Genomic DNA, 220,562 nt, shown 5'->3' on the forward strand with positions numbered 1-220,562 from the left:
GTTCCATTTGTAGGACGGTGCAAATCCCTTAAGGTCACTTCACTTTCTCGCAGTAAGACAAAAAATAAACAAATAATAAAAAAAAGAGGGAAAAAAAAATGAAGATGACGTCCTCTCTAGAGGGAGATTGCATTATTACCGTCTATCCGACACGGTTGTGTCCTGAAATTTACTACTTTAATGAAGAAAACTTCAAATATAGGTTCTCGGCAGACATAAGCTGAACTTCAAGCTCTCACAAAGTAGGTAAGGTGCACAAAAAAAAGAAAAAGAAAGAAAAAACGTGCGAATTAGCTATCAATGGACATTTGCAGCTTAATGCACACACACACATTTATATATATATATATATATATATATATATATATATATATATATTATATATATATATAAGTATGATATATAATATGTATGATGTATGTATGTAATATGCGTATATATATATATATATATATTATATATCTAATAAATATATATATATATATAATATATATATTTTATATATATATATATATATATATATTATATATATAATATATATATATATATATATATATATAAATGTATGTATATCTGCAACTGATCTATCCCTTGGAAAACGGAGTCTTGATAGAAAGAGTAAAATCAGCATTTGTACATAAAACATCCTTTATTTTCTTATGACTACCGGTTTCGGAGTAACTGTCTCCATCATCAGGTCTATATAAAAACACAGAAAGAAGAAAAAAAAATTAAAAATCACTACCTTACGATCGATCATTAGAATAAAGAAATGTTACACAAAGGTTACATTGTATATATAATAAAAAAAAATGTACAAGCATAAAAAAGGGAAAGGAAGCAATACTAAAATAAATAGATAAATAAATACCTGCATCATGAAGGCATACAAACATACACACTAAAAATTTAAAAACACAGCATCTCCGTGGACCTCTCGTTGTTACTGAGGGAAGGTTTCAACTTTAAAGTGTAGAGACTTTCTACTATTGCCAGCTCCATGGGGGCCACTCGACTAGAGAGAATGGAAAATGAATCTAACCTTAGAGGGTGATCACTGTTTTCTGCGTGATCCCGTATGGTACTGAATGGTGGTTTTGCTAAAAGCCTGTTTGTCCTAACTGATCTTCCCAAGTGTTCAAACCATCGTACACGTGCTTGGCGCTTTGTTTTCCCCACGTAAATTGCATTACAGCAATTGCACTCGTATTTATATACAACATGGGACTGTAGTTCTGGGGGTACGATGTCTTTGTACTTGAACAAACCACCATAGTATACTTGGGCTTGAGGAAAAAATTCTCTTAAAAGTTTTAGTAGTCTATTTTTAACAGAAAAACTCTTATTACCATAGAAAAACATGGTAAAATACAGTACTGCTTTATTGGCTTTTAAAATGGAAACTTTCGGGAACAATAACTTTTCTAGCTGTTTACCAACATATGTATCTATGAAAGCATTATTAAAACCGTTTTTTTTTTTTTTGAAGCATTTTGAAGCACAAGTGTACAGAATAAATTGCGTTTATAAACTATAGGGATGAATGAAGAAAATTTAGTTGTGAGTCCTGTAAATGTTGGTTTCCTGTAAACTGATGTTGAAAAAGTGTTATCGCTGTGTTTACTTACGAGCACGTCAAGGAAAGCTAAAGTATTATTGTTCTCTACTTCTGAAGTAAATTCAATATTTTGGTGTTTTGAGTTAAAATAATCAAGAAAAAGGGGTACATGTTCTTCAGATCTAAAAATAAAAAAATGTATCATCTACATAACGTCGGTAGAACAGTGGTTTAAAAGAACTGGGACAATTATCTAACCAAACAACTTCGTGATGAGATAAAAAGGCATTGGCCAAAGTAGGACCGAGTGGGTTTCCCATTGCTACACCATCTTTTTGTTTATATACATTTGCTTTAAACATAAAATAACATTCAGACGCAGCTAATGTGAGTAGTTTGTGTAACTGTTGTTTATTAAAATTACGGATACTGTTGGAGTCATTAAACAAGTTGTTGATGTATATATCAATGGTTTCTGCTAAAGGAATATTAGTAAATAAAGATTTAACATCGAAACTTACAAGAACACAATTACCTAGTTCTAGATCACAAATTTCTTTGGCAAAAGTAAATGAATCTTTAACTGTATACTGATTGCATGTTACAGGAGCTAAAATAGGAACAAGAAACTTTGACAAATGGTAGTTGAAAGTACCTATAGCTGACATGATTGGTCTGAGTGGGACACCTTCCTTGTGCACCTTGGGGAGGCCATAGAGCACTCCAGGTTTAGATCCAGATCTAAATAGATCGTTGTAAGTATGTTCATCTAGAACACCCTCAGACTTCAACTTTCTTAAGAACCTGTTAATACTTTCCTCCTTATTGAGTATCTTTAAAAGAATGTCGTCTTTATTTGTTAAAGATACTCAATAAGGAGGAAAGTATTAACAGGTTCTTAAGAAAGTTGAAGTCTGAGGGTGTTCTAGATGAACATACTTACAACGATCTATTTAGATCTGGATCTAAACCTGGAGTGCTCTATGGCCTCCCCAAGGTGCACAAGGAAGGTGTCCCACTCTGACCAATCATGTCAGCTATAGGTACTTTCAACTACCATTTGTCAAAGTTCCTTGTTCCTATTTTAGCTCCTGTAACATGCAATCAGTATACAGTTAAAGATTCATTTACTTTTGCCAAAGAAATTTGTGATCTAGAACTAGGTAATTGTGTTCTTGTAAGTTTCGATGTTAAATCTTGATTTACTAATATTTCTTTAGCAGAAACCATTTATATATATATATATATATATATATATATATATATATATATATATATATATATATATATGTGTGTGTGTGTGTGTGTGTGTGTTCATATTTGTATATAATACACATGAAACTTGGTTAAGGACGTATGATTAAATCCAGGCTGATTATAAGATGATTAAATTAAAAAACTTAAAAAATCCCGGAAAAACTTTATATATATATTCTCTATTAGAAAGAAATACCTGGAATAGAAAGCCTGAAATTACCTTACTGGACACCAGGAGCAAAGACAGACCAGCGACCGATCTAATTACTTGTATTCAAAATTGGAAAACTTTGAGTAATTTCTGCGCGGTTGGCAATGAATATGATGAAGGTGCCAGCTATTTCAGTGTGTTTATATATATATATATATATATATATATATATATATATATATATATATATAAATATATATATATGCATGTATGTATTATATATATATATATATATATATATATATATATATATATATATATATATAATATATATATATATATATATAAGTCCTGGAATTGAAGATGTCGATGGTTCGTGCCCGTTGGCCGGCAATTCTATTGTCCCCTTCGGTTAAGCATATATGAAAATATATTAATCCCGAGGTAGAGCGAATTAGATATTAAAGGACATTTGTAGCTCGATATATGTGTATATATATATATATATATATATATATATATATATATATATATATATATATATATATATTGTAATTTGGTGAAACTGGAGGCCCAGTCGGGAGAATATTGGTTTAAATGAAAATAAATGTGCAATAAGAAGTGAAAATTGTAATGCTTTATTATATGCATCGATTCCGAAATAACTCCAACTGGTAGAAGAGCAAATTACTGTTCAATTCTAGTGTTATACTCATAAGGAGAATATTAGTAACACAAAAGTTGCTCTTGTAAAGCAAACCCCCTACTTTAATTTAAAAGATGGAAATTGCAATTTTAATTTGTGTGCTGTCTTCTTATGTTGCTAGTGCGGCATATCTTGATTTTGAAAGGATATTTAAAATGATTGATGGATAAGTTTAACTATCCATAGACCTTTCCTACCCCCACAGCAACAAGAACAAACATGGGTGCCCGCAGCATATTTTCCAAGAGGGGGTAAATTTTATGTATTTACTATATATATATATATATATATATATATATATATATATAATTTATAATTATACACACACACACACACACACACACACACACACATATATATATATATATATATATATATATATATATATATATATATACATAACAATCAAAGTGAAGCAAGATGTGATAAAGAAAAAAGTACAATGATACATTGACTTATTTTTCAGTAGTTCCATATAATGTTCAGCTGAATTCAAATATTTCTGGAAAGAACAACGCAGCTAAATACTGTATACAAATATTTTACAAGTATAAAACGATGCCTTCAATTTACTTAAACTGAAAGAATATATTGTAAAATGGAAGGAAACAAAGTGATGTAGTTAAATGTAATAAATGTAATTATATATAAATTTTTTTCAAGGATTTCAGGGTGGGGCAAGTGCCCCCTCTTGCCCTTATATGCGGGCGCTTACGAGAGAACAAAGTCGTTTGTGGCCTTCCTCCCCGAGTAAGCGAAGATAAATAAAATCACCATCGTCTATAGCAGGGGTTGGCATGCATGGGCCGATTCCTGTCACGTTACCCTTACCACCCGACTCATACGTACACAAACATACACATGCAAACACTTACAGCTCTGCGGTTGTCTACATACTTGAAGCAGCAAGGAAATGGTTGCGGTATGGTCCCCAGTCTTTAGACGCATGTATTAACTTGCAGTATACATACCTGTGGGGTGATTCTCTATTCTTGAAGAAAGCAGAATGGAGACGAGAAAGCCGTTCGAGCAAGGATAAATGGAGCCGCTTTGGAAAACTCCCACAGACTTCTAATACTAATAAGAGTCATTCAGAAGAACAGATTCACTCCCTACATGTGTGACTAGTTTCACCTCATGGGGGTGTTCATGTTGAACTCATCAGTGCGTAGTCAGTTACGAGGTAAGGAAAAGATATTTGGTTCATTTTAATTGTTTTTTTTTTTAGTCGTAACTTAAGAGTATTTTTTAAATTAAAAAAATATCTCACTGATGTATTACTGCATAATTTATCATTATAATACAGTGCATTCCATTCACAAAATATACTCAGAATTTGAATTGCATTTAGATTTCCGTGAAGCTTTCATCGGTTTTCATTTCTTAAACCAAGATTATTTTCATCATCATATTATCTTCAAGTAGCCAGCCAATTGGGGCAGCCCAAAGAACCCGGCCAGGGCCAAGTCACTGCTTGCCACGTCAGTCAGAAAACTTAAAAATAACAATGAATGAAAGAGTGAGGGAGCGGTGAGGAGAATTGATATGACTAGAAGTCCATTTCTACAAATTATTTGAATGCAATACATTATATTAGTCTACTCGATTGTTAACGTATCTGCCTGATCTTGATACAATATTGGAATAGGAACATTATGAGCTGTATTCTGCAACCGTTCGCTTCTCACAAAACGTGACCACCCAATACTCAAGCATACAATGAGAACGGACCAACACGCTCACCTATGAAAGCACATTCATAGCGCCCTACGCAGCAAGATATATATACTCAGTATCATTCTGAGATCGTGAGTGCACCAGGATATCCAAGTGTGTACCAGAAAACGCTCTGGGGGAAACGAGGACAAGAATAACATTCATGCAGGGAATACGTTTCGTATTCATTTATTGTTGAAACAATAGTTTTAATAAAAATTTGGCGATGTCATTGTACCTATTAATAACAAATACCTTACGAACTGCGTATTACCATACTAGTATTATTTGAACGTTGTAAAATTTATTGACTTATGAGATTCAGCGTGCACGATTAATCGACTTTAATAATTTGTCATTGTTTGAGTTTTGGCGCACTGGTGTCTACCAGGCTAGTCTTATGTTCGCATTTTCTCTAACTTGCCCTAGACTGAGATATCGAAATCTTCACCCGATGGATTTTGTCAAATTCACCCGTCCTGAATTTAAGTTTCCATCTTTAAACAATTCCTAACAATGGTATTAGCTTCACCAAGTTATTATGGACATATATATATATATATATATATATATATATATATATATATATATATATATATATATATATATTGGTTTAACAGCTCCGAATTGGAATTATGATCAACTTAATCCAGCAGCAGACTGACGAAGAATGTTAAAAATGAGACTAGAAACGAGTGTGTTCTGTGTCAGTGTCAACCTTTTGTTGTTGGTTAACCTACAGAACGCCAGGCTAAACACTGCATGGTAGACAAATGTTATTGTTCTTTGAGCAGAAAAAACAAACTTGTATCTAGCAAAATTAGGTAATTGTTGAGTTCGGTCGCAAGCGAGAAAGACGAATACACCCACATGGTTGAATACATTGTTCTCTTTGTATGCGAAATGGCCCTTTGTTAAAAAAAATTAAGTTAACAAAAGATGTATCAGTATTGGCGAAGTTCGGAGAACTATAAACAAGGCAACTATAAAAAAAAAATAGGCAAAGCAACTCTTAATATGATATGTAGCAGACCTCGTACTATTTCTCTGTTTATTATTGTCATTCCGGCACGTGAGTCACATTACCAGGATTACAAAACATTGAAAAGGGAAGGGCTCAAGCGAAAATAAGATATCAGGGGTTATTGCAAATAAAGAGAAGAATAACAGAGATGCTATAAATCACCCTCGAGCGCAAATGGTCGAGAGAGAAACAGTCGAGACACAAAGAAACGGCAGATGAAACGCTGCGAGCGCTGCGCCATCTCTTTTGTTCCGATTCCTAGAAACGACGCCAGGTCGATGAGAACAAACTGCATTTATCTCAGGACGCTTTCAATACCTCGAGAAATTCCGGGAGGGCTGGTGGATTCTGCCTCTGCTGAAAAAGAAAACTATAGTTCCCTGGAAGTCGGACAATAGAAGTGCATGCTTCATAAGCAACGCATAGAAGTATGACCAATTTTCTAACCGTTCGCTTTGAGCTTATGAACTAACTTTAATCTTATGAAAGACGGAATTATGAAAAGTAAGTTCATTGCAATTTACGTTCATATATTCATTCATTATGGTTAATTGCATCATTACAAACACCTCAGGTGTGGCTGATTTTAGGGAAATGCCGATGATTTGAAAGTAAACAACATATGTATGTGTCATCCCTGCCATTAGACTCATGATTACTGGTGGTGGCTCAATGCTGAGTGTAAATTTTCAGGTAATACTAATACCGTTATAAATTGTGATCAGAGTAATTATTATTATTATTACTATTATTATTATGCAACTGTTGCCATTGGAAAATATCCTTTACTAGGCAATACACGAAACACTAATTTAATATTTTGATTATCAATGAATTCTTTCATGAAAATCATTCGCCGGAGTGAACGAAATGTATGGTAGGCCCACGGTCTAATATACGCATACCCTGACCTTGGGTATGGGCAGTCCTTCTATGACGCGTCTAATGAATAATGTATCGTAAGAAACCTTCCGCTGAACGATGCCTGTTTTTACTCGCAGGGTTACTGGTTATCGCTGTGTTTTTTAGTTTTCTGAAAAGAAAACCATTGTGCCGGTTTTGTCTGTCCGTCCTCACTTTACTGTCCGCCCTCAAATCTTGAAGAATACTGAAGTTAGACGGCTGCAAACTGGTACGTTGACCATCCACTCTCCAATCTTCAATCCCAAATTACAGCCCTCAAGCCTCATTAGTTTTTATTTTGTTTATGGTTAAAGTTAGCCCTAATCGTGCGTCTGGGAACGATCTAGGCCAGGCCACCGCCAGGCCTTGATTAAAATATCATGGGCCGCGGCTCATGTAGCATTAGTATACCGAGACCACAGAAAGATACATCTATTTTCGGTAGCATTCATTAAATATCAGGTACAAAAACTCGATTGCACCGGAGAGACTTTTTCTTCTTGTTTCCTTTTGTGATAAATGAAATATGAGTAACTGGACTTGTTTACTCTCCGCTCTTCTTATTTCAAAGCTACCTTTGAATGTCACAATCTCCGTGGAGTGGACTTAACCAGGTATATATATAGGCGCATACTTGTAAATGCATATGAGTGTATTGTATACGCTACAAGAAAGCATGCTTCATAATGAGATAGACGTGTATCAGAATATCAGCTTAGCCGACACATTCTCAAATTCCTACATCCCAGATTCGTCACTGCATCCGTGCTCTAGATTCAGGTCACACTCACATGACTAACGGCCTTTGCGTCACGAGGCACAGATGCTACTTTTAGTACATTTAATCTGCTATATAGTAAGCATATTGAAAGTCATCGGCGTTACACATGTAAATATCCATCTTTACGATTCCTAATAACTATGTAATATCTTCATCGCAAAGTATCGTAAAGTTGCTCTCGAAGATAATTAAGTAATGGTTAGTACGCCATTCTATGAGATTTTCAGTAACATTCGCACATAAACACGCGCACGCTCACACACATACACGCAAACATAGATATATAAGGTATATATGTACACACACACACACACACACACACACACACACACACACACATACATATATATATATATATTAAATCAAACCACATTATGAACGGGAACAAAATAAATTGCTAAAAATACTTTTTTTTTTTTTTTTTTTGTTTTTTTTTTTTTTTTTGCAACATATGCTCAATCTTTCATCTCCCCCACCTCTCTCTCTCTCTCTCTCTCTCTCTCTCTCTCTCTCTCTCTCTCTCACACACACACACACACACACACACACACACACACACACACACACACCACACACATATATATATATATATATATATATATATATATATATATATATATATATATGTGTGTGTGTGTGTGTGTGTGTGTGTGTGTGTGTGTGTGTGTGTGTGGGGAGAGAGAGAGAGAGAGAGGTGGGGGAGATGAGAAAGATTGAGCATATGTTGCAAAAAAAAAAAGTATTTTTAGCAATTTATTTTGTTCCCGTTCATAATGTGGTTTGATTTTAAAGAAAGAGAAATGCACACACACACGTGTATATATATATATATATATATATATATATATATATATATATATATATATATATATATATATATAGTGTAGTTGGCGAACTTGCACATTCCGATACGGAATCACAGGTTTATTATTCTGCCCTGTGTTTATGGTAGTTACGTAAACCGAAAATCAAGGCAGAAATCAGAAAGAAGAACAGAAACTGTATTTATCTTGGCTGCCCTACCTTAATTTGGCACCACATCTGAGCATTGTCAGTGCCCACATACCCGCAGGTATTGTATTACAGCCTGTGCAGTTCCAGTACATATACAAGTAAAAAATACGTTAAAGTTTCTCGGCTCAATAGAGTTATCTTTACAATAACATGCTTTATGAGCCGCGGACCATGCAGCTATGGCCCGGTGGTGGCCTGTACCATAACGTTGTCAGACGCACGATCTTGGATAACATTAAACTTAAATAAAATCAAACCTAATGAGTCTAGAGGGCTGTAATTTGGTAGGTAAGATGAGTGGAGGGTGGATGATCAGCATACCAGTTTGCAACCCTCTGGCCTCAGTCGGACATATCATTTATTTCAAACCACTCTGGCACAGGTTCCAAAAACCATGAACAACAGACATTTTTATCTATAGAATGGTGCGCTTTTATACCTCTTCCTTTGTTTTCCTTGCTTAGGATAGATTCACAGTCACCCAAAACAACTCAGACTTTACGGTTTTGCCGAGGTTCAAAGTCTCCTACTCAGAATGCTTAATGAATCATGAACTGGGCCATAAAAGAGTTTCTTAATTTCTTAAAGTATCAGATCTATTGTTGAAGGAATCTCTATATCACTGTAGTCTTTGCTTAAGTCTCTTTGTCAGTCTTTTACTATTATCTAGAGTTCATTCTTATACTTTAAGCTTTTATTTTCCAATCAGCTTTTGATATCATAGGACATAATTGCAATGACAAAGTAATAATAAGCAGAAGGACAATAATACACAGAACTATGTATAAAACTGAATAGCAAACAAAAGACAATTAAACATTCACTAGTAAAGGACTCACGTTAACATAATGGTAAAGGGAAATAAAAAAAAAGGGGCGATTGGCAGCTGATTGGCTTTTGGGGGAGTGAACGAATGCAAAATTATGGCGTTTAGCCTCAGAGGCAAAACTCTGAGCCATCGTATTTAATACATTCCATATCCAACAAAATAAAAATAAAGCAATAATAGAGTAAACGAGAATAATGTCAGGAGACAACAAGATCTTGCATACATCAGGGAATAAAACAATTGGTAGAGTTAATAAACTGAGAATGGAACACGAACATCAATGAGAAACAATTGTTGATTATTTTCATAATAACTAAGATACATTACGCACTCCTCATTACCTTGGATGCATTGCAATGCAATTCTCTCTCAAAGATAATCATGGAATAACTTCTGAGTTACGAATGTTAACTTCATCAGATTTCATTAGCATACAAAACCAGAGTTCTGATTTCCAATGTATCTTGCAGATTTTAGTGTTCTGTAAAAGAAAACTAATGAGACGGCTCTTTGTCTGTCCGTCCGCACTTTTTCTCACCGCCCTCAGATCTTAAAACTACTGAGGCTAGAGGGCTGCAAATTGGTACGCTGATCATCCACCCTCCAGTCATCAAACATAACAAACTGCAGTCTTCTAGCCTCAGTCGTTTGTATTTTATTTAAGGATAAAGTTAGCCATGATCTTGCGTCTGGCATCGTTATATAGCGTGACTGAATGTGCCATGAGCCGGAACTGAGAGTTTCATACAGCATTATACGCTGTAAAGAACAGATTGCGCCGAAAAAAACATCGGCCAGTTTTTTACTTATTATTAGTTGTATACACTTTTACTTCAATATATAAACACAAAATAATAATAATAATAATAATAATAATGATAATAATACTATAATGGGCGTAATGTCTGTCTGTCTGTCTGTCTGTCTGTCATTCACTCACGGCCAAACGGCTGGTCAGATGGGCATGAAACTTGGCAGGGTTATGGTGGTGACCCCTAAGATGGTTTGTAATGGGGTTTCATCCAACCTACCCCCCTCCTTTGTAGGGGTTGGGGGTGAGAAAGGATTCCCTGAAACGGAGCTGTTTCTGGCCGTAAAACTAGGCTGGTTATTCCCGTAGACTTAGTTACCTTACAATTTTTCATACATTATTTCTGTACAACTTCCCTTGAGAAAGTCGCGAATATTTCAGCTCGTACACAATAGAAGATGAAAATTATCGTCAATATCCGCAAGATTTTTTGAATAAGTTAAATCCATCAGGACTGCCAGTGCACAAAATAATGTTGAAGAAGTACTGCCCGGTAATGTTGCTTCGGAATTTCGATTCTGCCAATGGACATTGCAACGGAACGAGGTACACCATTATGGAGCTAAACTCCCACGTCATCGAAGCAGTGATAGCAACGGGCCCTCACACCGGCAAACGTCTGTTCATCCCCCGGATTCCTCTGATGCCTTCGGACAACATGTTTCCGTTCCAGTTACGGCGCCTTCTCATTCACTGCAAACAAGTCGCAGGGCTAGACTTTGGATCGTGTTGGTGTGTTTCTGCCGTCACCCATGTTCACGCATGGCCAACTGTATGTGGCGATGAGCAGAGCAACTGACTCTGCCAACTTGAAATTAAGTTGTGGACAAACTGATAATATTGTGTACAAAGAGGTTCTGTAGTAGGTATGTATAAAACTCGCCCTTATTTTAATATTGCTGAACAAATAGTACATATAAATTTTTCACTTCTGCACCCGTGTTTTATCACCCATCGTAGATGGGTCAGTTTGCTAATATTAATAATACAGCGATAAGCATAGGCAGTGTATCTATTTTTCTCATCCCTGATCAACCACAGAAGAGAAGAGCAACCGCTCATAGTCTTTTATGCATGTGCTATAAATACAAAGACTAATCAATAATTGAAACAACAAGCATGCAACTGCAAAACAGAGATATGTTGGGGTGCTCGGATAGGGTAAATCTTGCCTTGAATAAGAGGGCTTCTTACACTTCTTATGATAATCTTCTAACAATGAAGTGAATCTAACTTAAAGTAAAGAGGATAATCGTACTTCGAAGTTTTTGATCACGGCATTCACTAGATATGAACGGGTTCGATAGCACAGTGTCTAAATAATATGGCCTTGAAAATGATGAGAATGCATAGATAATAAAATCAATTAACTGAGTAATGAAGTACCAATAACATTAAAATAATTTTCCATTTGATTATCACTATTGCAACGAACAGTTACATTGACAAGGAATGATTGCGAACGCAAGTTTTATAAAACGACAGTTTAAAAGTCTTTTACTCAGTGTAACAAACTTATTACTGTGTTACTCTCCAAGATCTGAGCATATCAGGATTTTATAGAATTATTGCTCACAAAAGTTATCTGGGCAAACATGAGTCTTTCTGACAAATGTATTCTTTCCCTCGTTATGACCACAGATACTTTCCTGATTCCCCTTTCTCCCCTGGTGCCTCTGGCTTTTGGCGAAGTGTTTTATATTCAATTAAGGAATTGAATGTCCTTGTCTGTTCTTCCTCTTCGGTACATTGCCATTACGGCACAACTACAGACAAGTCACAACGAGCAGCACAAGTATCGGCAGATCAGGAAGTAGCGAGGCATTGCAGAATGGACGGCGCTCGTTCTCAGTTGCCTGTTCAACAAGACCATTTTAGTGTGGAGATACCCCGTGGGGTTAAATTTATGATATTTGACAGGACGAATATTGTACTGGCCATCCTTGTTCTAACACGGCATAGTTCTTCGTTGGACAAGTGGTTTTTGCACTCGGGTCAATCTGGTTGTCCGAGGTTCGATTCCCGGCTTGGCCAACGCGGAATCAGAGGAATTTATTTCTGGTGATAGAAATTCTCATTTCTCGACATAGTGTGGTTCGGATCCCACAATAAGCTTTAGGCCCCGTTGCTAGGTGACCAATTGGTTCCTAGCCACGTAAAAATATCTAATCCTTCGGGCCAGCCCTAGGAGAGCTGCTAATCAGCTCAGTGCTCTGGTAAAACTAAGATACACTTAACTGTCACAGCATTTTTTTTTTAAATTCTGTTCTTAGGATGAACTGGCCCTTGCTTTGAGTATGGGTCATCCTGGACCTTGACCTGATAGACAGGACCTGGATAAGAGGATGTAACTAACTCCTTCTACTGTCCACAAAATAGTGGAGGTCCCAGCCCTGGAAATAATCAAATCACTTATTTCCCTTCTCATTCAAGGACCAAGTAGGTTCGGTGGACAGCTGCCTGCGAGAGAAGAGAGGAGTCTCCGATATCGAAGCCATTCATGAAATCACAAAATCATGAAGAGAAGAGAAAGTGTATTTTAAGAGCATTCGAGTCCAAAGCCTTCCTAAAGAGGTACTGTTACTGTGTCGAAATATCCTGGCAGGGTTCGACACAATGTTACGGCCTCTGAGAGAGGTCCGCTTCAGGTTTGATATGAAATAATAAAAAAAAATATATCAACACGAACAGTTGAAGCTGGGGATACGAATATAGAAAGAAACACTAACACAACAAAGATTTATTTACAAGCATACAAACAAAGGTAAATGCAGAATGGTATCTCCTATTTACATAAAAAGATAGAATCTTACACTGCATGTACTGGGGGAACAGTGAGGCAATTCAAATACTTGCTAGTCAATTTGGTAATTCAGGGCGATGGCTTCATAAAAGTAGAGCAGCAATTGCAGACGTCCTCTTGACTCCGGATTGTAGGAAATAGTCTATTTGTAAGGCAGGAACTCCCCCCTTTTCTTCTCCGAAGTCTGCTCAACGTAGAGACAACTCGGTCATCCACTCCTGATGACGTTTAGACCAATATCCAACCAACTCTCGAACAACTCTTCTGATCCTTCGTTGGTTCCTTTTCTCGTATCTCACAGATGATCTCTGCTGCTGCTGATCTCTCACTGATAATCTGATCTGTGGCTCTTACTGAGGATATCTCTCTATGACTAACTGGAGTCTCTCTTTTACGATCTCTGCTCTCCAAAGTTCGTTCGTCATATTTATACGGCACTCTGGGGGCGGAGCCTACGGCGAGCGTCACAGACTCGCGAGATTTCTAGAAATTCTTAGATGAATCTAGACGAGGTATTGCATCAGAAAATCGCGGCGTTTCTCAAGTCTCGGCGTGTTCCACAACACTCCTGCCGATTCTAGAACCATCATGATAACAGGCGCCTCCAACACAATGTACTAACGCCTCCTTGCTGCCGAACTTCTCGAAAATGCATTCTCCTTTCCTTTATCTTTCTTTGCTATGAAGCAATTACCATCACAGGTACAACCTACGATCAGAAACGGAGAAAAAAGATTACAAGATAATAGCTTCGGAAGATGATGCCTGATAAAGGGGAAAAGTTATATCATCCAAGTCTAACCCTTGCTGTGCATGCTCTTGTCCTAGAAGCAGTTATTTAACACCTTTGCGCACTTCTTTGAATGGAAAAAAATAAAGAACCTAACATGAGTATTTTACAGTATGCTAGTTCACTGATATTAACTGCAAAGAGACAATGCTTTATAGATTGGAAATATTATGACACTATGCTTTACATAAATACATACATACATAAACACACACACACACACACACACACACATATATATATATATATATATATATATATATATATATATATATATATATATATTATATATTGCTACTTTTAAAATGCATATATTTCCTCTGTGACTGTACAAAATGTTATGTAGAATTGTGCAACATTTTTCCAGATTCCTAGATAGCTTAGAGATTGGATGTTTTAAAATGTGTGTTCAGATTTCGCATATATTATAAAAAGAATATATATATAACGTAGAATGTAAAAAGAGAGAGATTTTCTTTGTCCATTCGAAACTACGATTGTTTCGCTATTATGTCAGCATTGTGAGATTAAAGGAACTGCGAGATCCGTTTGCTTTCCTAATCTGTCAACACGTTTGATAAGCGATCGAATCGAGCCTTCGCATTGTTATCAAAACATGTCAGTCTTAATTATCGCTCAGCCTCCGTTTCGATCGAGTAGAGTACGTGTCCTTTTTTTTTAACAGACTGGACTCATACGTGTATGTCTTTGTCAAGTGTCATGTGCAGGTTACGCATTTTGTGAGTAAAGTTGCGTAAGATTTCGAAGCTTCTGGAAGAGTTATTGCCCAAAAACGTTTTGTGTTATATCCCCTGTCCAGCTTCCGAAAGGAAGAGAATTCATTATATCTTAGAACCGCGAGGCATTCAGATCTCTCTCTCTCTCTCTCTCTCTCTCTCTCTCTCTCTCTCTCTCCATCCTTGAGATTATATTAATGTAACGTAAATTGGTCTCTCGTAACTTGAGAATTTCATATTTGATATTTCTTAGAGTTTATTTAGTGTTAAATAGTGTTTTTGTGGAATCTGAACAAACATTGTTTCGTAACGGCGCCTGGTTTTTGGTAAAGTGAAATAAGACTGCAGCAAAGAAAGAAGTTTGTGCACCAAGGTAAAATGTGTTATATTTTTATTAGTTGCAACTAATAACGGATAGGAACAGTGGTTAACTAATAACGGATAGGAACAGTGGTTAACTAATAACTGATAGGAACAGTGGTTTGGTAAAAACTGATGGTTACAATGTTTTGAGTGAAAAGATTTACACTTTTACACATTGCAAATTTTTGTGTTTTGTATTTGTTCCATTTTGTGCATTTTTTTCATTTTCTTGTTGAAGTGTGCCTTTTTATTTTGATACTGTCTACATTTTTCTGTATTTTCGTTTGTATTCGCAATTTAATTGACTTAGTTATTTTCATTGCTTAATCACTACACATTTAATCAAATTTAACACTTGTGAATTAATTTGCATTTACTTAGAATTCTTTTCAAGTTTTATTATTGTTTAGCACTTGTGAATTAATTTCAAATTTTCAATTATTGCCTAACACTTTTGAATTTTGATTGAATTAATTTTCTTGAATTTTGTGATAAATTAATTTTGATTTAATTTGACTTATTTGATTTAAGAATTAATTAAACTTTACTTTGTTTTCAAGTAACAGTAATTTTCCCTGATATTGTGAATTTTACTTATAAATTTTGAGTTTAATAATAAATTTTTTTATTTAAAATATTTATAAGTATTTAATTTCTATCCAGTATGTTTGCATTTAATTATGATTATATTTATGTTAGGTAGAAACATAGAGTGGTGATTAATCTGCTTTCCTTCAATTTACTTGAAGTGACTTAGAACCAGGGAAGTACTTAGACTTCTGAAATCAGGGAAATACTTAGACTTTTAAAGTTGTTGTTGGAGTGATGCCCTTTGATTAATTTAATGACTTACAAGAATACCTCACACCTGTTTTGTTGAACTTAGTCTGATTTTCTGCAATACTGGTAAGTTGTTAAGGGATCACTATTGCCTTTAGAGTATTCAGTCGTTTAGTACCTGTTATGAGGGTTCAGGTGTCTGGCTTTTGGTGAGGTAATAATTGATGAATGGTAACCAGATACTTGGCACTTCGTAACAATATATATATATATACATATACTATATATATAGATATATATATATATAATATATATATATATATATATATATATATATATATATATATATATGTGTGTGTGTGTGTGTGTGTGTGTGTGTGTGTGGTGAGAGCGTATGTGTGTGTTTAGATTCTAGTTGAAAAAGTGTTCGAAATGAGGCCATGACTATAGCATACAAGCGATTCTAAGTAAATGCAGTGTGAGCGTCATACTTTTAAAAGCTGGTCGTAGTAATCACTGTTTGTGGAATATTTTTATAACAAATTCCGAAGAGTATGACCTTGAGAGTACGACCTCGAGAGTGACTTTCATCTACGAGTTACAGCATCGATGTTTTCAATGTCGTTTTCTCGTGGAAGTACACAATGTACTGGCCCAATCTTCATTACGTCAGGGCTATTTTTGTAATTTATCTATGTTGTAATGAACACTGAAACCCTCACCATATTTCCTCCATGAAGGGTAATGATGTCCTGTTTTGTTAACCTTGAATACGGAGTACTCTTATTTTCCATGAATGATTTTACTAAGATATATTTATGTAGGCTAATCTTTCTAGAGTGGGTTAGTTACTGCTTTCCTAGTCTTAGAAAGTGTAACCGAGGGCTACGGCGGAGAGGCACTTAAAGTAAACCTAATTTTACATAATTGATTGAAACATGTTATCACTCACGCCCAGAATATTTAACTTGGTATTGCCCCACTTGTCAATGACCGTGTTGATGGTGCGTGAGGTGAGGGAAGCATGGTGTCTGTTTCATCTGTACTCGACTAGTATTTCTTCGCTACACCAGACTGCCCATCAACAGCTTACTATGTTCTAAAAGCAGTGTAGTATGTAGTAGTATGTATGTGTATATATGTACAAATGTATATATATACATTTGCATATGTATACATTTATATATATATATATATATATATTCATATATAAATACACATATATGCATTTATGTATATGTATACATACATATACACGTATGTGTATATATTTAGCTAAGGCCACAGGAAAAATAAAAGAAAGAGTACCAAGCGCTTTCGTGTCATTGAAACACATTTTCGAAGTACAATTGTACCTCAAAAGTGAGTTGAAATAACACGAAAGCGCTTGGTATGCCTTCTTTTGTTTTTCTTGTGGCGTTAGCTCAATATTGCCACGCTATTTAGGGACGTATAAGCAAGTGTATATATGTATACACTCATTACTGCATACTTCTTTTACCCCTTATTACGGGTGGCACTGGTACCAGGTGTCACCCTTCCGGTTTTCGGCAGTTTTTTTTCTGGGATGAAGCCGCTGACCCGCGCATGCGCTGTAGATACTATCGATTCTCAGGGTAATTGTGTGCCTATGATGTCTTGCTTTTCCTGTTTCCTTGGCATTGACTCATCCATGCACTGAACGGTATAAATGGACGTGTTACAGCCTTGGGTTACACACACACACACACACACACACACACACATATATGTATATATATATATATATATATATATATATATATATATATATATATATATATATATATATGTATATATATATATACATTAAAACAACAGAAAAGACTCCAACTAAAAAAATAATATGCTAAAAACGAACACAAAACATTCAGTTTATATTACCGGGAAAAATGCATTATCATCCAAGTGGAAAGAAATAATACGAGTGATAAGGAGAAACGTCACAAGTCCAGGGTAAACTTATGCTAAGAAAAGAGGGGCGGGGACTCTCTGGTTGCTAACTTCGAAACTACCTTTTTTTATATAAAGTGAATTGAAGATTGCCAGATGCTGAGGGGAACGAGCTCTCGACAACGCTTTAAACTTTTTTGCATTTTTTAGCACACTGTCGTATGCTGGAAAAACCTGGATTCGACAGCTGGACCCAAGTACGATAGCTAAGACCTCTGTCACAATCGATGCGGACTTTTAGGAACATTTCCCGATTACATCGGGGATAAAAAAAAATAAATGCACCGCATTCGATGTCATCACAGAGTTCATTCTACTCTTATACTTAAAAAGAGAGCCTACGGTAAGAGGATTAGTGGGAATGAGGTAACTTATGGTAGGACAATGGTAATGAGGTTGGGCTTTGAAACGTTAATAATATACCATGCAAATGCCTGAGATGTCTTCCTCGAGTTCCTCATGATTATATTTTGGCTGCTGATTGCCACCTCCATCCACCATCCGTCCTTCTGTAATATATATATATATATATATATATATATATATATATATATATATATATATATATATATATATATATATATCTTGTGCAGACAGTAATGCTATGCACTAACATGGATTTTGGTTCAAAGAGAAACATAAGTCGGATTAGGAATGAAAGTGGAACTGAAAAGTGACGTCCAGCGAAGATTTTCATTTATGCCGGAATTATTATTATAATTATTATTGTTATTATTATTATTATTATTATTAATTAATTATTCAGTAGATGAACCCTATTCATATGGAACAAGGCCACTGAGGCCATTGACTTGAAATTCAAGTTTCCTAAGAATATGGAGTTCATTCGGAAGAAGTAAGTAGAAGAAAGGGGAAATACAGAAAGAAGAGATATAACTTATTAAAAACGAAAATGCTCGAATTCACGAAAGGCTCTGTCTGGGCCTACAGCCCCAATGACAATTCTAATATGGTTTCAGTTTTCCATGTCATTTGAAGCTTTATAAATGAAGGTCTCGATCTAAATGAAACCCGTTTGGCCTTCTGTTGCAGATTATCCACGACGAAGGTCTCCCCTCGATATGAAAACGCCCTCGTTAAACTTTATTATGAGATTACTTCTTTGTTTCATCGTGGTTGCTGGTACTTGGCTACTCTCACAACAGCTGTGATCTTTCTCTCTCTCTCTCTCTCTCTCTCTCTCTCTCTCTCTCTCTCTCTCTGTAAGTTTGCTGTAAAGAAGGTGTATTCTGTCCATGCTAAAAGTCAAAGTATCTCAAAATTATACCTATAAAACAAAAGGACTCTCTCTCTCTCTCTCTCTCTCTCTCTCTCTCTCTCTATGTGCGTGTGTGTGTGTGTGTGTGTGTGTGTGTTGGAAAGAAGGCGTATTCGTCGTCAGCAGAAGTCAGTTTATGAAAGTAATGCTTATAAAACGAAAGGATTCTCTCTCTCTCTCTCTCTCTCTCTCTCTCTCTCTCTCTCTCTCTCTCTCTCTCGTAGACGCAAATGAATTTTATCAAATTTCAGGGTACACTCTTTATACATTTATTGCTTCAGCACAACTCTTACCTCTTGATAACACTGTATTCATTCCTTCATACCTCAAGCGATGATGCTCTATTCAACTTCACTGTCTTGGGTTTTTATTTTTAATTCATATAGAGTTTTGGCATTATGCTAAAGCACTGGGGCAACTAAGGCCATTCAGCGCTGAAACGGAAATTGACAGTAAAAGGTTTGAAAGGTGTTACAGGAGGAAAACCTCAAAGCAGTTGCACTATGAAACAATTGTTAAGAGAGGGTGGAAAGTAAGATGAAGAAAGAGAATATCAAAGGAGGTACAGTAAAAGGAATGCAGCTAGGGGCCGAAGGGACGCTGCAAAGAACCTTAACTAATGCTTACATTGCACCGAATGAGGTACACTGACGGCACTAACCCCACTACGGGATCCCTTTCTATAGGGCAGGTAACAATCTGCAGTGTAATTTCTTTCCTACTTGTGAGACCAACATGAAATCCTACATCACAGAAACTTGGGACATCCAGTAATTCAGGAGCAACTCAGAAAAGGAAGCAAGATTGTACAGAAATTCTCTTCTACTCCACAATTGTTAACTGCAAAAAAGTTTTGTTTAAAGAAAGGCAAAAATTTTTATTGACTCTTCTTCTTCTTCTTTTTCTCTCCTTCTTCTTCTTATTGTTTTTTTTTTTTCTTTTTTGTCTATCACAGTCCTCCAATTCGACTGGATGGTATTTATAGTGTGGGGATCCAGGTTGCATCCTGCCTCCTTAGGAGTCCATCACGTCTTACTATGTGCGCCGTTTCTAGGATCACACCCTTCTGCATGAGTCCTGGAGCTACTTTCAGCTCTTTTTTAGTTTTTCCAGATTCTATTATTATTATTATTATTATTATTATTATTATTATTATTATTATTATTATTTTATTATTATCTTATTTCTTGATCACCATTTTTTTTACTTCTGCATGGTTATGCTTTTATCATATTTCGGCGTGAGTTTTGACTTGAGTATCGCCTTGAGTCTCTGCATATATTCTTTCCCTGATCGTGTCCTTCATCTCCTACTGTTCTTCATTACCATTTTGTCTATCAGAGCTGGTCTTTTGTGCCCCTACACTTCCTTCTGCAGCCTTTATTATTATTATTAATTATTATTATTATTATTATTATTATTATTATTATTATTATTATTATTATTATTATTATTATTATTATTATTATTATTATTATTATTATTATACTTATTTACTTGATCAACATTTTTTTTACTTCTGCATGGTTATGTACCCCTATACTCAATTACTAATTAAAAAATAATTGCCAAGACGACATCATATCTGTAATACTCGAAAAACTTCTTGCAGGATTTTGATCCAAAATTCCCAGGACAGGATATATTCACAAGAAGCGTAGAGGTAAAATGAATGAAATCCTTAAGTGCAGTCAGTATTCACAAAAACGCAATTCCATAATTTCATACTCTGCGACGCACATGACCCAGAGTCCACCGTGATCGGAAAAAGAATATTGTTACTTCTTACAACACAAAAGCAAAGGAAAATGACATATGAGCGGACGACTGCTTAATCACCAGAGTGAGTAAAAGAGCCTTTCCCGGCACTCAACATGAACCACTTTGAGACGTCATTAATGACGCACATGAAATATTCACTGAGTATCGACTGACTTTTCTCGTTCGCACGAAGATTCCTCCTTTCTGCCTCTAATCAGAATGTCAGGAATCATTCAGGATAAGGTCAGGCAGACGATATCATACCTCTAAGTAGTTAATAGGTTTGCCACTCTTTACCGAGGATGAATTACATCAAGGAAAAACACTAAGAAATCATTGCTAGGTTTGCCTTTCTTTCCTAGGACTGATTACATCAAAGAAAAAAACTAAGAAATAATCGCTAGGTTGCCTTTCTTTCCTAGGATTGATTACATCAAGGAAAAAACTAAGAAATAATTGCTAAGTTTGCCTTTCTTTCCTAGGATTGATTACATCAAGGACACTAAGAATAATGACTAGTTTTGCCTTCTTTCCTAGGATTATTACTAAGGAAAAAAACTAAGAAATAATTACTAGGTTTGCCTTTCTTTCCTAGGATTGATTACATCAAGGAAAAAAACTAAGAAATAATTGCTAGGTTTGCCTTTCTTTCCTAGGATTGATTACATCAAGGAAAAAAACTGAAATGATTGCTAGGTTTGCCTTTCTTTCCTAGGATTGATTACATCAAGGAAAAAACTAAGAAATAATCGCTAGGTTTGCCTTTCTTTCCTAGGATTGATTACATCAAGGGAAAAAACTAAGAAATAATTGCTAGGTTTGCATTTCTTTCCTAGGATTGATTACATCAAGGGAAAAAACTAAGAAATAATTGCTAGGTTTGCCTTTCTTTCCTAGGATTGATTACATCAAGGGAAAAACTAAGAAATAATTGCTAGGTTTGCCTTTTCTTTCCTAGGATTGATTATATCAAGGAAAAAACGAAGAAATAATCGCTAGGTTTGCCTTTCTTTCCTAGGATTGATTACATCAAGTAAAGAAACTAAGAAATGATTGCTAGGTTTGCCTTTTTTTCATAGATGAAATAACATTTCAGGACTTTAAGGGAAAAAACTAAGATGATTACATTCAGGGAAAAATAAGAAACATTCCAAGGAAAAAACTAAGATAATCGCTAGGTTTGCCCTTTCTTCCTAGATTGATTATCATCAAGGAAAAACTAAGAAATAATTGCTAGGTTTGGCATTTCTTTCCTAGGATTGATTACATCAAGTGCAAAAACTAAGAAATAAATTGCTAGGTTTTGCCTTTCGTTTTTCATTTCCTAGGATTGATTACATCAAGGGACAAAACTAAGAAATAATTGCTAAGGTTTGCTTTTCTTTTCCTAGGATTTGATTATATCAAGGAAAAGACGATAAGAAAAGAAGAATCGCTAGTTTGCCTATTTCCTTCCCTAGGATGAATTACATTAAGGAAAAAACTAAGAAATAATTGCTAAGTTTGCCTTTTCTTTACTTAGGATGAATTACATTAAGGTCAAAATACTGTAAGTTTATCAAGATTAAAGTCACTGATGAATTAATAGTGACAAGATTGTCAATCAATATAATGGTTATTCAGTTCACTGATCCGGTCAATGGGATCATAGGCAAAGTTTGCTGGAGTGGTGAAGAAGTCGAGGACAGCTCGATTAAAACATATCTCTTGGGGATTTCTCCAAAAGTGCCTTAATTGGTCATTAGAACAGTCCAGCAGCCACAGAGGATGTTGAGAGCTAAAGATTGTGTTATCCGGTCAGTCTTTTCAGCGCTGACTTGATGCCGGTGCTTGGGACTAGGGCCAGTGTTCCTAACCTGGGGGACGTCAGCAATTTCCAGGGGAGGCGCGAGCCCTAGGAAAAAATAAAAAAAATGAATTCTTTAATTACATTTGTTATTCTCTTAACAAGAGTGAGGAACTTATATTCAGATTTTTATGAAAAAATGCAAAAGTATCAACGTTACTTTCATAGAGTCTACCACGGTCTAGGTCGTAGAGTCTACTACTTTAGTTAGGTTCGTTGGGCTTAGCATGTTTTGTCATTATTGACCACCCTTCCTATCCCTCGAAACCCCTTCTCTTTCTAATTTTTTTTATGGTCCTTTAAATCTGGGAGGGAATTTTACTCATAGATGCAAGGGTGCCGTGAAAGAAAGGACCAACTCTTAGAGGGGGCGTGGTATTAAAAGGTTAAGAACCACTTGGACTAGGCGATGTACCAATGACTAGGCTGACCTGGATCATACTAGGTCAGTCCACAAAGCAGACTTCGAGTATGAAAAGGAATATGTCCATAGCATCCAAGAAGGGAGAGAGGAAGTGCAAGGCGGAGGTGAATGGCCCAGTATACGCTTAGGAGTTTCAATATGTTGCTGCTGAACCTTCTGGAAGAGCCAGATGTTGTGAAAGTTTTCTTCTTCCGAGATTAGTTCACTAATCAGCAGTTGGCAGTATGACTGCGAACAGTAATTGTTGTTTATATTCTCTTTGGAGGAAAAAGTTTTATGTGTATATCATTATACACACGGACAAACAAACACACACACGCATTCACACACACACACACACACACACACACACACACACATATATATATATATATATATATATATATATATATATATATATATATATGTATATATACGTATATGTATTTTATATATATATATATATAGTAAATATCTATATACAGGCAATACCACAGGAAAATGATAGTAAAAACGAAAAAGCTTGGATTTCTGCCTATCATTTTCTTGTGGTATTCGCTTATTTGATGAAGTCACGTGCATCTACAGTGATTTTTTAAATAAAAATATATATATATATATATATATATATATATATATATATATATATATATATATATATATATATATATTTATCTTTCCCACAAAGAGCGTTGCTCCGAAGGGACTGACATTCTAGACCTATGATGTAAGTAAGCTCCATGCTGGTGGAGACTTAGTTTATTTAATGAGGCCGATGAGGAAGTAATTCTTTACCTGGAGTTTTAGACCTAATATGTTCGATCTTTTATGAAAGGGAACTAAGTCAATGATACCCTAATTCAGTGAATAACGCAGCTGGAAGGAAGTATCAGATCGACTCTCCAGCGCGAAACGAACGGAAAAACAAGTGAACATGTCAGCCATGGAGGTAAATTCCACTCCTTACTTAATTTCTCCTTCCTGTTCATCCACGGCCTCGCTCATTTTTAAGACCGGGAAAGGCATCTAGACTTTCGAAAGTCTCACCTCTGACTACGTTCTGCTATCTGCGGACCAGGGTATCAACATAGAGTTAAAATCAGTCACATCACGTTCGTACTTTCGTAAATAATAATATTTAACAAAAGGAAAATAAAACTTGGGGACTATTTTTCCAACTTTGAAAATTCATCATGATAGAGATCGATCCTCTTTCCAAATTTTAATTGGTCAAATAATTTTATAAAGTAATAAAATGATCCAATTATATATGCATATATATATATATATCTATATATATATATATATATATATATATATATATATATATATATATATATATATATATATATATATGTATAATTATATCGTGTGTGTGGGCGTATGTACTATGTATGTAGGTTTGAACATACATACATATACATACACACACCCTCACACGCGCCAGCGCACACACACACACACACACACACACACACACACACACACACATATATATATATATATATATATATATATATATATATATATATATAATATATATATATATATATATATATATATATATATATATATATATATATATATATATATATATATATATATATAGGTGTTTGCACTAATTCATATAATTATTATACAGTGCTGGTTATCACAATTTCCCTTACATTTCAAGTCCGACCGATCTGTCTCCAACATGAACAAAGCTGAATTGAATTGGTGGATTTCTGATTTGCATTATCATTTACTACATGTCTTGATAACAAGAAGAATACTGTTATCAGTAAATTCAATGTAAATCTAATATTGACATGCGCCTGTCGTTACTGTATACCTGGTCTTTATCTCAAGGTCTGTAGGACTAACCGCATCTCTGCATGGTTACTGGCGTCTGGCATCAGTTGTCCTGCCGCAGGGCGCGTCATCAGCCTAAGTTCTTCCTCTTCTTCTTCTTCTTCTCTTTTGTCTTCTTCTTCTTCTTAATTTAGTAGGAGATCTAGTTTTTTTTACTTGAGTCAATGTACTCCCCTGCAAAATCACATCAGAAATACAAAGATTTGTCATACTAACTTTTATTTGTGGAGGAACATTAGTTTGCTAATATCATATGTGTTAGCAGTGAAATATGGGATGAATGATAAGTTTTACCGAAATCACATGAGACTCATTCCAAATTCGTTCAAACAATAGCCAAGCCCCCCCCCCCCCCAACAGCATTGATATTGTTTATCATTTTTATACAAAACACTACAAAATCACCTCTTATAATTTTAAATTACACCATCTCAGAGCCAAAGTTTCTAGGGAAATATTCGTGGCACTTAGCTACATATATGGTTCATGCAAGCAAGTCTTTGGAGCCATTAAATTTGTCCATTAAACATGAATAATTGTAAGAATGCTTACTGCGATCATGTTCAGGAGGGTCAGCAAAACTTTTTACCGTCAGTTATGCTTGAAGTTATGTAAGTCTCCACAAACATGATGTGTTAAAATTACAGGAATTAACGTTATAACTACAAGCCATTTCTACCATGGTTAAACTAACTTGTCTGTTGTTGTGGGACCAAGGGTGATTTTTGTAGTATTGTGATCTAGAAACATCCGTAGTTATATTAACAACAACTAAAGACTAAATAAAAGAAGCTACGTTCCGGTAGAATAAAGTGTTTTCATGCGACTCTCCTTGTTATGTAATAACTGATTACGCTAATCGTAAGCCATTCCGTCCGGATAAACTTTCTGTTTCATCATATATCTCATGATGTTCAGTAGCTTTAGATAAAATGCACTGAACATCCGTAAAGTATCTGAAAATGTTAAAAATCGATGACTTGATCCAGATGAAGAGTAGTAACTTGGCAAAACAACGAGCAAGTTCTGCTGACCTGACGTACGATTCATGCATTCGATGCGTAGAAAGCGAAAGATTTTACATATGAGGTAAGGTACATTATAAAGTAAATGAAAGTGTATATAAATAACATTTTTTTTCACTGTACCTTCAGTATAAAAGCACATGCAATGTTACTGAGCGTTACTTCGACATTTATGTACGATCAGGTGGTCTTTGGTATTTGATGACAGATGGTTGGAAGCAGCTCAAGTTTGCAACGCTGATGAAAGTTTTAAATAGCTTATGATATGTGCCGTAGATAAACTTTAAACATAGTGAACACTCCCATTTCTTAAAAGGTATGGGAACGGAAACCGATAAAACTATTATTCATGTTTTGTGCTCGGCAACTCTGTGTGGTTAACTTCAGCCAATAGAAGTTGCAGCATGCAATGACGTCATGAATACGTCTCTGTGAACCCAAACAAAACCTCGCCATTGGCCACGTGCACCTAGTAAATGTCGTCACTGAGTCTCGGGGAATACCGCTCTATTACCAGTGTTCTCTCGGCAAGTGATCGTTTCGGACGTAGCGTAGAAAATCTTGACCTTAGTGAAGCAACATCGGAACCGGTTTCTGAAGCGAACCAACTGACGGGAGTTGCTCAAGCAAACAGTAAGTAGGAAACAACGTACAGAATGTTGTTCGCTGTATATGAGGGCCATTAGGAATATCCTTCACGTAGTATGCCAGTATGGAGGTGGAAGTGAAAAGTATATAATATTTAGCATTAAAGGACTGTCATTTTTTAGCCGTCATCTACCTTGAGAAATAAATTTCATTTCTAAGGACATTAATAATGTTTGCGAAGATATGACATGTAATTGTGGTGCTGTACTATCGGAACAAATCGTTCCCACTTTGAAATAGGGAACCGCCCCCACATTTGTTTCCAATGAGTTTCGTTGTTGACCAAAATCCTTCGACGGGATTCTGTGCAAGCCCCTCCCCCCAGCCCCAGCCCCTCCCCATGACAGGAAGCATGGATCGATATGCAACACGTAACACTACCTGGCAGGATAATGTCTTTTATTTTTATTATTATTTTATTATTATTTTGTCTTTGTCACTGAGCAAATGATTGACGTTTTCTTTGGTCGCTAATTGTTCATCCCATTATAGACATAGCCGGGAAGTGTCCAGAAACTCTGGCTACTGTAAGGTGAGGGTTGAAGCTGGATTAGCGCCATGTACGAGCGGTGCCAAACCTGTCATTCTAATGAAAAAAATTAAATAAAAGGAAGGGAGTTATTTGGTGACCAGGTTGAATAGATGGACTTGAAGTATTCAAGTGCAAATCATTTTTACAGTTTGTGATGGTCATTGTCTCAAAAAAATTTTTTACTCATAATAAAGAGAAACATGGCATATGCGTGCCCAGTCTTCGATTGCATATCAGGTCAAGGATACGTATATAATTAGTTGTTACTGTTAGTCTATTAAGGAACCATTCGTCCTTTTTCGTCACGGATGGAGGATGGTCGAAGCTCCTCATACGAAAGTCGAGCTTGTGTACGTTTTTTTTTTTTGCTGCTAAGTTCATTTTAAATATTTAACGCTTTTGGTTATTGCAAATAGTCGAAAAAAAGATTGTTGTTTCACCTCTTAAGAAAAAAAATCCAGCTTATTTCTCTAAAGACTACTTAAGTTAACAAAAACTGCTTATTCGCATATCACAACGAGAAATTTAGTTATCAATACAAAAGCCAAAACTATTTTTTTTTATATATTTATTAAAATTAGCTCGAAAGATGTGGCAGCGCAAGCTGTGGGTTGTGACCACACTTCAACCTTCACTGTACAATAGATCGAGTTACAGTTAAGAGTGAGTTTTAACTTAAATACACGTAATGGAGATCACTAATAACCCACACTTATAATGGAACCCAGGTTTGATATAACAAATAGTCGAAATTGAGCTAAATATGTACGAAATAATATAATTCAGTGAAAATTAGTTCTTCCTCTGTAGCAATCATCTCTCTTGGAACTGAGAACCCTCTCTCTGTCTTGCAGCTCTTGCTCGTAGTACTACATGTCCAGGTCAAGGACTAGACCTAGTTCCAGGTAGCCTACGTCTGGTCCATAATCTCGGCTTAAGCGCTAGTGGTGTCGGTAGTTATCTCTCTTCACATTGCACTGTATTCTCTTGCTAAAATTTAATGTGTATATTTTTCAACTACCTTACATTTTCTTATACTCTTATCACCACCACAAGCCTGTATGTGAGCAGGATATGTACAGAAACTTTCACCTTCCGTGAAAGAATTTGACCATACGCACGAGACCTTTTTACCAACGACGTTTATAACACTGCTACGAAGACGAACTGCGATAATTTCATATAAGCTTTTTTTTTTTTTTTATTGTAGCTATTGAAGATACAGGTATCTAGTGACTAAGAAGTTGTGTGCCATGATATATATATATAATATATATATATATATATATATATATATATATATGTTATATATTTAAATGTGTGTGTGTGTGAGTGTAGCCCATAGAAAGAGAAGCCTACAGGTCATCGAACTCTACCAACAGTGCGCCATTCACCCCTATCTTGCACGCATACTTGCCGCCTTTTAGGCGAAGGCCATTTTTCAGTGTATATATATATATATATATATATATATATATATATATATATAGATATATACATATATATTGTATATATAGTATATATATATATATTTTATATATATATATATATATTGTGTATTCTATTATTGAATTAATTTTTAAATATAATTGATAAAAGAAATAACAGACCAACTGCACCTAGAATGTCATCCTTTGGTAGTGTCCCTTTATCAGTTATACAAAGTTTTTTACTTAATTTAAACGTTTAGTACGTGAACATTGTCCGGCAATAAAACGCCAATTATCTAAGCAAGCTATTATTAGGTCCTTCCACTTTAGATACAAAGAAAAACAGAACCCTCTTCTGACTTCCAATGCGGTCTGTTTATTTTCTTGTCTCCCAAATGTAGTGTGGGAAATAATGTCAGGGTCTCACGTAGCCTTCTTAAAGTCCGCATTGATTGCCACGGGGGAGGGGGAGGGGTGTGAGTTACCGAACATGTGTTCGGTTGTCTTCACCAGAATTCTCGAACATTCGAGAACATTCAAAAAAATTTTAGTTTAATATAGAATGCAAACACTTTAAAATCACTACACGGGCTTCTTCCCCTTAACAACTTACTGTCTTCGAATCGCTTTTCATAAAAAAACAATAGTTCCAAAATTAAACAACCAAACTACCGCTAACCCTCTTTCTTTACCTGGCATAACTATATTTACTCGGGACCTTTCCTTCTTCTTCTGGTCACTCGTCTTCTTCCCTTCACTTGAAATGGTATAATTATCTTAGGATTTTGGATTTCCTTTCTTTTGTGAATTTTAAATGTATGTTGGACGTTAGGATGAGTGTTCATTGGTATATGTGCGCTTATCTTTTTTACAGCTGTGATGTTCGGGATCGACCCCGAAACGTCGATTAAATAAATCCTTGCTAATATATATTATATATACATACATACATACATCAGCACCTCAGTGGCGTGATCGGTATGGTCTTGGCCTGGTTCGATTCTCGGGCATTCCATTGAGGGGTCAGAGATGTGTATTTCTGGTGATAGAAGTTCACTCTCGACGGGGTTTGGAAGTCACGTAAAGCCGTTGGCCCCGTTGCTGAATAACCACTGGTTTCATGCAACGTAAAAATACCATACAAACAAACAAACTTACTAAAATGCTCCCATTTTTATCAGTGAAGACATAAAATCGAAGTTAATCGTTTGACTTTTTGTTTATAAAATTTGTTTATAATGGTTGTTACGGTAAAATTATTGAGCGTTTTTAGTTTCACCCGAAAACCATTTTGAGATAATCTAACCTGGGTTCCAATAGCAAGTTTGTAAAAATATACCCTGGTATTAATGCCATATTAATCGATTGAGTGTTCACCTTGATATAGTAATTTGTAACAACTAGGAGATGCATTACTACGTAATTACTTGGAAACTGCGCTTCACATCGATAACGCCCGTGTGTGTGTGTGTGTGTTTTTTAATTGCAGTTCCATATGGGTCAAATAAGTAATGGTATTTGAACAGGTGTTCTTGGTTGATTGAAGGGAACTAACTAGCTCCTTTGGATGAAGAGCCTAGAAATATGTTTAGGAAATATATGTTAAATGAATTTATCTCTAAACCTTCTCAAGTGCTTTATGTGTTTGGTCGTATTTGTTGATGTAAACAACGTATTTATTTGTTCGCGTTGCCCATGTGTCTGAGTTTAGAAACCATTTTTTTTCGTAGAATTGTGAATCATGCAAAATATATAAGATGGGTATATTAGAGTATATAATTCAAGTGAATGTTTGTGTCGTGTGTGTGTGTGTGTGGGAACACTGGCAACTAACAAAAAAATATACGAATGTGAAAAACCACGAAAATCCGGCAGTGGTACCAATAATGACATGGGCTCATCCTGACATAACTTTAAGTATGATTAAGCTAACTTAGGACACAGTTCTACGTGGCGTCGCATAGCCTGATCCAACCTCAATTAGTGTAAAATATAGGGCAACATATAGAGACGCATCCAATAATTTTATGGGATTTTTTTTTTTTTTTTTTTTCATGTAAGTTGATAAGTAATTATCTGCAGCCAACATCATTAAAGATAGTAGCAACTAGCAGAATGGTGACTCACCACAGATGTTTTTACACTTATGTTTTTAACTGTTCATTTTGTTCATGAAGTATGCAGTCATATTTGCATGTAGCGTATGACTCTAATTCGTTTGAAATACATGAACCACATATTTTTTCAGAGTTATCTTCATTTTATGCATTTTTAACCAATTAGGTTGGATATGCTCACGTGTTCTTCCTTCTCCCATGTACAAATTTACTGGGTACCCAAGTGTGAAACTTGGGGTCACTAGGTGGGGGATAAACGGTCACTAGGTTGGGAAAAATGGTCACTAGGCGGGGGAACAGTCACTAGGTGTGGGAAAACCAAAAGAGAGTGCAGAACACTAGCTGGAAGGCGTGAAATGCATTACACACAGTCAAAAATATATGGTGATCAAGCACATCAACAGTAACGGTCACTAAAACTTTATTTTACTTGAAAATGTACCAAGAACAATAACAGGAATGCATCGTAATTTAACCTATGTCACTGGGTCTTTACCAGGCCCAGAGGCCTCTCCCCCCCCTCCCCCCCTCCCCAACATCTAATCTACCCTGGAGTGCCATAAAAGTCCATGTCAAGGCAGAGATGCATCGTCACCTAACCTAGGTGCCAGGGGGCAAACCTGACTTAGTGTGTCTTAAAAATCATAATTGTTAAATATTTAGATGTTTCATAACTTGGCCTAACTCTACCAAACCTAGTGTAGGATGCCTGCTCCTTAGTTACACAGGTGGATCCCCCCATCTTAAGCAAACCTTTAGTGCGATAAATCATAAAATTAAAAATCAGTATTTCATCTCTACATAACGTTCCACTCACACCACGTCATAACTGGCAAGGAGAGCATCCCCTGACTCCCCTTTACCAATGCGTACAGAATATTCCTTCCTTGAAGTTGACAGGTACGCAGCTAGCAAGTGCATAGTCTTCACCCATTCCCATGGACTGGAAATTGACTCTTGCAATCAGAGTTTGCCTTGTGAAGGAAAGACATTTATAATTGAACCTTCAGATGGATAAAGAGTTGTCGTTACAGCTTTCATAATATGGAATATATCGTATGAGATCAACATCGCTCCATCTTACTTGCAGGGCCACTGTTTAAGTGAAGAAATTATCATTAAAACTGGGATCTGATATGTTAAAAGCTAATTAATTATTGCATAACTTAAAAGCAAAAAAGCTCCCTCGAGCACAAAAAGTCATATACTTTAAAAGACCCATATCACCTTCCGGTTTTGGCCAATATCCAAGAAATTACAAAATGAACACTTTGAAATCAATAATAGAAGACCTAGGAAATGGTGCTTGCCCTCTTATATTTACAGGCACCAAACTTATGTGTCCGCTTACCCCCAATGCTATACCTTGAAGCACTTATCTCTCCATCAATGTGTGCATTACCTAGCTCTTCCATTTACTGTTAACAGTTAACTATATCAACAAATAATCTGACAAGTTTCCTCCATTGTCAAGCACACTTAGGAATAGTCCTCTTTTCTTAATGTATTTTCATCAAGCAAACCCCTTTCTGAATATATTTCCTGAAGAGACACAACATTTACATTGTCACAAATCTATCACCTACGTTTGCAATTAAATAAAAGCAGGCAGGTATAGATCCAGGCACTTTCAGCATTATTGCTTTCTTGGCAGATTTAGGTGTCCATAAAATGTTTGAAGTTTCACTTCCGTCAGAATACACTGTTAATCCTGAAGGGTGTCGGGTTATTCAGCAAAGCATGAGGTGGTGTGAATATATAGAGCCCACAAGTCAGTCACTGTGTCCCTTCCAGTGCAAGGTCGTCAGATCAAAAAATCAAATCGAGCATAACCCAAGTTGTACTACAAAATCAACAGTTTAGACAATCATATCAACCTCCGAACTCAAGCAACACCACGTGCATTCAAAATTGGGCATTTAATGTGAATGAACCATTGGAAAACTCAGAATCCTTCATTAACTTTGAGATCATTGTCGTTGTTAATCATGATTTGGCAGATCAAAATGAAAAAAGGGAAGCGTCTACAGAATCGTGGCAAAAATACAAAGGCAAAGGGATTCATGATTTAGATAGTGATACGATTCAGAGATCTATACAGATCGGAATAACAAGCAGTCTATCCTCGTCGAGAATAGAAGTATCAGCTGAGACTAACGTAGTCGATTTCAGTGAGGGAACGAAAGACTGCTGGTTGGTACTACTACTGAACTGTTAACATGAGCAGATTAAGTACGTTGACGCCACAGGAAGCGAGTGGTACAGTATATAACTAAGAAGTGGGAAGCCTTTGGCTGAAGCATTAAGGGGAGAGGAAAGGCCTCACCCAGAGCGAGTTTCTTCAAAAGGTAAAATATGAAATTATTTGGACGGTGGTAAAGGAAAATATTAGAAGTATGTGCGAGAAGGGACATTCTTTTAGACAGTGGAAGTGGAAACCTCACAAACAATACATGGCTTCCTGTCACCTTGAATAGCTTTCCCCTTCGTTGTGTTCGTTGTCGCTCACGTGATTCTGGTTCTATTTACTGTTTTTTTTAACGAAGACGAACATGAAATCAAGCATGCCACGTTCTCTGAGTGTGGGCTTTCATTTTGAGTGTTTATTTTGTAGCCCATATATTAAGACCAGAATAAATCGCCTCTTTGTAGCGGAAAGGTAAAACAGTTGGTTCTCACTACAAAGACGTCGGTAGGACTAAAAAAAAGTGGTCGGGCCATCCCACTTTATTACGGGCTGCTCTATGAACGAGGGCCGTGCCGGCATAAGGTCAGCTTGATCTAAAACAACAACAACAAGGGCCATCCCTTATTAAACTTGGTGAAAAGGCAAGTTTCCTTTTGTTTAAGAAATAAAAGCGGATCTCTCAAGAAAATGAATAGAGGCACCAACGGAAATGGTTGTTTTTCCCATGTCACGTAAAGGGGCTGGGTCTTATTCACCACAAGAGGTCTAATTAACTAATTAACCCAATCCTTTGCCTAACTTCAACCTTTATTTTTTTTTTAAATCTTGAAAATTCATGACAGAAATAAGTCTTACTGGATTTGGACTAGTATATTCCAGCCTGAAATGGAAATTAAAAACGTAGTCTGAATGTTTGGTTACCCCGCTAAGAGGAAAACTACGTAAAAGGAAACGAAGATGAGAGAAGTAACCCTTAAAAATTGCTCTCTCTCTCTCTCTCTCTCTCTCTCTCTCTCTCTCTCTCTCTCTCTCTCTCTCTCTCTGGCCAAAACGATCTTTCATAACTTTGGATGATCGGAATGCTGGGGGGAGAGTAAAATGGCCTTTGCTGATGTATACAGTCCTGTTCAAGTGCAGGACTGTCATCAGTTTATCATTTTCATTCCATTTCTCATTTTTCCATCTAGCCATACTTTCATTTTCAGCGCTGAATGATCTTATAGATCCCAGCGCTTGGGCTATGCCCTAAATTTCATAATCCAAATCCAATCTCTCTCTCTCTCTCTCTCTCTCTCACACACACACACACACACAACACCACACACACACACACACACACACACACATATATATATATATATGATATATATATATATATATATAAATGTATATATATATATATCGATTATACTGACAACCGGTTTCAAAACTAGCGCTGTCCCAACATTATGATTAGACTTAAAGAAAACTACGAAGAAGAAACAAATTCCCAAAATGCGTTTTAAACATTTAGATACGAATGAAAATGCGTGGCGGGTAATAAAATAGGAAAAGTCTGCCACTATTCGCAATCGTAGAAAAGAAGCAGAAAGAATAGAGAACAGAAATAGCCGCTCACCAAACGTCAGGACTAAAAGCATAGTAGCATCGCTGATCGTAAACTCAGCATACTCGAGTAGGTATGGCTCCACGAGTTCGGGACTTTTGTATAAATGCGAGACACTAGTCACAGCTCAAATTGAGTTCACTCTCGACGTGGTTCGGACGTAGCGTCAAGCCGTTGGTCCCGTTGCTGAATAACCACTGGTTCTATACAACGTAAAAACACCATACAAACAAACCTTACAGTTTATACAGAGAGACGATTCATGAATCTGGCATCATCAGCCAAAACTAAGATTAAGAAACTGGAAATCAGTTGTGCAAACTTTCATTTTTGAAGGCTATTCCCAAGCAAGTATTTCCGTGGGTCCCACCCGCTAAGTAGTTTAACACAGGTGTGAGTTCATGAAGACCAAAGCAGAACGGTGGTAATCACCATATCTAATCTTGGCAGTGCTATTATTCCACACCTGTGTGTTGAACACGAAAGCTTGAGTCGCCTACCACTTCTCTGCATGTATGTAGTTCCTCGATGGACGAGTGGTTTTTGCGCTCGACTACCAATCCGGTGATCCCAAGTTCGATTCTCGACTCGGCCAACGCGGAATCAGAGGAATTTATTTCTGGTATTAGAAATTACTTTCTCGATATAATGTGGTTCGGATCCAACAATAAGCAGTAAGTCCCGTTGCTAGGTGACCAATTGGTTCCTAGCCACGTAAAAATGTCTAATCCTTCGGGCCAGACCTAGGAGTGCCGTTCATCAGCTCTGTGGTCTGGTAAAACTAAGATATACTTAACTTTTTTTCTACATGTATGTATACATAACAGTGATCAAGGCTGTAATATTGTTGACTGAAATATTTGTGTTCTTGTTTTGTTTTTTGGCCTTTAACATCTTCATTATATATATATAATATATATATATATATATATATATATATATATATATATATTATATAATAAACCCATACCGAGGAAAGGCCCAGATTTTAGAGAAGGGAAACAGAAGATATCGACACTCTTAACATATAGAGTAGTGTAATGGCTGAAATAGCTGTCAGCATTTTTAGAAAGCACAGCAGTAAGTTTTCATATTTTCCAAAGTCCTACCCTTTACGACATAAAGATTTATAGATTCTTCGGACATTCCATTGAGGGGTCAGGGATGTGTATTTCTGGTGACAGAATTTCACTATCGACGTGGTTCGGAAGTCACGTAAAGCCGTTGGTCCGTTGCTGAAAAAAAAGTTAAGTAGCCTACATCTTAGTTTTACCAGACCACTGAGCTGATAAACAGCTCTCCTAGGGCTGGCCCGAAGGATTAGATTTTAGGACATTTTTACGTGGCTAGGAACCAATTGGTCACCTAGCAACGGGACCTACAGCTTATTGTGGGATCCGAACCTCCTTATATCGATATATGAATTTCTATCACCAGAAATAAATTCCTCTGATTCCGCGTTGGCCGAGCCGGAATTCGAACTTCGGACCACCGGATTGGCAGCCGAGCGCGAAAACCACTCGTCCAGCGTGGAACTGGTCCGCTGCTGAATAACCATTGGTTCCATGCAACGTAAAAACACCATACAAACCAACAAACGATATGAAGATTGATGGGAAATTGGAAAATCGCTGTCTTAACGGATAAACTCTTTTATTTCAGTAGTAGTAGTAGTATGCAACGTCTTTAGACTAAGGGTAGAGCAAAAACGTCTGACCACCCGCATAAGTAAACAAGATCCGTAAACAGAGTACTGATCGCAAACGATGGTACATTTACTGTTCCTCCTGGTTTTTTTTTTTATTTTATTTTTTTTTACCTATCAGGGTTAATATCTTTATTCCAGCTGACAGTAAGTTCGTTTATACTGTCACTGTAGCGTATATATTATGAATTTCCACCACTAGGTAATTAGCCCCCTCGAAGATGTTCTAGATATGTATATATATATATATATATATATATATATATATATATATATATATATATATATATATATATATATATATATATAGGGCCATGTGTTTGTGCATATGTGCTACAGTGAAAGATGAAATTTGACAGATTACACTTCTTCAGAAAAAATATATAACTTATAATATGTACATATATGTAATTATACTATTTAATATTGTAAATATTTTATATATACTATTTTATAGTTATATATATAATTATTCATATGTAATATATAGATATATCTATATATATATATATATATATATATATTATATATATATATAATAATTATCACACACATATATTGTGTGTGTGTGCGTGTCCTATTTTGTGTTATTTGAGGTATTTGCTGCGCTGCATCTATGGTTTTAGATAAGTACTACCGTGCACATTTGTCACTGTGCATTATATAATTCATGTTTATATTCACAATACTATTAAGCTGTACATTCCATTCAGGATAAGAATACCACTCCCCTCGAATCCTAATCTGCTGGCTTCTTGGTGTTCCCACTCTCTCTCTCTTCTCTCTCTCTACTCTCCTCTCCTCCTCCTCTCTCTCTCGACTCTCTCTATCTATCTCTCTCTCTCCTCTCTCTCTGATGGCGTCATTTCCAACAGTGAGTCTAGGCGTTACGACGCCGGCATAACTTGTCTTATAAATGTTATATTGTTCTTTAAGAAGCCTAGACGTATAAGCTTTAGTGTTTTATACGAAGCCTAGACGTATAAGCGTCAGTGTTTTATACGAAGCCTAGACGTAACAGTATGTTAACCTTTTCTGCTCCTGAACACTTGTCTGGTTACAGAAAGAATGGCGCCTGTGAACATTTCGTTATTATTACAAACTTGAACGCTGCTGCATCAAGTCTTCACTGTTAAGACATTAAAGGAGATAGATATGATTTGAAATGTGAATTTTACTTTCGTTTGGACGTGAAACGGATGCGTTCATTTCGTGCTAATATGCCATATTTAGAATTTTGTCGTTTCGCTGCCGTTTTGTACGAGATGAAATTGAGTTGAAAAGGTCAGGGGATCCGCAACACGGCAAGTTGAAGTGACTTTGTAAAGGTCACTTAACCATTCAAATTATATATATATATACATATATATATTGCACGGAGCCAATGGTTATTCAGCAACGGGACCAGCGGCTTTACGTGACTTTCGAACAACGTCGAGAGTGAACTTCTGTCACCAGAAATACACATCTCTAACCCCTCAGTGGAATCCCCGAGAATCGAACTCGCGGCCACCGAGGTGGCAGGTCAAGACTACACACACACACACACACACACACACACACACACATATATATATATATATATATGTATGTATGTATGATGTATATATGTATACGTATAATAAATATCAAATTCAAAGCTAACAAATGTTCCTTTACATATCTAAATTCACTTAAACCTCCCAAATGATATATTGTTCAATATAATTACCGAAAAGGGGAATTTTTTTAATTGATAATAAATTTCGTCCCCCCATGGGATCGAACCCCCGTCCCAAGTGGACCGGGGAAGAAATCAGGACGGTCAGTTGGAAAGCTAATCCAATCAGCCAAACAGAGACGCTAAAGTTCATAATCGATTCTGACTCTACAAATCACCCTCGATCCTGGATGCAAATCGTATTAGAATCGATATTGAAACCCGTCTACCATGTTGGCCAATTCGAGCGTTTGACAGAACCGTGCCCTTTTTGTTGAAATAATATCCTCGGAACGTGATCCATTATATATCAATTCAGCTACCAAATGTCCTTTAATATCTAAATATCACTTTACTCCGCAATAATATATTTCATATATGTATCCGAAGGGGAAATTTTTTAATTGATAATAATTTCGTCCCCCCCATGGGAATCCGAACCAACCGTCCAAGTGGACGGGGACGGAAATAGGACGATGCCAGTGAGCTATCCAATCAGCCAACAGAGACGCTAATAAGTTCATATCGCATTCTGGACCTTTACAAATCACCCTCGATCTGATGCAATTCGTAATTAGAATAAGATAGAAACCCGTCTAAACCATGTTGCCCAATTCGAGCCGTTTGACAGAACGTAGCCTTTTGTTATGAATAATTATCACAGTCGAACCGTGATCCATTATATAATCAAATTCAAGCTACAAAAATGTCCTTTAATATCTAAATTCACTTTACCTCCCAAAGATATATTTTCATATATGTACCGAAGGGGAATTTTTATAATTGATAATAATTTCGTCCCCCATGGGAATCGAACCAGCGCTACCGTCCAAGTGGAACGGGGACGAAATCAGGACCGGTCAGTGACAGCTATCCAATCAGCCACAGAAGACCTATAAGTTCATATCGATTTCTGACCTTACAAATCACCCCTCGATCTGGATGCAATTCGTAATTAGAATCGATATGAAATCACCGTCCTACCATGTTGGCCAATTCGAGCGTTTGACAGAAACGTAAGCCTTTTGGTTATGAATAATTATCACATCCGAAACCGTGATCCATTTGATAAATCAATTCAAGCTACAAATGTCCTTTAATATCTAAATTCACTTTACCTCCCAAATGAATATATTTAATAACTGTACGAAGGGGAATTTTTTAAAATTGATAATAATTCGTCCCCCCATGGGATCGAACCACCGTCCAAGTGGAACGGGGACGAAATCAGGATAAGCGTCACTGACCGTCCTGATTTCGTCCCCCGTCCACTTGGGACCGGTGGTTCGATCCCATGGGACGATTATATTCAATATTCCCCTTACGGTACATATATGGAAAATATATCATTTGGGAGGTAAAGGTGAAATTTAGATATTAAATGGAACATTTGGGTAGCTTTGAATTGAATAAATATAAAATGGAGTCACGGTTCGATGTGATAATTGATTCATTAACAAAAGGCCTAACGTTCTGTAACGCTCGAAAATTGGCCAACATGGTAGACGGGGTTTCATAATCGGATTCTATTACGAATGCATCCAGATCGAAGGTTGATTTGTTAAAGGTCAGAATCATAATGAACTTATAGCGTCTCTGTTGGCCTGATTGATAGCGTCACTGACCGTCCTGATTTCGTCCCCGTCCACTTGGCCGGTGGGTTCGATCCATGGGGGACGAATTTATTATCATTAAAAAAATTCCCCTTCGGTACATATATGAAAATATATCATTGGGAAGGTTAAAGTGAAATTTAGATATTAAAGGACATTTGGTAGCTGCTTGAATTGATATATAAAATGGATCACGTTCGATGTGTGAATTAATTCAAAAAAAGGCTACGTTCTGTCAAACGCTCGATTGGCACAACATGTTTTAGACGGGTTTTCAATATGATACCCCCCCCCCCCCCCCCCCCCCCCCCCCCCCCCCCCTCTAATTACGAATGCATCCAGATCGAGGGTGGATTTGGTAAGGTCAGAATCGATATGAACTTATAGCGTATCTGTTGGCTTGATTGGATAGCGTCAACTGACCGTTCCCTGAATTTCGTCCCCGTCCACTTGGACGGTGGTTCGATCCATGGGGGACGAAAAATTATTATCAATTAAAAATCCCTTCGGTTACATATATGAAATATATCATTTGGGAGGGTAAAGTGTAATTAGATATAAAGGAACATTTGTAGCTTGAATTGATATATAAAATGGATCACGGTTCGATGTGATAATTATTCATATCTATATGTATATGTACATATACATATACATATATATTTATATATATAATAGTTTTAGAAATCTCTCTCTCTCTCTCTCTCTCTCTCTCTCTCTCTCTCTCTCTCTCTCTCGTAAAATAGATTGACATTGAAGCTTCCATCGCGTGTAATTGTGTCATGTCTCATATCCGGCCCCTTCCGGTGTTTGCGGAAGAGCCGAACCCAAGGACGATTTTGGTAACATTCCTTGGCGAAAAAGAGTCTCCATGAATCATGCAAGACGATTGACATTTAACGAGGCCATCAATTGTAAAGTTGCTGGATAGGTTTTCTTTTTTTTTTTATAGTATCCCCTTCCACTCCACTTCGCCTCTTAACCTTTTTCTTTCTCGTAAACCTTAACCAGTTCCTTGGGTTTTACTTCTTGACCGTGAAAAACTGTCGGGGTTTTTATGGTCTTGTGATATATATTAATATAGTTGGTATGTGTAACTGAAAGCACCGGAACAATATTAGGTTTTAAGATTAATGCCGTAAGAGAATTAAATTATATTTAAGATATTGCTGTCACAGGAATAGATTTAATTTTTTTATGCAAACTATTGGAAAAGGTCGGAATTCTAACGGTCACCATAAAAGTAAGACTGCCGTTATTATTATTCTTCTTCTTCTGAAAAAAAAATTGCCTTCGGAGACATTTCTCATGCGTCAGTCTCTCTCTCTCTCTCTCTCTCTCTCTCTCTCTCTCTCTCTCTCTCTCTCTCTCTCTCTCTCTCGTGATCGATTTTCGTACGAGGAAGGAACTCTCCAAGCATTTACCCTTTAAAACCAAGTATGCTTCTGACCTCTGACCAGCGTATTTATACCCGGTTGTCAGTCGATTGCAGTGGGCCACAGGTGCATCGGAAGGAGAATAGAAAGAAGACATTGGAGTGGTCAGTTTTCCATCAAAATGCAGAAATCGTTAAAAGGGAGGAAAGGCTTCCACCCGCCACCCTGTCCCATCCACCACCCTCTCCCCTTCGTTAAAGCTGTTTATCAGATATTTTCTATGACACACACACACACACACACACACACACACACATATATATATATAATAGTATATATATATATATAGATATATATATATATATATATATCTATATATATATAATATATTATATAGTATTATATATATATATACATAATATATATAGATTATATATATATCGAATATATATATATATATATATAATATATATATTATATATATTTATATTTATATATTATGTATATACATATACATACATTAATTGTATGTAATATTATATATATTATATATATATAAATTTATATGTGTGTGTGACTATTCATGTACTATGTGTATATTTTAATCTTAAGTTGCGAACGAATTGATATTCTTAATTTTTAATCGTGATGTGACTCGGCAGTCATGACGCCTAACGCTATGCACGTATTGTTTCCTAAAGCTGTACCTCTCACGGGATGAGCGTTAAGTAAACTAACCCCCTAAAAAAAAAGGAACATTAAAATCAGACTATGACCTTGTTATCACGGGACGTCAGATTGACGGGACAAACGAGCACTGTCGTCGTCACCCCGATGAATGACCAGACTGCTGCCTGTATATACAAATTAGCCTCAACGCCGATTGGTAACCACTGGAGCATATGACTCCCATACACTATAGTAGATTCACCTCAACCGTGCGTTTGATGTCTAGGCCAGTCCCTCACGACGCTCCTGATTGGCTGTTGATAAGCCAGTCACACGGCTGGAAACACTCAATCTCTCTCGAGAGTTCACATGGGCAGGGTCTATGTTCCACTTTTCCTGAGGTATACGTCTTTCAGGAAAGGTGGAACTTACATCCTGACTATGTGAACTCTCTCGAGAGAGTGAGAGTTTCCAGCCCTGTGATTGGCCTATCAACAGCCAGTCAGGAGCGTCGTAAGGGACTGGCCTAGATATCAAATGCACGGTTGATGTGAATCTACTATAGGACTATAAGGCCCGTCCACACGGTCGAACTTTGCTCGATGTGACGTCAGTACGCAGAAACAGCGGGTAAAGTACTGACTTTCCCAGCTTCTGACGTCACATCGAACACAGTTCGTCAAGCAAAGCTCGACCGTGTGGACGGGTCTTTATAATTATATAGTACGGCACAATCCACTCGCCACTACAGTGGGTTCAAAAAGCCGTTGGTCCTGTTGCTGAATAACCACTGGTTCTGTGCAACGTAAGAACACCATACAAACAAACAAACAAAACTTATAGTGGGTTTGACCTTAACAAATGTGTTTCCCACTTTGTGAGTCCAAGAAAAGTTGTCATGTTATCATTATTTGATTTGTAACCTGAAAATAGCAACCTAATGTCTACTGCCGAGTACCAGATTGCTTAAGCAACTAGTTTTCAAAGATTAGGAAAGCGAGGTCAGTATTGGGTAAAAATAAGTAATTACTATTTAGCCGTAATGAGCAGAAAAAATGTGTCACTGGTCATTATCATTCTCGGTGCAAGCATTTATATGTTTTTATGTACTTGCATGTTGTTGCATTTATAAATATATCCTTTGCATACTCAAAATCAATTAACGGATAAACTTTAAATACAGATTTGCATTAGCAATGGAAGTATTCTATTGCTCTTACTTAGAATATTATTTCCTTTGTTATCCCTGCAAATAAACTTGCCAAAATAACCTCATCAAATTCATGAAGGTGTTAAAACAGGAACACACTGATTAGCACCTTACATATGATTTATGACATTTGCTGTGCTTCTGGCAGACACTAGAATTATCTCGAAAGAAGTTTCTGTGATTTGGGTTCGCTGAGGTCAGCAGAGGCTCTTTCCATCTGATTCCCGTTGGTTTAGGAAGGTCACGTATGCCAAAAATGAGCACTTTTCTACAAAATGGTTAAAAAGTATCAGCAGAAATGAAGAGCATCACTTGCCTGCGGCATTGTCTATTGTTTCCTAGTACTAGAGAACAATTCTGTAAAATCATTAGTGTCTTCTGTACACTTTAGATATCTTTTAAGATTAATGCTTTAGCAGAATTTATCTTCTCTTTTGTGAGAGTATCAATCCACAAGTTCTTAGTAGTTCATAACGCTCAGTGAAGGTTTTTCTTAACAATCAATAGTACATGTAACGGTACACGAAATGGTAGCACTGTTAATAACAGACTTGTCCTTTGATTTTTTACAATGGCATCCATTAGTGTAGAATTTCGTTTCTTAAATATCTCTTGACACCATCCGATGATGTTTTCATTCCACATGTGGGTAGTGGGAAACCAAAAGCCAGAGAACATTTGTGTGCCTTAAGAAAACAGCTGACGACAGCTGTGCACAGCATGCAATACCTAGTGTCAGTTTCCTTGTAAATGGATCGCGATATAAATTGCCTGTCTCTTTTGATGACGACTTCTTTAGTTCCTGAATCCTCACCTATAGCATGCCTTTGCCCTTTGGTGTCCGTAAACACTTAAAAAAAAATAGGCTAGGTTAGCTATTTTGTAATTCATTGAGAAAAATTGATGTCCCTTTTTAATTGGCTCGAAACAATTTTTCATGGGTGTTGTTTAATTGGTCTAGACTCTAGTGCATGGGTTTTCAACCTGGGAGGTACGCCAAGGGTCTGTCAAGGGATACGCGCTCCTCATGGCACTCGAATGAATGTTAGATGTCGACCTTCAATGTGATTTAGCAAAAACTGCTCTCGGCCAACTTGGATAGTTAATGAAAAACAGTTTCAGCTATTTCATTGACTCCCTTTGCAGCTGATGAAATAATTATTTTGTTTTTGTACCTCAGGATCATAACCTTGATAATTTACTGCATATCCTGAGATAAATAATTATAAAAAAATTTTCTTTTTATGGTCTTTTTATGGAATTCTTTGTTTACAATATCATTGGTTATGTCAGGAGAGTTATATACTTACTTCCCATCTGTACAGTATTTGCAAATATACATAATGGAATGTTTTTCGGGGTTGGTTTTGTTTTCAACGTTATACAAAGTGAAGGGGCCACATTACTGACATTACATATGCACGAATGGGTACGTGGGGAGAAAAAGGTTGAAAAACCGCTGGTCTAGTGGCTTTGCTGAGGCGTTTCCTTTCCAGATTTGTCATAACGTTGTATCTGTTAATTGATACTGTGTGTGCTGACATGTTTCACAGCCAGAACTCCGAGGTCTGCTCGTTGCTAGACTTCTCCAGATCTACCGCAAGTGCATGTCCGTCAGAGATGAAAAAAAGTGGTTTCATTAGTTAAATACTGTTTGGGCAATTCATGCCTTCTGTTATCACATCCTCCAGAAATAACTTGTTCGGAGTTGATACTACCATTTATTCCCGTAAAAGATAAAGGGACTGTTGAAAACTTTATGCTTTAGCACAGACAGCAAGTCACCCAAACAACCAGCTTTATATGTATTGGCGAAATGTTGGAGGTAGTTTTTGTTTGAACTTTGCGTCCTCTACCTTTTATAGAAATTGTTGCTATGTTATAACCTATAATTAGTCTCTTATGACAGAGTAAACAATTTCACTGTGTTTTGGACTGCTTCTGTAACCAGGCCTTTTATGACAGTGTTTTGTGCACCTAGAAGATCAAATCATTGTTATCGCAACTCTGCTCTATTGTCATTCGGTACCTTTCTTGGGAAAGTGTGCTATAAACTCAAAGCAGGGGGTGTACTTTTTTGAATTTCTGCTGCTAAGTGTAACCCAAAATTATACGATAAAATTTTGGAAATAATGATTCCACCATTTTTCATTCCTTTAGCATTTATTCCCTTTTGTCCGCATTTACTTGGGTGCAAGGTAGAGTTGATCTGTTGGCATTAAAATTTCCCCCTTTGAATCACTGATAATGTTGACTTGGACGTTTATACATTTTAGGTAGATATTCAGGTGGTCTACCTGCTACCTGAAGTGAAATTCATATCCGTAGATTGACTTTCAACAAAACTTTACACAAACTTGCAAAACTCTTCTGAAAGATTTTCTAGTTTGTCATTATCAACTACTTTGGAAATCTTTTTCATGACATTTCTTACCTGCTTCAGCAAAATATGAGGGAAACATTGGCAACACAAGTCACCTAAGTTCTCTCAAAGTTGAGTTTGTGTGTCTTCATATCCTTTTCTTTTAAACCTATCATGCGTGAACAAGCTCTGTTGTACCTAGAACTAGTAACCAGACATCCAACCACACCTGTATTTCAGGTTTAATATTGAAGCCTCTGGAGCATGAAATCAACTCATTTTGGTCTTGTATTCTGGAACAGACGACTGTAGTTTCATTACTATGCAGTAAAGTGTTTTGTCCAATGTGGATATTGGATACTCTTGTCCAGAATGGGAAAATATTGCCATGCATCTCTCTACGGTTTTATATAGAAGTACTACTGTATCTAATTCATGACCAGGAGCAAGGATAATGGTCAGTCATCCTATTTTTCTCTTCTCTGGTTCCACTTTTGAAATGGAATGGTTTCAATGTTGTCCAAGAGGATCTGATTTCTAAGCAGGCCCTGTTAATATCTAAAGAATACTGTACTAGGTATAGTATGTCTCTTCTACTCATTTCATGGAATAGCTGCCATCATTAGATTTCCTGAACCAGGCGTCATCACCCAGGGGAGTAAATACTGGCTCATAAGTATCTCGAGTAATATTGACAGGATGCAGCTCTAAAGGGCATTTGTCACGTTGAGTAATGTCTGTTTGGATGGCATAAGTATCTGAAGAGCTGCATTTGACATGGGTCCCTGTTGCTAAGTGGTTATTTGGGTTTGCCAATGTTGCATGGAATGTAAATATTCATTTATTTCCTAATACGTATATTTTAAAAAATATCAATCTCATCACAGTTGTAGTGGATTAAGTATCTCAAAATATCTGGTGAAATGATGGCACCAGTTGCATGATAGAAGAATTTTAATGTGTTCACAGCCCGTAGTCAGATGATAGATGAAGTCATTTGTATAATCATATTATACAAAATCCGTATTTGATTTCTCATGCTGGTCAGTCAGATCTGGTGAATAATTGAAGCAAATCCTGATTTATGGCTTAAGCTGCAGTCTTATCATTACTTGACTGAATTAAGCTGTGCTTTCCTGTCGGTGGTTTGACAAAGAAAAGTCTTCCTGAGAATGTTGTGCATTTAGAACCTAAAAAGTTCAAGCGAAGATATGACGCATTATTACCTGAAAACAATACTCCATGTATTTTGATCATTGACGTACTTTTTTCTGTATTTATTGTTGAAATTTGATCATTCGTTTTTTCTCATCTGATAACGCGTCTCTTCTTGCTGTATTTCCTAGTGCCTTCTGTTACTACTTTCAAATGAACACCATATTCTTTGAAAGCTTTAATTTCAAGTCGGGGAGCCTCTCTGGGGTTGTTCCATGTGAACGGGGTTCATGTTCTGAATAATAATAATAATAATAATAATAATAATAATAATAATAATAATAATAATAATAATAATAATAATAATAATAATAATAATAATGCTTTTGAATAAAATGGCAGAATTAAGAGAATTGAACTTATATATTGTTTTTTCTATTTTTCTTGTTACTTCCTTCTCCTCTCAGTAACTGGCCAGTACTATTCATATTGGGAGAAATCTAAATGATACTGGACATTATGATGTTTTCTTTTATTAAAAACAGGATTTTGCCGTAATACACTCGGGTCCAGGTCAAGCAGGGGTTGTCGTTGATGTTGGTATTATTCCATAAGCAAGGTCAATGTCAGGTCGGGGTCGTCTTTGGTGTTATTGCTGGTGTAGCTGGCTTATCGCGACATTTCGACCTTCTCGGAGGTCATCTTGGATCATCTATAAAAATAAAAAAAAGTTAAAAAAACGGTGCTTTTGGCGGTTAGTTGGTGTAGTGAAAGAGGTTGGCAGGCAGGACTGCAACCCCTCTGAACCTTACGACGTCAGTAGGAGAGAAAGTTTCATAGTAGTTATACCCAGCCTAATAGGAGAGGCCTGAGTAGGAAATGGGAGCGAGCTTATGTTTGAGGGAAAGGTGGGAGAGGTACTACTTACTTTATTTAGGACAGGAAAGGTTGAATTAATTTGGAAAAGGTGATGGGGGGTGGGGGTGGGGAAGGTTAGGTTGTGGGAATGAGAAAATGAAGGAAGACGGGAGAAGTTAATTGAAAGGGGCAGACCCTCGTGCTACGTCTTTTTAGAAGAGAATGGATGGTATGACTGGTTGGGAAAGGAGACATGGTAGGGTACAGTGATGACAGTATATTGTTGATTTTTTTTTTTTTTTTTTAGTGATCGATGAGGTGGTGGTTAAGATTGCCATTTTAATGTCCTACGATGACCTAGAGCTGGATTCTGATAGGTCGAGCCAGTTTTAAGCACAGTCGGAGATCCTGCGCTGATGGTCACAGGGATTCAACCGTGCTCCAGTAACATACCTGGGAATGAATGTCTGGAATTCTGCCTGTGGCAGGAGTCCTATCATCCTGTGGGCGCTCCTGAATATCTGGCATTGTTGGGGGGGGGTTCGTTTGCTGCTGATCTCCGGACGGCAGTAAGAGAGGAGAGATGTTTCTTAATATTAAAGTTAGGTTTCTCCTTTCCTATGAGGGAGAGTATATGTGAGTGAGAGTAAGATTACAGTGGTCAATGGGAACTAGGAAGGAGCAGCGATGAATGTTAATTTGGATGTTGGAAGAATGGAAGCGGTACATTGGTATAGGCGTTTAGGAGTTAATATTTCGAATGATGCCAGGATGAAAGATGAGAAGAATCAAAGAATAAATGTCTATGGAAGGTAAGATTCCAATGTAAAAATGGATTTTTGAGCAGTTTCTGCTCTACGGAAGTGAAGTCCTGATGTAAATAAATGGAAACTGCAGTGATGAATTGTTTGTGTGACACAACTGAAATGGTAAATATGGTGTGGAGTTGTAGTTCGGTTGTAAAAGATTGAGCCAATAGGTAGCGCAAATGTGGTGTGGTTGATGTAGGTCCTGTAACAGCTTTACCATAGTTAGCGAGATATGGCGGAGGGAGTATTAAGATGGTTCGATCGTGTGAGGAGAATGGAGGGAGTACTAGCAGGAAGGAGGAGAGGAAAACCATAGAGCGTCAATCACTGGAGTGGCGACCTCCCTGCCGAGCGTGTGACCTCAGCCAGCCAAATTGAAAGATCTCGGTCCTGTCCATTGTACTATATTTTATTACTATTAATATTTTTACTATTATTTCTTGTAACTTTTTTACTGTTATTATTATCATATTATTATTATTACTATTAATATTGTTATTTTTAATATAATTATTATTAGTGTTGCTGGTTTTATTATTATTATTATTATTATTATTATTATTATTATTATTATTATTATTATTACCGGAACCAATTTCACAGAGAAAAATTACCTTACAAAAACAGGTTGGCCTAAGCACTCCAGCCATTGTGGTCACGGCCTAAGCAATTTCCTCTTGGAGCTAATTAGTGTCTAGCATAAATGGTTCCTGTAAACTACAAGACTTTCTTTGCATACAGTCACTAAACAGTAATGCACAATCACTAAACATTAACGTTCACAATACACTTAAAGTCACTGAACGCTCACTTGCTATACACTCACTAAACACACGCTTACTTTACAGTCACACTCACTAAACACTCACACTTAACACTGAACACTAATTGAATACCCAACACTCACTAGGCCCTCACTGTACACTAAATGGTCACTAAACACTCACTGTACCCCAACACTCAGTAAACACTCACTGAATCCTAAACACTCATTAAACACTAAATACTCACTAAACCCTAAATGCTCATTAAACCCCTAAACACTCTTGAAACACTAAACAGTAACTCAACATCCACTTATCATTCATTAGACAATCACTGAAGATTCACTAAACACTCACAAGACATTCACTAAACACTCACTAAACATTCACTAAACACAAACATTCACAAAATATTCACTAAACCCTAAACACTCTCTAAACATGAATACTTACACACTAAACATTCCCCAACACCAACAATACATTCATTAAACCCCTAAAGATTCACTGAACATTCACTAAGCCCTAAACACACTGTAAACATTTGCTGAATACTTACACACTAAACACTTACTCGCCAAACCCTAAACATTACACACTAAACACTTACTCGCCAAACCCTAAACATTTACTCACTAAACCCAAAACATTCGCTAAACTCATTAAACATTAACGATAAAAAAGAATTCACAATCGCACTAATCCCCTGTTCAATTTGCGAGTTACCAGACCTTTAAAAATGGCCACAAGGCTTTGCAGCGCCGCCCTGGTGGAAGACCACCGAACTACGTAGTACTGTTATAGAGATCGCAACACTAGGTATATATAAACCCTCTATGAGGAAAACCTAGAGAGGGCTGGATAGATTTGAAGGAGGAATCGGTTTAGGAAACGAGAAATTGCATGCTTGGTGGAAGTGAATGGAACAGCGCATAGAGGGAGATCGAAGCGCTGGTGATTTGCCTTTTAACTAATGTCGTGAAAGTCTTCTATGGGCGTTAATCCTTGAATCACCAGGTAAAATTGAATTTATTTACACCAAGAGCGAGGTGTTGAATGAATTTGTAATTAGGACACTCGTTATAAAGGGCAAAATGTCTACACGTTTGCTCTCTTTTCATACATCTTTGTTGAAGACATAATATCACAGTATTTACTTGTATCTTTTTAACATGCATCCCTCCATCGGTTTTGGGAATTAGAACAGGGCAAAACAATTCTCGGAAAATGAAGTCCAACCGATGACTATTGCTAAGGCTGAGGGAGATTCTTAGTAACCGCATGACGCTGAAAGCAGAAATCCAAAGAGGCCTTTTCCTTCTGTTTTATTTGGGAGGTACAACATTACATGCCTTTTGAAGGACGGTAAAAGAATTGGAGATTTTACTGCAGATTAGTATCCTGAGAGTATTAATGCAAGTCTCGGCAGTTCTAGTTTTATGTAACACTTCTAAATTCGGCTAGATTTAATTAGTCCTGGTGAGCTAGTAGACATTGTTTAGGCCTTCTTATTGTTATTCATTTTGCAAATACAGGCCCACTCCCTCTATTCGTTATTTTTGGCATGAAATTACTTTTCTCTACGCTTCTTTATATTGACATGAGTGCAACGTAGAGCTAAATGACTAAGTACTATACATAAGGATATCATGATTATTATAATGAATGATGAGACTTTCGTAGCAGTGAAAGGAACACCGTGAAGCTGTGGAAATTTAATTTACCCTTTTTTTACTATTAATTATACATCTACGATACAGATGAGAGAGAGTGAGTGTGGTAACGTCTACTGCTTGCCATCGGCAAAAATACAAACATTCAAAAGTACAGTCGCTGACACTCATAATGACGGTTTGTCATCCGGAAGTTGCTATCATGTGCCGATAAAGCAAGTTTATTCTCTTCACTGACAATAGGATACAATTCGGTCGCTGTCTCTTCGCTTCACTTGTCGTTACTTAGGGCTGGAGCTATTTCTTTCGACCTTCCAGATATGCACGTAAAACGTGAAAGATTAAATTGAAAGTTTTTGAGACCAAGTTAAAGTTGGATGAAATCGTATTAATGATATTAAGAAACTTTCTTGTTTCATGAGATTTCTATTTTTAAAGTGGCGTTACATAGTTTTCTTGCCAAGTGATTTAATTAAGATCACCGATTTTGAGTGACTTAGGTTAAATATTTAACTTTTTGATTATTGAATTACACTGTTGTTACCATGGAGGTGGGGAGATTTCATAGACAATAATGGATATCAAAACATCATCACGGATAAGACACACCAAAACAAATTATTTTGTAGTCTATGAGAAAAGATGAAACAAGGATATTTCTTTTAGGTGATATAAACTAAAGTGCACCACTTATAATTGAAAATGTGGATCTGTAAAAACAAAACCAAAACCTGAGGCATGATTGCCAAAACTTGTGGAAAGGGATGTCAACATTTTTACAATTTAAAGCACATTGAAAGGAGTCACTGTGCTGTGCTTTATGAATGACAGAATCTACTGTTCAGAGAAACTTACTACAACCACCACACTTCAACCAGGGGTGGAGTAACAGCCGACCACTTTGCAGAGAAGGGAGGGCAGAAAGTAGTCCACCCAGGCTGTAGCGTGGTAGTCTGCATTCCAGTTCTTCTTCAGAACAGAGCCTTTCGTTCAAATAGCTGAACACAATTACTACCCTTGTCATTCTACTTTTTTTCGTGGACAAAATTCTGGAAATTGTTTCCCAAAACATTTAATGTCATTACATTAAAATTGTCATAAATTTTCCCAGTCCAATTATACTAAAACATCAGTGCTGGAACTTCACATGGTGTCCCAACTCCTCCTCCTCTTCTTCTTCTTTCCCACCGTTATTCCTACATTAAGGGGCCAGTTTCATGGTGCGCTCTCTCCACTGCATTCTATCAAAGGCATCATCCTCCACCAAACTTCTTATCTCCATACCTTCCTTAACTTTATCTCGCCATCTAATTCTCTGTCTCCTTCTCGATCTTCTTCCTCTAACAGGTTCCTCCCAAGCACTCTTCACTCTCTTCGTCGTCCATCCTCAACACATGCCCATACCATCTCAATCGTGACTCTCTTATCATCTCTGTAATCTTTACTAAGCCTGCCCTTCTTATTTCATCATTTTCCAATCTCTCAAGCAGCGATCTTCCCATAATCCACCTCAGGATTCTCATTTCTGTTCTCTCAAGCTTTACCTCCTCTTTTCTACTTAAGAGCCCATGTTTGTGCTCCATACATTAACACTGGTCTTATCACTGCTCTATAGATCTTGACTTTGAGTTTGATTGGCATTTTCTCACATTGTATCCCAACAATACAATACTCAATCCTATAATTTTATGAAGGAAATTTATTCGTTTTCTGTCATTTGCCATTTGTCAGACCTCTTTTGCTAGTCACCCCTCACGAAAGATGATGAATGTCTTGAGCAGTTGAAATGCCTTATAAATTTAGACGCTTGTGGTTTAACATTTTCTTTTATTTGCTACAAGTACGATCCTCCGGAGGCGTGGTTACACACCGCGCTTTATTTATAAAATTTATAAAATGGAAATCGGATTCTTCCTAGCGTCCCCCAATGTTTTGACCCGATATGTATCCACCCTTGTGGTGTGTTTAGTACAATCCTGTTGGGGATGACCGTAAAATCATAAACAAAAGACTGTAGATATCATAAAGATAATGATGCTAAGAAGTAGCTATCAGTGCTAGATAATGACACCTGAACTTTGTTTGGGGTCATTATCGAAGAAAGATCGAAATATCTAACTAGACAATTCTAAAACTGCCACCATCGAAATACTACGTCATTGGGAGCTAGGATTCTATATTTGTAAGTGTTTCGCGTGACCCGTCGGCTGTTGTAGTCATCGACGGATTAACTGTTGAATGATTCAGCAAGATTAGGTAGATAATAGTAGAACAAAGAAGAACCAGCTTTTCTAATGAGCCACTTCCAAGTTTAGCAGCTCATTCTAGTCGAAATCCTCCCTGTTGTTGGAGGCTTTTACAGTGGCCAGTTCGCATGATCGTTTTCAATGGCATCGTAGTTTAGCGAATCCTTTCAATGGCATCGTAGTTTAGCGAATCCGGTTGCACAAAGGGAGTGACCTTGACGTTCGTTTGGTTTGGGGGTTGTGATCTGAAATAGGCTCTCTCTCTCTCTCTCTCTCTCTCTCTCTCTCTCTCTCTCTCTCTCTCTCTCTCATATATACTCACATACATACATACATAGAAGTCTGCCTAAATTTTAATGGTTATGACAATTACCTCACCAGCCGAAGGAGTCATTCTATTCATGGATGTGGCTAAGCAGTACAATGCTTTTCTAACACCAAAGTGCAGTGAACAAGGTACCATTTATTACACCTGGATTGCAGAGGACAGTGAGTTAGTAGCCTCCTCCCAAAATTTACGGCTAAAACCTGGTTGGTAGTCCCACTCAATCTCTTCTGCAGCTAACTCGCACATACACACACACGTATATATATATATATATATATATATATATATATATATATATATATATATGTGTGTGTGTGTGTGTGTGTGTGTATATAGTGTGAGGGCTATATTATTATATATATATATATATATATATATATATATATATATATATATATATATATATATATATATATATATATATATATATATACTATATATATATATATATATGATATATAAAATATTATATAAGTTATCGTGTGTGGTATATATATATTATTTATATCTATATATATATATATATATATATATATATATATACTTGATAATAAATATATATTGTAATATAAATTAATTATATATATACATTATATATATAATATTATATAATATTAATATATATATATATATATCGTATAATTATAATTACTATATATACTATATTATATATATATATATAATATATATATATATATAAATACGATACATAATTATATATTATTGTATAATATATTATATATAATGTTATATATATATATATTATATGTACTATAAATATATATATACTACATATATATATATTATATATCTTATATATATATATACGTATATATATTCTAATATATATATATATAATTTATATATATTATATATATATATATATACACAGGGTGTAACATGAGTTTAATGCAAATATTTAGGGAAATGAAAGAAAAAGTCATTCTGAGCAGAACATTTTTTATAAACATATGCATTTTAAGTCGTCATTTGTCGGTGAGGTGAATATCTAAAATAATGTTTATCATTAAATGACCAAGTAAGATGGCGGGCACGGGATGTCGGAGTACACACGGCTATGGGGAGGGGGTTGGAGCTGGTCACTCACTTCATTAGTTACTCTAAATAGCCTTGCTTTTTCCGCCAAGAGTGTGTTCGGGTTACAATTGTCAGATTTCTTGGATCACCTGAAGAATAGCGACCCCTAATACCTCTCCTGAAGAAAATCGACCCTAATATTTTCCTCCTGAAGAAAAGCAACCCCATTATTTTCCACCTGTTGATAAACGACCCCTGCTTGTTGAAGTGTCCAATCTTCAGGTGACCCAAAAATAATCAAACCTACTGTAACCCCTGTGGCAACATTACCTCTTGCCAGAACATACCGAGCTTGCCAAAAATCTTTAAATAAACGGATAAGGCGCGAAGCGCCGGTCCGCCACGGCCTTACTGTAACCCCTGTTAATTCATCACCTCAAGAAAAGCAACCCCAATATTTTCCACCTGAAGAAAAGCGACCCCAGCGTGTGTTGGGGTCGCTTTTCTTCAGGTGATCCGATTTCTTATTAATTTTGTGAATAAGAAACGGGAGACAATGCCTTACCGTTCCAGTAATGTGGAATATGCAGACATGATGTTTATTTATGGGTTTTGCAACAATGAACTCCTTTGTTGTATAAAAAGGAATTCGGTGATTAGGCCCATGTGACTAAAATACCTCCAAATCAAATATATTCCTTAGATACCGAATACAGGGGGAAAATGCACGTATCATTGAAACCTCTTCCCTCTCCGTCAATGGTATTCACTTGAATCTGATAAAGGAAAGAAAAGCAAGCCGAATGGAATCTCCCCTCCATCAAAGATAAACCTATTCATTAAACACAGATAAAAAATTTAAAACTTATCTGAAAAAATCTCTTGTTCTCCGTCAAAAGTATTCTCCATACACCAGCCAAAGTGAAAAACACACTAAAGAAAACGCTTTCGTATCTGTAAGATGAAAAACATGGAAACATTATGGAAAATTCTCTTTCTTGGGTCTTGCCAGAAAAAGGTAGAACACGTATAATCAAGCAGGAATCGAAATAGGTACAAAAGCTAACGATGTTCAAAGTGCTGTAACCTCCCTACCTCCATTCCCTCCCTCGTCATCATGATACTTACACTACTTTCTTGGATATGTAAGGCTAATCATTAACATTAGATTACAGTTAAGTCTGTTCACAGGTGATTTACTCATTGAAGGGACTGTAATGTTACATTTTTCAAAAACCTGTGAGAAAAAACTCATACTTAAAAGACTAGCAATCCAGTTGCCTCATGCACTTCAACTCCCCACCCCTTATCCCAGACTGTAGCGCCTCAGTGGCATGGTTGGTATGGTGTTGGAGTCCCACCTCGGTGGTTGCGGGTTCGATTCTCGGCCATTCCATTGAGGCGCGAGAGATGTGTATTTCTGGTGATAGAAGTTCACTCTCGACGTGGTTCGGAAGTCACGTATAAAGCCGTTGGTCCCGTTGCTGGATAACCACTGGTTCCATGCAACGTAAAAGCACCATACAAACAAACAAACAAAAACAAACTTATCCCAGACTACTCAGACATCGCGTACGCCATGCTGGCTGAGAGCAGCATTTAAGGAAAACAAGTTATTTAAAAAAATTTGCTTCGCCAAAAAATGAAGCCTTAAAATGCTTATGTCTATAGTAATTTTCTGCTTAGAATGACGTTCTCTTTCATTTACCGAAATATTTGCATAAACTCTTGTTACACCCTTATATATATATATATATATATAATATATATTATTACTAACAAGGACCTCATTGAAATTGGATGATATCAAGCGAAGATAATTATTAAAAGAAAAAGTTACTAACTTTCTTGAACTAAGAGTCCTCATTGTCAATTACTTTACAATAAGGACTGTTAGTTTAGGAAAGGTAACTTCTTCTTAGATAAATATCTCCGCTTGATACCATCCAGTTTCAATGGAGTCCTGTTAGTAATTGTATTAATGCACAGAACAATTGTGTAAGTGATAGTTAATGTACGTATATATATATATATATATATATATATATATATATATATATATATAAGTATGCATATGTGTACACACACATAAATACAATATATGTATATATATATATATATATATATATGTATATATATATATATATATATACTATATATATATATATATATATATCACAAACATTAAGCCATAAATATCATTGAATGTCGAAATCATGTATGTATGCATATGTGTACACACACACATAAATATATCTACATATTTATATATATATATATATATATATATATATATATATATATATATATATATATATCACAAACACTAAGCCATAAATATCATTGAATGTCGAAATCTTTATACCTTGGGAATAAGTTACACTCAAGGGAAATTTAAATCGCTAAGTGCTCCTGCACTGGCCGGGATTCGAAACGATGCTTGGTTTACTAACCACGATAAACAGTGACTTCGACCACTCGGCTGTCGAGAGAGATGTAAGTTGATAGGGTTTCTGCTTTACATGTGCCTGTGGAGTTCGTGCACTGTACTTAGATTTGATAACAACTCATCTCCGCTATGATAGCTGTTTGGTAGGAATACTTGGCTAGTTATGAATGACTTGTTGCTTGTGCACGTGCGACTCTTTCCATATTCGCTAAGATCTGCCAATCAGCACTTTATGCTTAACCCTTTTCTTATTCCACAACTGAATACATCTGCATCCTCAGCCATTTTTCTTATTTCTGGAACCACTTCATCCACAAAGACACTTAACACACGTGAACGAAGACACAACACATTGCTGTCTGACCTACCCTCATACTGAACTATAGTAGATTCACATCAACCGTGCATCTGATGTCTAGGCCAGTCCCTTACGACGCTCCTGATCGGATGTTAATAAGCCAATCACAGGGCTAGAAACTCTCAGGAGAGGTGGAATATACATCCTGCCTTTGTGAATTCTCGAGAGAGACTAAGAGCTTCCAGCCCTGTGATTGGCTTATCAACACCCAATCAGGAGCGTCGTAAGAGACGAGCCTAGACGTCACTTGCACAGTTGATATGAATCTACCATAGTCACTCTCTTGGATCACATTTCTCTTTCTTCGTGAACATTCACTGTCAGCAGAGGACCTTCACCTTCAACCCTCTCTACTCATCATATTCATCACCTGTTTCATAAACTTTATCTAGGTTCAGACATCACCATGTAGAGTGGAACAGTTAAAAGAAAGCGAAGAACAGCAACCCATGTGTCCCAGCCATTGTGAAAAGTATGTGAGTTCCAATCTGACTTACAAAAGATTGCATTAATTATACATTTCGTTTTGCGGGTTTTAGGAGCTTTCAGTGGAAAGCATTTTTATACAAAAACATAATTAATCGAAAATGGATCACTAAGGCCTTTACTCTATACACTTACACCACATACTCATCTCTCATTTCATCTGTGCTTGTAAGCGCCTCAGTGGCGTGGTCGGTATGGTGTTGGCGTGCCACCTCGTTGGCCGCGAGTTCGATTCTTGGACATTCCACTGAGGGGTGAGAAATGTGTATATCTGGTGATAGAAGTTCATCACTCTCGACGTTGTTCGGAAGTCACGTAAAGCCGTTGGTCCCATTGCAGAATAACCACTGGTTTCATGCAACGTAAAAACACCATACAAACAAGCAATCATCTGTGCTTGCAGGCGTTCATACAAAATCACGGCCATATGCATTTTAAAAGGATAAGCGTGAAGGTAAAGTAAACTAATGACAACAGTATATGTAATTACTAGAAACATGGGTTAACATTGCAAACATAATATTATATCAAATGGAAAAAGAATTAAATATGAATAATTGACAGCTGCTTACAAAATTCTTCCTTGGTGATATTATCCGATTTCGAACCTGGTGCTTGTCAATACATGACGTTTGTGCTAAAGCGCCGTATCACGAGAGGGTAGCCTAAGGCGCAAGCACGGTTGCTTGAAACCTCGATTCACTCATGTGTGAACACGTGCCTTGGAATAGCCTTACTCACGCTTAGTATAGATTTGCTTTCATACTCCTGCTTTCATACAGGACGTTCCCGTAGGGGGGTAGTGCCGTCAGTGGACCTCATGCGGTGCACTGTAGGCGTTACTTAAAGTTCTTGGCAGCGTGCCTTCGGCCCCTACCTGCAACCACTTTCGTTCCTTTCACTGTACCTCCTTTCATAGTCTTTTTCTTCATCTTACTTTCCACCCTCTCCTAACACTTGAGGGTTTCCTCCTGTTACACCTTTCAAACCTTTTACTGTCAATTTCCATTTCAGCGCTGAATGACCTCAGAGGTCCCAGTGCTTGGCCTTTGGCCTAAATTCTAAATTCAACTCAACTCAATACAGGATGTAACTATGTGCGTTCCTGGACGGGGTTAGTGCTATCGGTGCACCTCACGTGGCGCACTGCAGGCATTACTAAAGGGGTGTTTGCAGCGTACCCTCGTCCCCTTTAGCTGCATCCACTTTTGTGGGTTTTTTTTTTTTTTATTTCACCTCCGTTCTCCCTTCCTTTCTTTGAACTTCATCTTCATTGTCTGAATCCCTTTCTACTAGATCTAGGTTCCTCGTTGGACGAGTGGATTTCGCGCTCGGCTACCAATCCGGTGGTCCGAAGTTCGATTCTCGGCTCGGCCAACGCGGAACCAGAGGATTTATTTCTGGTGATAGAAATTCATTTCTCGATACAATGTGGTTCGGATCCCACAATAAGCTGTAGGTCCCGTTGCTAGGTAACCAATTGGTTCCTAGCCACGTGAAAATATCTAATCCTTCGGGCCAGCCCTAGGAGAGCTGTTAATCGGCTCAGTGGTCTGGTTAAACTAAGACATACTTAACTTTTCTACCAGATCTGAATGATGTTCAGGTAAGATTGACTGTGTAAATCTGTAAAACCTTTGAAATTAGGAAGCTCGTGGAGAGGTTGAAGACGGAAAGGCACCAGTAATTCGTCTGGTTAAAGATACTGTGATACAGAGATGAAAGTATGATGGAGTGGTTGGCCAGAATGTGCAAAAGGTGTATATGGACGAAGAAAGATTTTTTTTTTTTGCTTGAGGGTTAGAGTAATAGGTGGCTCTAAGAATCGTATACTATACTCGGTTTTTTTCCATCTGTCCCTCCGCCTGTGGTGTTTGCGTATGGTAACACTGCGTCCCGGGCTTTAGATAGTTACATTCAGCTTACATTCAACAATAATAATATCCTATTTCGAATATTAACGGTGTAATTCGCATACAGTAATTTATTAAAACACTTTTCAGTTACAAATGTACACCCAGATATCCTTTTATTTACCTAAAACTTACACAAAGCGGAACTATTTAAAGCCCGGGACGCAGTGTTACCATACAAAAACACCACAGGCGGATGGACAGATGGAAAAAAACAGAGTATATGTATCTCATTGCTTTGTTTACTTGGAAAAGTGAATGATGGGATTTAAAGAAAGAAAAGCAGGTTAAAAAGGGTATATGACAAAGCTGTGTGAAAGCAGCAAAAGTGAAAAGTTAAAAGGAAAAAGCCAATTATTTCAAAAATGGACATAGAAAAGGTTTGAAGGGTAAGCCACTAGTTTAATGAAAGAGTAAATTCAAACATTGGGAAACATACATACGGAAACCGAATACAGTGACTGGAAAGTGTGATTCGAATAGCTCTCGATTTAATTTAGGTTCAGAAATGAGAAGAGTGGGTTCAGACATTATCCCCCACTGAAAATGACCTCGCGATGCATTGGGGAATTTGTGACCCGCCACTCCGCAATACTGAAGGCGGTCTTGGTGTGTCATTTTTTTACAAACTTGCCAAATTTCTAACTGCGCTTTTTCCAGAACTTCGAATGTAACATGCTATATCCTCCCCCTGCTTCTGAGTACAGTGAAGGCATTTATGTAGTACATAAGATTTCCTCGAATGGACAACAAAGGATTGATAAAGATTCGATAGAGCTATGGTTCGTCAGTTTAGGCTGGAATGGTTCGGTCGACTCCTATAGATGTGTTAGTTAAAAAGATATTTGCTATGTCGTAAATTGCATGAAATGTTTGGGTAACTTGAATAGGACAAAACTGTAGAGAACCCCAGAAGTACTTAAAGGTTAGCTTAGGTGATTTTTTTTTTTTTTTTTTTTTTTGTGGGGGGACGCCGGTGGGGAATGGGTGGCCATGTAGAGAGAATATTAGTCAAATAATTTGAAGAGGAGAGCTTTAAGTGTTAGGAGAAGGAGAAAAGGACACCACCAAAAAAGTGCTGTCTAGATGGATTTGCAGGAGACATTGGATAAGATAAGTTTTCAAGTCCATAAAGAGATTGCTCGCAAGATAGAGGTTTGTGGTGCAGGCTTTGGTCGACGAACTGCTGACGTGGCCACGCCTGTGAAGTTGTGGATGCTTGATGCAATAGGGGTTGAAATTTCAATAGGCTAAATATTTTTCTAGAGTGATCCCCTGACAAGGGAAACGTACATAATTTTAATGTATTGCCTTGCCTTGAAAATGCATCGTGCGATGTTAAACGTGGGCACAATGAACCTGTTGTTAACATGCGGGGGACATGACTTTGCCTCTGCATCCCGAGATGTTGGTCTGGCCTCTTCCCTTTACGATACTGTATATATATATATATATATATATATATATATATATATATATATATATATATATATATATATATATATATATATATATAAATTCAGAAATTCAGGGATGACTTTGACCCCGTGTCAAAAGTTTAGTAGGCCTAAGTGGTACTAATGTTTTCTATTTTGCTAACAGTTATCGAATAAAGAAGTAAAATCATGTTCTTCCATAGCCTTCCCCATAATCAAGTTACACAACCTTATTATTTCGATATTTTGCCATGAGGGTCCCTGTTTATGCAGCGGCCGCATTTTAAACAATGTATTCTTCGGAAATGTATATTTATTTCTGCATGAAACAGTCACAGCAGAATCGTTATCTCTTTGATCTATAATGTTATTGGTTTATTATGCCTCTGTGTACATCTGATGTACACAGAAATTCTCATCAGCTAGATAATACTCGTATTTTTAGAATCTGGAAGAATGAGATGATGCGGATGCCGGAAATGGCTGTATTTGGGCCCAGTGCTTAGTCATACTGAACTGTAAGCATCGTGTTAAACAATTCCTTAAAGTATTTGAGCTTTGCTCTGAAGGCTGTGAATCAGTGTTTACCCTTAAAAAGGTATTATCGTCTTTGTTGTGACTAGATTTGATCAGTGCGTGGCTTAATTTATAGAACGACTCAAGTCAAGCTATATATGATGATTTTAAACTGACGTGGCATGGTAACATCACATACATTTTTATCTGACTAGTCTCCGGGAGAAGTAGATAGGATATGACCACACAAATTTATCAGTTTGCACCAGAGTGCGAGCTATCTGCGTACTCGGACTGTGGTTGGTAACTAGAATTACTGTTTGATAATGAAATAAGTCTAGTCACCGGCGGTTATTATAATGGTAATGCTATCATTTCTGATACAGCAAAAATCACGGCTCCTTCGCTAGGGTTACCCCTGTTTTCATTGCGTATTTTAGTAGGGTATTTGATACCCATTATAACCCCATAGTTGCTTACGTTACGTATACAGAAAATAATCTTTCAAAATAGAAATATGATGATACAATTTCGATTGTTTCCTGCATTATTCTGTATAAAATGTTTAGACTAAACTGTAAGTTATAATATATATATATATATATATATATATATATATATATATATATATATGTATATATATGTGTGTGTGTGTGTGTGTTTCTGTGGTGTGAATGTGTATGCAACCGTGACACAGCAAATTGTAAGTGCTCTCTCTCTCTCTCTCTCTCTCTCTCTCTCTCTCTCTCTCTCTCTCTCTCTCTCTCTCTCTCACCGCATAGGTATATGTACTTCACACTTTTGCCAAATGACTTATAATAGGGAATTCATATACACAACTGACATTTAATGGTGTTGATAGCACCTGTTGGTTGAAGTTTATATAAACTGGTATTTCATGCCAGTCTTAAGCAGAAGGTATCGTGTCATTTTTCACGGTGTTTTCTTTTTATACCATTCGGCGTCGGTGGCCCTGGTAGTTGTGACGCCAGATAACTCACAATCAATCAATCTTTTTACACCACAAAAGCCAAATGTCAGTGCCAAATGTTTCTTCTTATAGAATTATAGTCTTCATTTAGCGCGATGATATCAAATGCTGTCTGTGTTGGCGAAAATGTATGTTACTACGAAAGAAAGCAAAAAACCTCTTCAAGTTACTTGCATTATGTTACGCTTAAAAGGTATTTACAAAAATCTTCAGTTCCGTCCAGGTACGTGAAGCGAGTAAGCAAGTACAAGTTGTCTGTAAAATTGGTTATTTTGTAATTTAGCAGTGAAAGGTGAACGTAACATTGTTGTTGTTTTCGTTTGTTTTGGAGGCTCCTCAAGATAGGTAAATACGGCTTATTGCCCAAAAAATAAGAATAGTTTTTCAATTCAAAATTACATAAAATTCTCAAAGTTTTGTGATACATAAATAAGCTGGATTTTTTTACACGCACACACATACATTATATATATATATATATATATATATATATATATATATATATATATATATATTAGTTTTGTTGACCTTGTTAGGATATATTTTTTGTTATCTTCAGTTTTACCTTATTAAAATTATTTACCTTGATTCCTTAATTTTTCATTTCGATATCCTTTTTATATATAATTTATACCTAAATTAGTTGATTTACTTCATATAATATTCACTCATCTACTTAACATTATATATTATATATTATGTGTGTGTGTGTATATGTATATGTATATAAATATATTGTAACACCACACACCCACACACATATATATATATATATATATATATATGTATATATATTTACATATACATATATACACATGTATAATGTTTCTTGAATATTTTGTCACGCCAACATTATATCTTGAGGTCTCACTGAGAAATCAATTGTAATACGTGACTGTCCCCTTCTTGAATCAAATTATTTTTTTGTCAATACCAGTGAAGCCGAAAACGTTATGCATTACTTTTGACTCAACCTGATGGAGTTCTGGAGACGAAAAAACAGAAAGGTTTATTTAAAAAAGTAGTCCTTTTTTTATGGAGAAATTTGTATACCTCTCATCTTTTCACCGTACTGTATAGTCTGCCTAAGATGAAATGATCGAGGGAATGCATTTAGCTGTTATTTCGAAGAGTAGCGAGGAAGCGTCGGTGTAAGGAATCACCCTCTTTAAATTAAAGGGAAGTGACATAAGATGATTGCCTACTTGCCTCTGTTCCTCTACACTACAAGATTTTGACTCGCACCTGCGAACATTTACTTTATATATATAAATTTCCAGATGAGCTGTGGTATCGGTAATCAGCAGGGTCCATCAAAAGCATTATAAAATCCATGGTTTATTACAAAAAACGTTTCGCACATAAAGTAAGTGCATCAACAGTGTGTAAAATAAAAATATAACCATTAAAAATATTATAAATGACTGTAAAATTTAAATAAAAACATAAAGAATATATAAAAACTTAATTCTTAAAAAAAAATTAGTCACAAGAATTGTGTCAATAGTAAAGGGGAGACCCAGTGCCTAACAACCTGTTTGAGTGGAGGAGGAATGACCACTCTAACAGGTTGTTAGGCACTGGGTCTCTCTTTTACTATCGACACAATTATTCGTGTGACTGTTTTTTTTAAAAGCAAAGTTAATTCTTAAGTTTTTATATATATTTCTTTGTTTTTATTTAAATTTTACGGTCATTTATAATATTATTTGATGGGTATGTTTTAATTTTATAGACTGATGATGCTCTGTGTTTGTGCGAAACGTTTTTTGTAATAAACCATGGATTTTATAATGCTTTTGATGGACCCTGCTGATTACCGATATATATATATATATAATATATATATATATATATATAATATATATATATATATATATATATATATATATAGCATATATATATATATATATATATATATATATATATATATATAGAGCTATCGAAGTTAATGGCCCATTATTCTGAACAGACTTGGAAAAAGTATTGAAAATAACTAATTTTTGGCAGCAGCAGGGGTATTATATGGGCATTGCTGTTGCTCTTTATGCTAATGGCATTTCGTTTTACTATGATAAATTTTTACTTATTATTTGAACTGTAATATATAGATACCATGTATATTTCAACTGGTTTATGTAGCTTATTTTCGTAAAAATGTCCCGTATGCTTCCTGAAGTATTTCATTCTCGCCCTTTTCAGCTGACACAATGTCCAGCATCATCAAAGGCATAAAGGCAGCTTTCGGAGACGTGGAGATGACGCCCTACGTAGTGCTGGTGGAGCGAGGGGTAAGTCGTCGCGGAGAACAACTTTTCTTTTAATACTTTAGGAAATATTTCTGAAGGTCAAGGTATTCCTCCTCCATCTCCAACTCGCCTTTCCTTTCCTTTCCTTGTTTTCATCATCAATGGTTTTGGCTTTCAATAAAAAAAAAAAAAAGAATTAGGATAAAATACTGAACTGTAACTGTCATATGTTGGTACTACAACATTCGGTGGTTTCCCTACTCGCTTGATTTTTATGGTGTTTATCTAGTCAGTTGCTAAGTTTTCATTCATTTTATTCATAAATCATGCTGGTTCTCAGTATAAAATCTACTTATTAACAGAAAGAAAAATCACCCCACCCCAACCCCCTTTCCCGCTAATGTAAAACCATTTTTCAAGCACTGGTTTTTTTTTACTACTACTTCGGGAGTAAAGTCAGATTTAATATTTAAAAGGGCCCCTCGTCGCAATTACCTCGTCATTGTGAACAAATTTGTGTTTGAAGAAGAATGTGTGGATTTTGTGTTGCATGGGACAGAGATATTTATATTTCTGTACAGTATTCAGGTTGAATTTAGTGCAGTTGTACTGGTAATGCATTGCCCATTTAGCAGGACAGAGATAGCCCGTACTCATAGACCTCCTTCCCTCGTTAAAATAACTATACTCTGTTTTTTTTTTTTCATTTGTCCACCCGCCTGTGGTATTTGCGTACGGTAACACTGCGTCCCGGGCTTTAGATAGTTACATTCAGCTTACATTCAACAATTATAACAATATCCTATTTCGAATATTAACGGTGTAATTCGCATACAGTAAATTATTAAAACACTTTTCATTACACCTAGATATCCTTTTATCTAAAGCCGGGGACGCAGTGTTACCATACGCAAACACCATAGGCGGGTGGCAGATGGAAAAAAACAAGAGTATAGAGACCTTATATATATCTCGTGTCAGCGTTTGTGGTGATTAACAATGTCCTGTAAATCTGCAGACTCCTAAAAGAACTCGAGCATCATTATCTAAACCACGATGTGATTATTTCCTTGGAAGACAAATGTAATTACTAATATATAGTAAGGCATACGAACCCCAATTAAGAGTCACTGTGGTAACCGAGGATGTATTTCCTCTTCTTCCATGTGTAAGGCGATCCTCATCTATACTCTGTTTTTTTCCATCTGTCCACCCTCCTGTGGTGTTTGCGTATGGTAACACTGCGTCCCGGGTTTTAGATAGTTACGCTATGTGTAAGTTTTAGGTAAATAAAAGGATATCTGGGTGTACATTTGCAACTGAAAAGTGTTTTAATAATTTACTGTATGCGAATTACACCGTTAATATTCGAAATAGGATATTGTTATTGTTGAATGTAAGCTGAATGTAACTATCTAAAGCCCAGGACGCAGTGTTACCATACCCAAACACCACAGGAGGGTGGACAGATGGAAAAAAACCGAGTATAGTTATCAACTGATTCAGTTTCCTTCATCTAGTCAAAGCATTTACTCAAAACTCCTCCTTTCTGGATGAGCAGTAATCGTCTCCCATCTTTGATTTTCATCTTTTAGCAATGCAGTCGTGGGCGCCCGCACATAGGGGCAAGAGGGGCCACTTGCCCCCCCCCAACCCTCCCCCCTGAAATCCTGGAAAAAAATTATATATATTACATTTATTACATTTAACTACATCACTTTGCTTCCCTTCCATTTTACAATATATTCTTTCAATTTAAGTAAATCAAAGGTATCGTTATGTATTTGTAAAATATTTGTACACAGTACATAACTGCTTCGTTCTTTCCAGAAATATTTGAATTCAGCTGAATAGTATATGGAACTAATGAAAAAAAAAGTCTACGTATCATTGGATTTTTTCTTTATCACTTAAATAATTGGCATCACAGTTCCACTGCATATATAATATATATATATATATATATATATATATATATATATATATAATATTTAAAATATATCATATATATATAATATATATATATATATATATATATATATATATATATGATATATATATATATATATATATATATTGTTACAAAGTGCCAAGTATCTGGTTACCATGCATCAAACATTACCTCACAAAAAGCCAGAAACCTGAACCCTCATAACACGTTTAAACGACTGAATACTCTAAAGGCAACAGTGATCCTTAACACTTACCAGTATTGCAGAAAATCAGACTAAGTTCATCAAACAGGTGTGAGGTAATCTTGTAACAGTAATTAAATTAATCAAAGGGCATCACTCCATCTACAACTTTCAAACTCTAAGTATTTCCCTGATTTCAGAAGTCTAAGTACTTCCCTTGTTCTAAGTCACTTCAACAAAATTGAAGGAAAGCAAATCAATTACCACTCTATTTTTCTACCTATCATCAATATAGTCATAATCAAATATAATTATACTGGTGTAAGATAAAGAAAACACTTATAAAAATTTTAAATACAAAAATTTATTATTACATTCAAAATTTATAAGTGAAATTCACAATATCAGGGAAAATTACTGTTACTTGAAAAACAAAGTAAAGTTTAATTAATTCTTGAATTAATTTAAGTAAAATTAAATCAAAATTAATTTATCACAAAATTCAAGAAAATTAATTCAATCAAAATTCAAAAGTGTTAGGCAATAATTGAAATCAGAAATTAATTCACAAGTACTAAACAATAATAAAACTTGAAAAGAATTCTAAGTAAATGCAAATTAATTCACAAGTGTTAAATTTAAATGTGTAATGATAAAGCAATGAAAATAACTAAGTCAATTAAATTGTGAATGCAAACGAAAATATAAATAAAAGACATACTTCAATAAGAAAATGAATAAGTGCACAAACAATGGAACAGACACAAACACAAAAAAAATCAGCAATGTGTAAAAAGTGTAAATTTTTTCTTTTCACTCAAAAACACTGTAACCAACAGTTTTTACCAAACCTTCGTAAACATCTGTTATCAGTTCCTATCAATTATTAGTTATTAGTTATTACCTAACCGTTATTAGTTATTAGTTAACCAAACACTTTTCCCATTAACTTTTAGTTATTAGTTAAACACAATTCCTATCCGTTATTAGTTGCAACTAATAAAAATATAACACACTTTACCTTTTTGGTATACCACTTCTTCTTTCTCTTTTGCTGCAGCTTGTATATTACACTTTTCAAACAAAAACCAAAAGGCGCCGTTACGAAATGTTGTTCAGATTCCACAAAAGACACTATTTAACACTAAATAAACTCTAAGAAATATCAAATATGAAATTCTAAAACGTTACGAATGACCAATTTACGTTACGTTAATATAATCTCAACGATTTCGAGAGAGAGAGAGAGAGAGAGAGAGAGAGAGAGAGAGAGAGAGAGAGAGAGAGAGAGAGAGAGATCTGACTGCCTCGAGGTCTTAAGATAGAATGAAATCTCTTCCTTTACGGAAACGGGAGAGGGCAGATGTCAAAAACGTTCTTGGTACGAAAGCTTCCAGAAAGTTCTGAAATCTGATGCAATCTCACATACAAAATGTGCAATTCCCACGTGGGACTTGACAAAGACATACGCGTACAAGACGAGTCCTGTTAAAAAAAAAGAAAGACACGTACCCGATCGAAACGGAGGCTGAGTGACAATTAAGATTGGCATGTTTTGATATCAACGCAGATTCGAGCTCGCTCGCTATCACACGTGTTGAAAGAAAAGTTAAACATTCGTAGCTTTCAAAAGACAAAGATCTCTCTCTTTTTACGTTATATACATATTCTTTTACAACACGTAATGCGAAATCTGAACACACATCTTAAAACATCCTATTCTAAGCTATCTAGGAATCTGAAAAAATGTTACACAATCTACATGACACTTCAAAGAGGGGAAACATGCATTTTTGAAAGTAGCAATATATATATATATATATATATATATATATATATATATATATATATCTATATATATATATATATAATATATATATATATATATATATATATGATGCTCAAGTTCTCTTAGAAGTCTGCAGATTTACAGGACATTGTTAATCATCACAAACGCTGACACTAGTTATAAGGGAAGGTCAATAGTTATTTTAACGAGGGAGGAGGTCAATATATATATATCATATATATATATATATATATATATATATAATTTGCCCCCTCTTGAAAAATATGCTGCTGGCGCCCATGAAATACGTAGGTTCAAGGTTGAGACTTTGCCTTTGCAAAGGCCCTCCAATAGGATAGACGTTCATCAAACACGACGGCATAAGTACGTACGCTTGGCAAGAGTTATTCATAATGACAGCCGTTATTGATGGGGCTCTGCACACGATACCTTCCATGTAAGGTTTAGCTGTGGGTAAATTGCTTCTAATTTGTGGTTTACATGCTTTTGCCTGGCAATCCATCGCTGTGATTATATCCTTTAGACTAGGTAACCCCTAATATGTGGTCCATAGCGGTGATTATATCCTTTAGGCTAGGTAACCCCTAATTTGTGGTTTACATGCTTTTGCCTGTCAATCCATAGCGATGATTATATCCTGTAGACTAGGTAACCCCTGATTTGTGATTTACATAGCAGTGATTATATCCTTTAGACTAGGTAACCCCTGATTTGGGATTTACATATCAGTGATTATATCCTTTAGACTAGGTAACCCCTTATTTGTGATTTACATAGCAGTGATTATATCCTTTAGACTAGGTAACCCCTGATTTGTGATTGACATAGCAGTGATTATATCCTTTAGACTAGGTAACCCCTGATTTGTGATTGACATAGCGGTGATTATATCCTTTAGACTAAGTAACTCCTAATTTGTGGTTTACGTGTTTTTGCCTGACAATCCATGGCGGTGATTATATCCTTTAGACTAGGTAACCCATCGTTTGCGGCCATGTAGTTTCCATGGTTCAGAAAAGTCATTTGGCGCATCTTTGGGTATGATACGTAGGCAGTAATGCGATAGGCGGTTCCAAAAGAAGAAAATGAACGCTCAGTGGCCCGATATTTTGGTCCCTCTCAACTGGAAAGCACTTATGTGAATTGAGGATTTTTCAGTATGAAAGTAAATGTCGTTCACGCGCTGCCATTAGTAAAATGCACTTGAAATAAACATAAATGGTGCTACTCACTAGGCCTAAAATCTCGAAAAGTAGCTTCTTGTGATCGAAGTCCTTCCAGTCTTTGAATCTTTGCTGCGCTTCGTGTTGAAGGTAAGAGCACGCCTTCATTAAAATCCTAATTAAGTATATGGCGACATTCTCTCTCTCTCTCTCTCTCTCTCTCTCTCTCTCGTGGTAGTAGTAGTAGTGGGAAAAATCGGTTACCACGACGTGAAAAACAAGCTTTCGATAAATTGACGGCCGTCCTGAAAATAAGGGAATAGATTATGCGTCTATGATAATTTAGGAATTGTCTAAAGCAACAAAATTGAATTAATGTTTGTAAATTACCATCTGGAGACACTTCTTAATTTGAGGATAAAATTGCTTAATGCATGTTCTATTAGGTGCAAAGCGATTATTTATTTCCAGCAACTACATAATTATAGTAGATTCACATCAATCGTGCATATGATGTCTAGGCCAGTCCCTTACGACGCTCCTGTTTGGCTGTTGATAAGCCAGTCACACAGCTGGAAACTCTATCTCTCTCGAGAGTTCACATAGGCAGGATGTATGTTCCACCTCTCCTGAAAGACGTATACCTCTGGAGAGATGGAACATACATCCTGCTTACGTGAACTCGAGAGAGAGAGACTGAGTTTCCAGCCCTGTAATTGGCTTATCAACAGCCAATCAGGAGCGTCGTAAGGTACTGGCCTAGACATCAAATGCACGGCTGAAGTGAATTTACTATAGTTACGCAGAGTTCAGTCAGCGGAGCTATTCATGATCATAAATATGGAAATGTAAAGGAAATATGAGGAGTAAAAAGGTCTTAAGTGTGTAACAAGAGGAAGACCTCGCAGTTGCAATATGAATAATTGTTATCAGAGGGAAGATAGTAAGGTGGAAGAAAGAGAATATAAACGGAAGTTCAATAAAAGGACTGAAAGGGTTGCAGCTAAGGGCTGAAGGGACTGCAAAAAAAAACTTGATGTCCGCACGGCGACGAGTGACGTGCACTGACAGGCACTATTCTCCTACGGGGATAATCATAAATTTAGACTTTGCTGAAAATACTGTGCTGTGCCACATTCCCACGTAACTGCATAATAATGGACAAGGTTTTGTATTATTAGCGTTATAAATTAACAGCGTCCACAGACCAACATTATGGAGAGCCCAGCATCAATATTCCTAATAAATATGTAAAGTAGAAGCAAAGTTATTGTTGATGGGGTCTTGCCAAGAATTTGCAGTGAATAGGGGGGGAGGGGGGATCCCACGATGGAATGTTTTATCAACCTCGCTTTTTGCTACCCGTGTAGATTTCATGATGAAAAAAGTGGTAAGAGAAGGAAGAGGTGGTTTACATTGGAGTAACGGCAGACTTAGAATATGCAGATGATGCTGCCCTAATCATTATTTAAAAAGAAACTTCTTTCATAAAACTCTTCATAAAGGTAGAGAGATGGTATTAAAGTAATTCTAAGAAAAAACGAAGTCATTGGGACAGTCTGTGCGCAAAGGGATGAAAATTATATCATTAGATAAAGAAAGCGTTACCGAGGCTGAATCTTTCAAATATTTAGCAACAATTATATCTAGAACAGTTTCTCTTGAGTCTGAATCAAGCAGTGGGCTGGGTAAATAAAGATTTGAAAATCCAATAGTCTGACATATAAAAAGACACTACAGACAACAGGAATATTATGCATAAAGTCTACTTCGATTTGTGATTGCGAGATGAACGTGAATCATTGTAAGGCGGTGAAACTATATCTAAAAGATTCTGCCGATTCGAGAAGAAAGCTTAAATAAGAATATTATGAGTCGGAAATAATACCTTATGGGAAATGATGGAACTTCTATATGTATACATGAAATACAAAATGGAGATGGCCTGAACATGATAGTGTCACCTGGGCTTCTGTGGGTTCCAGAGATGAGAGGAAATCTGTGACAGATAAACCACAGGAAAGACATGAGTGGCGGAATTTCACAGGGGCTCTTTGTGCCACACGAAATTGAAGCCAGTGATAATGATGATGACGAATATTATTATTATTATTATTATTATTATTATTATTCTTAAACCCTCTTTTAAACATGTTTTATTAAAAGTGATTGCTGCCTCTGCTGCATTAATTTTTTACTATTACCTAATTGAGATATGTCAACCTTCGGTGCGTTGCTCACCAGTTTAAGCAACAATGAGAAAACAATTAGAAAAATAGAGAAGAACCTTTATAAAATTAATGCAGCTGAGGCTGCAATCACTTTTAATAAAATTATTATTATTATTATTATTATTATTATTATTATTATTATTATTATTATTATTATTATTATTATTATTATTTTGTCCCATCACAGTCATCCTATTCGACTGGGTAGGTTTTATAGTGTGGGATTTCGGGTTGCATCCTGCCTCCATAGGAGTCCATCACTTTTCCCACTATGTGTTCTGTTTCTAGGATCACACTCTTTTGCATGAGATTTGGAGCTACTTTGACATCTAGTTTTTTTCAGGTTCCTTTTCAGGGATCTTGGGATCGTGCCTAGCCTTCTTATGATTATGGGCACAATTTCCACTGGCATACCCCATATCCTTCTTATTTCTATTTTCAGGTCCTGATTCTTACCGATCTTTTCTCTCTCTTTCTCTTTTACTCTGGTGTCCCATGGCATTGCGACGTCAATGAGTGATACTTTCTTCTTGATTTTGTTAATCAATGGCACGTCTGGTCTATTGGCACGTATCACCCTATCTGTCCTTATACCATAGTCCCAGAGGATCTTTGCTTGATCGCTTTCTATCACTCTTGCTGGTTGGTGTTCGTGCCACTTATTCTTGCCTAGGCTCCAGTGGAGGGCTTTTGCTACTGAATCGTGCCTCCTTTTGTACTGGTTCTGTGCAAGTGACGGACATTCGCTTGCTGTGATGTCTATGGTCTCGTTTTTCTTATTACACTTCCTGCATATGGGTGGTGCCTCAGTTAGCATGCCTTCTGCTTCCTTCTTGAGTTCTCCCCATTTGTAGCCATTGCCATGTTTCATTGCTGACCAGTTCTTTAGTCTGTCTCATGTACTGTCCGTGCATTGGTTTGTTGTACTATTCCTCTGTTCTGTTTGTCATTGTCCTGTCTGTATATTTCTGGGTCTTCGTCTACTTTTAGCAGTCCTTCTTTCCATGCACTCCTTAGCCACTCGTCTCCCTTCCTTTCGTGCTGTGTATAGTCTGTCTGTATTTGCTCTTGGGTGTAGTGCTTTGTGTACTGTTATGTGTTTCCTAGTTTTCTGGTCCATGCTGCGGAGCTCAGCCTTCGTCCACTCCACTACTCCTGCGCTGTATCTGATTACTGGTACTGCCCATGTGTTTATGGCTTTCATCATATTTCCGGCGCTGAGTTTTGACTTGAGTATCGCCTTTAGTTTCTGCATATATTCTTTCCTGATCGTATCCTTCATCTCTTGGTGTTTTATGTCCTCTCCCTCCATTATTCCCAGGTATTTGTATCCTGTCTAGGTGTTTGATGCTGTTCCCATCTGTTAGCTTTATCACTTCAGTCCTTGTTACTTTGCCCTTTTGTATGTTGACCAAGGCACATTTTACTATTCCAAACTCCATCCTGGTACCCCCAGATACAATTCTTACAGTCTGGATTAGGATATCTATTTCCATGATGTTCTTACCATACAGCTTGATGTCGTCCATGAACATCACATGGTTAATTCTGTTGCCTCCTTTCTTGAGTTGGTACCCCAGCACCCATCTTCTGTATTATTATTATTATTATTATTATTTTTTTTTTTTTTTTTTTTTTTTTTTTTTTTTTAGTCCTCCAATTCGACTGGGTGGTATTTATAGTGTGGGGTTCCGGTTGCAATCCTGCCTCCTTAGGAGTCCATCAACTTTTCTTACTATGTGCCGCCTTTCTAGGATCACACTCTTCTGCATGAGTCCTGGAGCTACTTCAGCCTCTAGTTTTTCTAGATTCCTTTTCAAGGATCTTGGGATCGTGCCTAGTGCTCTATGATTATGGGTACGATTTCCATGGGCATATCCCATATCCTTCTTCATTTCTATTTTCAGATCTTGATACTTATAACCATTTTTTCCCTCTCTTTCTCTTCAACTCTGGTGTCCCATGGTATTGCGACATCAATGAGTGATACTTTTCTTCTTGATTTTGTCAATCAACGTCACGTCTGGTCTGTTTGCACGTATCACCCTATCCGTTCTGATACCATAGTCCCAGAGGATCTTTGCCTGATCGTTTTCTATCACTCCTTCAGGTTGGTGCTCGTACCACTTATTACTGCAAGGTAGCTGATGTTTCTTGCACAGGCTCCAGTGGAGGCTTTTGCCACTGAATCATGCCTCTTTTTGTACTGGTTCTGTGCAAGTGCCGGGCATTCACTTGCTATGTGGTTTATGGTTTCATTTTTCGTATTGCACTTCCTACTATGGGAGAGATGTTATTTCCGTCTTATTATTATTTATTATTATTATTATATTATTATTATTATTATTATGATTATTATTATTATTATTATTATTTTATTTATTATTTATTTTTTTTTTTTTTTTCATTATTGTTTTTGTTGATGATGATGATGTATATCGTTGTCGCACAAGTCAACCAACCAGGAAATTTGAGAGCACACCTCCTAAGGAAAAGTATCCATACGTGAAAAATAAAGGAAAGGACCAAGGGAAAATTATTAATACAACATAAACATTTGTTAAACAAATGCAGCTCTTAATGTATGCAACTAACAAGTACTAATAACGTGAATAAGAACTAATGCATAGATATATAGGCAAAAAGCAGATTAGGAAAGTTTGCTAGTGTGCTCTCAAATAGGGGACTTGACCTAAAGCCCTTGGAAAACCTTGCTACAAAAGCAGTGACAGCCTAATTTCAAGAAAATTGACAAATGTTGTCTCGGGGATAACACAGGAGCGCACAAATAACGTAATGAATTAATAAAACATATTTAGAGGAGCGAATGTTGAAACTACGGAAAATAATCAGGAAAAATGTAAAAGTACTACAAGCTATAATAAAAAGTTCTGGTTAGCGGAGCCCATCGTTACAAATCGCTTAGAGAATCCCAGTAGGCAGCATTACTATCAACTAAATTTTCATAATCGCTGTCCGAGGAAAATGGTTGAGCACTCTGGTGATAGGAAAAGGATGAAACTATGCACATTTTCTTTCGGGGAAACCGCAAACACCAAGATTCGTGGGCGTGCGAAACCTAACCGGAATAAATGGGGAGAAAGATGCCCCGAAAAGCAAGGTCTCTTCAATTCCGATCTGCCTTTGCAAGAATGAAGCAATTTCTGCTAAAGCAAATAGGCTACACAGGATTCTCTTATAAAGATAAACGCTACTTCAGATGTTGGAAGTAATTCGACGAAAGTGATCGGATTCAGTGGAGTTTGCCCTTACTGCATTTCACTTACTAACTCCAAATCTCTAAAGCAAAACTAGTAGACATACGATAAGGTGTGCACGCATTGTTGTTTTATGTTGTGTCAGAGGGACAAACAGTTTTTATCTTAAGAATGTATTTGCATTATTGTCGAGATCTTTTAGTGGATGAAAGAAACATTCTCTCTCTCTCTCTCTCTCTCTCTCTCTCTCTCTCTCTCTCTCTCTCTCTCTCTCTCTCTCTCTCTCTCTCTCTCTCTCTCTCTCTCTCTCTCTCTCTCTATATATATATATATATATATATATATATATATATATATATATTATATATATATAACAAAGGTGATCTGTCTCTATTTATTTTAATTGTTCACTATGTTTCAAGTTGATTTCCTATAAGGGGAGAGACCTGATTTTTTCTCTTGAGTTAACAATATTAAGAAAAGGTACGTCTGGCAAAAAAAAAAAAAAAAAAAAAATAAAAAAAAAAAAAAAAAAAAAACTTTTATGTGAATATTAGAAGGTTCTAAGTGATGCGTTCAGGAAATTAATATAAACTGAACAAGGAGTTTTTTGTGTATTGTCGGAATTATGAAATACTGCGTTTGGTGCAACGTGAACATTTGTTACAGAATTAGTCAGCATACAAGTATTTGTGTTTAAATTTAATTTTAATTAAGAATTCAGGAAATGTATCCCAAACCCTTCAGAACAGAACATGATAGCGCAGATTTCGAAAGCTATTGAATTATCTCTTAGTTTCGTCTGTTGAAAAGATAGTTAAATATAGGTACCAAAATTTAACGGAATTTGTTTCGAAATTTGTAGCTGGTGACAAAGGACTGAAGGAAATGACTAGCATATGTTTTCTGCGCACTGCATCTGTATTTTGTTAATATCAAGTCCGACTGCTAATGTCAACATACTAAGGCCTCCTTAGAACAACATATTTCATAATCCTCAGTTTTTCCATTATCTCAATCTTGCTAAAATGATTGAACGAAAAAGTAATAAGGGAACGAAGCCTGTACTCGGCTTGATATAAATCATTTTAGGCGCATGACAGCAGTGCCATTTGATAAGGATTTAGAATTGGAGAGAGGTAGGGGGGGGGGGGTGCCAGGAATCGAACACTTGTGAAACTATTTGAAAATGGGAAAATAGCAAAAGATGCAGGCATTCAGTCGCTGTTTTGACAGTTAGGTTTTAGGTATCGGTTATTTTCTGCCATATTGTACCCTTTTTGTTCTCCTTAATCCCGTTTCGTTTCTGTGGTCATAATTATGAGAATGTTATCATTATGATATTGTTGAAATTACAGAGAATTAATTATGGTCAACTATATAGGCACATTGTTTTCAAATGTGCACCATATCAGAGGCTTCTATGTGACTTCCTCTTCTCGCTCATTGAATTTAATTTGGTTAGTGCTTTCGAAAAAAAGAATACCTTTTGAAAAAATTAAAAGAGGAAAGGTGATGATATGAGAATAATATGAGAACTTAAAAGAGGAAAGGTGATGATATGAGAATAAATGCCTTTTGTTTTTTCTTTCGTTGATTGAAAAATTATTGATGCAAATCAATTCTCTCTTTAGGGTTACGAAGAAAGACGGTATCCAGCGAAGAAGTGGGTCTGTACTTCGGCGACTGGGATGGAATACAACGAGTTGATCTCCCCTATGTTCAGAAAGCTCTTCAATTACATATCAGGCCGGAATGAACCCAGTGAGTATCGGGGCGACTCCTCACTATGTATTATTCAACTCTGAGTCTTCAGAATTATTGGTAATTGCAAAAAACTATGCTCATTAGCATTTTTTTCTCTTGAAGTATGTTTTGATATTTCATTATTATGAAAAATGGATCTTTCCTAGAGAGTGACCTCCAAGGGTTTTCACCCGGTATGTATCCTCCTTAGTGGCTGTTTAGTACAGTCCCGTTGGGGATCAACCGTAAAAAAAAAATATTAACGGCCCTTAGTACATCCCGTAGGATCACGTAAAACGTTTACCTTAGTACGAATCCCGTTAAGGATCACAGTAAACGTTTTAACCTTAGGACAATCCCTTTTAAGGATTCACAGTAAACGTTTAACCCCGTAAGTACAATCCTGTTAAGGATCACAGTAAAACATTAACCTTAGTACAATCCCGTTAATGAGTCACAGTAAAAACCGATTAAACTTAGTACAATCTTTAATCCCACCGTTAGACAGAAGAGTGGTGTTAAAGATCCAGTAAAACGTTTACCCTTAGTAATCCCCGTTAAGGCTCACAGTAAACGGTACCCCTTAGTAAATCCCGTTCAGGGATCACAGTAAAACTTACTCTTAGTACAATCCCGTTAAGGATCACGTAAAAACATTAACTCTTAGTACAAGCCTGTTAATGATCACAGTAAAAAAACGTTAACCCTAGTACAATCCTGTTAAGGCATCACGTAACACTTCCCTTATACAATCCCGTTAAGGATCCCAGTAAAACGGTTCCTTACTTAAGATACAATCCCTTGTTAGGATCATTCAGTACAGTTAACCCCTTAGTAGTTACAAAATCCCTGTTAAGGATCACAGTAAAAGTTACCCTTATACAATCCCCGTTAAGGATCACAGTAAACTTTAACCCGTTACCCTTAAGACAATCCTTGTTTTAAAAGAAATCACAATAAAAACGTTAACCCTTCGACAATCCCGTTAGGATCACGTAAAAACGTTAACCCTTGCTACAAAATCCCCGTTAGGATCACAGTAAAACGTTACCCTTGTACCAATCGTTTAAGGATCACAGTTTTAACCCACGTTAACCCCTTAAAGTTTAACCCAAATCAACCCGTTAAGGATTCACAGTAAAACATTAACCTCTTAGGTACAATCCCGGTTAAGGTCACAGTAAAACATTAATCCTTAGTACCAATCACAGTAAAACATTCCCTTAGTACATCCCCGTTAGGATCACTGTACGTACTTAAAAGTACAATCCTGTTAAGGATCACAGCAACCCGTACAATCTGTTAAGGATCACAGTAAAACATTAACCCTTAGTACAATCCTGTTAAGGATCACAGTAAAACATTAACCCTTAGTACAATCCCGTTAAGGATCACAGTAAAACGTTAACCCTTAGTACAATCCCGTTAAGGATCACAGTAAAACGTTAACCCTTGATACAATCCTAAGGATTCACAGTTAACGTTAACCCTTAGTACAATTCATGTTAGGATCAGAGTTAACACAACCTTAACCCTTAGTACAATCCCGTTAAGATCACAGTAAAACATTAACTACTTAGTACAATCGTTAAGGATCACAGTACACCTTAACTTACCCTTGAGTACAATCCCTTGTTAAGGATCACAGTAAAACGTTAACCCTTAGTACAATCCTTGTTTAAAGATCACAGTAAAACGTTAACCCTTATTACAATCCCGTTAAGGATCAGTAAAAACATTAACTCTTATTACAATCCCGTAGGATCAGTAAAACTTTAACCCTTAGTAACCCAATCCGGTTAAGGATCACAGTAAACGGTAACCTTAGTTACAAACCCGTTAAGATCACAGTCAAATAACCCTTTAGTATCCCGTTAAGTATCACAGTAAAAACCATTAACCCTTTAGACTCCCGTTTGGGGATCACAGTAAAACGTTAACCCTTAGTACAATCCCGTTAAGGATCACAGTAAAACGTTAACCCTTAGTACAATCCCGTTAAGGATCACAGTAAAACGTTAACCCTTAGTACAATCCCGTTAAGGATCACAGTAAAACATTAACCCTTAGTACAATCCCGTTGGGGATCACAGTAACACACTAACCCTTAGTACAATCCCGTTAAGGATCACAGTAAAACATTAACCCTTAGTACAATCCCGTTAAGGATCACAGTAACACGTTAACCCTTAGTACAATCCCGTTAAGGATCACAGTAAAACATTAACCCTTAGTACAATCCCGTTGGGGATCACAGTAAAACGTTAACCCTTGATACAATCCCGTTAAGGATCACAGTAAAACGTTAACCCTTAGTACAATCCCGTTAAGGGTCACAGTAAAACATTAACCCTTAGTACAATTCCGTTGGGAATCACCGTAAAAACATTAACCCTTTGTACAATTCCGTTGGGAATCGCCGTAAAAACATTAACCCTTTGTACAATTCCGTTGGGAATCACCGTAAAAACATTAACCCTTAGTACAATTCCGTTGGGAATCACCGTAAAAACATTAACTCTTAGTACAATTCCGTTGGGAATCACCGTAAAAACATTAACCCTTAGTACAATTCCGTTGGGAATCACCGTAAAAACATTAACCCTCGGGGTCACTATCTAGGAATGATCCTGTTTTTTGAAGGAAGAGTATTAGCCACGCATATTATTTTAGGTAAATATCTTCCTGGATTATGAACTGAAGAGTTTCCCATGGTAGGAATGTAATTTGTGTAAAGATATCTTGTGACAGGCGCCTTCATAAAGCTGAAATGTATATTTCTTTCTTCCTTAAGACGTGAGGATAGACATGACCTCACCAGTGACGACCTTTGTTGAGCCAGGGGCAGGACCCACTTGCGAGTCGACCTTCACCATGGGATTCCTTATTCCTGAAGAGCACCAGGCAGACCCTCCTCCATCAGGAGATAACAGTATATTCATTGAAGAACGTCCAGCAATGGTTGTGCTAACCAGGTGAAGAATGGGCTTTTACTTTCTTTATATATCTACAGATAAAGCAACGGGCTAAGCTTCATAACTTCCGTTTAGAGCAGTAGCATCTTTGTGAAGAGTACAGCGCACTGATTCATTCTGCCACATATAGTATTGACATACTATTGACGCAAAATCTTACTTTGATATTGTCCCAGAAATCTACGAATGAAACCCCTAAAAATTAAATTTCACTAGTTAGTTATCCTTGCTTAATAGGTAAAAGTTATAGCAGCCGACTATGAAAAATGACATTGCTTAGAACTATAGGCACCTTCATAGTCTGTAGCTGCCTTTTTCTCATTTTGGTGCTGAATGCCCCAGCAAGGAACCAATCCAAAATATGAATCACATCTTTTGTAGCTGCCCACTAGGGCCCACCTGCTCGGACATGGATCTAAGAACAGCAAACGACACAGCACTCCAATGGGTAGAGCAATTGTGCGATAAGATATGAATGAATGTTTCCGTTTCTGAATCAGCCAGATGAATATGCTTGAATTATTTTTAATAGGTTAAAAATTGCATTGCGGTTTGCATAGTAATTTGAATCGTGCCTAAATTTTAAAATTCATCTTCGCTCTGAAATTGTTTCAGAACTTGCGAAACTATTTAATATGATATTTGCTATATAGTAGATTCACTTCAACATTGCATCTGATGTCTAGGCCAGTCCCTTATGACGCTCCTGATTGGCTGTTGATAAGCCAGTCACAGGGCTGGAAACTCGAGAGAGAGAGTTCACACAGGCAGGATGTAGGTTCCACCTCTCCTAAGGGATGCGTCTTTCAGGAGAGGTGGATCATACATCCTACCTATGTGATGGGGGGCAGCAAGCTGAGAAACTGACGTGTCTCATTTAGTTTAGTCTCTAGATAAAATATTTCTATTCCAGGCGCTTTGGTGGTTACGCCTCCGACGAAATTATAATAAACGAGGCCAAGGAACTGGCAGAGGAGATCCAGCGACAGAACGAGCCTGGCGTCAATTACAACCAGTACTACATCGCTGGATACGATCCTCCCTTCAAACTCTTTGGGCGCCGCAACGAGATTTGGTTCGTCAAGACAACAACCCAGGATGTCAACGAAGCAGACTCGTCGAAGCAAATGGAGATCTCGTCCGTCGACAGCAAAGACCTCATCAAGAACGGTGATGTGATCGCCGACAGCATTCAGAGCAAAGTAGAGGAAGCACTGGGATATCAGATAGACAAAAAAGTTGAAGAGGAGTAATCAGAGTTCAGTATTTTGGCCGCCATCACTGGAGAATGGCAGCTGCAGTGTTTAGATGACTGATGATTGATTATTCATTAATGAAGAGAATCCCAGAATGCGCAGACAAAGAAAAAAACTGCATCCTGAGTCTCATTTGTTGTGGGAAAGGGATTGTGAGTTTTTGTCATATTTTATTTAAGGTTATTTAAGGTGGGAAAACTTAGTGGCCTTACGTATGTAGTAGTAAAGTGTAGGTTTAATAATCAAACACAAGAAAGACGTGATCAGAGACAACAGTGATACATATCATGGAACTTTTGTGTATTGTCTGAATCTCCTTTATTCTGCAACTAAGCTTAACCTGGAATGTTTGTGTTGTTTAAGTTCCTGTAGGGCGTTATTCGTATGTCCTTACTCTACGAAGCCATATGAATGGCATTTACTGAATTTTATCATTTGGGTATGCTTGGGTACCTACACTCCCGCATGGAGAATGTATCCAAAAGGTGAGAAAAAAAAACTGGAGCTTAAAGACACAATTCACTGTGTACATATAGATCATTTAATCAGCCGCTGCCACAATCATATTTTATTGCTGAATCATAGATGAGATCCATGTCGCTTTATACAGTCACACAGGAAGCTTATCAGCAGCATGTGGAAACCTCCCATACACACTGCATCACATACGCACACTCGTTCCTCCTACATGTCGGGCCCTTAATTTCTTGTGCCCTTTCATTAACTTCAACTTCATCTCTCCAAAGTTTGCTAGGTCTTTTCTTCTTCTTCTTCTTCTTCTTCTTCTTCTTCTTCTTCTTCTTCTTCTTCTTCTTCTTCTTCCTAGATTTCGGGGCTCTTACTTTCTTCTGCCCTTTCATTAACTTCCACTTCATCTCTCCCAAGTTTGCAAGGTCTTTTCTCCTTCTTCTTCTTCTTCTTCTTCTTCTTCTTCCTAGAATTCGGGGCCCTCACTTTCTTCTGCCCTTTCATAAACTTTCACTCTATCTCTCCAAAGTTTACTAGATCTCATCTCCTCCTCCTTCTTCCTAACACTTTTGAATGACACCCTTTCACTTACATTTCACCCTCCATTCTTTCATAATGTTTGAGCCATCTCTCTCTCACGTTAACCTCTTTACAACTACTACTTACCTCCCCGTTTCTCACCATTTCATTCCATCCTAATTTCTCTTTTGTTTATTTTCATGCAGCATCCACATTTAATTTCCGGCGTCTCTTCCGGAATTTTTCTGGCACACAATCTGCTGCCTTCCATGTTTAGCGTATACCGTAACACCATATGTCTCGTCCTACTATTTTCCGTTTTTATTTACCCTTATGTCTTATAAGGATAGTTTGCTTCCATTTTTCTAACATGCAAATTAATATTACTTTCTCCGTCATCTTGCTCACATTTACAGTACTCTCAGTATAATTCTTTTGCTATCAACTCTAAGCTACATTCTGGAGATTCTTTTCATTATCGTCGTCCAGTATCCCACTCATGACCAATTTTCCTTTCCCACAACTTTGCACACAAATATGATTTCTCTCTCTCTGGCTTTACCTCACCCTGTCCGTGAAAATATTAAACAAACATCAAGACATAACACTTCCTCGTCGCTGACTCATTGCTACACCAAACTAGTCACTCTCCTGTCGCATAGTCTTCCACGCATTTAATTCTCATCAGATAAAAACCTGTAATCCCATTCAACAACTTGCCTTTTATGCTATTTATCCTCAATACCCTCTATATTGCCTAAGTCAGTTCAGCCATAAGTTTTTTCTCCGTTTATACATGTTAATTACGGGTTATTCGTTGTTCACATAAACGTCTCACATTATTGCTATCTAACTTATACTTGTCCCACACATCCTCTTGTTTGCTGAATTCCACACTGCTCTCCCTCTATCAGTCCTTTTCTCCTTCGTCTTGACGATTAAGTCGGAATCATATCATTCTTCGAAGTCTCCTCTACTTTTTCACCATTCTACACAGAAACTCCTCTCACCCATTCCTCAGGAAGCTTTACCTCATCCAGGCACATTTTACAACAGTGGTCAGCCATTCAGTAGTATTGTCACCAGTATACTGAAGCGTCTCTACTAAAGTCCAGTTACTCTTGGTGTCCCCCCCCATTCATCAACTACTTAATTGCATTTGATATCCCCATAGAAAATCTTCTTATATACAAAGTTTGTGCTCGTCCTCTTCCCTCTTATTTTATTACAAACTCCATTTCCCCTTGTACTTCTCGACTAACCTACCCTTCCTCCAGTATACCTATGCATTATCATCTCCACTAAACTTCTTATTATTTCGCCCCGTGTCTTATCACTTTTATTCCCACTTTCTACCCTCTCACACCCCAAGCCTTCCCGACTGACACTAACCCCTTCGACAGTTTCTATTCTCAACCGCTCCCTTCTTTGCGTCAGGTTTTCGTCCATTTTCTCTCTGTATTGTCTCTCAGACATCATTTTTATCAAAATAGTTTCTCTGAATTTCTTTCACATAACATTTTCAACATTGCTCCTCCAGTGTAAGCCTCTAATTGCTTTATCCAAAGCGAGAGAGTTAGTAGGTGTACTCCAGTCACTCTAAATATAACCACCGTGAACGTGTCCATCCTTCCATTCTGCATTAAGCGCCTCGGTGGCGTGATTGGTATGGTATTAGTGTCCCACCTCGGTGGTCGCGGGTTCGATTCTCGGCCATTCCATTGAGGAGTGAGAGATGTGTATTTCTGGTGATAGAAGTTCACTCTCGACGTGGTTCGGAAGTCACGTAAAACCGTTGGTCCCGTTGCTGAATAACCACTGGTTCCATGCAACGTAAAAAAACACCATACAAACAAACTACTCCGCACTGACACAGTGTAGTGCCAGACTTTTTACCTCACCATCTTTTCTCGCCTAAATATACTTTTGAATATTTTATATATAACACCCAAGAGGAATTAAAATGAAAAGTGCATCTGCCCTGGCCAGGAGGCAAAGTCGGACCTTTGGTTTGGATACAACGATTAACAGTCGCCTTTGGCCACTCGGAATATATATATATATATATATATATATATATATATATATATATATATATATATATATATATATATATATATATAGCTCAATGATGAACAATATTGCCAAGACCAGGAGGGACATTCTTTACTTAACGAGCTTTCGAGGTATAATACCTCATCATGAGGCTGAAGAATTGACAAGGATCAGAAATCACTAAAATTACAATAAAATGATTGTCTTACTAAACTCTCCAGTGAAAACAACAAAAATAATAATAAAAAAAACAGCTCATACAAACTAATGATTAAACACAAAATTTCCTAATTTTATGTTTAATTTTGTAGTTTACTGAAGATTTTAGTAAGACCATTCATTTCATTGTAATTTTGGTGATTTCTTATCCTTGTCAATTTTTCAGCCTGATAATGTGGTTTTATACCTCGAAAGCTCGTTAAATAAAGAATGTTCTTCCTGGTCCTGGCAATTTCATTTATCATTAAGCTAAGATTTCCAAGTAGCCACCCAATTGCTGAGACTATGTGCACTATATACAATGTTTTTGGAATCTGCTTGTGCCAGCCTTTGATTTATACAATTTTTCTGTTTACATGTGAGTATCTACAAATGCAGCATGTGTGTGTGTGCATGTGTACTTTGTGGAAAATGTTGACGCGATTATTGTCAGAAGTTTAAGCTGTAGGTTAAGCATTCTTCGTGTTGTGTACTGATCAGTGCTTTAGTTATTTCATTCTACTTTGTATTCGCTTTTTATCGATATCTGTGATCCACATTTCTTCATTGTACAGCCACTTGTGTGGCCCATGGCCACTCCCAGTTGAGTGTTTTATTTCCGTAGCGTTTAAGACAAATGCGACACAGTGATAGCTCAGTGTGATACGTATATGAAATAGGATTTTTACGATGAATTAAATAAAGTACTTTTAAGGCAGATTGATTAATTTTATACAAAGAGCTGACGTTTGTGTAACCGTTTATTACGGTAAATAATTGTTTTTGTCACGAAAGACTGTTATGCGATGCTGACAGAATCACATTCGGGGGTTGTTGAGGGAGGGGACAGTTCATAGATCATAGACCATAGACGTCAGCGTTTTAAGGAGTGAAATTGCCACAAAATGTGGATACTTCTGGTGCTGTTTTTTTTCGTGTACTGGTGGGTTTGCTTTTCCAGAGGGATAAGGACGGGTTCCATTTTAAACATTTAGCGGTACACGTTAGGTTTTCCTTTGCAAACTGTACTAGTACCTTATGAAAGTAGTGAGGTGCATATTGAGTGGTTTCTCTTAATTATTTTATTAAATCTGTCACATTCAGTAATTTACCATCTTTTCAGCTTTGTTTGCTTGATATATGTTTGTATAAAAAATGTATAAAGTATCTTTAAACTAGCTCTCTCTCTCTCTCTCTCTCTCTCTCTCTCTCTCTCTCTCTCTCTCTCTCTCTCTCTCTCTCTCTCTCTCTCTCTCTCAAATTCGCCATGCATTCTGTTTATGACTATAGTAAATGTTTGCCATTTTCATTTCCTTTTTCCATGGTTCATTCATTCCCACTAAAGACAAGTATGACCCACACTTGTATCAAATGGAAATGAGAATGTACGTGAACTAAGTTCTCGAAGGAACTTGAGTCGTGTTAAGAATGAAAAATCTTGCGAAAGGTCTTCATTTCAGCGTCGTCACTTCCTGCCTTCTGAACTTGACAATCCCGAAGCTCTCATGGCGGGACGTGGTTTTGCTTACTCGAGTGTATCGAGCAGATCTGGATGAATATTATTAAACTGGATGTTGATTAATTTTTGGATCTTGAGTATTTCAGAGCGTCGGTTCACGTGTGATTGTTTTATGTCCTTTTACAATAATATTTTCTCTGCAAAGTTTTGATTTTTTTTCTGAGGTGCGGTATGTTGTAGCCGTCTTACTGTCTCTGTAACATACATCATATATTTTTGTAAAGATTTGCAGCACATTCGAAATCACACGTGATATAATAAATGTTAACGGACGATTATGTGTTTTTCTTATTTTCCTTCTCTTTCCTCTGAACTGGTGCTCCCTCTGTGACACATTGGCAAATGAGTAAGTCTTAATCGATCCAGCACAAGACGAGCCTGGCGCCAGAAAAAATAAGAACCATTGCTGCCTTATCTTCATCTCTGTCTTCAACTAAGAGGTTGAATTTTGGACCCCTCCTAACTGGCCAATCAAGCCAGTATACGTCCGGTTTTATTTGTAGATTTTTTCATTTTCTTCTGTGCGAAACCTTTTCACTTAGAAATAGATTGTTTTAACTCTTTTTAAGTATCTTAAAACTTTCACATTATTTTCATTTTTGGACCGACTTCTTGAATAACTTGGTGCCTTGTGCTCAAAGATCTGTCTCCCTCCCCAACCCTTTGTTACCCTTCATGAGGCATACGGTTCGAGGAGTCTCAAATATAGTTTTCGTTTTTTTTATTCAAATCTATTTCAAAGTGCATATTTCATATTCTGTTCCTACTTTAATGGGTAACAATAACAGCGGAGCTGTATTAGAATGGACGTAACATATATTCACGGGAAACTTTTCCATTATAGATTTGGCCTCCTAATTAAGTAAACTTTGTAAGTTCCAGCTTAGTCTAATCTATGATTACAAATTTGTTCACTAGAAATTTTGGCATTTGCATTTCGCAATGTAATATAAATACGCTTTGGCCAGTAATACCATGTGAAGTTCATATTCAGGTGTTTAAAATGTATAACCTTAATGTTATCACCCTCAGCGTACTTATATAAAGGTATTTCAGATTTTTGGCCTCACGAATCACAAATAGGAATCCAGCTTTGCCGTTATTTTGTCCAAAAAAATTTCCATCCAACTCATCGGGTCCTCGTGTGTGTTTATTTTCGGTGGATTTTCAACGTTGTCCGCCAGCCGGCGACATTTTAAACAAAAGCTTGAGAGTTGACAGTATTTCTTATCATCAATTAATAATGATTGATGAGTAGGTATATGTAGTAGAAATAAAAAAAACTCTCGGTGCTTTCCAGAAAGAATAGGGTGCGGATCTGTAATTTTCGAGCTAATGAGTTTCTGAGGATGATAACAAAAGAAATGCTAACGTACGTAGGCGTCAATACTGTAAGTGCGTTCTAATTACTTGTCACATTTAACTTTCTCGGGACCCTAATTGCTCAACGACGAACCAATAGAAGAAGAATTTTTATACATTCAAAAGAAATGCTAACGTACTGTAAAGTCTGTAAGTACGTTTTAAATGTGCTTGTCACATGATCCTTCTCAGGACTCTAAATGCTCTACGACGAACCAATAGAAGAAGAATTTTTATAAAATTACAAATATATTTCTTTGTCTACATCAGCTCAAATATTAATTTTATAAATCATCGTTAATTTCAGACTGCATTGTAATAATGCGTTATAGTCGTCGATGGATGTTATAAGGAAGTAGTCTATATAGCCATGAATTTCATGTCAAATCTGCTGGTGAATCGACTAGACATGACAGGTTTCAATGTACGTAGCCATCGATCGATGCCATCGACAGCTAGCTCGTCAACAAATAACTTGTCTTCGCCTGTGGGAGCGCCAACCCACTCTCAAGGGGTCTGGAATTTCAGGCATTTTCTCGAGGCGTGACTGAACGCGATCTCGTCCAGGCGGCTGAGAGGGTAGGTCATAGCCAAAGGTTCAGGTATTCTATGGAGTTTCTATAGGTTTTGAAAAGAGGAGTACACACACACACACACACACATATATATATATATATATATATATATATATATATATATATATATATATATATATATATATATATCTATATATATGAATATATCACATCGAACCGTGATCCATTTATATATCAATTCAAGCTACAAATGTCATTTAATATCCCATGGGGGGACGAAATTATTATCAACTCAAAAAATTCCCCTTCGGTACATATATGAAAATATATCATTTGGGAGGTAAAGTGAATTTAGATATTAAATGACATTTGTAGCTTGAATTGATATATAAATGGATCACGGTTCGATGTGATAATTATTCATAACAAAAGGCTACGTGCTGTCAAACGCTCGAATTGGCTAACATGGTAGACGGGGTTCCATATCGATTCTAATTACGAAAGCACCGAGATCGAGGGTGATTTGTAAGGTCAGAATCGATATGAACTTATTAGCGTCTCTGTTGGCTGATTGGATAGCGTCACTGACTGTCCTGATTTCGTCCCCGTCCACTTGGACGGTGGTTCGATCCCATGGATGGGGGGACGAAATTATTATCAACTAAAAAATTCCCCTTCGGTACATATATGAAAATATATCATTTGGGAGGTAAAGTGTTTAATTTAGATATTAAATGACATTTGTAGCTTGAATTGATATATATAGCTATATATATATATATCTTGATTTTCTTTCATTAGCAAAGGCATATACATCGAACCGTACTCTTATATTCATAATTCATATCAACAACTTCGACCTAGATTTTCGATTAAGGAAATGGCACCATTGTGGCAAAATAAATGAGTGAATAACTGTAGTGAAGGTGAACCCCAGCCTCGTCTCACAAAGAGAGAGAGAGAGAGAGTCACTTAACATTTCTTTGGGCAAGGCAAGCAAGGTTTGAGAGATGACCCACTCCCCCTCCTAACCTGGGTAAAGGGGTGAGAGAAGGGTGAAGAAAAGAGTGAGTTATAACCAATTTCATAGAAGTTTTGAGGCCATGTGGGATGATGGGTATTTGGACAAATGCCGAAATGATATCGTACCAAGTACTTAACAATTGAATTCCCTGAATACTCTGATTTTAATTATAAGCATGATGGGGGGGGGGGGACGGTGTCCTCAACACCAATGGATCCTGGTGCACGCATCCTAAATGGTATTGTCTTTGTACAGATTAAGAAGTTAAGATAAAAGCAATGCTGTTTTAACAATTTCAGAAAGGAATGAGAGGTGCTATGATATAATTAAAGTATAGGCTACCAGGTTATCCAGTTTCTTGTAAGATAATGTTTCAATACGTTGTCAGTGTGGCATTTATTTCATCCAAGGAAATTTCGTCTTATATATATATATTATATATATATATATATACATATATATATATATATATATATATATATATATATATATATATATATATATATATACATATATATATATATATATATATATATATATATATATATATACACATACATACACACACACACACACACACACACACACATATATATATATTATATATATATATATATATATATATATATATATATTATATATATATATATATATAATCACTGTTTGTTGATCAATAATCCCTAAGCAAAGAGACGTCGTTTCATTATATCAGTGTAAAAAATGCTATTAACTTGTTATAGTTTTTTCTAAAAGATTTTTTTATAGTTTATAACTTAGGAAAAAATTTCAGCCACAGCAGAGTATTATAAAACTACAGGCTGCACTATAATAACTCTATAGTTAGCGCTGATCAAAGGCAATCTACAAAGACCGAGAGAGCCATTACAAAGGATGACCTCCACTACTACAACTGCTATGTTATTGCTTGTAGAATGTTGAGAACTTTAAGAAAAGTTAATATTATCAATCATTGTTTGATTAGCCGCTTCATGATCTACTAAAAGTAACTCAGCGATAATGTGCAATATTTAACATGTTTAAATTGGACTTGTTGTGAGGGAGGCTGCTAAGATTAACGAAGCTAAGGTGGTAAAAAAAAAGTACCTCAGCTTGGCTTGGCACATCACTCTTGACGTTTGTTGACTTTTACCTCTACTTTGTCTGCTGCTGCTGCTGTCTGACAACGAACTGACACTCGATTATTCTCATGGATGAGCACATGCTAGACGATAGTGGCTTTCCGTCAGAAAATGAAGCGGAGAATAAGTACTTCAAGAAGTATGCTGCCATTCTACGTAGATGTAAAAGCATACAGAAGGTCAGTCCAGAGTTCTTTGTGCACGACTACCTACCTTAGCTAGCTTAACACCAGTTGCACTTAGGTATACCTCTGCGAATGTAGAATTACTAGGGTTCGGGGACTACTTTACAATGCAAGGGAAAATGACCTAGCTTGACTACTATACTACGACTACCTACCTTAGCTAGCTTAACACCAGTTGCACTTAGGTATACCTCTGCGAATGTAGAATTACTAGGGTTCGGGACTACTGTAGGCAATGCAAAGGGAAAGTGACCTAGCTTGACTTACTTAACCTAACCTGACTTACTTAGTAGACTACCTAGCCTAACCTAACTCAAGCAGGATTTCCTAGTAACCTGACCAGGGGGTCTTTATCCTTCATGACCTCTCACTAAGGTTCCTGTTCTCTCTTATTTTGGGTAGTTTGCATATCCATGGTACACAGTTACAGCTCCTAAGTACCCAGTTGATGTTAACCCTGAGGCTAGCGCGTCCCGCGAAACAACACCTCTTGCCAAAATAAATTGAGCTTGCCAAGAATATTTAAATATGCGGGTAAGGCATGAAGCGCCGTTCCGCCACGTTCTTACTGACGGCACACATTAACAAGAAAATCTGTGGTCCGCAGGTATGCACTCGCTCCCTTATTTTAACCCATTTAGGGTAAGTTCCTGAGCGGCGACATAGGGTAAAGTACCGAATGGCTGGCTTCTACCATAGGGCAACCACCTTGAAAATTGGAAATTATGGCCTTCATTTGTGACTTGGGAGAAAAAACTTACTTCAAGAGGAAAGTAGAGGTCTCAAGGTGTTGCTTCGACAGTTGCTGGCTCTTGACTACAGTCAAACCAAAATGTGGCGGGTGACATAAGTTTTTTGTTGGGCTATATTGTTAGCAGTTAAGAACATTTTGTCATTTTACCCTTAAGAAAACTGACCTACTTAAAGCTAAAACCTCAGCGATAAACGTAGATTAAGCACACAGATTGAGTGTTCGCTCCCGTATTTGTCCCGGATTTTGTTTTCATTTCTTCTAAACGCGACCTCTAGTAACTTTTGCGTGTGGCCTAAAATGGAATATGGACAATAATCAGATGGCTTGAAATTATGGCATTATTACAAGATCTGTGATTATTAATTCCAAAAAACACAAAGAAAGGAAAATCATGAAGAACAACCAAAATTTACTCTCTTTTTCTGTAGAAAATGAAATGACAGATCTCGGGTAAAGTCACAAATAAGGGATTATCCTTGAGGCTGAGATTTAAAAGGATAAATAGATCTGGCAGAGCTGTAGTGTTCTTTTCCTGGCCCCACCCCAGCGATCTTAGAATCTTGAAAAGACTTTTTCTATACCTTAACATCTAAAACGAAAGTCTATCAAAGGCAAGGTATGGTTGGCACTTTGCAGCATACAGATGTAGATTTGAAAAGAGATAACCTTTTATAACCTTTTAATTGCACTACTTATCCCAGAATAAGACTTTACTCCAGACTCCCTAAGAGCCAAGTTGATCTTACTGAAAGATTTTATCAGGTACTAGGGTTACGTTTTTAAAGGATTGAAATTCCAGCTTGCATGATTAGGATTTAACTCGCCATAACAGTGGACCCCCTGTATTCACGTTCTCTGGATTCGCGGACTCACACATTGGCGGATTTCTTCCTCGGGTTACACATTTCCCCCACATTAAAAAAAAAAAAAAATTCACGGAAAAAAAAAAAAAAAAAAAAAAAAAAAAAAAAAAAAAAAAAAAAAAACATTGCCTATTCTCAGTATTTTTCAATGAGAAATATCCAGAATTTCCTGGTTTTTTATCAATATTTTTTTATCAATTTCATCATAAAATGCACTTTTTGTGATAAAACTATTAAAAAAACAACCAAGTAATAAAACAATTATTGCAATACACCCCCCCTGAACACCTGAATAAGCCCTGGTCACTTACCAGCCCGAACCATCATTTATTAAAAATTTACCAAATCTTTGGTTAAAATAAACGATCAGTGTTGCCAATCTCCTGGCAAACACCCTCGTTACCTAGTTACCAGCCCACCGCTGATAGCCCTGCCTCACGGGCCGGTCACACCTGACCCTCTCACAGTCAATCACGTTATCGTTCGCGATCGGGGTGGAGTACAGATGTATCCACAGCGAACTCCTTTTTGGTCTTGCCCGGCCGGCTTATTTGCACCTTTGATTTGATTGATTTTGGTGACGAATTACGCATCCCTTTGGATTACTGTTGGATTGCTCTTAATACCTTGTCATCAGACATTGATTCTGCAAAGGAAGAAACAACACAAGCTACGACAACGGCTACTGCATTCTCGGCCACGACATCACAGAAAACGACGAGCGGAAGTTCAACAACGTATCGTCTTTGCCAACAATGCAAGAAAAGGATGAGTACCCTATGACACGATAGTCATTCCTTATGCGTAAATTGTAGGCCTGTTCAATATAATGTAAAGACAGATGTTTGGGAATGTCAGGAGTGGTCTTTGGACCAGATGTTAGGGTATCTCAACGTAGGAAAGGTCTGTGTATTAAGAAGTAAGTGTAGGCAGGAAGAGACTAACGTAGATCAAGATAAAGACTTAGAGACAGTGCTCTTTAAGAGACTTGAGAGTAGGCTGACATCGAGTATGACATCTGTTACCGATTTTATGTCAAGATTAAGTGAGGATAGATCGAGCAATAGGGATACTGAAATTACTAATCGTTCTTTTCCAGCTCCCCTGCCTGTTCCAGAAACCAGCCCTAACCGGTGCTGGGGGTTATGGGGATCCGCAAGCCCACAGGGCAGGATCCGCCGTCCCCCCTGGCGCGGAGCAGGCAGTGTTGGCAGCAGATCCCCTTCCCTCGATGTGTAAGTTTCTCAGGATGATAAAAACAATTAGGTCAGATATAGACGAGTAGGGATAATAGGCTACATAGTGTTTAGTTTAGAAAGAGAAGTGCAGGCTTCTTCGGGTCGGTTTTCTATTAAAAGTAGTAGTTTATAGAGGCACAGTGTCCTTAGAGCATCTTTAGGCTTTTCCTGCTTCGAGTTCCTTGCATCAGAAGCTTTTAGGCCATGGTTGGTCTTTCAGATATGCTACTTCGTCTTTAAGGTTACTTTCCTCTACTTATACGATATGATAATTGTTAATATCAACTAATTCTCCGTTCAATGCATATTGACTTAAGATATTCAGTATGGAGAGAAATCGAATAAATTAACTACAGTTAGCCTAGTGTCACGATGATATATCGTATGCATATTCAGTAGCCTAGCCTAAAGTATTCGCAGTACAACATATCGATATGAAGTTTTTATTGTAAAACTAATATTGTAATACCCTACCTGAACACCTGAACTAGCCTTGGTCACTTACCAGCCCGAACCATCATTTATTAAAATTTACCAAATCTTTGGTTAAAATAAACGATCAGTGTTGCCAATCTCCTGGCAAACACCCTCTTTTGTTACCTAGTTACCAGCCCACCGCTAGTAGCCCTGCCTCAACGGGCCGGTCACACCTGCCCTCTCACGTCAATCATAACTCAATAACTCTGTATGAGAGGGGAGGAGGTGGGAATCATTCAGGTGTTCAGGTAGGTATTACAATATTAGTTTTACAATAAAACTTCATATTGCAATACACCCCTGAACACCTGAACTAGCCCGATTAACAACATTAATTTTGGAGGTGGGGAATCAAATCTGCCCGGCCCTCACTGTAACTAGTTGTCAGTCAATATAATTGAGTACGCGAGTCATCTCAAGTTCATTTGTCACTCGTCCAAGCTAATCTCCCATGTGTGGCCTTCTAGGCCTGCCATATGTGGAGGGAAAAACTCCCTGCACCTCTACCCTAAGGGTCAAAACTCATTGAGTGCGGAAGGGATACAAACCTGTTTCCTCTCAGCTGGCTATGTGCCTCACCTGAGTAGAGGAAAAACTGAAGACCTCCCATGTGGCTCTCGGCCTCTCATGTATGGAGGGAATCTGAAGACCTCCCATGTGGCTCTCGGCCTCTCATGTATGGAGGGAATCTGAAGACCTCCCATGTGGCTCTCGGCCTCTCATGTATGGAGGTTAACTGAAGACCTCCCATGTGGCCTTAGGCCTCTCATGTACGGAGGAGACAACCATGTCCATCGGTGCGTCTGCGACGGTGTCGTCGATCGTAGTGATGTCCTCCTTGTAGTGTTGTACCTGCCTGTCTGTAACTCTGCCTGGTTGGCACTTGAAAGAATACCCTCACCCTCAGATAGACCTAGATGTCTTTCCTATCTGTCCTAATACTTAAAATCCTCTTGTGATATCATATCATGAATACCTTATACATATCCTAATAGTCGCTCCTACTCTAATCCTAACTCAGACAGCAAGATTGTTGGTTTTAAAAATAGAATTTTGGCCAAAGGCCGAGTATTGGGACTATGAGGTCAGTCAGTCAGCGCTGAAGGGAAATTGAGAAAGTTTGAAAAGGTGTGAAAGGAAGAAAAACCTCTGTTTGCACAATGAGTCCAGTGTTAGGAGAGCGTGGAAAATAGGATGAGAGAATATGAAATCAGAAAAGTGAGAGAGAGAGAGAGAGAGAGAGAGAGAGAGAGAGAGAGAGAGAGAGAGAGAGAGAGAGAGAGAGAGATATCGTCTAGGATAAAGAGAGAAATAAAATAAATCAGGGAAAGAGAGAGAGAGATAAACTCAGGGAACAGAGAGAGAGAGAGAGAGAGAGAGATTACGATCGTCTAATATCTCCACCTCCGCAAATTGCAGCAAGTTAAAAGGTATTAGTCTTAACGATAATACTCGTATAACTCCGTACAGCTATGAACAAACCGAACGAGAACTTGTTGCTAATGCGATCGACTCCTATAACAACATCACTTTATTGTATTGATCAGCGTTGTGACAGTAATCGAATCCGATAAGCAACATCCGTTATTGTATTTCATCCGCGTGGGACGGTACTTACTGTATTCATGTTATAAATGCAGCTGAAGCTAATAAGGCAAAATTACGTTCATCAGCAACCTGGACAGAAGTCCCGAGCTTTTGTATGAATTTCCAACGCAGCCGTGGTAAAAGAAACTAATAGCATGAAAGAGCTCATTACTGTTGTTTTCACACAGACAAAGGATTAATAAGCATATATAATGTGGTAAGGTTCGTAATACCTATGAAAAACGAGTGAAAAACGAACGGAATCCTAAATTTTAACGCCATCTAACCCGAGGGAAAAACTAGCTTCCAATGAGACGTATCAGTCAAATTTTGGTCTTAAATTACATCGTAAGACGAACAGTATGACTTCGTTACATAAGTTAAGTATCCAGATATTCATTAATATGCTAACTAAGGACAAAAACATTAGCCGAGACCAAGTGATATGTTTGAATCTGAAGCCAAGGAGAAAAAAAAAAAAAATGCTTTAGTTAGTCGGACAGAATCCGATCTTCATTCTGTTCGATTACATTCATATTAATTATCCTCAGATCGGATTCTCGTTCGTTTCAATACACCTGTATTGAATTATCCGAAGTCAAGAATGCCTTAAGCCTACAGCGTTAGCCAATATAAAAATAACTACCGATATGTTGTTTACAGCGAATACTTTAGGTTAGGCTAGGCTACTGAATATGCATACGATATATCATCGTGAACACTAGGCTAACCGTAGTTAATTTTATTCGATTTTCTCTTCATACTGAATATCGTAAGTCAATCTGCATGGAACTGAGAATTAATTAGTTGATATTAACAATTATCGTATCGTATACGTAGAGGAAAGTAACCTTAAAGACGAAGGAGCATACTGAAAGACCAACCCTGCCTAAAAGCTTCTGATGCAAGGAACTCGAAGCAGGAAAAAGCCTAAAGATGCTCTAAGGACACTGTGCCTCTAAAAACTACTACTTTTAATAGAAAACCGACCCGAAGAAGCCTGCACTTCTCTTCCTAAACTAAACACTATGTTTAGTTTAGTTTTTATCATCCTGAGAACTTACACATCGAGGGAAGGGGAATCTGCTGCCACAACTGCCTGCTCCGCGCCAGGGGGGACGGCGGATTCCTGCCCTCTGGGCTTGCGATCCCCATAACCCCCCAGCACCGGTTAGGGCTGATTCTGGAACAGGCAGGGAGCTGGAAAATAACGATTAGTAATTTCAGTATCCCTATTGCTCGATCTATCCTCACATAATCTTAACATAAAATCGGTAACAGAGATGTCATCGAGGGAAGGGGAATCTGCTGCCAACACTGCCTGCTCCGCGCCAGGGGGGACGGCGGATCCTGCCCTCTGGGCTTGCGGATCCCCATAAAACCCCCAGCACTGGTAGGGCTGATTCTGGAACAGGCAGGGGAGCTGGAAAAGAACGATTAGTAATTTTAGTATCCCTAGGTTGCTCGATCTATCCTCACATCAATCTTGACATAAAAATCGGTAACAGAGATGTCATACTCGATGTCAGCGTACTCTCAAGTCTCTTAAAGAGCACTGTCTCTAAGTCTTTATCTTGATCTACGTTAGTCTCTTCCTGCCTACAGTTACTTCTTAATACGAGACCTTTCCTATGTTTGAGATACCCTAACATCTGGTCCAAAGACCACTCCTGACATTCCAAACATCTGGTCTTTACATTATTACATGGCCAGGGCCTACAATTTACGCATAAGGAATGACTATCGTGTCATAGGGTACTCATCCTTTTCTTGCATTGTTGGCAAGACGATACGTTGTTGAACTTCCGCTCGTCGTTTTCTGTGATGTCGTGGCCGAGGATGCAGTAGTCGTTGTCGTAGCCTGTGTTGTTTTTCTTTCCTTTGCAGAATCAATGTCTAATGACAAGGTATTAAGAGCAATCCAAAACCGTAATCCAAAGGGATGCGTAATTCGTCACCAAAATCAATCAAATCAAAGGTGCAAATGAAGGCCGGGCAAGACCAAAAGGAGTTCGCTGTGGATACATCTGTACTCCACCGCGAACGATAAGTGATTGACGTGAGAGGGCAGGTGTGACCGGCCCGTGAGGCAGGGCTACTAGCGGTGGGCTGGTAACTAGGTAACGAGGGTGTTTGCCAGGAGATTGGCAACACTGATCGTTTATTTTAACCAAAGATTTGGTAAATTTTTAATAAATGATGGGTCGGGCTGGTAAGTGACCAGGGCTAGTTCAGGTGTTCAGGGGGTGTATTGCAATAGTTATTTTTATATTGGCTAACGCTGTAGGCTCAAGGCATTCTGACGGGGGTTCTGATAATTCAGTACAGGTGTAATTGAAAACGAACGAGAATCCGATCGGAGGATAAAAATTAAAATGAATGGTAATCGAACAGAATGAAGATCGGATTCTGTCCGACTAAAGCATTATAATTGTATTATATGTATCATCATATTAGCGTAGTATAAACACTTAACTCGGCAGTCATTCCAGCTGGAATCAGCGGATGACGAATACGGGTTTGCGTCGCCGTATCCATCTCATTCTCTCCTGATTGCCTAAAATGACTAACGTAACAACACTCTCACATATGCCAAGTTTGTACAAACGTCTTGAGGAGACGTGTGTTCAACTATGTTGACATTTAACATAGTCAATGAGGTATCTATTTCTTGGGGCATATAATCAGATGGCAGATATAAGGAATTCGTATGTATGACGTCTTCATACGTTTAACCGACTATTGCCGTCAGTAATTACATTGCGCTTATGTCAATTTACAGTTACAAATTATTACCAGTCGTATTATCAATTACAATGACAACTGAAATTAATATTAGGCCTAATAAAGTTAAATTAATTACCTTTAAATATTATTTTATTACTTTTCAATTAAATTACAATTACACTAGCTTGTCGTCAAACAGCACTATTGTAAGGAGGTGTGGCTTAGACAGACAAGGATGCAGGCTATCTGTTTTGTTTTTTTCCTTGGCTCCAGATTCAACCATATCACTTGGTCTCGCTAATGTTTTTGTCCCTAGTTAGCATATTAATGAATATCTGGATACATACTTAACTTGTGGAACGAAGTCATACTGTTCGTCTTACGATGTAATTCAAGTCCAAAATTTGACTGATATTTCTCATTGGAAGCTAGTTTTTCCATCGGGTTAGATGGCGTTAAATTTAGGATTCCGTTCGTTTTTCACTCGTTTTCATAGGTATTACGAACCTTGCACTTTATATACTTTATTAATCCTTTGTCTGTGTAAAAAAAAAAAAAAAAAAAAACAACTGTAATGAGCTCTTTCATGCTTTTAGTTTCTTTTACCACGGCTGTTGGCGTTTGAATTCATACAAAGCTCGGGAGGGACTTCTGTCCAGGTTGCTGATGCACGTAATTTGCCTTATTAGCTTCAGCTGCATTTATAACATGAATACAGTAATTACCGGTCGCACGCGGATGAATACAATAACGGATGTTGCTATCGGATTATTCGATTACTGTCATACGCTGATCATACAATAAAGTGATGTTATAGGAGTCGATCGCATTAACAACAAGTTCTCGTTCGGTTGTTCATAGCTGTACGGAGTTATACGAGTATACGTATTATCGTTAAGATAATACCCTTTTAACTTAGAAGAGAGTCAATTACGGAGGTGGGAGATGTTAGACGATTGTAATTTCTCTCTCTCTCTCTCTCTCTCCCTCTCTCTCTCTCTCTCTCTCACTTACTTCCCTGATTTTATATTCTCTTTATCTTAGACGATTCTCTCTCTCCTCTCTCTCTCTCTCTCCTCTCTCATCTCTCTCCTCTTCTCATCTCTCTCTCTCTCTCTCTCTCTCTCTCTCTCTCTTACTTTTCTGATTTCATATTCTCTCAATCCTATTTTCCACGCTCTCCTAACACTGGACTCATTGTGCAACAGAGGTTTTTCTTCCTGTCCACACCTTTTCAAACTTTGTCTATTTCCCTTCAGCGCTGACTGACCTCATAGGTCCCAATACTCGGCCTTTGGCCTAAATTCTATTTTTATACATTCACTTCCCCCCCTGCCAGATATATACTTAGCTATAGACTCCGTCGTCTCCGACAGAATTTCAAATTTCGCGGCACACGCTACAGGTAGGTCAGGTGATCTACCGCCCTGCCCTGGGTGGCAGGACTAGGAACCATCCCCGTTTTGCTAATCAGAATTCTTTCTGTCGCCGGACCATCAACATTGTTGTTGGTTTCCTCTCGATTGGTTTTCTTTTTTTTTTTTTCGCCGCAATTGATCTTCTTGACCGACTTTTGGTGACGTATCTGGATTGTTTGGATTGGCATAAAACGCTTTTGTGGACTGTTTTGTGGATCTTGATTTTGGATTTTTTCTTTAAATATGTCTGACTCTGGATGGTTGGTGAGACGTTGTGTGAATGTAGGCTGTAAGGTGAGGTTGCCGAAGCTTCGGTAGACCCTCACACGGTATGCAAGAGGTGCAGGGAGTATGAATGTTCTTTTTACTAATACTTGTAAAGATGTGAGAATTTGAGTGAGAACGAATGGAAGAATCTAACTAATTATTTGAAAAAGTTAGAAAGAGAGAGAGCGAGGAAGGCTTCTCATAGAAGTTTAAGTAGTTCTAGATCTGAACTAATTCCAAGCTTGGGATCTTCCCCAAGGGTAAGTATTGCTACTTCTCCTTCCATTGCAGCCCCTTCTCCTATTGCAGAACCTGTAGATCCAGCGAAAGAACTTGCAGATCTAAAAGCAGCCTTCAAAATAATGGAAAACAAAATGGCTGCCATACAAAGGTAAGGCTAGTGATTTGTCATTAGACAGTGATATAAGTGTCCCCAGTGTAGTGGAGGGGGCATCTGGTCGGCTCAGCAACGCTCCTAGGTCTAGACCTCTTCCAAGCTCACATGCCCAGAGGAGAAGGAATGTCGAAAGCCGAAAGGAGGTTGTGGAGAATCCCCACCGATCAGGTGTCCTTCGGCGGTTTCTGTGACACCCCAGACTGCCAAGGACAGCTATTGTAAAAGCGTCCTACGTGAGTGTTTCTCGTCTCGTCGTCGGGATCTTCATCACCGAGACGTGATTGGAGAGATTCCGATCGATCTCGGCCTCTCAAGAGGAGTTGGAGGGCGCCGACTATTGACTCGAGCCCTGAAAACTTCCCTGAGGAGTCTCCATCGGAGTTAAGAAGGCGAGAAGAGCCATTCTTCCAACCAGAGTGAGGAAGGAGGCAGGAGGTGGAGGCTTATGGATCCTCCTCCCCTCCTCCTTCCCCTCCTCCCGAAGAGGATAAAGAGGAGGCTACAAAGATGGTTCATGATGGCGATGCAGGAGCAGATTTCGTCATTTGTAGGAGTCCTGTCAAAGGAGCCTCCTAGAAGAAAGACACTTCCCTTCCTATTAAAAGATCCTCCAGACGTATGGAGGTATCTACCTCCAGGATCGATACTCCTACCCGAGGTGAGGTTTCCTGTACGAACCTGGATGAAACAATCAGACGTCTGGCACCGGCCAGGAGTGAGGAGTCACCCAGGAGGCAGGAACCGAAGAGCCAGGATGAGGAGTCAACCAGGAGGCAGGAGCCAAGAGCCAAGAGTGTGGAGGCATCTAGGCAAGAGGCAAGAGCCAGGAGGCAAGAGCCAGGAGGCAGAGCCAGGAGCAAGAGCCAGGAGGCAAGAGCCAGGAGGCAAGACGCCAGGAGTCAAGAGGCAGGAGCCAGGAGCCAGGAGGCAGGAGTCAAGAGGCAGGAGCCAGGAGTCCGGAGTCCGGAGTCAGGAGGCAGGAGTCCGGAGTCAGGAGGCAGGAGTCAGGAGTCAGGAGGCAGGAGTCAGGAGCCAGGAGGCAGGAGTCAGGAGGCAGAGTCAAGAGCCAGGAGTCAAGAGTCGGGGACTCGGTCCCTGGAGGTTATGACTCTTCGCCAAATGGGAGCTCCTCTCTTCAGAACATAGGAGGTCTTGGAGGACTCTTCCTCAAAACGGGAACGTTCTCCTTCGTCGGATCGAGGGTTAGACGAGTTGTCTGACGACGATCCTCCTGCTAATGAGGGACTTTCTAGTTACAAAGTCTTGGCCTCTTTACTACTACAAGAGTTGGAGATTCTCTTAGTCCTGCAGCTCCTCCTTCTCCTCGTTCGCTCTTTTCGAGCTCAGCTACGGCTAAATCGTCGGCCTTCTTGAAAATGAAGCCTGCGATATCAATGAAGAAGGCACTCCATTCTTAGATTCTTGGATGGACAGAAGAAGGAGTTAGGAAAGACGGTATTCTGCATGCCTCCTTCCAGATTGCACGGGAAGAGAGGTATTTGGTATGGGACAGGAGAGACTATGGGTCTTTCTTTTACCCGCCTCTGCAGATGCCGACTTTGCCAGTTTAGTGGAGGCCTCTAGACGTCACTCCTTAGGATCGGTCGAGAGCGACGTGGAGCACTTCAGAGTTGAACCACTTTCTAAAGGGACTTTTGTCACTTTAGAGGTGTTCAATTTTCTGGATTGGTCGCTCGGAGTTCTGGCCACAAATCTAAGGATCCGGAGTTTCTGAAGAACCAGAAATTCTCCATAGCGTGCTGTCCTGCATGGACAAGGCAGTACAGGACGGTTCAGGTGAAGTGGCTTCACTTTTCGGTGCTGGTCTCCTGAAAAAGAGATCAGTGTATGGTTCCCTTTTATCGAAAGGGGTTTCTCCGAGCCAGAGGACTGCCTTACTGTTCGCCCGCTATCAGATCATCTGTTTTCCTTCTCAGTTAGTCAAGGATATATCTCGCTCACTAACTGAGAAGGCGACACAAGACCTACTTACTCAAACGTCCAAGAAAGGACGACCGGTAGTGGCGACGGTTAAGAAGGAACCTCGTCCCTACTCAGCAGCCCTTTCGTGGAGGTGCAACGGCTCGTCCACCTGCCAGAAAGAGAGCTCTGAAAAGAGAGGAAGGTCTTCATTTAGCCATTCAAGAGATCTAAGTGACTTGTTGCTCCTCCAAGCACCAGTGGGCGCCAGACTCCTGAACTTTGCAGGATATGGGAACAAAGGGAGCCGACCCTTGGTCAGTGTCGGTCCTGAAGAAGGGATATGTAATCCCTTCGACGACAAACCGCCCTAACATCTACGACCTCGGGAACTGTCAGCGAGGTACAGAGACCCGTTAATGCGAAAGACTCTCCTTCAGATGGTGGAGCAAATGTGGGAAAAAGAGGCCATCGAACTGGTACAAGATCCACACTCCCCGGGATTTTACAATCGCCTTTTTCTAGTACCAAAGGCATCGGGGGGGTGGAGGCCAGTTCTGGACGTAAGCGCTCTGAATCGCTTCGTACAGAAAAAGAAGTTTCGTATGGAAAACGTCCCGCCTCTGTCATGTCGGCGCTTCGCCCAGGAGATTGGATGGTCTCTCTGGACCTGCAAGACGCCTATTTCCACGTTCCCATTCACCATCAGTCAAAGAAATATCTTCGCTTTGTGATAGGAGACAAGATCTTTCAATTCAGGGCTCTGTGCTTCGGTCTGTCTACAGCCCCACAAGTATTCACCACCTGATGGCGAATGTAGCAAGATGGCTTCACCTAGAGGGGATAAACATCTCCCTCTACTTGGACGACTGGCTGATCAGGGCCAAGTCGAAGAGTCAGTGCTTGGAGGACTTGGAAGTAACAAGAAACATGATAGATTCGCTAGGGTTGCTCGTCAACCTCGAGAAGTCACAACTGATCCCCAGCCAGAAACTTGGTCTATCTGGGGATTCAGATGGATTCTCGGGGTTTTCGGGTATATCCTTCGCAAGAAAGAATCGCTCGAGGTTTGTCGAGAATCTCAAGCTTCTTAGAGAGAAAGGACAGCTCAGCGAGGGATTACCTGAGCCTATTAGGGACCCTGTCCTCATTGGAAAAGTTCTTCTCGCTAGGGAGACTTCACCTTCGCCCTCTCAGTTTTTCCTCAAAGAGGTGTGGAACTGGAAGACGGGTCACTCAACTCTCGGACATCTTCCAACTTCCACAAGAAGTAAAGATCATCTGAGGTGGTGGATCCCTCAGCTTCAAAAGAACGAAGGCTTATCGCTTGCTCTGCAGAACCCAGACCAAGTGTTGTTTACCGACGCTTCGGAGTCGGGATGGGGAGCGACGCTGGGAGCAAGGGAGGTGTCAGGCACCTGGACAAAGGAACAGGTGTCCTGGCACATCAATTGCAAGGAACTTGTGGCCATACACCTAGCCTTAAAGTCCTTCGAAAAGATAGTCAGAGACGGGGTAATACAGATCAACTCAGACAACACCACGGTCTCTGGCTTACATAAGAAAGCAAGGAGGCACGCACTCGTTTCTCCCTCTATCAGTTGACAAAACACCTGTTAACCTGACGGAAGAAAGAGGCATAACTCTCCTCACAAGGTTTGTTCAAGGGATCAAAAATGTGAGAGCGGACAGACTGAGCAGGAGAAAACCAGGTCCTTCCCACCAGAATGGACTCTTCACGAAGAAGTGTGTCGAAGTCTTTGGTCCCTGTGGGGGAGACCTCACATAGACCCTGTTTGCGACGTTCCTCTCCAAAAGGAATAGAGAACTTTTGCTCAGTAGAGGATCCGAGAGCCTTCACAATAGACGCGTTTCTCATGGATTGGTCGGGTGTGGACGCTTACGCCTTTCCCGTTCAAAATCCTGGGGGAAGTGCTAGGAAGTTTGTAGCTTCGAAGAGCACGAAGTTGATACTCATAGCCCCATTTTGGCCAGCACAGGAATGGTTCACGGAGGTACTGGAGTGGATAGTGACTTCCCCAGATCGCTTCCAAACAGACACGATCTACTCAGACAACCCACTTCGAGAGGTTTCATCACAACCTCCCAGGTCTCGCTCTGACTGCCTTTCGACTATCGAAAGATTGTCAGAGCGAGAGGCTTTTCTCGCGAGGCTGCGGGCTCTATCGCTAGAGCCCGCAGAGCTTCGCGAGAAGAGTATACCAGTCGAAGTGGGAAGTCTTTAGGAGGTGGTGAAGGTTTCAGAAGCTGTCCTCCTCCAGTACCTCTATAGTGAATATTGCCGATTTCCTCCTCTTTCTGAGAAAGGAGTCACACCTATCTGTCTCGACAATAAAAGGATACCGAAGCATGCTGTCTTCGGTTTTCAGGAATCGAGGCCTAGACATTGCTAACGACAAAGATCTACACGATCTAATTAGATCTTTTGAGACGTCGAAAAGCAGCTACTCCTAGAACACCTAGTTGGAATCTAGACGTGGTCCTGAAATTCCTTTCATCGGACAAATTCGAACCATTACATCTGGCGTCCTTCCGCGACGTTACTAGGAAATGCTTGTTCCTAGTGGCTCTCGCTACAGCCAAAAGAGGACGAGCGAATTACACGCTCTGGATTCCACGGTGGGTTTCAAAGGAGATGCTGCCATCTGTTCTTTCCAGACAATGTTTCTGGCAAAGAATGAAAACCCATCAAACCTTGGCCCAGAAGTTTTGAGGTAAAAGGGCCTATCTAACCTGGTAGGCAGAGAGATAGAGAGATCTCTCTGTCCAGTGAGAGCTCTTAAATTCTATTTAGAGAGGAAGAGACAGATGGGAGCTTGTCAACAAGGTCTTTGGTGTGCAGTGAAGAACCCCAAACGACTCATGTCCAAGAACGCCTTGGCTTTCTTTGTGAGAAGCGTTATTACGGACGCTCACAAGAACTGCTCGGAGGAATCCTTCGGTCTTCTAAAAGTCAAGACGCATGAAGTAAGAGCAGTAGCAACGTCTTTGGCGTTCCAAAAGAATATGTCTCTGAAGAATATCATCGAGAACTACATATTGGAGGTGCAATTCAGTGTTTGCAATCTCATTATCTGAAGGACGTGAGAGTGACCTATGAGAAGTGCTTCTCGCTAGGTCCTTTTGTATCAGCAGATACAGTACTGGTCTTGGAGCAAAGACTGATCCTTAATTTTGTGTTTTTATCGTACATAAACCCTCTTGTCAGATATGTGCTTGGTTTTCTAGTAGCAAGCTCACTACTGTCGCACGGGAGCAGAGTGTCATTGCTGGTAGGCGATCAAGGGTATGTATGACTAGTAGGGAGTAAAAAAAAAAAAATTTTTTTTTGTATATTTTGTAATGAAAGTGTAATTATGTTTCGAGTTTTTTGGTTGTTTGTGAGGAGTTCGGGGATGACTCCTTACAATCTTAGAACTAACATGGATGTTAGGATCAGGTGATCGGGATCGGTTTTGTGCTCCTTGAACAAGGTGTATTGTCATGTAAGTGGAATAGCACCCAATGACAAAGGCCTTTAGGCTCTGCCGAGTAAGTGGATAAGACCCCATTGGCAGACCCACAAGAACTCTTAGCCATAGATCATTATCTCGCTGAGGTCTCTTGAGGCTAAGCAGACTACAAGCAGTAGCCGCGAAGTCTTCAGCCTAATAAGGTAGGAACCAAGGTTTATAAATACCTACAACATATGTGTTTACCTGTCTATTTCAGTAGTTAGCTGTCTCTTACCCCCACCACCAATGGGTGCTAATCAGCTAAGTATATATCTGGCAGGGAAGTTGAATGTATAAAAATGATATTGTCATGTTACAATAAAGTTTTATACATACTTACCTGACAGATATATACGATTAATAGCCCACCCAGCCTCCCCGCAGGAGACAGGTGGAAGAGAAGAATTCTGATTAGAAAAACGGGGATGGTTCCTAGTCCTGCCACCCAGGGCAGGGCGGTAGATCACCTGACCTACCTGTAGCGTGTGCCGCGAAATTTGAAATTCTGTCGGAGACGACGGAGTCTATAGCTAAGTATATATCTGTCAGGTAAGTATGTATAAAACTTTATTGTAACATGACAATATCATTTTTAAACCCAACAATCTTGCTGTCTGAGTTAGTATTAGAGTAGGGAGCGAATATTAGGAATATGTATAAGGTATTCATGATATGATATATCACGAGAGGATTTTAAGTATTAGGACAGATAGGAAAGAACATGTCTGGGTCTATCTGAGGGTATTCTTCCAAGTGAAACCAACCAGGCAGAGTATCAGACAGGCAGGTACAACACTACAAGAGAGGGACATCACTACGATCAACGACACCGTCGCAGACGCACCGATGGACATGGTTGTCTCCTCCGTACATGAGAGGCCTAAGGCCACATGGGAGGTCTTCAGTTTCCCTCCATACATGAGAGCCGAGAGCCACATGGGAGGTCTTCAGATTCTCCATACATGAGAGGCCGAGAGCCACATGGGAGGTCTTCAGATTGTTCCCTCCATACATGAGAGGCAGAGAGCCACATGGGAGGTCTTCAGTTTTTCCTCTACTCAGGTGAGGTACATAGCCAGCTGAGAGGAAACAGGTTTGTATCCCTCCCGACACTCAATGAGTTTTGACCTTAATGTAGAGGTGCAGGGAGTTTTTCCCTCCTCCACATATGGGAGGCCTAGAAGGCCACACATGGGAGATTAGTTTGGACGAGTGACAAATGAACTTGAGACTGACCCGCGTACTCATTAATATTGACTGACAATGGTACAGTGGAGGGCCGATAGATTTGATTCCCCACCTCCAAATTAATGTTGTTAATCGGGCTTATTCAGGTGTTCAGGGGGTGTATTGCAATATGAAGTTTGTTCATGCAACTTACCTGTCAGATATATATATAGCTGATAATTTCCGACGACCGACAGAATTTAAAACTTACGACACACGTAGTGTGGGAGTCAGGTGGTTAGTACCCATTCCCGCCGCTGGGAGGCGGGTATCAGGAACCATTCCCATTTTCTATTCATAATTTTTTCTGTCGCCGGTGTTGTGAACATCTGTTTACAGCACCTCCGTCTGGATTTGGAAACTTTTTGCTACTTGAGTATCCCTTTTGGTTCTTTTTTGGATTAATTGACTTGGATCGGGGTGGCTAGGCACACGTTATTAGTGGATTGATTTGATTTTGGTTTGGACTTCTCTTGGATAATATGTCAGGGTCTAGTACAGCTAGCGCTAGGTTCTGCTCTAGGACTGATTGTAGAGGTAGGCTACTGAAGCTTCAGTAGACCCACATACGGTATGTAAGAGTTGCAGGGAGCATGAATGTGTGTATGAAAGCCGTTGCAAGGAGTGCGAAAGATTAACAGATTCTGAGTGGAAGGCGTATGATACCTATCTTAGGAAACTTGAAAAGGATAGGTTAAGGAGGTCTTCCTCCAGGAGTGTTTCAGGTGTGCAAGAAATTAATGTTTCTCCTGTTAACCCTCCTTCTGTTAATGCTCCTAACCCTGTAGTTTTGCCTCCGGGCCCTGAAGCAGTGTCTGTAGAGAGTAATACTTTATCCTTAAATTTTGGATTTTGTAGTTGATTCGTAACCTAGATCGAAACGAAAGTGTTGGCTCTTGAGAGCAAAAGTGATGTGCAAAAGTGCAGTGATACCCCTTGTGTATGGAGGGTGCGTCAGATCGGCCTCGTTTCGCCTCTAGGCCTGGACCTCTGCTTGACTCCCAGGACCTGGGGAGGGAGCATGTCGAAAGCCGAAGGAGGGTTACAAGGAACCCCCACCGATCTGGCGTGCCTTCGGCAGTTACATGATGAAAATCCCCAGACTGCCAGGGAGCGTGCACGGGCACGTCTCCTCAAGGAGTGTTTTTTCGTCATCGGAGGCTTCTATCCCCACGTAAGGGTGGAGTTCTCACGGTGCTTCCCGTCCGCTGAAAAGGACGGCGCGTGATATTGACGCTTCACGTCCTAGTTCTCCGAATTTGCGATCTTCTCCTGACAGTGCGTTGCGCTGCTTTTCCGCCGCAGAAAAGGCGTAGAGGGTCTTCGGACTTGGATTCGGTTAGTTCGTGCGAGCGATACAGTCGCTCTAGAGCTCGGGAGGAGCCGTACCTAGGAGGAGGAGGGAGGCGTCCCCTCTCGCCGCTCTCCTGCTCACAGGATCAGTCCTCCCGGAGCAGGAAGATTCGCCAACCAAGAGGATGATTCAGTCACTGCAGCAGCAACTTCAGGACGCTCTTGCTTCTAGAGAGTCTCTTCCGCGTCGTAGAAAGGATGAGAAGCTTCCTGTGAAGAAGTCAAGACCTGCTCTTTCTCCTCGCTCGCCTCTCTCTTCGTTCGAGTCTCCCTCTAGAGTTCGTTCTGCTCCCCAGCAGCTCTCTAGAGGAGGTGAGAAGTTCGTTTTCTCGCTCTCAGGATGAGATATCTCCCGCTCGCAAGTCTTCGTATGTTCGCAAGCGATGTGGTGGACGCTGAGCGCGCTTCTGTGCAAGTGGAGCGCGCTTCCGGTGCCGCCAAACGCGCACCTGTTTGTTGACAAACGTTGCACCAGTGGGGCGGCAGCCGCGCGCTGACTGACGCTCGGCGCGCACCAGTGGAAGCCAAGCGTGCACTAGTGGACGCTCGGTGTGCGCCAGTGGACGCCAAGCGTGTGTTAGTAGATGTCGAGCGCGCACCTGTCGGCGCCAAACGTGTGGATTCGGACGCCAAGCGCGCGCTGGTAGACACCAGTTCCTCACCAATGCAAGTTCAGGTGGATGAAGGAACCCTTCCTGATCGTCAGTTTTCTTCAGAGTTTCCTCCTACTTCTCCAGTTTCTGAGGAAGGAGTTAGCGATAATTTAGTAGAAGCAGAGGAAGAACAGCAACCAGCTCCTGTCTCATCGGACTATAAAGTTTTGATGCGTCTTCTACAGTCGGAGTTTGGAGAGACTTTTCAACCGGAAGCCCCTCGTACTCCCCCTTCTCAATTTTCTTCTTTTAAAGCAACGAAGGCATCGGGGTTCGTTAAAATGAAGAAGTCGCTTTCCACGAAGCAAGCGTTCCGGAAAGTCCATGAGTGGATGGAGAAGAGGAAAGCGTCAGGAAAGTCCTCTTTAGCTTTACCGCCATCAAGACTCTGCGGTAAAGGAGGCATGTGGTATGAGACGGGAGAGGACGTAGGGGTTAAACTACCAGCCTCTGCTCAAGGTGATTTCGGGAGCATCGTGGACGCCTCCAGAAGAGCCCTTCTGTCTTCATCAAAAGTCACTTGGACCCATAACGAGTTCGACTTTCATCTAAAAGGCCTCTTCAGGACTCTAGAGGTCTTCAACTTTTCTCGACTGGTGTCTTGGAGTTTTAGATGCCAGGTTCGAGGAGTTCTGATACTATTAGTCTGGGGGAGCTGTCCAGTGTACTTTCTTGTATGGACAGGCCGTCAGGGATGGTTCTGAGGAGTTGGCTACGCACTTTAGCTCGGGGATTCTCAAGAAGAGAGCACTCTTTTGTAACTTCACGGCCAAATCCGTCTCTCCAGCGCAAAAGGCGGACTTGCTTTTCGCTCCGTTTTCAGACCATCTCTTCCCCCAGACTATGGTTAAGGACATAGCATCAAGCCTTCAGGAGAAGGCAACGCAACGATCTTCTGGCTCAGTCTTCTAGAAGGCCAGCAGCTGCTTCATCTTCTGGAGTTTTCGTTTGCCAAAGAAACCGAAGCCCTTTCGTGCTGGATCTTCCTCGAAAACAGCCTCCCGAGGAAGAGGCTCTTCCAGAGGAAAAACCCCTGCTCCCGTCAAAGAGTAGGAAGTGATTTGGAAGTCCTTCAGACGCCGGTAGGAGCCAGGCTTCTTCGGTTCGCGAAAGCCTGGGAAGAGAGAGATGCCGACCCTTGGTCGCTGGATGTCGTGAGGAAAGGTTACAGGATCCCGTTCTTGAAGTCACCCCGCTATCCTCAACACAAAGGATTTGTCTCCCTCTTATCGAGGAGAGAAAACAGAAAGTGCTTTTCGATCTGCTGGAACAAATGATCGAGAAGCAAGCGGTGGAACAGGTCTTCGACCTGGAATCTCCAGGATTTTACAACCGTCTGTTCCTGGTGCCGAAACATTCGGGGGGGTGGCGACCCGTCCTCGATGTCAGCAGCCTAAATCTCTTCGTTATAAAGAAGAAATTCAAGATGGAGACGACTCAATCGTGCTGTCAGCTTTGAGACCGGGGGATTGGATGGTCTCACTAGACCTCCAAGACGAGTATTTTCACGTCCCCATCCATCCCCAATCAAGGAAATACCTGCGATTTGTCCTGAAGGGGAAGGTATTCCAATTCAGGGCACTTTGCTTCGGTCTGACCACTAGCGCCGATGGTTTTCACCATTCTAATGAAGAACGTGGCAAGGCTGCTTCATTTGGAGAATATAAGGATCTCTCTCTACCTAGACGACTGGCTTATTCGAGCTTCATCGCGGGACCGGTGTCTGGAGGACCTGCACACGACCATGACGTTAGCAAACTCCCTGGGGCTTCTGGTAAACCTCGAAAAGTCGCATTTGACTCCGTCTCAATCTTTAGTCTATCTGGGGATTCAGATGGACTCAGTGGCTTTTCGGGCTTTTCCGTCCCAGGGGCGACAACTTCAATGCTTGGAGAAAGTGGCGACCTTTCTGGGGAAGGAAACATGCTCGGTGAGGGAATTGGATGAGTTTGCTGGGGACCATTTCCTCACTGGAGAAGTTTGTTTTCTCTGGGAAGGCTGCACCTCAGACCTCTTCAATTCTTCCTAGCCAACAGTTGGAAGAACAAACAAGATCTGGAGGCGATCTGTGTTAACGAGAGAGGTGAAGGATCACCTAAGTTGGTGGTCAGATCCTCGGAAGCTCGAGAAGGCTCTCCCTCAAAACTTCGGAACCCCGACCTAGTGTTTTCCGACGCGTCGTCCACGGGTTGGGGAGCAACACTAGGAGGGAAAGAAGTGTCGGGCACCTGGAGAGGGGAACAGGTGTCCTGGCACATCAATCTGAAAGAGCTGTCAGCCATTTATCTGGCTCTCAGGTTCTTCCAGGAAGAAGTATCCGGCAAAGTCATTCAGATCAATTCGGACAACACCACAGCGCTGGCATACCTAAGAAATCAAGGGGGAACTCACTCGCCTTCTCTGTTTGCCATCGCAAAGGAACTCCTTTTATGGGCGAAAGCGCAAGAAGTCACTATCCTGACAAGGTTCGTGTCAGGAGTACAGAATGTTCGAGCGGACCTTCTCAGTCGACGAGGACAGCTGTTGCCGACAGAGTGGACCCTTCACCAAGAGGTTTGCCAGTTGCTGTGGGACCTGTGGGGGCTGTCCACAGGTGGATGTCTTCGCAACTTCCAGGACGAAAAGACTTCAAACTCTATTGCTCCCCAGTTCTGGACCCGGGAGCAGTCGCAGTAGACGCCCTATCTTTGGAGTTGGTCGGGTACTAGACATATACGCTTTTCCCGTCTCAAGATCCTCGGGGAATGATGATGAAGTTCGCGGCATCGGAAGGAGCGAGGATGACACTCATCGCCCCCTTCTGGCCGGCAGCCGACTGGTTCACAGAGGTGATGTCCTCCGGGTAGACTTTCGAGGACTCTGCCCTTAAGGAAAGATCATACTCAGACAGCCCACTTCGAGAGGTACCACAAAAACCTCCCCGCTCTGAGTCTGGACTGCGTTCAGACTATCAAGAAGTTGGCCAGAGCGAGGGGTTTTTCAAGACCTGTGGCAAGAAGGCGATTGCCACCGCAAGGAGCCCTCCTCAATCGCTCTGTACCAATCGAAGGTGGGCTGTCTTCAGATCCTGGTGCAGGAAGAAGGGCATTTCCTCCACCACAACCTCTGTGAGCCAGATAGCTGACTTCTTCTTTATCTGAGAGAGGAAGTGAAGTTGGCTGTTCCAAACTATTAAAGGCTACAGGAGCGTGCTTTCTGTAGTCTTTAGGCACAGAGGACTCGATTTGACTAATAATAAAGACATTCATGATCTCATTAGATCGTTCGAGACTAAGAAGGTCGTCCAGCCTAAAGTACCCTCGTGGAACTTGGATGTGGTGCTCAAATATTTGATGTCGAGTCACTTCGAACCGCTTCATTCAGTTTCTATCAGGAATCTGACGAAGAAAACGATCTTCCTAACCGCTCTGGCGACGGCGAAGAGGGTTAGCGAAATTCAGGCCATTAGCAAGCAGATTGGCTTTTCAGACAGTAGTGCGATTTGTTCTTTAAGTCCCATGTTTCTTAGCAAAGAACGAGAATCCTTCACACCTGTGCCGACCTGAAACCTGAAATCAAAGGGTTGTCAGATATAGTGGGAAATGAACGTGAGAGATTGCCTGTGTCCTGTCAGGGCTCTAAAGTTCTATCTGCAGAGAACTAAAGCTTGCAGAGGTTCATCGGACAATTTGTGGTGTTCAGTGAGGAAACCTGATCTTCCTATGTCGAAAAACGCACTGGCGTTCTTCATCAGGAATACGATTAAAGAAGCGCATAATAAGTGTAGTGATAGTGATTTGAAGCTTCTGAAAGTAAAAGCTCACGAGGTGAGAGCTATTGCTACTTCGGTAGCCTTTCACAAAAAAATATGGCGCTCAAAGATATTTTGAATGCCACATTTTGGAGAAGCAATTCGGTGTTCGCTTCACACTACCTGCGGGAGGTGAAGTGACATACGAAAATTGCTTCTCCCTCGGACCATACATTGCTGCAGACACTGTTTTGGGGGCAGGAGGTAACACTCATCCTATCCTTTAGGGATTAGGGGGGTTTTTAACTTGTGTTTATGGCTGGTGTGGGGTGACCGCCTGGGGCGGGTCTCCCTTCCATTAGCTTAGTTAAGTGGGATACCTTTGGTAAACTAAGCCAGGTGGTGGTATTTTTGTCTCGTTGCCCTCATAGTATGGTCCATGGTCTAGTCACGTCGTGGTCTCACCCCTGTTGACAGATCATCTGGAGTGCACCAGCTTCATAGGTCTCTACCTTGCTGGCAACTCTAGTAGCACAAGCAGACTTATGTGGCAGTAATCACGAAGCCAGCTATGCTAACAGGTAAGGAACCAAGATATCAAATATCTGCATATATGTGTTTCCTAAATCCTCTATTCTGTCTCTCCCACCACCAAAGGTGGGATTCAGCTATATATATATCTGACAGGTAAGTTGCATGAACAAAATGATATTGTAATGATACAATTAAGTTTGTTCATACTTACCTGGCAGATATATATAATTATTACCCGCCCACCTCCCCTCAGGAGACAGTGGAAATAAAAATTATGAATAGAAAATGGGAATGGTTCCTGATACCCGCCTCCCAGCGGCGGGAATGGGTACTAACCACCTGACTCCCACTACGTGTGTCGTAAGTTTTAAATTCTGTCGGTCGTCGGAAATACAGATAATATATATCTGCTAGGGTAAGTATGACAAACTTAATTGTATCATTACAATATCATTTTTTATTGTAAAACTAATATTGTAATACCTACCTGAACACCTGAATGATTCCCACCCTCCTCCTCTCATACAGGAATTATTGAGTTATGATTGACGTGAGAGGGCAGGTGTGACCGGCCCGTGAGGCAGGGCTATCAGCGTGGGCTGGTAACTAGGTAACGAGGGTGTTTGCCAGGAGATTGGCAACACTGATCGTTTATTTTTAACCAAAGATTTGGTAAATTTTTAATAAATGATGGTTCGGGCTGGTAAGTGACCAGGGCTTGTTCAGGTGTTCAGGTAGGTATTACAATATTAGTTTCATACAATCAACTTACCTGTCAGATATATACATAGCTAAGACTCCGTCGTCCCCGACAGAAATTCAAATTTCGCGCCACTCGCTACAGGTAGGTCAGGTGATCTACCGGCCTGCCCTGGGCGGCAGGACTAGGAACCATCCCCGTTTTGCTCATCATATTTTCTCTGTCGCCGGTGGTATCAACATTGTTGTTATTACCTCCTGACTTAGATTCATTTTTCAACATTTGATCAACGTTTTTTTTTCGGCTTTTTGGTGACGTATTTTGGATCGTGTTTTTGGCATTCGCTACTGTGGACTGTTTTGGAATAACTCTTTTGGATTTTTCTCAGTATGTCTGATTCTAATGTGAGTGTGAGAATGTGTGTGAATGTAGGCTGCAGGGTGAGGATACCGAAAGCTTCGGTTGATCCTCACACTGTATGCCGTAAATGTAGGGGGGTTCAGTGTTCTGCTATTATACTTGTAAGGAATGCGAGGGATTGATGCAGAAGAGTGGAAGACTTTGACTTCTTATTTGAAGAAGTTAGAGTAGGATAGAGTTAGACGACTGAAAAGTTGTGAGTTCAAGGCCTATTGAGCCTTTCACGGATAATTCTAATCCTACTGATGTAGATTTCTCCCTATATATCTCATTCTCAGAGTGCTTTTTCGGATTCGGCATCGGAAATCGCCAATCTGAAAGCTACTATTAGAGACATGAAGTCCAAGATGGCTAACTCCAAAGGTAAGGCTAGTGATAGTGAACATTTCAGTGAAGTGAGTTCTCCCAGTGTTGTGGAGGGGGCGTTTGATCGTCCTGCGACGCTCCCAGGCCTAGACCTCTTCCAAGCTCCCATGCCCAGAGGAGAAGGAAAGTCGAAAGCCTTAAGGAGGTCGTGGGGAATCCCCAACGGTCAGACGTCCCTTCAGCTAGCTCTGCTTCATGGCAGGCGGCTCAAGGGCGCTATAGAAAAAAGCGTCTTTCGCGAGTGCTCGTCCTCTCCCTCTCCCTCACTAAACGAGGGTGGAAGGAGTCGAACTTGTCGAGGACCGCTGGAAGCGTCATAATGAAGCCTGACATAGATTGCGAGCCCAGAGCGCTTCTCAGATGACGCTCCGTCTGCTATTAAGAAAGCGAAGGTGGCGTCAGCGTCACCTGACGCTTGCGCGGAAGTACCCCATTCATTCTTCTTCCCGAGTGATGACGAAAGGCGTCATGCACTAGACGTGGGAGACGTAAGAAAACGTCAAGAAAGATAATTATGGCAGTTCAGGAACAACTGTCATCTCTTGTGGGAGTTTTAGCGCCCCGTCGGAAGGACGTGACGCTTCCAATTAAGAAGTCTCGTCTCATCTCACCTGCTCAAAGAGAAGCGTCAGACAGACGTGAAACTGCTAAACGTCTTGCCGAAGCTTCGAGTTCGAGAGCTAGATTGGGGCTTACGAGAGTTTCGTAAGCCAGAGAAACGTAAAGACGTCTTTTAGAAGTGAAGCGTCATTGAAAGCGGATCTTAGGACGTGACGCTCCGTCCAATATTGTGACGCCAAGTAGGACGCCTTTAGAGCGCGGAGCGTCTTCCAGGCGCGAAGCGTCATCAAGACGTCAGCAAGAGACGTCAGCCAGGACGTCACCCGCTCGGAGAACGGGAAGCGTCATACAAGACGTCTTCTAAAGTTCAAGAGAAGCCGGAGCTTGTGACGCCTTTCCAAGTCTTTAGAGCGGGAAAGAGGAAGGAGTATCATCCCTTAGCCCCTCTCCTATTAGGAGTTTGTCTCCTCCAGAAGAGGAAAGTTCAGAAAGGAGAACGGAGACTCAGATAGATCCCGAGTTGGAGGAAAACTCGGATGATGAATATCATGGAAGAGAGGGTCTGTCCAACTATAAGGTTTTGACTACCCTGCTTCGGAGGAGTATGGAGACGAGTTGACTCCTGCTGCTCCTCCTTCTCCGCGTTCGCTCTTTTCCAGTGCTAAGACGAAGAGGCCTTCGTCTTTTCTAAAAAATGAAACCCACCATCTCGATGAAGAGGGCATTAAACGCCTTAGACTCATGGATGAAGTCTAAGAAAGACTTAGTCAGGACAGTCTTTTGCATGCCTCCAGCAAGATTAGCTGGGAAAAGAGGCATATGGTATAAGACGGGAGAGAATATGGGTATCGCTCTCCCTTCTACAACAGAGGCAGATTTTTCGACTTTAGTTGACGCTTCACGTCGACAAAGTCTCAATTCAGCACGAATTACGTGGGGTATTTCGGAACTGGATCATCTCCTCAAGGGACTCTTTCATGTATTGGAAGTCTTCAACTCTTAGATTGGTCCCTTGGGGTGATGTCCAAGAAAGCCCATGATCGGAAGGAATCGAACCTGAAGCCTTGTTATGCATTTTGTCTTGCATTGACAAAGCGGTACAGGATGGATCTTTTGAAATCTCTTCATTATTTGGAGCAGGTCTTTTAAAGAAAAGGGACAGTGTATGGCGCCTTCTTAACAAAGGACAGTCTCGCATGCTCAGAGGGCAGCTCTACTGTATTCGCCTCTTTCGACTTTTTGTTCCCTTCTCAGTTGGTGAAGGACGTTGCTCACTCTTTAACTGAGAAGGCGACTCAGGATCTTCTGACGCAGTCAGCTAGGAAGAAGAAACCTGTTTCGACATCTGACAAGAAAGGACCTAGTACATCAATGCAGCCCTTTCGAGGTGGTCCAACCTCCAGACCTCCCGCAAGAAGGAAGGCTCCGGAGAAGAGAGGTAGGTCTGCCTTTCGTCCCTTTAAAAAGGGAAAATGAAACATCTCTCCTCCAAGCACCAGTAGGTGCCAGGCTCCTGGGATTCGTGGAGGCCTGGACACTGATAAACGCAGACGCGTCTTCATTGGCTATCATAAGGAAGGGATATCGTATCCCTTTCCTGAACACTAACAAAGTCAATACCAAGGGAACTATCAGCCAAGTACAAGGACCCTGTGCTGAGGGATACTCTTCGATCGATGGTGGAACAAATGTGGGACAAGAGAGCGATAGAACTAGTACTGGATCAAAACTCCCCGGGGTTTTACAATCGCCTTTTTCTAGTGGCGAAAGCCTCGGGAGGCTGGAGACCAGTACTGGACGTCAGCTCTCTGAACAAATTTGTTCAGAAGGAGAAGTTCTCCATGGAGACTTCTGCTTCAGTCCTAGCGTCATTACGACAAGGAGATTGGATGGTGTCTCTAGATCTCCAAGACGCCTACTTTCATGTTCCCATCCACCCTTCATCGAAGAAGTACCTCCGTTTCATGACGGGGGGAAGGATCTTTCAGTTCAGAGCCTTGTGTTTCGGCCTGTCCACAGCTCCTCAGGTCTTCACAAGCCTGATGAAGAATTGTGGCGAGGTTTCTTCACCTCAAAGGAGTAAATATCTCTCTGTATCTGGACGACTGGCTCATCAGGGCCAGATCAGAGAGACAGTGCTTGGAGGACCTAAGGTTAACTTTAGATTTGATCAAAGCGTTGGGATTGCTCGTGAACCTCGAGAAGTCTCAGCTGACCCCCAGACAAGACCTAGTCTATCTGGGGATTCGGATGGATTCTCGGGGTTTTCGAGTTTTTCCTTCGCAAGAGAGAATCGCGAAAGGCTGCGAATAGTCTCTCTCTCTTTAGAGAAGGAACAAAACGTCAGCGAGGGAATGGTTGAGCCTCTGGGGACGCTTTCCTCGCTACAACAATTCTTCCCTCTAGGAAGGACTACATGTACGTCCGCTTCAATTCTTCCTCAAGAGGTCTTGGAGCTGGAAAACCGGACAACTGTCGGACGTTTTTTCCCATTCCAATGGAGACAAAGTCACACCTACAATGGTGGTTGCTCCCTCTGGAAGAGAACAAAGGGATCTCTCTAAGAACACAGAACCCAGACCTAGTGTTGTTCTCCGACGCGTCGGAGAGAGGTTGGGAGCGACATTAGGCTCAGAAGAGGTGTCAGGCACCTGGGAACCAACACAGGTGACTTGGCACATAAACTGCAAAGAGCTCTTCGCCGTACATCTGGCTTTGAAGAGCCTAGAACCTCTGGTATTAAACAAGGTAGTGCAAGTAAATGTGGACAACACCACCGCACTTGCCTACATTCGGAAACAGGAGGGACGCACTCCTCGTTCCTTTACGAGCTAACGAGAGACCTATTACTTTGGACGTCTCACAGGAACACTCCCTACTGACAAGGTTCGTACAGGGAGTAAAGAATGTGAGGGCGGACAGGCTCAGCAGGAGGAAACCAGGTCCTTCATACAGAATGGACACTACACGAGGGAGTGTGTCTCGATCTCTGGTCTCTGTGGGGGACTCCTCATGTGGATCTCTTCGCAACATTCATTTCAAAAAAGGCTCCCAGTGTTTTGCTCGGTCGTGGAAGATCCAAGAGCAACTTATGGTAGACGCCTTCCTGCTAAATTGGTCTCGAGTAGACGTTTATGCTTTTCCCCCACCCCCATTCAAAAATCCTGGGGTTAGTAATGAAAACTTTGTGCGTCAAAGGAGACGAGGATGACGTTAATAGCCCCCTTTTGGCCGGCCCAGGATTGGTTCACGGAGGTGGTAGAGTGGATCGTAGACTTTCCAAGATCCCTACCAAGAAGGACGGATCTTCTCAGACAACCACACTCAAGAGGTACCATCAAAACCTCCCGCTCTCGCTCTGACTGCCTTTCGACTATCGAAAGACTTGTCAGAGCGAGAGGCTTTTCTCGCGAAGTGGCAAGCGCGATCGCGAGAGCACGCAGAACCTCCACTACGAAAGTATACCAGTCGAAGTGGGAGGTATTTAGAAGGTGGTAGAGCCAAGAAGTTGTCCTCCTCCTCTACCTCTATAGCGGAAATTGCTGATTTCTTGCTATTCCTGAGAGTAAAATCTCATCTAGCCGTATCCACAATAAAGGGATACAGAAGTATGCTCTCGGCTGTATTCAGGAACAGAGGATTAGATCTGGCAAATAACAAAGATCTCCACGATCTCATAAGATCTTTTGAGACTTCAAAGTCTAAGGAACCAGTACCTCCGAACTGGAACCTGGACGTAGTCCTCAAATATCTGTCATCGGATAGATTCGAACCTCCTCATCTGGCATCGTTTAGAGACATAACTAGAAAATGTCTATTCCTATTATCTTTAGCTACGGCAAAGAGAATTAGTGAATTACAAGCTCTGCAGGATAAAGTAGGATTCAAGGGAGACTCGGCTATTTGCTCGTTTAAGACCCTGTTTTAGCGAAAAACGAGAATCCCACGAATCCCTGGCCTAAGTCATTCGAAGTCAAAGGAATGTCGAGTCTTGTAGGCAGAGAAGCAGAGAGGTCTCTATGCCCTGTTAGAGCACTGAAGTTCTACCTTCAGAGAAAGCGTCAGTTGGGAGGTCTAGACAAGGTCTTTGGTGCGCGGTAAAAGACCCCACAAGGACTGATGTCCAAGAATGCTCTGGCGTTCTTGTAAGAAACGTCATTACGGACGACTCATAAGGTCTGTCCTGACGAACAGTTACAACTACTGAGAGTAAAAGCTCATGAAGTAAGAGCGGTTGCGACGTCTCTCTCGTTTTATAAGAATATGTCGCTTAAAAACATCATAGACACGACATATTGGAGATGCAACTCAGTATTTGCATCTCATTACTTGAAAGGAGCGTGCGTGTGACGTATGAGAGTGTTTTTGTTTTTCTCTAGGCCTCCTATCGTATCGGCAGGTACGATTCTGGGTACGGGAGCCGACACCAATCCTTAAATGTATATACTGTTCTTCTTTTTTGGATATGGTCGAGAGTCTTCGAACAATGGAGACTTAGGCTCGCACGGGCGGCCGTCTATGTTGTTCAGTAAGAGAATTCTTGTCATATCCAATTAGTTGAGTATAATTTTTTTTGAAAATTATGTATGTGTGCGTAGTGGTTTTTGAGTTACGGTTGTTGTGACGAGTTCGGGGATAACTCGTAACAATCCTTAGTTCTAACATATGGTTAGGATCAGGTGGTCGGGATTGGTTGTGTGCTCCTTCATAAGGTGTATTGTCATATAAGTGGATCAGCACCCATTGACAAAGTCCTTTTTAGGCTCTGCCGAGTAAGTGGATAAGGACCCCATCGGCAGACCCACAAGAACTCTTGGCCATAGATCACATATCTCGCTAAAGTTTCTTGAGGTGATGCAGACTACTGGGCAAACACCCACGAAGTCTACCACCTATCAGGTAGGAAACCAAGGTTTTATTTATACCTACAACATATGTTGTTTTACCTGTCTATTCCATATAGTAGCTGTCTCTACCCTCCACCGAAGGGTGCCAATCAGCTATGTATATATCTGACAGGTAAGTTGATTGTATGAAAATGATATTGTTATGATACAATAAAGTTTCATACATACTTACCTGGCAGATATATACAATTAAAGGCCCACCCAGCCTCCCGCAGGAGACAGGTGGAAGAGAGAAATATGATAGAAAACGGGGATGGTTCTAGTCCTGCCGCCCAGGGCAGGCCGGTAGATCACCTGACTACCTGTAGCGAGTGCGCGAAATTTGAATTTCTGTCGGGGACGACGGAGTCTTAGCTATGTATATATCTGCCAGGTAAGTATGTATGAAACTTTATTGTATCATAACAATATCATTTTTACAATAAAAACTTCATTGTTCCGATACGTAATACAACCATCGGTCCTTTAACAATAGGAAGTAGCTAAGCGGCAGCTGGAACGGTCGTAAGCTTCGAACAAGGGGAGAACGGTAGTTAACTGCTTGTCGACAGTCGCGCGCCGCGCGACTGGGAGGTAAACAAATCACTTTTGCTTTCGGCCGCGGGTGTGAAGGACGTGTTTCGTCATCGCTCTCTGCCCGCTTCATCGTCGTATGCTTTGTTTATATTGTGTTTCTACTAATGGTTTGTTTTGACTTGAAAATGAAAACTGTAAGTACACTGTTTTCATTTTCATTACTTAATATGAAAACCCTTGAATTATGTCTCGGTGCCGAGGGGCGGGCGCGCTCGCGCCGAGTCATGTATTTGGGCGGAAGGGTGTAATTGAAAAATGTAAGTACTTTTTTCATGATATTTTTTGCCCTGTGCGTTCGTTACGAGAGTGTGAGTGCGCTCGGCAGAACTTTTAATTTTGTATATAGAATGCAATGAAAGTGGATTCGCAATTGCAATATTCTTTCATTTTCATTTATTGGTTGCATGAATTTAATCGATCAATTTTCGTTCTTACCCGGGAATGATCCTTACGATTTTTTCTGTGAAAAATCGCAAGCAGTATTCTGTTCATTTTCATATTATGATAGCATCATATTATTGGGTCAATTTCCGTTCTTACCGGGAATTGATCTTTTCTCCTTTAAGTTCTATGAAGTGAATCGCAAGGGCAGTATTCTGTTTCATTTTCATATTACTTTTCACTGCTGTGCGGGGGTGGGGAAGGCGAAGGTCTGCCAGGAAGTTGGTAGCCGATTCTTCGTCTTCCTTCCTGCCCCCGCTCAGCTTCTTCATTGTATTTTGTATGTGGGGGCTTCCTTGCGTTGCGGGGTGGGGCATGTCTTCCCCCCGTGCGTGAGGGAACCCCTCTTATAATCTATCTATGTTACCGCAGGTGCTACATCCGTGGGAGACGACCTTGAATGTAGATGTAGATCCTCACAGGTTTGTACTCGTTGTCGGGGGCGAGAGTGCTCCGCAACGAGCCCTGTGTAACGTGTATGCATTCGTCAGAGGCGCAGTGGGTGCTGTACGAGGACACAAGAAGTCATCGGAAGTCCAGTGACTCCTTTGGTAACGGACGTCCAGTTGTACTCGGGGTCTTCCGTCCGCTCTGGGTGGGGTTCTCTCCCCCAGGCGCGAGGAGCCCTCTAATTAACCCGACTGTGCTTCCGCAGGTTTGCCATCAGCGAGGACGACCTGGGACAGGTGTGAGAGTCGCTGGGACTGCAGGGGTTGATTCAGCGGTTGGCTGGGGTCGGCAGTGGTCACTCATGATACGGTAACCACTACAACAACCAATCTCGACACCAGCATATGAGATGTCACCGCACCTGGTGTACACACACATGTCATGTCGGTAACACCCACGGCTGCAATCCAGAACCAATTCCTGCGTGCCAATCAGGACGGTGCCACCGCCACCTGGGTTCTTTGTATTGCCGACCCCGGGACTGCCGCTGCCCAACGAGTACCACCCTGGACCTGCCGCCAGTGCCGAGGATGACGGTAGCTGCGACAGGACGCCTGTCTCTCCTGTGGTAACTGCCGTGCCTGCCGTACCTGTTGCTGTCCCAGCCGCTCATTCCCTTCAGATCAGGTGCTGCTGCTCATTCACTTTCAGATGTTCCTGCGGTTCCTGGACCTGTTCCTGTTGTTCCTGCTGTTGGTGATGCTGTCACAGTCTCAGGTCTTTCCGGACAGGTGCAGTCGGGCCCTGTTGCTTCGGCAACTGCCCCGGCTCCCTCCTGGATGGAAGACCTGACGTCTGTCCTGCGGAGCCTGGCGAAGAAGACCTTCCCCTTCGACTTCTAAGGCAAACAGCCGAAGAAGAAGAAGGTTGCCTCCTTCCCCCCTAAGAAGACTCTTCGGGATCTTCTAAGGGCCCGGCTCGCTCAGGCGAGCTGGGGAGCTCTCTGCTGGTCCTCCTGTTCCTTCGGGAACGGGGCCGTCGCTTCTTCTGCAAAGAAGAAGTCGACGGGGACCAGAGGGCACCAGCCTCGGCTGGTGCGTCCTCACCTGGTGCTAGCGGGTCTGCCGCTAAACCAGGTTCCGTCTCGGCCGCTTCTCGTTCGCGAGAAGCACCGAGTGGACGCTCTTCCAAGAAGACCGTCCAGCCAAAGTTTTGACGCCCGAGCTCGCTCGCCGTCAAGACAGCGGCGCGGAGCAGAAGACTGGCGAGAGTCGTGCACACGACTCTCGCCAGGCCAGTGGACGCTCTCGCAGCGATCAACTGGCTGCTCGGGCTAACGTGACGGTCGCTGATCAGCCACGGGTTGAGGCGAGGAAGGAGTCCCCGCGGCCGCCGGTACCAGCCACGGCTGGTACCAGCGACTCGACGCGCCGAGAGGACGCGTGGGCCGGTCTCGACGCGACACAGAGCCTAGCAGGTCACCCGTCCGCCGCTCCCGATGGGACCGGGCGGAGACGGTGACCAGCGGCAGCTCGCCTGACGCTAGAGATCGGTCTCGACGTTCTCAGCCGAGCCAATCGCCCCAGGCGAGCGGTAAGGCTAGGCCTGCTGCTCGACCGTCACCGCGGGTTGACGATCAGCAGCAGCCCTCCACGCACGCTGGTCCTGCAGCGAGCGAGGGGGGAGCGTCAGGTCTGCCTCTCCCATAACGGGTTGAGGCGAGGAAAGGGTCCCCGCGGCGTCGGTACCAGCCACGGCTGGTACCAGCGGCTCGACGCGCCGACGAGGACGCTCGCCGGTCTCACCGTGACAGCGAGCCTAGCAGGTCACCTGACGCCGCTCCCACATCGGGACCGGGCGGAGACGGTAACCAGCAACAGCTCGCCTGACGCTAGAGATCAGCGTCGACGTTCTCAGCCAAGCCTCTCGCCTCAGGCGAGCGGCAAGGCTAGGCATGCTGCTCGATCGCCACCGCGGGTTGACGATCAGCAGCAGCCCTCCAAGCACGCTGGTCCTGCCAGACGAGCTAGGGGGGAGCGTCAGGTCGTCCTCTCCTGTACCTTCAACCTCCTCGGGCTAGCGCGGGAGGAGCGAGGTACCTATGAGTGATCGCGAGAGGTGTGCCGCTCGCGACCCGCTATGACGCCGTATGGACCAGGCACGGTTCTAGGACCCGACCAGGACATACGCGCAATTAGCTGGAGGCGACCGTCAGGGGTCTGCCGCTCTTCCTCCTTCTGAAGGAGGAGTATCTAGGGATCTGTTCTTGTTGGAGGGACTGGACGGTCCTACTCCGCAAGACGCGGTTACTCCCGAGATACAGAGGAATTTGCAGAAGTCATTAAGCTGATTCGTCAGCATAATGACCCTGCGGAAGGATTGCCGCTCCCACCAGCAGAGCCCACGTCTCTGCTCGAGTCGTTTTGGGGCCCGAGAGGGAACCCAAACCGACGGTGGTCTGCCGCGATCGGAGCTTGCCGATTCTGTCTCGAAACCAGTGTCTCGTCTCCGGACAAGAAGGCTCTCTCAGTTCTGGCGGTCGATCAAGCTACTTCCACCTCCTCTACTGCGACAGCGGCGTTTTCTACGTGTCTTCGGACACCGTATTTAAATACTCCTTCGGTCCTCCTGAGAGGTTTCGACCTCGACGAGGACTGGAATGAGTCGGAGGACGGTATCGGCTCTCTCCTGTCAGGTGTCGATCAGCCCCACCCAGACGACGTTCACAGTGGCGGCAGACCCTTACCTACAGTGAGAGTTCGTAACCCTCCGCGGGAAAACGTTTTCTCCTATGACGATACGTTTTCCCAGACTCTGAGAGGCCATCGCCGCAAGGCGATGGCTGCTCCTACTCTTCTCCAACTGCTAGTTCCACTGGGAAGGCGAGCGAGTATCCAATTCCTTCCCATTCCCTCTCTCCTTACGGCTACGAGGGAAAGGGGAAGGATCCTACAGAGATTTCTTTGTAGGATCCCACGTTCGGGACTGCGCTACCGGGGGGACCTTCGGGTCCATACTGACGTAAGCCCCGGTCGTTGAGGAGGAATCCTGCTCCATTCTCGATTTCTACGGGAATCGAGAGGACCACCAGCCGATATCGTTTGACGAATTCGGTGGGGGTTTCGCAGACTGCTTAGAATTCTACGGAATTTCTAGCGCATTCAGAGTGTTCGAGTTTTTACGATCTTCAAACACTTACGCGAGACCACGGTCCAAGTGAGCGAGACGAGAATCCCCGATATGTTACACGATAATCGGGAACCTCGCCTATGCTCGAATTCCTGGAATTTCTAGCATTGGTGAAGAAGACTGCTGCTGAAAGAACTATCTCACAGTAGGCGACCAACCTGGAATAGAGGAGATCGGACGGGAATATCCAGTTTGGCTGAACTATCGTCTTAGTATTCTGTTCACCATTGAAGCTTTCTTTTCTTCGAGGAAGACTTCTCCCTCACTCTCTTGATAGAGAACGAAGGTGGTCGATCTCCAATCCTTATTTGTTTTCTTGAAGGAAAGAATTTAGGATGGAGATCGTTGTTCAGAATCCTACAAATAATAATACGTATATTAACCTCGCGACCTGATTCTGCTAAAGCAGTTGAATTGTCCGAGGGGTAGGCGCATATCCTAGTTATTCTACGGATTGACGACTTAGACGAGAAAGTATTATAATTGAACTGCAACTCGGGGTTGCCTGCAACCTCCCAGGAGTTTCAGTTTCAATTTTATATACTTATGGTTTTGTCACGACAACACATTTCAACTTTATTTTATATTTACCGAAATTCGTTTCGCCTAAATATAATTGCCCGAGCATATCTTTTATGCCTCGGTAGTTCTAGCCGAACGCATTCCTTCGTGGAATAATGGATTACCTGGCAACTCAGGATGACGAGTCAGCAGGCTCAACCACTGCGTATTGAACTGCTGATATAAGCAGCTCAGTATCAGCTGGGCCTCAGAGATTCACGGTCATGTATGTCTCTCTCTCCCTGCTTGATTGACTACCGAAACCGTATCTCTGCCTAACAATCATGGACTTAGGTCTCTGATTAACGGGGATTCTCGCAATAATGAAGGACCATCTACTGCGGTGACGCTAGATTCCATCGCCTTCGACATTGCGAGAATTTTCAACAGAGATATCTCTTGGACTCTTGCATCTTTCTGTTTACCGCACGGTAACAGAAGTCTGTACAAGTCTCCCGCTGCATCGCACTGCGATAATGCGAATGATTTTGCAGACATCTGAGTTTGTCTTCAAAATATCTCGTATTCGTAGGTGTACAATGTTCATTGTTCAACCCGAATTACAAGATGTGTCAGAAGGACATCGCTACTCTCCGACCTGACAGCTCTACCTCCAAATGTTCAGCCCATGAGAAGCAGTTCTTCAGGCGGCTTTCACCTGTGTTTTCATTACGAAGAACGCCCCGCTTTCATTGCAACTACGACTTCTCACGGCGCAGCAATGAAATAGCGGGTAGCGTTTTCAGTCATTTGTAAGCACAGGTTATGAATCTTGAGATCCTTCTCTCGATTCATATGTGAAGACGTAGGTTGCATTCAATATCTACCTTCGTCTTCAACGGTACATAGTGTTGTTTCTCCTTAGCTGAGATTCAACAAACATGAGATGTTTTACCTTCAGGGACCTAGGGTCTCTAGAAGGCAATTGACTTCGCCATGTTGGGTACATGCCTTAAGAGGCTCATCACCTCGCTGTCCGGCAAGAATGGTGACAAACAAATACATCATTGGTTTGGTCTCTCGGCATAACCCTTTAAAGGCGAAGGTCACGTGACTTACTCGGATGCTTTGACAACTTGCCTCCTACGAACGCAGTCGGTCGGCAGCTGTCAGAGCGCCCGAGTCAGTTACGAATTTACGCTGTTGACTTAGTTCGGTTGTTACACAGCAAACCATTACTTCGTTTTAATAGCTTGTCACAGTACCCATACCATTGACACCCACCATGGAGTGTCGGTGTCCTATCCACTACCGAGAACTTCGCTGCATGGGGATAGGAGGATGCGAGAGACTTCGTTGCGTAACGGACAGACCAGTTGGGTACTGACATCCACGAAGTAGAGAAGAGGGATAGGTCATGCGACTATTTCCTTCTTTTCCTCTGAGGAACTGCATGACTTCTCCTGCGAAGTCAGGGCACCCAGGGGATGGGGATCCGTGACGCTCGATTTCGTACCGAACTTCGTAGCGAAGACTCAGAACCCTTCGGTCCCTGACGATTGGTTCGAGTCGTTCACAATCAACCCTCCCTAATGGACTTCACCGCCTTCGATGCGAAGGAGATGCTGCCTTGTCCACAAGAACTTCTCCTTGGCGCAGGTACTGAAGGCAGGGGTTTGGTCCAACCAGACCACATGCCCTTCCTTCTACCTTCGGGATATGCCCACAGGTCCTTGGATCTCTTTTTTTCCTTGGGACCGTGGTGGCTGCTCAACACGTTGTGTAGCGAACCCAGACCCTCGCAGGCTGAACAGCATCGAGTCCTGGTGTGACCGTAAGAATGGATGGTGAATGAGAGTGTGACTGGCTCCTCTTCCATCTTTTTCTTCCCTCTACCTGTGGTTAGAGGGACACGGTCGTCACCCTGCTGGATAAGGACAAGATGCAGGTGAGCTACTCAACAGAGCCCCATCCTATCCCTTTCACTAGGGATAGGAGCGTATATCCACCACTTCCTCCAACAAGGGGGAGGAAGTGGATGCCAGCTTGAGACAACCCATACTTTATGTTGCCTCTTGCAAACAGGAACAAGTTCTTGCTTGCTGGTACGAAGAGATACGCTTGCCTCTCTCTTAGTACTCGGCCCAGAGGTCTGACCATTGATCCTGCGGTGCACACCCCGATCAATCGGACAGAGGCTTGGATCCCTCCCTCGCTCTTACGACCAGGGAGGCATCAGGGATGGACGAACACCAGTCTGTTCATCAAAAGACTCAGATTCCTCCCACCAAGAAGTGAGTCTTCCTATTGTTAAAGGACCGATGGTTTGTATTACGTATCGGAACAAATGACAATTTGTCGAAAAATTGCATTTTTCCTAACTATACAAACCTGAGGTCCTTTACATATAGTCCCTCCTCATGCCACCCCTCACTCTGCGTATTTTGCATGGGCCAAAGCAAAAGTGATTTGTTTACCTCCCAGTCGCGCGGCGCGCGCTGTCGGACAAGCAGTTAACTACCGTTCTCCCCTTGTTCGAAGCTTACGACCGTTTCCAGCTGCCGCTTAGCTACTTCCTATTGTTAAAGGACCTCAGGTTTGTATAGTTAGGAAAATGCAATTTTCGACAAATTGTCATTTTTAGTGGGTTTTCCTTGAGTTTTAACTAACAAATAGGCGGTTTTCAGCGTTTTTATAGGGGTTCTAGCTATTCACAGGGGGTTCTGGTACACATCCATCGTGAATACGGGGGACCACTGTATACAGCCATAAAATTCGTTTGGTCATTCATCTTCGTCTATATATATAACAGCGTTTTGTTTGTGTACATTGTCACTCACTTGTAAAGAAAGTACGTGCAGACGTGTTCTTCTTGCTTCAGAATGGAAAGAGCGGAAAAAACTCAGATGAGCCCTGGACCGATGTGACGAGAGTTTACGATTGGGCACGTGAAGCTACCAGTATTCCAGATGTATGTAAACTATTTATGGTAATTTATAATAAAGGAAAAAGAAAAAAAAAAAGGAACTAAAGTGTGGTTGGAGGGACTGGTCTCGCACCATCCAGTACAGAACTTAATCCGGCTTTACTAATAAACCGATGAGTTTTCCCTTTGTTTACAAGGGAAAAAGACCTAAACTTTTAGATTTAAATACAAAGCATTCTGATGACACCTCTCGTCATCCGCCACGGCATTTTGGTTTGACTAAAGGTAATGTCTATCCTGGGTTACAGGACATGTTAAAGTACTTTTTTGGGAAGGTGGTTGCGCTACAGTAGAGGTCATCCATTCGGTATTTTACCCAAGCAGCCACTGATCCTGGAATGTGGCCACCTTCCTGAAAAAGTAATTTAATTCGCTGCCATGAGCATCAGTCAGGAGTTGTGGCCTATTCTGGCAGTGCACTGAGACCTCTACACTCCTGTCAAAGTAAGTGTTTTTTCTAAGTTACAAAAGAATGGCATAATTCAAGCACTTTTTTTGGGAAGTGACCACATTTTGAGAGAGGTGGCTGCTATGTCGCCGCTCAGTCATTTACTGTAAGTCTTGAAATTCAATGTGATGCTAGTCAATCTGGACTTGGTGCAGAGCTACCTCAGAATGGAAGCTCTCTGTCTTATTCTAGTAGAGGACTGACACCAGCAGAAAGGCATTATGCACAATTAGAAAAAGAAATTCTAGCTGTTGTCTTTGCCTTAAAGAAATTTCGTAAGTACTATAGCTACATATGGTCGCAGAACTAAACCTCTTATGCCCATTGTTAACAAACCTTTGAACAGAGCTCCTAAGTACTGCAGGGGATGCTTTTAAGTGCACAGCAATATGACACTGAGCTAGAGTACACACCTGGTAAAGAAATGTATGTAGCTGACTTATTATCTAGATCTTACTTATCAGTTAGCCTAGTAATGAAGGTGGCAGTGATTTTGAAGCAATTAACATGGGCTCATACTTACTCTTTAGAGAGGAACAGTTAGATAAAATCTGTGAAGCTACTAGGCAGGATGAACTTTTGAAACAGTTGGCTAATGTAGTTATGTATGGGTGGCCAAAGACAAAGGATCAAATACCAACAAGAGTGAATCTATACTTCTCATTTAGGGATGACTTTACTGTTCATTATGGCTTAATCTGTAAAGGTGAATGTATAGTTGTACCTTTCAGTTTGCGTGAAGAAATAGCAAAAAAGAGGTTGTCATCAATGAATGCTGAGTTAAAAGATTTCATATTGATGTGAAATTTGCCATAAATATGAAATTGCCCAACAAAAAGAGCCTTATGTCTCATGAATTAAGTAACAGACCATGTGAAAAAGTAGGTGTAGATCTCTCTGAGCTTAGGGGACAGTTTTTCATGGTAACTGTTGATTATTATAGTAATTTTTTGGGAAGTTGACAGGTTAGATAATACCGAAACATCTGGTGTGATTGTTAAATTGAAGCTGCACTTTGCAAGGTATGGGTCCCCTTCAGTACTTATAAGTGACCATGATTCTAAGTTCATTAATACAGTTTACCAAGGAATGGGATATTGAACTCTGAACAACAAGCCCACCTAAGCATTTACAGTCCAATGAATTAGCAGATTCTGCAGTTTAAGTGGCCAAGAGACAGATTAAAAAGGCAGTAGATACTGGTAAAGATCCATATTTCACCATGCTTGATTACAGAAGCACACCAACTCAAGGTACTGATTTTAGTCCAGCATAACACAGCTTAGGCAGATGCGCACGCACACTACTTCCAGCTTCTTCAAATTTATTAAAACCTAGGGTAATCGGTACTGAACACGTGAAGCAAAACATGAGATTTGTTCCTATACAATGTACAAACTCTTAGTCCTTTACATTAGGAATTACTTTCAGCGAAGGCTGGAATACGGCCGTTAAATTCTTGAACAAGGTGGTTAGGCAGTAACTACTGTCAGGCAGGTGGGTAGGCCCGCCTGCCCAGATGTAAACACTCCACTTTGCTTTCGGCTATCTTCTGATGAAGACGTATGTTTGTGGGATCTTTATTTTGTTTATTTGAATGAATATGTATATACTGTGTTCGATGCTAATAATTAATTGACTTTAATAATTAACCCTTAATGGACGGATTGATCTTTGGGAGTAGTAATAACAGGTTTGGGGTGGTGGACGGATTGATCTTGTAGATAAACAATATTATGCACCGTCGATTTGGAAAGAATCGGGCGGGAAAGAGGTGCCAATTCTTTTATACATAAATTCACTAATGGCAACTTTTACACTGGCTAAAATCACGAATCTGGGCGTATCAGGATTTCAGTTCTGCTTAAAACCCACTTTTTGTGATAGCCATGCTAGCTGCCTTTCTGCTTTGTGTTAAGGGTCAGTGGAAAGGGTGTGCCAACACCCTTATTGGATATTTTGCCCTTTAACATCAGGGCGAGACAATGTATTCATCCAAAATTTATGCTTACACTTTGGAAATTATCGAGAAAACTTCGGAGGTTTGTCCTTTGTATTTCTTCTGGTATTTTCTCTTTTCTTTTGTCCTTTTGCTAGCTTATGAGACGAAGATAGAGGAGGGGGCATGTGGTATTGGTGTTTGAGGGATCTCCTCTCATTTCGGAGGGCAGTGCCCTTGGATGCGAGAGGAGTAGCTTTATTTTTTTTTTTAATCATATTTTCTTTCTTTTACAGGCTAACAGTGGTGATAGTTGATTACACCAGTAGATAGTCGGATATCTCTTCGTGTTGACTATCCTAACTTTGGAATTGTACCTGTAACTCGTAGCATGCTATAATATTGGTCCTCAAATGTGTGTTCTGTTCCCTTGCTGAAGAAAATCATATTCATTTGCCACTGTTATTGTGGAGTTTCATCACTGGACAATGCATTCGCCGCTGGCCTGTGATTATTAACTCTATTTCTGCGGGTAAATTTGCCTCATCCTGTAGAAGAAGTCTTGCAGAATTTGGAGAAGTTGAGGAGGAAGAGAGCTTGTCTAGTGTCATTATCTTCCTCTTTGTAATCATCATAGTATTTTTCTTCAACCTCCACCCCTTTGACTTCTAAGGCTACCTGCCAGAGAAGGAAAAGGTAATCTCCCCCCTAAGAAGTCTCATCACGGGATTTCTAAGGGTCTGCCTCCTCGAACCGAGGAGGCAGTTGGGTCTCCTGCTGGCTCACGTGTTCCTTCGGGAACAGGAACCGTCAAGCAGTCCCCAGGGTCTGGTGTGTTGGGAGCTGTAGAAGCCCAAACTTTGGTTCGCACTTCTGCTGCTAATCCTAGAGGTTCTGCCCCTGAGACTAGTTCTGTGTCGGGTGCTTGTTTGTGAGATTCCCCAAGTACATGTAAATCTACGGATTTGCGTGCATCCAGATTTGATGACGCTGAGTCCGCTCACCATCATGACTCAGGCACAGAGTGGAAGAAAGGAGTGAGTCGCTCAGGTGAATCACACTTTGCCGGTGATCATTCTCACTGTGATTGCTCGGTACCCAGGGTTGATATGACAGTCCCATGGGACCGTGCACACAGTGAGGTCGGTAGGGGGTCCCCCATTCAGTCCTCTTGAGAGGTTTCAGCCTCGATGGGTTTAATTCTTACAGTATCTCCTTCATTCACTTTCAAGTCTTTAGCACCCCTGTCATGATACCAGTTACTTGTACTATTTCTGAAAGCCTTTTGAGTCTTTACAAACATGCTGTCTAGAGGTTGGGGTCTCAACTTGGATGATAACATAGGTAATAAGGTTCTAGTTCCCCTTCCAAGACACCCTTGAGCAGGACTGAAATTAGACTCTTGCATTGGAGTATTTCTATAATCTAAGACTATTGCTAAATAGGGATCTTTCCCACTTTCAACAGCTTTTACCAGTAATCTTTTTGCCATCTTCACTGCAGATTCAGCTTTACTATTAGATTTGGGATAATGTGGGCTGCTTGTTACTCAAAGTCGTAGCTAACAGCAAAATTGTTAAATTTCTCACTAATGAACTGGGGTCCATTGTCTGACATTACAAATGAAGGTAGCCCATGCCTTGTAAAATGAGCTTTGTTCATGCAACTTACCTGACAGATATATATATAGCTGTATTCTCCGAAGTCCGACAGAATTTCAAAACTCGCGGCACACGCAGTGGGCGGCCAGGTGGTAGTACCCATTCCCGCCGCTGGGAGGCGGATATCAGGAACCATTCCCATTTTCTATTCATATTTTTTCTGTCGCCGGTCGGTAAACAACTGTTTACAGACCTCCGCCTAGGATTTTTTGGATTGACTCGTTCTAAGTATCTGAATTGACTTTTGGTTATTGATTCTGGATTGTTGGATTGGCATACGCGATAGTGGACTGTTTTTTTATTTTGGATTGGCTTTTCTGTGAACGTGATCTGGATCAAGTTCAGTGAGTTTTCAGAGTGTGTGTGAAGAGTGATTGCAAGGTGAGGCTACCTAAATCATGGTAGCATCCCCAACACAGTATGTATGGGGTTGGTAGGGGGGCATGTATGTTTATTGCCTTGATCGGTGCAATGAATGCGAAGGTTTGACCGATGATGGATGGAAAAGTGTATGATTTCTTATCGGCGTAAATTGGAACGCGATAGGGATTCAGGAGGGCTTCCTGCCAAGAGCGGTTTTTCTTCGAAAGGTAAGGGAATTAAAACATTTCCCACCTGTATTAACACCAGTAGAATTTTGCTTCAAAACCTAATCCTGTTTGTTGTTGCCTGCGGGGCCCTGGGATTCTGTGTATGGGAGAAGGTAATGCCCTTTCTCTGATTCTAGAGTCGTTACGCACTCTAGAATCTAAAGTGTTGGCCTTGGAAACCGGCTCAATTAAAGTGTGTTGATCGTCCCCTAGTGTTGTGAGAGGGGGCGTCAGATCGGCCCCATAATGCCTCTAGGCCTAGACCTCTATCGACTCCCAGGACTCAGGGAGTAGGTATGTCGAAAGCCGCAAGAGGGTTACGGGGGCTACACCGATCTGGCGTCCCTTCGGCAGGACCTGTTGTTAGTTCCCAGGCTGCCAAGGAGCGTGCCCAGGCTCGCATCCTTAAGGACTGTTTTTCGTCCTCCGAGGCGCCTCCCCGCGCAAGGGGTGGAGCGCTCGGAGAGACTCGCGTCCTTTGAAAAGGACTTTTCCGAGTGAGGACGCTTCACGTCCTCTCTCACCGTTATCGTTGCAGTCTTCACCTGCGTCGTATGACGCGTTTCCTCCAGCAGAAGAGAGGTAGGACGTCATCTGAGGATGACGCTGAGAAGCGCTTCTTTCGCGCTTCTCGAGAGGCAGGTAGCTGTACCTGTGAGAAGGAAGGAGGCGTCCCCTCGCCCCTCGTCTTCTCGCAGGTTCAGCCCTTCACCTCCTCTAGTTTCTTCACAACGAAGAATATTCTTGTGTCTCTTCAAGACCAATTGTCAGCTTTAATGGCTCAAAAGACTCGCCAGCAGCAGTCGAGCCTAAGCGTAGGAAGGACGTCAGGCTGCTGTCAAGAGGACGAAGCAGTCCCCTTCTCCTCTCCTCGTTCGTCTCTGTCTCCTCTTGCTTAAATCTCCCGTCGGAGCTTCCTCGATCTCGTTCTACTTGTAGGAAGCCCGTCCCGGGACAGGACGCTTTTTCTTCCCTCTCGACGTCCTGATCAGGACGCCTTTGAGGACGCTCGGGCAGGACTCTTTTGAGGACGCTCGGCAGGACGCTTTTGAGGATTTCGTCGGGACGTTTTGATAGACGCTTTGCCTTTTGAGAAGGCTTTCGAGCCGCGCCCAGAGGAACGTCTTTGAAAGCGCAAGCTAGACGCTTTAGCGGGAAGCGTAAGGACGCTTCTCTAGAGCTAGTTAGAGTAGCCTCTCTTGACGCTCAGCGCTGTCCAAGACGCTCTTCGTTCTTCAAGCGCTAAGGATCGACAGAAGGTCGGTCGCATTGAAAAGAAGCTGCTACACCTAAACCTCGAAGGTCTTTGTTGAAGGCTAGACCCGTTGGGCGCACGCCCTCTCCAGAGGAGCAGTCTCCTTTGCCTCTTAGGGAGGAAGGAGAGCTTAGTAGTCCAGCGGACTCAGTTGAGGGAGGAGCAGCTTCGTTTCGTCTGTTGTCGGATTATTAAAGTTGCTGGTACGACTGCTACGCTCGTCTTTGGAGACAAGTTCCCAGCCTGCAGCTCCCAAGTCTCCACCCTCTCAGTTTTCGTCATCAAAGTCTTGCAAGGTCCCAGAGTTTGTGGAAATGAAAACTTCGTTGTCCACCAAGAGGGCTTTTAAGAAGTTGCAAGATTGGATGGAACGTCGGAAGGATCAGGGCAAGTCGACTTTCGCCCTTCCTCCTTCTAGACTCAGTGGGAAAGGTGGCATCTGGTATGAGACCAAAGGAGAAGTAGGAGTTAAGATCCCTTCATCATCCCAAGGGGACTTTGCTAGTCTGGTCGATGCTCAGAAGAGGTCCCTTTTGTCGAACTGCTAAGATTTCATGGACGCCTACGGAGATTGATCATCAACATGGGAAAGGACTGTTAAGGACTCTCGAAGTCTTTAACTTTCTAGACTGGTGCTTGGGAGTCCTAGATCTTCAATCTAGGAGTCTGACTCGTTAAGTCTGGGGGAGCTGTCCAGTGTGTTATCCTGCATGGAAAAGGCCGTCAGGGATGGTTCGGAAGAGTTAGTGTCTCACTTCGGCACTGTTTTTCTTAAGAAGAGAGCGCTGTTCTGCAACTTTAAACGGGCTAGATCAGTTTCTACAACACAGAAAGCGGAGCTTCTCTTTCGCGCCTCTTTCGAACCATCTCTTCCCCCTAGCTATGGTGAAGGACCTGGCAGTTTAGCTTACAGGAGAAGGCTACCCAGGACCTCTTGGCCCAGTCTTCAAGACGTCCCGCAGTCCCTACTACGTCTTCTTTTGGACGACCACCTAGGAAGGTTTAAACCCTTTCGTGGGGTGGGGGCTCCTCCTCGAGAGCTGCTCCTCGAGGGAGAGGGGCTTTCAAGAGGAAGAGCTTCTTTCAAGCCAAAATCTTCTAAGTGAAATTCAAGTCCTTCAGATGCTGTCGGAGCCAGGCTGAAGTTCTTTGCGGGGGCGTGGAGAGAGAGAGATACAGATGCTTGGTCCCTCAAGATAGTGGAACAGGGGTACAAGATCCCCTTTTGGACCCTCCTCCTCTATCCCAACTCCCTGAGATCTTTCCCCGTCATATCAAGGGGAGAACGTCAGATTCTTTTCGATCTTTTGAGATCAAATGATCGAGAAAAGAGCGGTGGAACGGTCTTAGACCTTGGGTCACCAGGATATTACAACAGGCTTTTCCTGGTACCAAAGCAGTCGTCGGGGGGCGTCCAGTCTTGGACGTGAGCGAGGCTGAATCTTTTCATAGAAAAGAAAAAATTCAAGATGGAAACGCCTCAGTCGGTTCTAGGAGCCTTGAGACCGGGCGACTGGATGGTGTCCTTGGACCTACAGGACGCATACTTTCACGTTCCAATCCACCCTCTTTCAAGAAAGTTTCTGAGGTTTGTGTTAAAAGACAAAGTTTGGCAATTCCGAGCCCTTTGTTTCGGCTTAAGCACGGCTCCGATGGTATTTACCATGCTCATGAAGAACGTAGCGAGATGGTTACATTCTGCAGGGATAAGAGTATCCCTGTATCTCGACGATTGGCTTGTCAGAGCATCGTCAGAAGAGAGGTGTCTGAAGGACCTTGCACTTCACGTTAGCCTTTGCGACCGGTCCCTGGGACTTCTGGTCAACCTCGAAAAGTCGCATCTGACCCCAACACAGTCCATCGTGTATCTGGGGATTCAGATGGATTCAGTGGCTTTTCGGGCGTTTCCGTCCCAGGAACGACAGCTGCAAGGCTTAGAGAGAGTTTCGGCCTTCCTGGGGAAGGAAACTTGCTCGGCGAGGGAGTGGATGAGTCTGCTGGGGACCATTTCCTCGCTGGAAAAGTTTGTTTCCCTGGGAAGACTACACCTCAGCCTCTCCAGTTTTTCCTGGCAGAAGAATGGAGAGTCAAAGAGATCTGGATGCGACCTTTATGATCACCGAATCGGTGAAAAACCATCTAAGATGGTGGTTAGATCCTCGGAAGTTTCGAGAGGGTTTGTCCCTTAAGCTTCTGAGCCCCGACCTAGTGTTGTTTTCCGATGCCTCCGTGTCTGGGATGAGCAACACTGGGAGGGGAAGAAGTTGTCAGGTGCCTGGAGGGGGGAAAAGAAGCAGGTGTCCTGGCACATCAATGTGAAGGAACTAGCGGCGGTTTTCCTGCGCTACAGTTCTTCCAGCAAAAGGTTGCAGAAAAAGTTGTCCAAGTCAACTCGGACAACACCACGGCCCTTGTGTACCTAAAGAATCAGGGAGGTACACACTCCCCGTCCTCTATTTTACTTAGCGAGGGAGATTCTGCTGTGGGCAGATGCAAGGCGAATCAGGATCCTGACGAGATTTATTGCAGGAGTCCAGAACGTCAGAGCAGACCTTCTCAGCCGACAGGATCAGATCCTGCCGACGGAATGGACTCTGCACCAAGACGTCTGTCGGGAACTATGGAAACTGTGGGACGTCCTTTAGTCGACCTATTTGCGACGTCGAGGACGAAGAGTTGCCTCTCTTTATTGCTCCCCTGTGTTGGATCCGGGAGCAGTCGCTATAGACGCTCTGCTCTGGAACTGGACGAACCTGGAGGTCCTGTATGCCTTCCCGCCATTCAAGATCATGGGGGAAGTCATAAGGAAGTTCGCGGGGGGCATCGGAGGGGACGAGGTTGACCCTGGTCGCCCCGATGGTGGCCCGCGAAAGAATGGTTCACGGAGGTAATGTCCTTCTCATAGACTTTCCGAGGACGTTGCCCCTGGAGGAAAGATCTACTCAGACAGCCCCACTTCGCAAGATATCACCGAAACCTCTCCGCTCTGGGTCTGACTGCGTTCAGACTATCGAAAGTTGGCCAGAGCGAGAGGTTTTTCTAAAAGCAGCTGCGAAAGCGATCGCCAACGCAAGGAGGGCTTCATCGAGAGCTGTTTACCAGTCGAAGTGGGCTTCCTTCAGGGCATGGTGTAGAAAGGAGGGAATTTCCTCTTCCACTACCTCTGTGAGCCAGATAGCCGATTTCCTGCTATTCCTAAGGAATGTGCAGAAGCTGGCAGTCCCGACCATCAAGGGATATAAAAGTATGCTGTCAGCAGTCTTCCGACACAGAGGCCTAGACCTTACTGGACAACAGAGATCTTCACGATCTCTTGAGATCGTTTGAGACAACCCAAGATACCTCAGGCAAGGCTCCTTCTTGGAACTTAGATTTAGTTCTAAGACTGTTGATGTCGAGTCCTTTCGAGCCTCTCCATGCAGCGTCTCTTAGGAACTTGACGAAGAAGGCTCTTTTCCTAACTGCTCTGGCGACGGCGAAGAGAGTTAGCGAAATTCAAGCCATTAGTAAACAGGTGGGCTTCAAAGGTGACCAATGCTGTCTGCTCTTTGAGTCCCACTTTCTTAGCGAAAAATGAAAAACCCGTCTAACCCTTGGCCCAGGAGCTTCGAAATTAAGGGTATGACAAGCCTTGTGGGCCAAGAACCTGAGAGAGCCCTGTGCCCTGTCAGGGCTCTAAAGTTTTATGTTCGCAAGACAAAGGAGGTACGAGGTCCCTCAGATAATCTGTGGTGTTCGGTAAAAAGACCCGATATACCATTATCCAAGAATGCTTTGGCTTCTTTCTGAGAGACGTGATAAAGAGGCTCATCGTCTTACCAGAAGACCGATTTGAGCCTCTTGCGAGTGAAAGCTCACGAGGTCAGAGCTGTCGCAACCTCGCTTGCCTTCCAAAGGAACATGTCGATCAAGGACATCCTTGACGTCACCTTTTGGAGGAGCAATTCAGTATTCGCCTCACACTACTTAAGAGATGTGAGAACGATATACGAGGACTGTTGTTCTCTTGGGGCCATACGTTTCTGCAGACACAGTCTGGGGGGCTGAAGGTAGCTCTCTCCCTATCCCTTAGTTAGGTTAGGTTAGGTTAGTTTTTAGTTGTTGTGTTTTTTGGTTGTGGTGAGTCTTGTGTGAAGACCTCCCATCTCTTAGTTTAGTGTTCAGGGGGGTCTTGGATAGTTTGGTCAGGTGGTGGTCAGTTGCTTCGTGCCCTCATATGTATGGCTCGATGGTCTTGTCACGTTGAGGTCACGTTCCCCGTTGACAGAGCATCCAGAGCGCACCAGCAACTACAGGTCTCCACCTGCTGGCAACTCTGATTAAGCACAAGCAGGCTTAAGTGACAGTAATCACAGAGTCTACTTTGCTAACAGGTGAGGAACCAAGGTGTACATCATCTACTTAATTTAAGTTTCCTACAAATCCTATTCTGTCTCTTCCCACCATCCGAAGGTGGGATTCAGCTATATATATATCTGTCAGGTAAGTTGCATGAACAAAATGTTATTGTTATAATACAATTAAGTTTGTTCATACTTACCTGGCAGATATATATATAATTAAGTGCCCACCCACCTCCCCTCAGGAGACAGTGGCACTGAGAAAATATGAATAGAAAATGGGAATGGTTCCTGATATCCGCTTCTTCCGCGGCCAGTCGGTTTTCGGAATGGGTACTACCACCTGGCCGGCCACTGCGTGTGCCACGAGTTTTGAAATTCTGTCGGACTTCGGAAATGACAGCTATATATATATATCTGCCAGGTAAGTATGAACAAACTTAATTGTATTATAACAATAACATTTTCAATTTTCTCACAACAGTACTTGCCTTAGTGTTTTCTAGATAGTCTATTTCCCAGAAATTACTGTAATGATCAACTGTTATCAAATAATTATGATCTTTCAAAATAACACGTACCTTTTCCCATGGTCTGTCAGCTAACTCATGGGGTTGCAAACTCTTTCTGTTGACTAATAGGAAAATGATAACTATATATTTCACATTTTGAAATAAATTGTTTTACATCTGAATTCATACAAGGCCAACATATGCACTCCCTTGCCCTTCTCAAACAACTTTCAGCACCAATATGAGATGAGCGAATAGATTCTAAAATGGATTATCTCATTTTCAAAGGAATAACCACTTTATCATCCTTGAAGATAAGCCCACTTTGTATGGAAATTCCATCCTTAATACAACAATAAGGTTTAAGAACATTTGGAATATCATTAATATTATCAGGCCAACCATCTAGAAGTACAGCTTTCATTAATTGTAATACATCATCATTCCCAGTTTCCTTCTGGATTGTTACGTTCTGGTCTGACTGGTAACAAGCTAATCATATTAATGTGATCAAACTCATTCTTCTTCCTATTGTAAGGTAAATAAAATCTGGATAAATAATCTGCTAATACAATTTCTCTACCTTTTTTATGCTTTACTTCTACATCATATTGTAAAATTCTCATGAGCATATGTTGTATATGCTTTTGTGCTTTACATAATGGTTTAAGAATGATTGTTGTGAGTGGTTTGTGATCATTTTCTTGGATTGATTTTCTGCCAAAATGTGTAATCATGGAACTTTTCTAAAACAAAAACTATTGCTAATGCTTCTTTCTCTATCTGTGTTTACCTAATTTCCGTTTCTGTTAATGCTCTGCTTGCATATGCTACAGGTTTACCACACTGCATCAGAACTGCACTTAAACCTTTTTGTGAAGCATCCCATTGAATTGTCAAAGCACTATGGATTGTAATACAGTGGTACCTCAAGATACGAAAGGCTCAACTTATGAAAAACTCGAGATACGAAAGCTAATACAAAAAATTTTACGGCTCTACATACGAAAATTGCTCAAGATACGAAAGGTTGTTGCTGTAAAGTCTGAGATTCGCCCGGACCACCGATAACCATTTTGAAACTCGCGTGCTGCCAACTGAGTAGACTCACCGCCATCCTCCCGCTCTCCCATTGGTTCCTGATGCTAGTCACCGCCATGAGATCCTTCTCTCCTATTGGTCAGCATCCCTCCCATCATGCATCTACTACGTAGCAGCGTGCTTCGGCCACTCGGTAGCAGCATTGTTATCGTATGCACATGGTATTTGTTCATTCTAACGATTTCGTTTATTAACGTAAATTCGTTAGTGATTTCGTTGTACGTAGTAACTTTATCGTGTTGTGTGAGAACTTTACTCCATACGTATACATACTACATAACATAATCACGTACAGTATATACGAAGTCATGGGTCCCAAGAAACTTGAAATTTACGGAAAGAAGAGGATGCTCTTTTTGGAAACGAGGATGGAGATTATCAAGAAGTATGAAGCTGGTATGCGATTGAGTGTGATCGCCAAGGAATACAACCAAAATCCGTCGACAATAGCCACCATCCTTAAGCAGAAGGATGCCATCAAAGCAGCTACACCTTCCAAGGGCGTCACTATTTAGTCCAGCAAGAGGACCCACGTGCATGACAAGATGGAAAGGCTTCTTCTTGTCTGGATAAAAGACAAAGAAATCACTGGCGATACGATAATGGAGACGGCAATCTCCCACAAGGCCAGCGCTATTTTCGGCAATTTGATTGCCCAGGCCGAAGACGACGGAGGAGAAGGGACATCAACGCCAACCCCAGACTTCAAGGCTTCGCATGGGTGGTTCGAGAAATTCCGTAAATGGACTGGCATCCTTTCGGTGGTGCGGCATGGGGAAGGCGGCCAGCTTGACATGAAAGCGGCCGAAAGCCTTTAAAAAAAGACGGTTTCGATGAGATGATGACCAAGGAAGGCTACAGTTCTCAGCAAGTCTTCAACTGTGATGAGACTGGCCTTTTTTGGAAAAAAATGCCTCGTTGGACGTACATCACGGAGGAAGAGAAGAAGCTACCTGGGCATAAGCCTATGAAAGACAGGGCTACGCTCGCACTGTTTGTTTGAACGCCAGTGGATTGGCAAGGTGAAGCCCCTACTGGCTCTCATTCTGAGACTCCTCGAGCCTTCAAGGCCCACAAAGTGCTTAAGGAGAAGCTTCCAGTGATGTGGAGGGCTAATGCGAAAGCCTGGGTAACAAGGCTTTTGTTCACGGAGTGGGTAAATCTTTGTTTCGCCCCGACAGTGAAGAAATTCTTGGAAGAGAAGCGCCTCCCACCTCTGAAATGCCTGCTGGTGTTGGAAAATGCCCTAGCTCACCCTCCTGGCCTCGAGGAAGATATCCTAGCGGAGTATTCCTTCATCAAGGTTCTTTCTGGGCTCAGCTCGTGTCGGCCTATGAAAGTAATCCTTAACATCATCTTTCTAGGTAAAATTATCCTAAAACATTACCAGAGAAAAAACAAAATTAAGAAAATGTCAGTAAGACTGACTCGCTCACTCTTAAAAAGAAGTGTCGGTATGATATAGGGGCGAGTGTGGAACACTACCACGAGACAAACACCAATTAGAACTTCCCTATCAGAATCCCCCTAAGAGAGAGCCGATACCAACGGGCGATGCAGCCTCTACTACTACTACTAGAGGACGCACGGACAGCAGCGCCCCTAGCGGTCATCCTTAAATTTTAGCGCCAGCGTCTAGACGCAGATTTTACTTGTGCTATATTTCTCAGGATTTATCTCGTATTCTACGATGGAACGCTCAGCAATTGCCACGGCTAAGTTAAGTAACTCATAAGTAATATTTTATCACAGTTTTATCTTCTTCCGGGTACCAGTATTTTCCTTTTTTGAATAGGTCATATACGGTTCCTCGGTTGTCTCGTGGCGGCCATGCTGCCTCGTAAGAATTTCCCGGTCTTCCATACTGGGACTCTTAGTACTTATGGGCTTACTTTATCACGTTCATTGTTTTACATCGAGTTTTAGCTAGTTAGCCCTCTTACCATTCTCTTAGCTTGGTATTTAGGGCTATTATTAATTTTATTCTGGCCCAGCATCCCGGCTCTTGCTCTACATCGGCTATCGCTGGCTCCGAGTAGGCTCCTGTTTGCTTGGAATAGTTTGCCTCCTCCTGGGCTTCTTTCTCTTTTACTAAAAGTGTCTTCCACCTTTCGATGTATTTTATATTATTATTTAGGGTGTTAGGCTAGCCTAGGTGCTTGTTTCCATGTATTGTACAGCTTGGTTCACGTGGCCCTACCACGGTTGTGTTGTTCGCGCCTAGGCCACTGGTGGTACGTGTTCCATAGCACCTTACCCTGCCCCTTCCCTCCCTCTCTGATGTAGGGAGGAGCTGGGGGACCCCTTGGTTGTCATAACAACCTCATAGCCTTCTCTCCACATTCCGGATTTTTGGTGCCGGGGGGGTTGGGGCCGCCAGCAGGGGGTATAGGGCGACCACTATGAGTACCCCGGGTCTCCATACGGGTAGTTGGTGAGGTGGGGAGGAGTAGGCCATCCCGTTCCCCCTTTCCTCGCTCCCGCCGCGTTTCACCGGGGACCTCCTTCCCCCCCTAACCCATTACTCAGCCACCTCCCTTACGATATGAAAGGAGCCTTCCGTCGCAGCCTGGCCCCCCCCTTTGGTTATAGATCTTGGCTCCGCTAGCGGGCAGGGTGGGTGCTATGGATGGTCGATTGCTTGCCTACTATATCCTTATTTCTCTCCCCCCGCTACCGGAAGGGAGCTTACCCTTACCTAACGCACTCTTCTAGTAGACGGGTGGAGAAAAATTGTTGGTTTTTATGTTATTACTATGCTATGTTAAGGATATATACCCTAATTTAAGATATTTTACAATGAATTGTGTATTATAATATTTATGTTAATCAACCATCCCCGCCATTATCCGTTGTGGTTTCCATTACCACCACTCCTAGTTGGTTGATTCTTGTGCCTCCGCCACTGGCGGAGCCATAGCCTTTCTTCCACACCGGTTACCACACGTATTTTACCAGCAGGGCTTCTGGTTTTATCTAACTTTATCGCTCCGGCACCAGCGGAGCATATGTTAGGCTGTAAGTGTTTACTTTGTACTCATGTACGTTTTCACTTACAGGCTACCAACTGCCAGGTCCTCGCTTGTAATGCGACGCTGCACACGACCCCTGCGGACATGACGAATGCAGGTCTCACGCCCCATGTGCCACCTTGTTCAACGAGTCTATCGTCTGGCACCCGAGGCCTGCACTATATGTTACAGACCTGGTCGATCAGCTGGTTGGTGGGGGTAAGACCATTATGAGGTTATTATCAATTTTACTAACACTTTTAGTTCGTAAGTTTGTTAACCCTGTCCGCAATTGGTAGCTAATTCAGCCTTTCTTTCAGGCTAGCGGTGTGAGGGAAGTCGCCCTCGCCACCCTGAAAGCGTGGGTGGGCGGCTTTGGGAAGAAACGGCCGCCAAGGGCCAGCCCTACATATTGGATAGGAAGCTGGCCATCCAGATCTTCCCTGCGGGCAAGTCGACGGGCTACGTCGACCCCTTGTCCGCCGCCCCCGTCATAGCCGCCATCCAGCAAGAACTCCAGCAGTCGTTGGGGGTCGGAGCCGCCCAGGAGTCAGTTCCAGACGTCGCCGGCCTGGACCTGAATCTCGAGCCGATGGCGGTAAGTGAGTGAGGATTTGTTGGTTGAGGTAGGTTTGTCGGGCGCCCAAGGTCTTTCCTTGGGCGCTCCTGGATCTTCTGTCCCTTCCCTTCTTCTTCCGCCTCTTTCCCAAGGCTTTCCGGGATCCGAGATCCCTAGCCGCACTCCCCGCTCTCTCTGTACCTTCCTAAGGAGGAAGGGAAAGAGAGAACCGAAGACATGTCTAAGACGACTTCTAGGAAGTCGTCTTTCTCTTCTTCGGCTAGGGAAGGTCATCGACTTCTTACGCCGACGCGGTGAAGGCTAAGCCACGCTCTTCCCAGTCGAAGAGCTCCAGAGGCAAAGGCTTCGAAGGAGAAAGCTCGCGCTACCCCTCCGAGTCGTTGCCTTCTCCCCGCCTCCGCTGCCCCCTCTCCGGCTATGCCGCAGGGGTGGCAAGCACCAGCTCCTGCGTTTCCTTCTCCTGTCTCACCAGGAATGATTGGAGCAGGTAGGAGTGATGATTGGTTCCCAAATCTCAGCTTTGGGACACGTTTTGAGCAGATGTTCGCAACAATTGTCGAGCACTCTGTCTCAAACTGGACAGACGGTCCAGGAACTCTCGAATAGAGTAGAGAGAATGATGATCGGATGGTTGGGCTATCCAGGCTCCTCCCCCAGTATCCCCTGCTTCTAGCACGGGGATTCTCCAACTCCCGTCTTACGACTCCTTGCCAGCTTTCTCTATGGACAATCCATGGAGAGTAGCGGCCTACGCTCCCTTTAAGACGGGATGATTTCGATCCCAGGAGTTTGGCACTCGAAGATTGAGGACTTCGAGTTCTATCCTCCGGGTCTGGTCACAGCCTTTCATGGGGTATGCTAGGCTGACGCCAACGGCTCTTACAAGGGAGGACAAGATCTCGAAGGAGTCAGTCCTCTATAGTAGAGATCACGCCCAACGGGAATGGGTTCACTGCCTTGAGGACTGGGAGTGTACTAATACTAAACTCCAGGCCTATAAGAGCACCTTCACTATTTTCGCCACGGAAGAGGAGGTCTCTCTTCCGTTCGCCACGAAATTGGTGAGAAGGCTTCTTATTCAGGCAGTCCTCAAGGATGAGCCCCCCGTTCCACAGTTGAGAGAGTCGGAGTCCACTTCTCCACTCTTTCCCGCCTTCGGAGAGTTATGGGAAAACCTGCCAGCTACTTTCACGCAGGGTAAACTCAAGCCGGACTGCGCTATGGACCAGTTCGGTGAGAAGTTACCTAGGCTGCCGGACTCCCTAATCCAGGCAGAGTTCGATTGCGCGAACTAGGTTTGGCAGGTCCCTTAACTCACTCATCGTCACGGAAATGGCTGCGCTATCTTACGCGAACGAACCGCTATTCAAAATCCTAGCAAAATCGCAATTTCAGACGGTTCTGTTAGACGCTTTTGACTTCTTCCAAGCAGGAAGAACTGTCGAAAGCATGTTCTTCAAGAGTGCACCATCAGGCACGAGCCTAATAGACTCTTGACTGCCAGCATGTGGGGAGCGGATCTCTTCCCAGAGTCAGCAGTGAACGAAGTCCACCACGAAGCTGCTAGACTCAACCAGAGCCTTAGAGCTAGGTGGGGTATTTCCTCTAAGAGGAAACAGGAATCCGTTCCCACTGCTGGCAAGAAACCAAAGAAGGCTGGTAGGAGGTTCCAGCCATATAAAAAACTCCAGCATCAGCAGCAGTTTGTGCAGGCAGTCCCAGTCACCCAACAAGGACAACCTGCTACATCTAAGCAAACTCAGCCTGCCTCCTGGTGCCCCAGCATCGCAACCTTCGACTTCCTATGCTATCTCGCCTGCCTTTAACCCTGCTTATGAGGCTCAAGGCTACTCTCAACCGAGGGGTAGGGCGAGAGGTTACTTTCGTCACCGTGGCGCAGGAAGGGGCACAAGGATAAGCAGTTCAGAGGAGGGCGTGGTGGCCAACCCGCCCATCAGCAATGAGGCTCCCCAGGTAGGAGGGAGGCTGTTCCTCTTCCGCCACAGGTGGGGGTTCAGCAATTGGGCACAGAGCATAGTGTCCAAAGGATTAGGCTGGAGCTGGATCCAAGATCCTCCTCCAATCAAATCATTCCATCAGGTACCGTCAAGGAATTGATAGATTACGCGGAAGAACTCCTTCAGAAAGGAGGAGCTATTGCGAGAGTCAAAACATCTAAAATTTCAAGGTCGCTTATTCAGCGTGCCAAAGAAAGGCTCAACAAAAAGAAGGGTAATCTTAGACTTGTCAAAGCTAAACTCTTTCATTCGCTGCGACAAGTTCAAGATGCTTACCCTCTCGCAAGTAAGGACCTTACTTCCGCGTGGAGCCGTCACATGCTCCTATCGATCTTACAGACGCATACTATCATATCCCTATAGCCAGGCACTTCCGCCCATTCCTAGGATTCAGGCTAGGAAGTCAGACATTCTCATTCAAAGTGATGCCCTTCGGTCTGAATGTAGCCCCCAGGGGTATTCACAAAGATAGCAGAAGTGGTTGTACAACAATTGAGAGCTCAGGGAATCATGGTAGCGGCATACTCGACGATTGGTTAATCTGGGCACCAACAGTCGAGGAATGTCTCAAAGCTACAAAAAGGTAGTTCACTTTCTGGAACATCTGGGGTTCCAGATAAACACGAAATCCAGACTTGTTCCGGAATCCTCGTTTTCAGTGGCTAGGAATCCAATGGGATTTGTCCTCCCACAATCTATCAATTCCAATAGCCAAACGGAAGGAAATAGCAAAGTCTGTCAGGCAATTTCTCAAGTGCAAACAAACGTCAAGAAGAAACCAGGAGAGAATCCTAGGGTCTCTTCAGTTTGCTTCGGTAACAGATATCCTTCTGAAAGCAAGGCTGAAAGATATAAATCGAATTTGGCGGTCAAAAGCAAACTCCAAATATCGAGACAAGTTGTCAGTAATCCCACAGATCCTCCGCAACCAACTACGGCCTTGGTCAAAAGTAAAGAACTTAGCCAAGAAAGTACCCCTTCAATATCCCCTCCCAATGTTAAACCATTCACACGGACGCATCCCTGTCGGGTGGGGGGGATACTCTCAGTTCAAACAAGTTCAGGGACTTGGTCAGTTCAATTTCGCCAGCTTCACATAAATGTGTTGGAAGCAATGGCAGTATTTCTTACTCTGAAGAGACTGCTTCCCCCGAAAAAGTCTCATCTAAGGCTAGTTTTGGACAGTGCAGTGGTAGTTCATTGCATCACAGAGGAGGGTCCAAATCCAAACATGTGAACCATGTCATGATAGCCATCTTTGCATTAGCAAGCAAACACAAATGGCATCTGTCTGCCACTCATCTGGCAGGAGTAAGAAATGTGATAGCAGACGCCCTGTCCCGGTCAGTCCCTCTGGAATCAGAGTGGTCTCTGGACGTCGGGTCATTCCAGTGGGTAAGCCGGAGAGTCCCAGGTCTCCAAGTGGACCTCTTCGCCTCACAAGCAAACCACAAGCTCCCTTGCTATGTGGCCCCCAACCTGGACCCTCTGGCTTATGCCACGGACGCCCTGTCGTTGGATTGGAATCAATGGAGGAGAATTTATGTTTTCCTCCAGTGAATCTTCTCTTGAAAGTCCTAGACAAACTAAGGTCTTTCAAAGGGATAATAGCTCTGATTGCACGAAACTGGCCCAAGAGCAACTGGTATCCACTTCTTTTGGAATTGGGTCTCCGACCTCAAACGGATCCCCAACCCCAAACTATCACAATCAGTACAAATGAGGACTGTGTTCGCTTCCTCAGGAACTCTCCAGACCCTAACTTTATGGACTTCATGAAGTTTGCGGCTAATAAAGATGCTGACATTGATCCACAGAATATTCTCTTCCTAGAATCAGATAAAAGGGAGTCAACCATTAGACAATATGACTCAGCTGTTAAGAAATTAGCATCTTTCTTGAGAGAATCGAACACTACACCATGACAGTTAATTTGGCTATATCCTTTTTCAGATCTTTATTTGAAAAAGGTTTAGCAGCTAGCACGATTACCACTCATAAGTCGGCTTTGAAGAAAATCTTTCAAGTAGTTTTCAGATAGATTTGACTGAATCCTATTTCACATCTATCCCTAAAGCCTGTGCTAGACTTAGACCTTCTCAGAGGCCTACTACAGTTTCATGGTTCTTAAATGATGTTCTCAACTAGCTTCAGATACTGACAACTCATCTTGTACATTCATAATGCTCCTGAGGAAGACATTATTCTTATTAAGCCTAGCCTCAGGTAGCGAGAATTTCAGAACTGTCGGCTCTATCCAGGGATGCGGGTCATGTGGAATTCCTCCATCAGGAGAAGTTTCTACTTGCTCCGGATCGTAGCTTTTTAGCCAAAAATGAAGATCCTCTTGCAAGGTGGGCTCCTTGGAAGGTTATCCCACTTCCACAGGATCCTTCTCTCTGCCCAGTATCAACTCCTTAGAGCCTTTCTTTCTCGTACTTCTTCTAGATCCTCTGGTGCTCTCTTCATGAGAGAAAAAGGTGGTACTTTGTCAGTTAAAGGTATTAGAGCAGCAAATCCTTTACTTCATCAAACAAGCAACCCTGAGTCATTCCCAAAAGCACATGATATCAGGGGAGTAGCCACCTCTATTAATTATTTCCAACATATGAACTTTGAGGATCTTAGAAAGTATACTGGATGGAAATCCCCGACAGTCTTTAAACGACATTATTTAAAGTCCTTGGAATCTTTAAAGTTTTTCAGCAGTAGCAGCGGGAAACATAGTTTCCCCTGATACGCTTAGTAGTTGTAGTATTAATCCAGGTCTCCTTTCTACCTACTTCAACCAACATGCCTCAACCTATCACCAGGCTACTCATCATCATAGCCTTAGACCGTTGTGTGTTGTAGTGGTTTGTCCCTTATTTTTTTGCTAGGGACAACCACCCTTGTACTGATATGTACTTCAGTGGTCCTACCCTTATTTTTATGCTAGGATAGGCCACAATATGTTTGTATAAATTCTCCAATTGGATTTGTGATAACTTCAGTCACAATGTGTTTGTACATATTTGAATTAATTGTATTAATTGTAATTAATTGATGGATTGAGTGTATCTACCCTTATTTTTATGCTAGGGTAGGACACATGTATGTATATAATTGTACTTATATGCTCTAATTAAGTAAATTCAAACATTCCCTTATTTTACATGCATATTTATGATTTTTTGTTACTACCTTTAAGTACTTTAAGTTTACTAACATTCTGTTATTGATTACTGTAATAAGTTAGTTTAAGTACTTAATTTGTATGCTGTATTTGATTTACTTATATTATATCCATCATTTTAATATGTTTTTCATTTTTCCCTTTTCCATCTTGTCTGTTTCTCTGGTACTCTTTCATAGGCCGACACGAGCTGAGCCCAGAAAAGGGATTTTGACGAAGGAAAAATCTATTTCTGGGTGATTGGCTCGTGTCGCCCTATGAAACCCATCCCTTTTATGGTTTGTTTTCCCCCCCCTTGCAGGACAAGTGTATTTATGTTTTTATTTAAGGATGACCGCTGGGGCGCTGCTGTCCGTGGCGTCCTCTAGTAGTAGTAGTAGAGGCTGCATCGCCCGTTTGGTATCGGCTCTCGCTCTTAGGGGGATTCTGATAGGGAAGTTCTAATTGGTGTTTGTCTCGTGGTAGTGTTCCACACTCGCCCCTATATCATACCGACACTTCTTTTTAAGAGTGAGCGAGTCAGTCTTACTGACATTTTCTTAATTTTGTTTTTTCTCTGGTAATTTTAGGATAATTTTACCTAGAAAGATGATGTTAAGGATTACTTTCATAGGGCGACACGAGCCAATCACCCAGAAATAGATTTTTCCTTCGTCAAAATCCTTTTATCTTCTGCCTAACACCACCCCTCTCCTCCAGCCCATGGACCAGCAAGTGATATCGAACTTCAAGAAGCTGTATACAAAACATCTTTTCAAGAGATGTTTCGACATCACCGATACCACAAACCTCACCTTGCGTCAATTTTGGAAGGAGCATTTCGATGTTGTGATATGCATCCGACTCATCGACCAAGCTTGGCAGGAGGTTTTGAGGCAAACCTTGAATTCCTCGTGGAGGAAACTCTGGCCTGATGCTGTATCCGCCCAAGACTTTGAGGGATTCGACGTGGGCAAAGCTGGTGCTGCAGATTCAGAAACAGTTGACGATCCTGAAACTGTTTTGCAACCAGATCTTGACGAGATCGTTGCACTCGGCAAGTCCATTGGGCTGGTCGTCGACGAGGATGACATCAACGACCTTCTCGAGGAGCACCAAGAGGAGCTTACGATGGATGACCTGAAGGAGTTGGAGGCCTTGCAACATAACGTCGTTCAAGAGGGGTTCTCTAGCAGTGGCGAGGAGGAGGAGGAGGACCCTATGACAGCAGAAATTTAGGATGTTCTAGCCACTTTTCATAAAGTGCAATCATTTGTAGAAAAAAAAAAAAAAAACAAAAAAGCTTACACAGGTCGTATGCTTGCGCAGTTCGATACGTTTGCCTGAGTCGTTTCAGTAACATTGTGAAAAGTAGGCAGAAGCAATCTTCCTTGGATAGTTATTTTTTTAAAGAGGCCTTTAGTACTAGCAGGAGTAAGCAAAAAGGAAGAACCAAGTGATACTAAAAAACAGAAAGTTGAAAGTGGTGAAGAAGTTGAAATTTTGTAAAAAAAAAAAAAAAAATAAAGTAAATTAAAAAGTATAAAAAGTTTTTAAAAATTTAAAAATCAAAAAAAAGACAAACAAAAATTTTTATTTTGTTCATGAAACTTACCTGTCAGATATATATATAGCTGTATTTTCTGAAGTCCGACAGAATTTAAAAACTTCCGACCACACGCAGTGGTCGGCCAGGTGGTTAGTACCCATTCCCAGCCGCTGGGAGGCGGGTATCAGGAACCATTCCATTTTCTATTCATAATTTTTCTGTCGCCGGTGCTGAAAACACCTGTTTTCAGTACCTCCGTCTTAGATTTTGGAAACTTCATTGCCAGCTAAGTATCCTAATTGTCTTTTGATTTATTTACTTGGATTTGTGGCTAGGCATACGCTATCTTAAATTGATTTGAATTTGATTCATTTTGCATAAGATATCTGAATCTAGTTAGGCTAGTTTCAGAGGGTGTGTCTGCAAAGATAGGGTGTGGCTACCGAAAGCTTCGGTAGATCCGCACTTGGTATGCACGAGGGGTTTGGGTCTTGCTTCTTTGTTGAGATTTGTCATGTAAGGAGTGTGAGACTTTGTCTATTCCGTAAGGAAGACGTATGATTCGTATGTACGCAATTAATCAGTAAACATGTCTAATTCCGTAAGAAAAAAGTATGATTTCGTATGTACGCAATTAATCAGTAAACAAAAGTCAGGGTAGTGAACCTGCTAACCTTCCTATAGACTTTATTTTGCCTAACCCTATAGTATGGCCTACGGGTTATGAATATGTCTGCGAGAGGTGATCGCTCTCCTTCATTGTTGTGAAGAGTGCTACTTCTGTATTGTTACTCCTAACCCTGTAATGTTGCTTCGGGCCCTAAAACAGTGTCTGTAGAGGTTATTGCCCTTTTCTCTTATACTCTTTTCGATTCGTAACTTAGAATCGAAAGTGCTTGCTTTAGAGAGCAATAGTGAAGTGGCTAAGTGCAGTGATAGTGCCCTTGTGTAGTGGAGGGTGCGTCAGATCGGCCTTATAACGCCTCTAGGTCTAGACCTCTGTCGGACTCCCAGGACCACAGGGAGAGGGCATGTCGAAAGCCGAAGGAGGGTTACGAGGAACCCCCACCGATCTGGCGTGCCTTCGGCAGTTTCTGATGAAAATCCCCAGACTGCCAAAGTTCGTGCACGTGCACGAATCCTGAAGGATTGCTTCTCGTCCTCCGAGGCGTCCTCCCCGCGCAAGGGTTGGAGCTCTCGGAAGGACTCGCGCCCTCTAAGAAGCTTTAGAGAAGAGGACGCTTCACGTCCTCTCTCTCTCGTCAGGAGGGAAACGTCAGATCCGCCCCATAACGCCTCTAGGCCTGGACCTCTGTCGGACTCCCAGGACTAGGGAGAGGGCATGTCGAAAGCCGAAGGAGGGTTACGGGGAACCCACATCGATCTGGCGTCCCTTCGGTAGGACCTGTTGACGTTTCCCAGGCTGCGGAAGATCGTGCACGTGCACGAATCTCGAAGGACTCGCGCCCTCTAAATAGAAGCTTTATAGAAGAGGACGCTTCACGTCCCCTCACTCTCTCGTTATGCGTTTCAGTGAGAAGTAAGAAGGCGAACGTCGCCTGATCACGTGTACGTCTTTCCACGAGAAATATGAAAAAGAAGGCAGTTTCTCTCGCTTGTTTTGACGCCTGTCAGGAGCGTGACGCTTTTCTGCACGCTTCTTTTGACGCTCGGCTTGAACGGGACGCTCGGATGGACGCCAGGCGCGCGCCAGTGGACGCCGAGCGTCCTCGCCAGTGGACGCCGAGTGTCCTCGCAAATGGACGCCGAGCGCGCGCCAGCGCACACCAGGTTTGTCTCCTGGCTGAACGTTTCTGTTGAACTCTTCAGACTTCAAGCTCTTGTTTAAGATTTGAGCCTCAAGAATGTGAAGTAAGCAGTGCTTTGGAGGAAGCTTAAAGTGAACAGACAACTTCGTCTTCGAAACCCAGCAAGACCTCGGGTTTCGTGAATTCAAGAGGTCTCTGTCAATATTATATTGCTTTTCGCAAAGGTGGATGGAGTTAAGGAAAGCTCAAGGAAGATCTCGTTTTCTCTACCGCAGTCAAGACTTTGCGATAAGGCAGTTACGGGTTATGTAAAGGCTCGACGTCTCGGCGATGTTCAGTAGGATTCTTGCAAAGGCATTCATCAAAAAGGACGCTCTTCAGGAAAGCGCAAGACAGGACTTCCTTTGCCAACCTTTGCCATACTGCCAATAAATTTTAAGCTTTAGCAGGCATTAGTTGTGATACGGGAGAGGAAGCTGGTTGGAAAGTTTCTTCCTCTTCCCAGGATAATTTTGCAAGCTTTTAGCCCATCTGAAAGGGTTTTTCAGATGATAGATTTGGTTAGTTTCTAGTCGGGACTACGCTGCCGAATTGAACATCGTTGTTCTACCTGCCGTAAGCCCTGTCTCTTAACAGGATTCTTGCCCCTTTCTCGTTTTGAGACGGGAATCGAAAAAATAAAATGCTCGACTTCCTGGATTACGTTTTGTCAATTCAGTGACTTTCCCCCATTGACAATATACTATCGTTTTGTCAAGTAAGTGGGTATCCCCTCATTGACAAAATATCTCTTTGTCCCGTAAATGGGTTAGTTCTCATTGACAAGCATCTCTTTAACTTGATATTACGTAAGCGAATAAGCTCTTATTGACAGATTCGGAAGAGCTCTCATTCGTCATTCGCAGACTCGTACAAGAAATAGACTTGTAGACTACGTCAATATGAAACGCTTATGTCCAATAACATAGAAGCTTGAGCTGTCTGCTTCGATTCTCTAAGTTTTGTTCATGAAACTGCCTGTCAGATATGTATGTAGCTGTATTTCCGAATTCAGCTATATATATGTCTGCCAGGTAAGTATGAACAAACTTTATTGTGATATAATAAAATATTTTGCCTTGCGTTATTTTACTACTGGTTGGTTCAAGTCATACACGCTTGCTGTAGTTACCTCTTCGGATGGCAACCGATAGGTCTATTGTCTATTATTTTAAGGACATTTAATCGTTACTCCCTGCAGCCTTCCAGGAGTTTCCGATTTATCTTTTTACCGTTGTATGGTAGTGTTCTGACGACACAAACGCATCTATATATTTAGCGTTTTCTGTTTCGCTTAAATATACCAGCTTGAGAGTCTCTTTTTGCTCAAAAAATAACGGACCTATTTCTTCGTAGAATAGGGTAGCTGGCAACCCAGACATAAAGTTAAGAGACGACGTTCGTAAGCTGCTGGCTGCTGCTGTGTCTGATTGTCCAAGTTCCCCAACCGAGCCGCCAGTAACAGATCGTGCGCTGTCATGCGCGGTAGGTTACGTCTCTCTCTCCTGCGGGATTGACTGACTAACCGTATCTCTGTGCTGGCGGTTACGTCTCTCCTGCGGGATTGACTGACTAACTGTATCTCTGTCCTACAATCACGGACTTTAGCCTAAGATTGAGGGATTTCTTTACGTGAATGAATAAACGTTGTATTCGTTTTGCCTTACTATGTTCAACAGAGTTATCTCAATCCTTTCGGTGCTCGTTTACCGCACGGTATAGAACTACGAGTCTACCGCAACATTGCACGTTTATATGCTCTCCTGCTTAGGCAAAGCACAGCCTTATAGGGAAGTAAGCATACTCGGGGAGGGAATGGATGAGCTTGCTGGGGACCATTTCCTTCCTGAAGAAGTTTGTTTTCCCCGAATAGACTGCAATTCAGACCACAGTTTTTTTCCTACCGGGAAACTGAAATATTATTCAAGATCTAGGAATTATTCTGAACATCTCTCAGTGCGTCATGATAGAAAGAAGGTGCCGGACATCTGGATAGTGTTTCAGATGTCTGGATCTTAATCTGAAAGAAGTAAATGCAATTCGGTCGTCCCTCCAGTCCTCGAAACGAGTTTTGGAACCAGTGGTCCACATCAACTCAGATATTCCACAGCTCTCTCATATCTTAAGAAGTATCTTCTCTCGGTCCCTGCTCGAGTTTACGAGAAAGAGCCTATTATAACAACAGGCGTAGAATGTAACGATCCTCTAGAGGTTCGTTACAGGATTGCAAAAGTCCGTACGAATCGTCTCGATCGACGGCAGCAACTTTTGACTTCCGAGTGGAATCTTTCTTTAGAAGTATGTTGAGAGTTGTGAAGACTTTAGGGACGCCCTTTCATTCTTCTCTTCGATATGTTGAGGACGAAGAGGCTTCTTCTTCTCTGCTCCCTTTCTCGATCCGGGATCGGTACCATTAAACGCCATCCTATGATATTAAACGGGGATGGATGTTTAGTCTCTTTTTCCCTTTTTTTTTTTTTTTTTTTCAATCGCTTAGGAATGTAATGAGGATTTATGACGTCACAGGGAGCGACAATGACGCTGATCGCCCCATGTTGCCTTCAGGATCCTGGATTCACAGAGGCCACATCCTTCCTAGTTCACTTTCCAAGGACCTTTTCCGAGAGTCGGTCTACTCTAACTCGAAAGGTACCTTATAACCTCTCGCTCTGAGTCTGACAACGTTCAGACTATCGAGATGTTGACAGGAATAAGATTACCGTCTTCCATTTCCGTCTGAAGAATGGGATAAGCTGGCAGTCACAACTATTTAAGAATACGCAAATATGTTGTTGACGGCTTTTGGGCTCAGAGATTTGCGTCTGTCAACAACAAGCCCTTCACGATCTTGAGTTCTGTGGAATCTCGAAACTCGCTCACCATCTACTTTTTGTCTCACCTGTTTTCTCGGAGTCAGACACTCCGTGCGAGATCAGGCGACATATAGTAGCCCTGAGTTTCTTGTTGACGAAGTCGGTTGCGTTTATACACCCCCGATGATCGTGTAACATGAGACCAGGTTTGGACTGTCAGGCATTCTTCCTTCGGGACTGAATCGCCTTTTTGCTCCTTGTTCCTTTCTCCTGGCACAGAGCTCGATGTCAGGAGTTGATTCGCTGACGACGTTGGGTTGCGTTGATACACCCCCCAAGGTTTGCTTAGATTGAATCGCCCAGGCAGTCCAGACACTCATCCTTCAGCGAAGAATAGTGCCTTATGTCTTCAGGGTACAGCCTTGCTGTCCTTGATTCGTCTGACTGGTCAACTGGTCGGTCACCTGACTTTAGTACAGACGGACTGACTGTGCATGTCCAGATCGAAGCTTTCAATATGGAACTTAGACGTCGTCTGAAGTTCTTGATGTCAAAGCATTCGAACCTCTCCTACCTGTTAACTTCTTGCATGTGATCAGGAAGGCCTTCTTCTAACCACCCTAGATACGACAAAGAGGGTTAGTGAGATTTAAGCCATCGTCACAAGTTTTGGCTTTAGAGAACACAAGGCTGTGCTCTCTAAGCCTTTCGTTGTGGCCTAAGAATGGAAACCCGTTTTGTCCTTGGGCCAGGAGCTTGGAAGCAAGGATGGCACAAGTTAGTGGGCAGGAGCCAGAGAGAGTCCTGTGCCCTGTCAGGTCTCTCAAGTTTTTATCTACATAAAACTCAAGAAAGTCGAAGTCATTCGGGCAATCTGCAGTGTTCCGAAAAAGACCAGACTTGCCCATATCGAAGAAACACCCTGGCTTTAGTGTTAAGGAGTTCTTTCAAAAATGCTCCTTCATTGTGTTTGCACAGAGATTTGAAATCTTTTTATCTGAATGCTCACGAGGTGAGGCGCGGCCTCGGAAGCATTTCAAACAGAGCATGGCACTCAGCAACATCCTGAGTACCATGTTTTAGCGAAGCAACTCTGTGTTCACTTCACACTCCCTGCGAGATGTGAAGATGGCATATGAGATCTGCTGCTCGCTAGGGGCCATACGTGTCTGCAGACACAATCTTGGGGGCAAGAAGTACCACTCATCCTATTCTGTAGAAAATGGTTAGGAAGAGCTCTTAATTTAGTTGTTGAGTCGCCGACAACGGCGACTTCTTAACTCTTAAGCCTTAGTTAACACACTTAACTTTGGCTAGGTTGGTCAGGTGGTGATATATATATTTATATATATATATTTATTTTACTTCTTAGCCCTCATGGTATGGTCAATATGGTCTAGTCACATTGTGGCCACGCCCTTTGACGATCATCTGGAGTGCACCAGCTTTTATAGGTCTCTACCTCGCTGGCAACTCTAGTAAAGCAGAAGCAGACTTGGGTGACAGTAATCACGAAGTCGGCTATGCTAACAGGTGGAACCAAGATGTAAATCATCTGCATGCATTTGTTTCCCAAATCCTTCTATTCTGTCTACTCCCACCTCCAACGGTGGGATTCAGCTATATATATATCTGACAGGTAAGTTTCATGAACAAAATGATATTGTTATGATACAATAAAGTTTGTTCATACTTACCTGGCAGATATATATAATCAGTACCCACCCACCTCCCCTCAGGGGACAGTGGAAATAAAAATTATGAATAGAAAATGGGAATGGTTCCTGATACCCGCGCGCCTCCCAGCGGCGGGAATGGGTACTAACCACCTGGCCGACCACTGCGTGTGTCGGAAGTTTTTTAAATTCTGTCGGACTTCAGAAAATACAGCTATATATATATCTGCCAGGTAAGTATGAACAAACTTTATTGTATCATAACAATATCATTTTAGTTTTTTTGTAAAGTTAAGTGTTACAGTTTTGGTTAATGTGTTTCGTAAAGTTTAGTTTATGTATGTTTTCTTTACATTTTTTTATGTGTTTCGTAAAGTTAAGTGTACGTACATATCTGCCATTTGTCCTCCCCCTCTGTCGCCACTTTCGGAGATAGCCTCACTCGAAAGGTAAGCTTCCACATTTTACTACATACGTACAGTATTTCTTGTATACCTTGTACACTAATACACTTTATTTACAGGTATATTAGCAGTACGTATTAAGTTAGGTATTGAATGGTCCAAATTGTTGTAGTATTTCATTGTTTATAGGTCAGTTTAGCTTTATTATGAAATTTACTGGGGTGTTTTTGGAGGGCATGGAACGGATTAGCCATTTTACGTGTAAAATGCGGTCCGAGATACGAAAAGCTCATGATACGAACCGCCTCGGAATGGATTAATTTCGTATCTCGAGGTACCACTGTATTGCAAAATTGGTGTTGTGGAAATTAGCTTCTTTTTGTTCATACGCGAACAAACCTTGGGTCATAACAATTGGATAATTACTAGCGCCTAGCTGGATCCAGTTTAAAAGCAGATGAAAGCCGCCCCTCTGTTGTTAAGACATCCTGAGTTGGGGAAGACTGACACACTGGCGTAGCTGCGTGGTCCTTGACCATTCCTTCACCCGAGCTACGCATGCGTTGCCAGGTATCACAAGATTCCTTGCTTTCATCTGCTTTTTAACCGGATCCAGCTAGGCACTAGAGATTATCCTATTGCTAAGACCTGAGGTTTGTCGCTATGAAAAATACAAATTGTCTTAGAAAATTTGTCATATACTAGTGTTAAAAGCTTTATCATGCACATCAGTCCATTCCCATTCAACAATTTGATGTGTCAGTTTTCTTAATGGTTCCATTATATCAGATAAGTTAGGTAAAAATTTACCTGATTAGGTAGTTTACCATACCACCAAATTTCTGAATACCTGTGACATCTGTTGGTGGTTCCATTTTTAAAATTCCCTTCACTTTTGAAGGATCGGCCATAACCGTTACTAAGCGCCTCAGTGGCGTGGTTGGTATGGTGTTGCCGTTACAAATTCGGTGTCGTGGGTTAGATTCTCAGTCCATCCATTGAGGAGCGAGAGATGTGTTCTTCTGGTGATAGAAGTTCACTCTCGACGTGGTTCGGAAAGTCACGTAAACCCGTTGGTCCCGTTGCTGAATAACCACTGGTTCCATGCAACGTAAAAACACCATACAAGCAAACAAACATAACCGTCACTACAGTAGTTACTTTGTGACCTAGAAAAGTAACGTAAGGCTTTCTTAACTCTGTTTTGGTTGTATTTGACTCTGTTTTTGGTTCTATTTAGCTTTATGCCTCTATTTGTACACCTTTTATCAAGATGTCATCTGCAGTACACATAACACATTCAAGACCATCAAGAGCCAATTGCAGCTTTTTGGAAAATTCTGCTGCTTACAGCTAGACCAAAAGGTAGTCTAAGCCATCTATACCTGCTCCGTGAAGTCTGAAATGTTGTCAATAGACTTGTCTCCTCATCTAGTACACACTGCCAATAGCCATTCTTTAAGTCAAACTTAGAAAAGAGTTTTGCCTTGGACAATTCGGGCAGTATATCATCTATTACTGGTATAGGATGAAATTCCCTTATGAGAACTTTATTCAACACCGGTGGATCGATACAGATGCTTATGTCCCCATTACTCTTAGTTGTAGTTACTATTCTGCTGACCCAATCAGTTGGTTGATCAACCTTACACACAATTTTATTCGTTTCCATATCATCAATAATTTTTGACTAATTGGTATTCTGCATGTTATTGCAACAAGTTGTAGTGCTTCATCTACAGTTAAATTCACTTTCCCAGGGACGGAACCTAATCCATCATTAAAAACTTCTGCATGAGTAGATAATACATCATTAACAATACAAAATATTCTCATAATTAATGGTTATTAGCCCCATTTGTTCAGAAGCACTTTTACCCAGGAGGGGGTGGTTAAAATTTTCTTTTATCACTCCTCTCACCATTAAGATATCCTACTCCAAGGTCACCACTAAAAAGTGAGAGAGCAGTCCTCTGTGCACCTGTAGGAGCAAGGCTTTGCCAGTTTTGGATGAACTGAGAAGCAAGAGTGGCAGAACCTTGGATTGTAAAGGCCATGCTAGTCTTTTCAAGAGCGAGCCACCCTAACCAGCTCTCTGATAGCTTTGACAGCCTACTCGGGAAATTCAGAAAGATTCATTGCCCTGTTGAGAGAAGTTTCGTCCCTCTGCAGAAGGGAGCCATAGAGTTGGTAGTAGATCTGCTAACTCCAGGGTTTTACAGCAGACTATGTACTATTAGTTTGAAAGACAAAATTCAAGATGGAGACAAATCAGACGGTTTTGTCATCCATGTGTCAGAGGGACTGGATGATTTCCATCGATATGTAAGATGCATACTTCCATATCCTGATTCCCCAGGATTCAAGAATTACAGTGGTCCCCCCATATTCGTGGGGGATGCGTATCAGAACACACACACACACACCACACACCCCCCCTCCCCCCTGATGAGTAGTTAGAACCCGCAAATGTTTGGAACCCCTATAAAAAGGCTAAAAACAGCCTATTTTGTTAGTTAAAACTCAAGAAAAACCCACTAAAAATGTTCATACTTGGTTTTTTTTAATATTTTTATCACAAAAAGTGCATTTTATGATGAAATTGATTAAAAAAAGCCAGGAATTAGTGGATATTTCTCATAGAAAAATACAGTGAATGTGCGAATTATCTGCGAATAATGCGGGGAGACGTTCTCGAGAGAAATCCGCGAATGTGTGAGTCAGCGAATCCAGAGAACGCAAATATGGGGGGTCCACTGTATCTTCGATTTGTCTTCAGAAACATGGTACGTATACCAATTAGCTCCATGCTTCAGGATTTCGACAGCCCCTCAAGTGTTTACTTGTGTCTTAGCCCCCATTGCAAAAAGGCTACATCTAGTCGGAATAAAAATCTCGCTTTACCTGGACAATTGGCTTCTTCGGTTGCATACAGAGAAGTGCATAGAGGACCTGCAAAAAATTCCTTCATTGACACAGGAACTGCAACTTCTGATAAACTTGAGGAAGTCGCAGTTAGTCTCCTATCATGATTTAGTCTTATTTAGGGATGAGGATCGACTCAGTGGCTTTTCAGGCTTTTCCCTATCAACAATGAGTGGAGTCGTGCCTACAGAAGGTGGACTGTTTTCTAGTCCTTCAAGAGTGCTCAGGACTGGATGAGCTAATGGCCAACCTATCCTCTATAGAACAGTTTGTGTCACTGGGAAGACTACTCATGAGGAATCTCCAGTTCTTCCTCAAGATAAACTGGAGCAGGAAGAAATATCCGGACTCATTTGTGTTCCCGGTGACAACCAAGATAAAGGAATCTCCAGTTCTTCCTCAAGATAAACTGGAACAGGAAGAAATATGCAGACTTGTTTGTGCTCCCAGTAACAACTGAGAATAAGGGGGACCTGTCTTGGTGAGATCAGAAGACAGACTATTAGAAAGGAAGCCCTGTCTTCCTCTGAGCCCTGACCTAGTATTCTAGTCAGACGTGACTGACCTAGATTGGGAAGCTCTCCTGGGAGACGAAGAAATCTTGGGGACATGGGCTGGAGTTTGCAGACCTAGTCCACAACAAAGTAGTAGCTGTCCACTCGGACAATGCAGAAGTTCTCTTTTGCATCAAGAAACAGGGAGGAACACACTTCTTTACTCTCTGTGAAGCAGCAAGAGCCCGGTTCTTTTATCGGAGGAATTGGAACCAGACCAGAATCCTTAACCCCACAGAGTGGTGTTACCCTTGTGTGCATCCAGGGGAAATTCAACATCCTAGCAGACGAATTAAGCCACAAGAAACAGATTCTTCCCACAGAGTGGTGTTAGACCCATTGGTGTGCCTCGACTTTTGGAGATTATGGACCAGACCAATGCTAGACCTGTTTGCCACATCAAAAACCACCAACTCCCTCTTTACTGCTCGTCATTCCCGGACCTGCAAGCGTTGGCAACAGACGCGATGCTCACAGATTGGTTTCAAGATGGTGAGAGAGGTCGTAAACAAGTTCAGGTTTCACCAGAACGTTTCCAGACCCTCATTGCACCATTCTGGCTGGCACAGGAATAGTTCTCAGATCTGCTAGAACTGCTTGTACATAGACAACTTCCTGCTCTTGGTGCAAGGAGCATAACATCTCATCTTCAAAGACATCTATAGTGGGAATGACTTATTTCCTTTTATACTTGAGGACATCCAGAAACCTGTCTACATCAACTATCAGGGGATATAAAGCAATGTTTGGCTTGGTCTTTAAGTTGCCAAATCTACCCCTCCCTAGGAGCAGATTCATTCAGATCTTATCAGGTCCTTTGATACTGAAAAACTGAAAGAACCCAAGACCTTGTCTTGGAACCTGGATGTAGTTCTCAAATGGCTGTCCGAACCACAATTTGAACAGTTGAGAGACTTAATAAAGAAAACCTTGTTCTTGGTTGCCTTATCCACGGCAAAGTGTGTGAGTGAACTCCACTTGATGGATAAGAGAATAGGATTTGCTCAAGGTAATGCTGTCTGTGCAACAACCTTAGGATTTTTAGCGAAGAACGAGACCCCGTCCAAGCCTTGGCCTTGTTCTCTATGGTTAGTCAGAGCACTAAAGTATTACCTACAGCAGACGGAGAAGATCCATGGGCCTCTGATCATCTTTGGTGCTCTTTGAGTAACTTGTCATGCCCTATAAGAACGCCCTTGCGTTCTTGAGAAATCTGATTGTGGAGATGCATTCCAAGTTTAAAGAGTCAGATTTTAATTCTAAGTGAAAGTAATGGCAACTTCGCTTTCATTTAAGCATAACCTCTCTCCAGATTCCATTATTCAAGCAACATACTGTTGGTAGTGCTGATCAGTGTAGTTGTTGGCCCGGTGTTGAGTAAGGTTGTAGAGGTAGTTGTTCCTTCCTAATCTGTTCTCTTCGCCTTGAGTAAGGTCGTTGAGTCATAAGGGAAGCCTGGAGGGTACTATTTAACTACCAGGAGTATCCTTCAGTCCTTTTTAATAGATGGGTGTGGTTTTTTTATATTTTTGGCCAGAGATATTTATACTTTGGTTTTGATGTATTTGTTGTGGTACTGCATCCTGGGCAGGGGCATCTTTGTGTAGACCTTGTTAACCACAGACTATTCCTTAGCTGCATGGATTCTACTAAGTAGAGGGCAATCCTTTCCTTGACTATAACCACCAACGCCTCTACAAGTTTAAGATGAGTGTCATCCAGATTGCAGTAATTGTCTCTTAACAGGTAAGGAACCAATAGCATTATGTTAATGCTAGCACTGTGAGCATCTTTTTCATGATTGTTATATGAAATTGTATGTGAGGATCCATGGATCCCACTTCCAACGATGTGGGATTCAGCTATATAACTATACTTGGTAAGTTATATAAATAAAAATAATATTTTATATAAATTTTTTAAAATAAAACAAGATTTTATGCATACTTATCAAGTACATATATAATTACATGATCAAAGCCTCCCTCCTCCCCTCTCATGGATAGGAGGGCGTAAACAACTGATTTTCGTGAGTTGGTTCCTCTCTCTCCCCTGGTAGTGGGCAGGGTGGTATCGCCCTAGCCAAAACAAAAATAGTGCTACCACAAATTTCAACAATTCTAGTGGCTGACGGATAGAAACTATAGCTATGTAACTACTACTTGGTAAGTATGCATAAAAATCTCATTTTATTACAAAAAATGTCATATTTTAAATAATTTATATCTTTCTTAGATATGCACCCAGGATATGCAAGCTGAAGTCTTGTGTTAATCGCACTCCCATCCATGACCAACCCTAGATCTATCTTTGTTGTCATATGAAAAAAGGGATTTTGACGAAGGAAAAATCTATTTTCTGGGTGATTGGCTCGTCCGTTCTCCCTATGAAAGTATCCTTAATATCATTCTTTCTAGGTAAAATTAGCCTAAAATTTACCAGAGAAAAACAAAATTAAGAAAATGTCAGTAAAACTGACTCGCTCACTCTTAAAAAGAAGTGTCGGTATGATATAGGGGCGAGTGTGGAACACTACCACGAGACAAACACCAATTAGAACTTCCCTATCAGAATCCCCCCAAGAGAGAGCTGATCCCAACGGGCGACGCAGCCTCTACTACTACTACTAGAGGACGCCACGGACTGCAGCGCCCCTAGCGGACATCCTTAAATAAACATAAATACATCTTGTCCTGCCAGGGGGGGAAAACAAACCTAAAAAGGGGATGGGTTTCATAGGGCGACACGAGCCAATTCACCCAGAAAATAGATTTTTCCTTCGTCAAAATCCCTTTTTCTGGGCTCAGCTTCGTGTTGGCCTATGAAAGAGTACCAGAGAAACAGACAAGATGGAAAAGGAAATAATGAAAAAACAGTTTAAAATGATGGATATAATATAAGTAAATCAAATACAGCTACAAATTAAGCACTTAAACTAACTTATTCTAATAATTAACAACAGAATGTTAGTAACCTTAACGTACTTAAAGGTGGTAGATAATTAAAATTTACAGATATGCATGTAAAATAAGGAAACTTGGGAGTTTACTTAAGTAGAATATGATTACAAATATACATACATGTCCTATCCTAGCATAAAAATAAGGATAGGTACACTCAAATCCATCATAAACATAATTAATTCAAGTATATACAAACACATTGTGACTGAAGCTCATCACAAACCCAATTGGTGAATATACAAACATATTGTGTCCTACCTACCCTAGCAAAAAAATAAGGGTAGGAACACTGAAATACATATCAGTACAAGGGTTGGTTGTCCCTAGCAAAAAAATAAGGGACAATCCACTATGTGATACAACGGCTAAGGCTATGATGTTGAGTAGCCTGACGATAGGTTGAGGCATGTTGGTTGAAGTAGGTAGAAAGGAGACCTGGATCAATACTACAACTACTAAACAGTATCAGGGGAAAACTATGTTTCCGCTGCTACTGCTGAAAACTTTAAAGATTCCAAGGACTTTAAATAGTGCCGTTTAAAGACTGTCGGGATTTCCATCCAGTATACTTCTTAAGATCCTCAAAGTTCATATGTTGGAAATAATTAATGAGGTGGCTACTCCCTGATATCATGTGCTTTGGGAATGACTCAGGTTGGCTTGTTTAATGAAGTAGGATTTGCTGTCTAATACCTTTAACTGATAAAGTACCAACCTTTTTCTCTCATAAAGAGAGCACCTGAGGATCTAGAAGAAGTACGAGAAAGAAAGGCTCTAAGGGTTGATACTGGGCAGAGAGAAGGATCCTGTGGAAGTGGGATCACCTTCCAAGGGGCCCACCTTGCAAGAGGATCTTCATTTTTGGCTAAAAAGCTACGATCCGGGGCAAGTAGAACTTCTCCTGATGGGAGGAACTCCACATGACCCGCGTCCCTGGATAGAGCCGACAGTTCTGAAATTCTAGCTCCTGAGGCTAGGCTTAGTAAGAATAATGTCTTCCTCAGGAGCATAATGAACGTACAAGATGAGTTGTCAGTATCTGAAGCTAGTTTGAGACATCATTTAAGAACCATGACACTGTAGTAGGCCTCTGAGAAGGTCTAAGTCTAGCACAGGCTTTAGGGATAGATGTGAAATAAGATTCAGTCAAATCTACTGAAAACCTACTTGAAAGATTTTCTTCAAAGCCGATTTGTGAGTGGTAATCGTGCTAGCTGCTCAAACCTTTTTCAAACAAGGATCTGAAAAAGGATAATCGCCAAATTAACTGTCATGGTTTGTGGTGTTCGATTCTCTCAGGAAAGATGCTAATTTTTTTTTAACAGCTGAGTCATATTGTCTAATGGTTGACCTCTCTTCTTATCTGATTCTAGGAAGAGAATGTTCTGTGGATCAATGTCAGCATCTTTATTAGCCGCAAACTTCATGAAATCCATAAAGTTAGGGTCTGGAGAGTTCTTGAGGAAGCGAACACAGTCCTCATTTGTACTGATTGTGACAGTTTGGGATTGGGGATCCGTTGAGGTCGGAGACCCAATTCCAAAAGAAGAGGATACCAGTTGCTCTTGGGCCAATCCGGTGCAATCAGAGCTACTATCCCTTTGAAGGACCTTAGTTTGTCCAGGACCTTCAAGAGTAGATTCACTGGAGGAAAAACATAAATTCTCCTCCACTGATTCCAATCCAACGACAGGGCGTCCGTGGCATAAGCCAGAGGGTCCAGGTTGGGGGCCACATAGCAAGGGAGCTTGTGGTTCGCTTGTGAGGCGAAGAGATCCACCTGGAGACCTGAGACTCTCCGGCTTACCCACTGGAATGACCCGACGTCCAGAGACCACTCTGATTCCAGAGGAACTGACCGGGACAGGGCGTCTGCTATCACATTTCTTACTCCTGCCAGATGAGTGGCAGACAGGTGCCATTTGTTGTTTGTTGCTAAGCAAAGATGGCTATCATGACATGGTTCACATGCTTGGATTTGGACCCTCCTCTGTTGAATGCAGTGAACTACTACTGCACTGTCCAAAACTAGCCTTAGATGACTTCGTCTCGGGGGGGAAGCAGTCTCTTCAGAGTAAGAAATACTGCCACTGCTTCCAACACGTTATGTGGAGCTGGCGAAATTGAACTGACCAAGTCCCCTGAACCTGTTTGAACTGGAGTATCCCCCCCACCCGGACCGGGAAGGGAAAGCATCCGTGTGAATGGTTAACACTGGGAGGGGATATTGAAGGGGAACCTTCTTGGCTAGTTCTTTACTTTTGACCAAGGCCGTAGTTGGTTTGCGGAGGATCTGAGGAATTACTGACAACTTGTCTCGATATTTGGAGTTTGCTCTTGACCGCCAAATTCGATTTATATCTTTCAGCTTGCTTTCAGAAGGATATCTGTTACCGAAGCAAACTGAAGAGACCCTAGGATTCTCTCCTGGTTTCTTCTTGATGTCTGTTTGCATTTGAGGAATTGCCTGACAGATTTTGCTATTTCCTTCCGTTTGGCCACTGGATTGATAGATTGTGGGAAGACAAATCCCATTGGATTCCTAGCCACTGAAAACGAGATTCCGGGGTAAGTCTGGATTTCGTTTTGTTTTATCTGGAACCCCAGATGTGCCTTCCAGAAAGTGAACTACCTTTTTGGTAGCTTCGAGACATCCCTCGACTGTTGGCGCCCAGATCAACCAATCGTCGAGGTATGCCGCTACCATGATTCCCTGAGCTCTCAATTGTTGTACAAACCCACTTCTGCTATCTTTGTGAATACCCTGGGGGCTACAATTCAGACCGAAGGGCATCACTTTGAATAGAATGTCTGATTTCCTAGCCTGAATCCTAGGAATGGGCGGAAGTGCCTGGCTATAGGGATATGATAGTATGCGTCTGTAAGATCGATGGAGCATGTGACGGCTCCACGCGGAAGTTAAGGGTCCCTTACTTGAGAGAGGTTAAGCATCTTGAACTTGTCGCAGCGAATGAAAGAGTTTAGCTTTGACAAGTCTAAGATTACCCTTCTTTTTGTTTGAGCCTTTCTTTGGCACGCTGAATAAGCGCCCTTGAAATTTTAGATGTTTGACTCTCGCAATAGCTCCTTTCTGAAGGAGTTCTTCCGCGTACATCTCCTATCAATTCCTTTGGACGGTATCTGATGAAATGATTTGATTGGGGGAGGATCCTTGATCCAACTCCAGCCTAATCCTTTGGACACTATACTCTGTGCCCAATTGCTGAACCCCCACCTGTGGCGGAAGAGGAACAGCCTCCCTCCTAACCTGGGGAGCCTCATTGCTGATGGGCGGGTTTTGCCACCACGAGCCCTCATCTGAACTGCTTACATCCTTGTGCCCCTTCCTGCGCCACGATGACGAAAGTAACCTCGCCCTACCCCTCGGTTGAGAGTAGCCTTGAGCCTCATAAAGCAGGGTTAAAGGCAGGCGAGATAGCGTAGGAAGTAGAAGGTTGCGATTGCTGGGGCACCAGGAGGAAAGGCTGGGTCTGTTTAGATGTGGCAGGTTGTCCCTGTTGGGTAACTGGGACTGCCTGCACAAACTGCTGCTGATGCTGGAGTTTTTTGTTTTTATATGGCTGGAATCCTCTTACCAGCCTTCTTTGGTTTCTTTCTTGCCAGCAGTGGGAACGGATTCCTGTTTCCTCTTAGAGGAAATACCCCACCTAGCTCTAAGGCTCTGGTTGAGTCTAGCAGCTTCGTGGTGGACTTCGTTCACTGCGGACTCTGGGAAGAGATCCGCTCCCCACATGCTCGCAGCCAAGAGTCTATTAGGCTCGTGCCTGATAGTGCACTCTTGAAGGACATGCTTCCGGCAGTTCCTCCTGGCTTGGAAGAAGTCAAAAGCGTCTAACAGAACCGTCTGAAACTGTGATTTCGCCAGAATCTTGAACAGCGGTTCGTTAGCGTATGAAAGAGCAGCCATTTCCGTAACGATAAGAGAGTTAAGGGACCTGCCAAACCTAGTTCGCGCATCGAACTCTGCCTGGATTAGGGAATTGGGCCGGCAGCCTAGGTTAATTTCTCACCGAACTGGTCCATGGCGCAGTCCGGCTTGAGTTTACCCAGCGTGAATGTAGCTGGCAGGTTTTCCCATAACTCTCCGAAGGCGGGGAAGAGTGGAGAGGTAGACTCCGACTCCTTCAACTGTGGAATGGGCTCATCCTTGAGGACTGCCTGAAGAGCCTTCTCCACCAATTTCGTGGCGAACGGAAGAGAGACCTCCTCTTCCGTTGCGAAAATAGTGAAGGGACTCTTGTAGGCCTGGAGTCTAGTGTTAGTACACTCCCAGTCCTCAAGGCAGTGAACCCATTCTCGTTGTGCGTGATCTCTACTGTAGAGAACTGACTCCTTCGAGATCTTATCCTCTCTCGTAAGAGCTGTTGGCGTCAGCCTAGCATACCCCATGAAAGGCTGCGACAGGCCCGGAGGATAGAACTCGAAGTCCTCAATCCTTCGAGTACAAACTCCGGGATCGAAATCATCCCGTCCTTGAAAGGAGCGTAGGCCGCTACTCTCCATGGATTCTCCATAGAGAAAGCTGGTAAGGAGTCGTAAGGCGGAAGTTGGAGAATCCCCGTGCTAGATGCAGGGGAGACTGGGGGAGGAGCCTGAGATAGCCCAGCTACTCGGTCCTCATTCTCGTCTCATCCTGTTAGAGAGTCCTGGACAGTCTGTCCAGTTTGAGACAAACTGTTCGACAATTGTGCGAACATCTGCTCAAAAGTGTTCCCCATGCCGAAAAAATTTTTTTTGGAACCTACCATCGCTCCTACCTGTTTCCATCATTCCTGGTGAGACAGAAGAGGGAACGGAGGAGCTGGTGCTTGCCACCCTGCCGGCATAGCCGGAGAGGGGGCAGCGGAGGCGGGAGAGGGCAGCGACTCGGTGGTAGCGCGAGCCTTCTCCTTCGAAGCCTTGCTTCTGGAGCTCTTCGACTGGGAAGAGCTCGGTTTAGCCTTCACCGCATCGGCGTATGAAGTCGACGACTTCCTGGCCGAAGAAGACGAAGACGACTTCCTAGAAGTCGTCTTGGATAGGGTCTTCGGTTCTCTCTTTCCCTTCTCCTTAGGAGGTACAGAGAGAGCGGGAGGGCGGCTAGGGATCTCGGATCCCGGAAAGCCTTGGAAAGAGGCAGAAGAAGAAGGGACAGGAGAAGATCCAGGAGCGCCCAAGGAAAGACCTTGGGCGCCCGACAAACCTACCTCAACCAACAAATCCTCACTTACTACCGCCATCGGCTCGAGGTTCAGGTCCAGGGCAGCGACGTCCGGAACTGACTCCTGGGAGGCTACGACCCCAAACGATTGCTGGAGTTCTTGCTGGATGGAGGCTATCACTGGGGCGGCGGCCAAGGGGTCGACGTAGCCCGTCGACTTGCCCGCAGGAAAGATCTGGATGGCCAAGTTCCTGTCTAATATATAGGGCTGGCCCTTGGCGGCGTTTTTTCCAAAGCCGCCCACCCACGCTTTCAGGGTGGCGAGAGCGACTTCCCTCACACCGCTAGCCTGAAAGAAAGGTGGGATTAGCTACCAATTGCGGACAGGGTTAACAGACTTACGAACTAGAAGTTGTTAGTAAAATCATAAGTAACCTTATAATGGACATACCCCATCTCCCAGCTGAGCGACCAGGTCGTAGCATATAGCGCAGGCCTCGGGGTGCCAGACGATCGTCTCGTTGTACGACGTGGCACACGGGGCGTGAGACCTGCACTCGTCATGTCCACAGGGGTCATACAGCGTCGCATTACAGGCCGGGACCTGGCAGTTGGTAGCCTGTAAGTGGAAATGTACATGAGTACAGAGTAAACACTTACAGCCTAACATATACTCCGCTGGTGCCGGAGCGATAAAGTTAGATAAAACCAGAGCCCTGCTAAAATACGTGTGGTAACCAGGTTGGAAGATAGGCTATGGCTCCGCCAATGGCGGAGGCACAAGAATCAACCAACTAGGAGTGGTGGTAATGGAAACCACGACGGACAATGGCGGGGATGGTTGATAAAATGAATATAATAACACACCATTCATTGTAAAATATCATATAATAGGGTATATATCCTTAAAGTAACAAAATTAAAACAACATTAAAACGTCTTCTCTCTACCCGTCTACTAGAAGAGTGCGTAGGTAAGGATAAGCTCCCTTCCGGTAGCGGGGGAGAGATATAAGGATATAGTAGGCAAGCAAGCGACCAACCATAGCGCCCACCCTGCCCGCTAGCGGAGCCAAATTTCTATAACCAAAGGGGGCCCCGGCTGCGACGAAAGGCTCCTTTCGTATCGTAAGAGAGGTGGCTGAGCAGTGGGGCGGGGGGGAGGGAGGTCCCGGCGAAACACGGCGGGAGCGAGGAAAGGGGGGAGGGATGGCCTACTCCTCCCCGCCTCTCCGACTACCCGTATGGAGACCCGGTACCTCATAGTGGTCGCCCTAAACCCCCTGCTGGCGGAACCCCCCGGTCACCTCCGAGAGTGTGAGAGAAGGCGATGAGGTTGTAATGACAACCAAGGGGTCCCCCAGCTCCTCCCTACGTCAGAGAGGGAGGGAAGGGGTAGGGTAAGGTGCTAGAGGACACGTGACCGCAAGTGGCCTAGGCCGCGAGCAACACAACCGTGGTAGGGCCACGTGAACCAAGCTGTACCAACATGTGGAACAAGCACCTAGGCTAGCCTAACACCCTAAATAATATACATCGAAAAAGGGGGAAGAGACACTTTTAGTAAAAGAGAAAGAGCCCAGGAGGAGGCAGACTGTTCCGAGAAACAGAAGCCTACTCGAAGCCAGCGATAGCCGATGTAGAGCAAGAGCCGGGATGCTGGGCCGAAAAATAATAATAAGAGCCCTAAATACCAAGCTAAGAGAATGGTAGGAGGGCTGAACTAGCTAAAACTCGATGTAAACAATGAATGTGAAAAAAGTAAGCCCATAAGCATAAGAAGTCCCAGTATGGAGGACCGGGAATTCTTACGAGGCGGCATGGCCGCCACGAGACAACCGGGGAACCGTATATGACCTATAAAAGAAAATACGGCACCCGGAAGACAAAAATACATTAAAATGTTACTTATGAGTTACTTAACTTAGCCGTGGCGATTGCGAGCGTTCCATGTGCAGATGCGGATAATTCGCAAGAAAAGCACGAGCACAAGAAAATGGCGACTTGTCGCTGGCGCTAAAATTTAAGGATGTCCGCTAGGGGCGCTGCAGTCCGTGGCGTCCTCTAGTAGTAGTAGTAGAGGCTGCGTCGCCCGTTGGGATCAGCTCTCTCTTGGGGGATTCTGATAGGGAAGTTCTAATTGGTGTTTTGTCTCGTGGTAGTGTTCCACACTCGCCCCTATATCATACCGACACTTCTTTTTAAGAGTGAGCGAGTCAGTTTTACTGACATTTTCTTAATTTTGTTTTTCTCTGGTAATTTTAGGCTAATTTTACCTAGAAAGAATGATATTAAGGATACTTTCATAGGCCGACACGAGCTGAGCCAGAAAATGCCATCGACAAGAAAGTGTGGGGGTGGTCTCCCCCCTCACTCACCTTCTACTGTTTAACTACCTTTTAATCAAGTTTCAGAAACCAGTCCACCTGTTGTAAAAGTGTAACCATATACTTCAGGTTTGCATATCTATGAAAAATTCAAATTATGCTGAAGTTTCAACTGTATAGGAACTTTCTGCTGTGTATCTGTCAAGTAACCTTATATTTTTAAAGGTTCAATGAACTATTTAATACTGTGTAATTGAATTAGAAAAAATTGACTGTTTAAAGTTGGAGATCAGACTTGAGAGTGCTGAATTTTAACTGATGTGTTTCCAAAGTGTGATGGTACTTTTGGGAAAGGTTTGTGTATAATGTTTGACCTTAACTTTTGTGTATATTTAAGTTTGTAAAATAATTCCAGTCATGCAGGAACGTGTCGCACTGCAATGAAAATTCTAAATAGGTAGCTTTTCTGGTACACATTAATAAATTAAAGTTTATATAGTGTGGTTTATGTATATATTTCAATGGTTTATCTAAATATTAAATTTTTTTTCCCCTAGGAAAATGAAATGTTAGTTCACCGAGTGTATCAAGTTAAGAAAATTGTCCGGCGTTTGAGGAAAGAACGAAAGTAAGTATGTAGGCTTTTTAAGTCTCTTATGTTTTAAGTTAGTAGAGTATTAATCACTTATAATGAACCAGCCAGTTTTCCTTTGGTCTTTGTATGCCTACCAAGTCCTCAATTCAACTGCCTTTCCAGAGACATCTGTTCAAAAGTCAGTCTTCTGTTACTCATTGGTTCATTTTTATTGTGAGGAGGCTATCCTTCTCACTTATCTAACATGCTTCATGTCCTTTCAACTTATTCATAAGTTTATTCTTAATCTCTGATGATGTCATTTTAAGGAAATTTGATTGTAAAATAACTTTTATCCAATTTATTATTTTTTTTTATTTATTTAATTATTTCTATTTGTTTATTTATTTATTTATTTTTTTTTGCCATTTTCACCTTGGCCCTGTTAGGTTCATCCCCAGACAATCTTTTTAGTTTTGAGTGTTTTCACATGTGTAACTTACCAAACAGTTACAAAGCTATGAGCTTTCTCACCTGGCATTCAAAAATTCACATTCATTGGGACCCGTCCACTTTTAGGAATACTATCCTGTACTGCTGAGCTAACTGTCGTCAATTCGCTTTCTGCTGGCCATGCAGTAACATTGGTGGTTCTTGCAGTCGACTTTTCATCGCCTTTGCGGTTTTTTTGTTGTGTGTGATGAAGTACAATATGTAGAATTGGAAATCAGCATGTCGGACACTAGTTTGTCATCAGTCTTCGCTGCAAAACAAGAATGGCTAAGCTTTGGCATGAGCTGCTTGCTAAGTGCGTGAAGTGTTGGGGACATGAATGTAGCAAAGATTTAGCTTGCATTGAAGATTTAACTTGCATTGAGTGTCAGGACTTAGATGAGCACAGTTGGAAGAACTTTTAAGTCTCATTTAGAGAAGATGGAAAAAGATAAGAAGAGGAAGGTGGCTTTTTGGGCTGAGAGTAAAACTAGTAGTGAAGCAACTCGTATGCCTTTAGAAGTGAAGGAGTCTACTTTTTCTTCCCCTCTGTTATCTAATATCTCTCCTGTCGATAGTCCTCCTACTTCATTGCCACTAACTCCAGTCCAGGTAGCCTATGCTTCCAATTCGAACACCATAGACCTTACAGACCTTACAGAGTCCAAAATGGACAGGACATTTGAGATTTTGGCCAATTCTGTCATGGATTTGGGTTTGGGTTTGGGTTTGTCTTTTCATTCCTTTGTTGAAAAATCAAATTCTAGTGAAAAGATGAGCGATGTGCCAAGTGTCAGTGTTGTGTCTGAAGAGGTGGCTGTCCGTCCCCTCAGTTCCTAGACGAAGGTCCCTTTCCTGCTCCCCCACACCTGGGAGAAGACATATCTGAAGTCAAAGGGAGACTGAGGGGGTTTACTCGCGGGCAATTGCCGACTCTGTCGAGCCTGTTGACTCGTGGGAGTCGACTAAACGCCATTGGAAAGGCGTTGATGTTAGTGAAGTGCAGTTCTCTTCCGAATTGGAGGTGTTGTCACCTGAAAAGAAGCGACAAATGCGTTGTGCTGTGGTTTTCGTCTTTTGAAGAGACATGCCTTGTTTATGGACTGTTTGACTCTGCCAGTGAAGTTGAACAAGCATTGGAGTCCTCAGCCTTCCTGCAGTTTAGCGCCTGTTCAGGTCATTCAAGATTCTCACCAGTTGTCTCCAGAGAGTGTTAAGTTCCCTCTGGTGACAGTTGCATTCTAGCACCGAAGTGATCTGAACAGCTGTCACACTATCGACCCCTTGTAGCTCATCGAAAGGAGTTTTGTCCCATTCGCCTCCTGCGGCTTGTAGTGCCTCACCTGCAAGTCGCTCATCTAAGGAGAGCCATTCGACTACCACTGCTTAACTTCCATGGCTTCGACTTCCAAGGCTAGTGCTATTTGTTGGATGATTTGTCTCTTGGTTCACTTAAACAGCAACGGCTCCTAAAGGAGAGGACGACGGTTTGTTGCCCATTTCATCAGAAGAGGAAGGAGAGGACCAGGATTTGATATCGTCTTCAGCTTACATGATTCTCTGAAGTTTTTGCTTGCTACCTATCGGAAACTTCTTTGAGCCAGCCTTTCCTGTGTTGCCGCCTTCTATTTTTGTAATGGACAGGAGGGTAGTAGCATCAGGTTTGCCGAAGTTGGTCCTTTACCAGTCCACTAAGAAAGTGTTGAACAAGTCTAACGAGAGGTTGTTGAAGAAGCAGAAGTTGGATAAAGCTTCGTTTGCCTATCCTCCTTCCAAGCTTTAAAGCAAGAAGTATTGTTTTTATGCGACTGGAGAAGTTCCTTCATTGGGAGTGTCTGCCTCCTCTCAAAGGGATTTCCCTGGTTTAGTAGACTCAACAGAAGATTGGCTTTTGCAGCTGCGAAAGTGATGTTTTCCACTCCAGATTTTGATCACCTTGTAAAGAACTTATTTAAAGTGATAGAAGTGTTTAGCTTTCTGGACTGAACGATCAGGGCATTAGCTAGGAAGGTAGAGGAGTGTCAGTCTTTAGAAGAAGAGTTTGCTTCAGACCGGCTTAATGTTTTGTCCTGCACGGACAGAGCTGTGAGAGACAGTTCAGGAGAACTAGCTGCTCTTTCTACAACGGGAGTGCTTAAAAAGCGGGAGTTGTGGTGTTCGTTTGCGTCTCAAGGAGTGAAGACTAATCAGAAACTGGCATTAATGTTTTTTCCCCTAAGTAAGTCCCACCTGTTCTAGAGACGGTTCAACAGGTGTGTTCAGACCTTGAGAAGAATTCCACCAAAGACCTTCTGATACAATCATTGAGACATCCAAAGGATCCTCCCCTTACAAGAGCTAAATCTTCTCCCCTCCAGAAGCATCCTTTTCCAGGGGAAAGACCAGGATTCAAAGCAGACCAAGGAATAACTTGCGAGCTCCAACTAAGTCAACCAAGAAGGCCCTTTTGAAGTCAACTTCCAAGTAATCAGAAGGTCCTTCACACACCCGTCGGAGCGAGACTCCATTGCTTCTGGGAGGAATGGAAGTCAGAGGAGCAGAGCTGTGGGGTCGTTGCATGTTCTCCGAGAAGGGTATTCGATCCCTTTTCTTCAAGATCCTCCACTGTCCAATACTCTTATCTCACTGAGCATATGTTGGGTGAACGAACGCAAGATGATTCTTTTTCCATGGTTCATTCAAGACAAATTAACATCTTAGGAAACAAGCTGAGCCATTCTAACAAGTCCTTCCAACGGAGTGGACTCTGAACGAGAGAGTTTGCCGAGATTTGTGGAGACTATGGGGGAAAACCAGCCATAGATCTCTTCGCCACCTAAGGAACAATCGCCTTCCAATTTTTTGTTCTCTGGTGCCAGATCTACAAGAGTAGAGAGCAATGTGATGCTTCTGGACTGGACAGGTCTCAATGTGTATGCGTTTTCCCCCATTCAGTCCTAGAGAGATCATCAACAAATTCCAGCCCCATTAGAATGTTCTATGACACTTCATGGCCCCATTCTGACCCAGGAAAAAATGGTTCTCAGACCTCTTCAAGCTCCTGGTGGACTTCCCCAGGCTTCTGCAACAATGTCGACGTCTTCTCAAACAACCCTACTTCGACAGGTACCATCAAGGGTTGTCTGCTCTTGCCCTAACAGTATTCAGACTGCCAGGAGCCTTGTCAGAGCGAAAGGTTTTTCCTCAAAGAGCAGCAGATGCTATTGCAAAATGTAGTTCTTCCAGACTCTATGAATCGAAGTGGAGGATATTTAGAATGTGGTACAGACATCACATCTCTTCTTCTATAACCTCTATAACAGAAATAGCAGTTTTTGTTATTTCTGAGAGATACAAGAAAGTTGTCCACATCTACTATTAAGGGTAATAGGTCTATGCTTTCTTCAGTTTTCAAGCATAAAGGCCTTGCCGTTTCGAATGGTCAGGACATCAGCAACCTCATTAAATCTTTTGACACTTCAAAAACGGGAAAGCCTAGGGAAGTGGATTGGAACTTGGACGTTGTTTTAAGGTGAGTTTCCAGTCTGCAGTTCAAGCCTTTAAGTTCTTCTCTGAAGGATCTAATGAAGAAGACTTTGTTTTTAGTTGCCTTAGCTACAGCTGGTAGAGTGAGTGAATCCAGGCTCTTAGTAAGGAGGTTAGGTTTTCTTAGAACAATGCAGTGTGCTCCTAGGTTGGAGATTTTCTGTGAAGAACGAGGACCTATCGAATTCATGGTCTCATTCTTTTTTAATAAAGAACCTAACAAACATACGGAGACCAGAAGAAGGGGAGCATATGTTATGTCCTGTCAGAGCCATCAGATGCTATCTGCATCGGACGGAGAGTTTAAGAGGAAGATTGAACCATCTCTGGTGTTTGGTGAGAGATCCCTCGTGTCCTCTCCCCAAAAGTACTATTTCGTTTTTCCTGAGAAGCCTGCTTCTGGAAGCTCACGTGCAAGTCCTAGATGAAGCTCTTAAAGTATTGAAAGTGAAGGCTCATGAAATTCGTGTAGTGGTGACTTCTTTAGCATTTAGACATAATTTGTCTCTATCCTCCATCCTGCAAACAATGTTCTGCAGGTCAAATTCAGTGTTTTCTTCACATTATCTGAAGGATATAGTATCTGTTTTTGAGAATTGTAATAGGTTGGGGCCGTTGTCTATAGCTGGCATGGTGTTGGGAGAGGAAGCATAGGGGGACCTTTTTCCCTCTACTATCTCCTCTCCTTGTATTTTTTAAGCTTGTTGAGTTTTTGGTAGCCTAGAGGTACAATGTACCTGGAGTAGCCTCCAGTTTTTTATGGTGAGGGTTGTGGTTTTTTAATTTTTATTGTAGGGGACAGTTCTTTGGATTGTTTGTATGGTCTTTGCCCAGTGCAAACTGCAGTTACAACAATCATGGCATACAAGGCAGCTTTATGGATTCAGGATTGAGTCCAGCATAGAAGTTGTCTCTTCCCTTCTGCAGTCTTTTGCTCTACAAAGACCTGCTCCCAAAAGACTTCCAATTACTTGGTCCGTGAACAAGTTTCTTAGATTTTTATCTCCCCTTAATTCAGCAGACCCAATACAACCACAACTCACATGCTATAAAAGGTAATCATCCTTATTGCATTCGCATCAGGAGCCCGTATTAGTGAACTGGGCTCTATTAGACGTGAAAGATATGTGACACAAACTGCTGATAATCAATTATTATTATTTACTATTGTCCCCTGGTCCATCATTCCTGGCCAAGAATGAGGATCCTTTAAGAAGGAAATCTCCTAATCTATTTCTTATAAGAAAACTCAATTTAGCAGACAAAACATTATGCTGAGTTCAAGCACTTAAGGTTTACCTAGAGGCCATGGCAAACATCCAAGGTCAGATTTTCCTACACCCTAGCATGAATAAATCCCATCTTCTACAAGGGCTAAGAATAATTTTAGTGTCCCTCATTTAAGGAGTCAAACCCACACTCCTTTCCTAGGTTTCATGATATTAGGAAAGTAAGTACGTTGTTGGCCTTCTTCAGAAATGTCTCTTTCAAAGTTGTCTCCGAATGTTCAGGGTGGTCATCAGAGACATTATTCTTAAAATATTAATACCATGAGCTCAAACAAATTCTACTACAATGTGTATCATTAGTCCTGACCCCATACGCTGACTATCACTTGGGAAGGTGCGACAAGACTTCAACTATACCCAGCATACGTAGGTAAGTCACTACAAAACTTCACCCTAAAAATACAAGTTCTTGCTTAGTTTCTTGTGTTTTGTTACCAAAACTTGTGGCTTGACCTTGGACCAGAGATGATTACAGTTTTTCATTTTGTGATTGTTGGGATTGAAAGTTTGAGAGCTTGAGCTTTTTGTCACCCACCTGTCAATTTCTTTGTAATTCTCCTTTGAGCATTTGGCAAAAAGGCATGGGATTTGGGCTAGGGATCATCCTGCGTTGACCAACAGAGAGTAATGGTTCTTGGTCTTTTTACCAGCTGGATCGTAAAACAAGATGGCCAATGCTCATGCGCAACAGTCCCCCTCTTCTGCGGCAGTTTTTTGATGTAGGAAAACTCGTTTTCTACATCAAGCTTCACTGAAGACAAGAGAAAAGGCCCTCTTGTCTTTTGAGTCCTATCATACTCCATCATGTTTCATAATTTTTGTACATGAACTTTCTGTCAGACATATACTTAGCTTACGTCTTCTGACGTCGACAGAATTCAAAACTCGCGGATAACGCGACAGGTAGGTCAGGTGATCTACCTTACCGCCGCTGGGGAGGCGGGATGTAAGAACCATATACCTTTCTTGCCAGATTTTTTCTGTCGTCGGTGTCGACCACACCTGTTGTCGGTACCTCTTGACAGTTGGATTCTTTTCTCGTTTTCGCCCTGGATTGTTTCTACGGACTTTTGGGTGAAGTACCCGATCTTTTGGCCTGGCTTTCGCGATTTGTGGACAGTTATTGGACTTTTCTTTGGATTTTTCTTTGGTATTTTTCGTTGGATTCCATGACTGTCTGATGTTGATACTAAGAAAACTGCTATGTTTAGAGTTTGTTGTATGACTGAGTGTAAGGTGAGGCTACCGAAAGCTGCGGTAGACCCTCACACGGTATGTTTGAAGTGTAGAGGGAATGAATGCACCTTTAATAACCCATTGTAATGAATGTGAAAAGCTGAATGAGGATGAATGCAAGCAAAATTCACAACCTTTACTAACCCTTGTAATGAATGTGAAAAAGCTGAATGAGGATAATGGAAGTCTTTGTCTTCCTACTTGAGGAAGCTTGAAAAAGGAGGATAAAGTTAGGAAAGCTTCTTCCAGGAGCAGTAGTAGATCTCGTATTAGCGAGTTGGATGTAAGTAATCCTTTTTTATTTTAGAAAAGTAGCTCCTTTGTCAGTTTCCAGCTCCTGCTCCCTGCACCGAAGCCGAAGATGCGCCTTCGGAAATGGCCTCAATGAAAGCCACCATTCGCAGTATGGAGAGGAAAAAATCAAGCAACTAGAAGGTAAGAGTGATTCCAATAGTGATTTGTGCAGTGAACCCAGTGCAGTGGAGGGTGCGTCTGATCGGCTCCCTAATGCTTCCAGGCCTAGACCTCTTCCAGACTCCCAGTTCCCAGTGGAGGAGGAAAGTCGAAAGCCGCAGGAAGGGTTAGGGAGCAATCCCCAACGGTCAGGCGCCCCTCCCCCTCGGTAGCTCCTGTTGATCGTTCCCAGGCTACCTTGATCGCTCCAAGAGAGAAATTTTTGCGCCAGTGCTTCTCGTCGTCGCCTTCGCCTTCTCCTAAAAGAGGTATGGAGAGCTCTTCGGAAGCCTCGCGCCCTTCGAAGAGAGCCTGGAACGCTCCCTGCGCCCGCCCCTTCCAGCCCTGAAGTTTTTCGGAAGAGCCTGAGGTGGAAGCGAAGAAGCGTAAGAGATCTCAGGAGTATCGTTCCCCGAGCGGAGATCGAGCCTCGTCTCCTGTTCACGAGTTGTGAATTCTCCTGCAAGGGTGTTGGCTAACCTTCAGGCGCAGATTTCGGCTCTGGCTGGCTCTCTTTGCGTGTCTTCTCGTCGTAGGAAGGACGTCTCGCTTCCTGTAAAGAAGTCCAGGCTCCCCTCTCCTGACTCTCGCTATTCGACGGAAGAGGCGCGCTCACCTGTGCGTTCGGATTCTCGCAGGAGGCTTTCTGCCTCGGACAAAGATCACATCTGCGTCTAAGCGACATTCGCCTGACAGACAAGTTTCTCCTTCGGACAAGGAGCAAACTGCGCGTAGGAGATCCTCACCCTACAGACGCTCTTCTCGAGACAGGATCGCTCCCCTTGACAGGCGCCAAGAGCCTAGTAGGCACTACTCACCTCGTAGCCGCTCCTCGTCTCGCCTCCACTCTCCGGTTTGACAAAAGCGCCCTAAATCGGACAGGCGCCCTTCGCTGGACAGGCGTCAAGAGCTTGTTAGGCGCGTTTCGCCTGGCAGGCGCTCTTCTCCGACTTTTACTCGCCTCGAGTCAGGCGACGAGAGCCTTAGCAGGTCGCTTCTCCCCTGGTAGGCGCTCAACCTAGTAGGCGCTCGTCGCCAGAGATTCTCTCGCCTCGGTTCATGCGCCAAGAGCCTGGTAGGCGCTTTTTCGTATGGCAGGCGCCGCTCTCCTTTGGATAGGCGCCAAGAGCCTGATAGAAGTTCTTCTTCAAACAGGCGCTCTGCAACCTGACTGCCGCCTGACTCCTATTAGTCTTCAAGGATCTGGGAAAGGCAAACGCATCCTCCAGACAAGAAGGATGTTGCAAGTAGACACTTGCCTGAAGCATTGTCTCCAAGACGTATACGTCTAACTTCCTCTAGAGACTCCTTAAGAATAGTCGCGCCTCTAAGGATCAGGAGGGCTCTTCAGCTCAGGAGGAATCAGGACCCCTCAGAAGAAGAAGGACAAAAGACGCCTCAGTTTCCTCCTATAAGGAAACTAACAGAGTTACTCCTGCAAGAGTTTGGAGATATCCTTTCTCCTGTGGCTCCCCCTTCTCCTCTTTCGTTATTCTCCACTTCGACGACGTCGAAGGTTTCGTCTTGTGTAAGGATGCAACCTACTGTTTCCATGAAGAAGGCGCTGAAGGTTTTGGGGTTTTGGGGGAATGGCTCCTTTCTAAGGAAGAGAAAAGGGAAGACGGTTTTTTCTTTCCCTCCGTCTAAACTGACCGGCAGATTGGGATTCTGGTACGAATCGGGAGAACCTTTAGGCCTCGCTCTCCCTTCGTCTGCGGACTCGGACTTCTCTTCATTAGTGGATGCTGCTCGTCGTTCCGCCTCTTGTCCGCCAAGACTACGTGGGGAATGAACGAACTTGACCACTTACTGAAGGGAATGTTCCGAGTCCTGGAAGTTTTTCAAACTTTCCTTGATGGTCTTTAGGTGTTCTGGCTAATAAGACCAAGACCCCAGATGCTCTGTCTCCTGAAGATCTTAACTGTGTACTCACTTGCATGGATAAAGCAGTGAGAGACGGATCGAGTGAAGTCTCCTCACTGTTTGGAGCTGGAGTGCTTAAGAAACGGTCGGTCTACTGTTCGTTTCTCACGAAGGCAGTGTCTCATGCACAAAGGGCCTCGCTCTTGTATGCTCAACTCTCTCTTCTGTTCCCCTAAGAAAAATTATCCAAGATGTCTCGAGTGCCCTTTCGCTAAGGCTACTCAGGACATGTTAGCCCAGGCGGCCAGGAAACCTCGCTCTGTCTTCCAACCCAAGACCAAGAAAGAGACTCCTCTGACAGGAGCCCTTTCGAGGAGGACCGCTGTCAGAGGTTCTGCAACCAGAGGGACTAGACCTTTTAAGAGAGGTAAAACCTTCTCTAAGTCAGTCAGAGGGAAGAAATAGCGGTCAAGGACTCCAGACATCAGTGGGTGCCAGACTACTGAAATTTGCCGACGTCTGGGCCCACAAAGGGGCAGACAATTGGTCCCTATCGATTGTCAGCAAAGGATAAACCTCATTCCCAATTCTCGTCAAGACCACCATTGACGACAACTCCCGAGGGAGTTGGTAGCCAAGTACAAGGACCCCATCAGAATCAAGCCTTTTCTCTAGCAGTAGATCTCATGCTAGAGAAGGAGGCTATAGAACTAGTGAAAGATCCCGCTCTGCGGGCTTTTACAACAGACTTTTCCTAGTTCCGAAGACTCAGGAGGATGGGAGAACCGTGTTGGATGTAAGCGCCCTGAACGTCTTTGTGGAAAAGAGGAAGTTCGCCATGGAGACAACTTCCTCAGTGTTAGCGGCTCTTCGTCCAGGGGACTGGATGGTGTCTCTAGACCTTCAGGACGCTTACTTTCATGTGCCGATCCATCCTTCTTCACGGAAAGTATCTACGATTCATGATGGGAGGAAACATCTTCCAATTCAAGGCCTTGTGCTTCGGCCTATCAACTGCACCCCAAGTTTTCACGGGTTAATGAAAAACGTGGCGCAGTGGCTACATTTGGAGGGAGTGAGGGTGTCGCTTTGATCTCGACGACTGGCTAATCAGAGCAGAGTCTCAAGAAAGATGTCTGGAGGACCTTCAAAAGACCCTTACATGGCAAGTTCGCTGGGACTTCTGGTGAACTTCCAGAAGTCTCAATTAATCCCCAGTCAAGAGAGGATCTATCTGGGGATTCGGATAGCTTCTCTGGCTTTTCGGGCTTTTTCCGTCGCCAGAGAGGATAGCTCGTTGCTACGAGAAAATAACGACCTTCCTAGAGAAAGATGCATGCACAGCGAGGGAGTGGATGAGTCTGCTGGGGGACACTCTCCTCGCTGGAGCAATTCGTTTCTCTAGGAAGGTTGCATCTCAGGCCTCTACAGTTCTTCCTATACCAGAACTGGGGAGGCTCTCTCCCTAGATCTGGAGTTCTCCTTCAAGATCTCAAGGGGAAATCAAGAGAGAACCTTCGGTGGTGGAACAACCCACTTCGATTTGTGGAAGGAATGTCTCTCTACATGCCGAACCCCAGCCATGTGTTGTTTTCCGACGCATCGGAGGCAGGTTGGGGAGCGACACTCGGGACAAGAGAAGTGTTCAGGCACCCTGGAAGGGGGATCAGGTGTCCTGGCACATCAACAAGAAAGAGTTGATGGCAGTCTGGATGGCATTGAAAGCCTTCGAACCCCACGTCCGAAATGCAGTAGTGCAGGTCAATTCGGACAACACAACAGCCTTGGCGTACATCAAAAAACAGGGGGGGACGCACTCCTTCTCCCTGTACGAAACAGCAAGGGATCTTCTGCTGTGGTCTCAAACAAGGAAGATCAGTCTTCTCACCAGATTCGTACAGGGAGAAAGGAACGTCAGGGCCGCCGATCTCCTGAGCAGGAAGAATCAACTCCTGCATTCCGAGTTGACCCTCCACCTCCAACCAGAAGTATGCCAAGGACCTGTGGAGAAGATGGGGCAGACCTCACATCGATCTCTTTGCAACAGCAAAGAACGCAAGAATCGAACTTTACTGCTCCCCGATCTCAGACCCAGGAGCAGTTATCAGTGGATGCGTTTCTCCTAGATTGGACAGGGCTTAGACGTCTACGCCTTTCCCCCTTCAAAGTACTAGGACAACCCAATCAAGAAATTTGCTATCTCGGACGAGGACAAGAATGACGCTAGTAGCTCCGTTCTGGCCCGCCCAAGATTGGTTCACAGAGGTACTGGAATGGTTGGTGGACTTTTCCAAGAGCACTTCCACAAAGACAAGATTTGCTCAAACAACCCCACTTCGACAGGTATCACAGAAACCTCCCCGCTCTCAATCTGACTGGCTTTCGACTGTCAAAAGTCTTTGTCAGAGCGAAGGGTTTTCGACAAAAAGCTGCTAAGGCTATCGCCTCAGCTAGAAGACCTTCGACCCTTAAAGTCTACAGTCGAAGTGGGACGTCTTTCGCCGTTGGTGCAGGAACCAGAAGTTTTCCTCTTCCAGTACCTCTGTGACTCAGATAGCAGATTTCCTAGTTTTCCTCAGAGAAAATGCGGTTTGGCAGTATCTACTATCAAAGGATACCGAAGCAGCATGGCTGGCTGCGGTATTCAGACATAGGAATTTAGATCTTTCGAATAACAAAGATCTTCATGATCTATTAAGATCTTTTGAATCTTCCAAGAAAAACCTCGAGCGAAGTTCCAAGTTGGAATCTGGATGTGGTTCTTCGTTTCCTGAGGTCCGCTAGGTTTGAACCACCACATTTAGCCTCCTTCAAAGATCTCACGAGGAAAGCTCTCTTTCTCATGGCTTTTTTAGCATCAGCTAAAAGGGTTAGTGAGATTCATGCCCTAGAAGGAAGGGTAGGTTTTTTCAAAGGAGATTCCGTGGTTTGTTCCTTCCTTCCTTCGTTTTTTGGCAAAAAATGAGAAACCCCTCAAATCCGTGGCCAAGGAACTTTGAGGTTCGTGGTTTATCTGCCATAGTAGGGGAAGAACCTGAAAGAACTCTTTGCCCTGTTAGGAGTTTAAAATACTACCTTCAGAAGAAGAAAACAAAACCCTTAGGGCATTGAGGATAGACTATGGTGCTCTGTAAGGACCCCAGCAGACCATTGTCGAAAAATGCGCTGTCTTTCTTCATTAGAAGTGTTGTGAAAGAAGCACATAAAGCTTGTAATGAGGAACATTTCAAGATCCTAAAAGTCAAGGCTCATGAAGTAAGAGCAATTGCCACTTCCTTGGCCTTTAAGAAGAATATGTCTCTTCAAAGAATCTGATGAAAACTACATTCTGGAGATGTAATTCAGTATTCGCCAACCACTACCTAAAAGACGTCAGTATTACGTATGACGAGTGCTTTCGCGTTAGGCCCGTACGTATCGGCGGATTCGGTGCTGGGGCAGGGAGCTGGAACATATCCTTAGTAGTTTTTTCCTTGTTTTTTTGGTAATTGAGTTCATATGGTTGTATGAAAAATGATGCAGGTAGGCATCTTTTTTCGTTTCGTAATGCTAATAACGTTAGTTTGGTTAGGTGATCGGATTTGGTTTGAAGCTCCCTGCGTTGGTAGTGGACAGGTTCTGTCATAGAAGAGGGCGAACCCCCATTGACATGATCCGACTTGGATTCTACTAAGTAAGCGGATATCAAGTCCCGTTAGTAGACCCAAAAGAGTCTTTTCAGCTGTAGTCACTGCCCTCGCTGTAGCTCTTATGGCTATGCAGACTAATAGACAGTATCTATGAAGTCTTCAGCCTAAACAGGTAAGAACCAAGGTTATTTTTTATCCTACAACAGGTGTTGTTTACCTTTTCTTTGTACCCTCCACCAAGGGTGTCAATCAGCTAAGTATATGTCTGACAGGAAAGTTCATGTACAAAAATGATATTGTTATTTTTACAATAAAGTTTTGTACATACTTACCTGGCAGACATATACGATTGATGGCCCGCCCACCCTCCCTCCCATCAGGAGAACAGGTATAAGAGAGAAAAAATCTGGCAAGAAAGGTATGATGGTTCTTACACCCGCCTCCCAGCGGCGGGTAAGGTAGATCACCTGACCTACCTGTCGCGTTAGCCGCGAGTTTTGAATTCTGTCGTGACGTCAGAGACGAAGCTAAGTATATTGTCTGCCAGGTAAGTATGTACAAAACTTTATTGTAAAATAACAATATCATATTTACATTACGACACAATACCCAGCTACAAAACCAGGCTAAAAGATATTTTTTTTTATATTAATCTAGTCCACTATGGAGGAGTAACTCCTTTGACGACTCACAGCGACTACCAAAAACAGGTGTTTCCTATGGCAAAACCTGTTCTATACAATGCCTGTTGAATTCAAGTTTTGTACTAAAATCGATATCAGCCCACCTCCACCATGATGGCTGATTATGAATTTTAGTTACATATGTTGTGATATTTTTGCATATTCATAAATACAGTGGAACCTCTACATACGAAAGTCCCTACATATGAAAAATTCAGGTTACGAAAGCAAAGACGAAGATTTTTTTGCTTTTGTGTACGAAAATAGTTCAGGTTGTGAAAGGGTAAAGTCTGAGATTCACCTGGGCCGCCAAGAACAATTGTAAAATTCACGCTCCGCCAACTCAGTAGACTCACCACCATCCTCCCGCTCTCCCATTGGTTCCTGATGCTAGTCACCGCCGTAAGATCCTGCTCTCCTATTGATCAGCATCTGTCCCATCATGCCTCTATGTAAAGGCATTCCTTGACCATTTTTTGTGGCAGCATTATCGTAAACACCTGGAATTCGTTCGTTCACATATATTTAGTTTGTTAACGTAAATTAGTGTTAGTGATTTCGCTTTCGTTGTACTGTAAGTTACGTTATCGTGTTGTGTGTGAACTTAATTACTTACGTTATTCGCCTTGGGTCCCAAGAATGTTGCTGGAGTTCACGGAAAGAAGAGGATGATTTCTATGGAGATAATCAAGAAGTGTTAATGTTTTCTGCCATTTGTTAATGTGTTTCGTAAAGGTTAATGTTAATGTTTTCTGCCATTTTTTAATGTGTTTCGTAAAGTTAAGTGTTGATGTTTTCTGCCATTTGTCCTCCTCCTCTGTCGCCATTTTTGGACATCGCCTCACTCGAAAGGTAAGGTTCCACATTTTAGCTACCATACGTACCGCTACATGTACATACAGTTATTTCCTTGTACCCTGTACACTAATACACTTTATTTACAGGTACAGTCATGGTTATGTTAGGTATTGAATGGTCCAAATTGTTGTATTTCATTGTTTATTTGTCAATTTAGCTTTATTATAAAATTTGCTGTGGTGTTTTTGTAGGGCTTGGAACAAATTAGGCAATTTACATGTAATACGTAGTTCAAGATACGAAAAAATCAGGTTACGAAGGCCGCTTTGGAACGGATTAATTTCGTAACCTGAGGCACTTCTGTACTAGGTGGTCAAAGTCACTGGACATATTGTTGTTTCTGAACTGAACAATGCTGGCGCCATTAAAATTGTCAATTTATGACGCCATAAGTCCTGATTGCCAGTTGCCGGTGCCCCATAACGTGCCGAGTTATGGTTATTGGGGCCATAAATGGTGCCAATAATAGTTATGGCACTATAATATACCTAAAGGAGGCTCCATTAACTGTTATCAGAGCCATTAATTGGATATTGGTACCATAAGCTCAATAAATCACCAAACTTCGGTTAATGGCAGTTTTCGCTTATCAAACCCCTGCCAAGAATGGACACCCCCCCCCGTCCAATAACCAGGGACTGCCTATGTAAGTTATTCCCTAGGTACAGTATTCTTGAGGTGTAGTGAACTGGATATTGAATTATATTAATTTGTGGTGCAAATGATAGGGTCCTTCACTTGGAATGTTTTGAAAGCTCAGCTGTTCAAAGGATAGGCATTTATAAATTGAGTTTATGACAGAACTAATTTAGCAGATTTTGTTTCTTACTATGTATATCCTTGTATACCCTATTCATCCTCTGATATGCTAACTCTCTAACTCTTAATGCCAGCCACTGCACTATAGATAGTTAACTTTTTTTTTCACTAACCATCTACTAATATTATCCCACAACTTGCTTCTCTTATTCTATTTTCTTATGTTCAAGTACCCACAAATCTCTTTGCTGATCCATTTTGAATTTGATTTTTAGATCATTTCTAAAACTGATTGATCTTGTAAATGTATAGGGTATTGCTAGTTATGAGATGGAATAACTACTACTATGTGTACTTTTGTATATTTTGCAGGTTTTTAATGGATGAACTTGACAAAAAGGGCGACAATTTTAGAAGTCTTCCATTAACAATAGCTATTGAAGAGGAAGACAAATCATTTGCTTTACCACAGGTAAGTGGTGCTTTAGCATTGTGTCCTGCAAATGATCAGATCTTTCATTACTTACTGAAAAACAAATAATAATGATAAAAAGCATCCAGGCCTAACACTGTGTAGCCAGCCACTGTAGGATTTAATCCGAAGGAATTGCTCAAAGATGCCACTGCTGCTGCTGCCAAAGAGTAGCCTTAGATACTTTTGATTTTAGTTGTAGGTATCCACCCACCAGCCCATGCTATATCCAAATTTGTTAATTTGCAAATGGCTAACAAATAAAAAGGAGAGGATAGTCAAGTTTCACAGTACTTAGAAAATTCTAGTCATCTTCCTTCAAGAATAGTATTTTTCTTTTTGAAAAGTGCTATCCCCTTAATCACTACATTCTCATCATTATCATTCTTAACTTGGCTAATAATATGATGGGAGTTTTGGCTTGTAGTTGATACTTTATTTCTTCAGTCATATTTTTCCATTTAAAGAAATTGATATATTAAATCTGATCATTTATTTTCTGATTCCTAAGAAAACATGAGTTTTTTTTATATAAGTAACTTACTAAGTAGTACATAATAAATTACATAGCTATTAGTTGCCACTCATACGGCAGCTTAAATTCAGAATTTGCGGGTAACTCCTGAACGCCGCTGGCATATGAGAGACACTTTGGTAAATAGCGACTCGGTGTTTAAGGGTTAACTTTGATAAGTGTACAGTGTTACAAAAAGGAACAAAACTCAGATACAGTGGAAAGAAGTTTAAGAAATGATCTAAGGAAAATAGGAGAGTGATTAAAAATTGGCAAATGCCTTATAACTTACAAATAGGAACAAACAACCCTCATGCCAACTACATGCTGCTTACAAAAATTGTGTAGAACAAGAAGAGGACCTTGGAGTCATTATTACCAAGAACTTAAAATTCACAAAACAGTGTGTAAAAGCTGAAAAGAAGGCACAGAAACCAGTGGGATACATAAAGAGGCAGTTCAAATACAGAAACGAAGGAAATGGTGTGTTCTACTAATCAATAGTTAGACTTCATCTTGAATATGCAGTACAGTTTTGGTCACCAACACTGAGAAAGGGCATAAATAGATTAGAAGGGTACAAGCAAGAGCCACAAAGTTAATTCCATTCATCAGGCAAATAGGTTACCAAAGATGACTGGAGAGCCTGAACATGTATGGCTTAGAAACACAACGATTGCAAGGATATCCAATAGAAACATTCAAAATACTGAAAGGCAAAACAAAAGTAGACAGTAATCTGTTTACATTAAACAAAACCCAGAGAAGAAATAATGGATCGAAACTAGAACTGAAGAGATACAACACATCCCATTGTGGTAACTTCTTTTCATGCAAGATATGTGACACTTGGAATAAACTGCCACCAGAAGTTGTAAACAGCAACAGGTTAGAAGAGTTTAAAAGAAAGCCAGACAAAATCATTAGGACACTGTGAATGAACAGTAAAACCTGCTCCTAGAGATCATTGAGCACATGATGTCTTTTCGGATGGACTAATAAGTCTTTGAGACATTCTAATCCTTGTAACTCTCGGTTTAGGCTAGAAGGGTTAGAAGTACTGATGTATGTATTTTTAAGGTTACTAATGTTTAAGATGATGTGGAATTGATATTAATACTAATATAATTTGAAATATTAATACAGTAATGGGATAATAGGCAGCATTTTTAGATGGGGTTAGTAAGTATTCACTGATTTTAACTATTTGGGGGTGGGGGATCTGGTCCCTATCCCTGCGAACAAGGCGTCTATTGTACATTCATATATATGTACATTATTACATTTATGGCACTTCCCTGATTGTGTCAGGATGGGGCCTGGACTTCCCATACCACCTCCTGACACACAGTGCAGTCAAAATTCTCGAGCTCATGGCAAAAATGTTTGAGAAATACTATATCTGATGACCACACCATAAACTTGGAGACTTCATGGCAAGAGACATTTTTGGAGAAAACTACTGAGTTGCTTATCTTTCAAGTTTTATGTAACATAGAAAAGGAGTATGTTCACTTTTTCAATCAGGGACACTAAGGTAGTTCTCAGCCCATACAGTGGAGAATGGTTATTTTGTGGTAAGGTGCACAAAAAGAGGGAAAAAGGGTAAGCTGGGATGTTACCTATGACATCTAGGTAAACCACGAGTAACTGGACCAGGCATAATGTCTTATTCTTTGTGCTAAGTTCCCTTAGAAGAATAGGGGATTGCCTCTTTAAATTGTCGAAATTTTTGGCCAGGAATGATAGGCCAGCAAACAACAGTGAGTGTTGGCTAGGTGTGTGTGCGTGTGATGAAGCGTTTTCCTTGTCTGAAAAAGCAGAGTTGACTGATCTGGGTTTCTGGATATAAGGTGGTCAAGGAGAGCATATTTGGTCCACTGAATTGAGATGACAGGAGTTGAAAAAACCTTTTTCAAGAACCAAGTACAGGCCCTAGTTTGCCGTCCCAGTTACTGATGGGGTTTCTGTTCCGATAGCTTGATGATAAGCAAAATTTGCAAATACTGAAAATAGGCAATTTTTCGCACTTATCGGTGCCAATAACCAGATTTTGGCGTTGATAACTGGTTAACTGTGCCTCTTGTAGGTATATATTGGCACCAATACTCTATAATTGGCGCAGATAACTAGAAATTGGTACATTTCACCACCAAAAATGTGCTACCGTGTATGTCATAACTGTGTTAGTAACAAGATGCTTATCCTGAAACAGGTGATGAAAATTGGAACAGTTTCAGTTGTAATTTTAATCAGGGCCCTTTGTGTGGAGGTAATCCAACCACACTTTCCATGTGGACTGATATTGCCATAGTATTTCCAAAAGGACCAGAGCTCTGGTGGGGCTGTTTGGTTCCTCCCACGTGTGTTTAATCTCTGCATTTCTGCCAAATTTATAACAATAACAGAGATAAAACCATTTGCCCCATTACAGATATCAAATATTATCTTTTCCGTTACGCAGAATTCTAAATCGATTACATAAGTTCACACTTCACAATTGATAAAGTTTTTTATGCGATAACAAGAAACGGAGTCAGATTTTCTATCAACATGGCATTTCATTTTGGTGCTGTTGCCACTATTTCAAACAGTTCCACGTGCTTTTAAATCCACGGATAAGCCGCTTAGATTCTCTCCGGGACACTCGGTGGTCACTGTACATGTCTGGAGGCAGTTCTCCTTTCTACAAATATCTTGATTTCTTAATATCGTAGGTATAGAATAAATTAGTGAGCAAGGAAATATGAAAGAAAGCATAACAGTAAGTTTGACAAGTGAGAAAATAAATAATTGTGTACAGACAGCAGCTCTCTCTCTCTCTCTCTCTCTCTCTCTCTCTCTCTCTCTCTCTCTCTCTCTCTCTCTCTCTCTCTCTCTCTCTCTCTCTCTCTCTCTCTCAAAATAATAGGTAGGAAACAATGGCTGAATATTGTTTGAATATGCTATGGCAAAGTTTTGGCCTGGCTGAAGTGTGGAGTGACTTTGACACCGACTTACAAGTCATTCCTGGTCATCTCACAGTCATGGATAGACATCAACCTCACAGCCAAGAAAAGGCTATCGCATACAAATTAAATAGGTATTTTCTAGAGGAAAAGGCAAATGGAGGGCCTATGATTCTATAAAAAACCTCTCGCTCGGACAGCTGTAAGGTTTATATTAGAAGAGAGAGAGATTAAGAGCAGGGCCAAGTAGGAAGGAGATTAAAGTACCTGGAAATAAAAGCCCCTATAATCTTATAATGATAGCCTCGGGGTTTGTCTCAAAGACATTCAAAGGTCTGTCACACGGGTCAGTTGTTGTTTTTATAATAATCTTCACTGTAGACTATATTCTGAAAATTCACGTGTAAAGGTTGTGGCTCAGAAAAGAGGAAGCTTATACTTCTCCTCCTGCTGCCTGGTATTGAGCAATAAACAGCAGTGGGATTGATTATGTCACCTATTGTTGTGACAGAACAAACCAATGATTGTTGGGCCAATTTTAGGCTACTAGGTATGCAGTTCCATTGAAAGATAGTAGTTTAGCCAAAACTTTCGAAATCTGGGACAATGGGGAAAGGATATAGATTGTCCTCCATGTGTTACAGTCATATAGGAATGCATCTCTTGCCATTGCCTAAGTTTGGAGGCATTCACTGGAAGTTGATGGTTCTCTCCTATGGCAAACAGGTCCACTTCCAAAGGAGGAAGCTGATTTGGAAGGAGTGCTTGTTCAATATCCACTCAGTTGAAGTTACCGTCTACCTCGAAAGGAAGTCTGCTGTCACATTGAGTAACCCTCTGATATGGATTCCTGATATAGATTCCTTTCCCATACTATCCTTAGGATAGACAGCATGACTACATTGAGAGGAGCTTAACTGGAGCTGATCATCTTGATACATGTCACTGCTGAAATATTGCCTAGGACTAACAATATATGGATCCTCTTTAGAGACTTCAATTCCAGGAAATTAATGTGGCACCTCCCTAAAACAGGTGACCATATTATAAACACCTGATGATCCTCCCAATGGATTTATCAACCTATCAAGAAGGCATTCATGAGTTTAACCACCTTCACAGCTTTGGGAGTCAGATTGACTAGTTTTGCAAGAGCACCCTTCCAGGTCCATGGACAAAATATCTTCCCAAGCTGCTTTTGTACTACGTGGAGACAATCATGAAGCCTTTACTTGGCATGTGAGAGCAAGACTCGGTTCAGGCCCAGTATCTGTTCTGACTGTTGTTGAGAAACCATGGATTGGGCCAGGAACCCTTGTAGGTCTTTCCTTATTTGACCTGAGTTTGGGTGGGAAGCGACAACCAGCCACCAGCATACCCCAATGAAGTCCTTGCCACATAAAACACCTGTCTCAATCAGTCGAGAAAGCTTCTGACCAGAGCCTGTTGATTACCACTCGCAAGTTTCAATAGCACTCCTCTTTGGTGTCTCTAAGTATCTAGGTATGCCACCTGAGCTTCCTCTTGTCTAAGTTCATCTGAACTGTTATTGTCAGTTTTATGAAGTTCCTCAGGTTAGTGTTCAAGATGAAGGGCATGACCAGGAATCTAAATGTCTCTCCCTTTCCAAACCCCAGGTGTGTTTCAAGGTTGCGTTTCCTTTTTGTCAATAGATGTAGCTCTTTGTGCCGTGAGAAGGGTATTGTTGCTGCTGCTGCTGCGGTTGTTGATGCATCCTCTTCTGTTTTTGGGGTGGAACTCCCAAGATAATTATTTCCCAGTTAAAAACTTACCCAGCAGAATAGAAAATGTACAGTTCTGGTGAAAGGGTCATTCTCTGAGTTCCATTACAACAGGTTAATCAGAGAGATTATGGCATAAGGGAGAAAAATGTAATGGTAAGGTGACATTGGGAATGGCATTTTTGAGCTCAGTATGATCTCTTCAGACCCAGAGGCACTGTTTCATGAAATCATAGTGTGCTCCTCATATGGGCAGCATAATAGCGTGCAACAATAGATGGAGCAGCCATAGATAACTTGGGGAGCTCTCTTGTAGTCCTTTCCAGAATAGTGTAGGAGGGTAAAGGGGAGAGGAGGAACTATGCATGGAACTCAGAATTGTTAGATGTGTCTGTGATTTTGTCCATAGGGATGCCACTACTGGGTAGCTGTGGACAATGGGAGCTTATACATTCAAAGGTTTATTATTATCTTTAGTTTATGAGGAATTGAATACTCATTTAAGTGGAGTAAAATTGAAATAAGTTTTACATGCTTTCAGCATTCAAGTTTGTTTTATCCCTCATTTTGTTTATAGTTATGTATAATACAAAATATTTGCCAGAATTTTGCCTACCTTTTTAACATTGAGAAGCCTGAACATACTGTAATGTTACTTTGTAGAATTAAATGGTATTCATTTAGTCTTGATTTGTTTATGTTTAATGGCTGCAGCTGAGTAAGCTTCAGTTTTTCATGTTGTTGTAATAACTTTTCTATACAATTTCCAAATTCTGTATTTAAATCCTACCCTTTTACTTTTTAGACTTCAAGTCTACCTGCTCTAGGAAGACCCCGCAGTAGTGGTTCATCTGCTTCAAGTAAAAGACAGGTAAAAATTATTGTTATCCATGTAGACAAAATTAACTACTGTTAATAGAAATTTTCATTTGTTCTTACAAGAATACAAACTTTGCCATGTATATATAGGATTACCCTCTGCATAAACTGGGCCTGATTGCTGAAGCATGGTAACATGGTAATTAACTAGTTGCTGCAGTTGAGTGAGGAGCGGAGGAATCTAGCCCAATACGATTAACATTCACTTTTTCAACCCCTTTGATTAACAGGGTCTTACACTGCTGTTGCCATGACTGCTTGTGCTGAAGCTTTCTTAAGTATTTCTTGGTGTGAATGATTGAATACTCAGGCATGTTTGCTTTGAATTTTGTTGTTGATTGTTGTAAGAATAATGGTGGTTAGTGATTATCCACCTCCTAAGAATGGTCAGTGCAGATGCTCAGGGCATGAAAGTGTTTGCATGTAAGGTTTATGTCCATTGTTTGATCTTATGGGAATACCAACCTATTCATAAATGAAGTTTCGCAGCACAAGATGCACTGCATCTATCACTGACTTAACTAGAAAAGCAAAATCCTATTGGTAGGCCTGTGAGTCACTCAATGACCTGAGCTGGTTAGCTTATGAAAATACAAATATAAAAAAATAAAAAAAATTTTCATTTTTGTTCTCAGCCATCAATTCATGCAGTTCATAACTGTTTCCCTTTCCCTTTAAGCTGAGATATGTTTTTGTGCATATTCGTATTTTTTTTCTCTGAATTCCTGCCATGTGGGCATCCTCCTTTGTGCGACTTAATACATAGTGTGGCATCCACGTGTGTGTCATAGCGCCTTTCTGTGTGTGTTTTAAGGTTACCATGAAGGACAAAAAAACCTGATTTCCATTGTTGTATGGGCAGCAAAGGAAAACCCTTTTGTAAATTTATGGCCTTGATTGCAGCAGACCTGCATTCTCTCCATTTCTTATAGGGGAAGTGAGTGCACAATGTAGGCCATGTTACTAATGTGTGGAGTGGCAGTCACCCCAGTGGTCTCTCTATGAGAAGAGGTTGTGGGCAGGTTTGTTTTGGCTTCGTGAAGTGATTAGGCATGCCTACTCATCATCATCAGTTTCCATTGCCAATACTGTGCATGCAAGAGTACATGACATTAGGAGACTAAGCTCCTCTTTGGCATTCAAGTTCTTACCTCCACCAAACCACATTCATTTCCCTCTGGCTGAGGGACATTGCCCATGGGTCCTTGGAAACTTTTTCCATGGGTCTGGTGGTGGCTGCTCAGCAAGTTGTGTAGTTCATCCAGTACCCCTAGTGGAACAGTTTTGTATCTTGTCTAAGAGGATGGTTTTAAAGTGAGAATGATTGAGATGGCTGGTCTTTGTTCCTTCCCACCTTTTTCCCTTTCTTCTATACCTACAGGCTGTAAGAAGATGGATCCATCATACGCTTGAACAGACCAGATACAGATGAGTGAAGCAGCCTTACTGTTAGATTATTTTTATTCTACATGAATAAACCTTGCAGTAGCAAACCCTTCCTTCTCTAGCAAGGAAAGAGAGGAATGATAACAAACATGTATAGGTGGCTATCTTAGTTTTTTATATGAACAGATATAGCTCTTTCTTCTTCTTCCCAGCTTGTTCCCATTTTTATATGGGGTCGCCGTTTCGGATGAGCCGTTTCCATCTATTTCTATCCTGCGCTACTGCCTCATCAATTCCCTTCTCATGTAAGTCTCCTCTCACACAGTCCTTCCATCTCTTTCTTGGTCTCCCTCTTCTTCATCTTCCTTGCACCTCCACCCCCATAGTATGTCTCCCAGCGTGGTCCTCATCTCTCCTCAACAGGTGTCCATACCATCTCAGCCTCCCCTCCTGCACTTTCTTTGATACTTCCACCACCTTAGTCGACCCCCTTATGTAGTCATTTCTGATCCTATCCTCTCTTGTCACCCCAGACATCCACCTAAGCATTCTCATTTCTGCCACATCCATCTTCTTCTGCTCTGTTTTTCTCATTGCTGCTGTTTCCATACCATACAGCATTGCTGTTCTTACCACCGTCTTGTGAAATTTTCCTTTTAACCTAAGCGGCACTCTTTTGTCACAAAGAACTCCAGAGGCCGCTCTCCAGTTGTTCCAGCCTGCCTGTACCCGATGTTTTACTTCTTCTTCCATACGTCCTCCAGCGTTAACAAAAGATCCCAAATACTTAAACTTATCAACTCTCCTTATTTGCTCTCCACCAAGCTGGATACTTTCTCTATCATCCCCCCTCAGTGGTGGTACACATATATTCTGTCTTAGATCTACTTATTCTCATTCCTCTGTCCTCCAGTACTTGTCTCCATCTTTCCAATTTCACTTCCAGATCTTCCCTGCTCTCTGCACACAGAACATATCATCCGGATACAATATGTTCCATGGTACTGTCTCCCTTACTTCTTCTATTTATAACATCCATCACTATGTTAAAGATAAATGGGCTCAGAGCCGACCCCTGGTGTAATCCTACTCTCACCTCAAAACCTTCTGTCTCCCCAACACTGCTCCTCACTCTGGTAAATACGTTCCGGTACATCTCTTGTATCAATCGCACATACTTCTCTGGCACCATCTTCTCCCTCAGACTCCTCCATACCTCTTGTCTCGGGACTCGGTCATAAGCCTTTTCAAGGTCAATGATTACCATATGTAGGTCCCTTTGTCTTTCCCCGAATTTCTCCATTATTTGCCTCAGACAAAATATACCATCTGTTGTTCCCCTTCCCTTCATAAATCCCATCTGCTCTTTACCTATTTGTACTTCTTCTCTCAGTCTAGCATCTATCATCCTTTCCAGTATCTTCAAAGTGTGGGACATCAATTTAATGCCCCTATAATTACCACACTCTTGGACATCCCCTTCCACCCTTTAAAAAAATTGGGATCAACTATATCTCCCACTCCACTCATTTGTTATCTTTTCCTGTTCAAGGATCTTTATCATAAGATCGTACAGTATATCCACTCCTTCATCTCCTAATGCTTTACATGCTTCCACTGGAATCATGTCTGGTCCGGTTGCCTTCCCATTTTTCATCTTCTTCAGTGCATTTAGTACCTCTTGCCTAGAAAACCTCATTACCATGCCAATGTTCACTTGCCCATCCTCTCTTATTAGCCTATTATTTTCTTCATTTAACAACTGTTCGAAATATTCTTTCCATCTCTTCACAATGTCTTCCTCCTTTCTAAGTACTACACCATCTTAATCCTTTATTTGTTTGATATGTGTAATATCTTTGGTGCTCTTATTTCTAGCCTTTGATAGCTTGATCATCTTCTTTAATCCTTTCTTTGTCCCCAGCTCATTATACACATCATCATACGACTTTGCTTTAGCTTGGGCTACCACCTTTTTCACCACCTTGTTTTTCTCTCTGAACCTATCTCTGTCTTCCACTGACTGTGACTCTTCCCATCTTTTCTTTGCCTCCTTCTTATCTTTTACTACTTTCTCAATGTCTTCCTCCCACCACCAACTCTCCTTTTCTTCCCATATGATACCAGATGTCTCTCCTAGCAGCTCCTTTCCATGCCTTCTTATTACTGCTGCATTTCATGCCCACCATTCTTGAACATCTTCAATCCCTATATCAATATCCTCCAAAACCCTTCTCTTAAACTCTTATCTTCGTATCCCCTTCCTTCTCTAATTTGTACCATTTAATTTTCCTTATCCCTTTAGCTTTGGTTTTTCTTTCCCTTTTTAACTTCAAATCCATACATAGCAGTCTGTGTTGGGGGCTACATGGTCGCCTGGAATAACTTTGCAGTTCTTGACCTCCACCAGATTTATCCTTTTATACAAGAAGTAGTCTATCTGGGAGAATCTTCCCCCACTCCTATATTTTATTAGGTGTTCCCTTTTCTTCTTAAAGAATGTGTTTACTATTGCCATGTCGAATGACACAGCAAGTCCACTACACTCTCCTTCTGGGTTCTCTCCCCAATTCCATGGCCCCCATGCACCCGTTCCTAATTCGCCTCATTTTTCACTTCTGACATGGCCATGTCAAATTCTGCCCAACTATCACCCTCTCATGCTCTTCCAGTTCTTGCATTATTCTATCCATGTCTCTCCAGAAATTTCCCTTCTCTTCTTCTGTGCAACCAACTTGTGGTGCATATGCGCTTATAATATTCAGAATCTCTCCTCCATAACATATCTTCAATCTGATGATACGGTCATTCTTTCTATGCACTTCTATTACCGAGTTCTTCAGTTCACTAGACAGTACTATGCCAACTCCATTTCTACCTTGTTTATTTGCTCCACTATAATATAGCTTATATCCATCTCCCAACCTCTTAGCTTTATTTCCTTGCCACTGCGTTTCTTGCACACACATAACATCTACTTTCTTTTCACTCATCAAGTCAGCCATTCCTCTACCTCTCCCAGTCATGGACCCAACATTTAGCTGACATACTCTAAACCCAATGTGAGCTCGCTTCTTTAGCTGCACCTGCTCCTGATGCAGTAGCCTCGCCTTACCACAGAGTTAGGGCGATGTCTCTGTGCGTCGTTTACGGAGTACGCCTAGCATTACCTCTTTCCATATTTCGGCTCATTCCATTTTTTTGGTTTTTTTGGTTTTGGCACAGATTTTTTACAGCCGGATGCCCTTCCTGACACCAACCCTCCCTATTTATCCGGGCTTGGGAACCGGCACCCATAAGGACTTGTTTGCCCCCCCAGGTGGCTAGGTTGAACAGATATAGCTCTTTAACGTCATGTAATAAAATGAATTGCTGCATTGGACTAAGCCCATTAGTCTGACTGTTGGATCTCCATATATCTAACATATTTGATGGCTTAAGTCCACCAAGGAGTGAGTCTATCTCCAGGTTAAGACTCAGGTTGTTCCACATACATATGAACAAATAACAAATTTAAATTAATTTGTATTTTTCATAGCTAACCAACATACGGTCTTAACATTTACTCCCCACCTGTTTCAGTTAACTCTGCGCTCGAAGAAAAACTGATACGTCATGAGGTTGAGATAGGGTCGCTGCTCACTTCATATCTTACCTCCTTGGCGGATGTCAGATGTCACCAATTCCTTGCATAAACAATTCTTATTGTTTTTTTTAACAGTTTCCAGCTGGCACCAGAGAATTTACCTTAATGTTAAGACCAGATGCTTGTTTTCATTGTTGTAAGTAAGTCTGTCAGTTTTCTATTACTGTACAGGAAAATACCTATAGATCAACAGAATAGCAAATTATTGAAAACTAATTGCACACTTAGAGAGAGAGAGAGAGAGAGAGAGAATTATTAGCTCCCCGTCAGTCATTTCTCTTGGGAATCCTTATGCCAAAATGAAATTATTGTATGTTTTGCCTTTAAAAGATTGATACACTACAAAAAAATATTCAAATCAGAGGTGATGATAATGTAAGTAAAAATATAGGTCACAGTCAATAATTTGGAAGTCAGTTTGAGAAAATTTAATTTTAGCAGTTTAATGTATGCTGGAAAATATGCTCTTCTTTGTTAATAAAAAATGATGTAATTGTTCTGTGAAAGCCACTTGGGCATGCAATAAACTGACAGCTTTTAAAATGCCCAATTTTTCCCATCCTGTGAAGTATCAAAGGAAAATTCCCATTTCTTTTCATTTTGGGGATCTTTAGCTTCATACAATCAGCTGAGTGATTGTTGTATGTAAGTCTGTGCCACTTTTATATTATGTGCTGCATTTCATTTGTATTCATATTTTAATTTTTGTACATGTTTTGATACAGGCTTACCTCGTATCGTAATGTTGGTTTCTCACTTGAGAGATGAAGAGGAACGCCAAACATTAAAGGAACAAAAGGAATAGTATATAAAGAAAAAAAAATACATATCTCCAGATTCTGTTAAAATTTAATCTTGAAGGTTTCATATTAAAGTTTTTTGTTTGTTAATTATGTACTGGTAATTTTTTGTTTTTTTGATGAATCAATGTTCAGGTGTCCTATTTTTACTTTCTTTGCTTGTCATAATATTTTTGAACTGTTTTTTTAATTATGTAACATGTTTTTGTCTTGTGCACAGGTGTGGTTTGCTTAGAGTAATACCATGGTTGCTATTTCATCACACCTAAGGTGTCTGTCAGGTTTTTTAGTGCTGGAAGTTAATGCTATACATCTCTCTTACAAGTAGGGTTTTTTGTTTTTTTCAGGCCAACATAAAACGTGAGAAACTGAACGTGATCCAACACTGCACCTAAGAGACAACCCGTAATGCATTTCTACAGTTTTGCCAGAGCAGAGAGATGCTACTACTGCACAGTATCTTCAGACGGGTAGGCCATTAGACAAAAAACAGTTAACAAAAGTTCTAGCTGCCCGCTGGAATGTATTACCAGAAGATGAAAAGAAGGTAAGATTTTTAATAAATATTATTATTTGGAATGAATCTGACCTACTGTTAAAGTTAGCTTATACACTTGGCTTATCCACCAGGACTGTTTCTGTAATCACCTCTTTCCCATTAGGTGATGGAGTTTTACATCCTTGTCAGAATTCTGTATGCCATGTCCTTATGCAGATGGTGTGAATTGTCTTTAGTAATAATTTTGATGATTTCTGGCTGGTTTTCTCATGAACTGTATTGTGCTTGATTTTTGTTTTTGCATTATGTCATCTACAAAAAATTAGAGGGAAGAGTTTGTGGAAACCAAATGTTTTGGTTGTGCATAATGGTCATGTAGCCTAGGTGTTAGCATGGCTGTTGAGGCACGTGTGTGGTTTTCTTGATGTGAAGATAATAAGGAGTGATCTGATTAGAGGATGAAAATTTTGTGAAGTATCGGAAGATGTAAGAGGCTGATAGATTTACTTAGATGATTCGTTAGGGTACACCATAAGCCAACTAGTGCTGCAGCAGATGAGTAGAAAAATACTTCAGTTTGTGATACAAGCATAAAATTTGGCACAGGTGCTCATTTTAACCCCCTCTTTTGAAATATGTGTGTGTCCACGCAAAATTTCAATATGGCTGCCACTTTTCAAGATGGCCACTAGTAGTTGCTTTCAATTTCTGACTGAGTAAATCGTCGTTGAAATACTAAATACATCAACCATTATTCAGATAATTTCTTCCTTGGTAGAAGAGTTAATTGAAAACATCAACAGAGCTCCCACTACTATATTTGCCATGTGAGAAAGATGGTGTACAAAATGGCCACCATGAGTCATTTTGTTGATAACACTGCAACTAAGATATGCCTACGTTTATTAGGCCATTTAATCTGTTTCTAGCATTGCTATCGGCCTAGTATCAATATTACATCTTGGAATGGGACCCCTTAATGGTACTGAAAAGTATGCAGTCACAAGATTATAATGGAATATGATAACAAAGTATTTTATCAATGTTAGAGCACTGTCTCAGTGATTTTTTTAAGCCTGAAATGAAACACAGCATTTGTTTAAAGATGCATGATGTCACCCTGTAGTGTGATGAAATTCTCGTTCAGATATACGTATCTGAAGCATCATTTGCAACATTATAGTAGTTATACCTCACATTATGATAACACCACACATTTGCAGCTACACTAAGCTATGCATGCAAACCCAAGCTTGTAGCATTCGCACCTGCCACAGCAACCAGACTTGCAGCCATATTTTGCAAGCTGTTCACAACTCTTTGCAATGGGGAAGTTGGCTGTCCAGAAGACTTTCCAGTCTTCGTCAATCTTTTCCCAACCCCAGTCAGCTGGACTCTGTTCTTCTGGCCGCCAGTGCAGAATTACCTGACCCCATACACAACCTGCCTGATATGCTACGTTTTGGTATGTTGAATCAGAGCTGCTCGGGGTTAGAGGGATGGCTTCATATGCTTCTGGCAAAGAAGTCAAGTCTGGCCTCATCCACGTTTGTCAACAGTGCTTGACCTGTCATATGAGGACCACAAAGTTCTTCAGAATCTTTAAATCACCATCTTTGATGGTTGGTGGGTACCTGCTGAGTTTGGAAAGAATGGGAGTGATCTCTGGAAAAATGTCATATGTCTGTCATGCCTCTTTCTTTCCTTTATTTCTAAAGGACGAGACTGCATCACAACCTATAAGTTCATGGAAGAATGGCATGCCTTTGGCCTTCCTTGACCAACATTGTTGTACAGGTTTGTGAATGCCAATCCATCGAAGGCTCTGTCCTTGGTCAAATACGAGCCACTACTGCAGACCCATGCTTTGCAGAGTTGGGAAGACACCCAAACCAATGACAAGGACATCTGTATCATTGGCTTTGACTATGGTAGACTTACTCCCTTGTCCTGCCCCTTGAGTATGTTCCTTGACGTGGTGATAGGGTAAGGGATCCTGAATTCATGCTTGCAAAGACCAGATCCTGACGGAATGCCTACAAAACTTTTGGCATTAACTGGCGTGGAAATTTCCACTTTCACAAAATTTTACTGCTTCAATGAGTCTAAGAAGGAGTCGTGGTTTGGAGGGAATTTTGAATTCGAAGCTAATTGTGGGAGTTGTGGTGGTGAGTTGCCACCCTATATGTTTGGACCTAAGAGATTGTGATGGGATTTTCCCATTGCTTCTTGCGGTGCAACATCTCCAGGATCACCATTGAATCCAGGGGACTCCTGGCTTTTTGTCTGCAAGCTCACCCAATCGGTTTTGGAGTGGGAAGTCTGTCCCCATTAGTGGGGGCAGATCTCCCAGCAGGTAGATTAGCTTATACCTGGGCCACTGTAAACGTATTGGTGCTATCCTGAAAGGGTGGGTATGGGGCAGACTGGTGGGAAGCAACTTCTACATGTGCCATTGGTGGAGAATGGGGAACCCTGTCTAGTCCATGATACCTTCTTAGTCTTCCCAAGCAAGCAGTTAAGTTGTTGTGTATGTTTCCCCCCCCCCCCCCCCCCCCCCCCCCCCCCCCCCCCCCCCCCCCCTCCCCCCCCCCCCCCCCCCCCCCCCCCCCCCCCCCCCCCCCCCCCCCTTTTTTTTTTCCCCCCCCCCCTTTTTTTTTTTTTTTTTTAAAAATTTTTTTTTTCATGACAGGTAAACATGATGTTACTTTGTTACTTTTTCATTTTTTTCCATGCTGTGGTTGCAACTATTTGCATTTCAATAATGAGGAAAATATAGTAAATTAGGTAAGATTTTAGCTTAATTCTATGGAATTCCCAGTCTTGTTCTGGTAGATAAGTGGGAGGGGGTTGCAGCCCTAACTGTCAATCATTTTGACATACGTATTGACATGAAGGTTCTGGGTAAACTCTCTCTCTCTCTCTCTCTCTCTCTCTCTCTCTCTCTCTCTCTCTCTCTCTCTCTCTCTCTCTCTCTCTCTCTCTCTCTCTACCAGCATCAACAATGCAGCATCTATTCAATGCATTTCCAGCTCATCTGAGGAACATATTAGGAGTGAGCGTAGATGTGTTTAAGAATAAGCTCGACAAATATCTAAGCTGCTCCCAGGACCATCCAAGATTTGGAAGATGCAAAATATACCGGAAGATGCATTAGCAATTTTCTGGTAGACATTAGAGGTGCCTCACACTGAGGGACCTGGGGAAATCCAAACAAGCTGTAAGGTAAGGTAAGGTAAGGTCTCTGTCTATGAGATAAAATGGCTGTGCCTGAATATAGGCATAACCTGAGGGTAATATTGCAAAATGACTGTGAAATGATATCAAAGTGTTTTAGGATGATAGTTTAGGGTATATTTTGTGTAGGTTGATAGTTTAAGGTGTGAATTTGGTTTTTGAACAATTAAAATAGGTAGTTGTAAACATTTTTAGACGTGGTCTTTAGTGTTTGAACTTAAATAGGTAGTTATAAGCATTTTTAGAGGGGGATGCCAAGTATTTGCAGATTTCAGTTATTTGATGGTGGCTATGGTCCCTTTTCCCCCATGATTACCGGGTGTTGACTGTATTCATGTCACTCCCTTTTTGATGAACCTTTCAGTTTGGTCCTGGTGGCCTTTCGGAAGGGCAAAGGATTTTCCCGTCAAGATGTAGCACACATACTTCCATATCCTGGTACACCTTCAGTCAAAGAAGAGTAGTGGACTCTACTATATCGCTGTTCAGCATTCTATGCTTCAGTTAGAGGCAGAGTTTTTGAATATTAATACAAATAAATTGCAGAAAATTTGTTATTAAATTCGCAGATTTTTCATAGAGCAATATGAATTCGTAATGTGCGGACGTATAAAAAAAGTTTTTTAAAAAAATTCACCATAAATCGAAATATTGTGCTAGAGACTTCTCGTTTGTTGCAAAATGAAGGTAATTGATTGAATATTGCTGACTGTAAGTGTTTTAGCTTACAATTGCAGTTTTCAGCCATTTCGGTCGAGTTAAATTTGACCGAAGGTCGAATTTTTTCCATTTATTGTGATTTATATGAAAACTATTTCAAAAACTGATAAAAGCTACAACCATGAGTTATTTTTTGTTGTATTCTACATGAAATTGTGCACATTTTCATATATAAAACTTTAGAGACTTCCAATTTGTTTCAAAATGAAGGTAAATGATTGAATATTAATAGGATGTTAGAGTTTTAGCTTACAATTGCATTTTTCAACCATTTCGGTCGAGTCAAATTTGACCAAAGGTTGAAATTTTGGCACTTATCATGATTTATATGAAATATTTCAAAACTGTTAAAAGCTACAACCATGAGTTTTATTTTTTGTTGTATTCTACATGAAATGCGCACATTCAAGTATAAAACTTTATGTAACGGCTAACTAGTAAAATAGGGGCAAAAATTACGACAAAGTGACAAAAAATGTCTGAGATTCATCGCTGGTGCTTTTCAGTGCGAGAAGAAAGAAATTCGCACATGCACGCCTGGGTAACGCTTGTTTACAAAACAACAGCTTGATCCATGAACTCCCAGCATCCCTCAAGGCGCGTGATGTCAAATTTTTTGCAAACTAGGCCTATAACTATTTTTCCGTGAATATTTAAAAAAAGTTTTTGTGGTCGACATACCGTACGTCCAATTAGCACCCGACAGACAATTTTAGTCGACGTTTAATATGTCCAAATAGGCGCTTAACTTCTTTACCGGGTGGGTGAGCAGAATGTAAACATTGCGTTTGCTGCCGAACTGAATCTCTCGGTAGTGACTCAAGTTTGGAGGGTGCCGATCGTAAAAATATTTGCCAAAAATACACTAATCAAGACAGGCTAATGAAATTATCATGGTAATTATTAGCACTATAATAACGCATATTCTCTGTTAGTTTTATCATCATACAGGGAAAATAAATGATTTTATGAAAAAAAAAATGTGAAAAACCTCAGTGTCCCTTGTACAAGGGACACCTGAGTGGTCGGTGAGAAAAACTTCGGTCTTGAATAGAAATTCGGTCTTACAGAATGTTGGTATATCGCACCTGGAACATGCACATAAAGTATTTTTATCAAATAGAACCGTAAATAAGCACGCAATAACAAAAAAAAGAGCAAAAACTAAAGCGAAAGCCCCGCCAATAAATATGGAAATCGCAAATTTTATAGTATATCTTTCAAAAATTGGTCAATGTCATTTTCTACGTTTTCTAAGATTAGTTTCATCACAGAAAACAACTTTAGGGGCATCAGGGGTAAATCTAAACTAATTTTTCAAGTTTCTTGTCCTCAGAAAAAATCGCTTTGTTCCGATACGTAATACAAACCCTCGGTCCTTTAACAATAGGAAGGTAACTAGCGGCAGCTGGGACGGTCGTAAGCTTCGAACAAGGGGAGAACGGTAGTTAAGTTGCTGATGTCCGATCGTGCGCGCGCCCGCGCGCCCGAGAGGTGAAGAATCACTTTTGCTTTCGGCCGCGGGTGTGAAGGACGTGTTCGTCATCGCTCTCTGCCCGCTTCATCGTCGTATGCTTTGTTTATATTGTGTTTTCTACTAATGGTTTGGTTTGACTTGAAAATGAAACTGTAAGTACACTGTTTCATTTTCATTACTTAATTATGAATCAACATGGAGCTATCGCCGTAGAGACGGCGATTTCCACTCTTTTCATGAATTGAAACCCTTGAATTATGTCTCGGTGCCGAGGGCGGGCGACACTCGCGCCGAGTCATGTATTTTGGGCGAAAGTGTGTAATTGAAAGATGTAAGTACTCTTTTTCATTATATTTTTGCCCTGTGCGTTCGTTGCCGAGAGCTTGATTGCGCTCGGCAAGAGCCTCTTATTTTGTATGAATAGAATGCAATGAAAGTGGATTCGCAATGCAGTTTTCTTTTCATTTTCATTTATTAATTGCATCAAATTTAATTTTGGATCAATTTCCGCTCTTACCCGGGAATTAATCCTTACGATTTATTGCTGTGAAAGTGAAAATAGCAAGTGCAGTATTGTTCATTTTCATATATATTTATGATAGCATCATATTATTATGGATCAAGTTTCCGCTCTTACCGGGAATTGATTTTTCCCTCTAAGTTCTATGAAGTGAATCGCAAGTGCAGTATTCTGTTTCATTTTCATATTACTTTTCACTGCTGTGCGGGGTAGGGGAAGCGAAGGTCTGCCGGAAGTCGTCGGAAAGCTCTCCCGCGACTCCCTTGGTATCCGATTCTTCGTCTTCTTTCCTGCCCCCCCGCTCAGCTTCCTCGTATTTTGTTTTTGGGGGTCTTCCTTCCGTTCGGGGTGGGGCATGTCTCCCCCCGTGCGTAGGGAACCCCTCTTACTAATCTGTCTGTGCTACCGCAGGTGCTACAGCCGTGGAGACGACCTTGGACAGGTATGGACCACTGCGGCTGCAGGGCGTGCCTAGCATCCACGATCTGCTGCAGAGTCTAGCGAGGTCTGGGGCGGTGACCTTGGAGTGGTCTCCACTACAACCTTCACGGCCGCTTATGCTGCTTCCCCCCGCTGGTCTACACTCCCCATGCTGTGTCGGTGACGCCGTCTGCCGCTTCTAGGGCCGGTCGCCGCCGTACCGAGGAGGGTATGCCGCCGCCGCCTGTGTTTCTTCGTGATGCCTGCCCCAGACTTTCGCTGTTCCTCCAGCAGCTCGCCCCTGGACCGGCCGCCAGTACCACGCTGGCTGCCGATGATTCTACGAGGCGATGGCTGGGCCTGCCGTACTGTCGCTGATGTGGTTCCCGCTACTGGCTTGGCTGTCCCTCTGTGTTTACCGCTGCCGCTGTTCCTGCCGCTCCTGAGCTGGTTGCTGTTCCTGTCGCTCCTGGTTCCTGCGCCTGTCCATGCTGGTCCTGCCCATGGTGTGTCTTCCCCAGTCCCAGGTCCTTCCGGACAGGTGCAGTCGGGCCGTGTTGCTTCGGCAATAGGCCCGACTCCGGCCTGGATGGAGGACCTGACGACTGTCCTGCGTGAGCTGACGAAGAAGAGGAAGGTGTCATCTTCGTCTTCGTCTGTTGCTGCCTCCCCTTCCCCTTCGACTTCTAAGGCCCATAAGCCGAAGAAGAAGAAGGCTGCCTCCCCCCCCTAAGAAGTCTCCTTCGGGAACTTCTAAGGGCCCGTCCCACCCCGGTGGGACGGGGGGTCCTTCTTCTGCTGGTCCCCTCCTGCTCCTTCCGGGAGCGGGGCCCGTTCTCCCCTTCCGTAAGGAAGAGATAGACGGGGACCAGGAGGGAGTATCGGTTAGCTCTGGTACTTCCTCGCCTGGTGCTAGCGGCGATGCCGCTACGCCAGGTTCCGGCTCGGTCTCTCGTTCGCGGGAAAATCCGAGTGTACGTCTCCCTCGGGAGACCGTGCAGCCAAAGTTTCGGCGCCAGAGTTCGCTCGGCGCCAAGACCACGGCACGGAGCAGAAGGCTGGCGAGAAACCGCTCAGGTGACTCTCGCCAGGCCAGCGGCCGCTCTCGCAGCGACCAGCTGGTAACCGGGCCGGGTTTTGTTATTCCCCCTAAGAAGACTCCTTCGGGAACTCGAAGGGCTCGTCACATTCCGGTGTGTGACGGGGGGGTTCTTCTGCTGGTCCTCCTGTTCCTTCGGGAACGGGGCCCGTCTCCCCTTCTAAGAAGAAGAAGAAGACGGGGACCAAGGGTGTGCTGGCTACCGCTGGTACTCCCTGCCTGGTCTTGGCAGCTCTGCTGCTAAGCCAGGTACCGGCTCGGTTTCTCGTCCGCGAGAAGTTCCGAGTGTACGATCTCCTTCGGGTGACCGTGCAGCCAAAGTTAAGACGCCTGAGTTCGCTCAGCGTTCATGACCGAGGCACGGAGCAGAAGACTGTCGAGAGCCGCTCAGTGACTCTCGCCAGGCCAGCGGCCGCTCTCGCAGCGACCAGCCGGTACCTCGGGTGGACGTGACGGTCTCTGACCGGCCACGGGCTGAGGCTGGGAAGAGGTCCCCCACCCCCAGGTCCCCCTCGACCGACGGTACCAGCCTCGGCTGGTACCAGCGGTTTTGACGTGCCGCGAGGACGCTCACCGGTCTCACGGCGAAAGCGAGCTCTGCAGGTCACCTGACCGCCGCTCCCACAGGGACCGGGCGGATACGGTGACCAGCAGCAGCTCGTCTGACGCACGGGACCGGGGTCGACGTGCTCAGTCGAGCCGCTCGCCACAGGTGAGCGGCACGGCCAGGCCTGCAGATCGATCCCCACCGCGGGTGGTGATCGGCTGCAGCCCCCCACGTACGCTGGTCCTGCCAGCGAGCGGGGGGGGAGCGTCAGGTCTGTCTCTCCACTACCTTCAACTTCCTCGGGCTACACCGGGAAGAGCGAGGTAGCTAGGAGTGATCGTGAGAGTGCGCCGCTCACGATCCCGTCACGACGCCGCACGTGCCACGTATGGTCTTAGGACCCAACCAGGACGTACGCGCAAGTGATTGGAGGCGACCGTCAGGGGGAGAGGGGGTAGCGTCAGTTCTGTCTCTCCGATACCTTCAACTTCCTCGGCATACGCCAGGAAGAGCGAGGTATATAGGATTTTTTTTTTTGTGATCGTGAGAGATGCGCCGCTCCACGATCCCGTCACGACGCCGCACGTGCCAGGTTGGTCTTAGGACCAACCAGGACGTACGTGCAAGTGATTGGAGGCAACCGTCAGGGATCTGTTGCTGGTCCTTCTTCTGAAGGAGGAGGGTCCTGGGAGCTGCTCTTGTTGGAGGGACTGGACGGTCCTACTCCTCAAGACGCTGTAACTTCGAGATTCAGAGTAACTTTACCCAGGTTATTGCACTGATTCGTCAGCACAACGACCGGGGGGAAGGATCGCCGCTCCCACCAGCAGAGCCATGTCTCTGCTCGAGTCGTTTTGGGGCCCGAGAGGGAACCCAAACCGACGGTGGGTATGCCGCGATCGGAGCTTGCCTATTCTGTCTTGAACCAGATTCTCTCGCCTCCGGACAAGAAGGCTCTCTCAGTTCTGGCCGGTTCGATCAAGCTACTTCCACCTCCTCTACTGCGGGACAGCGGCGTTTCTACGTGTCTTCGGACACCGTATTTAATACCTCCTTCTGGTCCTCCTGAGAGGTTTCGACCTCGACGAGGACTGGAATGAGGTCGGAGGACGGTATCGGCTCTCTCCTGTCAGGTGTCGATCAGCCCCACCCAGACGACGTTCACAGTGGCGGCAGACCCTTACCTACAGTGAGAGTTCGTAACCCTCCTCGGGGAAAATCGTTTTCTCCTGACGATACGTTTTCCCAGACTCTGAGAGGCCATCGCCGCAAGGCGATGGCTGCTCCTACTCTTCTCCAACTGCTAGTTCCACTGGGAATGGGCGAGCGAGTATCCAATTCCTCCCCCATTCCCTCTCTCCTTACGGCTACGAGGGAAATGGGGAAGGATCCTACAGAGATTTCTCTGTAGGATCCCACGTTGGGGACTGCGCTACCAGGGGGGACCTTCGGGTCCTACCTGACGTAAGCCCCGGTCGTTGAGGAGGATCCTGCCCCATTCTCGATTTCTACGGGAATCGAGAGGACCACCAGCCGATATCGTTGACGAATTCGGTGGGGGTTTCGCCAGACTGCTTAGAATTCTACGGGAATTTCTAGCGCATTCAGAGTGTTAGAGTTTCTTACGATCTCCAAACACTTAGGCGAGACCACGGTCCAAAGTGAGCGAGACGAGAATCCCCGATATGTTACACGATAATCGGGAACCTCGCCTATGCCTCGAATTCCTGGAATTTCTAGCATTAGGAAGAAGACTGCTGCTGAAAGAAGACTATCTCACAGTAGGCGACCAACCTGGAATAGAGAAGAACGGACGGGAATATCCAGTTTGGCTGGAACTATCGTCTTAGTATTCTGTTCACCATTGAAGCTTTCCTTCGAGGAAGACTTCTCCTTCACTCTCTTTAATAGAGAACGAAGGTGGTCGATCTCAATCCTTATTTTGTTTTCTTGAAGGAAAGAATTTAGGATGGAGATCGTTGTTCAGAATCCTACAAATATACTACGTATATTAACCTCGCGACATGATTCTGCTAAGCAGTTGAATGGTCCGAGGGGTAGGCGCATATCCTGGTTATTCTACGGATTGCGACTTAGACGAAAAGTATTCTAATTGAACTGCAACCCGGGTTGCCTGCAACCTCCCAGGAGGTTTCCAGTTTCAATTTTCTCCTTATCCATTTTAATACTTTATGGTGTATTGTCACAACAAACACCATTTAAGCTTTTATATTTACCGAAATTCCCCCCGTTTTTCGCTTGTAAATAATTTGCTTCGTAGCATATCTTTTTATGCTCGTTGGTTTGTTCTAGCCGAACGCATTCCTTCGTGGAAAGGATTACTTGGCAACTCAGGATGACGACAGTCAGCGACAGCTGACTGCGTATTGAATTGCCCTAGGCATTTCAGTATCAGCTGCCGCTTTGAGGTAGACGGTTGTTTATGTCTTTCTCACCTGCTTTGATTGAATAACAACCGTATCTCTGCCCAACAATCACAGACTTAAGTCTCTGATTAACGGGGATTCTCGCATACATGAATGACCATCTACTGCTGAGAAACGCTAGTATTCATCGTCTTCGGTATTGCGAGAATTTTAAACAGAGATAATCTATTCGACTCTCATCTTTCTGTTTACCGCACGGTAGGAAACAGAATTCTGTAATAGTCTCTTGCTGCATCGTATCCCGATAATGCGAATGATTTTTGCGAATCTGAGTTTGTCCTCAAAATATCTTGTATTCGGAGGTGTACAATTGTTCATTGTTCACCCCGGATTAGCAGATGTATTGAGACATCGCTACTCCCACACCTGCCAGCTCTACTTCCAAACGTTCAGCCCATGAGAAGCAGTTCTTCAAGCGGCTCTCCCCTGTGTTTCATTACTGAAGAACGCCCCGCTTTCATTGCACAACGGACAGCAATGAAATGGCGGTTAGCGTTTTCAGTCATTTGTAAGCACAGGTTTAGAATCTTGAGATTCCTTCTCTCGATTCAGCTGGAAGACGTAGGTTGCATTCATTGCCTACCTTCGTCTTCAACGTCACATAGTGTTGTTTCTCCTTAAGCTGAGATTCAACGTCTATGAGATTTTCTTGCCATCAGGGACCTCGGTCTTTTGAAGGCAATTGACTTTCGCCTTTTGAGCTTATGCATTAAGAGAATCATCGCCGCGCCGTCCGGCATCGGTGACTAACAAATATTTTATTTGTTTTGTCTCTCAGCATAACTCTTTAAAGGGCGAAGGTCACGTGACTTACCCGGATGCTTGGACAACTTGCCTCTACTGATTCCGAACCAGTCAGTCGGCAGCTGTCAGAGCGCCCGAGTCAGTTACGAACTATGCTATGGACTTAGTTCGGTTGTTCCAGAGCAATCATTACTTCGTCTTAATAGCTTGTCAGTATGAGTACTGTACATAACCAAAGTCGAGAAGAGGGATAGGTCATACGACTATTCCCTTCTTTTCGTCTTAGGTAACTGCATGACTTCTCTTGAGAAGTCAAGCACAAAGGGATGGGGATTTGTGACGCTCGATTTCGTACCGATCTTCGTAGCGAAGACTCAGAACCCTTCGGTAACTGACGATTGGTTCGAGTCCTTCACAATACCCTCCCTAATGGACGTCACCGCCTCCGATACGAAGGCTATGCTGCTTTGTCCTGTGAAGGTGCGACGGAGCTGTCTGAAGAAACTCGACACCCAGGATGAGTGTGGACGCCTCTTCATCATTCTCTCGCGTTCCGCAAGAACTTGCTCCGTGGCGCAGGTAATGAAGGCAGGCGCCTGGTCCCAACCGGACCGCATGCACCTCCTTCTACCTTCAGGATATTGCCCACAGTTCCTTGGATCTTTTTCCTTGGGAACCGTGGTGGTTGCTCAACACGTTGTGTAGTTAACCCAGACCCTCGCAGCTGAACAGCATCGAGTCCTGGTGTGACCGTAAGAATGGATGAGGAATGAGAGTGTGACTGGCTCCTCTTCCCATCTTTTTCTTCCCTCTACCTTTGGGTAGAGGGACACGGTCGTCACCCTGCTGGGTAAGGACGAGATGCAGGTGAGCTACTCAATAGAGCACCATCCTATCCTTTCAGTAGGGATAGGAGTAAATATCCACCACTTCCTCCAACAAGGGGGAGGAAGTGGATGCCAAATTGAGACAAACCCATCATTTTATGATTGTCTCTTGCAAACAGGAACAAGTTCTTGCTTGCTGGTACGAAGAGATACGCTTGCCTCTCTCTTAGTACTTGGCCCAGAGGTCTGACCATTGATCCTGCGGTGCACACCCCGATCAATCGGACAGAGGTTTGGATCCCTCCCTTGCTCTTACGACCAGGGAGGCACTCCAGGGTTGGACGAACACCAGTCTGTTCACCAAAAAGACTCAGATTCCTCCCACAAGAAGTGAGTCTTCCTATTGTTAAAGGACCGAGGGTTTGTATTACGTATCGGAACAAATGACAATTTGTCGAAAATTGCATTTTTCCTAACTATACAAACCTGAGGTCCTTTACATATAGTCCAACCTCATGCCACCCCTCACTCTGCAACTTTTTGCATGGGCCTAAAGCAAAAGTGATTCTTCACCTCTCGGGCGCGCGGGGGCGCGCACGATCGGACAAGCAGTTAACTACCGTTTCTCCCCTTGTTCGAAGCTTACGACCCGTCCCAGCTGCCGCTAGTTACCTTCCTATTGTTAAAGGACCTCAGGTTTGTATAGTTAGGAAAAAATGCAATTTTCGACAAATTGTCATTTTTTGTTCTCTGGTTTGGTTTTTTTATATATATAAAGTTACTATAAGGCTTTATTTCTACCTTCATTTATCTGGTGTTCATATATTTTTTATTTGTAAAAATGTAATGTGAATAAATAAATAAATACAGTAAATGAGATACATACTGGTTTTTTACTTGGGTAGAAGTTATTACATGTTTACGCTTGTCTGGTTTTGTGATTTTTTGTTGAGACGCAGTTCATCTGTCACCTACACACTACTATAAGCAATAATAATATTTGTTTGGGTTCATCATACGTCTGGCATCGTGTCATACTGTTTATTTTGCTCCAAACTCTTCAAACCGAAATTACAGAATGATTGGAAGTCCCTATCTGAAAAGAGGAGTTTTGGTGGTACTACGCATACCACCTTTATGCACCCGGTGCGGTGTAGGTAGTGTCGTAGAACTTGAAGGTGGTACCCACCTACCTCCAACAAACTTTCGGTAATGAAGAGGTTAAGGGTTTATTATTAATCAAATGTATATTTTAATGCATATTTAAATATTTAGGCTCAGTGCTTAACTCCACTTGTGAATTCCCAGTGTTTTCCCTATCCACTGTAAAAAGGAAATGGGGTGGCTTGAATACTGTTTTAGAGAAATTGGCTGTGCCTGAATATAGGAGGAACTTTGTTGTAAGCATATTTTTTAAGGGTAATGTAAGATGACCTTCAAATTATATTAAAGTTGGTTTTAGGATGGTAGTAGAACATATCTAAAATATTCGTTAATTATTTTTGCAACCAAATACAATTTTTTTGCTCGTAGGGCTTCCAAGAACTCGGCCGACGACTTCAAGCTGTGCCTATCTGGGACGTACGGGGTTAAGATGGTGTTGAGTTTCTTGGCCAACAGGTATGTAGGGGCAGGGATCTGGCTGATTATGGGGCGAGACAGTCAACGCCGCCTCTAACGCCCTGCATTTGCCACCCATAACGGGTGACCATGACTTAGGCTACATCTATGGGAATGTTAAGACCCATAAGCAAGGGAACCCCCTTCGCCCCATAATCAGCCAGATCCCTGCCCCTACGTACCTGTTGGCCAAGAAACTCAACACCATCTTAACCCCGTACGTCCCAGATAGGCACAGCTTGAAGTCGTCGGACGATTTCTTGGAAGCCCTACGAGAAACGCCCCCCGGAGGATGCATCGCTTCGATGGATGTAGAGTTCCCAGCTTTACCAAACGTCCCCGTAGACGAGACCATACAAATGATCTTGGACAGAGTTTACAGGGACCCCGGCACTCCATCCTTAAACATCCCAGAGCATGCCCTTCGAGCCTGCTGGAAATCTGTACTAAGAAGGCCCCTTTTGCTGATCACCGCAGCTATATGTACACCCAGATCGACGGCGTGGCGATGGGATCTCCCCTTGGGGTCCTTTTCGCCAATTTCTATATGGGTACCGTCGAAGAGAGGGTCTTCCAGAATTCCAACAAACCGAGGATGTACGTGCGCTACATTGATGACACCTTCGTCTGCGCCGACTCCCAGGATGAGATAGAGCAGCTGCGACGTGCATTCCACGACCACAGCTGCCTCACGTTCACGATCGAACATTGCAAAGACCGCTGCCTCCCCTTCCTTGACGTTCTTGTCGAATAGCGAGATTCCGAATTCAGCACGAAGGTGTACACAAAGCCGACGAACCTGGGTATGTGCATGAACGGTGAGAGCGAGTGCCCTGAGAGGTATAAGCGCTCCACCATCAGCGCCTTCATCAGTAGGGCCCTCTCACACTGCTCCTCCTGGAATGATACACACAGTGAGTTGGAGCGCTCCGCCAGGTCCTCATCGACAAACGGGACAACACCAATCGTGCTGTTGATGAATCTATAAGGAAATATGGAAGCCTGGTACCACCAGGAACCCCACCTCAATGTTGCAGAGCCCATCAAGCTGTTCTACAAGGGACACTTCCACTGGAGGTACAAGGAGGACGAACAAGCCCTCAAAAAGATCATCGACGAAAATGTCAGCCCCGCCGACCCAGACAAAAATATTAAGTTAATTATCTATTATAAAACTAAGAAGACGAGCAGCCTGGTGATGAGAAACAACCCTTCGGTGCCCCTGCAGGATCCCTTGAAGAAGACGAATGTGGTCTACCGTTACACATGCCCCGTCCGAGGATGCCTCGGCAAATACGTCGGTATGACCTCCATGCGTTTCTCCAAGCGAATCTTCTGCCACGCTCAAGACGGAGCCATCTTCAACCACGCCAGGACTGCTCATAACAAACGGATAAAGAGAAATGATATTCCTAATATCGCAAATAATAGACCAGACAACGGATCCCCGACGTCTGCGCCTCTTAGAAGCCCTCCATATAGGCAAGGAGAAACCAAATCTTAACATCACCCAAGAAACGTTTCTCCTTCCCACCACCCGCCGCCCGGAGAGCAGCGAACGACTCCCCGACAATACCAGATGATCAGGAGCCCCCACGGGATGACCAGGAATTCCTGCTACGGACAGAAGTTCCATGTCGTTCATCCCCAGGTGCCACTATCCCCGAGACCTTCGAGGCGAGATCCACGACTTCGTCCAAGACCGGCCCGACCAATGAGAATGCAACTCTAGGTCCGAGCCGCTATAAATACCGCCCCACAGACTTCCTTGCTTCAGTCTCTTCAAACGACTCGTCCGAGGATGACCTGCGAGAAGGTCGAAACGTTACGTAATACCAGATATACCAGCTATACCAGCACCAATACCAGCCCTTAAACCGAAGATGAACCCGGCACCGAACTGAACTACGCCTACGGAATAATACCAGCACTGACGACGACCCCTGCTTGACCTGGACCTGATATCCTGTTCCTGATATCCTGTTCCAATAAAAGATTACCTTCAGTATTTATTATTTTTGAAAATTCCCAATATGAATATTGGTCAGTTACTCAGAAACATCGCTGAGCTTGAGAAGCGAATTGTAAGGAAAATAGAAAAAACAATATATAAAATCAACTCGCTTAATTCTGCCATTCTTTTTAACAATAATAATAATAATAATAATATCCTTTATTTCAGCTCAGGGCCACATACATGGAATATACAAAGTACAGACAGTAACACACACAATCTAGATACATGAGACAACATGATAAAAAAAGTGAATACGTAATCGGCACTTATCCACAAAATAGCTGAGGTACCATAAAAGATAGTAATCATAATACTGGTAATAACAGTAATAATATTGGTGAGAAAAAAAATGCATTGAGAGTTATAACAGTTTAGTGCACAGATTATATAACTTAAATTTCAACTAGAGACCTTAGGTGGTTACAGTAGTCAGGTCCAGAGGGCTAAATACAAAAATTGAGTGTAAAAAAAACTTTAACTCTATAGTATTTACAATAATAATGAAAAAGTAAAATATCAGCAATAAATATCCAGATTAAGTCCTTTAGGAGACAAAGGCCTCGTTTTCCCATCTCTTTCCCACAATTTAGATCTTCTTGCTTCACTCCTTATGATGCTTTGTATGAGCGAGTTGCTGTTGTTCATCACTCGGGTTACCAGGACTGGACTTGTTTTGCCTTACAATGATATTTAAATTGTCCAGGTGGTTTTCTATGAACATCTGTGTGGCGAAGTGGTAGCGGGGAGTGTTTGTGAGGCGTCTCAAAATGTCATTGTGCACAACAGTGATACCTCTCATGGTCTCTTGGGTATAGTTCGTCCAAAGGGAACACCCATAGATACTGTAGCAGTACGAGCGGAAGAGCAGTAGGTTCACGTCTAGGTGCCAGAAAGCAAACCTCCTTTTAATCATGTTGCCAGTTGCAGATAGTTTATGACGCCTCTGTTCAATGTCTGCTGTATCTTTTAGGTCGTCGGTGATAATGTGACCCAAATACAGAAATTCATGCATAAATTCTAGCTGATGGTTTCTGAGGAAAATTTGTGGTTATGTCAAAATCCTCTGCATATTGGTGGCAAGTGTCGATGAGTCATTGGAGACCTTGCACTGATGGGGAAATCAGAACTATATCATTAGTATAACAGAGGTTGTTTATAGTTGTTTTATTGACGTGCATCCGATTGGGAGTGAGTTCTATTTGACATTCAAGGCATCTGTGTATGTATTAAACAAGTATGGAGAGAGAATGCCCCCTTGCCGAAGCCCGTTTAGGGAGCCGAAGGTGTACGATAATACATTACCCCATTTGACACAGAACTGCTGTGTGGAGAACCAGCAATGTAAAATGCCAATTGGATATAGGGGTGTGCCTCTTTTATGCAGCTTCAGGAAGTGCTTCAGGTAGTTTAATCTGTCAAATGCTTTTCTCAGATCCACAAAACAAAGGAAAACAGGAGAGGCCGATGATAGGTAGTAGTTCAGCAATTCTTTCAGTATGTAGATGCAGATGTCGGTTGAGTGGTTTGCTTTAAACCCGAACTGGTTGTCAGTGGTGTGTAGAAAGGGGAAAAGTCTCACTGGAAGAACCGACTCGAGTATCTTTGATGCAATCGTTGCCAGGGTCAGCTGCATCCTTTAGCTTGTGTTTGATTAATGGTATCTAAGTGAGCTAAGAGTAGGAAGTCTGGAAGAAACTGGTGAATTATGCACACATTGAATAGGGCAGCTAGCAAAATGTAAATTATCAGATGGCAGAATTTGAAGGCCTCTGTGGGAAGACCATCACAGCCGGGCAATTTATTATTAGGTAGGCTGTTTATGACATCGCTGATGTTACCTGGCATAATACGGTCTGCAAAATGAAATTGAATATTGTCAGTAAGGAGGTTAGCTACATCCCTTCAGGAATCTTGATCATTTATGCAATTCAGGATATTGTTGAAGTGATCGCCCCACATACTTGCGATAGCCTCATCTACGACTGCTTCCCCTACTCTCTGTGATAGCTTTTTAGTTTTGGAATTTAAGGACTGGGTATCTTTCCAAAGACGAGGATAATCACCAGATTCTAAGTTTCTAGACATTGCATTGGCTCTTAGTTGTTTTTCATTTAATCTGCAGTGCTTAAGAGCAAGTTTGAACTGTGTTCTTGCCTGTCCCATTTGGCCTCCACAGTAAAAACATATTGTGAGCATGTATAACCAGGTCTTTAACCAAGTACATTCCATTCCAGTTTATATTACCGAGAATTACCTTGACAAAATCTATAGGCAGCCCTGCCCGAAGCAAGCATAGCAGAGATTATGCTTGAATAGAATTCATTCAGATCCCTCCTGTGGCAGTCATTTCTACAGTTTGTGTTAGTATAAAGTAAGGCGTCTGCCGGTTGAACTATTGACCACAACCTGGTTTCCGTAGTCGCCCTAAAGTATCTGGTTTTCTGTTGGTTTTTAAAATCCCAGTTTACTCCTAGTGGGCGGTCGGTTGGGGGTTCACAGTAGGGAGGGATGGGGTACTGAATGACACCTGTATTGGGATGTGATCGTAGCCTGTTGCAAGATCGTAGCAAATATTGCAGGTCATAATAGAATCATGAAGTTGTAGAGATGTGATGCAGTGCTCCAGCCAGGATGTTGTAATTGTGTCCGCTCTATTATGTACATATGAATAGGAGGTGGGAGGGAGGAGCATTACATCGCTAATTTGGAGAGCATGATTTTGACAGAAGCGAGTAAGTTCATTACGTATAAAATTGTTTTGTGGGGTGAGAGTTAAGGTCCCCAATTATATAAATATGATCAGCAGGAGAATTGTGAATAATACTGTGTGACTCCCCTAGGATCATGTAGTAATGTTCAAAATTATTGTTATTTTTCCATGGCATATAAACATTAATTACTATGATTTTAGAGTTCCCTACCGTCACTTGAAGCCCCAGCAATCTGTCATTCCTGTAGGTCATCACCTTCATCATATTGTCTAACGATTTGTGCCACAGGAAAGAAAGGCCCCCTTTCGGGCAACCATCTATGATTTGATCTGTAACTTGCATCGATGAAGTCGAGAAGGTTCTGAAGTCTTCATGTATTGAATCTCAGATGGCAAGGTCATGTGGCCAGAGGAGTGTTTCTTGCAATGCAATGATGCCTTTGAAGTTTTTGCAGAATATGTTTAGGAGAGGAATGTTCTGCTTGAGGCCAAAAATATTCCAAGAGATAATGTTTAATGTATCCATGGCTACACACGAAGATGGGAGATGAATGCGTTGATCATTTGGCTGGATGGGGGTTAGCCAGGGGAGTGGGCAGTCACTCGCTGTGGGTGGTTGGCTGGCCCTTGCATTGGAAATTACCCTGGTTGGGGTGTCAGTAAGTCCCCCTGGGGGTGGTTGGTCCTAGATTAGGTTATATCTTGAAACTAATACATTAGGACTGAAATTCTTGCCTTTAAGAACATCGAGGTGTTGAAATAGGCAGATAATCCTGTAAGCCACTTTATGTTTACTTTTGCATGGGAGTTCGTGAGAGATGAGTGGGTGAGAGCCAGTGAGAAACTTAACTCTCTCCATTATGGCATCTAGCTTCACCAATGAGTGCAGATTGTGAATTACTACTTGACATCTCTTCTCAGGTGTCAGGCGAGGTGAAACACGAATGTTGGGCTCCGATCAGTGGCCAAACGAGAGGTTTTCTCTACTTTCTGCTTTTTGTATGTGCCAGCTGTTAGACCCCTCATGATCACACTCACCTGCATCTAAGATGGGGGGGTTGGGGGGGAGAGATAGGGTGGGGAGAATCACGAGAGCTGGTAATCATCACCGGGGCACTGGGGAGGAAGAAGAAGTTGGGAGACCAACAGTCCCCTCAGGTGATGGGGGCACTCCCGTGTTGCTGGGAGGCGAGGAAAAACTGGATGCTGTATTCAAAGGAGTCTGGTGGCTATCTGTGTGATTGTCTATCAATTCCTGCACTCCTTTGATCGCGTCCCAGATCCGTGCGAGATTATTTGTTTCCACAGTTTTAAGACTGTCTAGGGATTCCTGTAGTCCTTTGGTCACATACCAGATTTATTATTTGTCTCCTCGATTTTTTCAGAGTTTTTTTCCAATTGTTTCTGAGAGTGATTTTGCTGTTTGGAAGGCATTTTCTGCCGTGTGGTACACTGTAGGTAGGCTTAGGTCAGCAGGCCCCTTTGGAGGAAGATTGTAAGGGTCATCGGCGTAGATTTCCACTGAGCAGGTCCTTAGCCACTTAGTGATATATGATATTTTCTTGTGAGAGGACAGGTTTTTCGTGGATTGCTCCTTGAGAATGCTCTCTGGTATCAGATCTTTGCATTTTGTATATGCAACGTTAATTTCCTCATTGGAGAAGACATCACTGACAGATTGTATAGCGGACTCGACGTCGGAATAGTTTGATTGGTATTGTATAAAGTAAAGACAATTGTTCTCGATTACGGAACTTGTGTGTGGGGCACAACGGTTGGAGGTTAGTTGGATGAAATTTTTGTGGTAAAGGAAGGGTCAAGCACTAACACATACACAGCATTCTTTTACCCATTTCCCAGTACCAATAGGCCTCGAGTAGCAGTGATTTGAAAGAATTCTAAGGCACTGATTGGAGCAGAAAGAATATTAGTATATCTGCAATTGCACAACACTCTCCGGCTTACGCGCTGGGTATTATGTGGAGACACTTTTAACACAGTGCTTACTATAAGAGGTATAATCACCAAGGGCGAAAAAAACTTTTTTTCTGTAAAGAAACGCGAGAGAGAGAGACCTCCAACACGTCTGCCCCCACACCCTGGCGTATATATCCGAATTTTATATCTCATGTATGATGCGACCCCCTTAAAATTAGCCCCAAAATTAGGTCTTCAAAAGTTGCATGATATGCAAGTATATACTGTACATGTCACTTTTGTTGCCTGCCATTTGACTTAATTCTTGATTATTCTTTTTGTTTTTTATTATAATTTTTTTTTTTGAGATATGTTGTCTATTTTGAAATAATGCAACTAGTTATTTATTTTGATACATTTTGTTATTTTTTCTCTTTCCTTCTGTGTAGTTTTTCTATACAGTTATGTTATGTAGTTGTTATCAACTCGTTTTATTCTATGAGCCTTTCTCTTTAATTCCCTGTTTAACTTGACTTTGCCTTGATATAATGCAAACCCAGCTTGATCTTAGCTTTGGTGTTCTATTCTTCTGTTATCTTTTATTCTATTACACACCCAAGGCAAGAGGCTTGTCTCGTGCCACCAACCATTCTATTTTTAGACCTCTTTTCAACCTCATCTTATCAAACATCAATTACTACAAATATTGTTATGTTTTAGTCTTTCAGATGATGTAGAGCTCAAGAGGCATTGAGATGGAGTAGGGTTTCCTTGCTACAATGTGGTGGTTTCATAATCTGTGATACCTGTGCTTTCCTTCCAGCATGAGGAACAAGTGGAGATTGATGTTGCAGCAATCGCCTCCAAGACCAGTGGCTGTTCTGTTTACATTTCCTGTCTACAGTTCTTGCTATGTCTGGGAGGGTTGAGGGGGAGGTGGTTATTTCTATGCTCCCTCCCCCCCTTTCATTCCTGTTTTGAAGGATGAGAAGTCCCGGGAAGCTTTTTTTGATGAAGTTTCTTCACCTCCCTCTCTGTTCATCATTGTTGCTGCACCGCAGTTTCTCCATCTTCTTTCCTACCTTTCAAGACACTGTGGGAAGAAGAATGCATAGTAAAGACGACTTACTTTGTTATCTCAAGTTTTGGAATCGATTGTGTTGGAGAAATGTAAAAAGTACTTATTGCCAAGTGACAAGCAGC

At 41.7% G+C, this 220,562-nt stretch overlaps 2 protein-coding genes across 2 annotated transcripts; both read left to right on the top strand.

Annotated features, from left to right (window-relative positions):
- Window positions 1-26,823: 26,823 nt before the first annotated feature.
- LOC135196161 (heme-binding protein 2-like) lies at window positions 26,824-86,354 on the top strand. Its single transcript, XM_064222734.1, has 5 exons — window positions 26,824-26,995; window positions 64,740-64,828; window positions 76,978-77,107; window positions 79,884-80,064; window positions 80,978-86,354. Exons 1-5 carry the CDS (start codon window positions 26,839-26,841, stop codon window positions 81,315-81,317), a joined length of 897 nt encoding a protein of 298 aa, XP_064078804.1. The 5' UTR covers window positions 26,824-26,838; the 3' UTR covers window positions 81,318-86,354.
- Window positions 86,355-89,909: 3,555 nt separating this feature from the next.
- On the top strand, window positions 89,910-192,924 carry LOC135196162 (TCF3 fusion partner homolog). Its single transcript, XM_064222735.1, has 4 exons — window positions 89,910-90,319; window positions 171,368-171,438; window positions 186,544-186,643; window positions 192,653-192,924. The coding sequence occupies exons 1-4, from the start codon at window positions 90,209-90,211 to the stop codon at window positions 192,761-192,763; spliced, it is 393 nt and encodes a 130-aa protein (XP_064078805.1). The 5' UTR covers window positions 89,910-90,208; the 3' UTR covers window positions 192,764-192,924.
- The last annotated feature ends 27,638 nt before the right edge of the window (window positions 192,925-220,562 follow it).

Source organism: Macrobrachium nipponense, chromosome 17 (genome assembly GCF_015104395.2).
Source record: "Macrobrachium nipponense isolate FS-2020 chromosome 17, ASM1510439v2, whole genome shotgun sequence".
In the NCBI taxonomy this organism is placed as follows: Eukaryota; Metazoa; Arthropoda; class Malacostraca; order Decapoda; family Palaemonidae; genus Macrobrachium; species Macrobrachium nipponense.

Coding starts and splice junctions, on each gene's coding strand:
- LOC135196161 (XM_064222734.1), top strand. CDS start 26,839: ATGTCGTCACTGAGTCTCGGGGAATACCGCTCTATTACCAGTGTTCTC. Junction 77,108..79,883: donor ATCAGGCCGGAATGAACCCA/GTGAGTATCGGG, acceptor TTCTTCCTTAAG/ACGTGAGGATAGACATGACC. Junction 80,065..80,977: donor GCAATGGTTGTGCTAACCAG/GTGAAGAATGGG, acceptor TTTCTATTCCAG/GCGCTTTGGTGGTTACGCCT.
- LOC135196162 (XM_064222735.1), top strand. CDS start 90,209: ATGGATGAGCACATGCTAGACGATAGTGGCTTTCCGTCAGAAAATGAA. Junction 90,320..171,367: donor GATGTAAAAGCATACAGAAG/GTCAGTCCAGAG, acceptor TTTTTCCCCTAG/GAAAATGAAATGTTAGTTCA. Junction 171,439..186,543: donor CGTTTGAGGAAAGAACGAAA/GTAAGTATGTAG, acceptor TATATTTTGCAG/GTTTTTAATGGATGAACTTG.